The 254,110-nt window shown below is 45.7% G+C and overlaps 1 protein-coding gene and 1 pseudogene across 1 annotated transcript; one reads left to right on the top strand and one right to left on the bottom strand.

Annotated features, from left to right (window-relative positions):
- Positions 1–80,297: 80,297 nt before the first annotated feature.
- CCDC60 (coiled-coil domain containing 60) lies at positions 80,298–246,157 on the top strand. The gene is made up of 14 exons (XM_036823211.1): positions 80,298–80,776; positions 151,762–151,841; positions 187,666–187,836; positions 197,033–197,140; positions 205,030–205,137; positions 221,809–221,899; positions 225,959–226,193; positions 233,162–233,246; positions 236,325–236,396; positions 239,078–239,140; positions 239,797–239,919; positions 241,882–242,013; positions 243,777–243,966; positions 245,801–246,157. The coding sequence occupies exons 1-14, from the start codon at positions 80,687–80,689 to the stop codon at positions 245,900–245,902; spliced, it is 1,650 nt and encodes a 549-aa protein (XP_036679106.1). The 5' UTR covers positions 80,298–80,686; the 3' UTR covers positions 245,903–246,157.
- Positions 168,530–170,155, bottom strand: LOC118879932 (annotated as a pseudogene).
- Positions 246,158–254,110: the final 7,953 nt, after the last annotated feature.

Raw genomic sequence — 254,110 nt, 5'->3', positions numbered from 1 at the left:
GGCTGCTGTAACAAAACAGTACAAACTGGGTGGTTTAAGCAACAGGTATTTATTCCTCAAAGTTCTGGAGGCTGGAAATCCAAGATCAAGGTGCCCCAGATTTGGTTTCTGGTGTAACTCTTTCTGGCTTGCAGAGGGCTGCCTTCTGGCTGCATCCTCACCTGGGCTTTCCTTGGCGCAGGCACTGGGGGTGACTGGGGAAGGAGCTTGTAAGGACACTAATCCTATCAGATTAGGGCCCCATCCTTATGACCTCATTTAACCTTCATTACTTCCTTTGAAGCCCCATCTCCAAATGCAGCCACCCCAGAGGTTAGTGCTGCTTCAACATATGAATTTTGGGGGACACAAACCTTCAGTCTGTAACAGAGCCATTTCCAGTTGTAACCACCTCCCTGCTCTGAATTCTACGATCCACACCCCTACTGAGAAAAAGTCATTCCTGGAGCAGAAGCCTGGGGACATCTACAGAAACACCACAGAGGAAGCCTAAGTGGGCAGCTTTTCCTCATTTTTCTCACAGGAGCTACATCAATTCCTTTTTTTCCCCTCTTATTATTATTATTTTTTTTAATTTTATTGTTTATTTATTTTTGGCTGCTTTGGGTCTTCATTGCTGTACACGGGCTTTCTTGAGTTGCGGCGAGCAGGGGCTACTCTTCGTTGTGCTGCATGGGCTTCTCATTGCGGTGGCTTCTCTTGTTGCGGAGCACGGGCTCTAGGTGCGCAGGCTTCAGTAGCTGTGGCGCACGGGCTCTAGAGCGCAGACTCAGTAGTTGTGGCGCATGGGCTTAGTTGCTCTGCAGCATGTGGGATCTTCCTGGACCAGGTCTCAAACCCGTGTCCCCTGCACTGGCAGGAGGATTCTTAACCACTGCGCCACCAGGGAAGTCCCTCTCTTATTATTTTTTAACTACATAAAAATATTTTATGAAAGGAGAATCAGAAAACTCAGAAGAAAATAAAAATCACCCACATTTCCTCTATTCAGAAAAGGAGATAACTGCTTTTACATTTCATTTGTTTCTTTCCCCTCAACATTCATATGTTAAATATATAGACATTTATTATTATTTTATTATTATTATTATTATTTTACAGAAAGGTTCTCAAGCTTGGCTTGTATCCTCTTTGTTATCATATGAGTATCCTTCCATGCTGATAAACATTGACTCTGTTTTTGATGTCCGCCTATTCTAGTATTCCATTATATGGATGTATTATCATTTATTTAAGCACAGTCCTATTGATGCTTATCTAAATTGTTTCTAATCTTTCACTCTTATAAACAAAGCTGAGATAAGCATCCTGGTAACTAAATATTTGTACTCAGTCACTCTTCTGAGGGTAAATTCCTAGAACCAGTATTTCTGAATTAATGGGTAAGCATTGTTTTACTGGTATTGTTACATGTTCCTAAAATACATGCATATATACTTCACTATCAAAATGAAGGGGTTTCTTTTCTCCCTTTCCTTACCCCTTGTTGGGAGAGATCTTTGGAAAGACAGAGGGAGTAGTCAGAGGTTTATAAAATATAATAACACATCAGTGTTATACTGGGAGAGTTCATTGATCATTAAATTTGCATCGCACCGCATATATTTAACTACCTTGAATTCAAGTGGCTTTTATTAAATGTAAAACATCATCGAGTTTAAGGTACATCATTATTTTATGTAAAATTAAGAAATAAATTTTAAAAACCTCTTCCGATTAAGTTATTACCCAGTGCCTTCATAGTCTTTTTAAACACCTTAACTGGTCACACCATCCTTTGTTTGAAATTCCCTTCATCTGTTTCAAGGGGTTTGGCAATTTCTCTTACCTCTGTTGCCTGGCTTGGTATATGACAAGGAATCCTTTTGCACATATCTCAGTGACAAAATGCAGTATAGCTTCATCTACCGTGGTTTCTTCCTTTTTAGGGGTTCCATCAAGATTTGGTTGCTACTTTGCAAGAAACTATGAAAGTGGAATCATTCCCTCAAAGACAGGAATTAGCTTCACAATTACCTAATCTCCAGCCCATTACTCTGCTTGGGGGTCTTTCTGTGCACACAGAAACTTTCCATTCCACGCCAACTCGTATCATGGCATCATCTTTCTGAAGACATGTTAAGTGGCGAATGAAATCAACATGTGGGGGCTCGGCAGTGTACGCAACACAGTTGAAGTAACAACAGTCTGAATAGCTACGACCAAGTTTGCTTGGGCACAGGGAGTAAAACTACATCACACCTGCTGGTTGGCTGATAGCAAACTGTAAAATGCATCTCGGTCTCACGGATGTTAAAATCAGAAAAAGCGTGCATCGTAGAATGGATGCAGTAGGATTAGTGGGAGCCTCAAAAAGTTAAGATTAAAAAAAGAGAAGTATTAACACAAGTGTGCTGGTAATTATGCTCCCTGATTGCACTCAGTGAGTGTGTGCCCCAGGACAGGCATGAGATGGGAAACGTGGACCTAATGAATTCCCTGTGGGTGTCATTTCCTACTTGTCTCAGGGTTGAGGACAGCTTTGCCACACTGAGGGTGGTTCTAGAATTTAAAGATACATAGATACATATATTTCGATAGATAGATATAGATACAGATATAGATCAAGATCAACATGAAACCTAAACAGAAACCGAAGAAACAGCCTTCTACTCCAATTTTGGAGGAAAACTTAGTGAGGACAGTGTGTAGGGGACTTCCCTGGGGGTGCAGTGGTTAAGAATCCGCCTGCCAATGCAGGGGACACGGGTTCAAGCCCTGGTCCAAGATCCCACATGCCAAGGAGCAACTAAGCCCGTGCGCCACAACTACTGAGCCTGCGCTCTAGAGCCCGCAAGTCACAACTACTGAGCCCTCGTGCCTAGAGCCCGTGCTCTGCAACAAGAGAAGCCACTGCAATGAGAAGCCCGTGCAGCACAACAAAGAGTAGCCCCCGCTCGCCACAACTAGAGAAAGCCCGCTCGCAGCAACGAAGACCCAACACACCAAAAATTAATTAATTTTTGGTGTCTCCAATATGACACCTCTTAAGGGATTTCCAAGGGCAATTTTGAATTTTGAGATTGTCACTTTTTGTGCTGATTCAGGATAGAGCTGGGACATAGAGGAAAGGAGAAAAAAGAGGCAAGGGAATGTGAACACAGGGAGAGAAGATGTAGAAAAACTGGGGAGAAAAACTGGGGAGAAAAGGCCACACCCCACTGGACCACATCTGAGTGGAATTCTAGAGGGACTGAAAGGAATTCAATGGGAAAAATGTCATTTTTGCCTCAATCTTCCGACTCCCCATTTGTTTGAGACCAGCCACGTGTATGATTGCTTTTATTTTTATTTTTTGACATCTATGTGCGCTTCCAGATTCTCTGACATTCATTAGCAAGATAACTTTTCTTGAATGGCCACCAGATCTTACCAAGATCCAGGCACTATGCTAAGAGCTTCCTCTGACTTCCTCACTCATTCAACCTTATGAATTAGGAATTATCGTGATTTCCATGTTATAGATGAAGAAACTGAGACTTTGGGCGACCAGGAAACTAGCCCAAGGCCACATAGCTGGGAAATAGAGAGGCAGCTAGGTGAGGAGGAGACATGAATGGGGTCTGGAGCCAGGATGCCTGTTTTAATCATGTCTTAGTTATTATTGCTGCATCACACATTACCACACACTTAGAGGCTTATGGGAACTCTGTACTTTCCACTCAGTTTTTCAGTAAATCTAAAACTGCTCCAAAATTATCTATTAATTTAAAAACATATATCCTTGAAACCCCACCATGCAAAAACAACCACCGTTCAGTGGTTAGACTTTCAGTCTCGTTTCCATGCAAATACATTTATATATGCAGTGAGCCCTTCCTCAACAAGGGCATGCCCTTTTTTTTTTTAAAGGAAAAAGCTTTCTATTTCAGCATCTTTAACAGAATTTTTATCTTGAACTGGACTGCAGACAAATTGCAGACAAGGAACCCTACATTTTTATTTGCACTGCGACCTGCAAATTATGTAGCCATCTCTGAGCCTAGGGTCCCTCCAAGGCACCCCATTGGGTTAGGAGGGACATGAGTACTGGTATTTGGGGGACAGACTGGCATGCCAGGGCACTCTGAGCTGGGGTCAGAGAGGGCATGCCCATTTTTCAGAGTTTCAATACAAGTGGTCAAACCCCAGAAAGCATCCTTCCCCCTGCATCCTGACCAACACTGGAACTCTGCCAGGTTCACAGGGAACCACATGCTTCTTATATTTGTCTTATTCCCTTTATTCCCGCAGCAAGTGACAGGTGCTGAGGGATGCCTGGCCGGCTTCCCGCTGTACCTGGCTGTGCGGAGAGGGAACAGGAGATGGAGCTCCCCTTGGCGACAGCCTCTGAGCCCAGGGCCTGGCTGTCTCTCACGGACTTCAGCTGCAGAGAATCAGAGTGGAGGCCAAGAGGAGCCAGAGGCAGGTGAGCTTTGGTTTTTCGCCAGGATAACATTTGTCAATAAAGCACCTGCAAAGTCTAGTCAGGATAATGTCCCGTGTCCCGCCACATCTGCCCCAAACCCTGGCCCTCTTGAGACTGTACCAATCAAAGTCAATTCGACAGAGTCCCACAAATGATTCCAGCCCAAGGGCAAGACAGCCCAGGGGTGGAGAGAGAAAGCTGGCCATCAAACTGACATTTCAAAGTGCAGAGCTAACGGTAAGTGACCCTGAATAAATCATCTTCCCCTAAACTGTAAGGTTAAAAATAGTCCAGACCCTTAAGAGCATTGGTAAGAAACCTAAAACAGAGTGACTGAGATGGTAAGTTCCATTGCTGACCTTCAAATTCTGACCCAACACTTAGCTGTGTCACCTGGAACAAGTTACTTAACCTCTCTGAGCTTCAGTTTCCTCCTTTGTAAAATATCATTAACAGTGCTCACCTCATGGGATTCTTGTGGGGAGTAAATGAGATAATCTATGTAAAGTGCTTAGCCCGTCGTAAGTCCTCCATTAAAAAAGCTGTTATGAATATTCAAGAGCCATCAGGGACCAGTGAATGTTCCCCCTTCCCTACTGGTTTGCAAATTAGGTGACTGGGGCCCAAAGAAGGAAATGTCTTGCCCAAAGTCACACAGTGAGTTGCTGATCCTGGCCGGAAGTTTGGCTTTTGAAGCTCCAGTCCAATGCCCTTTTTGCTAGACCCCAACGGCCCCTATTGCAGGATGCAAAGCGCTCAGATCCTGACCTTTTCCCACTTCCTTGGCTCTGTTTCGCCTCTGGGGGCCCTAATGAAATACGGGGCAGGTGCAGGCAGCATCTCAGACAGTTGCTGTCTATTTGGAACATTATTTAGGACTTGAGTCTCTTCAGCACGAAATTTAATCACTCCATCAATATTGTGACAGGCTTGTCAGAAAGCTGGGGACTGGCTGGGAGGCACCCGGTTGCCAAGGATGCTTTTGTTTGTTTGGTTTCTCCTTTGGATCTTAAAGAGCCAATCCTAAAGTAGGAGGGTACCAGGGAAGTTTCCATTCCCTGTGTGGGGCATCTGGTCTCCAACATACAGCAAAACTTCCCCAAACTTTCATTTGCATTCCTCTCTCACTGCTCCCTGAAAGGAAGCCTAGCTCTTCATAGTCTCTGATGACCCCTTGTGCCGTCCCACCTCTGCAGCTTTGGTTACTAGGGTCCCCCCACCTGGAGAGTCATCCCTTGCCAGATCTTTCCAGCTTGTCTCTCTGCTTCCACTCCGACTCCCTCCTCCCCTGGTCCACAGACTGATCCCTGCATTGGGTGCTATGCTGCACTGACCAGCTCCCACTTCGAGCACGGAGGGCTGAGCTTCAGTGAGAGCTACCTCATCCCCAGCTGGTATAGAGACCGGGCATTATAAGAGGATGAAGACCCAGCCTCCTGGCCCAGTCTGGAATAACTCTGAAGCCCTGTCCCTCGTTCAGAGCTCCCCGTGGGGGCCAGCTGAGCCCTTTGGTGGGATGCAACCCAGCTCATCTTTCCCCTCCCTTCCCCGAGTGTGGATCCCAAGAACACTCCCTAATCAGTTTCCTACACATCGCTCTGTCTCAGAGGCTACTCCTCGGGAACCCGATAGCCAGAGTGATCCTTTTAAACAGATCCAGTTGTGTTGCTTCTCTATTTAAAATGCCCCTATGGCTTTTTGCTGCACTTAGAATAATATTCAAACTTCTCACAAGGCTTGTAAGTCTCTGTTACTGCCCGATAGAACTATAATGCAAGCTGTATATGTATACGGTGCATTAAAAAATTAAAAAATCAAGTGTTATTAACTTCAGTAATTTAACCTAATATCAAAAAGATTACCATTTCAACATATAATTAATATGAAAATGAACATTTTACATTTTTTTTTGAATACGAGATCTCTGAAACCTGGTGTGTCGTTTGCCATTATGACACGTCTCAATCGGGAATTGCCATATTGCGAGCACTCAGTAGCCAACACTGGTTGGGTACTGGCTAATGGCCAGGGAAGTGGCCAGGGAAGCTCTGAATGATCTGATCCCTCCCCACCTCCCTCCCACCCTCATCTCTACTATGATCCCTGGTGCTTCCCTGGGTTTGAGTTTGGTTGCTCAAACTTCCCTGCTTTTCTTTCCATTGAATACACCAGTCCCATTCATGGACTTTGCACCTGTTGTTTCCTCTGCCTGAAATACTGTTCCCAGCACTTTGCACAGCTGGCTCCTTTTCTTTTCTTTTTTTTTTGGCCACACCTCTCGGCAGTAGAAGATTAGTTCCCCGACCAGGGATCGAACCCGGGCCCCCTGCAGTGGAAGCGTGGAGTCTTAACCACTGCACCAGCAGGGAAGTCCCAGCTGGCTCCTTCTATCACTCAGGTCTCAACTCAAATGTCACCTCCTCAGAGAGACCTTTCCTGATGACGTTAGCTAGAGAAGTTTCCCTCCTCCACCATCACTCATCAACAACTCACCCCAGGTTATTTTCCATAACAATCATCACCTTCAGAAATGATCATATTTAATATTTGTTCATGCAATGTGTTGTCTGTCTTCCTCCACCAAAAGATAAGCTCCAGGAGGCTAGAGATTGGGGCTCTTTTATTCACTGTCACCTCCCTGCCTGGGCCCAGGACAGTCTGTCATTAGTAGGAAGGAGGTTAACAGTGTTTGCAGATATGCATATGTGTCACATACATGTGAACACCCACACATGTGAAATCCCCATCCCTGGAGCTTACATTCCAATGGGTGAAAAGGACAATAAAAAACCATACACTTACGCATGTATACACACACACACACATACATCATTCATGTATATCAGGGGGTAAAATTGCTATTTTAAATGGGGTGGCGTCAGGGAAGGCTGGGATGAGAAAGTAGCAGGATGAGCCACATGTATGTCTTGCGAAAGAGTGGTTCAGGCAGAGGATTCGGCAAGTGCAAAGGCCCTGAAGTAAGGGCGCTCCTGGCACGTTAGAGGAGGACAGAGACTAGTGTAGCTGGAGGGAGTAAGCAAGGGGGGCTGTGAGAGGAGGTGAGGTCGGAAGTGGCTGGGGGTTGGAAATCATACAGGGCTTGGTAAACAGTTCCAAAGACTCTGGCTTTTACTCAGAGCATATGGGAGGCCCCTGGAGCGTTTTGAGCAGTGAATAACTTTTTGCAGCACTTCCGGATGTTGCTTTCAGAATAGACTGAAAGTCAAAAACTAAGATACAATTTTTTGTGTGATAATACAAATTCAAAGCTGGCTGAGCATAGTAGTCAAAAAATGTGTTTAATAGGTTAAGAAATCTATGGGGGGGGGGAACAATAGAATGAAGGGATCAAGGGTGCAGTTGGGAGACTATTACAATAATCCAGTAAGAAACTATGGTGGCTTAGCCCAGGTTCAAGACTGCAGTAGATACGGCCAGTTTTCTTACAATTTTCATCCTCCCTTTCTTCCATAGTAATAGCTGAGCACATGGCTGCTTAGCTGGGGACTACATTTCCCAGCCTCCTCTGGGGCAAGATGGAATTAACCAATGGAATGTGAGCAGAAGCAATGTGTTTACTAGTGCCACTTTTTTTTTTTTTTTTTTTGACTGCGTTGTGTCTTTGCTGTTGCACGTGGGCTTTCTCTATTTGCCGTGAGCGGGGGCTACTCTTTGTTGTGGTGCGCGGGCTTCTCATTGCGGTGGCTTCTCTTCTTGCAAAAGACAGGCTCTAGGCGCACGGGCTCAGTAGTTGTGGCTCGCAGGCTCTAGAGCACAGGCTCAGTAGTTGTGGCACACGGGCTTAGTTGCTCCCCAGCATGTGGGATCTTCCCGGACCAGGGCTCGAACCCGTGTCCTCTGCATTGGCAGGCAGATTCTTAACCACTGCGCCACCAGGGAAGCCCTAATGCCACATTTGCTTAAAAGAAAATTGTGCATGGCGTTCTTTTTCTCCCTCCCCCTGTATACAAAAGCATAGAGATGTGCTTGCATGCAGCCTAACCGTGCAGCCAAAGACAATGCTGGGGAAAGAGCCTGGGTCCCCCAGTGAGGATGTGGAGCAAAGTCTGGCGTATTCCAGACCACACACCGTCAGGACTCCTTCACAAATATGAAATAAACTTCTGTCTTCTTTAATCCACTGCATTTTGGGGTTCTTTGTTACAGCAGCTTAACCTTTACCTCAACTGATACACAGACTTTGTGGAAGATTTAGGGCTATCAGGAGTGAATTACAACGCAGTGTGGAATAGGAAACAACCTAAAACATAATACTCACCATCTCCATCCTTAAAGCTCCTTAACTAAGACCTTGCAGGGAACTGTTCACAGATTGGCTTTCCCCTTAGGTCCCTTGCCTGATACCTTTTCTGTTTAGGTATTCTCACTGCCCCTGATCTACACACTTTGCCAGCTTCCCCAGGACCAGAGAATACCTGCAAACTTTGATTTTATTTTCTTAAGCAAATGAATCTTTTCTCAATCTTTAACACAGACAAGCTCCTGGACCTTCCTCAGCATCATTCAAAATCCTTGGTGGTACATCCTCACAAAAGAAAGATGCATGTAGCCCAGGCCTCCGTCTTAACCCTAGGAATTAGCAGAAATGTTGAAATCATGGTTTTCCTTTCATTTGTCTCATAGTGAATTTGTTGGTGGCTCTCCCTTCCCTAAAAAATACCCTCAATTAGGAGATAGCAGGGGGCATGGTGGTGCAGGAGAAAATATATCTCCCTCTAGCCTGAGAAAACCTTAGCATTTGCTCCTGGGGTTTTAGATTCCCTCTCCTATTTACTTGGACACAAATATTTATACCACAGGCGCCCCTAGGTCTGCATCCACGTGGCTCTTTCTCGCAGGCAGACACTCAGGCACACACGGACACGCAGACAGCTGAGTCGTGCAGCGTGGTCCCTGGTTGTGCATTCTGTTCTGTGTGGCTTTCCAGCGCCAGCTCTCCCAACCACACTTCCCTGGCTCCAGCTCTGTGTCCTTCCTGCTCACTGATCCTTTGGGTGCCTCATCAGAATTCACAGTGGGGACTTTATGCTGCCTCATTTCCTCCCGATTTTCTGGTCTGTTTTATTCATTAATAACACTGTGAAGCGAGTTGAAAAATGCATCAGAAGCAAGGCCTCCTCTTAAAGCCCCTGGAAGCCAAGCCCATGCTTCCAGGCTTTGATGTCCTATCAGAAAGGACCATCTTTTCCCCTGACCAGAGCTACTGACCGCAGGATGACTGTGGTCTGCTGAGCGTCCATGCCGCCCATCAGCTCAGCCAATGGGGGAAGCACCACACACGGGCTCTTGGAGAACGTCCCTGCCCCGGATGTGACCAGAATGAACCCCTGTTGCCTCCTGGGGTGTGAGGGGATGGACGGTATCAGTTGGGGAATTATATGTGTTTGTGTGCATGTGTCTGTATGAACGGGTGTGGATGGCTATTATGCGTTGACCGGGTGAGTTGTTATGTGCTTACAGTATAGATTAGCTACATAGGTGTGTGGATCTCTCTCTCTCTCTCTGTATTTATATATTATTGGTCCCTGATTATTTCTCCAGCCCACCTCACACCATTCTTCTTCCATTCCACGTTCTAAACACATGCTCTTCTTATACTCCTAATTCTCTCCAATCTCTCTCCCTCTCTCTGATATCTTTTTTGCATCTTTCTTTCATTGTCTCTTACTGTCTGTCCCTTTCTCTCTCAACCTGTTTCTCTTTCCTTCCCTTCTCCCTTCCCCTTCCTCCTCCCCCCCCTCCCCCTTCTTCTTCTTCTTCTCTTGCTCCCCCGCTTTCCCTCCCTCCTCCCCCCCCCCCTCTTCTCCATACACCAGTCTCTTCCACCACACCCTTCTTCCCTGGCTAACTGCTTCTCCTTCGCTCCTCACCTTATCCATCACTTCCTTCTGCCTGAGCCCTTAGACAACGCCGGTCCCTATTGGGGGGGGCACCCGCAGGCCTCCCCACTTCCCCTTCCGTAACGCTCACCAACTGTGATGCCACTCCCTGCTTCCCTCTGCCTTCCCTTCCCATGGTCACCTTACATCATGTCATCTTAGTTAAATGGAAACCTTTGCCCCCGATTCCCTTCCCTGCAGGGTTCTGTGTCCGAATGGGCCACGAGGGGAAGTGGGGTGAGCTTTGGAAAGTGGGCACGGAGCAGCAGCCAGCCATGTTTATGCTCAGAGCAGCAACGTCAGTTCAGGCCCGGCTGCAGCTCACACCGGCTGTCACGGATCTGGTGGTTCTCCTTGCTGGGGCCTTGTGGGCAGCAGACAGGCCAGACCTCCCCTTTTTCCTCCTCCAACTCCCAGACCCAAATTGGCTGCAGCTTTGTGGTCCTTCTGCAGGACCTAGGCACATGTGATTGCAGGAGAAATCTAGCCTGAATCCCCATCTTTGGCTCTGCTTTTCGGGACCCTGATCTAGATACTATTATTATTATTTATTTTATTTATTTTTGGCTGCATTGTGTCTTCATTGCTGCGCGCGGGCTTTCTCTAGTTGTGGCGAGCGGGGGCTACTCTTCGTTGCAGTGCGGGCTTCTCATTGCAGTGGCTTCCCTTGTTGCGGAGCACCGGCTCTAGGCGCACGGGCTTCAGTAGCTGTGACTTGTGGGCTCTAGAGCGCAGGCTCAGTAGTTGTGGTGCACGGGCTTAGTTGCTCCGTGGCATGTGGGATCTTCCCAGACCAGGGACCGAACCTGTGTCCCCTGCATTGGCAGGTGGATTCTTAACCACTGTGCCACCAGGGAAGTCCCCCTGATCTAGATATTACTGAACAAAACTGGAACCTCGGTTCTGTCCTACTACAAAGCCTGGAGGGTGCCTCCACGCCCACTGCATCCTCCCTTGGCATTTGAGTTACAATTCATGCTCATCTGCGCTGATTTTCCTATACCTTCCTCCAGAGGTAGCAATGAATAGGAATTGTTTGTTTGTCTAAAAGCAGAGTGGAAGCTAACTGCTTTAGACTGTGAAGCAGCGTAATGGACACTGCGCCTGTTACATTACATTTTATGGTTCTATAGCAATTACACTGAATTTTATGGTGTCATAACATATTACATTTTATGGCTTAATATCAGCTTTAATACAAGACACCATGGCCCAGAATTTTAATGAGGGGAGGCTTCTGGTGCGACGGTAGTGGGCTTTCCGCATGACTACGTGCGTTCCAGCAGGAGGCCCGGGGAAGGTGAAGCTGGACCACATTCCCCTCCAGTCTCCATAGCACCCGCCATCGTGTGTCCCCTCAGTCAAGCCTGGCTTTCTTGCTAGGGGTCCTTGGTGCAGACTAGTTGAATAGATGCCGCTCTGGGCTTCTCTCCTTCGTCCCCATTTTCTTCTCTGCATGACAGACAGGATGATCTTGAGCTGGCTGGAGAGTACAAGACTTAACTGAGCTGCTCACCTGGGCTGGAAGATAAAGAGAGGAGAAAGGGAAAGAGGCTTTGCCCAGGGCTCCTGCCTGCCTGTGCTCAGGAAGTTGGTTGCAGATGTTGACAAATACATTGAGTAAAAAGCCTTGGAAATCTTAGCACTGATAGAAAAGTGTTATAGGGGGATGAAAACCGCTCTGGGTTAGGCATCAGGTTCCAGGCCTGACTCTGCCACTGACTTGCTGTGCAACCTTCTCTGGGCCTTGGTTTCACGAACTGTAAAACTAGGAGGCTGGGAAAGATGTCCTCAGATACTGTCAGGAGTTCGCAGAGTTCAGTGCTGGCCAATGAGCCGTGAGGGGAAATCTGCAGGAGACTTTGGGAAAAGTTTTCCCACTCCTAAGGAGAAGGCCAGTTCCTCTGGATGTGACCATTTCTAAACAGAACACCAGGAACTGCTGTATTTATGCAACACGTATGGTGAGCCAGGCCCTGTGCTAAATGCATTGTCACGTGATCCTAACAGCACACTTTGGAAGTATTGATTATCACGATGCCCATTTTACAGATGAGGAAACTGAGATTCAGAGGAGCGAATGTCCTTTCCCAGGGTGACAGGGGTAGCAAAGCAAAAAGAGCAGAGATGGGATTGGAAGCCAGGTCTCTCTGACTGCAAAACTAGTGACCTTAAAGTCCTCCTCTATATGGTCTCTGTGTTAAAAAAAAAACAAAAAAACAAAAAACGAATCCAGATGAGTCCCCTTCCTCTCACTGATCCATATTCATGCTGCTCAGAACCAAGTAATCGGGGCGGCCAAAGTGTGCCGAGAAGCCGTCCTGATGAGCTTGCTCAGCTCCTCTTTTGAAACGGCATCCCCTGCTGGGCTGTGGGGCCTCTTCTGTCAATACTGACGCCTGTCTGAGACTCTTGGAACCTGCCATGAACGGAGGGGCAGCTGCTGCTGAGAGTTAAAGAGAGAAAGGAAAAGAAAAAAATACAGATTCCCCTTAACAACACTACCGCTTGGCACTGCAGACCCAGCAAACCCCTGTGCATGTGGAGAAACTGGGGAAGAAAAGTCTGGATCAGATGGCAGCTGACCTGCAAGGTATGTGCCCGGGCTCCTCACCCAGTCGCCTGTTCGGCAGCCTGTTGGGCAGCACCGCGGAGGGCCGGGAAATCTGCTCTGGGGAGGGTATGACGCTCCCCGGGGAGCTGAGATTTTAAGTTCTGCCGAGCCTGCAGCCTCTGGAGGGGCAAAGTCATGCTTCTGGGGCGTGAGAAATCAGGGGTTTAGAAGAGGGCTTTTCAGGAAGGATGGTGTGGCTGTGGAGTCCGTCCTAGGTTTGAATCCTATAATAAGCGAGTTATCCTCTCTGGCAAATGGGGTTTATTTGCTCAACAAATATCCATGCATCTGGAGACCAGGACAGTCCAAGGCCATGGGGATATAAGTAAAATGCCAAGCACAGAGCCTGAGCCTGGCACTTAGTATGTCCTCAAGAAATGCAGAAGCTCCAGATGGATCAGGCAGGGGTCACCACCCTGTGGTTGCCTTATCCACGGGGAGAGCGACATGGCTGTGTAAGGAGGGCTTTGGAGGGACTTCCCTGGCAGACCAGTGGTTAAGACTCTGCGCTCCCAATGTGGGGGGCACAGGTTCAAGCCCTGGTCAGGGAACTAAGATCCCACATATCACACCACTTGGCCAAAAAAAAAAAAAAGAAGAGCTTTGGAGACAGCTTGTTCTCCAGCCCTGCCACCGGCGCTGTCACACACCCTTGGACAATTATCCCATGTGACGGTTCTTTTTATGTGTCAACTTGACTGGGCCACTGGGTGGCCAGACATTTTGCCAAACGTTATTCCAGGTGTGCCGGAGAGGGTGTTTCTGGACGAGATTCGCCTCGAATCAGTAGACTCCATTTCAGAAGACTGCCCTCCCTGACGCGGGTGGCTTCTGGCTGGTCAGGCTGTTCAAGACGGCTGTCCTCTTGCCCCCTGTCCATCCCCTGCTTGCCCAGCCCCTGCTTCACTCACATGACTGTCCAGTCCTCTTCACTGTAGGGCTTAGTCAGTAATTGCCTACATGCTTGCCCCCTGCCCCAGCCCCTGGTTTCCCTGCTAACTGACGAGCCAACCTGACGCCAATTCCCCATATAAATGGTAGCCTCCGCCCCCGTGTAGCAAACGTTGCTCCCACGTCCTGCCCGCTGTCTGCTGTACGCGGAGGGCTGTCGTTCCCGGGCCCTTCGTTTCGGATGCGTAAGATCCCCTGTCTAATAAGTACTGATGTCTCTGTCGCTGCCTCCAGGCTCTCTCTGCGGTCTCGAAGCTGGGCTTGCAGGCCTGCGGGGTGCAGTCCAATAGTTGGCCAGCCAGGAGGCCGAGGAAACCCCCGTGAACACCAAGAGGTCAGGAAATAAGGATGGGGAATGGAAAGCAGCAGGGTGACCCCAAGGTGGCCGTCCACTAGCACGTGCATGGGGCCTTGTGGCAGCTGACCACCATGGGAGGCGTCTTTTTCTTCCATTACATTGAGGGTACCCTGTTCACCTTGGAGTCTCTTTCTAGTTTAAAAGGAGCAGCCCCACGCTCATGGCTCATCTGACTGCCCGGGGATGGCTGGTGAACACTGACAGAATGCAAGGACCTGGGTCATCTATTACATACTTCGGTATTTTCTGGTCCGGGAAGACAAGCCTACCCCTGACCCACCACCGCTACACAATGAGAGACACAGGCTTTAGGGATATTAACTCAGGGAAAGGCTTGTGAATTGGACGTAGCCAGTTATCCAAAATGTGGTAATGGCCAAATAACAAGAGAACCCTTGGGCTTCTGGTCCGGCTATGGAAGGGCACAGAGCAACAATATAATGGGATGGGACCACAGCTACATGCCGTCTACAATGCGTTACAACAGGTGGGAGACGTTACAAAAGGCCAACCCGAGTCATCAAGCACCACAGAAAGACCACTATTGGGGGGGCCGTCTAGAACAGCTGTGCACAAAATAAGGACCCCCATGGACGTCACCATCGACCAAGGACCATGAAGTCCAGGAGTGGGCTGATAAAAATGACATCCGCTGGCATCTCCACCAGCCTTACAGCCTCGCCGCTGCCGGGCTAACGGAAAAGATAAACGGAGTACTTAACAATTCAGGCAGGAAACCCGTGCTCTCAACATGTGGGCCAGGAGGCTGACTCAAGCCCTACGAACCGTGACGGAACATCTCAGGAGCATCGTCCCAGCGTCCATGCCATGTTAACCCCGAGGCAACTAGTCAACACAATCTAAGTTCAACTCTTGACCACCAAAGGACCCAAAGGTTGCCAACTGTCAGTCAGGACAGCAACTCACTTTTGCCTACAGGACCTGCCCGCAGAGGGACACATTATAAATGGCGTGGGGCTGGCAGGTAAGACCCTGCTGGTTTGGGTTCGCTGCCTAGTGGGGAATAAGATTAGAAAGGGACTCACAGATCTCACCTGTGGTCTAGCCGGCCCCACCTAAGACTACTTAGGTAATTAATCCGGCCCCTACTGGAGAAAGGCACCAGTATATCCACATTATGCCTCCCCTCCAGTATTCGGAACCAGCTCTGGGGACTGCCAGTGGACGGGTGACACGATACTGCAGGCCAGTACGGAAATCGCAGGCGGGGGCGGTATGATCTCGGAGTGCTGTTACTGCTGTATTCTGCCTAAAGGTCACGACCTCCCCTGTACTGTGCCTGTTAAACGTCTTACATTTGCTCCCGAGTCTGAGTGGAGGGAGTCTGCTCTCAGACGGGGGGCAGTGGTGGGCTCACTATGAAATGAATCTGGCTGCTGGGTCTACAGCGAGATGCTGTTGTCGTCATCCTCTGGATTTGCATGAAATATTGACCCGATAAACACCGGCTCCAAAGTTTACCCACCTCTAGGCGAATTTTACTCTCTTTAGCATACTGGGTATATTTACTCTTTTTTTTTAAAAATAAATTTATTTTTGCACTGGGTCTTCATTGCTGCGCGCAGGCTTTTCTCTAGTTGCGGTGAGCGGGGGCTATGCTTCGTTGCGGTGCACATGCTTCTCACTGTGGTGGCTTCTCTTGTTGAGGAGCACGGGCTCTAGGCACGCGGGCTCAGTAGTTGTGGCTCGCGGGCTCTAGAGCGCAGGCTCAGTAGTTGTGGCACACGGGCTTAGTTGCTCTGCAGCATGTGGGATCTTCCCGGACCAGGGCTTGAACCCGTGTCCCCTGCACTGGCAGGCGGATTCTTAACCACTGCGCCACCAGGGAAGTCCCGGTACCTTTACTCTTGGTGCTCCTTAGCTGCTGTTACTTGTATCGCATGTGTGGTGTTCAGTTGCAGTGCAGCTCTATCTACCTGACCTGAGGGCAGCCGTGGAAGAGAGGTTGACCAAGACTGTGAGGGTCGTGCAGGGCGTGTGGAGGTGGAGTGTGAGGTCAGGCCACTCAAGATGGCTGTTCTCTTGCCCTCTGTACACTCCCTGCATGACCAGCCCCTGGCCCACTCACATGATAGGTGTAATCAGTAGCTGCCTACGTGCTTGCCCCCTGCCCCAGCCACTGGTTTCCCTCGTAACTGATGAGCCAACCTGACATCAATTCCCCCTATAAATGGTAGCCTCCTTCTCCCCTGAGAAGTGAAGTTTGCTGCCATGTCGTGTCTGCCGTACACAGTAAGGTGTTGGTCCAGGACCTTGTGCTTCAGACGTGTACGTTTCCCTATCCAATAACGGCTGGTGTCTCTGGGCTCTTTCTTTGGTCTTGAGGCTGGGCAGCTACAAAGCTTGCAGGCCTGGGGGGTGCAGCCCAACAGCAACCTCCTTCAATCCATTGAACGCCTGGGTGGAATAAAAGGCTGAGGAAGAGGGATCTTCTCCTGCCGAACAGTTAGAGGTGAGATACTGGTCTCTTCCAGCCTTCAACCTTGGATTGAAATACTGGCTCTTGGGTCTCAAGTGTCAACAGTTTTTCAGCTAGTTATGTGTCATTGGCTAATACTGGTTCTCAGACTTTCGGACTCAGACAGGGACTATACTTTGGTTCTCCTGGGTTTCCAGCTTGCCAACTGCACATCTTGACTTTCCAGCCTCCGTAATTGTGTGAGTCAATTCCATATGATATCTGTGTCTCCTATTGGTGGGAGAGGGATGGATGGGGAGTTTGGGATTAGTAGATGCAAACTATTATATAGAGAATGGATAAACAGCAAGGTCCTACTATATAGCACAGGGAACTACATTCAGTATCCTGTGATAAACCGTAGTGAAAAAGAATATGGAAGAGAATGTATATGTATTACTGAATCACTTTATACAGTAGAAATTAACACAACATTGTAAATCAATTAAATTTCAATAACTTTTTTGTAAAAAAGAATACAAAAGTTCTTACCTATTACACTATGAAATGGGTAAGAACAGGGAGCTGGGGCCTCAAAGGAATACATGACCCAGTCTTTACGAGTAGGTTTTTAATAGGAAGAGAGTAGTAGTAGTATGGATGAGTAGTTGATACCAGAGGAGAGTATGGAAAGTGTTTGAAGAAGAAGTAACAGAGTATGCAGAGGCCAAGAGGCCAAATAGTCTGTGGCTTTATTGGAGCCCTGAACATGGCTCTAATGCCAGATCACAGGGCCCTTCTGCGTCACATGACTACCTTGGTCTTTATCTTGAAGGCAATGGGAGCCACTGACGATTCTTCAGCACAGCAGGGACATGGATCTTTGGGATTTTTAACAATTCACTTTGATCTCCCTATCAATCTCCTTATGACTAATATCCAATAGCTCCACCCACCTCACTGCTTTTTTGTGAAGATCAGATCAAGTTTTGTATCTTAAAGTGCTTTGTGAATCACTGAGTGCTTGGCAATGGATGGCAGGGTCACCACCCATAAGTCAGTCCTATTATGTCCACTTCAAGGCTTTCGTGTTCCTAGCAGTTTCTCCAACCAGAGCTGCAAGTCAAATAAGATACAGGATAAGAACTGATTTGGCAAACCCTGGAACTTTTGACTAAAGGTAGAGATGTGTTAGGTGTCTCCCTGGTATCTGTGTTAATTTGGGTCTTACAAGAAACAGATGCTAAAATGGGGTTAAACGTGCAAGAGATTTATTTGGGGAAATGCCTGTGAGAATGGAGAGGGAGCTGGCACCTTGACACAGGTGAAGGGTAGAGAGGAGGAAAGAAGGGTGAATGAAAGCATGTTAGACTTAATGCATAAGCCATTCAGCAAGACCACTAGGGAGTCCTTGAGCCAACGTGACTTGTCAGGAGAGCCTTGTGTCTCCCAGGAAGGGGTCTGCCTTGGTATTCCTTCTGCACTCACCTGCTGGCTGGGAGCAGCCCGAGGGAAGTGTGGCCTCTGCACAAACATGGTGATGGATTTCAGAGCATGGCAGTTGAGGCCCTCAACTCATCATGCGCCCTGCACACAGAGATCCAAGAGGCGCATTCTTGTGGTCCCCACAATATCCACTACCCTTCTTGTGACTACAACCCTGAATTGTTTTAAGAAATGGGATCCTTTCCTGCTCTCGCTGCGCATGACTCAGGCCTGAGACAATCAGAGCATCATGGTTCACTGGCTGTAGTGATTGGTTGCCCACATGCATTCATGGGCACGTGACCTGGGCTGGTCCAGTTAGAGTACATTTCAGAGTTTTGTGAGGACCTTTAGGGAAAAGGTGATGCTTTCTTGGCTCTGGATCTGAATATAGAAGGATGAAGTCCAGGAGTCATGGCAGCCCTGTTGACCAAGTGAGGCAAGCCTCTCTCTGGGAGAGACAAGTTGCACAAAGAAGATACCATTTAAGTTTTTTTTTTTTTCAGACATGCTTGGAGCCAGAATTATTTTCTTGACAGTTCAATTTTTAAAAATCTGTGTATTCACTTTTCTTAATAGCTTTACTGAGGTTTAATATGCAACAAACAGCACATATTTAAAGAGTACAAGTTGATGCTTTGATATATATTTACACCAGTGAAGTCATTCCCATAGTCAAGGACATACCCATCACCCCCCAGGTTTCTTCCTGACTCACTTAATCTTTCCCTCCCACCTCATGCCTTGGGCAATCACTGACTTGCTTTCTAAGTTTTCTTCTTCTAGATTTTTATACAATTTTTGTCTCCCTTGTTCTACTCGGCATAGTTATTTTGAGATTCATCTCCATTAGGTGCATCAACAGTTCATTCCTTTCTATTGAGTAGTGTTTCGTCATATGTATATACCAGTTTGTTTATCCATTCACCTGTCAATGGACATCTGGGTTGTTTCCAGTTTGGGTCTATTACAAGTAAGGCTGTTATGAGCATTGGGTGCAAATCTTCACATGGACATAAGCTTTCATTTCTCTTAGATAAATAGCTAGGTGTGTAATAGCTGAATCATATCATAGGTATAATTTACTTTTTAAGAAAAGTACAACTATTTTGGAAGTCAGTTTGCCAATATTCCCAACAGCAGCATTTAGGAGTTGCAATTTCTCCAGTCTTTGCCAACACGTGTTAAGGTCCACCTTTTGAATTTTAACCATTCTAATAGGTGTTCAGTGGTATCCTACTGTTTTTTTTAGTTTGCATTTTTCTAATGAGTAATGACTAAATAAGCTGAGCTTTTTTTGATGTGCTGATTTGCCATCTCTATAGCTTCTTTGGTGAATTGTCTATTCAAACAGTTCACCCATTTTTAAATTGGATATTTTCCCTTACTGTAGAGTTTTGAGGGTTTTTATATATTCTGAATACAAATCCTTTATTAAATACATGACTTGGAAATAATGTCTTCCGGTCTATTAGTGGCACCTCTATTTTTGTAATGTATTTTATTGAAGTATAGTTGATTTACAATGTTGTGTTAATTTCTGCTGTACAGCAAAGTGATTCAGTTACACATATACATTCTTTTTCATATTCTTTTCCATTATGGTTTATCACAGGATATTGACTATAATTCCCTGTGCTATACGGTAGGACCTTGTTGCTTTATCCATTCTCTATATAATAGTTTGCATCGGCTAATCGCAAACTCCCAGTCCATCCCTCTCCCACCCACCCTCCCCCTTGGCAACCACACGTCTGTTCTCTATGTCTGTGAGTCTTTCTGTTTTGTAGATAACACAAATGAGAAAGACTCATTTGTGTCATATTTTAGATTCCACATGTGATATCATATGATATTTGTCTTCTCTGTCTGACTTACTTCACTTAGTATGATAATCTCTAGGTCCATCCATGTTGCTGCAAATGGCATTATTTCATTCTTTTTTACGGCTAAGTAGTATTCTATTATATGTACGTATCACATCTTCTTTATCCATTCATCTGTCCATGGACATTTAGGTTGTTTCCATGTCTTAGTTATTGAGAATAGTGCTGCAATGAACATTGGGGTGCATGTATCTTTTCGAATTACAGTTTTCTCCAGATATGTGTGGCATCTCTTTTCATTCTCTTAAAAGTGCCTTGGGACCCACCGAGGTCATGTGACTTTTCTGTTCTGTTAAACTTCATTGTAATAAAATGAGAGAGAAAAAAAGTGCCTTAGAAGAACATGTAATGGGCTGGGTGTTTTCATCCCCCGCCCCAAAGTTCATATGTTGAAACTCTAACTCCCAGGGTGATGGTATTTGGAGGTGGGGCCTTTAGCAGTACTTGGGTCATGAGGGCAGAGCCCTCATAAGTGAGGTCAGTGCCCTTCAAAAAGAGACCCCATAGAGCTCCCCATCCCTTCCATTCTGTGAGAATACAGCGAGAAGTTATGGGCTATGAACCAGAAAGCTTGTCCTCAACAGACAGCAAATCTGTTGGCATCTTGATCTTGTATGGCTCAGCCTCTAGAACGGTAAGAAATTTCTGTGGCTTATAAGCCACCCAGTCTGTGGTACTTAGTCTGTTGGGGCTGCTTTAATTAAGAGCAGAAGATCTTAATTTTGATGAAGTCTGATTTGTCCATTTGTCTTTATATAGGTTGTACTTCTGGTGTCATATCTAAGAAATTTTTGCTTAAAGCAGGGTCACGGAAGTGTTCTCTTCTGTTTTCGTCTCGAACAGTTTCTCCACCTTTGTACTAATATGTTGGTCCAGACACCCAGCACCGTCATCTCTAATCCTTGCAGAAGATTCCCCAGCCTTGGGTAGTTTGCTCGCATACATGGGCTGATCAGAACTCCACCGTTTCTGAAGTTCTCTCTGAATAGCACTCTTCTGCACGATTCTAACTTGGGAACTCTAGCCACCATGGGTTCCCAGACTCTCAGCAATGTCTTCTCATTTCAGGGAGTCCACCAGGCCCCCTCCCTATGCTGCACCCTGGAAATTCATTCTCTCATGGAGGAATGCAAACCTAGGGCTGACTTTTTGTTTCTTGCCCCTCAGGGATCACTGTCCTTTGTTTCCTGAGGGCCAGTAGCTTGAAAATCATTGTAGCATATATTGCACCAATTTTTTGGTTGTTTCAGGCAGGAGGATATTCCCATTCCCACTACTCCATCCTCGCCTACAGCTAAAGATTGTCCAATTATTGAACTAATTCCTGGTTTCTGTCGGAGTTCCATCATCTGTTAAGAAAAAGCACTGTAATTGTTTAGTTATGTGGCCTGTCAGATCTGGGAAAAATTGAGCCAGAGTACCTTATCTAGGTCTGGATAAAAGGCCAGGGAATGGTGAGAGGTGGTAGTAATTCTTGTTAATTATATATTACTATATATATATCATATATAGTAATGCATCACATCTTACTACTACAGGGTAGTAATAGGAACCCAGGGCTGAGAGGAAAGGTCTTAAACCTGCTTTAATTCCCAGATAGTCCCACTCCATTTCCTGCTATAATTCACAGGTATTCCTTTTGGAAACAACTTTTGTTTTCTGAACAGAAAAATTAATGCACTGTCACTGGAGAAAAAATTTGGAACAGAAAAAGCTCAGCAAGTATAAAAATAACCCTGATTCTCATTTTCTCAGAGGACCATATAACCTTCCAGTCTTTTTTTTTTTTTTCATGAAGTCATAGCCATATACTTTTTTTCCCATAAAACTTAGATCATACCATTTGGTATTCTATTTGGTTTCTTTAACAACATGGTATCATTTTTCCTCATTCAATATATATTCTTCTCTAATATACTTTTTTTTTTTAAAAGTATTTATTTATTTATTTATTTATGGCTGTGTTGGGTCTTCGTTTCTGTGCGAGGGCCTTCTCCAGTTGTGGCAAGCGGGGGCCACTCTTCATCGCGGTGCGCGGGCCTCTCACTATCGCGGCCTCTCCTGTTGCGGAGCACAGGCTCCAGACGCGCAGGCTCAGTAGTTGTGGCTCACGGGCCCAGTTGCTCTGCGGCATGTGGGATCTTCCCAGACCAGGGCTCGAACCCGTGTCCCCTGCATTGGCAGGCAGATTCTCAACCACTGCGCCACCAGGGAAGCCCCCTCTAATATACTTTTAAATGACTTCAGAATATTATTGCATTCTTAGGATATGCCATTAGTTGATATAATTCTTTGTCATTGGACAATTAGATTTTTCAAATATTTGTTTGTTTATTTATTTTTGGCTGCATCGGGTCTTAGTTGAGGCACATGGGCTCTTTTGTTGTGGTGCGGGCTCCAGAGTGCACAGGCTCAGTAGTTGCAGCACATGGGCTCTCTAGTTGTGGCACGCAGACTCAGTAGTTGTGGCACATGGGCTTAGTTGCCCCCTGGCTTGTGGGATCTTAGTTCCCCGACCAGGGATTGAACGTGTGTCCCCTGCATTGGAAGGCAGATTCTTCACTGGACTACCAGGGAAGTCCCAGGGAAAACCATTTCTAATTTCATCACGGGAACGCAGAACCCCCGGGCAACAGATCCAAGCCAGGGACCCTCCCATCTTTCAGTCTATAACCTCCCAAGAGTGGATCTGTCCTTTCCTCTCTCTGAAACCCACTCCTGAGTAGAGAAAGACAGAAGAAAATGAGACAGATGGAGAACTCATTAAAACAATCAATTATTTCAATGCATTTGGACATGACAGAAGTACACCAGGGCATGTGGGTTTTTAATAAGGCCCATGCCGGGCGAGCAGCCTCGGGACCGACTGGCAAAGAATGAGACATTGCTTTCTAGAAGGCACCTACTGTGATAATGTTACCTGCCGTTTGCGCTGTGGCAGAAAATAGACACGGAATCAGAGAACGTTAAATCTGAGATAATGGGTTTTTTAATTGTTTTCAAATTTTGGATGAGCATTTTAATTGAAGTGGTTGGTAGGTTAATATAACTTTTATATCTGATTATCTGGCAAGGAGAGGGGGAAATGAAAAGTGGGGGAAATTGAGGTAGTCTTTTAAAGAAGAAAAAAACACTCGTAACACGTATCATGATGTATTCCATTTCTGTACAGTCGTTTGCATTAGACAGCAGAGGCAAAATGATTTCTGTACATAATTAGTGCCAAGATCAGAGAAGTGCTGACAGCCTGAGTTTCTAAGTTAACCCTCTGCATGCTGAGGAGGGGAAATCTTCATTCTTTCACTGAACTGTTCGCCCATTGACATTGAAGTTGAAGAGCCCATCTGTGACGTTGGGTTTACTTATTCAGCCTCCTTGAGCCTCAATGTTATCTTCTATAAAATGGTAATAATAGTAAACGGTAATAATAGCATGCACCATCTGGGTTTTTTATTTTTTGTTTTGAATATTTACTGAGATTAAGCCCTTAGCATGGTTCCTGGAATATGGCAAGTACTCAGTAGACATTAGCTGTTGGTATTAACAGGAACCTGCCTGTCTCTGCATAAAGTTTCTATTTTCAAGGTCCTATGGGGAAAAGAAGTTTTCAAAGACGTGGTTCTCCTCTCGGGGAACTTACAGTCTGTAGAGATAATAGATCAGGATCCCCAAATTGCCAGGTAGCTCCAGTCTGGTCAGTGGACAGATGGTTGGTGACCTTTCCCCTAGTTTGCCAGGATTTCAAATATTCTGTTGTCTCATCAAAACTTGCCCACCTCTTCCCTACCCTATCATGAATCTCGATTTTCCTTTTTTTTTTTTTTTTTTGTCTTGAGAAAAGCGATCCATTTCAGCACCTAGAAAAGTATTAAACGTATTGGACTTCACCCATAGGCATTGAAGTTGAGGAGCAGGTTTCCACCTTGTCTGGAAAAGTGAAGTCGCCAAGTCTATAGCCATCATGGAAGGTTTTAGGTTCCTGCATTTGGGGAAACTTTCTCTGGCAGGGCTTAAGGGTGCAGGTGATTTGAGGAGCTCCATCTACTCTTTCGGGGGCAGAGTGTCCTTATCCAGATATTTACCAGCTTCCTCCCTCCCCTAAAACTGATGTTGCCAACAAAGGCGCCTCGGGGCAGAATTCTCCAGTTTGTTTCTGTCCTCAAATTCCTTTGCCAACCCAGCAACAGTAAGGATCCTTTATGGAGTGTGTACCCTGTGTCAAACACTGGTGTGTCGGTGCTAAAGGGACCTGAGGGAATGTGGGTCACCCAGCTGGTCACTGGTGAGAGTGGGATTCGAACCCTGGTTTGCCTGACACGACAGCACTGCTTTTCCGGTGTTGCTTCCACCCCTCACACCAGTGAGGTGAGGAGTCAACCCCATTTGTGGTCCCATCCCTTCCTCTTAAGGAGTAAGTAGCCCAGAATTCTCTCCAAATACCCAGAATGAAATTAACTGATCTCTTACTTGTCCATCTCCCACAAGAGACAGTGCGCTTCTTGGCTTGATTTTTATTAGGTGCTCAATCAAGGTCTATTGAGTGACTGAATAAAGGGCTACTATATATTGCAGCCACAGTATGTCCAAGATTTTAAATACAAACATTCAATTTTGAATACTCTGTTCCATTATCCAATCATACTGTGGCATTTTGGATTTGGGGGAAACATGGGCAGTATGGGGCAGGGGTCTTGATATTGCAAAAGAAGAGGAAATACTGGGAGACTTGAATGCAAGCGATGGCCTTGGGCAAATCGCTTAACCTCTCTGAGCCTCCATGGATTCATCTGGAAAACAGGGAGAATAACATCTACATTGAGCTGGCACACACCGCTTTCTTCAACACGCACACGTTCTCTCTCTCTTTCTCCCTCGCTCTCTCTCACGGCTGTCCTTTGGAATCTGTTTTGTTTGCACCCAAGGAAGCAGGGTGAGGTTCACTGGGGATGCAGAGGTAGAATACGGCCAGGGATCTGGTCCCCAACTGAACCCAAGTCCTCTGGCAAGAGGAAGTGAGGGCCAGAAGCTGATGGAAACATTGATGAAGTCTTCATGCCTGGGGGCACACAAGCAAACCGGTGTGAGGCCTTGGCCTGTCTCCTCACCACTGCATGGCCCATGGTACCATCCTGCATCCCCAAGACCGGAAGATCTGGGGACACAGGGAGGTGATTCCCTGGCATGGACCCTGTCTCCTAATGAGCACAGTGGTGATGGTGTCACCACTCCAAGGGCTGCAGTGACTGAGGACATGTGAAACCAGAACAAGAGAACAGCCTGATGCCAGGTGGTGAGTGCATCTGTCTTGGGGGCTTCTGGGCACAGGTGAGAGGACACATGGGTGGGACGAGACAGGGTGTTTGAAGTATCCTACGTAAGTAGGCTTGGACTCAGGACAGCTCAAGTTGGATATAGAATCCCAGCCCTTCTCACCAGCCCCGCTGCTACTGTCTGGTCTGAGCCACCATCATCTGTCACCCAGATCCTTGCAGTAGCCTCCTAACTGGTCCCCTGCTTCCTCCCCTGCCTCCCACAGACTGTTCTCAACACAGCAGCCAGAGTTGTTGTTGAAACCTGAGTCAGATGAAATTACTTCCCTGCTTGCTATTCTGTAATGGATCACCATTTCACTTGGATTAAAAGCCAAAATCCTTACAATGCCGTGAGGCTCACGTGATCCAACACCTGTGCCTGTTCTGCCCGCGCCTCCCACCACTGTCTGCCTAACTCCCTGTGCTCCTGGATGCTGGCTTCCTTTCTACTCCCCAGAAATGCCAGACACGCTCCCACCTCAGGGCCTTTGCACGTGCTGCTCTCTTTCTGTTATACTCTATCCAAAATACGCACATGGCTCACTTTTCACCTGTGATACTGTGGTTTATAATAAAAAATACATATTTGGTCTTTCTATTTCCAACACAGCTAAAAGCCCTCAGAATTTAAGTGATGAAATCAACAAAGGTGTCTTTTGTTATATTAACGAGGTGACTTTTGAACCCCACCTACGGATGGGAGCTAGTTGCCAGGGGGAAAAACCAATCCTGTAATTAGAGGGTTGAAACTTTCAGTCCTGCCTCTCAGCCTCGGGGAGAGGGGCTGGAGGTTGAATCAATTGCCAACAGCCAGTGAGTCCTGCAATCATTCCTATGTAATGAAGCCTCCAGAAAAACCCGAAAGGACGGGGTTCAGAGAGCTTCCAGGTTGGAGACCATACGGGGATGCGGGGAGGGTGGTGCAGCCGGAGAGGGCGTGGTGCTCCGCGCCCTGAATGTCTTCCATCTGGCGGTTCCTGAGTTACATCCTTTCATGACAAACCAGTGATCTAGCAAGTAACATGCTTCTGAGTTCTGTGAGCCGCTCTAGCAAATACGTCGAACCGGAGGAGGAAGGTGTGGGAACCTTTGATTTACGGTCCGCTGGTCACAGGCGCAGGTAACAGCCCAGGCTTTTGGCTGGCATCTGAAGTGGGGCTGGGGGTCTTGTAGGCCTGAACCCTGCAATTCCAGCCCTGTGGAACCTGATGCTATTTCCCGGGCCTTGAGTCAGCAGACGCCCTGCTGACCTCTGAGAACCGCTCAGTGTGGTATGGGAAGCCCCTCCACTCACCCACCCAGCTCTGCTGGAATCAACACAGGAACTTTTAACCAATGACCTTTTTCAGGTCATCGCTTAAATGTCTCCTTTTCAGAAAGGCTTTTCCTGACCACTCTTCTTAAAATTCAACCTCACCCTACCCCTACACGCGCCACCTCCACCCCAGGCTTTATTTCCCTCACGGCACTCCTCGCCACCTGACTACTAGATGTAATTGCCTGTCATTGTTGGCCAACCCTCAGCCCAGGAGAACGACAGCTCCACGAGGGCAGGGAGTGTGGTCTGATGGTCTGTCTGCTTTTCTGCTGTATCCCCGGTGCCTGGAACAGTGCCTGCCATACGCTAGGTGCTCAGTGAACGTTTGTTGAGTGAATGAGTGAATGTATGCGTGCATACAGAAAGCGTGACCTTTTCATCACCCACAGGTGGATGAGGCCTGACACACATGAGCTAATGGCATCTTGAGCCTTAACTGAGCTCAGGTGTGTAAAGTGCCCACAGCATACAGTAGGCGCTCAATTCACAGCAGCTATTATTATTGTTGTCGTTGTTGTTGCTCTCAATCTTCTCAGCTGTAAACCTCTCTTCCTCCCTCTCTGATCCGCTCGCATGTTTTGCCCCGTATTCCCAGCCTCCCCTCAGCCGCTGGGTTGGTTACCACTGGGTCTCCGCTCCTTGTTCAGCATTTCCTATCTGCCCCTTGATCGTCCTCTCTTCCTGCTCGTCAGTGGAGCAGTCAGATCCAGCAGGCGTCTGGGACCTCCTTCTGTCTCTCCACGGAGTCAGTCTCACTTCCCGGAAAAGCAAATCATCATGAACCGCTTCCTCCCTGGACCAAAAACCAAAAGCATCCTTGACAACATGTACTGGTTCTGGCTGCCGACAGGCCTTTTCAGATGGGACGAGCTTCCAATCAATTCTCATTTCTCCCAGGTGAGAGAGAGAAGCTGTTGGGTGAACCAGCGGGCCCCGTGAACCTCGCACCAGAAGTCACTTCGGCTTCTACTTTTCTGCTCAGCTGAGCTGCCGGCTTCTCTGCAAATTCAGCTCTTTCTCTGAATGATTCGCAGAAACAAACGCTCCTCAAAGGCGGAGGAAGGTCTACCCCTGTGAGCTGGCATCCAGTACCAGAGTGGCGTTCACTAAAGTACAAACAAGAAAGTAGTGATGGTAATAATAATACATTCTTATAAGCACTAACCAGGTGCCAGGCCCTAGACAGATATGGTAGCTTATTTAACCCTTACCACAGCTCTGTCTGGTAGATAACTTCCCCACTTTACAGAGGAGGAAAACGAGGCACAGAAAGGTTAAGTAACTTGCCCGAGTTCACACAGCTGGTGAGTGGAGAAGCCAGGATTTCAACTCAGGCCATCTGGCTCCAATTACTGAATAGATACCACCTGGCCAGACACTGCTGGGTGCTGGGAATATAGGCAGGAACAACAGAAAACACAGTCCCTGCCTTGATGGAGCTGACGGTCGATCAGGGCATGGGGGCATTAAACCATTAAATGTACAAATCAGTGTCTAGCTACAGGTTACAATGATACCAGGAAGGGAAAAGAGCAGGGCAATCCCTTTGGGCTTCCCCTTGATATATTTGCAATTTCACCAGGACCCACTGGTACCTTTTAGACCCTGGAAGCCAAGTGGCTGTTGTTTCTTGGGTACCTGCTCTGTGCCAGGTACTAAACAGTATGATTTATGCCCAGACTCCCTTCAGTCGTTACTAAGAGGGGACTATTTTCATCCCCTCTGACAGATGGAACACTGAGACTCAAAGAGGTCAAGGGACTTGGTCCAGAGACTCACTTGAGGTCTTCTGACAGCGACAGGCAGAGCCGGGACTGAACACAGTGAGTCCTATTCTATCTTCCATATTAAAGATCCGATTTCTCAACCTCAGCACCACGGACGTTTTCGGTCGGATGGCTGTCATGGGCCGTCCTGTGCGTTCTAGGATGCGGAACAGCGTCCTGGCCTCCACCCACTAGGTGCTGGTAGCGCCCCCTCCTCCCCAGTCCTGACAACCAAAAATGCCTCCAGACACTTCCCAGTGTCCCCTTTGGGAAGGTGGGAACCATTCCTATTTAAAAACCGCTGCTATAAACCTCCATCCCCAACCCCCAGACTGCGCCTTTCTCACCTGTGACAACTAACACCCAGCACAGTATCTGGCCCATAACAGGGGCTCAACTAAAGTTTGTTAAATGAGAGGATGGAAGAAAGGAAGGGAGGAAGAAAGGGAAAGGAAGAGGAAGGAAGTCTGTAGATAAATCAACCCAAATTGATTTTGTAACTCAAATTCTATTTGAAGTACCTGGGGTGAGGGGAATTGGGGTTTCAAGGAAACTGGTGATAAGTTCTAAGTGAAATGAACAGTCTTTCTGTGATAGGATTCAGTGTTACACACACAACCACACACAGCCACAAGCGCTCATGAGCACACACACACACACACAAAGTAAAAATGTCCTGCGGGTTTGGCTTTTCTACCTTAAGTTGACCTAGGGACCACCACCCAAAATGGGGTTAGCCAAGCAGCGCTTGTTTCCTCCCAGAGGGAATTCAGTTACCCATCTGGCAAAACACCCCAGAGGCTCCTCCAAGCTTCTTCACGGCACAATATTTATCAGCGATCGATTGTTATTAGGACCAAGAGGGTCCCAGATGGCCTGGGATATGCTTCTTCCTGCCCACGTCCTCCCATCTCTAGCTCTGCCGGAAGTAGCTGGTAATACCATACTCCCCTCAGCTCACAATGTCCCCAGACTCGGGAACAGCTTTTCCGTTTGTCCGTTTCAATCAACAGAAGCACCGGTGTTTCTAGAGCAGATGTTTCCTGTTGGTACTGTCTGTGTCCTGAGCAGGTGGCCCTGATAAAGCCTCTCAGTCAAGGCTTTTGTTCCTGGATGTGAGTGACGGGCGACAGGGAAGGGGGCTCTGACGTCAAATCCAGGCAGGACAGACTTTTCCAACCTAACAGCTTCCACGTGCTTCCAAATGAGACCAGGATGTGTCCTTGTATCGGGTGCCTGGTAAAGAGTGTAGCATGTGAGAGAAGCACATGGAAGGGCCTTCAGCACTTATTAGTTGAGTGACTGTGAGATGGTGGAAAACATGTATTGGGCTCTGCCCCCTGGTTCCTGGCACAGAGCTCCTGAGACCCTCATGATGTCCTAAGTGATGAGAATACTGGGAGCATCTTCTGTTCTAATGAGGCAACTCTGGGTGGGCACTGGTCACCCGAAAGACCAAGCCGTAATTAGAAGCTTGGAATTTTCGGCCCCCAGTCCCTTCTCCAGAGGAGAGGGGCTGGCAGTGGGGTTAATGATCGATCATGCCTGCGTGGTGAAGCCAATACTGTGGAATTCGGGGGAGCTTCCAGGTTGGTGAACACATCCACGTAATGGAGCGACGCACCCAGCTCCACGGGGACAGAAGCTGCCTTGCTCAGGGCCCTCCAGACCTCGTCAGCCTACGTATCTCTTCACCTGTCTGTTCATCTCTGTCCTTTATCATATCCTTTGATAAGCTGGTAAATGTGTTTTCCTGAGTTCTGTGAGCTGCTCTAGCAAATTAGGGTCATGGGAACCTCCGATTAGTAGCCATGTCTGACAGAGGTTGTGAGTGATCTGGGGACCTACTGCTTGGGATGGGAACAGTGGGTGGGACCGAGCCCTTAACCCATGGGATCGACTCTACTCCAGGTAGGTAGGGTTAGAATTGAGTTCAATTGTAGGACACCCAGTGGGTGTCATGGAGAATTGCTTGGTGTGGGGAAAACCCCACACACATTTGGTGACCAGAAGTGTCAGAAGTGAAGCGTCCTGTGTGAGTAGTTAAGAATACACCCAGGAGGGAAAGAATGGTTTATTCTAATACAGTGACCTTAGCTCTTGGAGTCACAGTGCCTTCCTTTGTAAAACAGAAACACTACTGTACCTACCTCATAGGGAGCTACATGTATTGTTGGCTAGTTCCAGGCTCTGTAGTAGTAGGTGATTCATATATAAATGAATTGAAATCCTAGAAAAAGCAGTGTGACTGGGGAGGCGATAGTCACAGTGATTTGATATGTGACATAAAGAACTGAGTTGCTGACCTTAAACCGAAGTCAACTTGATATACAAGGGTGTGAGGCCAGGAATAAAAATAACGGGAACTTGCTTCTGTCTGGCTACTTCCTATGACATTGAAGGGAATTCGTATTTATCAGGACAATGCCAAGTTCAGTCTCATTTCCTTTATTATCTGATGTTTGGGCTCTTTGTTTTGATTGGGCACGGACAGGAGGTTACTGGCTCAGCATAATGGTCACGAGTTTTCTGGTGTTTTGCTAAGGACAGAGCTGGTAGATACGTACAAATGGTAGTAGGAAAATCCTTCAGGTTTCTAGACAATGGTGTTGATGGTATAAGGTTTGAAACAAAAACCCTGAATTTATGTCTGGTCCCACGTGTCAGAATCCGTGTGTCACTTGGGCATGCCTCTTAACCTCTCCAGTCACGGTGTAACGGACACCGTAGGTTGTTTTTCCAGACCACCTCCCTCTTTCCCACCAAGAGCACTCACTCACATTTTCCTGTGGGTACCTTCCCCCCACCCCCCGACCACCATCTTTAGCTCTGTTGTTTTTGGTGGAATTGATCCCACCCTCTGCTCTAGAATGGGCCCTGATTGGCTCAAACCAGTAAGTGCTTGTATCCATCATCCATTGTGATTGGTTGAGGGATGGACACCTGATCTAAGTCACACCAATAAGATATGAGGAGAGGCTTTCTGACATTTCTGGGACAGACAAGTGCTCTGCCCTCCTTGAGACCTGCCACAAGAACTCATCTGTTGCCCTTTTGGGCTTTGTGATGTGAGGATATGGGAATAGGAGGCCACTATGGGTCAACCTGAGGATGAAGCCAACAAAGCAGCAGAGAGAATCATCCAGAAACAAAGCCAGAAACTTAATGACAGCACGGACCCCTGGATCAAACCATTCCTGAATTGGAACATTCCAGGGCAATTCAGTTATGTGAGCCAACAATCTTACCATCCGCTCCCCCCCCCCCATTTTCTTTTTTCCTAAAGCTAGTGTAGGTTGGATGTTCGTTCTGTTGCTTGCAACCAAAATATTCCCAACTAGTACACTCTGTTTGCTCTGCCCTACTCCCTCTCCACATTTCTAGAAGAATGAAACAAGGTAATAAGGCATGTGAAAATGATATGTAAAGTGTAAAGCACTGTACCAAGTAGATGTGGTGAAAATCAGAACAATTATTATCGCTGCCTCAAGGACTTCCTAGCTTAGAATAATCCAGTTTGTGTCAAATGTAGAATATTTCCTTCTATTCCTCTGAAATATATTAGTTTCATTATGTTGAAATTATTAGATTATGCAGATAATGGTGTTTAATGGGGCTAACAGTATTATTCTCTTGTAAACAGAAATATATATAATTAATAACTCTGTTAAGGTTCCTGTTATTCACGGGTACAAATTACCACCTCATCAATGTGAATCCAGTCTGCATAGTCTGAGTGAAAATGGGCACTCAGTCCTCAAGGAGAGGAGCAGGAGCCCTCAGCAACTTCACTGGCTTCCAGTTTGTAACACTTGTTTGGAGAAAACAGGAGGTTATGTTCCAGCTCTGCCACTGAACTTCTCTGTGACCATGGACATGTCACTTAACCTCTCTGGGCCTCAGTTTCCCTGAATATAAAATGAGGAGGTTAGACTTACTAGAGATTTTTAACTTTTGGTGAACACCTGTGAGAAACTGCTGACATTTGTGTGTCTTCGCCAGAGAAGTTCGCTTCTACATTTTATATATGGAATAGTTTATATATTACAGCAAAAGGCACATGGAAAACTCCATTTGCTTTTCCTTTTTCAGCAAGCCAAACAAACCTTAAAAATCCAGATTAAATGACCTCTGAGGGCCTCTTAAACTCTGTATTTTGAGTGTCCGTGATTCCATGATTTTTCAGAAGTAACACAGCCATTTTGAGTTTTAGAAAGATTACTTAATTAAAATGTGGAAATTTTTTGGGCATGCGTGTCAGTGGGGAGAGGTTAAAAGCAGGGAGTCAGCGAGGAAGCTATTGCAGTCATACTGGTAAGAGATGATGTTGTTCAAACAAGAATAATAAAATGAGATGGATTGGAGCCAGGATAACTGGGAGACAGGGCTTAGTATAAATTAGATGTAAGAAAGGAATCCCAGGATTCTGGCTGTCACTTAGAATTAGATACAGCTGTGAGTAACAGGAAATCCCAAACTACAGTGGCTTACACAAGAAAGAAGAATCTTTGTCAGGTGAAAGGCATCTGGAGATAGGCAGTCCAGGGCTGTTTGGAAGCTCTTCAATATTTAGAGAACCTGGTTCTTTCCATCTGTTCTACCATCCTGTCACGTTTGTTCTATCCTCAGGGTCCAAAATGGCTGCAGGAGTTCCAGCCATCACACCTGCATTTCAGAGTATAAGAAGGAGAACAAGTGGAAGTACAAAATGGAGCCCCTTTAAAGAGATTTACTGGTATCAAAGCTTCCACTTGTATCTTATCAGCTGGAACTCAGTCATGTAGCCACAACTAGCTGTGGGGAGGCTGAGAAATGTAATGTAGTGATTTCCTAGGCAGATTGCTCAAGATTCTGTTACTAAGAAGGGAGGCATGATTATTCGGAGGCAACTAGCAGTTTCTGCCACAGGTTCCACTTATAAAGAGACAAAGGAAGGTAGAGGGGTGGTGGAGGAGAGTCAGATTTAGGGAGGAAGGTAATGAATTCAGTTTGGGACATGCTGAGTTTGAGTGCCTGGGGGAACAGCTATGAGAGTTGTCTAACAGGTAGTTGAATTTACAAGTATGAACCTCAGAGAAAAGGCTTGGGCCAGAGCTAAAGATCTGAGAGCCACTGTGATATGAAGGACATGTGGAACGAATCATCTCAAAACACAAATCTAATCATCTCAAACTCCCTTGCCATCTTTGAAATCGTTCTTTTCATAGCTCTCAAGATAAAGATGAAAATCCTGAATGTCATCTACACTGATTGTCATATTCTAGCCCTGACCCCCAGCTTCCTCTAATACCACTCGCCCCTTTGCTCTCCCAACCCAGGACATGCACCTCCCTCTTCAGGGTCCTTGTGGGTGCTGGTCACTCTCTCCTCTCCATCTCTACCTCTGGCATTCTACTATATTTCTTCTGTTGACCTTTACAAGCCTTATAATTTGGGGAGACTGGAATACTTACCCCATTTTACAGATGAGCATAACATTGGCTCAAAGGGGGAAGGAGTATCTCTAAGGTCACACAACTAGTAAGTGGCAGAATCAGACATTAGAGCTGAAATTTTATGAGCGGCTGGTACCCTGTTCTCTCCACTGAGCACACCAGACTGCTACTATTGTGTGGTTTTCAACTGTCTAACAAGAAAGCACAGACGGAGGAGGGGGGCGGAAGCCCCAGACACTCAAAGAGCTGACTCCAGTGGAAGGCTTATTAAATCAGTCTGGACGAAAGCCTGCCCCATCACTCCCTCTTCCCTCCCTCCCACCTTTTCTTCCCACTTCCCAGAGGAACTTGATTAATCCATTAGGTTTAACCTCTCTTTAACTTCCTGATTAGTTACATTTATAAACTCCATTTGTTTTTGCTTTCTCATCAAGCCAAACCAACACCCCCAGAAAAAAACAGGGCAATTTTCAGTGCCACTGATTTACTGCAATTTCTGAAAATCAGACCGAACTGAGGAGAGACATGACTAGAATTTCAATTCTTCCTGCTCCCGTTGCAGGCATCTTTGCTGAATGGGAGAGAAGTGAAACAGAGAAGAAAACTCAATAATGGCAGGATCCCAGATATGACCAAGGTGGCAAAATACCAAGCCTGTTAATAAAGCAGATTAATAAATTCTGTAGTTTCCATCTCCTGGTTGAGCAATAAAGCTACAAAGTAAAATAACAAAACCCAACAGATTATACCTTTTTATTGGCAAGGTAAAATACTCAATGATGATATTGGCTCCCCTCCTTCTATTCCCTAGCCCCCCCCCCCCACAGTCTCTGGTCCAAACAGCAGCTGGAGGGGATGCTTTAAAATTAAATTACTTTTTTATTTTGACAAAAATGAAACGTGTATAGTTAAAGGCCAAATTTTATTATAAAAGTTATATCAAAATTTCAGCAGTCCCCTCTGCTTCAGTGTAAAATATCACTCCCCAGTCCTGCTCCACCATGGCAAATACATTCACTATTTTGGGATGTCTTTTCTGGTACTTATCTCTGTATTTTAAGTAATGTACTAATACTGTTTTTTATTGGGTTGTCAATTTAAGCATTATCTATTATGGAAGATAATTAATTCTCTTAATGACACCCCCCAGTTTCTTTCTCTTTCTACCTCTCTGCCCCCCACATTTCATAAAATATCTTCTATACAGTATCTCAATTTTTGTTTAAACCACTGTTCAGTGTTAACATTATTAGAACCATGTAAATTCAATCCTTAGCTAAGTATTGCACTATGATTACATGTTCTTTATTTTCTAACCTTTTATTTTTCCTGGAGATAATAATTGCCTCTTGTCTTTATTTGCTAAGTTCCTACCACTAGTTCTTCTTAAAACCTACAACTATGATACAAAAATCTTAGTACCATTTTTCCACATGCTCAAATGCAACATGTAATCTTCCACTTCCTCCCTCCCTTCCAATCTCCCTCTCCTCCTCCTCTCTCTTTTGCTTTCTTGCCTTCCTTCCTCGCTTTACTTTCTTCTACTCTTCTTCCTCCTCTTCCTTCTCTTTCCCTGGACTCTCCAGTCTCATCCTTCAAAAGGAACTGGTTTCTTTTCAAGCCCCTGCTGCATGGCTGTTGACTTGGTATTATCTTTCGTAATTATCCTGGGGGTTTAACTTCTCTCCTGAGTTGAATATCTAGATCCCCGTCACTATTTTTGGATAACTCATTTGCTTTGCTGTAACCTTTAGTAGCTTTTTGAGAAAGGTACTTAGGAAATATTGAATACTTTGAAGATCTGAAAATGTCTTTCTTCCTTGATTAACAGTTTTCCTAGGTATACAATTCAAGATTGAAAATAGCGTTTACTATTAATTTTGAAGGCATTGATACTTTACTTCAGTCTTCCCATATTACTGTCAGCTGATTGATACCATTCAGATTCCTTGGTATGTGACCTGTGCACATCCCGTAAAAAGTAGTAAAGACATTGTCAGAATAGACAAAAGGAGCAAGCCTGAAAACATGGACTTCATTCTCAATCATCCGCATTTCCTTGATGTTTTCTTCTTGTAGGTTCTTGGCATCTTGTGATCCATAAAACCTACCCGTTGGTGTCTGGAAACAGCTCCAGATAAATCAGGATGCTTATAACATCTTGGTGTCAGGCTGATTTACACAAACGTCTCAATTTCCTGTACCCAGTCATATTGCATGAATCTTAGGAATTTCAGCTCAGACTTTCCAACCTGCTAACAGTGGCCAACCCACGAGGCACAGCTTCTAAATTAGTGCTTCTCAAATTATCTATCGTGAAAGACATTCTTTTTCCCAATCCTTCCTAAGTCAGTACTTAGGGTCTACACTCTCTTCGACACGATCAGTCTTCTTATCACACACATGGATGTTGTAGAAATGTTAAATTGCTCTGTAAGTTTCTAAATGCTTACCCTTGATTTGTATTCTTGTCATGGCAAATAGCAAATAGTTCACGAACCAGAGGAGTCTCTCTCAGTGTTTTCTGCCGTTCGTGGGTGGAGTGGGCATCCATCATGTGTCCATGCTGTCCCAGCATCTGTTTCCTCCCCTTACTCCTTCCCAATGGCTCTTCATTCTTATCTGGGGACCCATATTGCTCTGGGAAAGATGATACCATCTCTAGCTGCAGGTGTGGGATATGTTACCTAGGAGAAGCCAGTCAGAGCATTCCATCACTCTGGCCTTAGTGATTGATTCTAAGGTTGGCATGTGACCCCAAATGGTCATTGGCTAATTGGAGTGAATCTCAGAACATTTCCTTGGGATGCTGGGGAAAAGATACTCTCTTCCCCTGGCTTTGGGGTATGTGGGTTCTCGGGCAGCTAATTTTGCTACATGAGGCAAAGCCCCCCTGAGGACAAGGACAGGGAGGATGGCAGATCTGAGGAAATCGTAGAGAGATGAAGTCACAGCCCAGATTACAACACGAACCTTTGGACTAGAACATGCCACTGCCCCCCCCTCATTTCTGAGTAAGACTTTTTTTGTTAAGCCAATTTGAGATGGATTTTCTGTCCCTAATAACTGGGAAGTGGAACCTTCCTTTCTGATTCCTTGGTTGTGTGCATTTTTTCCAACAGTCACCTATTAAGCATCTACTGTGTACCAAGCACTGTAGGTCTAGGAAGACTCCTCCTCACAAAAGAGGTTGTGAAATGAGTCCAGTGAGGGATGGGTGGCTAATATAGCTGGAAGCATCCATTGATAGCATCTGGCTTACTTCAAGAGTCTTGTGTAACTCTAAGATAATAGGTAAAGCATAGATGTTTGCTGTTTATTTGCAAATTATTAACTTTGCAATTTAAAAAAAAATAGAGCAATTTTAAGGTTACTGCTAGCAGGATAGCTTAGCTCCCTAAGCTGTATTACAACATCTGCTAATTTCACAATCTTTTCCATTTTCACATACCCTCTATTCATTTTTATTTTAATATATTTTTTAATTGATGTACTGCATTTCAAGAGTAAAGTAATAAATACCACTATAAATGGAAAACTAGTACTACTTGACATGAATAGAAGGTAGTTGTAGATTAAATACAGTGAAATTATACAGTGTTACAGAATTGAGTATTGTGACTTGATCAAGGCCCTGACCCTATGGACCCCTCTTTTGTGAAAGGGGAAATTAGGAAGTGTTCAAAAAGTGTTAAAGACGGGTTAGCACCAAAACTGAGACTTTCTCCTTGCTGTGTTTAAAAGGATTGAAAAGAAATTGAAAAAAAATATCAATTTCCCACCAAGCAATTCATTGCTATCTGATGCCGCCTCTGTGGACAACTGCAAATCATTCCCTTTGCACAAAATGTGGTATCCTTACCACTCTATGAGAAACACTATTATAGCTAGATCCCATTTTATAGCTGAGAAAACTGCAGCCCAGAGAGGCAGTGGGACTTTCCCAAGGCTTCCTGATTCCCAGCCTGTTCAGCTCCCCAATACTGAATGATATTTGATTACTTTCACTGGATTCATATTGTGATATCTTCTAATAATGGCAAGTGACTCTGGTTTTTAATTTCTGGTAATGATATCAAATTTCCTTTTTAACCTTTGGTTGCTGTTAGACCTTCTCATTGTTGAAACCAACTAGAATCAAGGGCCTTAGCAATGCCGATGGCTCTTTGCCCACCTCTACCACCATTGCCATCTTACCCCCTGAAGTGAAGGCAACCACAGAATTTCCACCAACCTCTACTGCCCCGTGCTGATGCCCCCAGAAATGCCCCATGATTTGATTCTTCCTTCCCCAAGCCTGGAGGGGAAAATAGGAGTTGGGATGCAGAGATTCCTCTAAGGCAGGGTCTCTCATTACTGACATCTGGGCTTGGATAATCCTTTATGGTGAGGGCTGTCCTGTACACTGTAGGATGTTGAGCAGCAACCCTGGTCTCTCCCCTCCTCTCTCCCCACCAGACGCCAGGCGCACTCTTCCTCTAGTTGTGACAGCAAAAATACTGCAGACATTGCCAAATGTGCTCTGGAAGCAAAGTCATCCATGGTCAAGAGCCATAGGGTTCCTCTGCATGGCTCCAAAATTTCCCCATAAACTTGAAATACAGAGCATTTCTTTGCCATTGAAGTTGGGGTCATTGAAGGTCACTTTATTTTTTTTAAAACCAACATATTTTTCTAGGGAAAAAAAAAAAAAGGCAGTAATATAAACTCTCTACCAGCCATAAAGTTCTCTCCCTTTAAACAATTTATCTGCACTCTCCCAGGCAAAGGAAGCTTAAATGATAGCACCTTTGAGGGGTCTTCACCCCTGCCCACCAGCAGCTCCTGTCTCCACGCCCCTGACCAGGGCTGATAGATGGGGTCTGCTGGAGGGGATATTTCATTCTCTCAGAACCCTTTGCATCTTGACTTTGGAAATTGAAAACTAGCGGTATTTTCATGCCTCCTCCTGGCACTTGGGGTCTGTTCGTGGCAGTAGTGTCAATGACTAAATGCTGTACCTGAGAAAGCTTGAGTAGGACTTAGGGTCCCAGAGAGTTATCGACCCTTCTTAAGGGAATCGATGTTAAAAATAGAGGTACCAAAAAAGTGTACCAAGGTATGTCATGACTGATGAACAAATGAATGAGCATGTATATTTATCTATTCATTATAATATAAAATTATAATAAAATGCCAGTCTTACCTTGGGTTTCTCTAAAAATAGAGAGGAGAATTTGAGGGTAAGGAGCTTATTTGGGAATGGTCCCAGGAAGCATGGTGAGGGAGTGGGAAAATGAGCCAGTAAGGGAAGTCGGCAATACAGGGTACATTATTGAGCCAGTTACTTCTAGGCAATGGTGTAGGACACATTTTAATTTTGTCCCACTGAAGGGCAGGGCAGCTGGTGTCTTTGTACACCTATTCCTGTTCCTCACTGGTTGAGGGACACTCCTGAGATGTCACTCCCCGGGCACCTCCTGCCTCTTTGGAGGGGTACCAAGCACACTGCCATGGCCAGGGGCTATCCTCTGGCTGAGAGACACAGGAAGTCGTCAGAGTGTACAGGAAGTCACCCAAGCAGACAAGAAGTCATCAGAGCACACAGGAACAGTCTGCAGACTGTTCTAAATCTAAGGGGTAGGCCTAGGGGATAGGGACAGTCCCAACAGCATCTCCCAACGGCATCTACCTGGATCCAGCACAGGAGGCTGCAAAAGCCTGGAGGTTTTTACACCTGGACCATCACCCTAGTCCAGGCTGCGGTCTCTGGTGTTATTGTAACAACTTCCTCGTTTTCCTGTCTCCATTCATCCATTCTCTACCTGGGCAACCAGAGTGATCTTCCTAAAGCACAAACCTAGTTATTTCATTCCTCCTCTTAAGACCCTGCAGGACCTTTAACACAAAGCCCACACTTCCAGCAATCCAATCTCACACACCTCTGTGGACTTGCTTTTCACCACTCCCACACCTTCTCCATGGAGCTACTTGAAGTCCCCTAGCAGAGCATCTATTAATTCCCAGGACTGTGCCAAGAACTGGAATGGAGAAGACAACATCGTATTCTCCATGCCCTCAATGATATCACGGAGGTCTGGGGGGCAGTCTATCAGGGTGGAAGTGAAGCCGAATCTGGCCTCTGTGCCCTGACGCCCAGTTAAATCTCGGAGACAGAGTTTTGGGTGAAGTAGAAAAGAATAGCTTTATTGCTTTGCCAGGCAAAGGGGGCCACAGCAGGCTAGTGCCCTCAAAACTGCATATCCTGACCTGGAGGGGGTAGTGAGGAGTTTTATAGTAATGGTTCAAAGAGGGCATGATCAGCTCGTGGACATTCTTCTGATTGGTTGGTGATGAGGTAATTGGGAGTCGGCATCATTAACCTTCTGGTTCCAGCTGGTCTGGGGTCTAGAGCTTGTGCGCAGCATGCAGTTAACTTCTTCCACCAGGTGAGGGTTTCAGTACCTGTAAAATAGCTCAAAGATATTGTTGTATCCCTTGATGGGGAACCAGGACCCTGCCCCAAGTCTGCACTATAGTTTCTCTTGACTATTTGTCTCTCCCATGTCTCGCATCCCCTCCTTTCCCTAGTTAACAACTGTTTGAACCTGCCGATTGGGACTCAAGGAAGGTCATGGAGGCTGAATGAAGCCTATTCCCTGTAATCAAAGAAATGGGGGACACAGAAAGGATTTTGTGCCCAGGAGCCCCACAGAGTCCTGCTTGATATCAGCAGGGGGCCAGGGAGACCAAGATGGAAACCGGGAATTCCAATGCTGGGTATGTCCAAGGAGCTGCCATGGAAGGAACACATTACTCAGATGTAAGCTACAAACAGAGCATTTAGTTTAGGATTAATCCCTTCTATCTGGAGTTACCTAACAAAGTCAGGGATGGGACACAGGACTGCTATGTTTAAAAAGAGAGTCTCTCCTGATGGGTGCAATGGTTAGCAAGTGGCACGTGGATGGTTGCTGCATTGCGGGAAACCAAGAGGGAAAAACGGAAGGTGCAGAGTTTTGCCTCCCTCTCCGCAGCCTCCATGGCCCCAGACAGCAGCATCTCCAGGGTCTGCCGCCCCAGCCCAGCCATCTTGGGCTCCTAGGAGCTCAGCAGAAGCATAGACCTTCAGCTGATCAGCCTCAGAGATGGCAGGGCAACTTCAGGAGGCTGGAAGCAGAGGAAAAGCGGGGAGCGGGGAGTGGATGGGTCTAATTATGCAGGAGCCATTTTCTGTTTACATAAAAATATCTTGAGTAATCAGCAGTGATGAGCAAGTAGAGGAAAGATCCTGCCTGAGAGTCTGAGGATGTTATGATCAATTAAATACCATCTTTCAAAGCATTTGCAGAGGGGAATTTTAAGGTGGAACTGACTTTAATTTGGCAAAGAAGACTTGAAGTGCTTTTCCCTGGGGCTCCAAAATACATACATATCTGCCTAGCCTGTCACTAGCTCCATGTTCTCTGAGTGTTAGCACCTCTACATTTTTTATGAGTAAAAAAACACTTCTTTAAGTGATGAGAGTGCCAGGTTCTTTGCAAATATTATTTCCAACCTCATGAAACCCCCATAAAGATGGGCATTATAAACTCCACTTCACAGGTAAGGAAACTGAGGCTTCAAGAGCTGAAGCAGTCTCCCTAAGGTGACCAAGCAAGATGGAGATGTAGGGTCTGTTTTCATGGCTTTGCAAAGTTGGTGTGATTCCCGTGTCTTGTTTCCAAAGTCAAAGGCAGGGTTGGGGAGCTGCAAATGCACCACTCCTCGGGAGGACGGAAGCTGAGCTTGGTACAAGGATATTAAGGTTCCCAGCCAGACTCTTTTTCCACCTTCGCTGCAAAGCCAGGCTGGACGCAGTGATCAACAGGCCCTTCCAAACTCCTGCAGCCTCAGTGGGTTTGGCCATGACCTTGTTGTTAAGGAGAAGCAGATTTTCTGAGCAATGGATCCCGGTGCATTTTGGAGCCACTTGCAAGCTGGGTGACCTTGAGAAGTTATTCAACCTCACTGAGCTACAGTTTTCACATATGTGAGTTGGAGGTGACATTTACTCTGAATAGTCAGTGCAGGATTCAGTGTGATGATGTGTATTGAGTGTTTGGCACAGAGGGGATGCTTATCAAAGACATCTTCCTGTCTTTTCTCTCATCCTTCCCAGGTCAGCCCCAGGCTTGGGGTCCCTATCTCTTTCATGCAGTAATATCTGCCTCATGCGGCTGTGCTGTGTTCAGAATCGGTTCAGGTCTGTAAGCTGAGCACAGACACACACACATGGCTCATAGTAAGAGCACAATGATAAGAATTATTATCATATATCAGCATCTATAAGAAGAATTATTCTAATTATTATTGTTTAAAAATATACCCGTATCATCCAAAGATAACCCCTATTAACATTTTCACATATATCCTTACAGATATATAGAGTAAAAGAGACAGACCAGGTTCCATATAATCTTTTTTTCTGCATTTTCCACTTTACTTCTATATTAGGAATCTCTTTTTGTGTCCACAAATATCCATCTGCTTCTTTACTTTAAAAAATGATATAGGATTCCAGTGCATTGACAAACCCAAACCCTTGTTGGACGTTTTAAATTTACGTTCTTTTTGCTCCTTTAAAATCGGCCATAAACGCCACTGTAGCTAAGCCGCCATACACATTCTTACTTTTATTCATTCAATACAGTTTTAAAACTCAATTTATTTATCTATTTACCCGGCGTGCCACAATTTATTTAACTATTTGTTTATTTAAACCAATGTCCTACTGTTGGATATTTAGGTTAGATGTAACATTTTGGCTCCTAGAGATAATATTGATATGACTGTCTGGATATCACATTTTCATATCTTATCTATTTCCTTGGGATAAATTCTAAAGAAGAGGAATGAATGGGGCCAGAAGGAATTTTTATATATATATATTTTTTAAATTAATTAATTAATTTATTTTTAGCTGCGTTGGGTCTTCGTTTCTGTGCGAGGGCTTTCTCCAGCTGCGGCGAGCAGGGGCCACTCTTCATCGTGGTGCGCGGGCCTCTCACTATCGCGGCCTCTCTTGTTACGGAGCACAGGCTCCAGACGCGCAGGCTCAGTAGTTGGGGCTCACGGGCCCAGTTGCTCCGTGGCATGTGGAATCTTCCCAGACCAGGGCTCGAACCCATGTCCCCTGCATTGGCAGGCAGATTCTCAACCACTGCGCCACCAGGGAAGCCCTAGAATTTATATTTTTAAGGCTTTTGACACACTTAGCAAAATTGTCCCTGGAAAAGTTTACAGGGGTTTATTCAACCACCATCTCCCTCAGTCACTTGCATTCATTCAGCAGACATTGACTCAGGTAGGAGCGGCTCCTTTCCTTCTCAGCACAGTGGTGCAGTGACGCAGCTGGGACCCAGCTAGAAGTGCACTGGCGACTTGGCTCTGCCCCATTTTAGGCTGTGTGATCTTGGAAGAATCACTTCACATTCCTGGGCTTCCGTTTCCACCACCTGTTCCCACCATCTCACCAACGTCCAAGTTTATTGCAACGATCACATGGGAAACGAGATTTGAAAGAGCTTTGACGTCTGAACAAATAGATGGGACTTATTGCCAACACGAAGGGTATTTCTCATGCAGCATTCTCATTATTTTGTTTTTGCACAGAACTTTGTTTGCCAGGAGACTCCTTATTAGGTTTTCTTAACTCTCCCCTGCTGTGGTTACCAAGACACAGATCGAATATAATTTCTTATAGAGAAAACAGCCCCCGAGAGACTCCGTGGTTTTCTCTAGACCACGTCAGCCTCGGGACTGCTACCCAGCCCTTCATCAGGCTGCCCTCTGAGCCGTATTTCCTTTTTCTAGATTAGCAGCATAAAAATGGCGATTACCCCCAAAAGATGCTCTTGTATTCAGAGTGAATCTGATGGTGCCAGCAATTTAAAATGTAAAGGCAATTTACCACTTAGTGCTTCATAGCTAAACAAAATGCAGTGACCCTTTCTCGTCCCAGAAGCTTTGGAATTCTCTCTGAGGGTTGGAAGGGAGGAGAAAGGGACTAAGACCGCAGGTTTCTTGAGCTACTTGTTTCTGTATTCACCATGGCATTGCCAACTGCAAAAAAAACGCACAACCTAAAAGTTAAGAATTATGTTTTATTCGGCGGATTTTCTGAGGACGTAAGCCCGGAAGACAGCCTCTCAGATCACTCAGAGGGACTGCTCCAAAGAAGCAAGGGAGAAGCCAGGATATATAGGAGTTTTTGCAACAAAATCCAGGTATTTGGAACATCAAATATTACTGTTAATTAAGGAGAACCAGACATCTCAAGTTAATGAATTCAGTGCTTTGCTATGGATGGGAAGATACAAGAGTCTGGGCTCACTGAAATTATTCCTTTGATATGCACCTTTGCTGTGTAAGGCCAGTATCCTGGGGTTTTTTCCATCCTGGATCCCCTCCGCGTGCACAGTCTGGGCGGCTGCAGTGGCTCCTGGCTTGGTGGCTGCAACATCCTTTGTTTACTGACATGGCAGGTGACATTCTTCATCCACAGCATCTAGCGGCTCTAGATCCTCATCTGCTGTGACAAGGGATAAGCATTAGTCTCAAGGCCTAAAACCTACAGCTTAAATGGCTTTGCCACTTACTAGCTGATCAATCAACATATAACTTATCAGTTGCCTACTAGACGTCACACACTGCGCTAGGTGCTGTGCAGCCTTGGTCAAGTTAGTTCACCTCTCTGAACCTTTGTTTCCTCTTCTAGTTAATGGAAATCATAATTCCTACCCAATAGGAGAATAAAAACAAAAGATCTAGAGGAAGGCTTGGTCACATGGTGGAGGTTCAGTGACAAATCTGAATATGTGTAAGACTCATAAAATGACCTTTCAGATGACAAAGCCACATCTTTTTGTGCAAATGTGTAATTGTGCATGGTATGTGGAGGCACTCGTGTGGTGCACCCCAAAAACTTTGACAAAGGGCAGTATGATTGCCCTCCTAGAGTACCACTTCAGAGCATGTCAATAACCAAGCTTGGTAACACGTGGCACACATGCCTATATCAGCTTTCTGTTACCCCTGGCAGACATTGCTAATCAAACACATTGATTTTTGCTGAAATTCTCCTCAAGAAGGAGTTCCAGCCAGTTACCACCAACAGAACAGGGTTGACTAGTGGGGTGAAACCTAGCCAACCTCAGATTAAATTGATCAGAGCACAATTATTTTAAACAATCCTCCGTGGAGGATTTTCTTCCTGTAGTTGCTAGAACACAATGCTCCTTTAAAGATGATGTTGGAGAAGTGCCATTTCCTCTGCACCAAAGATCGACAAAGGAAGCCTTTCAAGAGGGGTCAGACCTTGTAAACTGGCCATAGGAGTAGCTACTTGCAAATGCTGGGAAATGCCAGGAGCTACCCATGCTCAGCCTGGGGTTTGGTCCCAGCTCAGTCAAAGTGGTCCTTGTTCTCCCCTCACAACCCTCCTCCAGAGAGTGTGTCCAGTCCAAAGAGAAACTAGCCTTTCTACTAGATATTTGACCTTGGGCACATTGCTGAACCTCACTGCCCCTCAGTTTCCTCAGCTGTAAAATGGAACACTTAACAGTATCTACCTTACAGACTTGATGAGAACATTAAATGAGATGGTGCATGCAGAGCCCTGGCACACGGTATGTGCTCAGCAAGCTTTAATTATTATGAGCTATTATTATTAAGTGCTTACCAAGTGTTAGGCATTATTGAGCTTTACCTTAATCGTGTCTTGAAAACAATCGTATGAGGCAGGTTTCGGGTTGTTAAAGTTTTTTGAAGCTAATTGTTGTGGATTGATTTGTACAAGCCTATGGTGTTTGTTGATATAAAGCATTTAACTGTGAGTTTGTTTAGTTCCTGTGCCCACACTTTCTTTCCTGGAAGTCCTAGCCCAGTGCTGCGAGAACAGCACTGCGGGGGATATGACATCCTGAATTTCACATGGCTTTAAACAAGCGAGGCAGCAGTGTTGAGGTGCAGTAAAGATTTGAGCCCAGGTTGTTTTCGGTTCTGTGATGCCTAACATTTGGGTTCCTGTTATGCATGAGGTAATTTCCTATGTGTTCATCTTCTCTGCTTTATGTCATTGTCACAACAGCAACCCTTGAAGATGGCTTTCCTGGTTTAAGCCCCTCCCACCGCTTACTAGCTATAGCAACTTGGGTCAGTTGTCCATCCCCCATTTCTTTATCTAAATGATGGGAATAATTACGTCTACTGCACAAGATTGTCATTCGTTCATTTGCTCACTAAATGTTTATGGAGCATCTAATGCCAAGAATTGTGCTATGGGCCGGATATATACCAGAAAACAATGGGCACCACTTCGGACTTCAAAGAGTTTCCTGCCCAGGCTTAAATGAGGTGATTTATATAAAACTCTTAGCACAAAGCCTGGCAAATAAAACATACTCAATGAAAGTTCACATCATGATTACTATTACTATTGTGGCAGAATGCTTTCCATAAAATAGGTTTTGTAGGGGGCCAGAATGAGATAAGAATAGAAGGGAACATGGCGATATCCAGAGAAGACTTCAAATGCTAGTTTTTTTAATATGTGCAGCAGCAACCCGTGTGAGTCTTTGTACGTTCAAGTGTTTTTCGGCCTTCTTGCTGTCTTTTTCTGTAAATTTCCATGCACATACCCCTCTCTGTGGGAAGGAATGTATTTTCCCTTAAATGCAGACCCCACGTGTTTGATTCGCCTGGCAAGGTGTGGAAACCACCCAGACACAGTGCTAATGGGATGTGACAGAACTCACAGCTTCTCCCGGCCTGGAAGGAAGAATGTTGACGAAGGGAGCTTAATGAGCTTCCACCCACATTTCAATTATGCTAACAAGCTGCCAATGGAAGCCCTGTTTGCGGTACTGTATTCTGGAAAGTTTTGACAAGCCCAGGAGGAATCTCTCTGGGCTGAATCTGAGAATGTGTAAGGAAGGAAAACAGTCTTCCTCTGGGAGAGATATATACAGATGACAAGGCCAAGCTGGTCGTCCGCTTTGCCACCTGCTACTGGAGAGGGCCCTCTGCCCAAAAACGACTCCTTCATTAGCTATCCCAGTGCAATTGTATCAGCTATCTGCTGCCACCATAATGCCACATAACAAACAATCAGAAAACGTCAGTGGCATACAATAACAAACAATTACTTTTAATCTCAAGTCAGCGGGTCAGCTGGGCATTTCTGATCATCTGGGCTGAACCCAGTGAAGTTCACACACATCTCTGTGGACAGTTTGGTGGCTTTGCTGATCTTGGTCGGGTGGTGTCACATGTCTCGGACAGCTCGGCTGACTCAGCCCTTCTCCACGTGCTCTCTCACTCTACCCACAGGTTTGTTCACAGGGCAGCAGAAGGATTCCAAAAGAAAAGCCAAATTCATGAAGGATCTCTTGATCCCAGTCTCAGAAAAGGTATGACACTACTTCTGTTGCAGTCTATCGAAAGCAATTACAAGGGTAGCTGAAATTCAAAGTTTGGGAAATAGACCCCATCCTCCGATGGGAGGGGCTTCAAAGTCACGTGGCAAAGAGTGTGGCTACAGGAAGGCCATTGATTGGGTCCATCAGTGCAGTCCATCTCCCACAACAATGTAAAAATAACTACCAACATTATTGAACAGAAACTGTCCCTGTTTCATGTACGCAAGAGGATGTTAAAGTGGGATGCTTTGGGTCTTGGTTTCAGCTGAGGTCCCACAGGCATAAAGTAAAATATGTTCAAACAGCTGACATTTCAAAGCAAGATGCCAGCCTTGCAAATGTTCCAGGCAGAAATAATTTTGTAACCCTTGGTCCAACACCCACCGCCAGCGTATAAAAAAGTTGAAGTTGGAAAATGGGCAGAGGATTTTTTGGAGGAAGTATTCCAATGTGAAGTAAGTCTCAGTCCCTCTTGGGAAGGGGAGAGGCAAATACTCCTAGCCACAACTTGTGAGGGAAACTTCAAGGAGATAGCTCTAGTTTTGTTATGCGTTGCCTAGAGTCTGACTCAGATCTGGAAAATGTATAGATTAACAGTCTGTGGCTGGAGCCTGTCAAGATCACAGGATGCTGTTGATAATTATTAGATAAATGCAAATCAGAACAACAGTGAGGTTCCACTTCACACCAATCAGAATGGCCATTACTAAAAGGTCTACAAATAATAAATGCTGGAGAGGGTGTAGAGAAAAGGGAACCCTCTTACACTGTTGGTGGGAATGTAAATTGGTGCAGCTACTATGGAAAACAGTATGGAGGTTCCTCAAAAAACTAAAATTAGAGTTGCCATATGATCCAGCAATCCCACTCCTGAGCATATACCCAGACAAAACTATAATTCGAAAAGATACATGCACCCCTATGTTCATAGCAGCACTATTTACAATAGCCAAGACATGGAAACAAACTAACTGTCCATTGACAGATGAATGGATAAAGAAGATGTGGTATATATATATATATATATATATATATGTATGTATGTGTATGTGTGTGTATATATGTGTGTGTGTGTGTGTGTATATATGATGGAGTATTACTCAACCATTAAAAAGGATGAAATAATGCCATTTGCAGCAACATGGATGGACCTAGAGATTATCATACTAAGTGAAGTATGTCAGCAAGAGACAGATGAATACCATATGATATCACTTATATGTGGAATCTAAAATACAACACCAATGAACATATCTATGAAACAGAAACAGATTCACAGACATAGAGAACAGACTTGTGGTTGCCAAGGGGGAGGAGGGGTGGGAGAGGGAAGGACTGGGAGTTTGGGATTAGCAGATGCAAACTATTATATACAGGATGGATAAACAACAAGGTCCTACAGTATAGCACAGGGAACTGTATTCAATATCCTGTGATAAACCATCATGGAAAAGGATATGAAAAATAATATATATATGTACAACTGAGTCACTTTGCTGTACAGCAGAAATTAACACAATATTGTAAATCAACTATACTTCAATAAAAATTTTTTTAAAAGATCACAGGATGATGGAAGAGGGCAGCAGTGGAAGCAGGTGCCAAGGATGCATGAGTTTCCCATGAGTTGAGTAGATATGTAGAAACTAGGCACAAGCAAGAAAGACAAGCAGAGAAGAGCGTGTCAGCCAGATTGAAGGCAGTCTTTTTAAATCAAATCTCCAAAGTTGCATCCCATCTCTTTTACTGTAGTCTATTAATTAGAAGCAAGTCACTAGGTCCAGCCCCAAGAGTAGGGGATCACAAAGCGTGTAAATACCAGGAGCAGGAGTTAATTGCAGGGGGTGGTCATCATAGAAGTTTGTCTCCCACATAAACTGATTTTATTAGGGCAGCATACCACCGCCATTGGCCAAAGATCTGTTATAATCAAGACATAGACCTACAATGTCTATGATATGAACAATTCCTACTAGTCTTATGTGCTTTACAACCCGCCAATCATATGCGGTTGCCTGGAGGAGATGCTTTAACATCTTTTTCAAACATTTTATTCTGGAAATTTTCAACCATTTATAAAAGTAGGGGAAATAATATAAAATAAAAAATAAAATAAACCTGGCCATTTTTGTTTCACTTATGCCCCAGCTCTTTCCCCACAAGCCACCAGTTATTGAAAAGCAAATCATATACATCATGTTATTTCATCTTCAGTAATTCAACACAGATCTCCACATATCATATTTACTATTACACAATTCACAAGAATCCCTTAATTTCATCTACTATTCAGTCAGTGTTCATATTTCTCCAATTATTTCATATGTGTCTTTTTTACAGTGGGTTTGTTTGAAAGAAGCTTTCAGTTTAAATGAAACCCAGAGTTTTAACCATTACTTAAGAGGAGGCATTTTAATTACTGAGACAGAACTATTCTGTGAGGTAAAATGAGTGCAGGATGTTGTATTACCCAGGAACGGCCAGTGAAATGATGGAAGTTGTTTAAGATTTTACCCAGGGGCAGAGAAAGCTTCAGCTCACCCCAGCTTCGTCAGTGGACAGTGGAGAAAAGAATTAGGCTTCTTTCTTGCACCCTATCCCGTTCTGCTTATTCATCAGGATGGTGACACACAGGTTACCTCTAATCCTCACTACAAGCCCTTTGAGATGGGTGTCATAATCCTCATTTTTACAGATGAGACGATGTAGATGCAGGAGAATTAACTTGCCTAAGTCACATAGCTATTACTTGGTAGAGCCCATATTTCCAACTTAAGTCTCTTTGATCTCCCTGAGGGACTCTGGGAGCAAACTATAAACCAATACTGTCGTAGCTCCTAGGACATGAAGATGCTGTGAATGCCTTTTGACTTGACATTGGCAAGAACTGAACCATATCTGCTATTCACTTCTGTCTCCTAGTACTCAGCACAGAACTGGGTACCTAGTAGGCGCCTAATAAATGTAGCTTCTCTGAAGCCTGGCTGGCCTGCTTTGGCCTGGAAGCCACCATAGCGCAGATCCCTATACCAAGAAACCCCAGTTCTGACAGCCAGACAACCAGTCTAAAAAGCAATCTTACTCGACTGCCCAAGGCCCCAGCAGCATGACCTCAACTCTGATCTCCTTGGCAATGGTGGCAGCCGTAGAGGAAGTAGCAGAGGAGGTGAGTGAGACAGATGCATGTCCGCCCTGTAGAAACTCCCCTGAGAACACTGGATTTTACTTGCTTTCTGGAAACTGGGTCTTGAGAAGAGTCTGGTGGGGAAGTTTCTAGCATTATTTCTTTTGATGGGGCAGCTTTGGCCAAGTCCACTACATTCTTTCCTTGCATGAAGCCTCTCAGATGCTCTTACTTCTGTCTGAAACTATCCACGTACCCCGTCCCCTTCTCTTTGCCTGACAAACTCCCAGTCCCTCAGGGCTCAGCATAAATCTCACTTGCCCAGCAAAGATGTCTCTCTCTTCTCCAGTGAAGTTTCATCCCTCTCTTGTGTACCTCTGACATGCTCTGTCTGTCTTTCCCTCGGAACAACAAGCCCAATGAGGCAAAGACTGCATCTATCTTATAGCTGGAACATAGCGGGCACTCAATAAATATTTGCTGATTGATTGATGCTTTTCTTTCAAAACAGAACAATTTTAGAACTGCATTTAAGTCCCCTTAAAAAAAAAAATCACAGAGCACAGAGGCAATCCGTTCTCAGAGCAAAACTTGAAATTAACTTTCTTCTCCCCACTGCTCTTCCCATAGCCCACACCCAAAAGTTTTTTCCTATTGTGGAAACTCCCTAAAATCTCCAAACCCTAACCATGCCAACTGTTTTGTGTTCTTTACCCTTCTCTTGTCGTGCGGCTCTTTCTCCTGTAATTCACATGGCTCTTCTGTCTCCTTTGACTTTTCATATTCAGCCATTACCCAGATTCTGGAAAGCAAAGAAGACCTTGAAGCTGTCCCAATCATCCAACCTCCTTAGAAGGTGGGGCAGGATTGTACAATTCCCGAAGACATGGATTTTTTGCCCTTTCCTCCCCTGCTGTGTTTTCAGTGGTTAGGAGAGTGCCTAGCACATATTCTTACTCTATTCCATAAGATTTATTGGTTGAATAATATATTCTCTTTTAAACTTGTCATATATTTTGGTGGTTGTTCAGTGAATGAATAACAAGAGGCATTTTAGGAGAGAAAGGAAGCAATGAAAAGATTGACAAAAAAAATATTTTCTCTGGAAGTCTAGGATGGGGAGTTTGCCTGAAGAACCAAGTAGCCGTACCAAGTAAAACACAGCCCCTGGTCATTCTCGGACCAGAAAGGCCGCCTGCTGCTGAATCAGCAGGAAACAGCACTGGGGCCGTGGGCGAGGTACAGCTTGGCAGTGTGGCAGCGATTTGGCTGACAATTTCCTTCCATGTTTCAGCGTAATTGAATTAGCACCCATGGAGACCGTCTCCCAGACATCAGCAAACGCACTGCTGTGGAGCGGGCGCTGCCATTCATCTGGCATTATGAGGCATTGAATTGCCATCTAATCCTGCATCTCTCCTCATTGCTTTGTGCGTGCTCATTAGAGGAAATTAGGTGGATGCCACAAGCCTGGGAACAATTAAAATCTTCCCACTTCGCCAATTCCCAGCAATGGTGCCCAAGTTCCTCTGATAACCTCTCAGGTTTGCTCAGCTAGTGGGCATGATTGTGTGGCTGTGCCTTCATAGTTTGAGTGATGAGTATCAGTTCATTTTACTCTAGCTAAGGATGTGGACTGTTAGGGCGTAGAGGAAAGAGGTCTTACGGGGGCAGTCGTAATATGAACCAACCAGAACAGCATCCGCGATGGACAGCACCCCAGCGAGGAATCCTGGGGCTCAGCCCAACTGGGAAGAGTCTTTCTCAAGACAGTTCTAAGCAATGGGGCTCGATGGTGGGCGAAAGTCAAGGTCCAGGAAGACAGCACCCAGCGCTGAGTCCAGAGGACAAGTTCAGACTAGAAGCTGGGAGGATTAAGAGCAGATGAAGTGGGGCGTGAAGAATGGCATTGGGCAGATGATTTCGAACTAAGGTTGAGAACATTGGGAGAGTGCTAGATTGAACATACTCTGAGACTAGGAGTGGGCACTGAAAGGATTTTGTTTTACTTGCTGGAGGGGATGGCTGACAGCTGCTGGGAAGCAGAGTGGTATGGGAGAAAGAGCAGATCTTTGGAAAAATATGAATCTGAGATTGAATCCCACTCTTACCATGACTGATGGGTTAAACAACTTCACCCCTAGGCTCTCTGCTTCCTCAGTGGAGACAGGAAGACATCTATCTTGCAAGATTTGGAGAAGATCAGGGTCGTTCTAAGGACTAGACATATTACGTGTGTCATGGTTTGGGTTCCACCAGACAGGGACATTGAGATAAAGATTTGAGTGATGATGGAGATGCGATTATTTGGGAGATGATGAGGAGAGTGGGATAATGAGTCAGGAAAGCCACTGAAGGTTTTGTTATCAAGCCAGTGACCACTGTGGGCATCAGAAATCATCAGGTGGGGAGCTCTGGAACCACGCAGAGCACATGCCTCAGAGTTAACCCAACTCGGGAGTGAGGGATCCGGGAATTTCATACATACACTCTCATTGGTCGCTGGCTGAGGGCTGCTCCTAGGGGCTTTTCATTCCCTGGCACTTCTGGTCTGCCTCATCTTCAGAGAAAGCCCCCGGGCACCTGGATGCCGATATTGGCGGATGGAAGTTGGTCTTTCCGCTCTGATGCACTAAGTCCCGCGATGGGGCGCTTGACAGTTTCTACTGCTGGCTGACGTGTTGTTTGAATTTGGACTGGGTCCCCTAAGCAAGCCAAGAATGAAACAGTAAGTCCCAAGTCTTCCCATGTTCCAAAGAGAGGGTTAAGACCCCCCCAGCAGGACTGGCAAAGGAGATGGTCAAAACCTGCTTCGGGACCCTTAGCCTCTCATCTAATTCAAGGGCACAAGAGGGTTCAAGGTGAAGTGTGAAGAGAGTAGGGAATTGGGAGGAGGATTTCTTCAGAGAGAGCTGATGGAGTGCTGTGACATTTTATTCTCCCCACCCCCCTGGGGGTGAGAGGGGTGTGGTCCCCTGACCTGAAGCCTAGTGGGAGGAGCTTTGAGGAGAACACTGGAGAGCACGATCTGTGTCCCCTGGAGACTGGATTCCGGTGGCCCGGAGTCTGACGTGTGCCTGAGAAGTGTAAGGGGTGGAAAGCTGGCTGAAGAGGGCTGCAGTCTGGCAAGTAGCTGCACTCCCACCAAAGTCCAGTGTTTTCCTTGGTGGAGGAGAAGGAGAAGGGAAGAGAGAGAGCGAGAGCTGACCTAGAGACAGATGAGAGAAGACGCTTTGCCTAAGAAGGCCTCTTGGAGGGATGATGAGACCCAGTCTGTGGAGACGGACCACAGAGAACCAAGGCCGAAGGGAACATCGGTGCCGGGGGAACACAGGTGAGAGATGTGCACCCAGGGTCCCCGCAGACAGGCGGACGCTCAGCGCACTGAACAGAGGTTCGAGAGGGTGTGTTTTGCAGAATTCCAGCCACACTCCGCTCTCAAGGTGTGCACACTGATATGGGCTTGCAAAAACATGGAAGGAGAAGGCTTTTTCTAACTTGCAAAAGACAGCATCCAAAAATGGTTCTGAAGAACCTAAGGGCAGGACAGGAATAAAGACGCAGACGTAGAGAATGGACTTGAGGACATGGGGAGGGGGAAGGGTAAGCTGGGACGAAGTGAGACAGTGGCGTGGACATATATACACTACCAAATGTAAAATAGATAGCTAGTGGGAAGCAGCCGCATAGCACAGGGAGATCAGCTCGGTGCTTTGTGACCACCTAGAGGGGTGGGATAGGGAGGGTGGGAGGGAGACACAAGAGGGAGGGGATATGGGGATATATGTATGCATATAGCTGATTCACTTTGTTATACAGCAGAAACTAACACACCGTTGTAAAGCAATTATACTCCAATAAAGATGTTAAAAAAATAAAATTAAATTAAAAAATCAGCCAAAAAAAGACAGCATCCATGTGCCAAGCTGTGCACCCATGAGGCTGCATCTGAAGGCAGAGGAGGTCTTTTTTCTTCTTCCTACAAAGGTTTTGTCATGTTCGGAGGCCAATGGAGACAGAGGTCCAAAGTTCACACAAACAGCCCAGGAGGGCATGGCGGCCAGGAGAGGCCAGCTCACAGCAGCGCTAGTCAAGCGGGACCTTTTTGTCCCCATCATTCTCCACGCTGTGCCCTTGCCGACCTTGGAGGGGCAGGGCGGCTGGCTGGGGAAGGAGTCGGACGGCAGAATTACGACTCAAAAAGCTGACTGTGTCCCTTTCCCATGGCTGCTTCTGCCTGCAGCGAAGACACTACCTTCCCCTGAGCTAGTGAAGCCTGGAGGCTCGACCCTTGCCCTGGACCGGACGTATTAATCACTGAATTGAAATGGTTTGGGGGATCACAGGCATCACGTTTTTATTACCTGCAAATAAGCAGATGAGCTCTAGGGCCTGTCCGACCTTCATTCGGAGACAGGGAGGACCAGTGCTGGGATTGCACAAGAACTGGGATTGTACCCCCGCAAGCCCTGCTTTTTTAATAAGCAGGTTATGAAGAGAAAGCCTCCTGTAGGTGTTGTATGTGGAATAAATGCCGTGAATAAATGGCAGCTGGTTGTACAGAGGAAGGTTAAACCAGAATTTGCAGCCGGTCGGAGTGAATCCCAGGGTGTTTGTACTGGCTGATCAGCCCTGGGCTGGACCAGCTCCTGGCCCGCTGGGAGGAAATGAATGATGGAGAGCAGTGTCTGTGTCACCAGGCGGCGGCGGGGCGGGGGGGGCCCTCCGCCCCACAGATGACAGCTGCGGGTCAGGAGCCCCAGGAAGGCTACATTCGCTGTGTTCATGACGCCGGCTCCTGAAAGGGCATCTTGCTTTCTCCCACTGGACAGCAGTTGGAGAAGGAGACTTGCTCATTATTCTTCCTGAGCTAAACCTCAGGGTGGGTTGGGGACAGCACAGGGGTGGGAGCCAGGACTCGGTGCTGCCTCTGTCAGCATCAGAGCACAGCCAACTGCTGGCCCCCAACTCAGATCCCAGGAAGGTGCTGATGAAATAAATCAGAACTAAGACGAAGGGATTTCTACCCACAACCTGTGCCTTCACTGCCTTCTTTCCTTACTGGAGAGCAGTGGAGATGTGCTTTTTTATCTGTGCCTGATTTGAGATTCAAAGAACTCTAACTGACCTAGCTTCTTTTTCCTGCAAGACGTGCAGCTCTGTGAGGGCAGGACTGTATCCCAATTCATCTTTGAATCCCTGGGACCTAGCCCAGGGCTGGGGCTAATATGATCGAAGGAGAGTGGGCTTTAAATTCACACAAATCAGGGTTTGAATCCTAGCTCTGCCACTTACTAGCTGTGTGCTCTCAGGCAGGTCACTTCCCCTCTCTGAGTTTCCTCATCTGAAACCTGGAGATAAAAATACCTATACCTCCCAGTTTGAGGGAAGCATAGCTATATTTAACATGCTGATTACAGTGACTGGCACCCAGCAAAATAGAACTATATCACCATCCCCATCATTTCCCATTGGCGTCTTCTCATTTCATCACACTTACGTTCAGACAGTTCTGGTTCTCTTACAGAATTTAGTGCAAAAATGGTCAGATCAGTTATCTACTGATGACACTTTCCATTTTCGGTACAAATCCTTAGTTACACGGTCTGTAGACATTGTCAGAGCTGAAAATACTTTTTCATTATCAGATAAGAAGATCCCTTCTTGTCCCTTCTGCAGTCTCCTTATGCTCTAATTCTGCTCCCAGTTGGTCCTGAGGGAAAGTAATCTTGCATGACGCTTCGGCTTTAAAGTTAAAATCAAATTTAGCACCCCAGTTCCCAACAGGGCAAACCCACCATTTTCACACACTTCCAAAATGCCAAAGAGAAGAGCTGCATCTTTTGTTTCAAGGCAGTTTCCTCCAAGTCAGTTTTCTACTGAGTCATTTACCTGAGCCTCAGTTGTGCCGTCTGTAAAATGGAACCAGTGATACCATCCTCTCTCATAGCTTTGCTCTGAGGATGGATGAGTGACCAGCAAACTCAGGCCATTGGCGTTGTCACTCCCATCAGCCCTGCAGTGTCAGTGGAGGAAATCAGTGGCTCTAGTCCATTACGGCTGTTGGCCAGCATCATGTCCAGGCTGAATTTGATCAAATTTGCTCTGTTGAGCGAAACTGATCAACTATGACACTTTTTGTGAATTCTGATCAAATACCCCATCATGTGTGACTGCCGGATCCTATTTTGTTTTTGCTGTTTAACCATTTCAGAACTCTGCAAGCTACAGAAAAAGCAAGAAAGGGAGACAGAGTGCTTTAGGGGAACAGAGGGGCCAGGCCACAAGTTCTCTGGGCGAGAGTGGTTAGGGACAGAGCTAAAAGGAAGCAGGGCAGGATGGGGAAGGTGAAGAGGCTGGCTGCCAGGTGCAGGAGTCCGAATTCTCTCCCCTGAGCATCAGGGAGTGGGGAGAGGCATCGGAACAGAGTACCTTTCCCTTACCCGACTCAACCAAGTGACCACACATGGAATAGTGTGCATTTCGACCAGGCTAGTCCCCAAAGAAGGAAAAAGGATAGGCGAGAGGGAGTAACGCTGTGCCTGGCGCCTTACATATAGTAGCTGCTTAATCCTCCCAGTAACCCAATGAGGTGGGTGTTCCTATCCTCATTACACAGAGAGACGGTCGTGGAGCCCAGAGAAGTAAATTCCTCAACATTCCCCAACTGATTCTTTCTATCTGCCAGGCCTTTCATGTTCCCATCATTTATTCAATCTTCAACAATCATTTACTGTCAGTCACTAGACAGGTTAGCTCAGGTAGGCAGAGAAGAGAGAGGATTTCAGATAAGAGTTGGGGTCAACTGAAGCCCAAAGCCAGGACCAGCTTTGTTTTCCCAAAGTGTACCATTGTACCAGCAACCTGTGCCCAAGAGAGACAAAATAGAACCCCAGCCCCAGGAGGAGGGTCACCTAATCGTCTCTCTCCCTAAATCATAGGCTTCCCAGAAGCAATCAGAGTAATGACGATCAGTAACACTTTGCTTTGTGCTGAGCTGGTTACGGGCTAGCTTCAGTGCCCCAGCCTCACTTAACCCTCACTGAGGCTCAGAGAAGTGAAACCACATGCCCAAGGACACATAGCTTGGAAGTGTTGACTGAAAAAAACGCAGAGAATTATGTTTTATTGGGCGGACTTTCTGAGGCCTCAAGCCCGGGAGGCAGCCTCTCAGATCACTCAGAGGGACGGCTCTGAAGAGGTAAGGGAGGAGCCAGGATACATAGGAGTTTTTGCAACAAAAATCAAGTAGTCGGAACATCAAATATTACTGTTAATTAAAGAGAACCAGACATCTCAAGTTAATGGATTTAGCGCTTTTCTGTGGATGGGAAGATGCAAAAGTCTGGGCTCATTGAAATCATTCCTTTGGTATGCACCTCAGCTCTCTGGGGCCAGTATCCTGTGCTCTCCCATCCCTCAGGGGGCACCACTGGGGGTGGCTGCAGGGGCTGAGGGCTTGGCAGTGGGCGGGGCAGCCCGATTGTCTCCATCCCAGGGTAGTGACTGATGGCTTGACGGCCGCAGCACCCTTTGTTTGCTGATACGTAGGCAACATTTCTCGTTCACAGAAATAGCAGAGCTGAGATTCAAACCCAGATCCCCCCAACTCTAGAGGCTGTGTTCCGAACCCCCCACGCTACACCGTCCCTCCCACAGCCCTGTAGTCGTGAGCTCACCCCACTTCCCTGTGGACAAGGGTTGACCCACTCCTAGAAGGGCTGCAGCAGGTGAGGGCTGCACAACAGGGAGAACAGCACGGTGGCCCTGCCACCTAAGAGCTGTGTGATCTCCGGTCAGCGGCTTCACTTCCCGGAGCCTCAGTCCCCTCATCTGTAGAATGGGAACTATATCATGGAGCGATGGGGAGGACGTCACACGGGACCTCATGCTCAGGAGATGTGCTCACTGTGCACTCTCCTCCCCTCTTAGGGGCTCCCACACCATCCTCACTGCTCCATGGGAAAAACAAGGACCGGGAGTCCCTGGAAAGCCGAAGGAAAGGCTGCAACTCCTCGCTACCTCTAGACCATTGGACCTAGAGACCAGGGCTGGGGTCTCATTCCTCTTTTTCCCCCACAGGGCTGATCACATGACACGAAGTCAATAAATGTTTCTTCTAAACACACACACACACACACACATTCACATACACACACACACACATTCACATACACGCACACGCACCAACGCACACATAGGACAGGAAGGAAATACATCAGCACATTCTCCCCAGATAGCTCTGAATTGTGACACTTTATCTTTCTTTTTACTTATCTGCATTTTCTGACTTTCCTAGAAAGCACACATAACATTTTGTGGCATTATCTGAGATCTTGAAAGACATCTCACCCGATTGGTACTATAGGCTACCTCTGGGAAATGGGATGAGAAGGACTACTTAATTAAGGGGACTTCTTTTTTTAACTTTATGTGCATCCTTACTTTTTAAATTACTTTTGTAATTTGTTATAAAGAAAAATATAAGCCAGGTGGCACATGAGGGCAGAAATAGCATGACAAAACTTGCTGTTCTACTCAGTAACCTGAGTCTCAGTTTCTTCATCTGTAAAATGGAGGTAAATTTGTTATTTTGTAGAGTTCACTGTAAATATTAAAGATAACGTGTGTTAAAAAGTAACTCAGCATATAGTAAGTGATTAGTAATTTAAAACCGTTATGAAGGGCTTATTTGGGGGTTATTTTGTCTGTGGGTTTATTCTACATAAGCAGGTGCTTCTCTAGGGATCTGTATAATGAAAAATACACCTTTATCAAACACCTAAAATTCTACATCTCACTACGGTGAAAACACATTAGAAAACATAAGGTGCATTTGAAATAGAATATCTCCTTATATTTTCTAGTATTGAACTTGACCTCTTAGGCTCCCTTAGATTCAGCAGTCAGTGACAGATCTTGGTCTTCTCCGTGCTGGGCAGAAAACTCTGGAGTGTTTTGTTCATATTTATTTTCTTCTTTTTCTGTTCCACCACAAAGCCTTCCTCTGGCTGGAAAATTCACCAAGATCCCCACCACCACCCTCATCCCCAAAAGATCAGGAGGAAGTGAGCTTTACCCCAGATGCAGTGGCGGAGCTGAGCTAATTGTTTCTTCTGTCTTTGGGAATTCGCTTGCCTGTTGACCCAGTTGCCCTACACATGCTCACAAAAACCTTCTGCCAAACTTCATTAGCCATTTAGGCTTCTCTGGTGCTATTCTGAGTCCCTTATTTTCTGGCATTAATTTAAAGCAACATTTTCTCACCTCTGTCGGCATGCTTCCACAACTTAGAGGCTTAAAAAAATGAATTGTAATGGATTTTTGTCATAAATTGCCTAAAATCAAAATGTTTGGTTTCATCTCCTCTTTCATGTCCAAATGATTAGCAGCAGCTGCCTGTAGCACCTGTTGGGAAAGACTCAGACCATTCCCAGGCTAAACAAAAAAACAAAAACAAAAACAAAACAGAGAATAACACCAAAAAATCCCACCATAGCCTTATCAATTAATATTTTCTGTTAATGAGTTATGGATGTCTCCCTTGGGCATGAAATCAAGGGCTGATGGCACATCTGATACCACAAACCTAAAAAAGCACTTTCTCCTTTGACGCCAAAGAAGCAAATTGGTGGGAATTCCCTGTGATACAGTGTGGCAATAATAACAGCTATTATTTATGGAATGCCACTCTGAGTGAGGGGTTTTCCATATACAGTACATCTTATAGAAACTCCCCAGTTATCAGGACAGTTGTAGTTGCAAGTGTCAGACAACCAACTCACACTAGCTTAAGCAAAAAGGAAATCATGCAAAGGGAATTATTTGGATTCATGGAACTAAGAGAACTGAATTAATGCTTAGAATCACAGGAACCAACCTCCAAAACTGGCTCCAGAAACTTCCTCTCTCCATCTCTCATTTTTACTTATCTTTGTCTTTGCCTGTTCATCACATTTCCTCCTACTATAAACAGGCCTATACCATATGAAGAGGAACATGGTTGCCATTTCCCCAATGAATATAAAGTACTACTTTCTTCCAACGTGGGTATATCAGTCCCAGGGAAAAATTCTTATTGGACTGTTTGGGTCACATGACCATTCCTTGGCCCAATCACTGTTGTCAGATGATTTGACCAGAATTGGGTTATATTCCCATCCTTGAGGATGGACTAGAAGACAAGTTAAAAAGTTGAATAGGCTGATGAAACAGGGCCACTGTGAATAGTTGCGCAGGTTGCACACTATACGAGGGCACCAGCAGAAGGGCTAAAGAAGAAATAAAAGCCTGCCCTGTGCTCTGCTCTGCAAGCCATGCACCCGGGCTCCAGAAACATCTGCTAGAAGAAGGAATGCCTTTTCCTAATTCAGACAAAGGTATCAAATAGGTCAGCAGCCGCGCTGAGCCAAACCAACAGTTACTGTTGCCCACTGCAAACTCTAGGAAGTAAATAAGAGTGATCTCATTTATAAGATGAGGAAACAAAGATTCATAGAAATAAAGTGACTTGCCCAAGTTCATACAGCAGGATACAGTAGAGCCGGGATTTGAATCCAGGTCTGTCTGGCTCCAAAGCCCATGTTTTCCCCATAAGAACCCATTCAGCCAACTGTGGGAAGAGTAGGGCTCACCAGTCTCCTAATACCATAATGAAGAAGTGAGAAAAGTGGATTCTTTGTGCCTCCTCTCTCTGAAAAACCCAGCTAACCCCCTGGGGGCAGACAATCTAAAGAAGAAATCCAAGCCAAACCCAAGACAAGACACTTGACAAACACTGTGTTTGCAAACAGCTCGAAAGTCATGGTGTTTCCCTTAAAAAGGTAATTTCTTGCTTGGAACAGTGAGAAATTAGATGCAATCTGTTTTGATTTCTTCTCAATTTAGGACACGCTTTAGTGACCAATCTGAAGACGTGCCAGCATCCTTCTGTCTCGAGGATATGTCTCTGTTCATAAAGGAAATCTAAATCATCCCACAGGAAAAGCGGCCCAGGATGTATATGGCAAGCGTGCAGACAGGCTGAGCTGGCTCTTTCTAGTTATTATTAATAATAATAATAATTACCATTCACTGGGCATTTACTACATGTCATGCCTGGTACTTGAGACACCCATCACCACACAGCCCTATTAGAAAGTCAGGGCAGGAGGGTATTTTAGCTACTCAGCATCTGAACACCCTTCCTGTTGGGGGAAAATCCCGCATTGGGAGATTCTTGGTGGGAGCTGGACTCCTCTCCCTCCACAGGACCAGAAGAGACCAGAGCTCCGTGAGCTCCCCGATATCCTTCCTGAACATTCCCTTTTTGCTTAAATTAACCAAAGTCTGTTTCTGTTGTTTGCATCCACGCACCCTGCTACATAAAAGTGTCGTTACCCCCATCTTACAGATGGGACTCTGAGACTCAGAGAGAGTACAAGACTTGATTTAAAAAATTTTAAAAGCTCTAGAGGGACAAAGCAGAGTTCCAGAAAGGCACTGGGGAGGCATAATGCAGTCAACACAAGCGTAGCTTTGTAGTCTGATTGACTTGGAGGTGAATGCCCGCTTCGTCATTCACAGCCAAGGGATCTCCGGCAAGTCACTTAACCTCTCTGTCTCCGTGTCTTCCTCCAAAAACTGCAGACAGTGATGCCAGTAACATGGGATTCTTGAGAGCATTAAAAGAAAGCATGTGTGTACTGCTCTCAACCCAGTGTCCGGCACATAGAAAGCACTCAACCTATGGGAGCTAACGCATCTGTTATTACTTGTGTTCATTATCCCCTTTCTATCGTATTATGTTGTAAGTGGGGTTTCTCTTTATGTGACCATCTAGTAGGATTCTGTCTGCTTTATTTTGTCATCGTCCCACCCCTAGAGCCATGGCGGTAGGAAAGTGGAAGGTGGGGTGAGTAATAGTGCCGCCAGGGTGTCCTTGACTGGGGGTAGGGGTGGGGTGACTTCTGAAACCAGCCACATCCACCCCGGTTCTCCCCGTGTCTCAGGAGGACCCTGGCACAGACCAGCGGAGGCGCAGCCTGTGCTCACTGATCACGCTAATGACGGCAGATTTCTGCCCCTTCGCCACTTGATCACCAGCTTCCCTGGAGTTTTATCACCGGCTCCCAGGGCAGAGCGGGCCACCCCCTTTTTGTCTTACTCTGTGTCACCCAGAACAGAGCCAATTAAAGAACTCATTCATTTCTCCACCCTCCACCCCTTTAATTACGAACAGTGCTGAGAGTTGAATAACACAGAACAAAAGACGGATTTATTTACCCCAGGACATAAACAAGATTATCAGAAACCGGCATTCAGAAGCCCTGAGCCCCTGGGAGAATTTTAATTTGCTGACCCCTACAGGAATCTTAGGCCTTTCCACATAATTATAAAACCCCAAGAGTTTTGCCTGCTTGAGTGATTTGTTGGCACACGTACACCACCCTGGCTCCTTGCTCTCACTGGCCAATTATGAGCATCTCTGCTGGGGATGTAAACCAGGCTCTTTTGAGACAACACGGGAAGACTGAAAGAAATTCTCTTTTCCTGGTGAAATGTTCTTACTGCAGGCCACCAGGAGTGACTGAGGTACGTCAACAGGAGTGACTGAGGTACGTCAACAGGAGCAGGGAGAGGGCGAAATTACATCGGTTAGCATGTGTTTGGTTACAAATCATTTAACCTCACATCAAAATGGCCTTAAGCCCAAAAGGGAATCTATTGGCTCCTGGAACTCAAACATCGACCAGGGAAGCAATCTTCAGGCACAGCTCAATGCGGGGGCTTTAAGCATGTCATCAGGCTCAGTCTCCCTCTATATCTCCCACCTGTCTTTCTGTGTGTTGGCGTCTCTCTCATGGGAAAGATGGTCCCTGTTGCTCCCAAGCTCCCAACGTAGCAGCTCCTAGAAGAGAGTCTCACAGGGTCACCTGAACCGGTCACTGTGCCACTGGAGGATGAAATATACCCATTGGCCAGACCTGGGTCACATGCCCAATCCTGTGTCTGGAGTGTGAGGCCAATCCTATCTGAACCATATGGACTGAGGGTGTCGGAGTGGTGAGTACTCCCCACCTTCCCCCCCAAGACTGGGATGCCGTACCCAGAAGAAGGGAGATGGGTGCTGGGCAGATAAAAACAGTGGACATCCATCAGAGTGCTCCTCTGGGGTTAGGGTCGCAGAGCACACCACGGTCTTCCTGGGGCAACTTGAAAGTGGTCACTTTAGTGTCCGTTATGGGTTGTTGAATTGTGTCTAGGAAAAAAAAGGTACAATGACAATATTAAAAAGCTCCCAGATTCTGAGGACCTACCGTGTAACAACCTCCCTGCTCCGTAGTTCTCCTACATCGTTGCCATTCCTGTCCTCAACCCATTATCAGTATCCCCACTTTACAGATGTGAAAACAGAGGTTTTGGAGAGATTCATCACCTGGTCAAGGTGACATGGCTAATGAGTCAAAGCTATGGTTCAAACCCGTGTCACCTGTCAGAACCCCAAACCCAGACTTCTTCCCTTAAAACAAAAGGCTGCTAGAACAGACTTCAGAATATCTCCAATTCAACTCCAAACTTTATCACAGGGATAAGTGGCCCCTCCCCCGCTGACTTCCAGTCAAGAATATTGTGGCCCTGTTGATCTTAAGGCATCGAAATCTCTGGTAATACTTTTACTTTTAATCTGGTAATATTAAAAGTAGTGCAAATAGTAATAACAACAGCAGCCATCATTTGCTGAGGATGTGCTACGTGCCAGGCACCTTTTTAAGTGTTTGTCGTGTCATCTTCACAGCCGCTCTCTAAAGCAGGAACTGGGACCGTCGCCATTTCATAGGAGCAGTAACTGCACAGGTGTGGGCAAGACTTGCATTTGAATCCATGTTCAACCAATTCCAATGCCTCTTCTCTTTCCATGGGAGTTAAATGAATCGGCTTTCTCCCTGGCAACTTGTTCCTTCTTTCTGTGGATCTAGACGTTCTAAGCCTTTAAATTAGTGCCGGTTCTGGGGAGTTTGTGTGAGTTCTTGTTTGAGCAGCTGTCTGTAGGTGATGAAGTGCTGCATGTCAACATGTAAAGATGTGCCTGGAGGATGGAAGGTGCTAAGACCTCACTTGCCCTCGCGTGGAGGGGAGGCACGGCAGAGGACTGGCCTGGCCACGGATGCCCTGCAAACTCAGGGTGTGCCGATGATGGGCAGCTGGGCCCGGATGTACGAAGCGTGATGGTGAATCATTTGTGTCAGCTTGGCTGGGCCGTGGGGTGCCCAGGTACTTAGGGAAACATTATTTCTGGGTGTGTCTGTGAGAGTGTTTCCGGATGAGATTAGCATTTGAACCAGTGAGTCAAGAGGATCCGCCTCCCCAGTGTGGGTGGGCCTCATCCTATCTGTTGGAGGCCTCAAGAGTAGAAAAGGCTGAGGAGAAAGAAGGAATCTCTTTATCCCTCTCTGTGTCTCTCCCTGACTCTCTTGGAGCTGGGACATCAGTCTTCTGCCTTCAGACTTGGGCTCAGACTGGAACTTAGAGCATTGGCTCTTCTGGACCTGAGGCCTTCAGGCTGGCTCTTCTGGGTATGTTCTACTCAGCCTCCATATCATGTGAGCCAGTTCTTTATAATCAATCTCTGCACGTGTATATACATGTATATACACATACGGTCATCCCTCAGTATCCGCAGGGGATTGGTTCCAGGGCCCGCCGTGGATACCAAAATGTGCAGATGCTCAAGTCCCGTAGTCAGCCCTCTGTATCCATGGTTCCACGTCTGCAGATTCAGTCAACCACTGATTATGTAGTACTGCATGTATTTATTGAAAACAATCTGCATATAAGCGGACCCGTGCAGCTCAAACCCATGTTGTTCAAGGGTCAACTGTATATATCCTATAGATTCTGTTTCTCTGGAGGACTCTAATACAGAGGACCACAGGGCATACATCATCTCCCTGATGACTCAGGCCAGATTCTTCCTAAAGGCAGTGGAAATTCTCACTGCCCATCACCCTGGAATGAGGTCAGACAATGAGGATGCGGAGAGGGGGGGCTTAAGCTGGGCGGTAGGTGTGAACCCCAAGGCAGGCAATGCCCTGAGCACCGGGTGCACTGACACAGTGTGGGGGGCGCAGTCCGGAAGCGTCCAGGGAGCTGGGTCTCTGGTCTCGGAGCACGTTCCCTCCAGTCGCGGTTAGAAGCCGACACTTCACTTCCGCTCCCCTCCATCCGCCCTGGCACGCTCAGTCAAGTCAGCATAAAAGTTGCAGCCTGTTCTTCGCTGCCACCGTGGGCAGCAAGGTCTGTCCCGTGCTTGAGGGGAGGTGCGCAGGGCAGAGCGGCAGCTGGAGGCTGAAGGAGGGGAGCTGAAGCAAAGGAGCAGCGCCTCGTGGGAAATGTGAGGCAGTGGTCCAGAGAACCGCGGCTGGCTGCAGTGACAAGCAAGATGAATTTGCGAGACGTGCATGCGTTCCCCAGTGCGGGAAGCCTGGCTTTACAGAGGAAAAGAAAAAGAGGAAGAGAAACGCACACACACACACACACACACACAGAAAGAAAGAAAGGAAGAAAGGGAAAGGGGGAGGGGGAGAATCTTCTAGAAATTGAGTGGGATGGAAGCTTGAGCCTCATAATGAAGATCTTAAAAGGAAATACAGCACCACAGACTGGTAAAATCTGGGGCCTACTCGTGAATGAATGAATTTTTAAAAAATGTGTGCCCAGGTGCTGGACTGAGCCCTTTCCATGGCTCATTTAATTCACTCCTCAAAATAGCACCAAGGTCAATATGATTATCTTACTTTATAGGTGACGATATTGAGACCCAGAGAGGTTTACTAAATTACTCAAGGTCACACAGCTAGGAGCTAGTACAGTCAAGAACTGAATCTAATTCTGTCAGACTCCAAATCAGGGACTCTTAACTGCTACACTCAAGATTCTTAACATGTGATCTGCAGAACAACATACCAGAAAGATCTCTGTTTAAAAGGGGGAGGGAGAGGGAAGGAGGGCAGGAAATTTGACCAAATAAAATTGGAAAATGTAACTTATGATCACCCACTTGGAAAGTCACACAGTGCAGCAGCAGGCTGAGAGGCTGCAAGGGGCTGTTCTGGTTAGCTACTGCTGTGTAACAAACCGGTATGTGATAGTTAATTTATGTGTCAACTTGGCTAGACCATGATACCCAGATATTCGGTCAAACGCTAGTCTAGGTGATGCTGTGAAGGTATTTTTTTAGATGAGATTAATGTTTATATCAGTAGACTTGCAGTGAAGCAGATTACCCTCTATAATGTGGGCGGGCCTCATCTAATCAGTTGAAGGCCTCAAGAGAAAAAAAGGCTGATGTCCTCTGAGAAAGAGGGAGCTCTGCCTACAGCTGCCTTTGGACTTGAGAGAGAGAGATAGAGGTGGAATTGGTTTTGTTTCTCTGGAGGATGCTGATAATACATAGCCTAAACTTAGTGGCTTAAAGCAAGAAATGTTTTTTATGTTCACTGATTCTATGGCTCAGAATGCAGACAGGGCACAGCCAGAACTACTTGTCCTTCTTCCACGAGGGCTGGGACTTTACCTCAAAAGCCTCTACCGGCTGGGACTAGAGCAGCTGGGGCTGGAGTGTGCAGTTCCCAGATAGCTTTTTCACTTACCTGCCTGGCATCTCAACAGGATAACTTTTGGACTGGACTCAGCTGGGAATGCTGGCCAGAGAATATCCACGTGCTTCTCAGAGGGCTGGCCTCAGGGTACTCAAACTCCTTAGGTACAGCCCAGTATTCCAGCACACGAGGTGGAAGTGGCATGGTCTTTTATGGTCCACCCTCGGAAGTCACATAGCATTTCCACCACACTCTGTCTCGGATTCCGGGGGAGAGAATAGAGGCCCCACATCTCAATGGGAGGAGTATGAGAGGTTTTTCCGTGAGGCTGTGAAACCACCATAGAGGCCCTAAAGTAATCTGTTTAAATTTGCTAAACTCAGCTTTTCTCAAGATTCCACTTAGCCGTTGTTATGGGTTGAACTGTGTGCCCCCCCCCCCGGTACAAAATTCAGATGTTGAAATCTTAACCCCCAGTATCTCAGAATGTGACCTCATTTGAAAACAGGGTCATAGCAGATGTAATTAAAGATGAGGTCATACTGAGTGGGCCCTAATCCAATGTAATTGTATCCCTATAAAAAGGTGAATTTGGGGCACAGACCCAGACACGCACATGGAGAGAATGCCGTGAGAAGATAAAAGACAGAGGTCGGGGTTATACATTTACAAGCCAGGGAACATTAAGGATTGCCCGAAAACCACCAGATGCTAGGATAGAGAGGCCTGGAACAGATTCTCACAGGCTTCAGAAGGAATTAACCCTGCTGACACCTTGATCTTGGACTTCTAGCCTCCAGAACTGTAAAACAAGAAATTTCTGCTGTTGAAAGCCCCCAGTTCATGGTACTTTGTTACAGCAATAAAGTAATACAGGTATAAACTCCATTCATTCATTCACTGTCTCATGCAGCCAAATTCAAAGCCCTTCACAGCATGGCCCCTGCTGATAGCCACTCCCTTCCCTCCCCTTCCCTTTCATTCCCTGAAATTAAAAATTTTGTGAAGATTGAGTAAAATAATATATGCAAAATACCTGGTAATAGGAAGTACGTTATAAATATCTATCCCCTTTCTTTAGCCATTTATCTTCTCTTGGTCATTCCTGCTTATTCCACTGACCCTGCCCAGTTGGTTTGCTTTTCTTGTTGGGCCCTGCATCTTTTTTTAAAAATTATTATTATTATTTTTTAATTTGGCTGCACCGGCTCTTAGATGCGGTATGTGGGATCTTTAGTTGCGGCATGTGGGATCTAATTCCCTGACCAGGGATTGAACCCGGGCCCCCTGCATTGGGAGCTTGGAGTCTTAGCCACTGGACCGCCAGGGAAGTCCCGGGCCCTGCATCTTAAGCCTCGTTTTCAGACACCTGGGTTCCCAGTCTCCTAAAGAGGTTGGAGCCTGACTCCTCCATTCCCATACAAGCTCTTCCTTCCAAGTCCATGCAGATCCCCCAGGCAGCCCCAAGGTCAAGCGAGGGGCTCATAAGGGTAAGAGCTGCCAGGGGAACAAGGCTTTGGGACATTTCTAGTTTTGACATAAGCAGCATATAAGAGGGAATTCTGCTTGAGTCATGTGGAGACAACATTGCTGAGCCATGGCAGGAGACTGTGCTCAGTCTAGGCTCGAATAAAAATTAGCTGTGTGACTTTGGGCAGGTCTCAGAACCTCTCTGGGCCTCAGTTTTCCCATTTATGCAATCCACATCTCCTCAGGGATCCTCTTTCCTTTAAAAGCTAGACAAGATTGGTATGGATACCCTTTGTACAAATTGTAGAAAAATGTCATGCCCTCCCCAAGATTTCTGTGAAATACCAGGAATACTTTCCTTTTGTTCTTAGTTTTATTTAGGGCTCATCTTGATGTGCTGCTCAGGGAGTCCTTTTCTACACTGGAGCAAACAAATGCGGAATTCAGCTCCTTACTCTCCACTAAGCAAACTGCTCACGTGAGGCACTGTGTCAATGAGCATGTATTCAATATATTATGTTTGCTTCCCACCATTGATTCTCCCACTGTGAACCCAATTTTCTGGAAACCACTCCTCACCCAACTCAAACCAAGAGGTTGTGGATGTGACACCATCTCTGGATCCAAGGGTGAGCATGTGATCCAACCCTGGCCACTCAGAGCATTCCATCCCTCTGGCCACAATGATTGGTTCAAAGATGGTCATATGGTCCCAGTCCATCCAATAAGAATTAGCCCTGGGTCTTTTTAGAGAAAACTATTGGGAGTCAGTACCTGAGAGTGAACCAAGAGAAAAAGAAAAGATATTAAAAGATACCAAACGTCAGTGTAAGGCCCTGAATCCAGCCATGCCTGGTATATTCAATTTCATAAGCGAATAAACACTCCTAGCTTATTTTTTTCTTAATCCAATTTGAGTTGTATTTCTATCACTTGGTGGAAAGAGACCCAAGTAATATTAAGCTTTACTGAACACTTGAGAGAGTAGATGAGTTTACAGCACAGCAGTGCAAATAACAGAAATTCGGTATTTGATATTCTTGTTTCTAAAAGTCCTCTGTTTTTTTTAACTCAGGTTCTACCCTCTCTGACATGTGGCTCAACGTTCTCCATCCCAAAAGTGTTTATTCCTTGCAGAAAGTGGTTCAGCTACTCCTTCTACAGCAGCCTCCCCTCTACAAGCAGTTACAAAGGTATTTCCGTAAACAAAGAAAATTTCCCAAGGGAAATTCTTGTACCAGCTATTGAGAAAATAAAAATTTCACTCCTCTGCGTATAAAAAGAAGAGGCTGGACAAGATCTCCTCTATGATTCCACACAACTTATAAACTCTGGAGTTCAAAATACAAAAAAGCCATTGAAATTGTGACGTAGGAGAATGCTTTTCAAAATGCAAGTCACAACCCATTAGTGGGTCTTGAAATCAATTTACTAGGTCATAACAAGCATTTTTTAAAAATGAAAGAGAATAAAATGGAAAATAACAGAGTACGTCATACATAATAGTGGTGAGTAGTGGTTCATGAAACTTTTATCTCAATTATATATGTACTGTACATACACTGTACTGGATCACAGTTTAAAATGTATTTCTCATTGTGGTACCGAAAGTATGTAAGCTAATGGTGTAACTCAGTACTCACTGACAGGGAAAGATGTCAGTAAGTTTTTTTAAAATTAGTATATTTAATGTGGTCTGATTTTTGTCAAAAAAGAAGGGATAAGATATAGGTGTAGATATAGATGTATCTGGGAAAAATATGGAATTGTATATACCAAAAGACTAAATAATAATCCCTGGGTAGGGGGACTATGGTAGTTTTTTTCCACATGTATACTCTTTTTTATCTTATGAACAAAATTAATTCTCATTTTTTCCCTTTATATCCATGGAGGGACCTAGAGAATATTATACTTAGTTAAGTACGTCAGACAGACAAAGACAAATGCTACATAATGTCACTTATATGTGGATCTAAAAATAATACAAATGAATCTATATATAAAACGTGTATACTTTTTAACATCTAATTATAAACATACCTTTGTTACTTCTACAGTCAAAAATTTCTTAAAGCCTATTTTTATTTTGAAAGGTAAGTACACTTCTAAAACCCTTCTAAAAAGAATATCTGGAAGAAATATACCAAATAATAGCAGCACTTTTATTTTTGGTTAATTCTTTGTGTTTTGTAGTTTTCCCACAACCAACAAGTGTTACTGTAAAGGTAAGAGGGAAAAGGTTTGTTTTAATTCCATGATTGTTCAGTGGGAGAAAGAAGTTTGCAAACAAAATTCAGAAAACCAGAAAACATAGTTAGGGGCAGGGCAGAGTGGGGATGGCTTGGGGTTGGCAGATATGCAAATCCTTTGAATGGATTTTCCACTTCAGTGAGTTCCTTTTTTTTCTTTTAGCTACTGTCTGATAAAGGTATACGTTAGAATACAGCTATTATATATTCCAAATGTCATATTCCTCAACACCTGTTTGAAAGAGCATATTTTATTGAGAAAGAAGTGTCACTGAAGCTAAGAGAAAGGCAGTTTCTACCAAAGTGCCAGAAGTCGGGAGGATGCAAGACAAGAAACAGTTGTGTACTTCTGAGGCTGTCCTTGAGCAGAACACAGACAGCAGCAGAGGACAAAGCCAGAGAGAGAAGGCAGAGAAAGTCTCTTCAAGGAAGATGTTGTCAGGAAATTGAAAACTGGGCCACCCCAGACTGTCTACACAGCGATGTCTGGAAGAAGGTAAGAGCAGGAAAATTGCCTCCCAGATGGTTAGATGAATTGTGAGTTCAAAATTATAAGTTATGAAAAGAAATTATAGGGAAAACATGGGGAGAGGTGTAAGAGAGGAAGGAGGGAAAGAGAGGAAACAATAGTAGTAAACTAAATTCTTAGCTGTCACTTTTCAGAAAAGCAGGGGGGAAATGCAGCATGGGGGAAGAGATGCATTTGGGGTCAGATAAACAAAAATATGGACATTTCAACTTCATCTTGGTAATGATCAATCTAGCGGCCTCGTCTAGCATGCCAAGCCCCCAAGGAAGAAACTGTTGTGCCCAAGCTTTGCCTGGAATAGGAAGCCATTTGTTCTTCCCTCTTCTTTTCAGAGGATTACACTTTTCTCTGCTTCTGTGTGCATGGTGGGGAAGGGAACTGACTTTTATTTGTGCATTTGTAAAGTAATGCTTGTGCATGGGGTAGGAAAAATTCAAACGGTGAAAAACCCTATCTAGTGTAAAGTAAGTTATGCTTTACACTAGACATCTTCTGCTTACCCCTCCAGATCCACTTCTATGGCACCAACAGGCTTTCATGCCCTCTGGCTTCTAGGTGGGTTGAGCCCATGGGCGGCGCTGGCAGGAGATCAGAGGAAAGTAGCAGCATGTGTTTAGGGCACCCTTCCTGCAAGGTTGCCTCAGACTGCTTGTATCCCTCAACTACAGGTCATTGCTCCTCTCAAGGGAGCCTTCCCAATCTGATCTCTCTCCTTCAAGGAGCTGGTAACCATTCCTTCCCCTTGTCCCTTAGAAATGGCCACAGTTTCATTGATCCTAGCTCTCGGTTACTGCACTATCTCCTATGTTCCATTACACCTACACCTGTGTAAATGGTCCCTTTGTAAATAAACTGTCTTCATATTGCCTTGAGTCTGCCATATGTGTCCTGCTGGGCTCTGACTCACACACCCTCCCACACCTAATCCCTCCCACATGCTATTGTTCCCCCACTTCAAGGTGACCACTGGTACAATTTCTTGTGTATCATTCCAATCTCTCTCTCTCTCTAATAAAAAGTTAACATATGATATACTCGTTTCCCTCCCCTTAAAAAAAAACAAACTTGATACAACTTGAAGATTGTGAATAATGTTTTCTATTTGCACAACTTCTGCCCAATCCATTTTCCACTCTTTTCCACAGTGCTCTGTCCTTCTGGAAGCTGACCTATATGAATTGCACCAGTGGGCCCCTTGTCCTGTAGCATCTAGTTGGGTCTTGCCAGCTGGGGGCCATCTGTAGATTGGAGGCACCTACCACGGATACGAAGGCAGGAGGAATGCGACCTTTGGGTAGTTATCCTTTCTGCTCCCTCTATGCCAGGTTGCTGTGGTTGGTTGCTTCCCTCTTCAGAAGGCTACAGCTCTGTCGTTGGACAGCCATCTTCTACAGGTTCTTCCCATTCTGCTAACTGCTCCCCCCCTTTGTCCCTTCAGGTCTAGCGTTGACAGCAGCTCCCCACTGTTGCCAGCTTTGAATTACTGCACAGTCCCCTGTTGGTTTCTGCTAACTTTGCTACACCTTTGGCAGTAACCCCTTAATTAAACTCTCCTCTATTATCCCCCTTTGACTATGTCACCTCTGTCTTCCTGGGACCCTAGCATCTGGATCATCTCATAGAAATACATATAGCATGACCTCATTTTTCTTTTTTTACCAACTGATTAATATTCCATTGTAAGAATGTAACATATTTTATTTAACCAATTCCCTATTAATAGGTATTTGAGTTGAAACTAACATTTATTTACAACCTACTATGTGCCTGGAATATTTTTACATAAAATATCTCATGTGGTCCTCATATCCACCCTATAAGTATTACCATTACTTATGAGTAGAGGAAACTGGGGTTTGTAGAGGTGATGACAGGACTCCAGGTGACATAGATAGTAAGTGTAGACACAGGATTTGAAACTAGCTCTGACTCCAAAGCCCATAGCATATTGGATGCTGGTATGAGTCTTAAGATCTGCCCTCAATAACAAGTGTTGAAGGGACTTCCATGGTGGTCAAGTGGTTAAGACTCCATGCTTCCAATGTAGGGGATGCTGGTTCAATCTCTGCCCGGGGAACTAAGATCCCACATGCTGCATGGCACGGGCAAAAAAAAAAAAACACACAAGTGTTGAAAATTTGTTTTATTGTTGAAGTTTTAATGTATTTTAAAATAAACTGATTTATTGAAGTATAGCATACATATAGAAAAATACACAATTCATAATGTACAGCATTTAATGTTCACAAAGTGAACATAATTAGAGAATCACCACCCTGATCAACAGGTAGAATATTATCAACACCATAGAGCTTCCCTGGGTCCCACTCCCGGTCACCATTCCCAGCTCCTCTCCAGAGATAATCTCTATTCTCTTTTGTCTGATATGATGTTAAATCTATCTGTTGAGTACTTAACTTCAACTATTGCACTATACAGTCATATACTTTTTGGCTAAGATGGAGTAACAGGAGTTGAATGCACCCTTCTGCCTGAAAACACTAAAAAAGTCAGACAATAAATATAAAACAACGGTTTTTAAGACTTTAGACATCAGGCGATAAAGGATAGTAAGTAACCTCTGAGAGACCGGAAACGAAAAACAAGGTGAGTCCTGTAATTGCCTGGGTTTGCCGACTGGAGAGGGTTTCCAGAGTGCAGCACAGGGAAACAGAATGGCAGTCACTACATGGAGGAGATAAAGCTGGGAGTCCAGGGAGGCTGAGGCTGTATTCAGGGGAAAATGGGATTATTGCCCAGGCACGGGTGATAAGCTCGTTCCTGTGACCCTAACAAGAATCCTGTGAGCAGAGTAGGGCAGGACTGTTCCCTGCTGGAAGTGTGCATTCTGGACAGGCAAAAGTGGCAAATGTCTACTACATGAGGTCTTGGTTATGTGTCCTGGCACCAGGCCCTCATAATGAGGTGTGGATGATCAGCTAACGTTGATCTCAGGTCTCTGCAATCAACAAGACATCATCCTATTCGAATGAAACTACCCGATTGTACATCCAGGACTTTAGAAACAGACTGTTCCCTGTCCAAGGATAAGGAATTGGTTGGACAAACTTTTGGACAGCCACACGCTGGAGCTCTATTTTAGCAAGCACTCATTTAAAAAAACATGTTTTAAAAAACACATCTATAGAAATGGGAGGATGTTTACATTTTCTTATGTTTGAAAAGGCAGCTTACAAACAGGAGGTATGGCAGGGGTTCCTACCCTACCTATGTGTTAGAATCACCTGGGAACTTTATTTTTATTTAATTGAAAATTCAGTGATGCCTAATATTTAATTGTAAGTCACTGAGTCTGCACAGCTGTGCAGTCTTCTTCTACCATTTGAAACCTTTAGTAAAACGCTACTATACACAGGTTTAGGAGAGTAGCATTTTGAGGGTATAAATAAACTGGGGCCAACAGGAAAATGAAGCTGAAGCGAAATGGGTGGTGTATTTGTTTCCCGGAGCTGCTGTAACAAATTACCATGAAATGGGTGGATTAAAACAACAGAAATTTATTCTCTCACAGTTCTGGAACTATAAGTCCAAAATCAAGACATTGGCAAAGACGTGCTCCCTCTGAAGGCTCGAGGGGAAGGTCTTTCCTTGCCTCTCTGGATATGGCTGGCCGTCCGCAGCCTTCCTTGGCTTGTAGACACGTCACCCCATTCTCTGCCTCTGTTGTCACCTGGCCTTCTGTTACTGAGTCCAAGCTTGTTCTGCTCAGCACACAACAGGCCAATAAGTTGGGAGATGAGGTGTCGGGGCAAGGAATACTGACTTTATTTGGAAAGCTGGGGGTCTGAGAAGATGTTGGACTAATGTCCTCCAGAACCTTCTTTCCAGGCTCTGGATGCTAGTTTCTTTTATAGAACAAAGAGGGGGGAGGTGAGAAGGTAAAGTAAAAAGGCCATAAATTGTTGCAGATATCTCCTGGTTTCTGCCAGACTCAGGAGGGGATGTGTTAATTTCTTCTTCCCTGCAGCCATTCACAGGTGGGCTGGGTCAGGTTGTTTCCTGTGAGCTGAACAAAGATATTTTAGTTTTACATTGAGGCATGGGGGCAGGGTTCTCGGAGATGGGCCATTATGTTACTTTAAGGCAACATCCCTTTAGTGATTAACTTGTAGCAAGAGCAATAGAATACAAAGGTTAAAGTAAAAGAAACAGATCTAATATGGAGTCAGATTTGTTATTCCCTATTACATTTCTCCTTGTGTGTCTTCTGTCTCTAGGTCCAAACATTACTCTTCTTGTAAGAAAGGATTAGGGCCCATCCTAATCCAGTATGACCTCTTTGTAACTTGATTATTTCTGCAAAGACTCTTATTCCAAATAAGGTCACATTCACAGGCTCCCAGGGTTTAGGACTTGAATATATCTCATGGGTGTGGGGGACACCCAGTTCTACCCATACAGGTAGGAAGCAGGATGGAGTGCATGCTGAACAGGAAATGGTGAGCTACTTGGAAATCTTGGGACTACCTGGCAGGGGAGTGTTTTCCTACCTGGGATGGGGGTGGGTGGGTGTTGGAGATGTCCTTTTTTTTTGGTGTTTTTTTTTTCTTATAATTATTATTGAAGTGTAGTCGATATACAATGTTAATTTCAGGTGTACAGCAAAGTGACTCATATATATGTGTATATGTATATATACACATATATATACATATTCTTTTTCAGATCCTTTTCCCATGTAGGTTATTACAAAATATTGAGTATAGTTCCCTATGCTATACAGTAGGTCTTTGTTGTTTATCTATTTTATATATAGTAGTGTGTATATGCTACTCCCAAATTCCTGATTTATCTCTCTCCCTGTGCCCATGGAGATATCTTATGTGGATGTTAAAGGAAAGGTTTCCCCCAGAAGGCTAGAGAAATTAAAACCTTCCAGGTGGCTTGGAAATCCCTTGTTTTGGCGGGCCTTGCAGAGATAACCCTAGGTTATCCTGCTGTGTGAACACACACACACACACACACACACACACACACACACCTTGAAGCATGAAGCCATTGTGGCAGAGTGCTGAAATAGGCTACTGAATTTGGAATCATAAAACCTGGATTCTCAGGCAACCTACACCGCTAACAAGGTACTAGATCCCAAGAGCTTCAATTTCTACCTTGGTAAAATGGGATTCATAACCCCCTTATTCCAATCTGTCCTGCAGCCCAGCAGGTGGTGCGCTGAAGAGTGTAGGAATGAAAAGCTTTATCTATGGAGGTAGCTTCCGCCACATCCTAGATCTCCAGTGGGGGAAATTCACGAAGAATATTCCTACAAACCATACCACGTCCCCTGCTGCTGGGTCTGGTGGACCAAAGTAAAGAGACAGGGGAGGAAAGAGAGGTTAACATTGCATTTTCTTCTCTTTGTTTACAAAGATTCAAATTCACCACCCTCCCCCTGGGGTGTAATTTGGAGAATAGGGTAGGGATGGGGTTGGGCCATAGAGCCCCCAAGGGGCCATGTGGCAGGCAGTCATCCTTCTTTAACCTAATGAAGTACAGGAATCGGGGATGTAGTGCAAATACACGTTATCCAGCGATATTTCATCCTGGCAGCAATTCATCAATAGATTGCCAGCTACCAGGTGTCACAGGAGCCCCAAGTTTTACTTTTGCCCTGGGCCCCATAATTTGTAAATCCAGTGCTGACATTTCAGTAAAAATACTCAGAAGGAGTCCTCTGGGTGCTAGATGCAACACAGACAAGTATATTAAAGATATTCAGAAAATGATGATTTTTCGAATAGGTTTTTAATGTCAGACGTATGTAGTACTGACTGAAATTCAAGTGTTTAGCAGATTTGGAGATTTCACTTTGGCTACCCCAGCTGGCGTCCGACACATTCCAAAATTTTTCTTCTACTTGATACATCTATTTTTAATCCCTTCAGATGCCTTTCTTTTTGGTGAATTGGGAGGAGAGAACACCCGTCGCTTCACGTCTTTCAGTTCCTATTTTGCATAAATCAACCAGGGATTAAGATTTAAACAATCACTTCATATCTGAATTGTCAAATATTTCACTGTTGGGGGATATATTTGCATATCTGAAAACACATTGGCCTCTCCGTGTTTAAGGGATGCAGAGAATATCCAGAAACTCCTAGAGATGTATCCATGAGAGCAGAGGTAAGAAGGTGATTATGGGGCAAGAGGACCCAAGAAGGTAGCAAGTCCAGGTCATGAGATGAGGAAGAGAGAAGATTTCCAGACCTGACTTAGTCTGACCTCCTGGTTATCCCAGTCAACACTGACCTAGCTTGGGTTCCCCAGAAGCAGACCTCGGAACAAGAATTTGGATATATTTGGGAGGCCATCCAGGCAGTACCAGAAGGGGAGTGGGAAAGTGAAACAGGAAAAGGGAAGAAGCTAATGCTGGGTGCTTGGTGAGCAGGCAACTGCTACAGGCAATGGGGCTGCCCCAAGGCAGTCCTGAAGGGGACCTCTGGGGGACTATAGAACATGCTCCAGAGATGTCCTACCTTAGGGGCCAGGAGGCAAGGTATTAACAAACTCCCATTAGACGTTATTTTTATGTCTACTCATGTGGGTGTTAACTTCTTGCATAAAAAGGTTGCTCAGCTCAAAGAAAACAGGCCTGGAGCCCTGTGGTTCTCAAACTGTGCACCAAGGCACCCAGGGTGCCACAGAAAATTCACAGGAGAAGATAGGAAGATTTTACAGTTTTGAGGGAAACACAGCAACATCTATCCAACACTGTGTGAGCTTTTAGTTTGAGGCAGCTCAGTGTTATAGGTTGATTTGTGTCTCCCCACAAATTCACATGTTGAAGTCTTAACCCCCAGGACCTTAGAATATGACCTTATTGGGTTGAATACCTCTAGTGCTGGGGAGCTCATTCTCTCTCTATGGAACATACCCATTCACGAACCGAAAAGGGAACTACTGATAGCATGCCTTGAGCCCTTGCTGGATACTAGGCTCTACACATTCATCATTTCACTTAGTCCTCCCAACTGTACAAAGTGGGCATCACCATTACTATTTATATATAGTACATGATGAAATTGAGGCTTGCAGAGGTGAAATGACTTGACCAAGATCTCATTACCAGTAAATGACACAGCCAGGATTTGAACACAGGTCTTTTCTATTCCAGAGCCCTTTCTATTTCCAGTTCTTGCATGGCTCTGACAGGTGGGTGTTAATAACAAAAGAAAAAAGAGCTAACATTAATTGTGCACTTCCTTTTTGCTAGGCATTGTTCTTCGCATGACTTACCCATTTGGTTTCATCATAGACCTATGAGACGATCATTGAGGCTGCTCCGTGGCCAAGCCAGCCAGACTCCAGGACTCATGCCTTTTAAAACAGTGTTCTGCCGTGTATTTCCTCATATTGAGCCGAAACCTTCTTCCTATTCTTTGGGCTCAGACAAAACTAATTGAGCTCTTCTTTGCCAAGCCTGTCCCTCAAAGCCGTATGAAGACAGCCCTTTGTTCTGCTCGGGGCTGAACATTTCTCATTCTATCTTGTTTTCCTCATCCCCTCTCATGCCCAGCCCCATCTTCTGAACACAATTCAGTTCACCTGCATCCTTCTGAAAGTGCTTGCTGATGGCGTCATGCTGCCCACAAAGGAAGCAGGAAGACCAAAACTTCCTGTAAAAAGAAAGGTCAGACTCAGTCTTCGGACAATGGCAGGAAAAGAACGACTTCTAAGCATCAGCATCTGGAGCTGTGTGGCTGGGCATTTGTATTCTCTGGAGGGTCATCTTGCAGCAAGGCCTGCTAAAGAGAAGGTGAGGTCATCGTGCGGCTGTGGTGACGTCATAATCCTCAGCAGCTCAAGGGTTAGAAATAAAAGAAGAGTCAGATTGAACCAGTGTGAAATAATGCCAAGGATAAAGCGTGTAAATCAGAACATGTGCAATCAATCTGCAAGCTGGAACCTTCCCCGTAGGGCTAGTGGAAGGATTAAATGAGTTAATGTAAAGCGCTCAGTAGAGCACCTGGCACAGAGCGTGTGATCAATAAATATTAGTATTAATATCTGCTGTGAAATGAACACTGCACTGCAAAAATGACTAATTCTTCCTGGGAATGTGGTGTCAGGACCTAATAATAATAGTTGCCACTTAACTAGGACTCCTCATGTGCTCAGCCTTTACATAATGATCTGTTTTAATCCTTGACACCTGTGGTGAAGTTGTTTTTCCCCATTTGAAAGAAATGGAAGCCAAGCTTCAGCCACATTAGGCATCTTATCCAGGGTCATGAGGCTAAGTGATTAAGAGGTTGGATTTTAGACTCAAACAGGTCTGGCTTTGAATTCCAGTTCACACACTTTCTGTGTGACCTTAAAGATGTCAGTCTCTCTGTGCCTCAGTTTCCTAGTCTGTAAAAGAGGGTAAGGAAATACCTTCCGTAACGACATGCTGTGAGGACTGAGTTAATATATGTAAGACACTTAGCACAGTATCTAGCACATTCCAAGCACTTGTCATGCACACATAGACGTATGTATGTATACATTTATGTGTGTATGTATATGTGTGTGTATATGTGTGTGTGTGTGTGTGTGTGTGTGTATGAGGGATTTGAAGGATGAGTAGGTGTGTTTGTCACGTGGATAAAGGAGAGAAACCTCAGGTTAAAGTAATTGCGGGGCTAAAGGCCCACATTGATCTACCCACCCCAAGGCACAAGAAATCACTGGCGGGCTATGGCAGGACAGGGTAGTTAGGAAGGAAGGAGTCGCTTGTAGTTAGACGGAGACAAAGGGTCAAGGTCCTCAGGCCTGAGAGGAGAAACCAGAGTTTGGAGAACGTGGCTCCCTGGCCAGCCGCCCGCTCCCAGTCACGGACCCAACGGCGTGGGCGAGTTCGCGACCCCGCCCCCACCAATCCCAGCCAATGAGGACGCCCTCCACGGGGCGTGCCGTTGCCAGGCGACCGAGTGGGCCCCCGGCTTTGCAGTTAGCCGCGGCTGTCGCTCCCTCTCCGCGGGCGCGCAGCCTCGGGGTGGATGTCTGCGGGCCCCTCCATGGGCCCCCCTCAGACTTTGTCAGTGGAGTTTTATTTTTTTAGTTCATATTTTATTTTTGTTTCTGGAAGACAAAGGTATCCCCTTCCCAAACGGGGAAAAACTCATAAAAGTTTGTGACTGTCTAAAAAGTAAGTCCAGGCTTGCCTGGTTTCAACCTGCCGGGACTTCCTTATCCTGTTGGAGGGAAACCCAGAAGACTTGCTTTCCCATTCCTCCCCAGTCAGAAACCTGTCTGGAGTCTGTGTCTTTAGGACCTGCGAGTCGGGGAGAAATTGCTGGAGCCCCTGACACCAGTGACTGCTGAGGTAGAAGATTCTGGAAGAAACACACACACACACCTTCCCTGGGGAGCATAGGGAAGCCTGAAGGATTTCCAAGATGACCAAGGTACCAGCCACCAAGAAGCTACAGAGTTCCCCTGCCTCGGGGGCCCTCTGGCCCTTTTATGCCTCAGATCTTCTGACGCAGGTGAGTCTCCCTTCTCTTGTGAAAGGAGTCGTGTTTTCAAGACGAAAAATAGGAATTAGCCTCTAGACCAACAAGGGAAGGGGGGAAAGAAGAATCACGGTGTAATTAAATTGTCGGGAAACATCCCCGTTGCTATCAGTGGTTGGTTACTCGTGAAGACTGAAAACACCAGCCAGAACGGGGAGCTGGGCCATCCTATTAGCCAGTAATTCCAAAATGATGGAATAAATCGGCAGTGACACTGTAGAACATCAGGAAAAAATTAAGATGAATTGTAGGTTTGCCATCGAAGAAATTATTTTCGGAGATCCGCTGGGCTCAGGGTACGTGCACACCCTCTCTCTTTGTGGAGAGACTACAGTGTCAGACTTCGGGGTTTGAAGCCTGACTTTGCGTCTCAGCAGCTATTGAGATTAGATAAATTGCTTAGCATCTCTGAGCCTTTATTCGCTCGTGTCTGCAAAACAAGAACAGGAACACCAACTAGGCAGAAACAGTGTGAGGACTAAGTAAGATACGGAAATTGTTCATGGCGATGCTAACACTTGATAATGTGTGTATGGGACAAGAAATACTGTTGTTGGTTTGAAAGACGAAGAAAAATCAGTATGTGTTTAGTGCCCGAGTCAAGTTGTTGCTGTTTTTAAATGATCACAACTGGGCAGGCCTGTTATGTCTTTGTTAAGCGTGTCTTTGTTATTGTATCTGCAAAACCCCAAATCACCACTAATTGACCAAGGTAGCTGAACAGTGGGAGAGGGTCAAAGGCAATTACTGGCCCACAGTGGTCCACGCACAGTGGCATATCTTGTGGCTCAAGGTCCTGCCCTAGGAAGGAGGGCTTGGGAGGAAGTCAGGGCACAGAAGAGAAACTCACCCATGCTTACCTGGTGGTCCAAAGCCTTCCTGAGCTTCTGTTGATATTTCCTAAGGATTGACACAGCTGTTTGCACCCCTCATTGCTCAGCCCTCTTAATGAGCTCACTCTTCAAGATGCAGTCTTCACGTGTCTCCTTTTGTCTCAAAAAGCTACCCGGAAGTGGGTTTTATCCAGAGCAGCCCCCTCTGGGAACAAACTTCCCAGCATAGCAGTGGGGGAAGGGAAGGAAGGAAGGAACGAGGAATGAGGTAGATATTTCAGAAGCAGCGACGAGTGTGAGCACGTGGGCGGTGGACCCAAATAGCCTGGCTTGAACCTTGGATCTGCCTCTTGGCAGGCCTGTGACCTTGGGCAAGTTACGGAACTTCTCTGCTTCAGTGTTGCCGTCTGTAAAATGGGAATATCATAATACCTGCTCATGGGATTGCTGTGAGCATTCAATGATATGTCCAAAACTCCTGAGAATAGAGTCTGACACATAGTTAGCACTTCCTAGATTTTCGTTACATGGTTGTTTCATTCATTTAGCAAACACTTACTGAATTTCTGTTGTGTGCTAAATACCTGCTCTTGTGAAGAGAGAGACTTGCCTTAAAGATTTTCACAATCTGTAGTGTGTCTGTTTGGGATGGGAAGTAAAAGAGATAAGAAACAGATCATTGTAATACAGGATGATTAATGTGCTGGGGATGTATCATTGGGTGCGGTGGGAATGCAGAGGACAGGTAACTCAGACTCGTGTGTGTTTGTGTGTGGGGTGAGTGTGGGGGGAGACTGGGGAGGGAAGAGGTCATGTAGCCAAGTAAATGCAATACAGTTTTCCATCTTGGGTTAGAGAGATTGAGGAAAGTGGAGGTAGATGCAGAGGTTGAAATGATCATTTCTTTCTTGAGAGGAGGATAGGCAGGACTCCGGGAGGTCAAGAGATGGGAAGCAGGCTTCCAGGGAACTGTTGGATAAACAAGACCTCAGGCACAAAACTCATGGAAATCCTGCTGCCCCTGCCTCACTGTCTAGAAAATAATGAAGCCCCTAGGGTGTCCCTGGCTCACATTTGAAGTATCACACCTTCAGAAATTTCAACTTTTTAGAGCTACCGTAAAGCGTTGATTAATCTAAAGCAGACTGACTAGAAAGTGGCCAGTCACAAGAAAATATGTAGAGATTAGAATCAACTTCTGGTGTAAATCACACTAAGAACAAATTGCAGCTTTATTGGTTTAACACACTAATACCAGTGGCGATAATAATGATGATGGTTGGCATGTATTGAATATTCACCACGTGCCAGGTTCTGAGCTCAAGTCTTTACATGTGATATTTCAGAACCATCCAGAACACTTGGAGGTATGAACTGTCACCTCCTCATGAGATAGATGGCAATACCAAGGCCCACTGAGGACAGGTCCTTTACCCAAGGACTCCCAGTCAGCAAGGCACAGAGCAAGGGTTTGAAATCAAGAGTTCTCTGGCTCGAGAGTTCAAGCCCTCCCTGCCTCTCCATGCTAAGCAGACAGCGATAGTGGTTAGCACACACCACGGGGGATGCAAAGGGAAGGTGTAAGGCATACTCACCGGCTTCAGATAGCTTTCAGGGTTGTTTGTTGGGGACAGGGCAGGGGTGGGGAACAGAGGAATGCCACATAAAAAGAGTAACAAATGCCAGGCAGCCAGGTAAATGTCCAGTGAGGAGTGATCCGAGGAAGGATCTGGCTTCTAGAGGAGGAAGGTGAGACCAGCTGGGCTACATGATAATGCCACTTCCTGTGAGTCCCCGTGCACTGGTGTAATAGGTGACACTTGTGGGGAGACCCCCAAAGGGTCCTGCAGCCCGCGGAAGCTGGCCATCTTCCTTCTCATGGGGATGGAAGTTGCTTTATCATAACTAATGTTATGATGGGACCCTTCCTTGCACAGCATCTTCATGTAGATTTTTTGATGGAAGGAGTATAAATAATGTATGCAAATCCCCTGCTCGAATGTCTTTTGTTGAGGAAACCTTCTAGCCTGCCCTAAGTCAGGTGCCCTAATCTGTTTAGGGAGTTCCTTTTCCCTTTGTTGCCCAAGGAAGCAAAAGAGAAATCTAATGGGATTAGCCATGGGGGAGGGAGGGAGCAGGGCATGTGTAGATTATCATGGACTCACATTTTCTTCTTTAGAAAAGACTAAAAAAGAGAGGGGCACTTAGAACACCCCCTCCATGTTCTAGAATGGAAATGCAGGAACGGCGTTTGGCAAAAACTCTAAAGGTGTGGAATCCTTTACATAAGCTCTGTCTCTTGGTGGCAGAGAGGAAAGACGCATCCTTAGTTTGGGCAGATCCTGAAACAGCCAGGAACTAGACTGGGTGCTTCGGTGATACCCTAGCTTAGTGATTAAAAGAGGAGGTTCTCAAAAATAAATTAATTAAAATAGTTTTTTAAAAAAAAGGGGGCTTCCCTGGTGGCACAGTGGTTAAGAATCCGCCTGCCAATGCAGGGGACACGGGTTCGATCCCTGGTCCGGGAAGATTCCGCATGCCTCGGAGCAACTAAACCTGTGAGCCACAACTACTGAGCCCGCATGCCACAACTACTGAAGCCCGTGCGTCTAGACCCCTGCTCCGCAACAAGAGAAGCCACTGCAATGAGAAGCCCGCGCACCGCAACGAAGAGTAGCCCCCGCTCGCCGCAACTATATGTGCGGGGCCTTGAGCAAATCAGTGCCTCTCTGTGCCTCAGTTTCCTCCTCTGTGAAACAGTCACATTGTGTTTTAACGAAGACATCTTCCGTTTCAAGAGGCATCACAATTTTGTGTGAGCGCCACCAAGAAAGAAAACTCTACTGATTAAACTATGACCTACTTTCAATTATAAGAAGCGCCCCAGTTTCAGAGATGTTGAAATGGGGAAAGAAAATGTTCATCTTAGAATGGATGAAATCCAGCTAAAAATGCTCCTGTCTCATAGGGTTCTGTGGGGATTAGGTGAGTTAATATGGGTAAAGCTCTTAGAACAGGGCCTGGCACAGAGTAAATACTATGAAATGTTAGCCATTATGACATGGTGTGGTTTGATCTTTTAATTGACTCTGTGATAGAGGTGTAGTTATTACCCCCTTTTGCATCTGAGTAGACTGAGGCTTGAAGAGTGCCAGAGTCTAGTTCTCTGCTGAGAGTTAAGTTGGCAGGTTCAGGGAGAAGGTGGAAAGCTATGCTGAGTCCTGTGTATGGAGAAGACCTTGGCCTGAGCATCTCTGACCCCCGTCCCCTACCATTCACCCTCTTATCGCCCCACTGCCACCACCCCTATGGTGAGAATGGAGTTACTCAGAAAAGATCTCAGAAGTTCAGCCCACTATCCAGCTGGTCTGCCTGGAATCAGAAAAGGAAAGGTTTCCCCAGCAAGAGAAACCTCAACTCCCAGCATAATACATGTCCATCGCAAACATGAAACGATTTTCCTCTTTGTCCAGATAGGAGAGCTTGTGGCCTGAAGATGTAAGTAGTGAGTCATTGGTCTTTGTTCGAAGTGGACTCAGTGCTGGGTAATTTCTCTGGCCTCTAATCACGGAGACTGTGCCCCCCCGCACTGTATCAGTGATTACCTTGGAAAATGAAATAAAATAAAAGATCTGACGACCGCTTGAGATTCAGTTCTGAAGAATCCCAGCCAGCTGCACCTTCATTTATATTATAACTCGTGACTCAGGCCAGGAAAATAGTAATGAGCCCTTTTCTCTGTCCAAGGGATTCTTCTGGCTCCATTGTTACTGCATTGAGACAATTGCAGAATTTAAGTTGTTGCTTTGTTTTGTTTTGTCTTCTTCATGCCCTGGTGCTTTGAACTGGTGATGCTTGCCTCGGCAAATCTTGCTGTGTCTAATTGCAGGCCCATGTGACAGTCGGCTCCCTCCATGGTAAGTCAGGGTGCGGGGAAGGCGTGTGTTCATTACCTCCTGACACAGGAAGAATGATAGGCACTTTCTTTATGCCGGACAAAATGAAGCGAGCTCTTTCACTCATCTGCAAAGAGGCAGCTGCTGCGCATGGGGAGGTGAGGGCGGGGAGAGGAGTGGTAGAAGAAACACATCAGAGAGTCTAGTTGATGTGATGCAAACCTAGTGACCAGGTAGGAGCTCTGCCTTTGAAATCAGACAAGGTGGGCTCGAATCCCCTCTTTGACACTAATATGAGGTTCTGTGAAATGGGCTGAATAATAATAGGAGCTGCTACATACATCTTTTGGAAGGATTAAATAAAATAATGCATCTGAAATACTGAGCACAATACTTGGTACACAGTGAACTCCCCAATAAGTGATGACAGTTGTTATTATTATGACTCATGCTCCTCTCTCTTCTCTGACTGGACACATGTGCCTCCATCACCATTTTGAAGACATAGTCAGCCCAGATATGAAGTCTGGAGGAAGCTGAGTATTAACTGTAAAGTCACAGAGTGGGGTCCCTCGTTAGTGAGGCCAAGTCCCAGTTTAAGGGTAGAGGAGAAGAAGCAAGTCTAGGGATATTTTTAAGAACTAGTGTGAGAGTGTATTTTTATGAAGGATGAAGTGCCTTGCACGAGAGAGTTCATTCTGATGGCAGAAATGCTTGACCCAGTTAAAAAATCCTAGTTGTAGGAAAGGGAGTGCCCCGAGCATGATTTAAGTCCCTTGGATTTAACTTTCAACCCAGTCCCATTGCTCATGTTTGAATGCCATTGAGAACCAGAAGGAAGTAAGAAAAAAGGAAAACCCTGTGTATCAATTAGGATCATTCTTGGCTGCAAGTAAGAAAAAAACCGAAAAGCAGTGACATAAACAAATGTGAATTTATTTTTCTCACGTAAGAAGTCTGGAGCTGTATGCCTGCTGGCATTGGTTCAGGAAGACCTCGCTAATGTTGGGACTGGTAGGTTCTTTTCCCTCATGGTCACAGAATGGCTGCCCCATCTCCAGCCATTACATTCATATTCCAGTAGAAAGAGGAAAAAATGGAGGGTAAGAGCTATTTTTGCCCCTTTTATGAGGCAAATAAAGTTTGCCTGGTTTCCAGGAAACTTCCCAGCATATTTCCTCTTATGTCTCATTTGCCAGAGCAGTGTCACCTGCCTTTTCTTAACTGCAAGAATGGCTGGGAAAATGTGTTATCTAACCTGAGTGTGGAAAGCAGGGGCAAGAGACAGGTGAAGGTATTGGAGATGGGTGTCTGGTTGACTAATCAACAATAACTGGCACAAATGGCTGCACAAAAAATCAGACATTGGGGGTCCCAAGCAATGCAGTAACCTGAAAAAGAGAGACATCCCCTAGCCTGCACCACAACTGCTTAGAAATGTCAAGGGCACTTGTCCATAGTGATACTTTATTTATTTATTTATTTTATAGAAATTTATCTTTTATTTTATTTATTTTTGGCTGCGTTGGGTCTTTGTTGCTGCACGCGGGCTTTCTCTAGTTGTGATGAGAGGGGGCTACTCTTCGTTGCGGTGCGCGGGCTTCTCATTGCGGTGGCTTCTCTTTGTTGTGGAGCACGGGCTCTAGGCACGCAGGCTGCAGAGCGCAGGCTCAGTAGTCGTGGCGCACGGGCTTAGTTGCTCCGCGGCGTGTGGGATCTTCCTGGACCAGGGCTCGAACCCAGGTCCCCGCATTGGCCACCAGGGAAGCCCCATAGTAGTACATTAAAAAACAGCACAGAATCCACCAAAGAGCTGTGGGGCTCAGGGCAAGGGTAGAGGCTGCCAGAAGAAACATTCACTCATTCAGCTGATATTTACTGAGCTCCAGGTATGTGCTAAGCATGATTCTAGGTGTCGAGGATACAGAAGTGAAAAGACAATAACATGGGACAACCTTCCGGAAATTCTGAAAAATATACTTACAGGGAATAACATGGAGAGCCAAGACAGTGGAATATGCACCATCTTTATTCCTACCGTCTTGTGTTTTCACCGTTTGGGGAGCAGGGAGCTTAAAGAATCTCTGGTTAGACAAGCCTTTGCACAACTGTAGAAAAAGACCTATTCTTGGCCCCCTTTCAGCATTCCTGCAGCCTCTAAAAGACTCAGCCATCAGCTGTTAAATTCAAAAGCTGCAGAATCCATGTGGGGTTCGGCGGCTAGTAGCACTTACATAAAATCTGACAGAAGCCAATTAAACCTTGCTTAGACTGAACAAATCAACATATTTTTCTCAGAGATCTTTCTGACAGCTAAATTCAAAATCATAATCACCAGTAATGGGATACCTTCTATCATGAGATGGTGGCATTTTCCCTTCTGAATACCTGTTTTCAAACTCTGCCGAGAAAATTTCTTGCGGGCTCAACTTTGATCTAATGTATTTCTAAGTTGGAATTTATGCATTAGGCAGTTTTATTTAATAACTCAAAAATTAGCTATGTCTGGTGATCTATTTGCAAGCCTGGAAATGCCTTGGGATTTCTGGATTTCACAAAGTGGGAAGATTATACAGCTGGGATGGTTTCTGGAATGGGTTCAGTATTGTCAGGGGCTTCAAGGGGTCCATGGTTGGCTGTAGCTCAGTGGCAGAAAAAACAGAAAGTGACGCCCCACTGTAGCCTAGTACAGGGTCAAGGTCACTTTCTGGGGTGTCTATTAAATATATGTGACAGATGTTTTAGAGGCATTAATATGAATCAGACTTGGGGGCTTCTCTCCAGAAACCCACAATTCTGTTGGAGAGCAAATTCATTAATAACCATGAATCAAGATGGCAAATAAGAAGTACCAAAAAGAAAGGTGAAAAATATTTAAGAGCTTGGAGGTAGAAACAAGTTCTATCATAGGAAGAAAGGTACAGTGAAGCCATCTGATCTGCATCTTCAACGTTGGCTGGATGTGAACTTGGGGTGATATGAGACACTGAACCACGGCTGGAACTTATTTTCTAATGCATCGGGGTGAGGGGGGTGTATTGCCATTCTCCACCAGGGAACAAGTTCTTTCTTGGTACCCTGTCTGACTAAATGCTCTCCCACAGAGCTCCGGTAGATAAATCTTTACATATTCTCCTTCTCCACACACAAAGTTATCCAAGTTTCTACCCTGGAGGGTTGTCAAATTAGGGAGGACTTAGCTCCATGAATTCCCATTAAACCTTTCAATAACCAGAAAGCTCTAATATTTTACTTCTTTTAAGAATTGGAATTTCAGCAGAGTAGGGTTTCTCAGCCTTGACACCACTGACATTTGGGACCCATAGGCTGTCCTGTGCATTGCAGGATATTGAGCAACATCCCTGGTCTCTAGCCATTAGATGCCAGTTGTGACAACCAAAAATGCATCAAGATATTACCAAATGCCCCCTGGGGGCCAAAGTTGTCCCCAGTTGAGAACCATGGCAGTACAGGGCTACTGAAGTCCTGAATACCTTTCCCCAGCTGAATGCTTATCTGATGGTGAAACATTCCCCATTTAAATAAATGACGCCATCATGTACCCAATTGTTCAGGCAGAAACCCGAGCTTCTTCTTTGATCTCTCCCCCTCCATCACCTCTTGTGTTCAAACAGCTGCCTCAGGGCAGGTGTTCTATGGACACTGCCTCCTTCCCCGAAGTCGCTACCTGATCCAGGATGCCCTCGCCTTTAGCCTGGACTATTCCACCAGCCTCCTAACTGCCCTCTTTACCTTAACTCTGCTTCCAACCTATTCTCTTTTATTGCAAGTGTCATTTCCCTGGTTAAAACAATTAATGGCCCTCCAGTGCCCTCAAAATGAAGATTAGTATCTTTAATAAGGTTTAAAAGGCTCTCCGTCATCTGGTCTCTGCCAACTTTTCCAGCTTCATCTTTCATTACTTGGTCTACTTGGAAGCCATACTGGTTTTTGAGGGTGCCATGCCTTTCATCTTCTTCCTCCTTCTAGAACATTCTCCCCTCCCCCAAACTGTGGTTTTCCATGGCAAGATATTTCCAGGGTTCTGAACAGTGGTGGGGTGGTTGTGGCCCTTGCCCGGAATTAGGAGGTCTGACCCAAACATCAGCTCTTTCCCTACCTAGCTGTGTGACTTTGGGCAAATCACTTAACCTCTCTAGTTTCTTGATATCCATATGCAGAACGGGGAACTCTAACGTGGCAGTTTGGAGGCTCCCTCCTTGCCATATGACTCTAGAGAGCAAATAATGGCTACCACTTATTAAGCATCTATTGTGCATCTGCTGTGTTCTGCATATATTATTAAAATTAACTCCTCAATCCTGTGGGGCAGATGCTGTCATTGTCCCTGTTTGTAGAGATGAGGAAGCTGAGGCTTGGAGCAGTTTTGTAACTTGCCCAGAGATACCCAGAAAGTAGGTGATGGAGTTAGGATTTGAATCCAGGACCAACTAACTAGAGAGATCCTCTGCTCTTAAGATCAGCCTGGTTGACTGCAGTAAGAAGGGGCAGTAGACAAGTATCTCTCTAAAAGGGGCGTTTGCTGGTGCAGTTTTTAAAGAGTATATTTGAAAGCCTCCTGGCAGAAAAAGGAAAGTGCCAGTTTTAGCTGTAGGCGATGCAAACAAGAATGTGACTGCTTCGCCCCGTGACCACAGACAAGGACGTTTGCATTTTCTTGAGCTCTTGCTAAAATATGCCTGTGAGCTTTTCTGGAAGAGAAACACAGCTAAGGACGAGGTAGGGAAGGGGAGCCCCTGCATGTGGTTTAGATGCACCTTTCTAAATAATGCTCATTTCAGTGAAGATTTATAAGCCATTTCTAATTAGAGTCACATTTCTAAGAAAGGCATATTTTGATGCTGGGTCAATACACTGTCAAGACCTGCTGGATAAAACGGTGAGGAAGACAAGCCCAGCTAATGAGGAATGAGGTTCTGGGGGGGTGTGGCTGAGAGGTTGATAATGGTAAATAGCTTAATTGGGTTGAATAATTTGGGTAAGTATCTAGTTAAATGGATTTAGTCTGAATCCAGGCTCTGACCTGCTGAATTTTTTATCTTCTATCAAAAATAACATAAAATAAAATACCCCGACCATAATTGTCTGTTTATTTGTCCGATTCCACCCCTAGGCTTGGAGTTCATTGAGGGAAAGGACCCTGCCTAGCTCACAGTTCTATACCCAGAGCCTAGCACAATGCCTGGCCCTGGGTAGAAGTTCAATATTCTCTAGCCTCTATTCTCAGGACCAAGGATAGCTCCACATGCCAAGTGAGGCAACGCATCCCTTGGGTAACTGTAAATTCCACTTGGACAAAGGCCACAAATGTTTTATTCGCAGATACAGCACCAGCATGTGCTGGGTGCGCCATAAATTGGGATAGCATTCTAACACTTGCTATGTGTGTGACCGTGGGCAAGCTTACTCTCTGTGCCTCAGTATCCTTATCTCACATATGGAAATAACAGTTCTTGCTTTGTAGGATTGTTGGGAGGATCAATGAGATAATGCTAAGAAAAACCCCTGGCAGATAGTAGGTGCTCATTGAACGCTATCTCTTCATGTTTCCACTTAGGAATCGAAGCCGTTGGCTCCCCCAAATATCAAGCATTAAAACATTTAAATGCTGACATTTCCAGAGATGATGACTCCCATGCCAGTCATTTTTTATACATTCAGGAAAAAGCAGCCAAAAGGGTAACATGACTAAAGTGTATTATTTCCAAGAGCCCTTGAAGAAAGTGCCCAAGAGGCAATTAGCACATAGCTGTCGCCTATGTTGCTATTGCTTATTGGCTGATTCCATCCTCTACTAATCAAACCGCTTCTCTGATATTTTTAGACCTTTTTAAAAAGTCCTCTCAAAACTCAGGAAGCAGTGCTTGTTGACAGATACCAAGGAATCTGAGAGAACATGAATCTGACATTCTCATAGGGAATGAGAAAATGCTGGCAGTGGGGGAGCATTCTTCAGGGTCCATGGGAATTAGATTAGGCAGCCTGGATGATTCTTTAACCCTAACTAGCCTCCTCACCTTTTCCCTTCCTGCCTGGGACTAACAAATAACCCTCCTTGTTCCCTTTTTGTGCAGCTCCAGGGCTTGAGATTTAAATTGTCTCAATAAAGGATAATTGTTGAGCTTCCTTGGCTGGCCAGACGACCCAGGTCAGGGTTGACTGACTTAGCACCTGGGCCGTGGATCGTTCCAGGGTTTGAGTCTTGGTTCTGCTGCTGCCTACCTGCTCTGTGACCTTAGGCTCTCTGCTTCACCTCTCTGATACTAAGTTTTCTCACCTGTAATTGAATCTCGTGAGGATTCAAGATAATATCCATAAAGACCGGGTCCAGAATAATAGCTGAGATTGATCTACGATTAATGTTATTCCACCTTTCAGTGCTTTATAAATCCCCCATGTTATGTTGTGCATAACGCCAACATCAGTTTTTGTTTTTTTTTTCTTTTGTCAAAGAAAGATGGTTCGGTACGGAGAAAAACTGTCTCCTTGTGAATTGTCATTCTCTCAAGGTTTTCCTGTGGATAGTCAAATGAATCATGCCTTTGTGTCCTCCGTGAGGTTAAAAATGATGTTGATGTTTTGAAATTACATATATGGCGCATTATTTAGTCATGGTGATGATCACAGAAATAACTGGTATGACTGGTTGATTACTGAGTGTGCGCCACGAGCCGAGCCCTTCTGTGAATTGTCCAATTCCACTCGCTCCACAACACTAAGAGGTAGGCAGTATTAACCCCATTTTGCAGGTGAGGAAACTAAGGCTGAGAGAGCTATTCTCCACCTCTCCACCCTGCCCCAGAAGCACTCCCCAGCCTGTCTCTGTCCTCTGGGTTTTCCAGGAGGGTGTCAGAGACCAGCTTGCTGGTCCCCCAGCTGCAGGGGTCACATTTTAAGCTCTTGAGCATCACGGAGGCCGATCTTTTATTCGGTTTGAAGTGAAGGATACAGCATCCTCCTCCCTTTGGGGTCAGGATTCAAAGCATCTCAGCAGCTGCTGTCAAAGAAGTCACTTCCTAAATCCCTCTCTCCCTTCCCACTCTCTGTTTTTATATTCTCAAAGTAGATACCAATCGAGGGTCCCATTCTCCTACAGCTGCCTCAAAAATTCCTTCCAGGTGGTCTTTCTCACCTTCATTTGGAGTCTGATGTCTGTGGCATCTTGGATCCTCAGTCTATACTATCCTATTACCTATTTTACTTGTTATTCTACCGTTTACTGAGCGTTCACAATGCACCAGGTGATTCACAAACATTACTTTGAGGCCTCATTACAACCCGGTGGGGAAGGTGTTGTCACCTCTGTTTTATAGCTGAGAAAACTGAGGCTCAGAGACAGAAAGCGACTTGTGTGATGGAGAAGCCGAGACTCAAAACCGGAGCAGTCCGGCTCCAAAGTCCCATTTTTTTTTTTCCTCTCTGCACAGTGCCCAGACCTGCTAATATTTGCTGGGATGGAGAGTTGGCTTTACTTTCAAGCCCCCAAATTCAGTTCCAGACCACGCTCCCCCAGCCCACATCCTCCCCGTTGCCGAAGGCTTTCTGAGCTCATCAGAAGTTACAGGAGTGTTCTGGGGGAGGATGTCACGCTGTCCCCAGAAGTCACATCAAATGCAGCCATCTCATGGTTCCTCACAGAACAAGGTGTCCCTTTTCTTCCTTTTTGATATTAGAACATGGTCCTACTGCAAATTGACTTGAAAGGAAGCCAGACCTCATGGTTCCTTGTCTGCCTGTGAAGGAAGAGAGCCACTTCTGGCACCTAAAGGACCTGAATTTAATCCATGGTAGGGGCCTTAATGAAGGGGGTGGGGAGGTTGGTCAAAGGTCAGACACCCCCTAAGCACCCAGCCCTCATTCAGGGAAAATCAAAAAATGTCACTCCGCAGAAAGTAGCTTTTATTTCATTGCAGGTTTGGAGGTTGTGCATTAAATGTCTCTCTCTGTCCCCTCTCTCTCTTCTCTCCTCCTCCTTCCCCTCTGCTCTTTCCCCCAACCCCTCTCCCCTTTGCATCGTGACACCTAACAGTATTTGTTAGCTCTTCATACGTTTCCTTTTAGCTTCTTTAATTATTGTAGCAATTTCATCTGTTTAAAAAGAGAAAAAGAAAAACGCCAGAATAGCCCGGCCACTTGGACACTGAGGGAAGGCAGACGTTCAGACCAATTGCCAAGCCATCTAATCCTGCAGACTCTTGGTTTCATTAATGTTCTTCCCTCTGCCCTAGAATGTAATGGGAGCCTGTTCCGTAATGGTGCGCTTCAGGTAAACAGATCGTTAGGTAAGATTGATAGCAGAATATGGTCCAGGTAATGTTTTAAGCCCAAAGCAAAAGAGCACGAGGTGTCTCCAGCTGACAGGACCACAATTCATGCAGTTTCAGTGAAGGGTGTGTTGGGGCTTTTTCAGCATAAACGGCCACTTTCTGAAGGTTTTCTTTTCTGCCTTAACAAAAGGGAGGCTTTCTTTTCAGCTAGACACAGAGCATAGGCCTTCAGGCACATGAGGGGTTTGTTTTGATAATGAACTTGATATCGAGTTACAACGCATTAATATAGACCAAACAATGTTATTGCAGCTGATTTCTTCATTTTATAAAGCCTGGTTCTCAACAAAGCATATTATTGGCCCCAAATGAATTAAAAAAAAAAAAGAGGGGATGCCACAAAGGCTCAGCGGGTTCAAGGCAGAAATAGCACAGCTGTGTGCAAAGCCGCCAATTCAGGCAGGGTCAGGAAGCACTCAGACTTCAGCTTGGTATTCAAGTAGAGGTAGATTTCAGACCAGTGGAGCCAAAGCCGAAGAATTCCTCTCTTGTGTTCAGGAGGCAGTATAATCCAGACCAACAGATTCCTCAGAAACTCTGAAGTTGGGGACTCATCACCTAGAATCGTAGAGTCGTTGAGAAACCTTGAAGGGCATCTCACCAGCTTTCTACCTAAAGCAGGAAGACGTGATGGTAATGTTTTCTGGCTCTGGAGTCTACCTGACATCGGATGAGCCCTGGTTCTGCTGTTACCCAGCTGTTTGACCTGAGACAAACCACCCCCTCTCATTCCAAGCCTCAGTTTTCTCATCTGCAAAATGGGGATAAAGATAGTCCCCGATTGCTCCCTCTGAGAGAGGGCTGGCCGGATGTAGGTGTGGTAGTTACACGTACATTTTCTTCCTAGATGTTGTTAGGAAGTTCTTCCATTCAGGAAGCTTCCTCTGACTCCCTCCCTTGTCTCCTTTCTCCTCAGTTCTGTGGGGTTCCACAGTCATAGCCCTCATCACACACCTGCTCACAGGTCTGTGTCACCACCAACAGAGAAGGCCACCAGCACAGGGACCATCATTAATCTTTGAATTCAGTATTCGCAGCAACTATTTGCAGCACACCTATTATGTGCCAGCCTCATGGAAGACACACAAGATATATGTGTGGACTAAATTAATCCAACATCTTCCCCAAAGAGAGGACCTATTATCTCCTTGTACATCTACTTGCTCTGAACAATACAAATCCTATTTAAAATGTGCTGGAATTCCCTGGCAGTCCAGTGGTTAGGACTCCGTGCTTCTACCCGCAGGGGGTGCGGGTTTGATCCCTGGTCAGGGAACTAAGATCCTGCAAGCTGCGTGACTTCACCAAATAGGAAAAAAAAAAAAAAAGTGTTGCTTTTTGGTATTTTTTAAAGTTTCCACTCCTTCTTGCCTTTAGGTTTTCTGGAAATATTCTAGAAGTCTCTTCACTTCCAGGAATGTGGCCTCCTTGCCATCTTTGGTGAAATCTCTTTGAATACCTGAACACACTGGAGCTCTGTAGAAGTCTAAGTTTCCTTAGATGCTGCACCCCTCGCTTTGTAATTAGAACTATGCATAGTTATTCATTTTGTTTCATTCATTTCATCAACATTTGTTGATTCACATCCATTTAATTCATTCCTATCCATTTCCTTCAACATTTCATTTTCTAGCATCCCCCACCCAATTAACACCATGTTTCTTTCTAGAGACTTTGACCATGAGCTCATTATCAGTCTTTCACCAAGTTGTTAGAACATTTCTCTTTAAAGTCTAGTGTAGAATGTGACCAGAATTCTCTTCCTTCCCAATACAATACCAACTTTTAGGTGCATACACCGTGGTCAACTTTCCCCAAAGTTTCCATCAGGTTTTTCTCCTTTGTTGGTTCCTAGTCTGTTTTCATTTGATTCCTGTTTCTGTCCGGAAATTAAATTCCTGGAAATGCAAACACATCAGATGCTTCACTTTGGGTCTGTAACAAAGGCCTGAAGAACTGGCCTCTCACCATTGTAATATCTTGCATCAGGACCAGTTTTGCAATTTCTTGCTTTCACCTGTGTGTTCTGAAGCCTTTTCCACTATTAGATTTTTTCCAAATCATTTTATTCTCACTCAAATGCTTTCAGAAATTTTCTTGAGGTATACATAGAGAAAAGTATACAGATACAGGTGTGCAGTGTGATGAATTTTTTACACGGTGACAAGATCCATGCAACTTCTTCACCAAAATCAAGATATAGAGCGTTACCAGAACCCCAGAAACTCCCTCAAGATACCTTCCAGACATGAGTCTCCTCCTCCCTGGTGTTAATCATCATCTTGATGTCTGTCACCATCAATATGTTTTGCCTGTTTTTAAACTTCATATAAGCGGAATCATACGATATATACTCTTTTGGATCTGGCTTCATTTGTGCATTATGTTTATGAGATGCATTTGTTTTCACATGTAATTGTCATTTGCTTATTCTCACTGCTGTATGGTATTCTACTGTGTGAATGTACCACAGTTTATCCATTTACCTGTTGAAGGACTTTTGGGTTGTGTTGTTTTGAGGGGAGAAGGGGATGGAACTATTACAGAAATGCTGCTGTGAATGTTTTCTGTACATATCTTCTGGTGAACAAATATTCTTAAATATATATATATACACATATATATGTTTTTGAGGATAGATAGGTAGGTAGGTAGGTAAATAGATGCTCATCACAGTTATATTTTGTTAGAAGTCTTTCCATTTCCATTGACAAAAACCTTAAACTTGCACAAGTGAAAAAAAAATGACAAAAAAGGAATTAGAGGCTCACAATTATAGAAGACTCCAGGAGATGTGGCTTCAGTTATAGCAGGATCCAGGAGCTTAGACAAAGTCATTGGGAATCTACCTGGCTATACTCATTGTTCTTATTTCCAACTATGGTGGTTGCAGTCTAAGGCAAGAGGTCTCCATTGAGTGTCAAAATGGCCATTAACAGCTCCAGGCTTAAATGCCTCTGGTTTAATAACAGCAGGAAAAAAGAAACCTCTCTTTCCCAAATGAACCACCGCGAGTACCATTTCTGAATTATCCACTTCAGGATAACTGCCCACCCCTGGAGCCCAGAGAACCAGGGTCACCCACACCTGAACCACATGCCCTGAGAAACAGCATTCATCATGTTATTTTTAAAACTTTAGACAACCTGAAATTTTCATCGACAGGAGAGTCAAAAAAATGTCATGTACATGCATCCTATAGAATATTATGTAGCCACTGAAACAACTAGATTAGATCCATATGTACAGACGTAGAAAGATGACTGTTACGTATAGTTTGGTGCGGGACGGGGGAGGTGATGGTTATATGTACCGTATAATGAGTGTGGTCATGTAATTTATTGTCCAAAATGGATAATTTTCAGGGTGAAAGGGAGTGCTATAATTAATTACACTGGCACAACAGGTATAAATAGAGATTGTCCTGGGCAAACATATATGAACAGTGACCAGAATTATAATTCTTAAAATGTCTATCTGTATCTGTCTGTCTATCTGTCTATCTATCTATTTGTCTATGTTTGCTTTTATTTAAGAAGGACATTGAGGTTGACCCCAAGAGGTGTGAGAAAAGGAGAAAAAGGGGGGATTTTTTTCTTCCTTTTTTTCAGTTTGCTTTCTATGTCTGTGAATCTGTTTCTGTTTTGTAAATAAGTTCATTTGTATCATACTTTAGATTGCACATGTAAGTGATGTTTCATCTTTATATGTTCACCCAGTGAGCTCTGCTAAGCACAATACCAGATAGTGTGCCAAGTGCTGACACAAAGATAAGTGATAGCACATGGTATTTGTCTTTCTCTGTCTGATTTACTTTGCTTAGTATGCTAATCTCTAGGTCCATCCATGTTGCTTCAAATGGCATTATTTCATTCCTTTTTATGGCTGAGTAGTCATCGTGTGTGTGTGTGTGTGTGTGTGTGTGTGTGTGTGTGTACTACATCTTCTTTATCCATTCATCTGTTGATGGACATTTAGGTTGCTTCCATGTCTCGGCTGTTGTAAATTGTGCTAGTGGAAGTTCTTAAATTTAACAAAATCAAATTTCTCAATGCTTTCTATTACGGTTGTTGCTTTTTTCTATATTTATTATAAGGCCACAAAACAGTTAATAATTTTGCTTTAAACAGTCAATTTTCTACCAGTGTGAATGAATACTTACTTTTTCTGATCTCTTTATTCTTTCTTGTGGGTCCCTATTTCCCTCTGGGACCAGATTCCTACAGCCTGGATGGAGACTTGCTTTAGTGTTTCTTATAGTGCATGACTGCTGCTGACAAACTCCCTCAGCTTTTGTGTGTCTGTAATGTCTTCATTTTGCTGTCGTTTTTGAAGAATGTTTTTATTGGATACAGAACTGTAGGTGGGCAGGGGGTTTGTTTTTGTTTTTAGCACTTTAAAGATGTCACTCCATGGTCTTATGGCTTTCATAATTTCTAGGAAGGACATTTCTCTTGCTGGAATTTTAGTTCATCTAGCCTTCTTTTATGTCCACAGCTTTACAGTGTCTTTGAAAACACGATTTTTGTCGTTTCTCTTTTTTTTTTTTTAATAATGTAATTTTATAAATTTATAAATTTATTTATTTATTTTTAGCTGTGTTGGGTCTTCGTTTCTGTGAGAGGGCTTTCTCTAGTTGCAGCGAGCGGGGGCCACTCTTCATTGCAGTGCACGGGCCTCTCACTATTGCGGCCTCTCTTGTTGCAGAGCATGGGCTCCAGACGCGCAGGCTCAGTAGTTGTGGCTCACGGACCCAGTTGCTCCACGGCATGTGGGATCTTCCCAGACCAGGGCTCGAACCTGTGTCCCCTGCATTGGCAGGCAGATTCTCAACCACTGTGCCACCAGGGAAGCCCTCGTTTCTCTTTTTAAACCCAGTGATAATGATAAGATTTCACTAACCGCCACATCCTACTTAGAAGTCAAGCTCCAGCTTAAGGAGAAGTCAAGCTAGGAAACTTGCTTCCCTTCTTTCTTCCTTCCTTTTTTTTTCTGTTTTGTTTCGTTTGTTCATTCATTCTTTCCTTCCTTCTTTAATTGTTTTTGCTTTTTTGTTTTATTCATTTATTTTTAATCAACTTTTGGGGTATAATTTACATGCAGTAAAATGCAAACATTTTGGGTTTCCTTGGTGGTCCAGTGGTTAAGACTCCGTGCTTCCACTGCAGTGGACCCGGGTTTGATCCCTGGTCGTGGGAAGTTATGCATGCCGCGTGGTGCGGCCAGAAGGGGAAAAGAAAAAGCGAACATTTTAAGTCCATAGTTGAATGAGATTTGACAAATGTGTGCACCCACGTAATCAGCACCCCAATCAAGGTGGAGAGTTCCATAATCCCCCAAAGTTGCCTCCTGCCCCTTTGAATTCAATGCCTTCCTCCCATCCCCAGCCCCAGGCAACCACTGGTCTACTTTCTATCACTGTAGATAAGTTTTGCCTGCCTTCAAATTTCCTATAAATTGAATCATACAGTATATACTCCTTCTGTCTCTGGTTTCTTTCATTCAGCATGTTTTTGAGACTTCTCCACATTGTTGGGTAAACCAGTAGTTTGTTCCTTTTTATTGTTGAATTGTGTTCCATCAGATGAATATGTCAGAGTTTATCCATTTGCCTGTTGATGGACATTTGAGTTGGTTCCAGTTTTTCTTCCTTTTTGATATCTGAAATGCTATGAGTAAATCGCTGGTATGTCTTATAATTGATACACAGAGCTCAGCCCCTGCCCTTGTGTAAGCTTCAGACTAGAGGAGGAGATCTGTGTTGGACAGGTAATTTCAACCATGATGAGTGTGGCAGAAAGGCAAACACAGGCTATCCCGGGGAGCGAACAGCAAGAACACCTTGTTTACTCCAGGGCTTCAGGAAAAGCTCCTTGAAGAAGCATTCAACATAAGAATCTAGGGCGGCCAGGAGTGAACAAGGAAAGACTGAGGCAGGCTCTGGGGCATAACAGAAAACTCAGTGGAGATGGAAGGCAGATGAAAAGTAGTACATTATTGAACATAAGTGAGAGACATTGCGATAGACATTTTAAAATTATTTATTTATTTATTTCAATTGGGGTATAATTGACATACCATATTGTATTGATTTCAGGTGTACAACGTAATGATTCAATATTTGTGTATAGTGCAAAGTGATCAACACAGTCTAGTTAACATCCGTCACCATACATGATTACAGAATTTTTATTTATTTATTTATTTATTTATTTATTTATTTATTTATTTATTTATTTATTTATGGCTGTGTTGGGTCTTCGTTTCTGTGCGAGGGCTCTCTCCAGTTGTGGCAAGCAGGGGCCCCTCTTCATTGCGGTGTGCAGGCCTCTCACTATCGTGGCCTCTCCCGTTGTGGAGCACAGGCTCCAGACACGCAAGCTCAGTAATTGTGGCTCACGGGCCCAGCTGCTCTGCGGCATGTGGGATCCTCCCAGATGAGGGCTTGAACCCGTGTCCCCTGCATTGGCAGGTAGATTCTCAACCACTGCGCCACCAGGGAAGCCCAGAATTTTTTTTACTTGTGATTAAAACTTAAAATCTACTTTCTTAGCAACTTTCAAATATACAATACTGTATTAATTTATAGTTGCTTTGCTGTACATTACACCCCTATGACATTTATTTTATATCTGGAAGTTTGTACCTTTTGTTTCCCTTCACCCATTTCACCCACCCTCCCACCTCTGGTGACCACCAGTCTGTTCTCTAAGTTGGGTTTGGGGGTGTTTTTTAGATTCCACATGTAAGTGAGATCATACAGTGTTTGTCTTTGTCTGACTTATTTCACTTAGCTTGATGCCCTCAAGATCCATCCATGTTGTCGCAAATAGCAAGATTTCCTTCTTTTTCATGGCCGAATAATATTCCATTGTGTACATATACCACATTTTCTTGATCCATTCATCCATCAGTGGACACTGAGGCTTTTGTCATATCTTGAATATTGTAAATAACAGACATTTTAAGAAATATTATTTCATTTAATATTATTTCATTTCATTTACTATTATTTCATTTCAACTGTGAGTGTATAGTAAGCTCCATTTTACCAATGAACAGCCTGAGATTCAGGAAGATGAAACTTGTAGGTGACGCCCCTAGTGGTAAAGCAGGATTCGAACCCAGTTCTCTCTGGCTCCAAAGCTCATGCATCCCCCCAACCTGAGGTCAACACTGGTTAGACTGATTGCAGGGGAGATGGAAAGAAAGAAACAGGTTAGAGAAGCATCAACATGCATGTCCTTGGCATGTTAATGGGCACTAAAAAATATATACATATTTATTACATGAATAAATGTCTAAGAAAAGGAAACACTCTAGCATACTTTTTATATTTTTTTCATTTGTATTAATTGCTTAAAAAGAAAAATAGAGACCTTACCGCCAAATGTATCAAATCTTATCCATTCTTCCCTCACAGTGTCACATTATACAAATGTAGATTTTGGTTGTGTGTGTGTGTGTGTGTGTGCGGGTATGTGTGTGTTTTGTGGTCAGAGGCAAGAGCTAGAAGAAAGTGGGATCAGAGAAATACCAAGACGTGTTTACAGACTAAAGGGCAGCGGGATCTATCAGTTAGGCAAAGTGAGATAAATGGAACTGCCAATTAACTTAGTATTCTCAGAAGCAGTGAGTAGAGCACGCGGCCTGAACAATGAAAGCGTCGCTGGGAGCTTTCATATTCTGTGTTGTCTGCGTGCAATTTGTTCCCTTTTACATAGAAATATATGGTATTAACTGGGGGATGTGATTAGAATGCAGGCGGAGGCTCACTTTGATGGGAAACACACAGGCCTAACAGCCGCTGAAGATCAGAGTTGGTCTCTCTCCAGTAAACTCACAAATTGCAGGGACCACAGTCTGCTTAATAAGTGAAGGGCATTGGGGCCGAGATTGCAATATTCTAAAGATCCAAGCCTCCCGCTGGGGTTCTGGCCTCATAGTAACCATAATAGGCTGAGATGCACTGAGAGCTTACCTGCTCCTATGTACTGCCTGCATTGAGGTGCTTTCCATGAACTCACCCGTTTCATCCTCAAGCAACCATAGAAGGGAGATGATTTTCTTGTCCCCACTTTAGAGATAAGAAAACTGAGGATAAAGAGGCTCAAAGATTTGGTCAACCATGTGGAGCCAGTAACCCCTCTGCCTTTTACTGAAACCCTTGATTTTACCCTTTGCTCTATGCTGCATCCACACCTAGCAGGGGAGAGAGAGCAGCAGTGGGGTGTAGGATGCCGGAAGGCCTGAGAGACCCCACTCCCACGTAGACCAAGAAACTGTGCTCTGGAGGAGGGGGGGATGTTCCCAGAGGAGATCCAAGTAGTCAAGAGAGAATCTTAACATTCTTAGAATACATGCACCTATTCTCCTAATTTGATGGCTAGGAAAACTAGGGTCCAGAGCAAGGACAGTGGGCCAGTGAATGTTTCTTCCAACAAATACGGCCTTCGGGGGTCTCACCTCCCTGTACCTGTGGGATCAAGGTGAGTGCCCCAGAAGACTTCTCCTAGGTTATAATAGAAGTAATAGCAAACACTTTTACTTGCTGTGTACCAGGCGCTGTTCTAACCACTTTGACAAAGATTAACTCACTTAGCCTTCATACATTCCTAAAGAGTAGGCCCTGTTACCATCTCCCTGTTTTACAGATGAGGAAACTGAGGCACAGAGAGGCTAAGAGACTTCTTCAAGGTCACTCAGGCCCACGTTCCCACCCTCTGGAGTACGTCCATCCCTCACCTTTCGCACGAGAGCTCCATACATTCCTAAAGAGTAGGCACTGTTACCATCTCCCTGTTTTACAGATGAGGAAACTGAGGCACAGAGAGGCTAAGAGACTTCTTCAAGGTCACTCAGGCCCACGTTCCCACCCTCTGGAGTACGTCCATCCCTCACCTTTTGCACGAGAGCCTTATACCTCTCCAGAAAGAGCCATCAAGTCTCATTCTTCCCCTCATTCCACATGCAGTGGAATCATGCAGTCTTCCTTCCCTGCATGATAATCCCACATCCTACATTTCCCAAGTTCCCCCAAATTCTGCACTCAACTTATAGGAGCTTCACATCTTTCCTCAATAATATGGAACGAGATCTCCATTTTAGCCTTTGTGTGCCTGAGCCACAGAGTCCCAGGTTTGCCCTTAACTGTGACCCAGGTCTGAGTCCCAGGTTCGCCCTTAACTGTGACCTTCAATAAGCTTATACGATGTGGAGGTCAACATGTGAGCTCTGCCCAAATGTCCATCAGCTGATGAATGGATAAACAGGATGCGGCATATCCATGCAATGGAATATTATTTGACCATAAAAAGGAATGAAGTACTGATACCTGCAACAATGTGGATGAACCTGTAACACATGATGCTCAGCGAAAGAAGCCGGACACAAAAGGACACATATTATAGGATCCATTCCTATGAGATGATCGTTATAGGCAAATCCATAGAGACAGAAAGCAGATTAGTGGTTTCCAGGGGCTGAGGGGTCTGTAGGATAATGGATGCTACCTAAAGAGTTTCTTTGTGAGCTAGTGAAAATGTTTTAATATTGACTGTGATAGTCACACATCTGTGAATGTACTAAAAATCATTGAACTGTACACTTTAAATGGGTGAGTTGTATGGTATGTGAAATGTATCTCAATAAAGCTAAGAAGAAGGAGGAGGAAAAAGAGGTGGGGGGATGAAGATGGAGGGAAGAGGAGGAGGAGGGGGGTCCTTTAGAGCAAGACAGCCTGGGTTCAGACTCCAGATCTGCCACTTTATAGCTGTACAGCCTCGAGCTAGTCGCCTGAGCCTCACTTTTCTGGTCTAGTAATAGCTGAAGATGAGAGCAAACAATATCAAAATGTTTAGCAGTCAGTATGGCAAGGACACTGGACCAGCTGTTAACCCTTTTGTTGCTGGATCATGCAGAGGTACAGGGAGAGCGCAGACGGACTGGGGTGACCAGGGGGGCACCGGGCATAACTCTTTGCCAGCCAATAAAGAACTACGCCTCCAGAGTTCTAAACTTAGAGTTTGCTACCATGAAAGAAACCGCCTGAGATTCGGTTTGTCATCAGCGGCGACAGAAGCCTTGACTCGTGTGAGTCCATCAAGGCATATGAAGCCCACTTCGTCCTGCCCTTTCCCAAGCACCGTTTTCCAGTGCAGAGATTTCCATGTAATTAACATGAGTTCATCAGTGTCCCCGACTTGGGGTTCCGTGGAGACTCCCTGCGCTCAATTAACGTGGCTAGGTTGCATCGCTGTTCCCGGTTCAGGCTAACCTCCACTCACTTGCCATTTTATTAACACCCCAAATTTAATCAGCGCTAATTATTTCTCCTTTGCTGGTGTTCACCTGATCACTTGGCAGTTCTTTTTTCCTTTTTCTTCTTCTTTCTTGCTTTTCCTAATTCATACCCTAGAGGAGGATAAAGCGGGGTGGGGGTGGGGAAAAAAACCTGTTCTCTTTGGAGACAGAGGAGGAACCCTGGGAAGGTAAAGTACCACCATCCCAGTGCACATCTCAGCTGATAGAACTCACGGCTGCAGAACTAGGGAAGCAAGAGATAAAAACCAGGCAGACAGGCAGGTTGGTACAGGAGATGAAAACTACACAAGCATGACCTTTTATGGGGCCTTCCTCGCCTCTGCTGGAGGAACGGACGCCGAGTCCAGGCCTGAGAAGTCGCCATATTTGGAGAGAAAACGCTTGCAGTGTAGGTTTTAAAAAGATTTACAATGCACAAAGCTCCCAGGCTTATCTTCCAAGAGTCTCCCTTTAAGCCCAGAAAGGGGTGAAAATTGCAAGCAGAGGGTTGACAAATGGCATTCCTCAGGGAGAGGTAGACGCTTTCCAGTTTTATTGGGTTAAAAAACACTTGCATCAAATTGCATTTCTCAGATCTGCAGAGCGGGCGAGCTTCAGAGGGCAGCAGGAGTTTAAAGCCAGCTGAATCTTTGAAAGCCAATGTAAGCTCCCTGGGAATCAGCCTTGCCAGAGAAACAGTGGCATGCGGTAGTTAAGAACATGGGCTCACCAGCTGTGCAACCACAGGCAAGTTACTTCACCTCTCTGAGCCTCAGCGTCCCCATCCATAAAATGGAGATAATAATTGTACTACTCAAGGGATTGTTATGAGGATAAATGGGTTGTGAACTGAAGCAGCGTCTGGCAAGTGGTAATTCTCAGCAAGCATTAGTTCCTATTGTCTACTACCTCCCTGGTACCCTGCACAGGGCCTGGCAGAGAGTAGGTGCCAGTGAATGGTTGTTGAATGAATGAATGTGATGAAATGGGAGTCCAGAACCCTGCCAAGGGCATCAGTAAGTGCCTCTGTCACCCAGACTTATGTCTCTTAATTCATTCCCTAAAGCAGGGATTTCAAATTTAAATAAATGCCTTCAAGGGCCAGGCAGGAAATACAAATGAATAAAATAGGCTTGGGGAATGTGGACACAAACCTCTCTATCAAACACTGGGGAAGTCCAGCCAGACCCAGTCTTGAGACCCGGTCAGAATCAGTAGTCACTCAACCTGCCCGGACCTGCCAGGACCTGCGGAAACCCGCCCAGTGTGGGGCTCAGTCCCACAGCCCATCCCCGCACCGAGATGATTCAGAACAACACAAACCATTTTTAAAGTTCAATTTCTCTCCAGCCCACAGTGTTCATAAGGAATTAAGGAAAGCATATCAAATATAATCACGCATTGTTGTTAAGTTCTTGGCAAAGTTGCCAAATGTCAGGCAGCCGGCACGCCCGCGGTGCGCTCCACACTTGGGACCGACGCTTAAGCTGTCATAATAATGAATTGCTCTGCTCACGTAAGGCTCGGGAGTGGGTCCAGGACCCCACGTTCGCTTGAGAAAAGAAGTGCTTCACCAAGATGAAACCGTGTACCGCGTTCACAAGGCAACAATCCCAAACACACCTCGCCGTGGGATGGGTGAGAGAAGGGTCTTTTTAACACAGCTCTTTAAAACTGCACTTGAGGGTCTGAGATCTTCGTGAAGGGGCTGCATGGGTGGAGCGTTCCTCTCCTCCCTGCCCATCTCGGCAATATTTCTGACATCCCACTATCAGCCCAGGACTCAGAGGCTGAAATGCAGATGCTCGGTAATAACAGCGTGGAGACATTCGGCAAAAACGCTTGCACTCCAACTGTTTGGTTTAAAAGATGTGAGCAGCTTTTTAATCAGCCTGAGCCCTGGAACCTACATGCCTCCAGCCATTGGGCGCCTTGGCTCTCGCTACGAGATTCCATTCCTTGGGACATCCTCATATTTCTTCATTAAGCAACCGTCGCGGGGGAATTGATTCCTTCTGTAGGAGAGCAAGATCGTGAGGTTGTGTCTCCATCAGCAGAGCAGATATTTGAGATAATTAACCAAAAAAAAAGCAAGACCCCCAAGTGATGCCTGTGTCCGCTGAGGGCAGGGGATGGAGAGGCTGAAATCCAGAAAATTCCAGGGATTTGTCCCAGAGCCCAAATCTCAAATATCGTTCCCCACTTATTCCCAAGGCCTGGATGGAGCAGTGACTCAATAAATAGCTGTGGAATGAGTGAGTGAGTGAGTGAACGAATGACTCAATGACCTGTGTGTCAGGACGAACAGCTGCCTTTACAGTCAGAACTGGGTTGGAATCCCAGGTCTACCACTTAGAGGCTATCAGGTCTTGGTCAAGACACTTTTGGTTTTCTGGGCCTCGGTTTTCCCCCCATCAGAATCTCAGAAACTCTCCTAAGCTGCTGTTTAGATTTTCTAAAACAAACCCCAGCATCCATCCACTTCTCTTAGCAGCTGTGCTTTCTAACCCCGAGGTGGTTCATTTCATCGGGAGCAGGCTTTGCTCCAGACCTCAACAGGAAGACCACCTTGGAATTCTTTGCTCTCCCTCCTGCAGAACCTGCCTGGGTACCCCTTCCTGTCGCTGGAAAAACCCCCAACAGCTGAAGCCTACATCTGCTGTTAAAAGCTCTTCTGCTGATTTCCTGTGATGGTCCCGTCCAGGAACCCTCCGAGATCTGGGGATCCAGGGCCAGGATGGTGGCTAAGCATCGTATTTCAGGGTCTGGGTTTTGAAGTCAGGCTAACCTGAGCTCAGTGGTGGGGCCCTCTGGCCAGCTGTGCCGCTTTGCCTCTGAGCTCTCATCTGTAAAGTTGGGGTTTAGTGTCACCCTTTGAAGAGGCTTGAGGTTTAGAGCTGATGCATAAGGAGAATGGTGCCTGAGAGCCATCCCCCCTCCCTTAGCTGTGGCGTCCAGGGTCCCAGGGTTGGTCCTAACTGGTTTCTTGAAAGTGCTGCGTCTTCAGCATCCACTGAAGAATTCCCACTCTCAGAGACATCTTGGTGCTTGGGCAGGCCGCCTCGTCAGCAGACGTGACATAGATTTCACACAGCACCCGGGCCATGTTGCCTAGAGGCTGGTACAAGCCACCAGTGGTACAAAGGATGATTTTTATATGTACAGCCGCTTTTAATCTTGATAGTTATGTGTGAATTTTGATGGTGCGTTAGGGAAACTCTAACAAGCACTTCAAAGGCATAGTGTCGTGGATATTATTGCTTAGGAAGAAACGAAAGTAGATACGGTTGTTTGTTTAATGTTAATGTAAAGAAAAATATTAATAGTAAAAGAAGTGGTGTGTGGATACTATGATAGATTATGATGATTGTATGTGAATGACTGAATTTCGGAAAACTTGGAATCAGGCAGAGGGGGGAAATGTCAGGTTTAAGCTGCAGAGCAGGTGGTGGTGTCTTTACAAAGTACTGAAATGCAAGCGAGATGGCTGACCTTGACCCAACCCCGGAGCAGCTTTAACTCCCCAGTGTTAAATGGGGAGCTCTGAATACTTCTCCAGTTCCTTTCTAGTCATGATACGCCTGGCACGTAGCACACACTCAATAAACAGTTGCATTATTATGGTGCCGAAGAGGAGGTGATTGTGGCCAGTTGACCTAATGGGTTCCAATCCTGTTCAACCCCACCAGCAGCTGTGTGACCCTAAGCAAGTTGCTTAACTTCTCTGAGCCTCAGTTTCCTCATCTGCAGATGGAGGTTTTCATCAGAGCAGCCCTGCTTATCAGAGTAAGGCATTTTCATGAGGAGCTTGCTCCCAGGTCACTTACGACATGCCTATTCATGCGGAACTCCACGCCTGGCCCATGTTGAGCAGTTTCTGCCAAAGTCAGTGTGTCGGGCTTGAAACCACAGCGCTGAGAGTTTATACCCCAGCTCTGCCACCAAAAGTCCACATAGCCTTAGGCAAGGTACTTCCCGTCTGGGGATCTCGGTTCCCTCATCTGCAAAATGGAGGGGGGTCCCCTTCATTCCCACACATTCTCATTAAGAAAAGCTCGGCTTGGCTCCTTTTCCAGCCATCCAGATGTTTCTAAAATACAGCAGTTCTGACACTGCAGAGACCAAGCATGTGGGTGATTATCTCCATTTTTCACATTACATTTGTCATCTAGACAGGCTTTAAGTATGTGGATAATGAACTCAGAATTCCAAATGAACTTCAACCAATTCCTCTCTCGCTCTCTTGTGAGACAAGAAAGTTTTCTTTGAAGGAAATGAGGAAAATTCATCCTTTTTTCCTGCTCCCAGCAGAACACCAGGGCTTGCCCAAGGCTGAGTGGTGGGAAGCTGACTTGCCAGAGGCAGAATACAGAAGCTTCAGGGGGAGTTTAAGGTGGCGGTTGGACACCCAGACTCGGGAATTCCAAAAGCCGTGTGTTCCTATCTCGCCTCTGCCACTTACCAACTCTGAGACTTAGAATCCTAGGGGCCTCCTCGTGTGGATAATAATGCCTATGTCACTGGATTATGATCAAGACTAGATGTATTAAAATATTAAATATAATGTATTACGCCAATTCTCCATGACAGCCATGAAGAAACTGCCCTATAAGGTTTGGTGCTATTCTTATACCCATTTTATTGATGAGAAAACTGAGGCACAGAGAGGTTAACCAACTGCCCCAACTTCGGAGATAGTAAGTGGTAGAACTAGGAAAGGAAACACTGTAGAGATAATAAATACATAGATCATTACAATTACAAAGGAAACGGTGTGATGAGAGATGCCATGAAGGGATTTGGGGTTTAGGGACAATGCCTCTTAGGAGTGGGTCTATCCAGACAGAAGTTTTTGCCCGCCAGGATGTGCTGGTAAATGTTTTACAACCAGCTTTCTGGGAAAAACAAAACAAAACAAACAAAAACGTCTAGTTTGTAGTGTTTGCCAGTTTCTGGGGTGTAAATACTCCTTCCATTGTGGCCAGTTTCAAGCTACCAATGTGACGTCATGGAGTGCAGAGTTGGGAAGGAGACGAACACAGCCCACACACAGTCACTCTCACTACTTTTTTGTCCCCACCTGACTTCTGATAGTTTCCCCTGAAACAACCCTTTGGCTGCCTTTCCTGGGCCACGTCCCTCCACCTCCACTACTGAACCATCACAGAACGTGCTGGTGCAAATGAAATGTACCCATGGGGCCCCACGTTACCTCTCTAGGGGGAGCCCACTGGGGACTGAGTTGGATCAGACCGGTCAAAATAATGAGGCGTGGGCTCAGGGAGTCGGGGAGCAATGTCCTTCCTTGAGCTGAGTGGTCCCTGCACACGACAAAGACCATTTTCAGCAAAATGGACAGCAGTGGAGCGGAGGGAAGCGGCTCGGGTGTCATTAAAATTTCATGCACTCCTGCTGCACGCAAAATGCAGTGTGTGTGTGTGTGTGTGTGTGGGCGCCCAGAAGCCCCCGAGCCAGTTTTCAAGATGAATCAAGTCCACGGCTCCTTCCTGCCATGGCCACCCCCTCCCTCGGAGCTCTTAATGTAAACTTCTGACAAATGTAGAGCTGCCTAATTAACTTGCCTGTTGTCTCCTAAAAATACGTCTTCTCCTGGCTTTCCTTTGGCGAAAAGAGCAGAGTGGTAATCAGATGGAAAGGTCACATTATACCAAGAAATGGGACTGTGCTGGAAGAGGGCCTGCACCCCCCTGCCCGGATGCATGTGTTGGACACGTTTCCTCTCTGCATTTCATCAGCAACCAAGAAAGCATGGCCGCCTTCAGAGAAACCCACTTGCTGCTGCCCCAGGGAAGCTTAGTGGCGGGACCCGTCTCCGAGCTGAAGGATGGGGTTTTCCTAACTGCCTTACGCGACAGAGGCTATTCCTCGACCACCTTGCTTTCTCCTTTCCTGCCTTTCCGCACGCACCTGCAGGGATCCAGTTAACCAGAGTGAAGAAACTGGCTCACTCTGGCGGGAAGAAGATAGGTAGTCGTGTCCATCTGGGTCCTTTGGGAAGCAGGTACCAAGACAGAGTTACAAGGGCAAGGGGATTGTTTCAGGTGATGCCTGTGATGGTTCGGAAGGCGAGGGAGCAGGATCGAGCAGGGTGAGCCCTCAGGCTGTGATGAGGTCTGACACTAGGGAGAGAGGGGGGGAAGGCGGATTGAGGAGGAAAGGCATCAGGCTGCGGCTCTGAGCATCTCGGCCAGCCCAGCGGAGAGCTTCCGTGCAGATCGCCTATCGGAGGAGTGCCACGTTGGGCGGAAATGGCCAGCCCAGGACCCTCCCGGTGCGCTGTCACCGCTGGGGCTGTCCAGACAGTGAGTGTCTGCAGCCCCATTGCTGTGCTGTTAAATCACTCAGGGGCTTGACCGAAGTATGAGGCCAGAGTCATTTCAGGATGCTGGCGTCGTCTGGTCCAGCTTCCGTCCTCCCTTCCATTCCTTTAAGCAGTTTGCCCTGCTGCCACCAGACTACGTGGATGGAGATTCTACCCGCTATATTCCAACCCAAGTCACAAGAGATGGAGAAGTAGACTAAGAAGTATTTCCCAGTTATCATAAAGCTTCGTTTCTGTGGCCCACGAAAATCTGGGAAAGTCAAATAACCAGTTCTGTTTCCCATTATTCTCAGTGTCTACATTGACCTTGTTAAACGGTTATATTATAAATAAGGTTGATGTCATCTTTGACCATCATCCCAAAGCAGTTCCTACCCCAGAAGTAGGTGTTGTTAACTATTTAGTGTGATTCTTTCCATAGCGCCCCCCCCGCCGCCCTTTTATGCACAACCAGCACTGGGGAAATTTGGAATCAAACCCGGGACAATTTGGTTCCAAATTTGGAATCAAACCCGGGACAGTTTGGTTCCAAAGTCTTTCCATTTTACCTCCACACATTTTCTCCTCCACCAGATGTCACTACTCTGTTAACCAGGCTCTGAAACGCTTTGCCAAGGAGCATAAAGGAGTGCTTACTGCATGCCAGGCTCTGTGCCAAATAACCTCAAATAACCTTTACAACAGCCCTGTGAGGGAGTGGTGCTATTGGTCCCATTTTACAGACACACAGACTGAGGCTCAGAAAGATTAAGTAACTGGCAATAGGGCTAATGAGTGTCAGAGATGGGATTTGAACCTAGGTCTGTCTGTGCTCTTGACAAATATGACACCTACCTCCCAGGACACGGCTGAAATTTGACCTCCCTCCAACAAGTGGCAAGTGCGCTGCTGAAATTGATTTCTTTGGCCGAACTCCTCAAGGCACACGCCTAGAAAACATCACAGGCAAGGCCCTATGCACAGGCCAAGCTTGACACAGGCTTGTCACGACAGCAGGCTGTGGACCTGCTGGACGCGTGCGGAGAGCCAGGCCCGCTGACGGAATCCTCCCTGTGTATGTGATGGTCAACCACTAATCCGAGATGTCGGTACCAGCTGATGCTCAGCTCAGAGCCAGCACATTCTGGTGGATCTGGGACCAGAGCGCATGGTCACAAGATGACCATTTTTGTTCAGTTCTCTATTCATTCTGGAAACCCCCAGCTCAGCCTGGCCAGGTCATACCAGACAGTGGCCAATTCCGGCATTGAAGTGGGGAAGAGGAAAAAAAAAACAAAAAAACATAACAGGAGCTCCTGCCAAACCTTTGCTAGGAAGCTAAAAATAGCTGTTGCTGTGATGGCCACAGATCATGAAACGCATATGCCAACATAATAGCCCTGTGTAAAATCGCCCCATGTGGGGTGTCTTCCAAGCCACTCACAATTAAGCTTAAGTGATGATGTATAGGACATCATTTTCCAGGTGGAGGACACTCCAATGCTTTGTGGCCTGAGTACACAGCAAGTGTTGGGAGGGCGGGGCTGAACTGAAGAAGAGCCAGGGCTAGCATCTGGAGCCGTTGGCAGTCCCACTGCTGTTGCTGAGTGTCGGCTGGGGACCCCCAGGACCCACAGCACTGTTCTGGGCTTTGTGGGCACACAGGAATAAAGAGAAAGCATGGCATAGCATGGCAGAGGTTAACATCTTATTTAATCCCCACCGCGATTCTGTGAAATAGACACTCTAATAATCATACAATGCCTGGTGCATAGGGAGCCCTCAGTGAAATGTTATTTACACCCAGTTCTTCCTTGAAAGTATTCATGGTGAAATGTGCAAACAGATCAGATGAAGAATTAATCGCCATAGCAGTGCACAGTAATTCACCTGCATATAGATGTAGATGGTAATTGACGTGTGGGAGATGCTAGACCTTGAAAGGTGATGACAGGTGTGAACTGACCCAGGGAAGCTACTGGAGGGGGTCATAATCCTCGTGCCGTGACTTAAAAGTTAAGCAGGCAGGAGTCTGAACACCTTGCTTGGATATGAAGCAGAGCTACATACAGCAGGTGAATATACAGCAGGTGAAATGCAGATGTGAATTAAATACAGATGTGCATAAAGTGGACAACTTGAAAGTCACGCCCAACTCTGGTGGTTAGTGCAATGTCTGGGGATGCAGCAGGCAGGAAGGTACCTCGCAAATGGGCATAAATGGAATCCAATTGTGGAGTCGGACTTCGGGGACTCTAGTCCACCGCTCACACACAGAGGCTCTAGGAGATGGCCACGCGTCTCAGAGGCACTCAGGTTTCCAAGGACAGGCACACCTGTTTTATTGCACTTTGCTTTACTGCACTTCACAGGCATTGCATTTTTTACACATTGAAGGTTTCTGGCAACCCTGCCTCAAGCAAGTCTATTGGCACCGTTTTCCAACAGTATTTGCTCACTTTGTGTCTCTGTGTCACATTTTGGTAATTCTGGCAATATTTCAAACTTTTTCCTTATTATATTTGTTATGGTGTTCTGTGATCAGTGATCTTTGGTGTTACTATTGCAAAAAGATTGCAACTCACTGAAGATTTAGATGATGGTTAGCATTTTTTTAGCTGTAGAGTAATTTTTAATTAAGATATGTACATTGGGTTGTTTTTATTGTTACTGCCTTTTTATTAATTTATTAATTTATTTTTGGCTGTGTTGGGTCTTCGTTTCTGTGCGAGGGCTTTCTCCAGTTGCGGCGAGCGGGGGGCCACTCTTCATCGCGGTGCGCGGGCCTCTCACTGTCGCGGCCTCTCTTGTTGCGGAGCACAGGCTCCAGACGCGCAGGCTCAGCAGTTGTGGCTCACGGGCCTAGTTGCTCCGTAGCATGTGGGATCTTCCCAGACCAGGGCTCGAACCCATGTCCCCTGCATTAGCAGGCAGACCCTCAACCACTGTGCTACCAGGAAAGCCCTGTACATTGGTTTTACATACCAATGCTGTTGCACACTTAGACTACAGTATAGTGTCAACATGACTTACATGCACTGGGAAAAAAAATTCATGTGACTTGCTTTTTTGCGATATTGGCTTTATTGCAGTGGTCTGGAACTGAACCTGCCGTATCTCTGAGGTGTCCCTCTACTGGAACTGAATATCTCGGATGCCGTTTATTTCATGTCCTTAAGAGGACAACCACAGCGGGCGGGAACAGACGTGTGCTGGCTCCAGCTCATCCTGGCTCCCAGAGCCTAGTGCGTTCATCTCTTCCCAAATCTGCGTTCGGTGACATCATGAAGGTGGTTTGAAGGCAGCCCTGGTGGGAGTATTTACACCATAGGAACTGGCAAATGCTACAGATCAGGGTTTTGTTTTGTTTTGTCTCCCTGGAGAGCAGGTTGTTAAACATTTATCAGCATTACTGGGTGAGAAATTCATATCAAAAAAGTATAATGATATGATGAGGTCGTAAAATCTCAGAGTGGAAATGGGTTTTAGATCTCCTCTTACCCAGTCTCAGATTTGGTGCTGGAATTCTTCTCCTGGAGGTTTCCCTGAGGGGAAGACAGACACCACTAGCAGACAGTGAGATGAGTTTTCGGTGTTACACAGACTGTAACATGAGATGACATAGTGGGAAAGGTCATCTTTTTTCAGTTCTCCTCTGTCCTTTTGTATTATGCAAAGGAGAAAGCCTGAGTTTAGTGCTAGTTGTCTTTAACACTTGTCTCACCCTTGTAACTCTCCCTTTCAACCAGGAGAGGGCAGGGCCCCCAAACTCAGAGCCTTGCGCAGGCAGCAGTGCAAGCTCGGATTGCATAGCATTGTTTTGTTTCACTGTATTTGCTTTTATGGTTACCTTCTATTTGTGACAGGCAGTAATGGCTTTCCACCTATAGTGCTGGTATCAAGTTTCCTCTTTACCATGTTTTTAAATGAGCCCATTTAAAGACAACTATTCAGTAATTAATAATACAGGTGGTGCAGAGAGATGGCAGATATCCTGAAGGTGGTTTGCAAATGACCGAAGTGTGAGGAACACAGATGTACCCTATGTCAGGCAGACTTCACTTGAATACAGCCCGTCACAGGGAGGTCACCACTTCACAATGCATCTCCTTTGTTACTGTAATCAGTGCGATCGATGCCCCATTCAAATAAAAAAGGCTTGTTTTGTTTTCCTCCCCACCAGCACCAGTTAAAAATTAAGTGTATTTTCTACGCTGCTTTCCTATTGGACCAAACCCGCCCTCCCCCTCCCCCGCCCAGTCCTCACGGTTTCCTGTTTCTACACTTGCCCTGTCTTTGGCTCAAGATTCCCATTAATTATCATGGACTTTTGAGCCTCTGTGGTGCACTTAGCTGTAATGTTCCTGAAGGTCTAATTCTGCCCTTGGTGTGTCAACATTTCTCCTGTTGAAGCTATTCTGCTTATACAGGAAGAATTGAGGTTGTGGGTACCCAGCAGAAGCAGCAGGAGAATTTGTTTCTATGCATTATGATCTCTGGAGTTACATTCTGTAGCTCCTTTGGAAGCCAGCTTCTCCGTGTGATGTCCTGACATTCAGACTCGGTGGTAGCTGATACGAGCCTCTGCCTGTTGCGGTCTGGCTAGGTACCAGGCACCAAACCGAGAGCTCCACGTGCATCCTCCCACCCGCACCTCACAACAGCCCTACCCCATTCTGCACACAGTTGGCTGCAGCTCAGAGAGGTCAGGTCACTCTCTCAAGGTCACCCAGCCAGTGAGCAACAGAGCCCAGACTCCTGAGCAGCTCTGTGAGTCCCCAAAGTTGGCGCTCTTAGCCCATGACAAGGATTTCTCATCTCAAACCCTCAGACCTGCAATGGGAGGTTGAAGCAGGTGACAAGGGGGGATGTCCAGGCTGTAACCAGAGAGCCTCAGAGAAGAGGTCTAGTTTGCTAAGGTCGGAAGAATGTGCAGCCAGTGAACACAGAGCAGGCTGGCTGTCTGTGGGCAGCTGGCACCTTCTCGTGATCTTCCATCCTTATCATTAGTGATCGAGAGCGTGTGTGTGTATGAGAGAGAGAGAGACAGACACAGAGGGAGAGACCCTACGTGACCCTTATCTAGGCAAATTCACACCCCTCTTCCTCCTCAGCAGACATACAGTTTTCATGTACTTTAGCCATAGTTGTTTTTCTCTTGCCAATATTCAGTCATTAAAATAAAATTTAAGAAATCTGGGAATGAGCTCAGTAGCAGTCTGTAGTGTTTCACCACGAGGCAGAGGTGTATCTCCCAGCCCTTTTTTCAGCATTCACCCGTCGAGCAGACATTGCCCGCTGCCGTACTGCGGGTCCAAGGGAAGCCAGACGGCACCATCTCTGCCCTCTGTGTGCCTCCTGTCAAGGGCTTACCACTGTGAGGGGGGTGACAGAGGGTGCAGAGTGCTGTGGGAGCACCTAACCGATGAGGGGAAGGAGGGAAAAGTGTTCCTGGCAGGGAGAATAGACTCTGTGAAGGCCCTGAGGCCTGAGAAAGGAGGAGGGACTCCAAGAGGTCCAGGACGGCCCATACTGCGGGGCTGGCCCATAGTAGGTGTTCAGTGCGGTATGAATGAATGAATAGGTGAGCAGAGAGGATGAGGGGAGAAGTGGGAGCTGAGGATGGAGAGATGCACTCAGGCTAGCCGTGAGGTCTCTGCTACAAAGAATTTTGGCCTTGATCCTGACAGCGAGGGGAGCGCTTGGAAGCATTCTGAACCACAGTGGTGTGGTCACATTGGCGCTTCTCTGGAAATACTGGGCCACTGAGCTGTGACTGGCTCCCCACTCACCCTCCAGCGCCAAGAGGAAGCTTTCCTTCTGCCTTGGGCCATGAGGCAGCTCAAAACGTCCCAGCCCCTTGGAAACTGTCTCTCCTTTCCCATCAGCCGTTCCTCCGAGAGTTGAGGAGTCTTACGCATGGAGGAACTGCTTTGGGCCGGCCTGTTAGCCACGTGGTCGCAGCTGAGCTCGTGCAGGCGTGGCTGAGGGGCGGGCAGCACTAGACGCAGCTCTTTGGTCCACGAACCAACTAACAAACGTACTACGTGCTTTAATTGCGGTTTCTGCAAAAGCAGAGCCTGAGACAAGGACTTGAGGGCAGGGGGAGTATTTGGAAGGTGATCCCAGGAAGCAGGAAGTGAGAGAAGGATGACAAACCAAACAGGGGCCCACTTCGAGGAACCCTCTGGGAAAGGCAGGCCCCCTGGGAAAGCCGTGCAGAGCGGGAGGCCGGAGCCTTCGTCCACTTGCCTCATCCTCCATCGGTAGGGGGTTGCCCCGGAGGTGTTAACTCCCCCAGACTTGTGGGCTGCACCTGCGTGTGGGCTCAGCAGACTCCTGGGACTCCGAAGCAAGACACGAAGCAGAAAAGAGGACAGTCAGGTGCTGGAGGTGGGACACTGCCGCTGCGCACGGGACCTGTCCCCACCGCGGCAGCTGCAGCTGGAGGTGTGCCCAGAGGATACGGTGTGTTCCACTGAGTAACAATTGCCAGGCATCTCCCATGTGCCAGGTACGGGAACCCACGTTCAGACCTCCCTTGACTCATTCAGCCCACCCGAAAACACTGTGAGGGATATCTTACCACCCCTGTTTGCCAGATGAAGACACTGAGGCCTAGAGAAATTACGTAACTTACCGAAGGCCACAGATCTGGAAGCGGTTGCATGAATAGGTGTTTAAATCCAGATCTGCTTTCGCCAGCACAGCATCTCTTTCTGGAAGTTCTAGAGAAGTCATTCTGGCTCCAGCCACATTCCTGTTTCCACATACCACATAGCCCCACCCTCCAAGCCACAGATGATTGGACCGGAGGAAGACATGTGATACAAGCCGCACCAATCAGATTTGGTGGGAATCTGGACTTCGGATACTGATCCAGGCGACCACAGAGTAAGGAAATGAGAAACTTTGGGGCTGGAAGCGCCATGTTGGCACAGCTATTACTGGCTCTGTAAAAGGAAGCAGAAGGAGCCGGGGTGCAGAGAGGACGAATAAAGAAGCAGACGTGTAGAAGAATAGCACACATGAGGGCCCATGCCTTTTGAAGAGTCCAGGAGACAGAGCAAGGAGCTGAGCTTTCTTGCTCGTTGGATTCCATTTTTCCCCCCACTGGAGTTGGATGAATTTGTTTCTGTTTCTGCCAATCACAGATTCCCCCAATAAAACACAATCTGAAAAAGACAAGAGCCATCAAAACGGCATGTTCGTGATATGGGTGAGTGCATTATGGGCAGATGAGAAGATGTGGAGTTTCCGTGGGTTTCTCTGTTATATCTCTGGCCACTTTAAAGAGACAGAGCAAAGATGAGGGAGAGAAATGGGAGAGAGGAGTCAAACGCACAGCTACAGAATGAAAGGTGCTTCACTGGGGGTCCGGCGTCTGATTCTCAAGAAAAGGACCACAGCTCGGGCCTCATCTCCTGTCAGTGCTTTACCACGAATAAAAGCAGCTGGGCAGTGGGTTTCTGCATCCGGCAAATCCCACTTCATTTCTCGCCCCTCTCTTGGCTGCAGTGTAAGACAGTTTGAGAAGAAATTAATACTCGGAGTCGGTGTCAGCCCTGCTGATGGCAGATCAAGGTTGAAAGACAAATTGCTCATTACGGTTCAGGGAGCCGGAAGCCCTGCCATCCCCTGCCGGCTCCAGGCGGCCCCCACCAGTGACTAACTTCGGCCCGGGACTCGCCCTGGCTTCTGCCTGCCTGTGAGGTTTGGGGTGGGGGGCTGCAGAGGGGCTGGCTCTGGGCGAGCAGCCCGTTCAGACCTCCTGGGGGCCCCTCATCAGCCATGTTTGTATCATGTCACCATGTCACCGGCATGACACAAGCCTAAAGCTCTAGAGAAGCTGCTTGTCCTAGGTCATGGCGGCGGCCCTCGGTGGCAGCAGAGCCAACAGGAAGGCAGAGGGACCTTGGGACAATGAGAAATCAAACGTGGACAGAATCCCCACTGTCTCCCCTTGCCTCGCATTCTCTGTCACTCCCCTCTGATTTTTAAATTTATGACACCGTGACTACTTGACATTCGGGGGTATCGTGTTTTGTGTGTTGAGTCCCACACGAGCCCCCTGACCCAAAAGGCAACTGGAGGCTGATACCCAGACGGTGCTGCATTCGCTCACCACGTCCCCTGGCGAGGGGCTGCATCTATTCAGAGAGAGGGTGGTTTTTTTCTAATTTGCACAAAGGTGCCTGCTGCTTGGCTGAATGAAGGTCCTGGCAACATTATATTTGAGATGTATTGGCTTATTTATTGTCCGTCTCCCCCGAGTAGAATATAATAAGCTCCACGAGGGCAGGGACTGTGCTGGAAACATTCCACTCGCCTCTCCAGGTTCGCTGACCACCCTCCTCCTCCCTGCTCTGTGCCCGCCCGGGGAGGGCGGTTCATGGCCTGCATCAGTGAGCAACCTTGCTTTTCGGGCATCTGGTTGGATTCAGCCAATACGAGGCACCACTAGGAGATCAAAGGGCAGGAGGAGGGACGGGTCAGAGGATTTGTTCTCCATCTCCTTTCTGTCCTGTCGACGTGGTGGGTCGTGAGTCTCTACCAAGGACCGCGGCTCCTGTCCCAGGTCTGTAGAGCCACCCTCTTTGGGTTCTGGCCACCGCTCCCTTGCTTTGCCTCTTCTCAGGCCTAAGAGTGGGAAAGGCTCCCTGCTGTTGTGGCCCCAGGGTGCTGTGCTATCCCTAAAGGTTTCTTTGCCTCCTGCCCACGCCTCTGTAAATAGTCCCTTCATTCAACATTCCTCAAATTCCCAATCTGAGTGCACCATTTCTTTCCTACTGGGAGCCCCATTAGGATACGGGAACTTTGCTTGGTTCATTACTAAGTCCCCAGCACCGAGAGTGCCCAGCACAGAGCAACCACCAGTATCTATTGAATGAATGAATTCTGATCCCCAAAGCGGGGACAGCTTCTTGGTTTCTTGTTGCTTTGTCAAAGGCTCACTGGTGTCTTCTTTATTCAGTTACAGCGCAGCTGTTGGAAATTGGTCACCAGGACTATCCCTCCCACCTCAATCTTCCATGTTCAGCAGACCCTAAATCTCCCCCGTTCTCAACCGTTTATTTCAGACGACGATTAGACCCTGTCTGAAAAGTTTTGCTTTTCTCTCTCGCCAAGGGGGAGCGGGGGCAGGGCGGGGAGTATAAGTGATACACTTAGAGAAGCATCTATTTTGATTTCCAGAAAGTCAAATATTTCCTCCGCCATTCTTTTTTTTTTTACACCTGCTTGCCGGACCTCATCTCCTGAATTAGCTCCAGTGGGTGCTCCTTCGCCAGGATAATTCCAGTCTGAAAAAGCGTGGGGCAATCACTGGGGCAACAGAGCCAGTTAGTCTGGGGAGACTTCGTGCAGTGGCAGTGAAGGCACGAATCCTGCAGGACAGCCATTCGAGGGCTGTTGGGCACAGTGTCCAAGTGGCGGCATTCCAGCCCTGGACACCCTGCAGGATTCTCCCTCCAGGATTTTGCAGAAGTGACACAGTCAGAGAAAACAGTGACTTCATGGCGGCCTGACAGGGACCTTGAGACAAATGCTACCCACCCCAGAAATCAGAGCCACACAAACGTAGGAGACAAGGGAAGGCAATTATGACACAGCCAGTGCCTGCAACTCTCATGACCATCTGAGCATCACAGGAAGCCTCTCCCCTCTGAAAAGTCGAATTCATATGGTGCTAAGTAATTGGGGGAGAAGAGTTGGTGCAGGGAGACACAGAGTGGGTCTTTCTATGGAGAATTCTCCAGAATCACGTAGACAGCACCCCATCCACCTTCCCTTTCTCTCCTCCTCCCCTCCTCTTTCTCTCTTTCTCTCTCTCATACACACACACACACACACTCTCTCTCTCTCTCTCTCTCTCCCCCCCCCCCCCCTCTCTCCCCCCCCCCCTCCCTCTCTCTCTCTCTCTCTCTCTCTCTCTCTCTCTCTCTCTCTCTCCAGTTCAAATGATGCAGCCCTTCCACCTCCCAAACCCAGTTCCCACAAAGCTTTGTTTATACAGGCTAGGAAAAGTGACATTGCCCACTGGACAAGTAGCTTTTGATTAAAAACACTGAACTCTGCCCAAGTAATTGCGCTACACACAAGAAAAACATTTGAGGGCCTGATGAGAAGTTTCTCTTTGTTCCCAGGAAGCCTGAAATCATGGTTTAAAAAAAGAAAAAGGACCTCTGGCTTGCACGGTCTGAACAAAACTTACATCTGTATGTTCTGCCACTTGCTACATTTTTCTATAATGAGCATGTGGGATGTTTTCTGCACATTATTATTATTTTTTAAAATTTATTTATTTATTTATTATTTTTGGCTGTGTTGGGTCTTCGTTTCTGTGCGAGGGCTTTCTGTAGTTGCGGCAAGCGGGGGCCACTCTTAATCGCGGTGCGCGGGCCTCTCACTGTCACGGCCTCTCGTTGCGGAGCACAGGCTCCAGACGCGCAGGCTCAGTAGTTGTGGCTCACGGGTCTAGTTGCTCCATGGCATGTGGGATCTTCCCAGACCAGGGCTCGAACCCGTGTCCCCTGCATTGGCAGGCAGATTCTCAACAACTGCGCCACCAGGGAAACCCATCTGCACATTATTTTTAATGGCAAAGGTCATAAATAAAATTCACTAGTGTTGCCAAAAATCCATTAAAAAGTAGAAATCTCCTTTGAGTATCACTTCCGGTCTGTCTCCAGCCTCTGGAGACGAATCCTTTTATGTATATGATGTGGCTTCCCCATCCCCTTTCTTTGTAGGTATGATTGTATATATATGAATCTTTACACAGATTTTATTTTGAGGATTATTTTGTTTGTCATAAATGGAGTTCTCCCATATGTATTATTTCAGAACTTTTTAAAACGTAAGAATGTATCTTGGAGATCTTTGCATGGTGGACCCAGTGCATAAAAACTAACCTTACTGTTTTTATTGGCTGCCTGGAATTCAGTAGTGTTACCGACCTAAAATAGTTTATTTTTCTAGGTCCCTGCTGATGCACACTGCTAACATCTCATTGTTACACATGTTGCTACAATAAAATGCTGGTCTGTTGCCTATCTGGACATATGAGCCACTATTTCTATAGGGAAGAAGCAATTTATGTCAATTAAGATACTTTGGGCTTCAAAGAAAAGAAGACTCAAGTGGCTAAGCAACAAGGGCTTTATTTTCCCATGTTAACAAGAAGTCTAACGTAGGTCAATTTCCAAAGATGGTTAATTCAGGGGCTCCATGCCATCATCATGGACCCAGGTGCTTTCTTTCCACGTTTACGCTCTGCCACCCTCAGTGAGTTGGGAATGCCTCCCCCGTGGTCATAGGATGGCTGGAGATGTCCTAGGTGACACATGCAGGCATATCTTTAGCTTCCTCTGGTCCCATGAGCCAGAACTGGGCTGCAAAGCTAACGCATACGCCAGTCACTCGTGAGGGGAATGGAGCCACCGTGATTGGCCTGGACCATCGTGATTTCTCCTCTGGGTCTTGAAAGAAGAAGGGAGAGAAAATGGATTTTATTAATCACAGTACTCTCCAGAAAACATGTACCAGTTTGCAGCCTGTCAGTAGTACCTGAGTACCATTTCTCCACGTATTCATCTACTCTTAATACGATGTTTAAACTTTTGCCAATGTGATGGGCAAAGAGAGCATCTCATTGTGGTTTTCTTGCATTTACCTAATTCCTAATTGACGATCGTCTGTATACTTATTATTCGTCTGTATACTTATTATCCATTTGTATTTTCTGAGGATCACTTTTTTGTATCATTTATTTTCTATTGTATAGTTTGCTGTGTTTTTCTTGGTTTGTAGCCTTTCGATATGTATATCCTGGACACACACAATCAAGCAATTTTAAAAGGTTGTTAAGAAGGAAGAACACTTAGATCATCTATCTCTGTTCTTCTTTGGATTCTCAAGGGTTTCTGTAACAGTTCACAAACAAAGGAAGAAATTCCATTTCAAGGAAAAGGTTATGAAGACATGCTTTCCAAACTCTGTGCTTCAGAACAAAAGTGCCTTGACAGATGTTAAAATGCGATTTGGAAACACCACATGAAAAGTCCACCTTTCAGAGTCTCATGGTTCACAAATAGTATATGGACCAGCTCTGGTTTATTAAAATTAATTAATTTATTTATTATTATTATTTTTGGCTGCATTGGGTCTTCGTTGCTGTGCACGGGCTTTTCTCTAGTTGCAGTGAGCGGGGGCTACTCTTCGGTGCAGTGTGCGGGCTTCTCATTGCAGTGGCTTCTCTTGTTGCGGAGCATGGGCTCTAGGCGTACGGGCTTCAGTAGTTGTGGCACGCGGGCTCAGTAGTTGTGGTTCGCTGGCTCTAGAGCGCAGGCTCAGTAGTTGTGGCGCATGTGCTTAGTTGCTCTGCAGCATGTGGGATCTTCCCGGACCAGGGCTCAAACCCGTGTCCCCTGCATTGGCAGGCGGATTCTTAACCACTGCGCCACCAGGGAAGTCCTTCCAGCTCTGTTTTGACCATGAGCTCTTCCAAGCTGTGTGACGTCAGGCCCATCATCTTACCTCTCTGAGCCTTGTTTTACTCATTGTCAGAAGTCCTCACATGGCTGGGGGGGGCGGCGGGTGATGGGTTGCAGGGGCATCAGAGCCCTCCCTGTATCCCCTTGGCTCTTCCCAGGCTCACGCACCTCCATGACTTCCTAGAGCAGCATCTGTGGCTCTCCACCTGGGGTCTGGGGCAGTCCAGAAGGGGCAGGAAGGTGATACGCTCCAGAGCAGCCCCCCGCTAATGGCAGACAAATGTCCGTGGATACGTGCCTGGTTGCATTGCCTTCAGAAACGACAACTCTGGGGCACGTTCTGTACCAGGAGTTGACAAACAACATCTCTCTAGCCAAATCCAGCCCGTCACCTGCTATTACAAATACAGTTTTATTGGAAAACAGTGACACCCATTTGTTTACATGCGGTACATATTGCCTGTGACTACTTTGATACTTCAAGGGATAGAGTTGTGCAATAGACTGCATACCCTGCAAAACCTAAAATAGTTACTCTGCGGTCCTTTCCAGACAAGTTTGCTGAGCCCTGCTCTGTCCTATCTCCTAGTGGTCCCAGCGGGATGAGCCCCAGTTGCCCACAGTGGCAACCTGCTTTCCCATTAGCACGCCTTCCTCTTCTTGTCTCACTTGCTCACTGTGCTTTCTGGGGTCACCTCCCAAACATGCGACTTGTGCTCATAAAGCTGCAATGTCCTAGGCAGACTTGGAAAAGAAGTAGATATAGAATGGAAAAAGGAAGGGCATTGCAGACAAGAGTGGGTCTGAGGTCCAGGGCCAATGCATCTCATGGGGTGGGGTCCCCCACCTCTCATCATTTCCACAAATCACACACGCACACACATACCCCACGGGCATGCACACACATACAGCGAACTTGCCATTTGTTTGGGGTAGTGGTTTTGCTCCCATTCCTGTTAGGGGTTGGGGACTTGCAAACTAAATGGAAAATGCAAATGAGAAGACAAAGATGCTTTTCCCGCCTCTGCGCTAAGGAGAACACCCTGATCCCTGTCTAGCAAGTGGCCACATGAAAGAGTAGACTCTCCATAGGGAAACACCTCTGTTTAGTCTGTAACTACACTTACTTTTCATATATAAAATAAACAGGTCATCAAACACCTCTCCTAGATGGGGAGGGGACTCCTGATGTCTCACTATTACGAGCAGTGCCACAATAGTGCCGGTCTCAATTCAGGGGACAAGGCTATAGTGTCTTAAACACGCCCAGCATCCTCCCACCTGCAAACACTTGCACAAGCTGCTCCTGCTACAAGAACACTCCCTTAATAAATGTACTTTTATCATTATTTGGGTCTCAGTTTAGATATCACCTCCCCAAAGGAACCTTCCCTAATTCTCCCTCCAAATGCCCCTCTGTAACACTGTTTGCTGTGCTTACTAGACTTTTCCATTGTGGTACTTACCATAGTAACTAAATCAATGTTTGTTTAATATCTTTCTCTTCCAAAAGACTATAAGCTTCATGGGTATATAAGCTTCTTTTGAGCATATACCCAGAAGTAGGATTGCAGGATCATGTGGTAATTCTGGCTTTAATTTTTTTAGGGAACCATCATATGTTTTCCACAGCAGCTGTACCATTGTACATTCTGTCGAGGTGCTTTCAGGATTTATAGAAGACATTCTGAGCCGTAGACCTGAGGTCTTGGATGGTAACCATCAAATTGTTGGAATACCAGACAACAGTTCAGTGCTTCAGGCTTGGATGTAAGTGTTAGAACTCGGAATCTAGTCTCAGACTGATCTGGATTGGAATATCAACTCCCAAACTTCATAGCTGTGTGCCTTTGGGCAAGTTACATAACCATTCTGAGCTTTGGTTTCTGCCTCTGTACAAATGACAGCAATAAGAATCCCTACCTGAAAGGCTGTTGTGCATGTCCTGTTGAAGAGTGTGTGTAGAGTGCATGGTACGGGGTCCGGCACGTAGCAAGGGTCAGTGAATGAGAGCTGTCGTCACTGTTATTATTGTCACTGTGGTTGATACCCGTGGAGAAAGCTAAGAGAATTTTGATGTGTAGGTTGAAGGGGCTTTTATGCATTAGGATAAGTGAAGGTCTGGTGTCTTCTTCTCCCTTCTGAACCCTGGGAAATTGCTCAACCTGGTGTTGCCACCCCTAGAAGCCTTCGACAGGGGGGTCCTGCAGCAGCGTGCCAGTGGGTAGCTCAAAACCTGTGTGGTCTACTGCTTCACTCCACTGCAGGGCACAGTATTGTAAAGGGCAGAGGCCAAAACTCACGACAGTGCTCTGGAAATACTCAGAGATCTGTGATTTCGAGATCAGCTAACCCAAGCCCTCTTGGTCATACATAACACACACGCGTTCAGAGAAACTTGATCGAAAGTGGGGAATTTATCCTAAGAACAAGGGGTGTCCTGTAGTTCAGTGGCAGAAGGTGCAGTGGGGCTTCCTAAGAGTGGTCCCAGGACCTGAGACCTGAGGATGTCCTCCCAACCCTTCGTCTCTCCCCACATCCACTCCCTGCAGACCACTATACATGAGGAAGGTAGCTGCTTCCGGAGACCCTGCTTCTCTGAGAACTACCTTCTGCTGGACTGTAGCCAGCTTTGAACAGTGTGACACAGTTCCACCCTCTTCATCCAGCTATGAGCAGCGGTGGACACATGACCCAAGCTGGGCCAATCAGATTCGTTCTTGGGAGTTTGGAATTGAGGCTGATTAGTCTCGGCTGGTTTTCTCAAAATGGTGATGATAGCGATGATACTTACCTTATAGGATGGTGGTGGAATTGGATCGGGGAATCCATGCCAAGTAATTAGCCCAACACAGGACACATAGCAAGCACTCAGTAAAGTATGACTGGTATTATCCTTGTTATCCCTAACACCAAGCTCCCTAGCACACAGCCTGGGACATAATGGTACTCAGTAAATATTTATTGGATGAATGGGTGAATCAGTCAATCAATCAACCAATCAACAAGAGAATGCCACAGGCCACAGTCACCCATGCTATTTGATGATGCTGGGTTACAACAATACATGGACTTCACGTTTGTGCAAAATTTCTGTCTTCCAAACACTTGACTTTGTCTCCTAAAGGAAACCGAGTTGAACATCCCACAACCCCAGACCTCATGGTGTGAGGTGCAGGTGCTGCATAAGAGTTTTGAGGGTTGCCAGGTGCCGAGGACACATTTTACAGGTCGTTAAACCTCTAGTTAGACAAACTCAGTCACGTGTATTCGTTAAAATGAGATTTGGGCCATTTCAAAGATTAGGCTCATAGTGCAGGGAATATGGTTTATGTTTTCCTTTGACAAGGAGGAGGGGGAAATGCATTCCACAGTGGTGTTGAAGATTCCACAGCGTACTTCTCATTTTATAGTTCCTGCAGTCGTTCTTTCTCTTCCAAGTGATTTCTCGCTCTGCTTCCCCTACTCCCAAATAGTATTTAATTTGTCTGAGTCTCCACCTACACCACGGGCTCAAAAATGTACATCCTAGAGATTTGTACATGCATTAAACGGGAGAATGTTTATATTTTTAAAACGTTAGCTACAGTAAATGACTTTTGAAATGTACCTTAAACAAACGCAGGCAAACATGATAAATCAGCTCACCCCCGGAGAGCAAGTCACAAGAAAAGTTTTGCAAATGGAATTTTCTCCTGGTGGTTTAGGGAAGAGCCTTCGAAGTGGTACCTGTGTCCCCACCTGGGCAGGTTTCAAAAGGAAAGAAACATCAGTCAGGTAGCTTCCCTTCCATGTGGCATTTTCAGCAAAGGGATCCAGCAAGAAAATAAGGACTCATGTAATGGAACTCCCCTCAGAGGTGCGGACGGGGTGACCGAGGGCAGATGGCCTTTTCTGGTCCAGCCGGGCTACAATGAAGCCGTCAGACATTAACAAGCACCTTCAGGAAGAGAGTGTTTGCACACCTTCTTTGGTCTCAAAAAAACAGTGTTTAACAGCCCTAAGCATCTTGAGTTTAAACATTTTTGAGCTCCCAAGATCCTGGAATGATGACAGGCCCTTAATAGACCGCCAGAAAACATTTGTTAAATTAATAATATTCCTGCTAGACAAAAAAAAAAGAATGACAAGTAACCATTTACCAACAGCTTGCTACATGCCAGGCACTCCATGTACACTGTCTCATGGTCACAACCACATTGCAAGGCAGGCCTTATTATGAGCACCTTCACCATGTCGGAGGTGAGAACAGAGAGGATAAAGGACTTGTCCAAGGACTTGTCTACTCCACCAGGCAGTAGAAGACTGAGGGTTAGAAGCCTATGTGTGTCTGATGCTGAAGTCCGCACTCTTGCCGCTTGTCCCCTCCAGCTTCGTAAGGGTCCCCTTTGGCTTCTTAAGTGCAATTCCTCTAGTTCTGTCTGCCTGTCACGAAGCAGGGGATAATTCATGGCGAGAGGGGTCTACGTGCTTAGCATCCCGCCCACCACGTGGTGGTCCATGCGAGGACCATACTCCTTGCTGCCTGCTAAGCCAGAGGAGCTCTCCAGCTGCTTCCGGGCATCCCCCCGCCAAAAGCAAAGTTGCACTTGCCGAGAGCTCCCAGAGTGGGAAGGCTTCTGGCTCTACAGAAGACAGTACTTCTCATGGGTGACCAAGTCATGGCATGCGTGGCAACATGGGCAACTGGCCTCCCCAAGACTGATTAGGGAAAGTTATTATCTTGACCCTTCATGTCCTGGTCATCTCTGCATATGTTCTGCGACCTCCCAGTTGTTGCATCTCCTGTTAAACAATATCAGTTCTCTCCATCTTTTATTATCCATTCCAAAGAGTCATTTAGTCAACCAACAAACATTTATCAGTCCCTGACAAAGATAAGACCATCTGATCTCAGGAGCTCATGACTAGTGTAAGGGTGGATGCATCAGACAAACAGCTTTAGTGCATGAACTCAGTGTTCCAAGGAGAGAGGCTTGTCCAGTGTGCTATGGGAATAAAGAGAAACACAACTAGTTCTCCTTCCAGTGGAAGGAGAATTGAAGAAGGGGGGGCGGTGCTTGGGAAGGCTTCACAGCGGTGGCGATATTTATATTGGGTCTGGAAGGATGAGCAGGAGTTTTCCAAGTGGGAGAGGAGAGAAAGGGCATCTCCTGTAGGAGACATGACCTGTTCCCAGGAGCACGCATGCTTCAGAGGTGTTTAGACTGGAGGACAGGGTGTGTGTGCCAGCAGATACAGCCGTGAAAGGCTCTCTAGAATAACCCCGAAGAATTGGGACTTGGCTTTGAGGCCACTGAAGAGAGTGGTGGAGACGTTTGTTTTAAGGGAAAGATGGCGTGTCAGTTTCCTAGGGCTGCTGTAATAAATGATCACAAACTGGGTGGCTTAAAACAATAGAAATTTGTTCTCTCACAGTTCAGGAGTTCAGAAGCTCACAGTCGAGGTGTGGGCAGGCTTGGTTCCTTCTCACTCCTAGCTCCTTCCTCCTCAGCCCTGGTGGTTGCTGGCAGTCCTCTGCGATCCTTGGCTTGGGGCAGCGTCCCTCCACCCCTGCCTCCATCTGCACATGGCCGCCTCCTCTGCTGCCCTCCCCTCTTCTCATAAGGACCCCAGTCATTGGGTTTAGGGCCCACGCTCATCCAGTGTGACTTTATCTTAATTACATCTGCAAAGACCCTCTTTCTGAAGAACGTCCCATTCCGAAGTTCCACGTGGGCATACATTTTGGAAAGAGGACGCTGTTAAACCCAATGTAGATCATAAAGAGGCAAGAATGTCAGTGGGAACCCGCAAGACTAGCCAGGAAGCCAGTCCCACAGAGAGAGAGAATGGGGCCTGGATGTGGCAGCAGCAGAAGGACCCATCGCCACCCCGGGGACTTGTTCACGTGCACCTGTGACCAAGGGGGGGGGAAGGGAGACATGATGACACAGCGAGTCCTGCCGGAAGGGACCTTAAAGACCAAATCATCCACTTTTCCTCTGTTTACTGAGGGCTGTGGTCACGGATGCCGTACATGGTGGAACCAGCATTTTATAACCAGGCAGTGTGTCTCAAGGATCCCTTTCTGTTCTTAAGACTGTTTTAATGCACACTCGCTCTTCCTGGTAAGGTGTCGTTTAGGCAGGGCCTTCAGGAGCCAAGGAGCTTGTTGGCAGAGCCCATAATTGTCTTAATAACCAGCATTTATTAAGCACACACTAAGTGCCAGGTGCTATGTGAGGTGCCTTGAATTCATTAGCTGTGATTCTCACAACGTCCCTAAAAAGAAAAGCCATATTATGGATGTCCTCATTTTACAGGTGAGGAAATCGGTGCTCAGTGAGGTTATAACTTGCCCAGGGTCACACTGTGGTGAACTGGAATGCAGGGCCATGTGATGCCAAAGGCAGTTTCTAAACTAATAATAATAATTTTTAAATGCCTCGATTAAAAAAAAAAATATATATATATATATACACATACATATATATATAGGATTAATGGAGTGGGGTATGGAAATTTCATCAATTCAAGTAGCCCCAATTTATCCTGCTTCCAGAGAAAGTCTCCGTGTCCCTAGCTTGGGGTAAAGAACCAGCTCTGGAAGCCTGGATGACAAACTAGGGTCATCGCCCCAGTCTGTGCGGGGCTTAAAGGAGATGTACACAGGACCCAGAAGGGCATCCTTCTGTCAGGTGAGGGGCCAGGGCTCCAACTTAATTAATGCCTTTCTCCCTGCCAACATTTCTTTTGCCCTCCCGTCTGTTCGAAAGAAGGCTTTTCCTCTCTGGGGATTAAGGGACCTTTTCGGTTCCAGCTTATTCAGAATAAAGTTCCTTCAAAGGAGTGGCCAATTTCTTTTTTTCCTTTGAGCCTGACATGCAGAGCCAGCTGTTGAATCAGGAAACTCTGCCAATAGAGCCTGTCGTGCCCAGATCTCATCTGGTGTCTGCTTGGATGTGTGTGTGTGTGTGTGTGTGTGTTTTTTTTTCCTTTAAAAAAAAATTCTTGTAGGGTTTTTTCCATTTAATTATTATTATTCTTCAAAGGGAATCTGGAACTGGCAGATCCAAAGATCAGAGCCTCAAGAGGGGCTATGTCCCTCCCTAAAGTCCCAAACAAGACTCTAAAGACACAGGACCAAGCACAGGGTGGAGGTTGATGCCATCAGCCTGACCGACCTTCCCCTCCCTTTTCCTGCGGCTTCCTGTGCTCATGTGCCTTCACCCAGCCTGGCTGCCTCTGGACCTCCTGATCAGCCAAGTGATCCCCCTCGTGTGGCCAGAGTAGGAGGTGACCGAGGGTAACCTAGGGCTGTAATCTGAGGATGGAGCAGCTTGGTGTCACCGTAAAACATTCCCCAACACACTAAACCTGGTACATACCTGAAATTATACCCCTTACCAAGCATCCCAGTGGATTTAGCATTGCCTACTCCCTGGCCTCAATTTTCAGGGGGAAAATGCTACTAGGTTCAATCATACCTTAAGCCACTCCCACTTTAGTATAAATTAGTCTACAGGTTGGTTTGCATAGAAACCATAGAGCCTTGGGAGAATGCTTGGCACCTTGGGGGTGGGGGAGGAATAATTAAAGGGAAGAGTAAATATTTATACATCACTAGAGAAAGAAAGAAAGAAGGAAACCAAAAGTTATTAGGTACCTACTGTGTGCCAGTCCTTTCCATATATATTATTTATATTTTCAAGACAACCCTAAGGTTGGCATTATCGTCCACATTTTGTAGTTGACTCACCAACGACCATCCCAGCTGAGTTGTCTAACCCAGTGGTTCTCAGACTTAGGTGTAGGACTCCCCAAGAGAGCCTGCTGGGGATTCCTGGGCCCCACCCCCCAGAGGTCCTGATTCACTTGGTCTTGTACGTGGCCCATGAATTTGCAAGTGTAATAAGCTCCCAAGCGATGCTGGTGGTGTTGGTCCATGGACCACAGTTTGAGCAGCACAGGTCTAGTCATGCTGATCTTACTCACCTAGGCAGTGATCCGTCCAAATGATGGGCCAGCCTAAAGCCCATTTGGGCCAATAAGACATGAACAGTAGATTTGCCAGGGGCTTCTGGGAAAGAAGTCTTGACCCTGATGGCTACCAGCAGTCATTTTACAAACACAAGAGGAAGATGTCTAAGGATGAAGCTGATTCTATGGACAGTTGACTCTGTGGGAAGCTCGGTGACATTACAGAACTTCTAAGCCAACCCTGGATTCTCCTCTGGAGTCCCTCTTCCATGAAGTAATAAATTTCCTTATTGTTTAACAAGGGTGGATGGAGTTTCCTATTACTTTTCAGCTCAAAGCATCCTAACGGACATTATTGTCATTTTCACATGAAGAGAGGTTCAGTCCAAGCCCGAGGTCACTCAGCTGGTGACCCAGGTCTGTGTGATGCCAATTTGTTACACTTCATGAGTGACTTTCTCTCCAATATCTGATGTGACTCCCCATCTAGTGTGGCCCAAGTATTTGGGGCCAGATGTACCTAACCTCCCCTCACCAAGAGGTTAAGGATTCCATCCATCTATCTGTCCATCCAGCCTTCCAGCCGTCCATCCAATCATCCTTCCCTTCACCTGGCGATTATCCTGCGCTGGGTATACATCAGTCTCTGTGCTCAACGCTTGTGATCCGCAAATGACAAGGTTCGGTCTCAGCCCCAAAGGAACTCCAATCTACAGGAAGAGACAGCCCCACGATGTCCACATCCCTCCTACATTCCCAAGACTTCGGCGTAGCAGCCAGTCCTCTGAGGCCAGAGGCCCAGTCCTATTGAGTTTCCAAGCTGTTGGCAGATAATAAAAACCCAGTCTTCTTTTATTTAACTCAGATTTATACACTTTGGAAAGTTGGAATTTTTTTTTAACATCAGTAAAGCAATTCAAGATCTTCAGTAATGGGGATTATATAAATATCCAACCATCACACTTCTATGTTTATAGAGCATCAAAGAGCACAACACATCATATAACTTCTAATTAATCCCTGTAATGCTCTGGTGTCATGAGCAAAGGGTGGATAATATCCCTATTTTACCGATGGGACCAGCGGCCACTGTAATTCAGCGACTTGCCCATGGTCCTGTGGCAGATCACCTGCATTTTACACCTTCATTAATAGCACAGCTTATTATCCATAATTATAATAATTACATTAACAGCTAGCATTTATCGAGAAGACCCCATAAACCCGGCCCTGTCCTGAGAACCTGACACACGTTAGCATGGTGAATCTCCATCACTACCCTATGAAGTAGGCTCCGTGCATGAGGACACCAAAGCTCAAAGAGGTATCATATTTGCCAAAGACCCTGGGTGGCATGTTGAGAAGTGAGGACCTACTGTGTATTCTTGTCCTGAGTCTTCTACTACTTTGCTGTGTGACCTTCAGAAAATTCTCAGCCTCTCTGTGTCTTGGGTTGCTCATCTGTTCGTGGAGCAGGGAGAGTACAGGCTTTGGAACTAAACTGCATATTGAATCTGAAACCCACCTCTGTCCCTTGCTTGTCATGCAACTCTGGAAGTGTATTGATACTTGACCTCTCTGCAACTCCATTTTCTAATCTGTATGATGGAGATAACAGTCCTGTCCCACAGAATGTGTTGCAAGGGTGAAATGAGTTAATGCGTGTAAACGTTTACAGCAGTGCTTGGCACTGAGTAAGCACTCAGTAAATGTCAGACTGTTTTTAGTTTATCTGTCATCTGCTGGAAAGATTGTATTGGGTGATCTCTCAACTCTGATGATCTCTGATGATTCTGAAATTAACGACCTCCCATGGGTTGTTTAGCCACAGGGTAATAGTATATATAACTCTCCTGGGGGGGTCGTTTGGGGTCCTCTAGACAAAATACTTGCAGTGTGCTAACAAAAATCATGGTCAAGACCCTTTTCATTGCAAATGATAGGAAAACCCAAATCAAAGTGGCCTAAGCAAAAGAGAAAATTGCCTCAGGTAAACAAAAGTCCACAGGTAAATCTAGCTTCAGCTCATTATGCCTGCCTCTCCTTCCTCACTGCTCTACTTGTATGCTCTGCTTGGGCTGAACCATCTTCAGTATCAAGTTCTGAGTCACCTACAGGTCTTTGCATGTACTGTTACTTCTGCCTGGAGCGCCTTCCTCCTTCATCTTCTTCTAGAGCCTCCTAGTCTTCCAGACTCTGCTTGGCCTAAGAAGTCACTTCCATCCTTGATGAGTCACACGTGCCCACAGCCTACATAGCATGGCATTGTGAATTGTTTAACTGTCTACCTGTCCCCATGAGACTCCAAAAGGGTGTGTCTCTCCTAGCCCTGGGCTGGCACCCTAAGAGGGGCTCAATAAGCCTTTTTTGAATGAAAGAATATCCAGTATGCCCTGCACAGTGGGGATGACTCATTGATAAGTCCAAGGGGCAGGAGAGCCAGGAGCAAAGCACAGAGTGTGAGAGGGAAGTAGGGAACCCTAGACAACTGTCAGGAAACCCAGACATTGGTGGGGACAGGCAGGTCTGCATGAGGTTAGGCGAATGGGCACCCTTGAATCTCAGCTCTAGCTAGGATCTTACCCCAGCCCGAATACCACGTCCCAGAAAAATCTAGAAGTTGTGCCCAGCAGGACCCCTTTGGAAGAAGGCTCCTCGCCACCTCTCCCCCAAAGGCACGTCCAAGATGGTTTTAAAAAAAAAATCTTAGCGGTTCCCGTGTAGAATCTTGTGTTGTGAAAACAAAAATAATCTCTCACCCACCTCTGTGGTGTTTGGTTCACCTCCCTCTGATTTGCACAGCAAACTGGCCTCTCCCCTGTTTAGCCCCAGGAAAGCATGAAAATGAACATTTGGCACCATCAAGGGCATCCATGCTTTCGCCTTTTTTGGGGAAGCCCTCTTTGTTCAGACTTTTCACATTTGAAAATACGCAGGTTCAGCTTATTATTTTCTCCACCCCGGGCTGCCAGTCACACTCTTCTCCCGTCTCGGCTCACGCCCACCCCCCAACCCTGTTTGCTGACTCTGAGAAGGAAGGTGTTTTGCTTTTTCCAACAAGTCTGAACCCCGATTAGTTTCTCAGTAACTTGATACTCATTGGTGGTGATGGTGGTTTCTCATCTAGCGTTGTTATTGATTTGGTCAGAAGTAATTAAGGAGATAATTCTTACTCAATTACATTTCCCTGAATTTCCTGAGATTGGTAACTCTGCTCCCCGGTTGTATTTTCTTTTCCAAATTAATTTTGTCTTGACTCTGAAATGAGAGTGGATATGAGGGGCTTGTTGTGTTCATTGTCATGGAAACAAAGTAGGGCTCTGTATTTTCATTCCAAGTAGGGCTCTAAAATTCTTTTAAGTTTTTTTTTAAAAAGTTAATGTAAAACATACACAAGTTAAAAAGAAAAAACAGCATGGAAAGCCGTTTACCAAAGAGGAGCCCATCTTCCTTGCCCACATCTCACTCTTGATGCCATTCCCCAGGGAGCCACGTCTAACGCTTTTCTTATTGTTGCTGTTTCCCATGATCCCTGTCTCCAAATTATTTAAGTTTTACCTCTGTTTCTCAGTTGATACGTTTAAGGCTTTGATGACTTTCTGCTATGAAAGATGAGAATCTGGCTTCTTTGTATCCCTATGTACTGCCCACGCCTGAATCCCATTCCCCGCCCCCGAGACAGCACTACCTTTCGTTCCTGTACTGGTTCATTTTGTAACCTTTAAAAATATGCTATTAGGGCAGTGAAACTATTCCACATGATGCTATTGTGATGGATACACGGCTTTAGACATTTGTCCAAACCCATAGAATATACAGCAGCAAGAGCGAATCCTAATGTAAAGACGGGCTTTGGGTGATAATGTATCAATGTAGGTTCATCACTTGTAACAAAACACCACTCTGGTGTGGGATGCTGATAATGGTGGGGGCTGTGCGTGTGTGGACCCAGTGTGGGGCGGGTGTTGGGGACGGGGGAGGGGGCGGTGTGGAAGCTCTCTGCACCTTTCTTTCAATTTTGCTGCGAACCTACAACTGTTCTTTAAAAAATTGTCTTAAAAAAACAACTATGTTACACTTGTAACATAGCTGCATTCACCCTAAAGTGTATTTTGACCTGACCCCTTACTTTGTAGCAGAGGAGGCGAAGTCCTCATAGGCTCTTGTGTTTTTTACTACCACTCTTACATTGTGGAGATTGATAACACCCACATTCTGTTCAGGACTTGTAACTGTTTTCCAGTCTTGGTCTATGAGCTGAGTGTAAAAGTTGAAAATCAACAAATCTTACAGTGGTATTTTCCACCCGTTCATTCACTCACTCAACCAATAACTGCCAAGAAACCATTCTGTGTTTGTCATTGTGCCAGAGACCAAAGATGCCATGTGACAAGGTCACACTCCCTGCACAAATTGCAAGGCTAAAATTTAGAGGAGGAAGAGAGAGAAAACATACAATTTACAATGTAAGCATAATAACTGCTGAAATCAGTGGTTTTTAACTTTATGTTCAAAATATGAATATGAAATGTAACAAAGAGGTAAGCTGCCTATAACAGATGTCTTAAATAGGAGCTGCTTGGTTTTCTTTTGGCTTTGTAAGCATAAACAGAGTCTTGGTGTCTGAACCTCAGCCCGTTTTCCTTCTCCATTGACCCTCAGGCTGAAGCCACGACACTAGAGCATTCTACATACTGGAGACCGTGCGAGGTGGTGAGAAGCATCACAGTTGCAGTTTTGTTTCATGGTTGTAAAGCTCCTTCATCAATAGGGAGCCTTTGCAGCATTGGATGCATTTGTCCAGGACACACTGGCTGGAAATATCACTCAGAGGATAGCTGGGGACAAACATATGCTCATCATGAGAGGTGCCAGACTGGTCACAACAATGCCCATGGCCCAGCACGGGACACCAGGGGGGCCTCTGGGGCCATGGAGGGGAATATTCTGACTACCCTTGGCATGAATGTCCCATCCAAGTGGGGCGTGTGTGTGTGTGTGTATAAGTGGAGCATGGCAGCACTAGAGGCCAGATTGCCAAGTGCACTAGGAAAATTTGAATTATAAGATATAGTCTCTATCCAAACACACATATGTGTATACACACCAATTAAAGTCCCAGATTATTCTTCTATTTACCTATTTTGCAAACAACTCAGTAGTTTGTTTACTTAATGATCATCATTGGGTCTGTTTCCTTGACTATGTGACCTTGACCTGTCACTCTCTCTCTCTCCATGCCTTGGGTTTTTGGGGTTTTTTTAACCTATAAAATAGGCATTTATTTCTTATGGCTTTTACCCAAAGGTAACAAGTGGCAGAGCTGGGATTTGAACCCAAGTCTCTCTGATTCTAAAGTCTGTACTTTTCAGTACTACAATCTACTGTCTCCTGTGGTAGCTCAGTTATGGAATTATCTTGTTTGCAATCCAGTCATTCCCCAGGCCAATTCACATCCTGAAATGGGCCCATGCTTTTTCTTTGCCAGTGGGTGAGACTGATATACATGGTAAAAGCAGTGACTAGACCCTAAAGAGAAATGAAATGAGTTTATATAATGCAAATCGTCGATTGTTTCCTATGGAGAGTTTATTCCTTTGTGGCTATATATTAGTTATCTATGCTGTATAACAAGTGACCCTAAAACAAACATTATCTCACAGTTTCTGCAGCTTACCTAGGGGCCTCTGGCCCTGGAGGCCACAGTCAAGATGCCACGTTGGCCTGGAGTCATCTCAAAGCTCAGCTTGGGGAGGACTCACTTACAAGCTCACCCATGTGGCTGTTGGCAGGTATCAGGTGCCCGCTGGCTGTAGACTAGACGTGTCAGTTCCCTGCTGAGTGGGCCTCTCCCACAGAGCAGCTCACAGTCTGGAAGCTGACTTTTCCCAGAGCAGGAGAGAATGCCCGAGACAGAAGCCATATTGTGTTCATTAGAAGTGAGTCACTGGGTCCAGCGTACCCTCCAGCAGAGGGGATTAGACAAGGGTGGAAATGCAAGGAGGCTCACTGGAAACTGCCCACCACACATACTGGTGAAGGGAAAAGGCAGAACCTAGACTGTGATCATCAAAAAGCCAGGTGCCCTGGATCTCCAGGAGAAATAAAACTTGCCTTCTCTGATGGGGCTTCTCGATCTCAGCACTCCTGACGATTTGGATCAGATGCAGCTTTATGGGAGAAGGTCGTCCTGTACGGTGTAGGATTTAGCAGCATCCTTGGCATCTACCACCAGATGCACCCCCCCCCCACCAAGTTATGACAACCAGAACGAGCTTCAGTGACACTTCGGGAAAATTTCTGGGTCTCTCCTGAAGGTCCACCTTCAGTGGAAATGAAGGGGAGGCATTGCACCTGCAGGTCATCAGTAAGCCCTTAACGAATGAATGATAGTCGTTATTATCACCAAGATGTGCTCCAGCTCTCACGCCAACAAATAACTAGGAAAGGAGAAAAGATATGATTTGAGATTTTGTAAGCATTGAAGGCTGGGAGTTGACCCAATACCCATTTTCTTAGAAAGGCGGGGGGTGGGGGGGAAGCGGGCATCCTCTCTGCCTCTAGGTTCTTTGCACAGGGGAACCAGGTGATGGACTCAGTTCTCCAGCCCTAATGTCTGTGATTCCCAGCTTTCCAACCTTCTCAAACATGGCTGGAGAGAGAAAGATAAGAATTAGAGAGAAGACCCAGGCACTGTGGCACCATTAGCACATTGATGACATGCGGTTTGGAGCTTCTGCTCTTGTTTCTTTCAAGGTGGGATTTTTTGTTTTGTTTCCGAAAATAATCTATGGCCACAGCTTAAGCCATGAAGAAGTGCAGGCTTCATTCTTCTAAACCAGGGCTCAGCAAAGTTTTTTTGAGCCAGGTAGTAAATATTTTAGTCTTTGCAAGCCATACAGTCTCTGTTGCCACAAGTCAGCTCTGCCCTTGGAGCTCAAAAGCAGCCCGCAGACAATCTGTAAACAACAGGGTAATGGTTGTGTGCCAGTAAAACTTTATTTACGCAAACAGGCAGGCTTCTCTGTATCTTCTTCTTGGTACTCTTGCCTCTTTGCCAATTTTCCTTTTGTGTCAGTCCTTAACTCTATAATCTTATTCTCCTCTCTCTTCCCCTCTCCTTCCTTCCCCTCTCCTCACTCCCACTCTCTCCCCATCCATCCCTTTTGTGACCTCTTTTCCTCCTCCCTCTGTCCCTTCCCTTTGTTTCCCTCTCTCTCTCTCTCTCTCAATTTCTCTCTCTTCCCCCAGCCTTCCTCTCTGACACTTAATTCAACACCTCCGACCTTAATCTCCAATTCCATCCCCTTCTCCAAGCTCCAATCCACGTATCAGACAACTGCCTCTCAGCCCCACTCATGCTCCCCGACCCAGCTCCAAAGACTCAAGAGCTGGGCGTCATCTTCGCTTATAGCCTCGTTGTGCACTCACAGCCCTCTGAAACCCTCCCAGATATATTTGTTCTTTGGGGGGAGATCAGGGTGCAAACAGTACTGCCATTTGTGTGAAAAGGGAATGCTTGTGGTGGAAAAAGAAGTGTGTGTGTGTGTTTATTGAAGTATATAAGATCTCTCTGGAAGGATACGCAAGAACTTGGTAACACTTCGTCACCTCCAGGGAGGGAAATGAATGGCTTGAGGACAAGGTGGAAATAATACTTTTTAACTATACACGCTCTTGTATGTTTTAAAACCATTTGAAAATATTTCCTATTCCACCCCCCCCCCAAAAAAAACCACTAAAAAGATGAAATGAAATGAAGTAAAACTCAATGCTTCATTTTCAGTTCATAGTGAGGACCCTCATCTCTAAGCTTATTTTGCTGAAGTGGCTTCTCATGGTTTCTCAGCAGCATTAAAGCTTTAGGCATCTTTCCTCCTGCTTGGGGATGTCAAGAGAACCTTCATCGCCATCACACTCTACATTTCAATTCCTCACAGTAACTTCCGTTTGAAAAACTGTTCCCGCCACTTTCTGTGTTCAGCTCAGTCTGAAACTGGAGCAGTAACCCCCCCCCAGCCCCACTGGAGGGTAGTTGAATTGCCTGTTTGATTCATGCCTCCCCCACCAGACCGCGAGCTCCTTGAGGGCAGGGATGGTGTCTTGTTCAGCCTCATATCCCCAGCCAGTATCTAACTCCCAGTAGGTATTTAAGAAATATCCGGACTACTCTTGCCCTCACCCCGCCTTGTAATGCGGCTCATGTAACTTGGTATTGAATAGCACCCTGCGGACAGGATCATAGAATTCATACCGCAGCAGCCCTGAAGTCACGTGAAGCCTCATCCCAATGGGTGTTCAGGCCCCAGCCAGCTCTTCTGCATCTGGGCTCTTTTCTCTTTCACCACTGGCTTAAACTCAGCTCAGCTTCTGCTTCTTATATGGAAAATGAGGTTAGCAGTTATTAAGCAATGTGGGGCTGGGTTTCCTTGGACCTTCGGGGGTTCGCTCAGATTTTGCTAAGATGTTGACTTCGTCTTCTTTCAGGGAAAGAGAAAAGAGCTGAAGCTACGTGGGGACTTAACCCCTCACCCCAACCCACAGACTCTCTCCGCCCGGATATTGACAATATGAAAGGAGATTTTCTTGGGTAGCCACTTGTTTCTTTTCTCCAGGATGAACTGCCAAATATTGAATAATTTGTCTCATTTTCAAGAAAGGGAGTAAACTGTGGTGTGATCAGCAATAAAGAGAGCCCTGTGATCAACTAGATTGGCCTATTCTTCCTCCTGTAGCCGAAATCCAGCCTCTGTACCCCAGCACTGAATTGAATCTCAGAGGCAGAGTTTGGGGTGAAGTAGAAAAGAATAGCTTTATTGCTTTGCCAGGCAAAGGAGGCCACAGCAGGCTAATGCCCTCAAAACTGTGTGTCCTGACCTGGAAGGGGCAGTGAGGAATTTTATAGCAATGGTTCAAAGAGGAGGGTGTGGTCAGCTCGTGGACGTTCTTCTGATTGGTTGGTGATGAGGTAACTGGGAGTCAGCATCATCAACCTTCGGATTCCAACTGGTCTGCGTGCTTGTGGGCAGCAAGCAGTTAACTTCTTCCACCCAGTGGGCTTTCAGTACCTGCAAAACAGCTCAAAGATATTGTTATGTGTATCCCTTGAGGGGGAGCCATGACCCCCTTGGGGCGGCCAGGGCTGTACTGTTGTTTCTTGACTGTTCCTCCCTCCCTTCCCTGATTAGCAGCTGTTTGACCCTGCCTTTGGAATTCAAAGGAAGGTCATGGAGGCTGAATGAAGCCTATTTCCTGTAATCAAGAAACGGGAGACAGAAAGACTTTCATGCCCAGGAACCCCACAGGGTCCTGCTAGGTTTCACTCCTGCCAGCTGGGTGACCTCTATAGAGGTTATTTAACTAATCTGGGTTTCAGGTTTCTCAACCATAAAATGGGGATAATAATAGTTACAACACAACTTTTGGAGTGGTTGTGAAGATTCAGTGAGAAATGGCATGTAAAGTGCCCGGTATGGGAATGGCAGTCGTGTGTCATGATGCTGCTTTTCCTTCCTGGGACCATGGCTGACATTGCTACCACGGAACTCTTTTTTGATGAGATCGAACTGCAGGGAGCTACAGGCGGCCACTGCTTCTAATGGGTAGATTGAAACTGGCGCTCAAGTTGGAACCAATTTGCTATCTCTAGCCTAGCACATTTCCAGACATTAGGGAGGTTCTGAAAATTTAGGCACTGTTATCATTATTAAATAGAAGCACGTTTGGCAAGGTGGTTGTTACATTCTGGGACCCTTTTCCTGAAGCTCCTTCGGGACGTTGAGCGACAGGCCATCATATGGATTCCCACTGGCTATTAATGCCCGACAGCTGGACTGCTGGCCCCTCGTATTTAGTCTTTCAAAAGAGCTTATGAGATTAGTGTATTTGATTTAAAAAAAAAATTTTTTTTTTCAAAACTAGGTGGATAGCACATTTGCTGCTGGCCGGCCAGCGCAATCCCAGGGCTGATGGGGGCTCATTGATGGTGGCAGCCAATTTCCATTTCAGTCGAGCAAGAGGAGGGAGGCAGAGAAAGGCAGAGATGGAGAGGAACCAGGACTCGATTGCAAGCTATGGCATCTGGCGCCACCTACTGTTATGTCACTGCATCGCTACCATTGATGACTATCTTGAAGTTGTTAGCCTTAATCTGCCCTTAATGAGTTTATCTGGGAACATTTTCATAATCTCACTCAAATCTTCACTTTTCATTTATAATTTATGATTTAATTTTGTAAAAATGCCAGATCCTCATGATGTAGTGACAATGATAGTAACATTTCCTTGGCATATTTGGTTTCAAAGACCTATGCACCAAGTGTGCCTCTTAGTCTTCTGGATGAGGACCCGGCAGGTGCCAGGTGGGAGCCCTGACATATGGAGGAAGTGACTCGCCTGGGGTCACACAGCCGGTGGGGCAAGGTCTCGAGGCTCTGGATTCACATCCTGTTCTTCCTCTCCGTCTGTCTCTCCTCCACCACTGCTCCCCCCGGCCCACCTGGGCGCCCGGCTCAGTACCTTGCCAGGCCCCTCAGAGCACAATTCCCATTCCCAAAGTGCTACTGCGTAACGTGGATTTTACTGGAGGGTTCACGGAAGAGCAGGAGGGGAAGGTTACATTGCATCCCATGGAAGAAAAACCAATGACACAGTCCTTTAAACAGGTGCTTTTTTCCTGAATGTCAGTTGCCTCCTCCCCACCCCACCCCAAGGCTCCCTCCTCAACCTCTGTAATATATCACTCTGCCTTTATTAACCGGAACGTTCATCCTCTGTGTATGCTTCTCCAGTATCCATCTTCACACTTGTCTTCCTTCTCAAGGAGACTGGATGTATTAGGCAGAGTTCTTCAGAGAAACAGAACTAATGGGATGCATTTAGGTATAGATACAGATACAGAGATCTATTATAAGGAATTAGTTCATGTGCTTATGGAGGCTGACAAGTCCCAAGATCTGCAGTTGGCAAACTGGAGACCCAGGAGAGCTGGTGGTATAGTTCCAAAGGCCTAAGAACCAGGAGAGCTGATGGAGTAAGTTCTAGTCCAAAAGCCTCCAAGCTCAAGACCCAGGAAGAGCCGATGTTTCAGATTGAGTCTGAAGGCTGAAAAAAACCTGACGTCCCAGCTGGAAGGCAGTCACGCTAAAAGAGCTCCCTCTTGCTGGGGGCGGTCAGCCTTTTATTCTATGTAGGCCTTCAACTGATTGGATGAGGCCCACCCTCATGAGAGAGGGCAATCTGCTCTACTCAGTCTATCAGGTTAAATGTTAAACTCATCCAAAAGCATCCTCACCCAGGATAATGTTTGGCCAAATATCTGAGCAGTCCATGGCCCCGTCTAGTTGACACACAAAATTAACAATCACACCAGGCTTCTAGTCTTGGCTCTGCCAGCTGACCTTGACCTTGCCAGCTCTGTGACCTTGAATGATTTCCTCTTTGCTTCCATTTCTCTTTCTGTAAAATGGGTGGTGCTTTCAGGATCCACTGCAGCTTTCACGCCAAGGCCAGGATCAACCCAGCAGTCCCCAGTCAATGAGCCGTTTGTGCCCTACGCTTGGAGTCCCATCATGGGTCAGCTTTGCTCAGGAGCTCCCCGTTGCATTGGCCGAGACTTCATCAGATCCCCATTGTGGCCTGAGGCTCTCTCTGCCCAATTCTCCTCTCTTCTCCTTTTCTCTTTCTCACCCTCAGTAAGCCTCTTGTACTCCTGTCTCAGTGCTTGCTTCCCAGAGGCCCCAGACAATGCGTATGTTGACATTTTTTAAGAGTTCAGGTCATTTATTTTGCAGAATGACTATACAGCATGGTGACTGTAGTTCGTAATGACTGTATTACATATTTGAAGGTTGTGACGAGAGTCCATTGTAAAAGTTCTTATCACAAGAAAAATTTCCTGTAACTATGTAAGGTGACGGTGTCAACTAGATTTATTGTGGTGAACATTTTCCAGCGTACTCTACAAATATCAAATCGTTATGTTGTACATCTGAAACTTAGTATGTCAATTATATCTCAAAAATAATAAATAAATACTCCCTAAAGGATGCACCCTGCCTTTATTGAAGAGAGTCTTTAAAGAATTCAATAGCTCACTTCATATTTTAGTTGGAAGGTCTGTGTGTGGATGAGGTCACTAGTTCAGGGTTATCCCTACATAGGTAGGTACCTGCCTTATACCCTTATGACAAAAACGTTCACTCTCCCCAAAGGAAAGTGTCTATCACCATCATAAAACCACCAAAGCTTAAATATCAGTACGCAAGCTAAGGTCTCTGGACTCATGTGTACGTCTTCCCATGGACCCTATCCACTCTCTGCCTCTCCATTGTTTACAGCTTGTCCATAATGAGTCTAAAATTTGCTAATCATCTTGCCTGTTCCTCAGTGTTCTCTTTTCCAGTGGTCTCCCTTCCCCCACCTCACCACTTGACGGAGCATCGCCAGCTGTTCCCCTGACATCTGTATCAGCCCAAGTACATTTAGCAGGAATTCATTTCCATTTTAATCTGATTCAAGGAAGTAGATCACATTTTAAGAAGTAACAAAGATGGATTTGGAACATTCTTTCATAAAAGACAAGAGAACAGCAGACATTTCAAAGATTGCCTCTCTGGTCTTGACCTTCAACAAATCATTCTGATTTTCTGCCATATAAAAATTTTTATGACAAAATCTAACAAAACTTAGTGGGCAAGCTTTGGAGGTAGTATCTGTAAATTAATAGCTAGCAACTGCTATCCCTTGTTTAGCCCCCGCTACGCAAAATTGGGGGCAAAATGAAGTAGTGGTTGAGAACACATGCTTTTCAACAACAACAGCAGCAGCAAAACCTGATGGAAAACTGGGCAGAGATCTGAATAGACATTTTTCTAAAGAAGACGTACCCTGATGGCCAACAGGTACCTGAAAAGATGTTCAGCATCTGTAATCATCAGCAAAATGCAAATCAAAGCCACAATGAGATATCACCTCACACCTGTTAGAATGGTTGTTATCAAAAAGACAAGAATTGGAGAATGTGGAGAAAAGGGAAACCTTGTGCACTGTTGATGGGACTGTAAATTGGTGCAGGCACTCTGGAAAACAGTATGGAGATTCCTCAAAAAGTTAAGAGTATGAGACCCCGATATTCCACTTCAATAGCCAAGATATGGAAACAATCTAAGTGGCCATTGATGGATGCATGAACGAAGAAGATGTGGTGTATATGTATAATGGGATACTACTCAGCCATAAAAAGGATGAAATCCAGCCATTTGCCACAAGGTGGATCCAAAAAAACAAAGCAAACAAAAACAAACACATAAAGAGAACAGATTAGTGGTTACCAGAGGGGAAGGTGCTTGGGGAGGTGGGTAGCACAGGTGAAGGGGGTCAACTGTATGGTGATGGATGGCAGTTAGACTTGCAGTGGTGATCACTTTGTAGGGTATACAGATGTTGAATTATAATGCACCTGTACACCTGAAACTTATAAAAGAGAGAGAGACAATAAAAAAAAACCAAAAAAACGCCCAAAACAGGACATATGTTTTGATGTCACTTGAGCTGATTTCAGTTCCAGACTTTGCCACTTAGTAGCATGTTGTTTTCTCCTTTCAAAGCCTCAGTTTGCTCCTCTATAAAATGGGAAAAATAATAATGAGGCGAGGACTAAGTGGAATCATGTATTTCAAATGAGAACACACTTAGGATCGTGTATGGCACATAGGTGAAAGATAATGTTATTGTAGACAGAATTAGGTCCTCTTCACAGGCCCAAAGTTACCCAACACCGAAGTGACAGAATTAGGACTCCACCCTGGGCCTTTCAGACAACAAAACTCTTTACATTCATTCCTGTCACCTCCCACTTCTCAGCTGTCAGGTTAAACCAAATCACTTCCAAACGCTACTATTTAAACAGTCCCAGTACATGAATATTAAATGTGAGTGTACCTGCCCAAGAACCATCCCCACCTAAGGCTCCACTGTGAGTCTGTGCTCTCACCTCCCCCTCCAACATTTGTCATCTTTTAACCTGACACATTACAGGATGTCATGCGGCATTTCTCACAGTCCTCTCAAAGACCCGTTTACAGATTAGAGAAAGGACACGTGATGTATGTAGAAAGGGACAGGGCAGAGAGTCGACCTGGTTTTCCAGGAAACAAAGAATGAAGGCATCACCCACACTCTGCAAAGCAATGGAAGAACCGAAGGCTCTTAAGACCAATGGTGCACCCAAGGAAGCAAAGACAGGATTAAAATCAAGTCTCCCAGGATTGCTTCTATGAAATCCGGCTGGGAGTAGTCACAGAAAGTGAAACAAAGGACATCCAAAGAGATGGTGATGGGATTATACTTGGCTTTTACTTTCTCCTAATTTTAAAATCTTTTCCTGATATCCATTAATTAGTTTCATAACCAGATGATAATCTTAAAAGCAGAGTTGTTTTGCAAATGTGTTACTTGGGTACGGAGTCACCTTAATCAGTGTCAGTATCGAGGAAAGATTTAGCATTAGTTTGTTTATCAACAATAAGGGTCTAAAAAGTGTGAGACTTAGAACAAAAGAGTTTTGATGCAAGAGGAGGCGGTCTCTGAAGATCTGGAATATACAGTACTTCCTGGGGAAAGAAACTGGGAAAAGTAGGAGGGTTCTGCATTTCCTAGAAACATGGATTTTGGTAATGATTTTGAGAGAGAGAGAATGATCCTAATTCTGGATATGCATCTAAGCCATGGAAATTCTGGGAGTGTCAGTTTTAGGATCAAAAGGTAAGGGATTACAAAGTTATCGTCTGCAAAGGGGTCCTTGATTAAAGGGAGAACCAGCTTTATAGTCTAAAAGTAGCTGGTCAGCACCTGGAGCCAAGGCAGTTGCATAAGCTATAACATAACCATTTGTTTTGGGCCCTCATTTCCATTTCCCGCTCCCCACAGGGAGCTGATCCTTGCAAACTACATTTCCCAGGCACCCTTGCCAGCTGGCTTTCCGGTAGGTTCAGCCAATAGGAGGTGGAGCAGGAAATTGGGGTGGGGGGGAGAGGGGGGGAGAGGGAGAGAGGGAGAGGGAGAGAGGGTGGGAGGGAGAGAGGGAGGGAGGGGGAGGGAGAGAGATCAGCATATTTCTCCTCTTCTCTCACTCAGTTTCTGGTGGCACCTCCAACTGAAACTACATGTCTTCCATGAGTCCAGCTTCTGCCAGGTGGCCCAATTCTAGCGCTTTTGAAGGCTTCCTCTTCCCTTTGTCCTTCCAGCCCTGGAGGGGGTACAAACTTCCTCCTGTTGTTAAATCTCTAGCATGTCTTGCCCTCACTTACTTGGCTTTTCAGCTCTTCTGACACCTTTGTAACTGCTCCCCTGTATTAAAGTCTCTCTCTTGAACTATCTTGCATGAGCTATGATTTCCTGCCTGTACCCTGCCTGATAGAGTGTGTTAAAATATACTTAAAAAAAAAAATTTTATTGGAGTATAGTTGATTTATAGTGTTGTGTTAGTTTCAGGTGTATAGCAAAGTGAATCAGTTATACATATAAATATATCCATTCTTTTTCAGATTCTTTTCCCATATAGGCCATTACAGAGTATTGAGTAGAGTTCCCTGTGCTGTACAGTAGGTCCTTATTATTTATCTATTTTATATATGGTAGTGTGTATATGTCAATCCCAATTTGCCAATTTATCCCTCCCCCTGCTTACCCCCAGTAACTGTAAGCTTGATTTCTATATCTGTAACTCTACTTCTGTTTTGTAGATAAGTTCCTTTGTGCCCAAAATATACTTTTAAATTACATCATTCCAGACCAACATTAAAAACTTATATTTTGCTTATGTTGATAGAGTTAGTCAGAATTGCTTTACAAATATGAAAATCACTATTATCTTATTATTAGACAATTAATATAAGTAAATTATTTTAAAATCAGGAAAAAAAAAACCAAAATAAAAAATTATTATTTACCTACAATTCAAACGTGAGATAACATCTCTGTTAACAGATAACATCTCTGTTAACAATTTGTTATGTTTACCTCCAGCTTGTTATATTATTACATATATACCTTGCCATATGTCAATATTTTAAAACATAATTTGTATCAGTTTATATACATTTTTTAGGAATGTCTATAAATTTTTATGAATATATATCTTAAAATTCTCTATGATCTAAGTTCTTTATATTTGTGACATGCATTTTCCCTTGAAATTATACTCCTTTCCAAATCAGTGAGTATACATCTACAGCGACATTAAATAGTAGCACCAAGTTCAAATCATCATATACCATTGTCTGGATAGACCATAATTTATTGCCCCAATGCCTGCTGCTGGACATTTAGATGTTTTTCACTATTACTCACACTGCTGTGGTAGATATCCTCATGGATAAATCTTTTCATCCTTGCTGCATAATTTCCTTGGATAGAAGCAGATTTGCTAGAGCAAAAGAATATGTATTTTTAAGGCTTGTCATACATATGGTGAAACTTTCCTCCAGAAAGGTTGTAGAGATAGTGATTCTTGGATGCTTCGTAAACTTTTCATTGTGCTCATATCAAAGTGTGTTCGTAAATATCCTGACAACCGGCACTCCCTCATTCAATGCCAGTTATTACCAGTGGCTTATTTAAATTGTCATTAAACAATGGTCACAATGAAAATGGTTTCCTGAGAATCCATTGAAATGCTGCCATAATTTCAGCGCTTGTGGAGTGGATCTTCTCCTGCTAAAGTCTTGTGTCAAGTTGAGGACACAGTTTGGCTTTGCTGCTATAAGTTGTTCAGCACCAATCCCAGTCTATGCAAACTCACTCTTTTACAATAGTGTGAATCCCTGGTGCATGGGCAACTATCATTAGGTGAGATTTCAGGGAAAATGCTTGAAATTTAGACAGTATCATAGTTGCTTCATGAAGGGGGTGAAACCTGAGACATTTGGGAGAGTGATGGGTACACAACTGACGTTAAGCAGCATTTCAGTCATGGATTTTCAAATTATAGCAAGGAAATTTGAGTGTGTTTATTTTGTCTTTGTTCGTAAGTGTTTTAATCACAACATCTCTGAAGAAAGTTGCTGAAAGAAGGAATTAATTGGCTGTTCAAAAAAAAAAAATGAGGCATTAGAAAGAGACAACCTTGATTTCAAATGTTTGATCTCAACATGGCCAATCTCATCGCTTTCACTGCAAAATGCACCAGAATAGGGGTCATCTGATCTTAATCCCCAAGAGGAGAAAGAGAACTTGTTGCAATAATTTTTGATCTGTTGCTGCCTTGACACACTCAAGGGAGGAAGCTGTTTCAGAGAGAAATCTTGTGGTTGTAAGGAAAAGGAAAGCCAATTCAAACTGGTTGAAATAATAAAGGAAATGTTCGTGAAAAGTCCAGGTTCTTCTGAAACTTGTTCAGTTCAACAAGGTACCACAGGACGAGTTTTTCTTTGACTGTCCTCTCTGCCTTCCCCCATATCTTCTTCTTCTTCTTTTTTTTTAAAGTATTAGCACCTTCTAATTATTATTTATTTATTTATTTATTTTTTGGCTGTGTTGGGCCTTTGTTTCTGTGCGAGGGCTTCCTCTAGTTGCGGCAAGCGGGGGCCACTCTTCATTGTGGTGCGCGGGCCTCTCACTATTGTGGCCTCTCTTGCTGCGGAGCACAGGCTCCAGACGTGCAGGCTCAGTAGTTGTGGCTCACGGGCCTAGTTGCTCTGCGGCATGTGGGATCTTCCCAGACCAGGGCTCGAACCTGTGTCCCCTGCATTAGCAGGCAGATTCTCAACCACTGCGCCACCAGGGAAGCTGCCCCCCCCCCCATATCTTCTTCAGCTGGAGGGTGGCTCCCTCTTAGACACAAAATGGCTGCCAGCAACCCTCACAGGTGTCTGCTTCTCTGTTCATAGTCTATGAGGAAAGAGAACTTCTTTGCCTATGGTTCCTTAGATCTAGGAATCGTGCTTTTTAGAAGCCCATGGCAAAAGTCTGCTTGTATCTCATTAGCCCAAGTTGTGTCACATGACCATCCCTCAACCAGTCACTGTGATGAGAGGTGGGCTCTGCTGTTTGGCTTCAGCCATTTAGGACCACCCCGTTGCTGGTACCGTAAGTATTTTCTGAGGGGCAGGCAGTCTAACCAGGGAACCAACCAGTATCAAGAGGGAGGGAGAAGGGATACTGGGAGCGTGAGAAAAGCCGGTGTCCATTATGCAGAAGTTTTAAAAAGTACTCCCAGGGATCCTTATGTGCCTCCTTGGAGGACTGTCTCTCCACCCACTTCACCATCCCTCAAGATGAAAACTGATAGATTTGCCATCAATTTTCAGCCAAGGGGTTGAAACACCCTGGTGTATTGTGATAAGCTTGATAATATTACCTACAAGTCATTCCTAGTGATAGCTAAAGAGATAAAGTGTATAAATGATTTTATTGTTTCATGTCTAGCTGAGCTTATTCAAGGCTATCCCAGGTGCTTTTCTGGTATCCCGTATGATTTATTTAGTGAACAAGACGGGGTACTCTGGGGTCTTGCCGTAGATTCTCTACCTCTAATCCGAGCTGCTTGGTACAGGACGCATACTGGGTGACCCAGGAGAAAAGTGGCTGAGAATCAGGCAGGCTGGTAACAGTCCCTTCCCTGCACTCCAGACCCCACTCTCTATCCTCACCACCCCGCTACAGACATCATTCAATTTTTAAAAAAATTTTATGGGAGTATAGTTGATTTACCATGTTGTGTTAGCTTCTGCTTTACAGCAAAGTGAATCAGTTATACATACACGTACATCCACCCTTTTTTAGATTTTTTTCCGATACAGACCATTACAGAGTACTGAGTAGAGTTCCCTGTGCTATACATCAGGCTCTTATTGGTTATCTATTTTATATATAGTAGTGTGTATATGTCAGTCCCAAACTCCCAGTTTATCCCTTCCCCCACCCCCGCTTTCCCCCCTGGTAACCATAAGTTTGTGTTCTACATCTGTGGCTCTATTTCTGTTTTGTAAATAAGTTCATTCGTACCATTTTTCTTAGATTCCACATATAAGCGGTAGCATATGATAATTGTCTTTCTCTGTCTGACTTGCTACACTCAGTATGACAATCGCCAGATCCATGCAAACGTCATTCAACCTGGATACAGCTGCATCCCCTGCCTTCCACGTTCCACTCAGAAGGCCCAGCGCGGCAGGCACCACAGCCCAACTTCATTTTCAGAGAAAGTAGGTGATGATGGCTGCTGGAAAACACCGCACCTCCCCCCACACGCCCGTGTGACTGCGACTGCTGTTAGTGAGCAGCCCACCTGTCCTCCCCGTGCCTGCAGAAGACACTGTCAGTACACTACCACTGAGCAGCCATGGTCAAATTTCACTTGCCACTTATTTTTTTAAAAATCTTTTCTTTTTGTTTATTACATAACTGATTCATATTTACTGCAGAGCAATGGGAAAGTCACGTAAACTAAGAAAAAAGTAATAAAATCTGCTATAATCCCACCCCCGTAGAGAATCACTTGCATGGCCGGGGGTGGGGGGGGACTTATCATATCTTTTGGTATGTATACATTCAAACAGATCATTTTTCCAAAAACAAAGAATCATGCAATACCTATTACTTTGTAACATATCTTCTCCCTCAGAGAACTCCTCCAGCACCTCTAGACTTAGATCGTTATATTGTCATTACATTTAATTGCTGCATAGTATTCTGTCGTTTAGAGGCACCCTGATTATTGAACCTGTCTTCTCTGGTGAAGTTGTGATTTCCAAGAGTTTGCTCTCACAAGCAGCATCTTAGCAGTTTTGTTGATATGAACCTCTGTGCCCATGCAGGGATGTTCCCATAGGATGATTGACAGCAGAAGCATCATTAGACCAAGGGCAAGCCTGCTTTTGCAACATTTAGTATGCATTGATGAATTGCCCTTCAGAAAAGTCATTACAATGTATTCTCCCACAGTTTCATTTGAAAGCATCCATTTTCCCATGATTTCTTGTCATTTCCTTTAATTAAAAAAAAAAAACAATATTGCAGGAATTAATTTCAAGACACGATAATCCAGATAATAGTCTTGCTATTGTTCACCAAATTGGTAGCTGAGAAAAGTGACTTTTATATTACAATATAGTTAATTTAACTCTCTTCTTTATATTGACCTGATATCCACCTCTGAGTAATAAATTGAAGTCTTGTGAGGTTTCCCTGATGGCTAAGAAAGGCAAATGAATAGAGAAGAGGGAAATAAAAACCCATGAACAATTACCTGGATAATTCACTCATAAAATCCTGCTAGGGGAGCAGTGAGGGCGGGGGAAAAGTACATTTGCATCTTTATTTTGACAAAATTCAAGCTCTCTAAATCAGCTACCTGTGCCACTTTGCAACAATGATTATCAACGTTTAATTTTTTGCTTTACTTTGAGTCTAATGCTCATAATAGAAGCTTCCATTTTTCAGATGCTTGCCATGAGTCAGGAATTTAGCGATTAATTTAATCATCACAACAAAGTAGGAATTATTCCCCTGTTCTTCTGCTGAAGAAATTAGGGCCCAGAGATGCTGAGTAATTTGTCCAAGGTCACGCAGGCGGTCACCAGACAGAAAGAGGATCAGTGCTCAGGTTCGTCCGTCTCCAAAGCCCTTGCTGTTGCCAGTGTGCCACAAGGCCTCTCTTCTGGTGGAAAAAAGGACGCTGGGCTGCCTAAGGACCCCTGCAAGCTGAGCAGACATCTCACATGAACGCATGAGCCTCCTGCGGCCTGGCTCCGCTTGGAACAGTTGTACTGACACTTCTTTCACTTCTTGACTTCCCTCAGGTCCCAGACAAACCAATGAGGAGCATGAAGTATACGGAGAAGGATATAATAAACCTCAAGAAAGACCTTACACGAAGCCGGTGAGTGAGCCCTGCACCGAATGATCCACAGACAGCCCGATAGGGACAAGCAGGCTATGGGGTGACGCCTGTGAGTCTTTGCCGAGTCTCAGTGCCCCTCAGCCCTGAACATTAGGCAGGAGATTCGCAGGAGGGTAGCCCTGTAAGGGCTAGGGATGGGACCCATTTCTTGGTTGGACTCTTCAGGGAGCACCTGCACCAGACCGACCTACCCATTCTTGCTCACGGCAGCCCCATGCCTAGAATTCCCTCTGCTTTGCTTTCTTGGGCTGAATCCAACTCAAGAGAGTTCCCATATGCTCCAGAAGACTCTTCCCTTTTTACTGCACGCCCACAGTGTGGTAGCCGAGAGTCAGATCGACTTGGTCTCAAATACTGGCCCTGCTACCTGCCAGCTGGTGACACTGGAAGAGTTACTTAACCTCCCTGAGTCTCTGTTTCCTTAACTGTAAAGTGAATATAGTATGAGGTTGTTAGAAGGGGGTGAAATAATGCATAAAAGTGCCATAGCCTTGAAGACAATGCCATTCATATCTTTTTCCACCCCACCAATTCCTTCCTCCATAGCGTGATAGCGTGAGCAAACTGAGGTCTAGGACCATATTTTTTTCATCTCTTGGCGTGAGGTGGGATTTCTTTCTCCTCAAGGTGGGGTCATAAATGGGGCTTTTGGCCAAGCAACTCAAGGCGGAGTAACAGATGGAGAGTCTTTTAACACAAAACACGTTAAGAGACACGCTAAGCGGGGGTGATACAGGCAGCGCGCAGGGTCTGCTTATCTCACGTGTCTCCCGCTCTGAGCCAGACGCTGGTAAGAATCACAGCGAGACGCTTCCTTCCTCACCTCCATGGTCTGGAAGCTCTTCCTTCACTGCGCACCTGCATCTCCTCCCCACACGGCTTTGACGGAACGGGATGACAGCCCAAGAAGAGGCAGGAAGGTGTGGGCTTTTGAAACGGGGGAGGAGGAAAGGGATGAAGGAGGCTAAGGGGGGCATCAGGATGGGGCCCCAGAGAACAGTATTTCCCCACCGACCACAGGAGGGGTGCCTGCGTCGGTGCTGAGAGGGTCTCTGGACACCCAGTGTCCAGCAGAAACATAATGTGAGCTGTTACATAATTTCAAATTTTTCAGTAGCCGCACTAAAAAAAAGTGGAGAAAAAACAAGTGAAAGTAGTTCTAATAATATATTTAGCCAAATAGATCCAAAGTATTGTCATTTGACATGGAATCAATATAAAAAGGTATTAATGAGATAATTTAGAGTCTGTTTTGAACATGTGCTGAAAAATGATGAATGGTGAAAATCCACAGTGTATGTTGCACTTAGAACATATATCAATTTAGATCAACCACATTGCAAGTGCTCATTAGTTGTTACAGATTGAATTGTGTCCCCCCAAAATCCGTATGTCAAAGCCCCAACCCTCAACGTGATTGTACTTGCAGAGAGGGCTGTTGAAGAGGTAATTAAGGTTAAGTGAGGTCCGAAAGGTGGGACCTAATCCAATAGGATTTGTGTTCTCATGAGAAGAGGAAAGGATGCCAGGAATGTGCACACACAGAGAAAAGGGCAGGTAAGGACACAGCTAGAAGATGCCATCTACAAGCCAAGGAGAGACACCTTGATCTTGGGCGTCTTGCCTCCAGAACTAGGAGAAAATAAATGTCTGTTGTTTAGACCACCTATTCTGTTATGACAGCCGCATCAGACTAACATAATAGTCAACATTGGAATAATCCTGCAGAGAATGTCCCCAGCTCAAGGGGGGATGATGGGACTCAGTCTCGGAGTTTCAAGCAGAGCACAGCTCAGAGATGGCATGTGAACTTGTCCCTGAAAATCAACGGATGAGCCCCACAGGGACCCCTCTGTTAGTTGTGGACACATTGGCCTCTACAGTGTTTGAACCCAGGTCAGAGGGCTTTTGAGGCTGATGCCTTGGGAACCTGGGAGCCCCAGGGACTGGTGAGAGGTAGTGTCAGGAGGCCAGAGTTACCTGAGTGGGGCAACATCTGGGCAGGCAGCGAAGAAAGAGGGTTGCACAGCTGAGGGTGCACCTCCCAGCGGGGATTTGTACTCTGCTCCGCAGTCATGCCTGAAGGATATTCCAGGTTTCAGAGGGAATGTTCCAGGCTTCAGAAGAAATGGTACAGCAGGGAAATTGCATCAGAGGTGAGGTTCCATCTGTATGTCATGGGCACCAATCAGAACGGACACTGGCCGTACACAGCCATTATGACCATGTCAGTTCTTACCAGCTGAGTGTTCCCAGCCTGGAGGTAGATGATTCTAATACATCTTCATACATACCAGAATCTCTAGAGCCTAGGAAATGAGCATTTCCATAATAATTTATACTATAGATTGAGAGCTGGTAACTACAAGTACCAATACATGCCTTGATCTATGTAGGTTCCGGATACCAAGACTCAACCCAGGCCAGGGAGGGCGACAAGCAGTGGTGAGCCAGCTTGTAGCCAGAACTGATGCGCTGAATTTCCAGGAAATTTGCAAGCCAATTATTAAACGCAGCTGTTGTTAAAAATTAACTTATAGAAACTTACAGTTAAATACATTATATTAAAACAAAGTGATAAATACTCGCAACTCATCATTTCTTAATGATTTCATACATTTTACTGCAAGCTATGCAGTTGAGGTTATTTCTGGTTATAGTATCTGTGTGGTGGAAATACTGTATAATGGGGGCTACTGCAAATCTCCTTCCAGCCCCACATTCACTGACATCATATTGGTAGGTCAAAATCAGCTACAGTGGGAATACTTAGGCACAGAAATCAGCAAAAGGTACAGATCAGGGCTTACTTGTCCCTCCAGAGAGATGGTTGTTAAACATTCACCAGCACTCTGGGGACATGCCCCAAAATGACCAAGGTAGAACTTTCCACTAACCTAGAGGGGTGAGTAGAGGGGTGATGAAAAGGTGATAAAGACAGTGGCTTTTCTGCCATCCTCGAGTTGGCAAGCTGAGTCTGTCCTTTGTGCCAGACACATTTACCATGGCTAGAATTTAACATCCTCGCCAGACGGACTCGGCTTGTCCAAGTGCTGGGCGTGAAGGACAACGTGGAAAGGGCCAGACAGAAAAGCCACAAGCAAGAAAGCAAGAAACGACAGTAAAACTTTCCATCTGGCCACACTCCTGGATCCCACTGACATTTAAGGAACCAGAGATTCCCCTTCAGAAGGAACACCTTGTTTTCCAGAGGAAATCACCCCTCCAAGAGATGCATACCCCTTGGCGCCATCACCCAGTATTGAATGAGGTGAATTGTTAACAAAGAAGATATTGTCTTTTCCACGTACTGTTTTTAAAATCTGCTCCACCTCCTGTTGGAATCTAGCCCAAAACACCAAAAGGAGGTGTTAGAATGAGCCAAACACCTTGACTATCTCCTAGATTTTCATTTAATACTTCAGCCCCCTTATAATTCAATTGCACCATCCCTGGTTTCATGGCCAATTTAACATGATGCTAAAAAGAATAAAAATCTAACAGCTTTCCTCCTCGCCTCTTCCACCAGATGTTCGGCGGCACCAAGCAGCACACTGTGCACTCACTTCCCAAATTTCTCCTAGCAGAAGTTGACAACCGGGGCTTCTGTGTGTGCCCAGTTCTTGGTTGACTCTTGAAGCCAATGACATGTTTTCCTCCGAAGCTGCCGGTACTTTTTATTGCACATGGTTTTTTTTGGTTTGTTTTTGTTTTTCTAAGGAAAATAGACATCTCTGCATTGAAAACAACTGAAATGTTGAACCTGAAGCTGTGATATACCCGTGGCAAAGTTTAGTTAGGTACTGGCAACTGCAAATAAGCAGCGATGAATTAACCCCCTCTTCCAGCAGATCCCAGCAGGGTACAGGTTATGCACCTGTTTCCAAGGTCTGCGACTTTGCTTTCCAGCTGCATTTGGTAGACTGCTGAAGCAGGGCAGTGAGATATGACAAAGGTGGAATTTTGGCAAAGGAAGAAGCTTTTTCTTTTGTATGAAGTTAGGCACTTCTTCTTGGTCCCTCCTTAGTTTTTCTGTGCTCATTCATTTTCTTCAACAAATATTTATTGACTACCAGGCATCACCAGGTATACACCAGGCATCATTGTATATATTGGAGACACGGCAGTGCACGAAGTAGACAAAACTCCTGTCCTCAATGAATAAGAGACAGTGATGTGCATTAAAATGGGGCAAAGACAAACAAGTTAGCAAGTAAATAAACAGGATTGGGGCAGGGGACGTTGGCCATATCCTATGAAGAATATAAAGCAAGGTGATGTACAGGCATAGCTCGTTTTACTGCACTTCACAGATACTACGTTTTTTACAAATGGAAAGTGTGTGGCAAGTCTGTCGGCACCATTTTCCCAACAGCGTTTGCTCGCTTTGTATCTCTGTGTCACATTTTGGTAATTCTTGCAATATTTCAAACTTTCCCATTTTTACTGTATGTGTGATGGTGATCTGTGATCAGTGATCTTTGATGTGACTCTTGCAAAAGATTAGGACTCACTGAAGGCTCAGAGGACGGTTAGCCTTCTTTAGCAGTAAAGTATTTTTTAATTAAGATATGTACATTGTTTATTTAGATACAATGCAATTGCCCACTTAAGAGACTACAATATAGCGTAAACATAACTTTATACACAATGGGAAACCAGAAAACCGTGACTCACCTTATTGCGATATTCACTTTACCGCAGTGGTCTGGAACCCGACCTGCGGCAACTCCAAAGCGTACCTGGATGTAGCAGTGGCAGTGACGGGGAGCAAGTGCTGCCTTAGCAAGAGTGGCCAGAGGGAGCGGTTTTGTAAAGGGGGCCGTGGGCTGACACCTGAACAGTGATGCCTGAACGGAGTATTTCACAGGACAACAGATGGATGGGTGCCAAAGCTGGGACAAACCAGAAATGCTGGAGAAGCAGAAAGAAGGCCAGCGTGGCTGGACCAGAGTGAGGGAGATGGGCACAGGCTGGAGCCCACAGGGCCTTGGGCCTCACAGGCCGTGGTGAAAAGTTTGGGTTTTAGTCTAAGTGCAATGAGAACCCGTTGGAGGGTTCTGAACAAGAGAAGGATATGATCTGATCTTTAAAAGAACATCCCATCGGCTGCATAGGGACCAGTAGAAAGGCTGTGTGGTAAGAGATGTCGATGGCTTGGATCAGCAAATAGCAGTGAATTGGAGAGAAGTGGGTGGATTCGGGATTTGTTTGGAGGCACAGGATGAGATCAGATGTGGGAGACAAGGGAGAAGGCGGGATCAACATGTTTTTATCTCTTCCGCCCTCACGGGGATGGAAGATGTCTCCTAACCTAGAAAATATCATATCCGCTGTCATGGTCCCCGAGTGCTTAGTGATGGGATGAATTAATTCTGTTGTCCATCCCTGGAACTTAGAAGTTAAAAATAAGGGGGAAGGCCTGTACATTAACTTAGGGGGAAGTGACTGAGGGAGATGGCTTACATATAAATCTGTGGGATAAACCAGTTGATGAGATGGCTGGGCCATTGCTGTCTCCATCAGGCTGGTCTCCCTCTTCTACTGCCTTCAAGCTGGAGTGTCCACTCTGCCTTATTGGGGGATGGCCTGTGGCTGGGAGGAGAACGTGTTGATGTTGTCCTGCAACAGGGTCAATCTGTCCTGGGAATCCCCAAGGTCTAGCTCAGTTCTTAGCATAGAGGAACCACTCAATAAATATTTCTAAAGTTTATATTTGCATCGTATCTTAAAAATCTTCCCTGAGGCAGGCAGGAAAGTTCCTTTTGCTCCATTTCTCAGATGAGAAAACTGAGACTCAGCGAAGTTCAGAGATTTTCTTGCAGTCATTGTATCAGTTAGCTATCACCACATAACAAGTCACCTCAAAAAGTCAGTGACTTAAAACAGTCACATATATTAGTGTTTATGAGTCTGTAATTCAGTTGGGAGGTTCTCTGATCTCAGCTGGTCTCCCTTGAGTGTCTGTCATCAGCTGAGGGTTAGGGAGGTGACTTTGCTGATCTTGGCTGGGCTCTCTCCTATGGTTTGGAGGCTAACCAGCCATAGGGAGGTCTAGGATGGCCTTGGCCCTAACAACATGGTGTCTCATTCTCAAGCAGGTCAGTCAGGCCTTGTTCTCACCATGGCAGGATTCTGAGAGAGAATGGAAGTGTGTGAAGCCTCTGAAGATTTATGCTAAGAACTGGCAAAACATCACTTCCACCATATTCTTGTGACCACAGCAAGTCACAAACCCAGCCCAGATTAAAGGTGGGGGAATAGGGACTTCCCTGGTGGCGCAGTGGTTAAAAATCTGCCTGCCAGTGCAGGGAACATGGGTTTGAGCCCTGGTCCAGGAAGATCCCACACGCCGCGGAGCAACTAAGCCCATGCGCCACAACTACTGAAGACTGCGTGCCTAGAGCCTGTGCTCCGCAACAAGAGAGGCCGCCGCGATGAGAAGCCTGCGCACTGCAACAAAGAGTAGCCCCCGCTCGCCACAAAGAGAAAGCCTGTGCACAGCAACAAAGACCCAACACAGCCAAAAATAAATAAATTAATTAATCAATTTTTTTAAAGAAAAGGTGGGGGAATAGACTCCACTTCTTGATGGGAAGATCTGCAAAGTCTCCTTGCAAAAGGGTGGAGATTTGGGGTCATTTTTTTCAGTTGACCACAGTCAGATAGCCAATTCTTAGCTAGCCTTTGAGACATGAGCTAGTTTCCCAAAAGTTAATTTGTACAAATCAGAGTCCCCCTCTTGGGAATGTAAAGTGGAAGCCACGTCAAGAATCAAGCAGGTAGCAGTGAGGGGAGAAGCTACAAGGCTCTGAGGAAGGGGGACCAGAGAGGCGTGGAGAGCTGTAGGGAACCAGGGCATGAGGGGCAAAGAGAGGGACGATGAAGGAGCCGAGTGGGAAGTTAGAGGAGAAGACAGCAACCTAAGAGAAGAGAGCCCGACGTCAAGTCTAGACTCAACCTGAAGACTTTCAGATCCTGCTACTGAGGTCCCTGAAGCTCTTTTGGGAGAAAAATCTCCAATTCCTCTTTGAGTTCCTGATCTTGGATTCCCACAAGATTTTTCAAACCCTTTATCAGCCCTATATGTACTCTTATAATAAACCCCTCTTGAGTGGAATAGCTTGGCAACCAAGGACCCCGATGACTAAAATGACTTCTTAGTCTATAAAGACAGAGAAATCCAGAGGAAATGTGACACTTTTATCATCCCACTCTGTTGCTGGGCTGCTTTATGAGTTAATGGTGTTTAATAAGGGACATTCCCTTTGAGTTATGGTTTGTGTCTAAGCTGGTAGGTGGAGTGAACTTCTCTTCTTGAAACAAAAAGAGACAAAACGAATAATTAAAAGTTAAATCTAGATGGGTGGCACATGTACCCCCACTCCTTTCTCCTGTGCCCAAGGCAGACATTACTGATGGATCACAGCACTCTTTGCATTTGAGCCCAGACTTGGTCTCAAAAGTCCTCTCAATCCAGCACTCCAGGTAGCTACCACCATTGATTAGAGTTGTTAAACAGGATGTAATTTATTTGTCATCTCTAAATTAGAAGACTCAAAAGGAGACTTTGGTATCTATCATATGGCACCTTATTAATCCAAAATGAGGGCGGGAGTGTAAGAGACCAGCAGGAGAACAAACCTCACTCAAATCCCTTCATAAATGAGGCTGATCTTAATCAGTGAATTTAAATAGTTGAAAAATGGTTGTTGACCTCTGACATTTACTGACGGTTCTCAATGACTTCTGCGTCTTATCACTCAACACCCAGGACCTCCACATCCGTAGCCTATAGCCCAGAACTTCTTCATTTCAAAGTTCAAGCCTGATTCTTCCCACTGCCCCCTCCCCAGACTTGAGACTTCCCTCAAAGCCGCAGAATTGTTTAACATCATGGATTTATATGCTGGTCAATACTTTGGAATGCAGGCAAAGTTAAGCCTTCTGAATGGTACCTTATGAATCATTCAAAGAAGACCTTAGTTCCCCCACATTACATCATCCCCATGCCCTGCAGCCAGCGGGTGGACATTAATGAGTCCCCAGCATGTTCCATGAAGGAAAGGACTTGGCCCCGTGTCCTTAGCCCAGAAATGATCAACACAGCCTCACACCCAAAGGGTAGGTCACTGCTGTGGGCTGGAGGAACCTGGCTCGAGTTAATTGCATTTGTATCATCTTGAATGTGACCCAGAGGCTCTACGTACTTTTTCTTTGTTACTGGTATCTTCGTGTGTCTTTGACACCGCTAGTTAACTATAGTTCTAGGGCAAGTTTTCTTCTCTGCTTTTCTTTTACCACTCTCCACTGAGGGTGGATATCTTTGTTTAATTTCTCTCCTTATGGCTATGGCTGCCTCAGAGGACCCCACATTAAAAAGGAACTCAACTAGAAGACCATGTTTTCAAATTTAAGCATCAAAATATCTTGAACCCTTGAACCTTTTGTTACATAAAGGTTTGCACAAAACTCTGTTTTCTGAAATCCTTTCCCAGATGACAGGCAGTGTTCTCAGGCTTATAGCCAGGCTTGGAGGGTTCACACAGTATAGCTGAAAGTGCACTGGCTTTGAAGTCAGCTGTGGGTTCAAATCTTGACTCGACCAGTTATTACCTGGGTGGCCATGAACGAATCAGTTCACTTCTTGGTTTCTTTATCTATGGGATGGGTTGCAGGGATAAGAAGTCTGCTTCACACAGTTGTTGGGATTTGCGGGGGCAGATATGGGTGAAGAATGTAGGAGTAGATCGATAAAAGGTAGTTGTTGTTGTCTTTAAGCTGGTTGTCCTGAGACTGTCTGCAGATATTCAAGGGCAGCCATGAAGGGCATGAGCTTTGGAAGCAAAGAAACCCTGTCCTGTCACTCATCAGCTGAGTGACCTCAACCTCGTCATTTTACTTCTCTAAACCTACCTCTCATCTGTAGAATGGAATCAATGCCTTCTTTCAAGGATTTTTTTGGTGAGGACGAAATGAAACAATGTGTGTAAAAATCTCCTGTTCTGCTTCACTTCCTTCCCTTTGCTCCTCCAGTGCTCTGAAAACAGAGGCAAGACCAAGGAAGTCAGAGTCCCACCCATGTGTGACAAGCTAGAAGCCCTCAGGCTGGCATCTTCCATTCCCCAGACCTCAGTGGTCTTGGACCATGCACAAATGTGCTCCTCACCATTTCAGGGGAAGCCTGCATAGTACAGACAACGTATGCTTCTCTCCTGTGGGCAAGAAAATGATTTAACTCAGTTCTGCCCGACCCTACAAAACTCTTAGGTAAATAGGTCCTAAGGTGAATTTACCCTATTGATTAAATGTGTGCGCGTGCATGCGCGTGTGTGTGTGTTTAAGAGACAGAGGGAGAAAAAGAGACGGTCTGTTACCTAAAACAAAGACCTCACACTATATTTGGCTTCCCCAGAGCTGGGAGGGAACGGAGTGGGGGGTGGATATTATCCAGGTCAGAGTTTGTTTCATTTGCATCCCTTTTTTTACCAGAGGGAGAGTCCATATCAGCTACGTTCAGAGAGGAAATGCCAGGAGATAAAATACTGACAGTGAGTGACAACTGTTACTCTTCCATCATTTTCAGCATCACTGCAGTAATGCTGACCTCAGTCCCCCAAAGCACGAGCAGAGGGAGCTACTGGTTTTAGGAGACGCCCTGGATTTTAGCTCTTGAAGAGAACAGGTCACCTTCTCCAAAGTTTCCCCTTGTATGTTGAGCTGAGCACGCATCCTACAAGGTGCACTATGAAGAAAAGTGTTCTGTGGTCACATATGTTTGGAAAATGCTATGAACTATATCCCCACCTCAGAGATTCCCAATTCACAGTAGAATTTCAAGGTCTGTAAAGTTCTGTAGTAAGGAAGTCTACTTAAACGCAGATAGCTCAGCATTGGCTAATTTTTTATTTTTTTATTTATTTTTGGCTGTGTGGGGTCTTCGTTTCTGTGCGTGGGCTTTCTCTAGTTGTGGCAAGTGGGGGCCACTCTTCATCGCGGTGCGCGGGCCTCTCACTGTCGCGGCCTCTCTTGTTGTGGAGCACGGGCTCCAGACGTGCAGGCTCAGTAGTTGCGCCGCACGGGCCTAGTTGCTCCGCGGCATGTGGGATCTTCCCAGACCAGGGCTCGAACCCGTGTCCCCTGCATTGGCAGGCAGATTCTCAACCACTGCGCCATCAGGGAAGCCCAGCATTGGCTAATTTTTAAACCATGGACTTCCATTTCTGGCTACGTGGCAGATTAGACACCGTGAATGAGGGAAAAAAACTAGATAAAAGTCTGGATATAAAACCCACTGATGTTTAATATGTGTCGCGGGATGGGTCACTAGGGAAGCGGTCTCAGATGGAGACTTGTGTGCCGTGGTTTCCTGGGGGTGCCGTCAGGCAGTGGAGACGCAGGATGGTGCAGCATCACCGGTGGGTGACACAGGAGTCCGCACCACCGCCCACGCACCTTAACTGTGCCCTCTGACCCTGCTCGTGCCTGATTCCAGGTGTCCCACTTCCATCTTATGATGGGTTATAACTGGGATCACTGTGTCACAGGGAATGTTACACGTGCCAAGAGGCTCTCTAGCTTTCACGCTTCACCTTGAATCGGTGATTGCCCACCCTCACTCTTTCATTATCTTCTCCGGTGCACCAGTAGACCCCGCACAACAGCCATCTAGCTCCACAGTCTTTGTTACCGTCACCTCCCCCAGACCTCTCAACAGCTTGAGACGTTTCACCAGCCCGTGCAGCACCTCCCGCGGGTGTCTGGTCCCGTCTTCCCCCCCCATGAGAGTGCTGACAGCTGCTCTTTCCGCAGCCTACCAGGGCCACTCACTACTGCTCCTACTGCCAGAGACGGGATGGGAGGTTTGCTGGCACGTGTTTAACACCCCGCTCTTCAGTGGGGGGAAAAAAATCTTGATATGTTGTATTTGCTCATTTCTGTGGTGTAAATACTCCCACCATAGCCAGCCGCAAGCTACTAATGTGATGGCACTGAATGTGTGGTTGGGAAGAGATGTCGACAGTCCACGCTCACAAACTGGTGTGGGTTGGCTCAGCACGCCACTGGATCAGGTCCTCATTGCCAGATGGATGGTGGTTAATCCAGCTCCAAAATTCCATCTTTTTTTTGCAGATTATATTCCATTATAGGCTATGATAATATATTGGGTAAAATTCCCTGTGCTATACAGTAAATCCTTGTTGTTTATCTACTTTATGTACAGTAGTGTGTATCTATTAATCTCATGCTCCTAATTTATCCCTCCCTCCCCTCCCATTCCCCTTTGGTAACCCTAAGTTTGTTTTCTGTGTCTATGAGTCTGTTTCTGTTTTGTATATAGATTCATTTGTAATATTTGTTAGATTCCACATATGTGATATCATACAGTATTTTCTTTCTCTGTCTGACTTATTTCACTAAGCATAATATTCTCTAGGCCCATCCATGTTGCTGCAAATGGTAATATTCCATTCTTTTTTACGGCTGGGTAATATTCCATTCTTTTTTATGGCTGAGTAATATTCCATCATATATATGTACCACATCTTTTTAAGCCAGTCCATTAATGAGCACTTGGGTTGCTTCTGTGTCTTGGCTATTGTAACTAGTGTTGTTGTGAACATTGGGGTGAATGTGTCTTTTCGAATTAGAGTTTTCATTTTTTCCAGATACATACCCAGTAGTGGAACTGCTGGGTCATATGGTAGATCTATTTTTAGTTTTTTAAGGAACCTCCGTACTGTTTTCTATAGTGGCTGCACCAATTTACATTCCCACCAACAGTGGAGGAGGGTTCCCTTTTCTCCACACCCTCTCCACCATTTATTATTTGTAGACTTTTTGATGATAGCCATTCTGACCAGTGTGAGGTGATACCTCATTCTGGTTTTGATGTGCATTTCTCTAATAATTAGTGATGTTGAATATTTTATGTGCCTGTTGACCATCCGGATGTATTCTTTGGAGAAATGTCTATTTAGGTCTTCTACCCATTTCTGATTGGGTTATTTGCTTTTTTGATACCGAGTTATATGAGCTGTTTGTATATTTTGGATATTAACCCCTTGTCAGTGGCGTCGTTTGCAAATCTTTTCTCCCGTTTTGTAAGTTGTCCGTTTTTTTTGTTGATGGTTTTCTTTGCTGTGCAGAAGCTTATAAGTTTGATTAGGTCCCATTTGTTTATTTTTGCTTTTATTTCTATTGCCTTAGGGAGACTGATCCAAAATCCCATTTTAGAGTCTACTTCTGAGGGTCACTCTTGCACCTAACTGCTGTAGGTCAGTTTCCCTGGGACAGACTCTGAGATGGAGATTTTCATGCAGGTTGTTCATTGGGAAGTGCTCTTAGGAGCAACACCTGTAAGCAAGTAAGGGCAGCAGGATGGGCAGAGGGAGAAGTTGAGCTAAGAAGCAATCACAGCGCAAACTTCAGATGATCCCGCAGGGAGCTCTGGAGCTGGGTTGGCCATTCTGAGATATCCCAGCTTTAGAGGCAAGAGGACCAGACCTTTGTACTCTTGGAGGAACCAGTTGCTGAATGCAGGTTTCCTCTAAGGAGGGGCGTACGCTTTATTGAAGCAGCTCCTTTTATTTGATGACAGATCCTGGGAAAGAACTCAGCTATGAGCCCTCAGCAGACACCAGCACCTGGAGAAATGGGGGCCTCTGTCTAGAAGGGGGATTCTGGGTGGCTTTCCCCAGCATGCCCTGGAATATGTGTCCAGAAATAAAAGCTTGAATAACAAGAAGGGAGAGGTTATGAAAACACAACTGAACTGACAATGGAACGTTTTGTCCTCATGCACAACCATCCTAAATTAACATCCTACAGATGTGGTAGCATTGACTACCACAGTCAGTTTGGGAATTGATCATCTATTCTAAGGCCCCCATGTCCCAGGTGAGGAAACCATAGCCCAGAGAGAGGAATTGCCTTGTCCAAGATCACAGGATGTGTTAGTAGCAGAGCTGGAACTCACATCTACTCTAGGGCCTTTGTTCCATGTTGTACTTCTTGCTTAATGTGTATAATTTTGCAGTTTTGTTTAGTTATTTGAATAATGGCCATTTCCACCACTAGATTAAAGGCTCCCTAACAACAGGGGCCATAACTCTTTCTCACAAATATATTGTCAGTGTCCAGCACAGTGTCTGGAATGTACTTGGTGCTTATAAATACTTTTGTTGAATGAATGAATGCATGTTTCAGAATCCCTCTGGCTTTTTTTTTTAGGCATCAGGCTGAGGGGACAGGGGGAATGGAAGGTGACGGGATGCATCCCTGAAAAGATCAGGCGGCCGGGCTGAGCCGCGAGGAAACCTAGCTCAGAGCAGTAAGCACGCACACGTCCTGTCAGTCCGTGCAGGCTTTGAGCCAGACTGCTGGGGTTCAAATCCCAGCTCTGCGGCTTACAAGCCACATAGTGGTGAACAGCCTTCCTAATTTCTCTAATTCCCCAGAGTAGAGACTGCAAAAATACTTTCTTCCTCTCTCAGGGATCTTGTGAGGATTAAATGAGTTAATAAAGCACTTAGAACAGTGCCTGACACATGGTAAATACTTGATAAATGGTAGCTGCGTGTGTTACATCCTTCATGTTCCCCAGGTGACTGTAACTATTGTACAGTATGGTCATGATCTCACGGATTTCTCCCTGTCCCCAGTCATGGGGCTACAGGCAGAGCTCAGCACGAGATCCAGCATGTCACACCCGATCCCAGACTCTGAACCTCAAAGGTCCGTGTTTAAGGGACCATTGGAGCAAATCTGATACTGGGTAGGAGCGGGGAGTGAGGATGGATAGTTTGTAAGTGGAGGCAGTGCAGATGCAGCTGTTAGTGCTGGATTTCCATATTGATTTGAAATCTCTTCCTATTGGGATTGTTCAACAAGCCATCATTCTAATGGATGTAACCGCAGGCTGTACAATAAAGCACTAATCCACCACTTAGTGCAAATGCTGCCTGCATTAAGCCCTGTAATTTTTTTGAACTTTTTATTGAAATATAACATAATACAGGAAAGCACACAAATCATTAAGCCTACAGCTCAATAAATTTTCACAAGATGAACACACCCATGGAACCCACACCCGCATCAAGAAAAGGGATGTTACCAGGCCCCTCAGAAAACCTGCTCGTGTCCCTCCCGGTCACTATCTCACCCCAAAGAAAATCACTCTCCTGACTTCCAGGACTTACATTTAGTATCTCCTGCTTTGAACGTTGCGTAAGTGAAATTGTACAGTTGGCACTCTTATCGTATCTGTTTGTTTTTTTTTTTCATTGGACATTATGTTTCTGAGATTTATCCACACTGCCTCACAGAGTTGGGGTTTGTAATCCTTCAGTTTCTGGGCAGTTTCCATTGTGTGAAAGTAGCATAACATACTCGTTCTGGGATTGATGGGCATTTGGGTGGTTTCCACTTTAGGGCTATTATGAAGAGAGCTGCTATGAACATTCTTATGCATGTTTTTGGCTGAACGTGTGTATGCATTTCTGTTGGGAACGTACCTAAAAGTGGAAGTGTTGGCTCTCAGAGCTCGCGTAGGCTCAGCTGTAGTCAATACTGCCAAACAGTTTCCTGAGTCCTATATTTTAAAGAGCTTTTAAAAATACATGAATAAGATGATTTAGAAAAACTGGAAAATATGGAGAAGTAGATATTAATAAGTAATAGAACCACACTTGATTACATCACCTAGGAATCATCCCTATTCATATTTTGGTATGTCAACTTTTATCAATATTTTTATATATACATGTGTAATTTTTTACCAAAAAAAAAATAGAAGCATTTTGCATATTCCATTTGGTAACCTGATTTTTTATTTAGTAATACATTATGAACCTCTTCCATGTCAATAAATGCACATCTACAATTTCATTTTTTAAACTTTTTAGTATGAAAATATTCAAGCATCTGTATTTGAACAGAGCAATACAATGAACTTCTATGTACCCATTGCTCAGATCAATGATTATCAACTTATAGTCAATCTTGTTTCATTTACACATCATCCTCCCCTATTATTTTGAAGTGTTTATCATTTTATCCATAAATATTCAAACAGCTATCTAGGAGAAGGACTAGAGAAGAAGAGAAGGACTCTTTTTAAAGCCATAACCACAGTAATATTATCACATCTAAAACAAATAGCAATGTCTTTAATATCAAATAGTCACTCAAATACAACCATCTTGATGGTTGTATAATATTCCCGTGTAAGAATGTAGCATAACTTATCTAACCAATTTCCTATCATTGGACTTCTTGGTTGTTTTTGATTTGTTCTCCTGTTACATAAACAGTGCTTAGATGGACATCTTCGGAGTTACATCATTCTAATACTCTAGTTCCATAAGATAAATTCCTAGGGCATGCAGCTTTAAGGTTCTTGCCCCTTAATTGAAGTCCTCTAGATTTATACTGGGTTTCAGTTGCTGAAAATAGCTAGTTCATAAATGCTTGAAACAAATGAGCTTTTCCCATAAGAAATGAAAGCAAAGCAAAAAAAAAAACAGGGTGTAAGAGGTTGATAGTACCTCAGACATGACTTTTTGCCCTTTTCACCTTAGCATAGTCATCAGAAGCAAAGGAGCAGTTTATGGAGAGCAAAATGAAAACAAAAAATGGTCATGAAATAAACCCTGCCCCCAAATTTACTGGCAATGTCCAACTGACCCATAGGCAGACCCAATCTGCATCTGCGAGATCATTTCTCTTCCCCAGGATTCTTCACATAAAATCTTTGTCTTACTCAGTACTCCCTTTAATCCCAGCCCCTCCACAAGTGATTGTTCTGATGGTTTTCACTCGGATGAGCCTATTGCCAAAGACTATAATCCATTCACCTTTTTCAATGCAAGGGAAAACTTCCATTTGTTCTCTACAGACTATAGCCTTTGACCACGTCTTTTTCTGGATCTTCTCTGTAATATTAACTGACGCTTTGCAGTTATGATTTCACTTAAAAGTAAAATAAAATAAAATTATATTAAAAAGTCAGAAACCTCACAAGTTCGCCAAGTGCATCTCCGAGAACCTGTACGGTGCTCAGGTGCAACACTTAGGATGCTAGGCCAAAAACCAACTTGCAGCCCACTGTGAGAAAAGTGATGCTCTGTCATTGGTCCAACCCACGACCCACAGGAGTACAAAGCAATAATAATAATACAATAGCAGGCAGTTCAAACCCTGTTATTCCAAAATTAATGCTTGTAAGTATATTTCAACAGGTATACATTTCCTCATGGCTCTACTCCAGAAGTGCATAAGAACAAAAATCATCTTTAAAACCAGTTTTCCAGTCACCTATCCCTCCCCTGATCTACTGTATTGACAGGTCATGGCTTTTGGAACCAGCCTGAATCCCGGCTCCACCACTGACAAACTGTTTGAATATGGGCAAGCTACCTAATCTCTCTGAATCTCATTGCCCTCATCTGTAAAATGAGGACAATAATAAAACTTGGTTGTGATGGGTAAATGAATTAAGATGCATATGTCTGGCACTTGGATTGCATGTGTTAAACACACATACAGGCAACACAGTCAGTATTCCTGACGGCTGGTGTTTATACCTCACTCCAACTGCTTGACCATGCCACTGGGATTCTGTCCATTCTTTTTTTTTTTTTGAAAAAAGACACGTTTTTTCAGCATCATGATCAGACTATTACATTTAGCAATCAACAGCATGGGTGCAAAAAAAAAAAAAAATCTACATTAAAACCCTTTGTTGGAATGCTTTACACTTTCCACAGAACAGAAACTAAAATAACCTGTTATACAATTAGTCACAAATACAGTCCTCGAGTTTTTTTGCCCATACACATGAGTATTGTCTAAAACATGTCTTCTTTGTAGCAGCTGGGCCCTGCCACCACTGTGCTTGGCTGAGTTCACAAATCTGTTGTAACCTGTAACTTCCCTGTCACTTCTCTGGCTCTCCTCTCCTGCTAAGCTTTGTTTCCTGGCAGTAATCAAAACCTTCTGCCCCTGCCATAGCTCCTGCTGCTGCTGGAACCGCCATGGGCACCTTGGTTTCGGGGTTTGGCAAAGTACTGGCCTCCACCACCATAGGGGCCAGAACTTCTGCCTGCAAAGTTTCCTCCTTGCATGGGTCCAGAATTTGAAGATTGATTGTTGTAGCTGCCAAAATCATTGTAGCTTCCACCACCTCCAAAACGGCTTCCATCATTACCAAATCCATTATAGCCATCCCCACTGCCACCATATCCCCCGCCACCGCGGCTGCCGCCAAAGCCACCTCGACCACTGAAGTCTCCTCCGTGACCAAAGCTGTCATTCCCACCAAAACCACGTCTGCGACCACCACCGAAGTTTCCAGAACCAGTTCAACCTCTTTGGCTGGATGAAGCACTAGCCATCTCTTGCTGAGATGGGGCTTTCCTTCCTTCACAGTTGTGGCCACTCACAGTGCGGTATTTCTGAATGACAGTCTTGTCTGCGGAGTCATGGTCATCAAAGGTTACGAAAGCAAAGCCTCTCTTTTTGCCACTGCCTCAGTCAGTCATGTTTTCAATCACTTCAATTTTCCCTTACTGTTCAAAATAATCTCTTAGGTGATGTTCTTCAGTGTTTTGTTTTTTTTTTTTTTCTTTTTTTAAATTTATTTTTGGCTGGGTTGGGTCTTCGTTTCTGTGCGAGGGCTTTCTCTAGTTGCGGCGAGCGGGGGCCACTCTTCATCGCGGTGCGCGGGCCTCTCACTGTCGCGGCCTCTCTTGTTGCGGAGCACAGGCTCCAGACGTGCAGGCTCAGTAGTTGTGGCTCACGGGCCTAGTTGCTCCGCGGCATGTGGGATCTTCCCAGACCAGGGCTCGAACCCGTGTCCCCTGCATTGACAGGCAGACCCTCAACCACTGCACCACCAGGGAAGCCCCAGTGTCTTCTTTAATGGCACCAACAAAAATCTTTTTCACAGTTAAGTGGGCACCAGGTCTTCGAGATCTTCTCTTGAGACGGCCTCTTTGGTTCCCCAACTCTCCCATCCGCCTCGTGTGGCCTTACCTTCATGGCCGCATCCACCTCCTCCACAGCGGCGTCTGTGACAAACCCGAAGCCTCTGGGGCGCTTGGTGTTTGGATCCCTCATTACCGCACAGTCTGTGAGCACTCCCCACTGCTCACAATGGCTCCTCAGACTCTCGTCGGTTGTTTCAAAGCTCAGACCTCCGATGAAGAGCTTCCGCAGCTGTTCGGGCTCTTCGGGTGACTCTGACTTAGACATGACGGCAGTGGAGGCGGGGGAGACGTCAACGATGCTTACTTGGCGGTGTCCACGGGCAGAAAAGCTGTCCATTCTTTAGGAGAGATTTTCTTGTCACCTGTGCGGGGACCCAGAGTTTTCTCATTCCTATCTGATTGGAAAGAAAGTCAAATGCTGGAGAGCATACAGCTAAGAAGCTTAGGGTGCTGTAGTTTGTCCTTTGCCTTGAGAGACAAAGAGCTAGATACTTTTCAGGCATTGTTTTTAAGATTAAATTAGTTAGTACACAGGAAACGTTTAGAATATGAGCAGCTACATCATAAGGACCATCTCTTTTGTAACATAAAGAGGCTACAAATTTAAGTCACACTTCTTATATTTTTCCAGCTAGCCGTAGGAGCCATCACATGAATTTTTCACAGGAAGTCAAGTGTCTCCCTCTAGGAGCTTCACCTCCCCCTTGAAATGTCTAATGAATAGCTTTGTTGGTTACCTTCCGCACCCAGAGGTGGAGGGAGAACATTGGTGCTGTGTCCTCCATTGCTCCTCACTGCCACAACGTGTCGCTGTCGAGAACAGGTCCTCCAAGCTCTTAGAGACCGTACTAGCCGTTCTTCCTGACGTCTCACTGATCCACACCATCATAGCTCTCAAATCCCATAGGGTTTGATTAGGAACCTTCCCCCAGACAGTCAGGCTACCTGCATATGAGAGGTTGCCTTTAGGGGCTCCAAGATGCCTTTTCCCTGCTCAGTCTGAGGGAAGCCACCCTAGTGTATAACCATAGAGGTTTTCTGGGCTTTTTCTTGTTGAAAAACTTACAGAGAGAGCACAATTTTTTTTTTTTTTCCTGTTGAGGAGCCCAGATACGTCACATAAATCATTTCAATAGATGGATAGTAATGTGGAATGAGACATTTTCCCAAAGTCAAACCTCATCACAGCAGAACATTGCCATCCCCCTTGCGATTAGAAGGACCCCCCCCCCTTACAAACTTACTCACCTGGACTTTATCTTCCCAAAATTTCCCATGGAAATGAGAACAAAGTCAGCAAGAATGCTTGCAGAAGCACTTTTCTGCCCTGAGCTTCAAGAAAATGCAGGACAGTCAAATCAAACAGCCTGAGAAGTGCCAAGAATGATGTTTCAGCAAGTTTCCTCAGATTGCATATGAGGCAGACAGACAGAGTTTTGAGGGTCAGGAAATTCTGACTGTTTTGATGCTGCTCTGTCAGGCCCATGGGTACCATTTAAGGAAAATGCATGTCCTGGCCCTTCAGCACATCTGTGTGTTTAGCTTTAGGAGTCGTTCTGGGTCAGATTAGCTCCAACCAAGAGTTTCCTGGCAGAATGTGGGTGCAAAGTAAAAGAAACCAATTAGAACATTGCTTTGCAAGATAATCTTTGCAAGATAATCAGAAGAGCTTTGCAAGACAATCAGAAGAGCTTATTCGGGAATCCCTTAAATAAAGCCAAATCCAAACAACTAGTTAAGGCGAGAATCTGAATCTCCATCCCTGCCCTGAAACAGCCCAAAATGCACATTAGCTGAAAAGCAACCTTTAGATCCAGCGAACTTTCTCTGAAGGTCTCCTACTGCCCACGCAAGGACTGGGGTGGGGAAAGGAATGGTATATGTTCAGAACAGGGCTGCCCCTTTGCACAGTTCCAGGGGCTACCATTCGCAATGTGTGTTTCAGAGTGAATGGCACCCCCAAAAAACTCAATTTGTAGAATACAGTGTTAATAGCGGCCCTGAGGTTGTACAGTTGAGCAGCACTTTATTGGTAGTTATACAGAGATAAAAATAAGAGCTTAAAGAGCTCTCAGGGCCTGGGGCCTGGGAGCGGGGAAGTGCTGGAGAAGGGATCACAGGCCAAATTATTGGTAAGAGTGTCGATGGTGATTTGCAGACTAGATACCGCCTTAAAAAGGGTGTGTTTGGACTCATTTACCTTTTCCCTGCAATACGTCTGTGGTTCTTTGAGTTTACTCTCTTAGGAAGTGTTTGGTCTAGAAAAGTGACTAGGAAATGACCAGGTAAAAAGGATATAGAGTTGGGGGAGGGATCTCTGGCAGAGAAAACACACGATCACAGCCAGGACAGGACCTGGAAGGTTGGGTGACTGTAGACACCTTTTGCTAAGTTCCTGCTCTGTCTCAGGCACTGGGCTAGGGATTGATGTAAGGTCATCTCAAATGTGAGAGGAAGATGAGAGTTTAATCCTGGGATCAGGTAGTAAACAGAACATCTTTCAAACTGAGGCAGCTCAGCAGACCCTGGGTAAATGGGGGCCCGGTGCGGGGGGCGGGGCGGGGGTGGGGTGGAGCTGGCCGTGGTCCTGAACAGAGGTTTTGCATCTTCGGGCTCTCTCTGAATGTCCCACGACAAAGACAAGCTGTGGCAGACAGCCGCCCCACGTCCAGGAGGCCATCAGAAGCTGCCCCTCATGGCGGCAGGCAAGACCCAAGTTGTGAACTGAGAAGGGAAGCCTTTCACCACACACTGCCCCCAGCAACTGCACCGCACCTCAGACCCCTGCAATTTCCCCTCATACTGACACTTAGCGAATTCCTGAGCAGTTCTTGTTCTCCAGCAAGTAATCCCCACCATCAATCAAGCAGAAGAACACGGGTCAAAAGCTCACAGGCTTGTGGCCTTGTGCCTTATTCCATCGTCTGTTGTCTGTTTCAAAATTATAAGCCAGGGGTTCTCTGGAGATTGCCAGTGTGCTGAAGAAACAGAAAAAGCCTGTTTCTCTGCTGATGCATGTTTTCTGTCCACACTGGCTGGTCCATGAACAATCCTTCCATCCCATTTAGTCATTGAGCACAATAGGTAGTAATGGGTATTGTAGGGTGGGGCTTACATTCTTTAAAAAACAAAAAAAAATACTCAACCAGTTTATCTCAGAACCGAAAACTGATTGCTGAACTGCCTCCAAAGGGTATGTTTTTTTTTTTTTTTTTCAGGTGGGGTAAGTTTCTGTGTGTTGATGGATGGCAGGAGAGGGCAGTGGTTAGGAAAACTACTATATATAAAATAAGCTTCAAGGATATATTTTACAGCACGGGGAAATATAGCCATTATTTTATAATGACTTTAAGTGGAGTATAATCTATAAAACTACTGAGTCATTATGTTATATACCGTAGACTAATATAAAATTGTAAATCAACTATACTCAAAAAAAAAAAAAAAAAAAGTCGGTGACTCCTAGATTCAGACAGACCAGAGTGGAAGTCCTGGCTTTGCCACCTTCTCATTGTGTGACTTTAGGCCGGTGACTTCATTTCTGTGAACCTCAGTTTCTCTGTCTTTGAAATTATAGTACCTGCCTTGCAGGGCTCTTGTAGGGATTAAATGAGATAATACGTGTGAGGCCCTGGGGCCCTGCCTGACACTCAGAAAGTACTCTGTAGGTAATGGCTGTCATTAGGGTAATTTTCAAAGCCTAATCCTCCCCAGGGTTTTTGCACTCAAGGATAGTTAGCTTCTTCCACACCCCCTCCAAGTTCTAATTTGCTTCTAAATGTGATGGGGTAAATAGACAAAAAGCAGGCTGCGGAAGTGAGGGGAGCAGGAAGAGGCACATTACACTCCTTCACAAGGCCGACGTGCCCATCTTCCCTTCCCAACGAGGTTCAGAACTCCTAATAGCAGTTGCCTAGAAACCGGAGCTGTGGGGGCTTCTGCTCCCTTCCAGAAATCGCCCTAATTGGGATGCATATGGAACGGTTTGTTGACACTTGGCGGGTTTTTATTCTTCTTCTTCCAGAAGAGATGCATACATCTCTCATACAAATGCTGACTCACATTCATTAAAGAGTAGCCCTGGGCCAAGGTACCTTTTCACCACAAAGGAACCAGTGGGGATGGCAGCCTTGCTCAACATCCTCTGACAAAATGACCATTTGAGGTTGCTGTCACTGTGCTTACATTTCAAGATGTTTACAAGGTCTGAGATGGATTTTGGTGGAGGATGGTGTGTGAACAAGGGTGTGTGTGTGTGTGTGTGTGAATCGTGAGGTCACAAAAGCTTGCAAAGTCCATGAACTTGTGCCATCAGTCAAAGCACAACGTATGCCTATTGTGTAACCTGGTATTAAGGTCTGGATCTGTGTTCCTTTGAGGGGTTTAAACACCACTTGTGGTCACTGGGCACAAGGTAGGTCAGAGACCACATTACAAGCTAAAGAAATAACTTTCCTGAGAGGCACATGCGGAGCCTGTTTCATTTGATCACTTCTTCCAGAACACCGCTATAGTCTAGTTCCCAGCTGGAAAAAAAATAAATTTCAGAGGCATCCACTTATCTCTATCCTGTTCGGATGATTCAGCTTCTGCACAGACGGTTCTGTACACCCACTCCACCCAAAGAGAATGCGAACGTGCCACATCAGAGTAGGGTTGCGCCATTGTTACGTGCCCAAAAGGAGGCGTGTATTTAATTCAGATTAGAGATGCAAGAATTTCAAATGGTTAGTTATTCAGGCAACAGATATTTTCTGAGGACTCCCCATGTGCTGGTTCTGGGGACACAGAAAAGATTTAGAAATTGTCCCTGCCCTCTGGGAGCTCCATCTGGTAGTGGGGTAGGAGGAGGGCATGCCTGGACAGAAACAAGTCAACCGGCAGTTGAGGGCAGCACATGCCAGAGGTACCTGCTCCAGCACGGGAAAAGCAGAGGCAGCGTCCACACAGGGTGGGGTTTACACCTCAGTAAGTTCTAAAGGATGAGTAGAAGTTAGCCAGGTGAAGAAGAAGAAAGGGCATTCCAAGCAGAGGGACAAAGGCACGAGATGAGGCAGAGCATGGTCGTGTAGCATGATGGTGTTGCTAGAGCATCAGGGGGCAAGGAGGAGGCTAAGGGGATGGGACAGATCCAGCTCACGCAGAGCCCTGGAGGCTGTACGGGGAAGCCTGGGGACGGTGTGCAATACTGGAATGGATCAGAGAGGAAAAGAGGTCCAAGATAGGGAGGCCAGTGAAGAGGGGATGGCAGGGGAAAGATAACGGCAGCCTGATTTGAAGGCATGGCATCCAGGATGGAAAACTTTTGTTACTTAGCCCCTCAGAAGTGTACAGCCCTGAGACAAAGCAGGGTGGGGCCAGCCCAGATGGCGGGGAGCTGCGAGGGCAGCGGGGTGGTGCACTCTTCATAGGATGTGCATCTTCACGTTTAAGAAGCTGATTCTGTTGCCTGGTGGAGGACCAAACCATCGGGGAGCAGTGCTAAGAGGCAAGAACATTTTAGTCGTTCCAAACCCCCAGCCAAACATGTCATGCCGTTTTCAATTCCTTGAGCGGTGCCTAAGGTGGCAGAGGGTTTAGAAGAGAGCGCATAGAGATTCGCAGAGGTACAGCTTTTTTTGCATCTTAATTTTACTCATCACCAACTTACCTACGTGTGTACCCAACTGTGCTTTGTTGTACAGATTGTACTCTGACTTTTTAAAAAATGCTTTCACATCTATTTCCTCATTTTTCATCTTTCACGAGTCAGATAAGATAATACTATCTCAAAAAGACAGATGAGGAAGACAGGCTCAGGCCTGGATATGAGTCCAGACTCCACTGCACCCCATCTGGGTGACCTTGCATAAGTCACCGAACCTCTCTGTACTTCAGTTTCCTCACTGTGAGATGGGGTGGTAATACTGCTAATTGCTGCCTTGGAGAATTGTTTTAGAAGTTAGAGAGATTAGTAACTTTAAAGCCTTTTCATAGTTATTGCCACGTGGTAATTATTGATGTTCTAGTGGTGATGGTGGTCGTGATAGAGGCAGTGGGGTGATGCTTATCCCTAAATCAATAGGGCAGAGGGGCTAACTATTCTGCCTAAATCACACAGCCAGTTAGTTGTTGGTAGAATTAGAATTAGAACCCGGCTTTCTAACTGACCTTAATGTCCCACTTTCGCCCAAACCCATCGGCCGGATGATCATCTCCTGTCTCCAGCGGGGTCTCCCAGGCTGGATGTGGGTTCCTTATATTCTTCTTTCCATCTCTTGCTCCTCCTCTTTTACCTCTTTGTCTTCCTTTCCCGCTTTCTTCATTTTCTTTAGTGAAGGTCTGAGATAGAGATTAAATAAAGGAAGAACCCAGAAAAGAAAACCACTTAAAATAATTAGAAGGTCTCTGCATGTCAATTTTTATTCAGCAGAGCAGAGGTTAATTCCCTGGCCCTTTAGCTTAATAAATTTCATTACTTAACATGACAACCAAGCGTTGATCCTACCACCACCACGTACAGTGGATTCACAGACCTTTATGAATTACTGTGTAATGCAGTTGACCGAACCCCAAAATAATTGTGGTCTTATTAGACTGTTCTTGCCGCTACCCTCAGAGGAGAGAAACTCCTAAGCTTGACACGTGAACCAAGTGCCGCTTCCCAGAAGCCTGTGGAGGCTCAGAGCCAAACAGCCGTCCTGTGTGCAAAGCAAGAGAGTTGTAACAGCAGTCATTTATAGCTTCATGGAGATGATGACGATGGTGATGAAAATAGTGGTTGTTACCATTTATTGAAGATCTCCGATGTGCCAGGCATCATGCTAACTGCGTCTCATACATGGTTTCAACAATATCCTGGGAGGGTATCAATTTATCCCAATGCTACAGATGAGCAACGTGCATCTCAAAGAGGTAAAAATGACTCACCCAAAGTCACAGACATTGAGTGGCAAGGAAACGATGAGCAGTTAAACCTGGAAGAGACCTTTTCTAAAACCAGTGCATCTTTCTCATGCAACGCTGTGGAATCAGGCTACCTGGGTTTAAATTCCAACTCCACCAGTTACTAACCTCTGGTCAGACTACTACTTGACCTCTATGAGCCATGCTTTCCTCAACAGCAAAATGAAGAGTACTTCCTTCATAGGGATGGTGTGTGGATGCAAGGGGAGAACTGCACATCGAGAGCCTAGCTCAGTGCCGCTCAAGCCATCACTGTGCACCTCCTCCCACCACCCCAGACAGTACCTACTTCTCTCCAACTGCAGCCACTCTCCTGGGCCCCCAGCCTTCATTCCTTACAGGCTCAGACCCTCCTGTTGTATATTTCCCAGCTGTTCAGGCACCCTCAGTGGAGATGCTCCCAGACCTACCTCTCACAGAAGAGTTTCATGCTTCTAAGTTTCCTTGCCTCATTTCCCATTATCCAAACTAACCTCTCCTAATATCTTTCCCTAGTCCTCGGCCAGTGATTTAGCCAAGATGATGGCATTTCAAACGTGATAATCATGACAGTTTAGTCAAGGAAAAAAGAGACAGAGACAGAGACAAAGAGAGATTGTTAGTTGGGGGCTATATTCAACTACATAGCAAACAGAGCCCTGAAATTACCATGACTTAAACAAGGTAAAGGCTTACCTCCCTCACATAAAAGAGGTTTACCTTCTGGAGGAAGTACCCAGATTCTTTCTATCTTTTAATCTACTATCCTTAGTGTTTGCTTCCATCTGCAAGCTTTCCTCATGCTCACACAATGGCTACTGGCATTGCAACCATTGTAGCTAAGTTCCAGGCAGCAGGAAGGAAGAAGAGGAAAAAGGGACCAAAGGGCATATGCCACCCAGCTGTGTTAACCTTGTTTATAGAGTTTTCCCAGAAGTCCCTCCCAACGATTTCCTCTTGTACCTCACTGGCTTGTCCTATCTGCCAGGGCAGCTGGAAAATGTAGTTTTGTTTGTTGTTGTTTTGTTTTGTCGACTTTTTATCTAGGTATTTGATGTCCAAGATAATGTGGTCTTTACTAAGGAAGCTCAGGAAATGCACTTTCTGCCATTGGGAGAAAGGGCGAGAGGTAGGGAAGGAAAACCAGTAAATGCTGACTGCCTGCTCTTTGTCAGGCACTGTCTTCAAGGAGTCTGCCTTCTAGTAGGAAAAGCAGACAAGGAACTAGTCAATTGCCATATAGTGTGACGAGTGCAGTATGGGGAGCACATAGACACAGGGAGCTGTGAGGGCACAGAGGGGGCACTTGACCTAGCCTAGAGCTGGAGGGAGGGAGGGAGTAGCAGTATTGAATGGTCAACAGTTGACAGTTTTTCCAAAGCCTTGGAATCAGCAAGTGAAGAAGGGGGAGGAAGTGCTGCAGGAAGAGGCAGAATCATAGGATTCTGAGGGGTAGAGAGATACACATGAATGACTGGATGAGTGGTTATGTTGCAGGAAGGGGGACCCACTTCCAGGGCCCGAGAGTCGGCTCTTGTCTAACACTTGGAAATGAATCGTCCGAGGAGACACACGTGCTGACAAAGCAAAAGATTTTATTGAGAAGGGGTGCCCGGGTGGAGAGCAGCAGGGTAAGGGATCCCAGGAAGACTGCTCTGCCACGTGGCTCGTAGTCTCGGGTTTTATGATGATAGGATTAGTTTCTGGTTTGTCTCTGGCCAATCATTCTGACTCAGGGTCCTTCCTGGTGGCACATGCATCACTCAGCCAAGATGGACTCCAGCGGGGAGGATTCTGGGAGGTTTGTAGGACATATGCACTGGCATCTCCTTTTGACCTTTCCCAAATTCTTCCGGTTGGTGGTGGCTTGTTAGTTCCGGGTTCCTTACCAGGACCTCCTGTCGTAAAACAACTCATGCAAATGGTTACTGTGGTGCCTGGCCAGGGTGGGCGGTTTCAGTCAGTGGTTCCCCTAACAGTTGGAGATAAAGCCCAGATCTTAGAGGGACTTATTGCCATGGGAAAAAGTCTGAACTTCATCCTGAGAGCAGTGGGAAGCCATTGAAGGGTTTGGAACACTCTGATGGGAATGAGTCTGCTTTTCAGAAAGAGCCCTGTGACAGCCAGGTGGACAGTGGATTGAGAAGGAGAAAGACCAGGTAGGAAGCTACTTAGAGTAATAGATGGTTTCTGGCTAGGGTGGTGGCCACAGGAAGTCTAGTGACATTTAGGAAATAGAGTGGACTTCACTTCATTATGAATTAATAAATATGAAGGGAATGAAGGGGGCAAAAGCAATCTCTCCATTTTACAGGTGAAATGAATTGTATTTTGCCACTAAGGTCACTTCTGAATAGCCAAGGAAGACTGTGGCCTGTGGCCAAAGAAAGATTCTAGGCTGTGCCTTCTTCCGACTCAAACAGCGTCTGCTAGGTGCAAGTGCGCTGTTTGCCCGGACCTCAGAAATGCCACGTGAATTTTGCAAAGGAGCCAGAGAGAATAAAACTGAAGCAGATAAAGCGACTCCTCGCTTGCGAGTCAATTTTTCTGTGTCTTTACCACAGTCTCAGTAGCATCTTTCTTCCATCTGATTAAAAAGAACCCTTGAGGGCTTCCCTGGTGGCGCAGTGGTTGAGAATCTGCCTGCCAATGCAGGGGACACGGGTTCGAGCCCTGGTCTGGGAAGATCCCACGTGCCGCGGAGCAACTAGGCCCGTGAGCCACAATTACTGAGCCTGCGCGTCTGGAGCCTGTGCTCCGCAACAAGAGAGGCCGCGATAGTGAGAGGCCCGCGCACCGCGATGAAGAGTGGCCCCCACTTGCCGCAACTGGAGAAAGCCCTCGCACAGAAACGAAGACCCAACACAGCCATAAATAAATAAATAAATAAATAAATTTAAAATAAATGTGATTTGAATAAAATATAAAATCTGGTTTAAAAAAAAAAAAAGGATTCCTTCTAAAAAAAAAAAAAAGAACCCTTGAACTGGGCCTCGTCTTTGGGCTGAGTCATTCAGACAGGAGAGAAATCCATCTGAAACTTTTGATCTGAGAGGTGAAATCCTGACTTGGCGAATCTCCCATTGTTAGGCATTACAATTAGCAAATGACCCAGGGAGAGTACAGAGATGTTCAGATGTGATTTAATAATATTGTTGCAGTAAGCACTCAGAATATGTTTGCAATCAATTTGCTGTATACACAATATGGTACCAGAGCAATCTTTTGTGTATGCAGTTGACCTTTATCTCTGGCAATCTTGTCCTATAAAGAAGAGTGAAATCCTCCATTGCAAATCATTGGCCCTCAGGAAATGGCTTTAATTTGCATGCTGACAAAGATATTAACTTGGGGTGGGGGGGGTGTTGATAACGCAACACGTCCTTTTGTCTGAAAGGTAGTTCAGAATCTGTGTTGTGCCTACAGTTGACTGAAGTTCAATTACTGTAATAAATGTATTCCAAATTTCATCTCAATTGCATTTGCATTTTAATGAATGATTCTCACCTTCTTGTCAATTTGGCAGCCAGGCAGATTTATTAAGTTATTGTAGGGCATTCTAATGCGGGAATTTAAATGCAAAATATTTGCTTGGTGCGTTTGAGCTAGGGCTGAGTTATTAATTTGCCTGTAGGGGTTGCCTGAAAATTCAAGAATTTCGGGATAGCGTTTCAGATCCATTCCTCGTTCCATCATGTTTGCCCTCTCCTCCTCTGAACTCAGTATGTCTGGGTGGGCTGACAAAGCAAGACGTGAGCCAGCCACCTGAAATGGGCTCTCCAAGCCTTCAGCCTCCACAGTCTGGGAAGAAACTAATTTATTTGCCATTATTGGAAAACAGTAAAATTTGTTAAGTGAAAATTTCCCATGTAAGCAATTCCCTTCTGCGAGAGCAGGACATCCCTGAAATCGGATATTGCCAGGAGTGTTTGTTCATTTTAATGTCATGCTTCCTCCCCCCATGGAAGCTCTCCTGGCTTTATAGTCCCATATTTCTTGCAGGCAAGACAGAAAATGCGAGTGAAAACCAGCTGGATGCAGAGCCATAATACCATTAAAAGTTGTGTTTTTTTGTTTTTTGTATTTTTTAAAGTACATCTGGGCTGTTGATTTTTAACAAAGTGATTTGCGGTGGTTAATCCCATGCCCCCCATAATAGAAAGGTTGAACGTGAATTTCTTTCGCTGCCTGTCGACTCTCCAGTACTCCGCAGCTTCCTGCAAGGCCCCTGTGAAGAGAGCTGGGGCTGTCTGTTTTAGATGACCGTCAGTCCCTGTTTCCTTTAGGGCCCTGGGGATGGAGGTGCTGATTCAGGTAATGGGAGACTCATGAGAAGCGGAGTGCCCTCAAAGGGTAAGAATGGCTGCTACAGCTGTGCTTGAAGAACTTTCTGAGATGAATTGACTGCTAGTGTGTGTCAAAGGTTTATTTCAAACTTGTAGGAAGGGAATTGGGCTTCTAATAAAGCCAGTTCGAAGATTTCTTTCTGGAAAGAGTATCTTTTAACAGAAGGGAGAGGACAGCTAGACCAGTGCAACTCAAACTTATATGTGTATGTGAGTCATCTCGGGGTCCTGTTAAAATGCAGATCCTCATTCAGGAGGTGTGAGGGGGGCCCAAGATTCTGCATTTCTAACAAGCTCCTGTATGTTGCTAATGCGGCTGCTCCAGGGACCACACTTCGAGTAGCAAGCAGCTACATAGCGTCACTCAAGAGTAGGATGACTAGTAAAGATTAATAGCCTTGTTACAAGTCTGACGGGCCAGATGTGCGGGTAAATCTAACACCCCAGAAAGGACTGTCAATCTCATCAGAGAATATCAGAAAATCGCTAGATACTTCTCTGAAGGTGCTGTTAATTACTACCTTTATGTTCCAAGTTCTGTTCCAGATCATCTTTTCTCGGGTCTGAGGCAATTTCTTTCCTAATGCCATATTTTATATCTAATAGGCACATTTTTTTTTCACATTTTAACATCTCTGAACTGGAGATGCAGTGTACAATCATGTCTTAATCGAACTGGCATGGATTTTTTCCTTCGTTGTGGTTCATAAAATAATGTCACCTCTTATAACAAATGATGTATTGGTCAGCGATTTTCACCATAATGCTGTGTAACAAACTATCCTAAAACTCAGTGACTTTCAATAAGTATTTCTTCCTTGCTCATGTGTCTGTGGGATAACTGGGGTTTGGCTGATTTAGGCTGAGATTAGCTGGGTTCAGGTCTGTTCCATGCCTTTCTTATTCTTCTGGGTTCAATGAAATAGTGGGGGTTTTTTCTTGTCATGGACCCAACCGAGCAAGCTTATTTCAAGCTTCTTTTCAAGTCATATCTACTAACATCCCATTGGCCAAAGAAGTCATATGGTGAAGCCCAAAGTCAGGATGCTGGGAGTACATTCCACCCCTGAATGTAGGGGATGGGTGAGGGAGTGAGTATTTGCTGAATGATGACCTGATCTGCCACAGGTGGTGACTTGGATTGGGTAAAACATGGTCTAAAGGAGGAAAGTGTAAGCCACCAGCTTCTCTCCTGTGGGCCTAGAGGTGAACTCTGCACAATAAGAACAGCCCAGAGATGCATAGACTCAAAGCTTTAAAGCTTCCTTCTGAATATGCTTGTGTTTGCAGCATGCAGATGGAGAGAGAAATTCTGGAATCATCCCTGCTGGCTCCCAACCCTTGCTTTGCTACTTCCCAGCTACTATGACCCTCATCGTTTACTTAACCTCTTCCCTCTATTTTCTCAACTGCAGATCACACCACCCTCTCAGGACTGTTAAGCGAGTTGACAGTAATAATTGTAGCGCCCAATCATGGAGTCCTAGGTACTAGGCACTACACTAAACTCTTTACATCCACTGTCATTTAATCCTCCCAACAGCCCTTTGAGGCAAGAATGACTTTTTTCCTCGTTTGGAGATGAAGAGGCTGTGGTTTAGAGAGGTTTAAAACCTGCCTAAGGGAGTGGCAAAGTAGAGACCCCATCCAAGAGGCTGGCCCCTCCAAGGCTTACCACTGCGTACACTGGCCCTCAGGTCTGAAGGTGCTTGGGAGTGAAACCTGCCCCTTTGGTGTGGCTCCGCTCAGCCCCACTAAGACTATTCCTATTGCCATATTGCGAATTTTTCATTCATCAGCTCACACAGGCTGATGAATGTACAGAGAACATATGTCCCTTAAATGTGAAAACCTACCCGCATGCATTGGTTAAGAGGAAGTGGCATTGGGTAGTGGCATTTGGCATTTATAATCTGCTTCTTCCTTCGTTTGCCTGACGCAGTTAATTATTTGACTCCCCATTGTTCCTCCTGCCATGTTAGCCATGGGAGTTTTACATCGTGGAAAGCAGTGAACAGGAGGCCCCGGGTGAGTGGATTTAAAGGCGAAAACTGCTCTTCCCTGCAAATAGCTCCCTTCGCGCAAATAGCCTGGTAATCAGCAATAATGATGAAGAAAATGGAGGGAACATACAAGGGAATTAAATGGGAATTTGCTAAAATACTAAGCATTTTTAAATGGGCCTCTGCAGTAACAGGGGAGCACTTCACGGTACACGGAATGAACACCCCGCAGCCTGAAGTTCCCAGAATAGGCTGGTGGGTCTGACCTGAGGGCCCAGACAACCCCTGCCCCCCCTCACCCCCCCACACCACCACCTCTGTTCATCTCTCAGCCAGGTCTTTCCAGAAGATCTAACCGCTAGGAGTCTGGCTGCCTTGGTTGAAAGGGGCTGCAGTTCTACCAGAAAACTTGCTAGATTCCTCAAATTGCCGACACCAACTCCCCGATGCTTTTCTGTGAGTTAATCAGTAAGACAGGCATTTATCACTACCCTCATCTAGAGGTTTGTTGCAGACTCGGCTTTTCACCGTGTTGTCCCTATACAGATCCTTGAAAGAAATCTCTTCTTCTTCCACCAGGAATGGCTAGGCATCACCTGAACAGCTTTTTCAAAATTTCATGGTCATTAGGAATCACATGAGGGATTGTGTTTCCCTCTTTGTGCTGGCCGCTAGGATGCTGAGGGCCAAATCTGTGCACTAGCTCATTTGTCATGGGTTTCGATACTTGTCTTACCTGATATTGTTTTCTTATTTTTTCATGTCTCCTGCCCTTCTCAGTTTTAAAATTTTCTGCTCCTAATCCTTTTTGGAATAAGGGCAAAAAGAAGTCAAATAAATCTCTTAACAACCTCTTAGTTTCTACTTTTGTAGAAATAAGATAACTTAGATGCAGAGGTGAAGACTGTGAATTCTTTGAGGATGTGTTCGCCTTTGTAATGCCAGTGCTTGAACAGAACCTGACACATCATAACTGCCTAGAACAGGATCTGACACAAAATAGGTGTCCAGCTCAGGGCCTGTACATAATATTCAGGTCCCTTTTATTTACTGTGGCATGGACTTCAGCCTGTCACTTATTATAAAATTAATTTAATAAGGATTTCGTTAACTCTTGCAGTCAAAGAAAATAAAGAGTTGGGCTGTTCCATGCGTGTAGGCTTAGATATTTGATCATACTGTAACAGTTTACTAGGGCTGCTGTAACAAAGTACTATAAACTGGGTAGCTTAAACAACAGAAATTTATTGTCTCACAGTTCCAGAGGCTAGAAGTCCAAGATCAAGGTATCAGAAGGGTTGGTTCCTTCTCACGTCTGAGAGAGAAAATCTGTTCCATGCCTCTCTCCTAGCTTCTGCTGACTTGCTGGCAATCTTTGGCATTCCTTGGCCTGCAGAAGCATCTCCCTGATCTCTGACTTCATCTTCACATGGTTTTCTCTCTGCCTATGTGTCTGTGACCAAATTTCCCCTTTTTATATGGACACCAGTCATATTGGCGTAGGGACCCACTCTCCTCCAGCATGACCTCATCTTAACTGCAGTGACCCTATTTCCAAATAAGGTCACATTCTGAGGTACTGGGGGTTGAGACTTCACCCTATGAATTTGGCTGGGGGGTGGTACACGATTCAATCCATAACATGTGCATTTCAGGATCTAGTTGGTTACAGTTTCTGCAGGGAAAGACAAAGGCTTTTGTTCAGTTACACAGTGAAATCAGAGCCCAAAGCCCACCACACCGCCTGGGTCTGCTCCAGGTGCCTGGAACCCCTCCCATTGTTCTGCGCAATGATCACACATGAGACTTCTCAGTGCCGGTCCCACCCTCTGCCTCTGAAGACCGTGGTCTGTTCTGGGACCTGAGAGGCCTTGCTGACAGCCTTCTACTCCTTGAGAGAATCTGGACAACAGGTAAAGGCGAGCCCCTAACACCGGCCAGTCAATGACAAGCCACCCAAGTTAGCCAAGGACCTGGTGGCCTATAGAATCTCCAAGTCAAGGACAGGGGTTTCCAGGACAAGCTGGTGAGACTCCCCAGTGGAAACATCCTGACCTCCTACAAACCAGCAGACTCTGTAGTCGGACCCCACGGGGGAATCCACTACCTGGGTTCAGACCCCAGATCTGCTTCTTGCCAGCTTTTCTGACCTCACCTTTCTGGGCCTGTTTCCTCATCTGCAAATGGAAATGATAACAACAGTGCCCACAAGGTCGAGCTGTTGTGAGGATAAGTAAGTGAACTCACACACCAGAAGTGAGGGGCTCGCGGGAGGGCAGAACACAGAACTGCTGAGCTGCAGGGCTAAGTTCTACCACAGATGTGAGAACACAACATAGCTTCGTTCACTGAAAAAGCCTTCTATCCAGATGACTTGCTGCATCTCAAGAGCACCCTGGATGCGCTTGAGAAGTCTCATTGAGGTCCGATGGCAGAGAGGGACCTCTCCAATTGCTGGGGCTCTGAACTTGAGGATGTTAGTTGGAGTTATTAGAGATGAGCTTCTTAATGAAAGTGGTAACATCTATTGCTTCCTAGAGTAGCACCCAATCTGGGACACAGCAGGCTTTTCTTCCTTCTCCCCTCCCCTCCCCTCCCTCCCTTCCTTCCTTCCTTTTTCAGAGCAGATCCTTTCTGTTAAACAAAAGTCTTAGATAGAAGACCAATATCTAAATCAGAAAAATGTAATCTTTCAGGAGCACAAACTGTACTATGTGATGTCACATAACATTTTAGTCAATGAAAACGAAACTTTTCTAGATGAAAAGTTGTACTTGCCCAGGGCCTTTGCACATGCTGTTCCCTTCCCCCAGGTATCTGCATGGTTTACTCCATCACCTCCTTTACGTCTTTCCTCAAATGTCACCTTCTCAGCCAGGCCCTCGCTGACCATCAGTTTAAAATGGCACCGATCCACACCCCACCCCTGTCTCTCACTCTCCCACGTCCCTGCTTTATGCTCGTGCCTGGAACTTAGCGTGTCACCTACAGTTCACTCTGTTTCGTGTCTGTCTCCGCCCCCTGGAATAGGAGCTTCACGAGGACAGGAATGTTGTGAGCTGTTTTGTTTGCTGCTGTACCTCAGCACCTGGAGTAGCTCCTGACACACAGCGGGTATTCATTACCTTTTTGTTGAATGGTTAATAGTGATGCAGCTATTCAGGCAAACACACACATTTGAAATTGGGCGTGAATTAACGCAATGAAGAGTCTGACTCCATTTTTGACGTGCGACCTTTGACAGCGTTTGAGCTGCCCGCCCCCCTCCTCCCCCCACCTTTTCCTCTGCCCCGCATCTGGGCAAGCTGATAAGAAACCCAAGGTGCTCCTTGTTTTGGTGCTGGCGGGAAGCTGAGACCACACTCAAACAAGGGACCCCTCACCCCAGCCCCACTCCCAGAAAACCCTAAGCCGGCCCTCCCTTCCCCTCCCCCCCCCAACCCTGCTCTCTCAGCTGATTGCAGACCTGCTTCGGAGCCCAGAAAGCCTCATAATGTGAGTCATGTCATTTCACACCCTTGTGGTGCGTGTGTGACGTCAGTCTTTACCTATGAACCACATTTTGAGCGAAGAGTCTCTGTGAAGTAGCATAACCATGAAAAAACAGTTGCTGTCAGCCCCAGCTCCCAGATGAGCTCTGCGTTTGCTTTGTTTGTGCCACATCAAGGAAATCCTCCCCTGTGAAATTAAGGGGTTGCGCACGGTTACGGTTTTCGTTCTGTCAGGTTATCTGGCAACCTCAGGATGCTCTTTGATGAGTGGATTTCAGAAGCTTGAAAGCAAGACCGCAGCACATTTTTGTTTCAAATACGAATTCCACCTCAGATCCACGGCTTGCATCCCTAAACTTAAAAATAAAAGCCCAAATGGACAGTTCAGGGCCAGTTCTGTATAATCTGGTTTCACTGTGTTCCACCAGCATACACATTCATTTGGTTTTGCACAATTTTATACATGAGGAACCTGAGAGGCTATTTTGCTGGAGCGAGAATATGGGCTGGGCAGATGATGCCTGATCCTTACCCGCCAATGACCGGCTGGGATGCACGTGTATCGTGTAGCATAGAGATTCAGAAAACTTTACGTGAGCTGAGAAGCAAGGTCTAAATTTAGAAAAAGATTGCTGGTGACCTTCCGGTGGCATATGTATAAGAAACTCAAATACCGCATTTCACTGAATCTGAGACACACCATGAAAAACAAAACAAAATAAAAACACTGCCAATTAAATTAGTTCTCTGGGGTGTAAATTATTATGCTCATTTCAATGTACATAGCAGAGTGCCTAGCACATAGTAGGCACTCAATAAATGTTTGTGGAGTGATGGAACTGAAACCAGGAGAGGTTAGATAATTCAAGGTCTTTGGTAAGAGGTGGGTCCATAATCCAAGCTTAGGTCTCTGTGACTTTGGAATTCTAAAGGCAGGAGGTCTCCTGCTACTGGGCATGAGAGTGCCCTTCAGTGGATTATCAGTCCCAAGACAGTAAGACATTGCATTGATCGCCAACTCATCTTCCTCTCTCTTTCTCTTTCTCCAGCATCTTGATTCAGTGGGTGAAGATGGGCCGTGGATACTTTACTATTCTGAGGGAGGAGAGTGCATTGAAAAAGAGGCAACAACAACTTCAGAAACTCAAAGAGGAAGAAAGAAATATATTCCAACCAGCCAAAAAGATGTCAGATATCCAGTATGGGGATATTCTTTTGACGTAAGTAGACACCATCACCGTGGCACCAGTGGTCTTGGGAAGGACCAACGAGAAGGAACCCTGTCTGGTTGGGTTGAGGGGTGGCAGCTGTCTCACATGGGGAGCCCCTCCTTAGGCTGGTGTCTAATGACTTCTTTCAGTCTGGCTCAACCTACCTCGCCAGCCTCACCTTCTGGTATTCAGTGAGGTATCTTCTACTACATATGTCTGTCCTCACATCCATTGCCAAGAGCTACCCAAGAAATCTTGCTGGTCCCCAGATGTGCCTCTTTCCCTCTCGTTCCAAGGCTTGTCCCTACCTCTAGGCATTTTCCCGTGCTGTTCTCTGGGCCTTAAGTGCTCTTCCCTACATCCTCTTCCAACTAAAGTTCTAATTATCATTAAAAGCCCAGCTTAAATGCTGCCCTCTCCTGATCCTTCCCAGATTTCAGCCCAACCACCTCCAGAACCCATTTGGACTCTGAGTTCCCTTAACGTGTTTGCACACTACTTTGTTTTATTCCACATCGATATCCCTATTCCAGACCTTCTCCTGACACCCCAGGTCGTAGCTCGGTATCCACCCAAAGCAAGTGGACCAAAAAAAGGTTTGTTGGTTTGTTGAATCAGTAGCCTCCCTCTTTTTGTAAAGGTCTTTCCTCTGGTTGAGAGAGGACCATCAACAGACTGGTCCATTATGAAATGCCCATTCACGTAACAGTAACAATCATGCTAATAATCACAACCACAACAGTAATTTATAATGAGTGTCTACTGCGTGCTTTGTGCACGTCTTTTTGTCAAAATTTCAAAACGTTCCTATGAGATAGATACTATGATCAGCCCCATTTTAGAGATTAAGAATGAGGCTTAGTCATAATTCCCCCTATGACTAAGGTCATAGTTGGAAAGCACCCCCGTGTCCCAAACTGAGTGACACCAACATTCATGGACTGCTACATTCTGCAGAAACAAACTCCCGGAATACTTAGCTTGTGCAGACCAAATGAGGCACAAATCAGTGATGGAAAGGAGGTGCTGAAGCAGGAAGAGGGGAAATATATATGGTAGAAATGGCCTGCTGTTGCCCTATTAGAGCAGTGGTCTCAGCCCTGGCTCCACAATTAGAATCACCTGGTGCCCAGGTTGCTTCCCAGACCCATTACATCAGACCCTCTGGGGTTGTTACCCGGACATAGTACTTTCTAAAGCTCCCCTAGATAATCCCCATGTGAAGCCAAGGTTGAGAGTTACTGTGCTAGGGCTGCCTTTAGGAACCCAAATTGACATGTTGCCGGCTAAAGAGGAAATGGAATCCACAGCAGGTGATGCACCATTTCCCAAATTCTTCACGACGTTAACGTAAAGAAATATGCACGTGTACGTCTTAAAAACAATGGTCCTACCAATGGAACCATACAATATGGGACCTCTTTGTGCCTGGCTTCTTTCACTTACCATAGTTTGTTTGAGGTTCATCCCAAACAGGAAGCAGATTGGTGGTTGCCAGGGGTTGAGGAAGTGGGGGGATGGAGAATGACTGCTTAATGGGTGTGGGGTCTCCTTTGGGGCTGATGAAGATATTTTGGAACTAGATTTAGGCGATGGTTGTACAGCCATCAATTCAAATGCCATTGAATTGCACCCTTTAAAACAGTTAATTTTATGTTATGTAAATTTCAACTTAATGGAAAAAAAAAAAAAAAGAGGGAGTTCTGGTCTGTGAGACCCTGCGGGGGAGGTGGTAAGGGGGCTGGACTCTAGTGGTTGGATATCTTCTTAAAGCTCACGGTTCCCGGTGACTGTTGGGAACCCTGAGTGTGAGACCATGAGGGGCTGGTATATTTCTAGTCACCTTTCCCCTGAAAGTCTGGACCTTGGGAATCCCAGCTTATTGTAAGAAGGGTCTTCTCTTTGATTCCTCATTTGTGCAGACCATGGACTATGCTTTTTCCTTGCCCTGTGAAGCTGTTAGAAGGAAAGTTAACCTTTTCTAAATTGGCAAATGTCCTTAGGACCAAAGCAGCTCCCAGGCCGCCTTACCTCTCTGGTTTCCAGTCTCTCTTTAGTTTTGGCCGAGAGATTCCCACTTCATTGTTGGCTCTTTGCCACTCTTTTTATTTTATTTTATTTATTTTTAAAATTTATTTATTTTTTGGCTGCATTGGTTCTTCGTTGCTGCGCACAGGCTTTCTCTAGTTGTGGTGAGCGGGGGCCACTCTTCGTTGCGGTGCGTGGGCTTCTCACTGCGGTGGCTTCTCTTGTTGCAGAGCACGGGCTCTAGGCGCGTGGGCTCAGTAGTTGTGGCACGTGGGCTCAGTAGTTGTGGCTCGCGGGCTCTAGAGCACAGGCTCAGTAGTTGTGGCACAAGGGCTTAGCTGCTCCATGGCATGTGGGATCTTCCCGGACCAGGGCTTGAACCCGTGTCCCCTGCATTGGCAGGCGAATTCTTAACCACTGTGCCACCAGGGAAGTCCCTTTGCCCCTCTTTTAAAAAAAATATCTTGTCCAGCATTTTTGGTTATTTTTACCCAAAGGGTTGGTCTAAATAAGCTAGCTTACCATTTGTACATTCATTTATTAACTCATTCATTCATTCTGAGAGGAGAGAAAATATCTATGATTTACAGTCCCCACCACATGCCTTCCAAGGAGTGAGCATCCCAAGGAGAAGCTTTCTTTGGTGAGCAAGTGTATTTAAGTGAATACGCAGGTAGACAGGAAGAGCAGAAAGGCTTCCCTGACAGATAGAATGGAGACATTCAGGAGACGGGCCGAGAGGGTGAGTGGAAGGGACCCTTCGGAGGAGAGAAGAGAGGAAAGGCAGCCATCACTGGGAGAGAACAGAGATGTCTAATGAGGGTTTTTACAAGGTTTTGCCTCACAGTGTGACATGTAAATCCATTCCTCAGTTTCCCCACAAGATCTTCAGTAAAATATCCATGGCCCCTTAGTGCATTATGTCTTGGACCTTTATCTTGGCTTCCAAGTAAGTGTAGGGGTGAGAATGGGAGACTACCAACCGTTTGTATTTTGAAGACCTACTGCGTGCAGGCCTTCTGATGGCACGGAGATATGAAAAGGATTGAGGGACAGTCCCTACCACATGCGGTGCCACAACACAGTACCATGGGGGTGCACCTGAAGTGTACCTGTAAAGGAAAAACACTCCTCCCATGTGTTTCTCCTTTACTCTCACACCGTGATCACACTCATACTTCTGACACCAGATGTGTGGGTTTTTCCCCCACAACAAGCAAATGTCTGCGACACCAGTGGGGCATCCTACCATCCTATTCAGTTCCGACACTTTCTACCTGGACTTAGCATCAGATCCCACAGGTTAAGGGTTCAGTCCCACAAGACTGCCCCCATGTCAGATGCCAATCACAAGTCCCAGGCTGTCACCTGTACTTCTGACCAACCAGCTATAAATCAGGGTTCCCATGACCTCCTTCCTTGGGTTTGATAATTTTCTAGAATGGCTCACAGAACTCAGGGAAACACTGACTTACATTTTCCATTTTATTACATAATAAAGGGTACAGATGAACACCCAGATCAAGAAGTACATAGGGTAAGATCTGGAAGGGACCCTGGCACAGGAGCTTCTGTTCCTGTGGAGTTGGGGAGTGCCATCCTCCCATTATTTGGGTGTGATCACCAACTTGGAAGCTCTCCAAACCCCATACTTCAGGGATTTTTATGAAGGCTTCATCACATAGGCATGCTGTATCCTTAACTCAGTCTCCAGCCCCTCTCCCCTTCCCAGAGGACTGGGGGTGGGGCTGAGAGGTCCAAGCTTCTAATCATGGCTTGGTCTTTCTGGCGACCAGGCCCCATCCTAAAGCTATCCAGGAGCCCACCAACAGTTGCCCCATTCCCAAAAAAAAGACACCTCTATCACCCAGGAAATTCCAAGGGATTTGGGAGCTCTGTGTCAGGATCCAGGGTCTAAGACCAAATATTAAGACCAGAGATGCTCCTGGTACTCTTCATCACTTAGGAAATTCCAAGGGTTTTAGGAGCTCTGTGCCAGAAAGTGAGGCCAGAGACCAATATATATATATTTTTCTATTATTTCACAATGTCCGCCCACTCAACTTTAGGGGATGAAAAGGAAATCTGGAAAGAATCCCCAGAAGTGTGACTTCTGAGCAGGATCTTTAATGCTGGATGGGAGTTCACTGGGTGACAAAAAAGAGGTATGGTTAGACCCATCTGTGTCAGCCCGCCAGAAATCCTGCAGCCCGTATGTCTGGTTAGAAAGGCCAGGGCTGGAGAAGGAGGGTGTGGTGGTGTTGTGTATTGCCAAAATCAGAAATATGATTTTCAGAATGAAAAAAAGAAAAAAAGCAGGCAAGTCATGACCTGAGCCACCTCCATCCAGCCACTCAGTGGACCCCCACTGAAGTGTCCTCACGGGACCTTGAAGAGGCGCAGGATACAGAGAAAGCCACTCAGTGAGCCGAGGGGTTCTTACCCTTTCCGTGAAGGTCCCACGAGCTCAGCGCAAGTTTTGCCCTTAGTGTCATCTAAGAGCCCGATGACCCTCTCTGAGTCTGGTACCTCTGGTGGCACTAGTCACCTGGCAGCCTTTCTCTAGAATAAAGAGAAGGAATGAACTAGTGGCTCTTTTTCGCAGGAACTTTTTGTTCAGATTATTGGGCAAACAAACAGGCGCTGGAGAAGGTGGCATCTGTAAAGATCCTCCTGTGACTGTTTAGATAGTTTGGTTGTAACGTTGCCCTTGTTTGCATGGGGTTTTTAATCCATGGTCACAGAACACAATTCTTCCCTCTCCGATCCATGTTTCAGTGTGCAAGACATGGTATATTTAAAGTTTAATAAGTTTAAATATGCATGAGATCTTTCCTCTCGTAGACATTGGTCTGGTTATGACTTATCCAGTGGATTCTATGAGCTGTGCAAGGCTGGTCATTAAAATGAAACTGGAGGCTATTATTACAACATAGCCATCAAATGCAGGTGGGGCGGCAGAGGTAATAAAACAGCACTGGGAGATTATCCCTACCAGTAGGGAGTAGTGGTTAAGAGCACAGGGCTGGGGTTCGAGTCTAGACTTCCCCCACACAACTGTTTCACTTTGGGCAGGTCGCTGTGCTGCTCTGAGTCTCCTCTCTCTACACCCTTATGAATGGTACCAACCTCCCAAATTTGTTATAAGGATTAAAAGAAACAACGCTTAGCACAGAGCCTGGCATATGAGACGTGCTTAGTAATTGCTAGCTATTATTATGCAGTGAAATGAATTTGATCTCTCTGGCCCTCAATTACTTAAAACCCTCAGATCTATGGCTAAAAATCTTAATTTCCAGGCAGGCTAGAAGGCCTCTCACATGTAAGAGCTATGTTCTATAAATATAACTCCAATCATAGAATTATCAAAAATACAAGTGTTCATTTAGAACTGCTTTTTTTTTTTTAAATAAATTTATTTATTTATTTTTGGCTGCATTGGGTCTTCGTTGCTGCACGCGCTTTCTCTAGTTGTGGTGAGCGGGGGCTACTCCCCGTTGCGGTGCGCGGGCTTCTCACTGCGGTGGCTTCTCCTGTTGCGGGCACAGCTCTAGGCTCGCGGGCTTCAGTAGTTGTGGCTCGCGGGCTCTAGAGCGCAGGCTCAGCAGCTGTGGCGCACCGGCCCAGTTGCTCCGCGGCATGTGGGATCCTCCCCGACCAGGGCTCAAACCCGTGTCCTCTGCTTTGGCAGGCGGATTCTCAACCACTGTGCCACCAGTGAAGCCCCTAGAACTGCTTTTTTAACACAGTATTTGATCCTGTGCATTCTAAAAGCAAAAGGGATTTCCCCCCCACCTCTGGATCTAAGACCATAGGATAAGTTCTTTTAGACCAAAGTTTTAAGTCTGACAAACTATGTAGGGAAAAAAGAAAATCAAGCATGTCCCCAAAGATTCCGGCCTGCAAGCAGTCTTTCCCACTGTGTTCAATGACCTCATTTCTCAGCTGCAAGTTCAGCTGAAAAAGGCAAAAAAAACAATGAATAGAATTTGTCTTATGTTTGCAGTTGAGAGGAGACATAAAACAAGAGATTAAGGAATGTAAAAGCTGGGTTAATTTCCCCGTATTCTAAACCACTGGGTTGAGCCAGTAAGCCTGGGCATGGCAACATATTGGCTTGCGGTTTCCTCAGCTCTAGGGTTGAATAAAGAGCCTGTGGAAATGGAAAGCAGGGGACCTAGATTCTGGTCCTATTTTTTTGTTAGCTCTGTGACCCCAAGATTGTCCTCAAATTCCCAGGAGGAAGGTGACTTCCTAATGGGTGCCTCCACGTCCTCTGGCTCCCTCTGTCTCCTTGCCCCACGCTCAGCCAGAGCGTGCTTTCCAAACGTAAACCGCTCCCAGTTTAAAATCCTCAATGGCCACCATTCTTTATCGGATAAAGACAAAAGTCTGAGCAGGGGCTACAAGGCTCTGGATGGGCTAGCCCTTGGCTTCCCCTCCAGCGACACTGTCCCCCTCTCCCTCCTCCCCAGGGCCTCTCCCTCCGCCCTCTGCCTACTGAATTCCCATTCAACCTGCAGATCTCAGCTCAATATTTACTTCTGTGCCAGTTACTGTTGCTGTGAGCAACCACTCCAAAACCTATTAACTCAAGACAGCAAACATCTATCTCACTCACAAATCTGCCATTTGAGTAGGGTTAAGTGGGGAAGGATTCAGCACTAGCTGGGGCAGCTCAAAGTGTCTGTTTCCGAGAGGGCTCATCCGCACGGATGGCACCTTGGGGCTGGCTGTCAGCTCTGAGCTCATCCAGGACTGAGACCCAGCAGTCTTGGTCCCCCTCCCTATGAGCCTCTTCACAGGCTGCCAGCTTCCTCCCAGCATGGCGGTGCCTGGGTGCTAAGAGTGATCTTCCCAAGACATAAGAAGGAAAAGCTGCCAGTTCCTGGAGCCGGGACCCAGAAATTGGCATCCCACCATTTCTGACACATTGTATTGGCCCAGCCACTCAGAAAGCCAAGAGTCCAGGGGAATGGGGGCTATAAAGCCACCTTCCCATTAGAAGAAACTTGAGGCACATGTTTCTAAATTGACACAGCTCCCTCCAGGAAGTATTCCCTGGCTCCATTTCAGCCAAATTCTCCGTTTGGGTCTGTCAAAGCACCACACACTCTCCAACTCAGCCTTATCACAGCTGTGTTTGTGTAAAGCCCGTCTCCCCCACGAGGCTCTTAAGCTCCGGAGGGGAGGGGCTGGATCTGTCTCCATCACCGCACCTACAGCCCCCAGCGCAGAGATGGTCCATAGATATGGGTAGACATGAATGAATCAGGGAACCCGCCAATGATTCAATCAGTATTAAGGTACTCAGGCTGAGAAACTACAAGGCTTTGAAGGAGCACACTGGTAGCATAAATATGTAAGGCAAGCTGGGAGTGAGATGCCAGGGGTTTTTGAGTCTCAGGCAACCGAAGAGGCACACACCTCGTGGAAAGTGGGCAGCCATCTTGACCTTGGGCCTCACCCAGCTCTTACTCAGAGTGGCAAGAACTTTCAAGTCTTCAAGAACCAAAGCTTTTCCATCTTTATGTGACATCTCCCAGTTTTAAAATATAGACAGTCAATTCCATTACGCACACAGTAGGCTTATTAAAACATGTCTATGGGCTAGATTTGGTCATGGGCAAAAAATATATACCCTGTGACCCAGGCATGCCAAAAAAGAAAAAAAAAAAAAAAAACCCGTTTTCTCTGACTGAAATGACTTACTCCATGATGGTGTTGAAAAGAAAAACTTAACTGTGGTATTAAATGTAACTTAATATTTTTCACTTTGAAACAGTCTTTTTTGGATAAATGTCCAGTGGTTTCAAAGCTGAACTGCCTGTTTGGGCTGTTTCTCTCCTCTGTAAGCATCCCTTCCCCCCGCCCCCCGCTTCCCCCAGATGGTTTTGGCTTCAGAGGAAGCGTCTGTATTCTCTGTGGGGCAGGGGATGGGCTTCAGGAGAGGTATGCCGGTCGTGGCTGATCTTTTGGGGCGCACTCGTGCCGACTTCTGAAGCTCGAGATCCCCACGTCTCACGGCTGATTCATCCAGCCAGTGAGTCAGCAGTCTGTGGAGTTGGGAGAAGCCCCTTTAAGGAAAGGACCGCAAATAAGAGCTGCTGACTCCAGGCAGTTCCTGCCCTGTGTGCATCCCGCCATTTCCACTTCCCACCATCCCTGTCGCTAGGACCCTGGGTGCCAGCCACCTTCCTCTCTCAAGCTGAAATTATTGTAATACTTCTCACTGATCTCCTTGCCCTCCACTCCCACCATCGGCCATTCTCAAAACAGCAGCCAGAGGGATCCTTTGTCACATCATGTCCTCTTTCAGCTCAAAGTCCTTTACTTTCATTGAGGGAAAAGGCCAGAGTCCTTGAACTGGTCTGCAAGGCCCCCATTCTCTCTCCATCCTTCCCTCCCTCCTCTCTCTCTTGCTCACTCCACTCCAGCCACACGTGCTTCCTTGCCGTCTCTAAAACACCATCCCACCTCAGGACATTTGCACCTGTTGCTCCCTCTCTCCAGAATGCTCTGCCCCCAGACATCTGAATGGCTCACTCCCTTCCACTGCAGATTTTTATCAAATGTCACCTTCTCGGTGATAACTTCCCCAATCACTCTATGTAAAATTGCAAGCCCCAGCTCTCCCAGCCCTTCTGAGCCCCCTTCTCTTTTTTCTGCCCATCGCACGTGTCACTGTCTAGTGGGGGTGGAGGTGGGAATGGGTCAGCAAACTCCAGCTCATGGGCCAAATCCAGCCCCCAGGCTGGTTTTGTAAATAGAGTTTTATTGGGACCCTGCCATTTGCTTATTGCTTACATTCTGTCAATGGCTTTCCTGCTCCTAAGTAGTCATGACATAGACCGAATGTCCCACAACATCATAAATATTTGTCTAGCCAGATAAGAAAACATATCTGACCGCTAGTCTAGTATACCAGTATACCACACAGCTGCCCGATTTATCTTATTTGCTCCTTCGTGGGAATATGTGTTCCATGAGAGAAGGGGGTCTAATATGCTCTGCTTACTGGCTGCATCTAGAACCTTCATCTCTCCAGCGGGAGTTACTGCCTGGCCCATAGTAGGTGCCCAGTGATATTTGCCAGATAACCCCTGGCGAGAGAAGAGGGCATTTAAAACTGCTTCTGCTCGTTCACTCTGCTGCTCTCGTTCTGCTTCACCTTCAGCACGTACGGGGACGAGAAGATGAAGAAGGTGGGGATGGGAGGCCTCCTGCGTCCATTCACCCCCGTGCACAGCTGCATCATTGCGCCCTCGCTGCCTGAGGCTCACATGTAAGTAGTCCCACCTCTGGCTCATCTGCTTATCATGCGAAGAAGCCAAGGTCAAATGACTCAGACAGCTGGGAGCTGTTCCTTTGTCCTCTTGAAAGGGGGGAGCCTGGGGCCAGCAGTGTTACGTGGTGTATAAAAATAACAGAAAGCAAACATGGGGACTTAGAGCTAAGTGGCAATCCAGCTGGGACTGAGTCATTCCATTCCTTACCACACCAGACGCACTAATGTCAAATAGTTTGCAAAGCCTGATAAAATCTGTCTGCAGCGTGCGCCTAGCAGATGTCTCACCCAGGGCTCCGGGGACATGTTTTCCCCAAGACTCAAGGAGCTATTTCCCAGAGAAGCCCCTGCCGCCTTCTGAGCCGACCCCAGGCACAAACTCATCACTGCGTGATGTAACAGGGGCTAACCAACCCTCCAAAGAATACTTGGGCTTTCCAAAACCTTGACATCTTGTTCCCCTCCTGTCTGTTCCAGAGAATTCTAAGCCCAACTTTTTCTTTTTCACTAGTTAGCACTTTTCAACTGGGAGATTTCAGGCACAGAGATAGAAATTGACCGTAAGGCAGGATTAGGATTGCTCAACCTCGGCACTATTGACATTTGGGGACAAATACTTCTTTGTTGGGAAGGACTGTCCTGTGCACCGTAGGATGTTTAGCACCATTCATGGCCGCCACCCCCTAGTGCCAGTAGCACCTCCCTCCCCAGTTGTGACAACCAAAATGTCTCCAGAGATTGCCAAATGCCCCCTGGGGGCAGAATCACACCCATACCCCCAGCCCTCCCATGTAAGAACTACTTTAGGGCAATGAACATGGTGCACTGGATTCTGTCTGCTCATTTGTCAAATACTTATTAGGCCCCTACAGTGTGCACAATAAAAATGGCACTACTGACTGCTCTGTGGGCTCTGTCTCAGTCCTCTCAGCAGCCCTTTTGTGTAGGTGTATTATTATCCCATCCCTGCAGATGAGAGAGCAGAAGCTCAGAGAGGTGTACTAGCCTGCCCAAGGTCACAGAGCTCAGCGTGTTGCTGCACTGGGGTTTTAAGCCAAGTGTGTCTGACTGCAGAGCCTGACCTCTCACCACCACACACGACACCGAAGGTATATCCCAAGGCTTTACCTTTGAGGAGCTAGTGATATATTTGGACAGCCAAGTCTCATGTACTTGAAGAGTGAAATAATGCAGGAATGAAACTGTAAGACAAGATGGCAGATCCTTAATGAGAGCACTTAGTTCGTGGGTGGAAGATGGCGCCATCACCACCACCATTGACATCACCATCACCACCACCACCACCACCATCATCATCCCTATCACCACCACCACCACCATGTATTTGGACACATTGCTATCCCTTACTAATATTTCAGCTTTTGATGAGCCCCACTCCACACTCTCCTCCTACCTCCCTTTGATGAATAGTATGACTGGCTTCTTCATAGACTTATGTGTTCAGGGACATTCCAACTGGCAGCCTCAGCTTGATGTTCTTAAAACATCTCCTTGCAAAAGTAGTCTTTGCAGTTTCTCGTAACGTCCCATGGAAACACTTGCGCTTTTGCCTTTCTTTTCCATGGACAAGCCCTCTGAAACCAAATGGTGTAAATCAGTGGTTCTTAGGCTTTCACTTGCATTTGAATCATCTGGGGCTCTGGGCTTGGGTGGGGGGATAGCAAAATAAGGAGATGCCTGGGAAAATGCATATTCCTAGGCCCCACGCCCATTTCCTTTGGTCTGAGCAAATTGAGGTTTAAATCAACTGTGGACGTGACTGGAGAGTTTCTTGCTCATCCTCCTTCAGTGCCACATGGGGAAACTGAAGCCCAGAGAGAAGGCAGAACCTGCCAAAATGCTCACAACAGGAATTCTGATCTCCTGACTCTTAAGTCAGACCTTTGTATCAAGTTTGTTAGATGATGATGATGGTGATGGTGGTGATTATCACAGTGGTGGTTGTTACTATTCATTATGCCCTAGACCAGGGATCAGCAACCTTTTTCTTAAAGGGACAGACAGTAGATATTTTAGGCTTTGCAAACCAGATGGTATCTCTCGCAACTACAGTCATCCCTAGGTGTCTGCAGGGGATTGGTTCCAGGACCTTCTGCCGATACCAAAATCTGTGATGCTCGAGTCTTTTATGAGTATAAAATGGGGTAGTGCTGTCGGCCCTCTGTATCCACAGATGCAGAGGGTCAACTGTACTTTACCTTGTTGTCGCAGCAGGAAAGCTACAGTGAATGGATGTGCCCGTGCTCCAATAAAGTTTTATTTGCAAACAAAAGCACACACTCCTTCTCTAGATTGAAGGCTGCCCCTTCTTTTCCTTGGCTGTTCAAAGGCTCTGGCTGCATTTGATGATGGTATCGGCATCTATTGCTGTATTACAGACCACCTCGAGGTGGAGTGGCTTAAAACAGCAGCCATTTATTCTTGTTCAAAGTCTGCAGGTCAGCTGGGTGGTTCTGCTCGTCTCATCAGTTCAGCTGGTCCTGGCTGGGCTTGCATATGTGTGTGGTAAGCTGGAGGCTGGCCCATCTAGGGTGGCCTCATGCCCAGGTCTGTTGGTTGGTTGGCTGGTTGGTTGTTGGCTAGGGTGGCAGGAGTGACTGTCACTGTCATCATACAGCAGGCTAGCCAGGCTTGTTCCATGGCTGCCAGGAAGGGTTCCAAGGACGAGAGCCTAAGCACTCAAAGCCTCTTAAGGCTTAGGCTCAGAATGGACCCAAGGGCCTTTCCACCCCATTCTACTGGCCAAAAAAGACATCAGGCCTGCCCAGATACAAGCGATGGGGAAAAGAAAGATTCCACCGCCTGGTGAGAGAGATGCTGAATCACCTTGTGAAGTGCACGGATGCAGGGAGGAGTGGGGAATCGGAGCAGTTTTATCATCATTCTACCGAAGGGCATCAGGGCAGAGCCTGCCTGGTCAGTTCTCAAATTCTCAGTCTTCACGTCAGCCGAGGTGGATCCGAGCCTGGTCAGTCCCTTCAAGACCAGTGCGATTGATCCCAAAACCAGCTGAAGATTCTGAATTGACTGTATGGGGATCAATTCAATCATGCCCAGGAAGACTGCACCTTTATCTTTTTAAAAAAAGAGCTGGGGCACAGTCTGTAGGAAGGAGGACAGCCCCTCCTTTCCTCTCGGAGATGACTGGCCTGTCCTTACAGCCCTTCCTGAGCGACTGTGCAACAAAACAGTGCCTGCAGCCACTGTCTGGGTTTGCCCTTGGCAGTCAGCATGGGGTGCTTTGTAGCATTTGCTGATTTCTCTTAGTAAAAGTTTTGAAAAAATGTTGTCTTTTTCTCAGGGATGTTGACCCCCACTCGTATTCTGGTTGGTACAGCAGTTTCAACAGAGAGGGCTATTCAGATGCACTGACCGCTAGGTGCTCCCCCAGAGTTCTGAGCATAGGGATTTTAGAAGCAGGCTTTGTGCACCCTGGTCAGCGTTTTCATCTATTATGTCCCACATTTAAGAAAATAAATGCTTTCTCTTTTAATTTGACAAAATCCAAGGTATTGCGCTTTGACCTGACATACAATCATTATGAGAAAGGAGCGATTTCTATCAAGCATGTTTCTGGGGACCCTTTCTTTCTCCCTTTCTTTCCTTCTCCCTTTCATTCCTTCTCCCTTCCTTTCTTCCTTCCTTCCTTCCTTCCTTCCTTCCTTCCTTCCTTCCTTCCTCTCTCTCTGTCTCTCTCTTTCAGTTTGCTTCACTGCATGTTAGATGAGAGATCATTGGGTTTGAGGCACTGTATTTTTTCATTAAGACCTTATTTTTTTAGAGCAGATTTAGGTTCAGATCAAAATTGAGGGGAAGGTGCAGAGATTTCCCATTTCCCTCCTGCTTCCCCCATTGTCGACATCCCCCACCGGAGTGGGACGTTAGTTACAGCTGATGAAGCTACACCGACACATCATAGCCACCTGCAGTCCCTAGTTTACATTAGGGTCCTCTCTTGGTGTTGTATATTCTATAGGTTTGGATGAAAGTATAACGACATGTATCCATCCACTCACGTATTATACAGAGTATTTTCACTGCCCTAAAAATCCTCTGTGCTCTGCCTGTTCATCCCTCTCCCCCTCCCCGCCCTGGCAACCACTGATCCTTTTACTGTTTCCATAGTTTTGTCCTTTCAGAGCATCATATTGTTGGAATCATACAGTATGTAGCCTTTTCAGATTGGCTTCTTTCACTTAGTAATATGCTTTTGAGGTTTCTCCTTGGCTTTTCATGGCTTAGTAGCCCATTTCTTTTCTACGCTGAATAATCGTCCATTGTCTGGATATACCATAGTTTATTTATCCGTACATCTCTAAAGGTTGCTTCCAATTTTTGGCAATTATGAACAAAGCTGCTATAAACATCTGTGTGCAGGTTTTGTAAGGCACTTTCTATATATATATAAGCAGAGAAAAAGGTCCAGACCCATTGGATGAAACCCTCTTCTGCTGAAAAGGGCGTGAGGGCTCTACCCTATAATAAGAGACATCAACACTGTATTAAGGCACAGATTCAGGAACCGGACTGTCTGGGCTTAGATTCCAGCTCTGCTGCTTGCTGCCTTTTTTGACCTTGGATAAGTTATATGACCTCAATTTCTTCATCTGAAAAATGGGAATACTAATAGTACTTTCCTCACAGTGTTGTTATAAGAATGACTTTAATTAATGGATGTAGAGCACTTAAAACAGTGTCTGGCACAGAGTAAGCGCTCTGTGGGAAGTGTTTACTATTATTGTTATTTTGCTGTTGCTGCTACTATTCTTTGTTATCTCTGTGGTTGTGCATATGAGAATTGTGCCCAAATTATCAGCTCTGGAAAGCGTCAGATCCAAACCAGTTTATTCCCGCCATCTCCCATTCAGTAACCAGAAATGTATTGAGCCTACTCTGTGCATACCTGTGATGGACAAGACTCTGTAGCTCACAGGCTTGTGGGCTGCAGAGACAAGTAAACAGGTAGTTACAAGAGAGCAGGGACACAAAATGTAGGGACAGAGGGACACATTGTAGGGTGGGGGGGTGCTTTAGAACCTCTTCGGAGAGAGGATGCTCGAAAAATCAAGGAAGGCTTCCTGCTGGAGGCGACATCTGAGCTGAGACCCAATCACGGAGAGGCAGAGGAGGAGGAAAGGGAATGTGTATCAGGAGCAGAGAACAGTGCCAAGCACCTCGCCTCACTTTCACTAGAACGATTACTGCCATTATACAGATGAGAAAACTGGGGCTCAGGGAAATGAAGTAATTTGGCCAAGACCACATAGCTAGTAAATGGCAAAGCTAGGATTTTAACCCAGTGCAAAGAGATTACGTACGGTGAGCTTGCGCTACAGAGCAGAATTTCACCAGGCTGCAGGTGGCGGCGCAGGGGTGAGAGAGGAGACTCAAGGCTGGGGAGATGGATGGGAGTCTCCCATGGGATGGGGTGTTGGTTTGCCAGGGCTGCCATAACAAAACCCCACAGACTGGGTGGCCTAAACAACAGTAAAGGTATTCTCTCACAGTTCTGGAGGCTGGAAGTTCAAGATCAAGGTGCCCACATGCTGGTTTCTACCGAATCGTTTCTCCTTGGCTTTCGGAGGGCTGCTTTCTCGCTCTGTCCTCACATGCTCTTTCCTCTGTGAACATGTACCCCAGTGTCTCTCCGTGGGTCACGGCTCCTCTTCTTCTAAAGACACCAGTCAGACTGGGTTAGGACCCACCCTCTTGGCCTTATTTTAACCTCATCACCTCTTTAAAGGTCCCCAATACAGTCACATTCTAAGGTACTAGAGATTAGGACTTCAGCATATGAACTTCGGCACATAACTCAGTCCATAGCAGATGGTTTAGGGAGTCTGAAGATTTTAAGCAAGGGAGGGAGAGGGCCAGGTTTGTGCCCGTTCCTGTCACCTGCAGAAATGAGTCTGATGCTCACATGCCTCTCGTCCCCCTGTGACAAAGCAGATCCCACCTCGCCAGTTAACTCCCTTACCCGTCCCTCCCCACCCGCACTGGACACAACGGAACGCCCAGGCCTGCCAGGGCTCTGAGTCGTGAACAGAAGAGGGGGCGTCTCCCTGGGCTTTTCGCAACTTCCTGGGGTCACAGTAAGGGTACAGGGAGGTGTCTGCACAGGGCTGGGCACATGGTACAGCCACTGCTACTGTTGGTACCCAGAGCTGCCAAAATGCACTTACCTGTAGGGACCAAGATGGTGTAAAGGGGGAAGACGCAGACAGAACTGGGAGGGCTGTGGGCTGGCGGGTCCTTTAAATTAGAAGTGAGGGATGAGTGGGTGCTTATTATTAGAAAATAACTTGTGGATGGAAAAAAAAGGAAGGAAGGCGCTCTAGATGAAAAAAAGAGAGACAGAGCTGCTGACTCTAGTTTTCCTAAGACCCGGTGGACACGGCCGCCCCAGAGCATGGGGGCAGAGGAGTGGGGTGCATGGGGGCAGCTCCCCTGCAAGCAGAGTGGCATGGGTGCCTCTCAAGGGGCTCTCCGGGATACCCCTGCGCCCGCTCCACACTTGAGCCCCAGGGCTCGGACTCCACCTTCTGAGCTGGGGCCTTCCTGGAAGCTGGAGGGTGGATTCCTGCCTGCCCCTCTGAGCACAGGCCCAGGAGCCCTGGGGAGTATCGATCAATACAGGAGCAGTTTCAGAGAAGAGCAATTACACAGGTTGGTAATGGAGGCATCTGGCCCATTAGTGTAAGTGGAGAAATCATGCAGGGAGGGGCTGGCTAGTTAGGACTCCCCCCTCATTTCCAGGAAGAATGCAGGCAGCAGGTTAACCCTCTCCTGACCTTGCTCTCGGGGTGGCCACTCATTTGGCCCCATCAGCACCGCAAACAGTAAGAGCTCAGGTCCACAAAAGCACCGTCTCTGGGATTAAACAGATGCGGGTTCAAATCCTCACTAATCCTAGCGTGACCTCAGGCAACTCTACCTCTCCGAGTCCCTTGTCTGCAAAGAGGACGGAATAAAGGCACCCTTCTTATAGGGTTGTCGAGAGCATTGAATGGGATATTCAGGCCCCATCTCTGTCACCAACAAGCTGTGTGACCTGGAGCAAACCGATGGCCCCTCTCTGAGCCTCAGTTTCCTCTTCTCTAAAATTCAGATAATGATTCCTATCCGGCAGGGTTTGGGGAGAAATAAATAATGTGTCAGGTGTCCTACCCAATGCCTGGCTCATCGTAATACAGAATGCCCCCCAAATCAGAAAATACAGGTTAGACCTATTTTTAAATGGTGTTTTAGTTACATTTTCAAATCATGTGTTCAATGTGGTTTCCCTCAACATCCAGCTACATTTGGGGGCAAAGGATTTATACATTTAAAGCAGTGGGTCTAGTTGTTAATTGGGGTGGAGAGAAAGTACAATAAATACACTAGTTTCCTTGTGTTTCCGGACGTTTTGGACCCTGCTAGTGTATTTATTGTATTTTTGTCAGATGAAGAATGGGATGCCTGTAGGATGTTCATTTCCTTCAGTCCTCTCGTTTGCCTGAATCAAGTCCTCTACCTGTGGGACACCCTCCCTTGTCCCTTCCCACTGTGCACGCACATCCCCAGTAACTGGCATAGGGTCACCTTGTGTCAGATCACAGCTCTGCTGCCTACTGGCCCAGTGACCTGCACAAGTTCCTCACCTCTTCTGAGCCTCAGTTCCCTCATCTGTAAAATGGGGCCAATAAATAGCTCAGGAGCCCATTGGGAAAGTTTAATGCTGGTGCATGGGAAATGCTGCCACACGCCTAGAGCCTGGAGACAGCTCTCCAGCCGGGAGCCAGCACCACTCCTGTCTCTGTCGCCACTGTTGTGAAGAATGTTATTCTAACAGGAGCCCCCGGGGCTTCCTCCCTCTGTCTTTGCAGCGAGCCCATCTTCCGCCAGCTCTGTGCCCTCCACTGGCTCCTGGAGGCCCTGACTATCGACCACACTCACCACACCATGAAGCCCGTGATCACCTGCTGGAATCCGAAGTAGGTCTCAGCCCTTCCACCTGCCGTGTAACTAGCAAGAGACTGGGCCGTGGGGGAGGAAGCTCCCATGGGTTCTCTTCCTCCTACTGCTGTTTCTTGGTGGGTGGGTTGCTGTAGGAGTGCTACTATGTGGGGTCCAAACAGGGGTGAGCTGGAGCCAGGTCATACGGGTCATGCGGTGGTGACAGCCCCCCGTGCATCCCTCCCAGCATCTCTCCCCAACTCCACATCGGAAGCTTGAAATGAATCAGCCACGGTGGGAGTATTTATACCACAGAAACTGGCCAGCTAGCCCAGCCCCGCCCTGGAAGCACAGCTAGATCTCTCTCCAGCTCTCTTCTTGGACCATGTCTCCCCAACGCTATTCCTCATTTGTTCCTCTTCTTTTTCCTCCTCTCCCGCTCCCTTTTACTCCTCCCATTCTCCATGTTTTTGTGTTTTCCCTTTCTCTCAAAGTTTTGCTATGTGTCTTTTTTTTTAATATTAACATCTTTATTGGAGTATAATTGCTTTACGGTGTTGTGTTTCTGCTGTATAACAAAGTGAATCAGCTATATGCATACGTATATACCCATATCCCCTCCCTCTTCCGTCTCCCTCCCACCCTCCCTATCCCAGACCTCTTAGGTGGTCAAAAAGCACCGAGCTGATCTCCCTGTGCTATGCAGCTGCTTCCCACTAGCTAGCTATTTTACATTTGGCAGTGTATATACGTCAATGCTACTCTCTCACTTCATCCCAGTTTACCCTTCCCCCTCTCCATGTCCTCAAGTCCATTCTCTACATCTGTGTCTTTATTCCTGTCCTGCCCCTAGGTTCATGAGAACCATTTTTTTTTTTTAGATTCCATATATATGTGTTAGCATACGGTATTTGTTTTTCTCTTTCTGTCTTACTTCACTCTGTATGACAGACTCTAGGTCCATCCACCTCACTACAGATAACTCAATTTCGTTTCCTTTTATGGCTGAGTAATATTCCATTGTATATATGTGCCACATCTTCTTTATCCATTCATCTGTTGATGGACATTTAGGTTGGTCCCATGTCCTGGCTATTGTAAATAGTGCTGCAGTGAACATTGTGGTACATGACTCTTTTTGAATTATGGTTTTCTCAGGGTATATGCCCAGTAGTGAGATTGCTGGGTCATATGGTAGTTCTATTTTTAGTTTTTTAAGGAGCCTCCATACTGTTCTCCATAGTGGCTGTATCAATTTACATTCCCACCAACAGTGCAAGAGTCCACACCCTCTCCAGCATTTATTGTTTGCAGATTTTTTGATGATGGCCATTCTGACTGGTGTGAGGTGATACCTCATTGTAGTTCTGACTTGCATTTCTCTAATGATCTTGCTTTGATTTATGTCAAAGAGTGTTCTGCCTATGTTTTCCTCTAAGAGTTTTATAGTGTCTGGCCTTACATTTAGGTCTTTAATCCATTTTGAGTTTATTTTTGTGTATGGTGTTAGGCAGTGTTCTAATTTCATTCTTTTACACGTAGCTGTCCAGTTTTCCTAGCACCACTTATTGAAGAGGCTGTCTTTTCTCCATTGTATATTCTTGCCTCCTTTATCAAAGATAAGGTGACCATATGTGCGTGGGTTTATCTCTGGGCTTTCTATCCTGTTCCATTGAGCTATATTTCCATTTTTGTGCCAGTACCATACTGTCTTGATGACTGTAGCTTTGTAGTATAGTCTGAAGTCCAGGAGCCTGATTCCTCCAGCTCCATTTTTCCTTCTCAAGATTGCTTTGGCTATTCGGGGTCTTTTGTGTTTCCATACAAATTGTGAAATTTTTTCTTCTAGTTCTGTGAAAAATGCCATTGGTAGTTTGATAGGGATTGCATTGAATCTGTAGATTGTTTTGGGTAGTATAGTCATTTTCACAATGTTGATTCTTCCAATCCAAGAACATAGTATATCTCTCCATCTGTTTGTATCATCTTTAATTTCTTTCATCAGTGTGTTATAGTTTTCTGCATACAGGTCTTTTATCTCCTTAGGTAGGTTTATTCCTAGGTATTTTATTCTTTTTGTTGCAATGGTAAATGGGAGTGTTTCCTTAATTTCTCTTTCAGATTTTTCATCATTAGTGTATAGGAATGCAAGAGATTTCTGTGCATTAATTTTGTATCCTGCTACTCTACCAAATTCATTGATTAGCTCTAGTAGTGTCCTGGTAGCATCTTTAGGATTCTCTATGTATAGCATCATGTCATCTGCAAACAGTGACAGTTTTACTTCTTCTTTTCCGAGTTGGATTCTTTTTATTTCTTTTTCTTCTCTGATTGCTGTGGCTAAAACTTCCAAAACTATGTTGAATAATAGTGGTGAGAGTGGGCAACCTTGTCTTGTTCCTAATCTTAGAGGAAATGGTTTCAGTTTTTCACCATTGAGAACGATGTTGGCTGTGGGTTTGTCATATATGGCCTTTATTATGTTGAGGTAGGTTCCCTCTGTGCCCACTTTCTGGAGAGTTTTTATCATAAATGGGTGTTGAATTTTGTCAAAAGCTTTTTCTGCATCTATTGAGATTATCATATGGTTTTTATCCTTCAATTTGTTAATATGGTGTATCACATTGATTGATTTGCATATATTGAAAAATCCTTGCATTCCTAGGATAAACCCCACTTGATCATGGTCTGTGATCCTTTTAATGTGCTGTTGGATTCTGTTTGCTAGTATTTTGTTGAGTATTTTTGCTTCTATGTTCATCAGAGATATTGGCCTGTAGTTTTCTTTTTTTGTGACATCTTTGTCTGGTTTTGGTATCAGGGTGATGGTGGCCTCGTAGAATGAGTTTGGGAGTGTTCCTCCCTCTGCTATATTTTGGAAGAGTTTGAGAAGGATAGGTGTTAGCTCTTCTCTAAATGTTTGATAGAATTCGCCTGTGACGCCATCTGGTCTTGGGCTTTTGTTTGTTGGAAGACTTTTAATCACAGTTTCAATTTCAGTGCTTGTGATTGGTCTGTTTATATTTTCTATTTCTTCCTGGTTCAGTCTCGGAATGTTGTACTTTTCTAAGAATTTGTCCATTTCCTCCACGTTGTCCATTTTATTGGCATATAGTTGCTTGTAGTAATCTCTCATGATCCTTTGTATTTCTGCAGTGTCTGTTGTTACTTCTCCTTTTTCATTTCTAATTCTATTGATTTGAGTCTTCTCTCTTTTTTCTTGGTGAGTCTGGCTAATAGTTTATCAATTTTGTTTATCTTCTCAAAGAACCAGCTTTTAGTTTTATTGATCTTTGCTATTGTTTCCTTCATTTCTGTTTCATTTATTTCTGATCTGATCTTTATGTTTTCTTTCCTTCTGCTAACTTTGGGTTTTTTTTGTTCTTCTTTCTCTAATTGCTTTAGGTATAAGGTTAGGTTGTTTACTGGAGATGTTTCTTGTTTCTTGAGGTAGGATTGTATTGCTATAAACTTCCCTCTTAGCACTGCTTTTGCTGCATCCCATAGGTTTTGGGTTGTCGTGTTTTCATTGTCATTTGTTTCTAAGTATTTTTTGATTTCCTCTTTGATTTCTTCAGTGATCTCTTGGTTACTTAGTAGCATATTGTTTAGCCTCCATGTGTTTGTATTTTTTACAGGTTTTTTCCTGTAATTGATATCTAGTCTCATAGCGTTGTGGTCAGAAAAGATACTTGATACAATTTCAATTTTCTTAAATTTACCAAGGCTTGATTTGTGACCCAAGATATGATCTATCCTGGAGAATGTTCCATGAGCACTTGAGAAGAAAGTGTATTCTGTTGTTTTTGGATGGAATGTCCTATAAATATCAATTAAGTCCATCCTGTTTAATGTGTCATTTAAAGCTTGTGTTTCCTTATTTATTTTCATTTTGGATGATCTGTCCATTGGTGAAAGTGGGGTGTTAAAGTCTCTTACTATTATTGTGTTACTGTCGATTTCCCCTTTTATGGTTGTTAGTATTTGCCTTATGTATTGAGGTGCTCCTATGTTGGGTGCATAAATATTTACAACTGTTATATCTTCTTGTTGGGATGATCCCTTGATCATTATGTGGTGTCCTCCTTTGTCTCTTGTAATAGTCTTCTTTTTTTTTTTTTTTAAAGTATTTATTTATTTATTTATTTATGGCTGTGTTGGGTCTTCGTTTCTGTGCGAGGGCTTTCTCTAGTTGTGGCAAGCGGGGGCCACTCTTCATTGCGGTGCGCGGGCCTCTCACTATCGTGGCCTCTCTTGTTGCGGAGCACAGGCTCCAGACGCGCAGGCTCAGTAATTGTGGCTCACGGGCCCAGCTGCTCCGTGGCACGTGGGATCTTCCCAGACCAGGGCTTAAACCCGTGTCCCCTGCATTGGCAGGCAGATTCTCAACCACTGCACCACCAAGGAAGCCCGTAATAGTCTTTATTTAAAAGTCTATTTTGTCTGATATGAGAATTGCTACTCCAGCTTTCTTTTGATTTCCATTTGCATGGAATATCTTTTTCCATCTGGTCACTTTCAGTCTGTATGTGTCCCTAGGTCTGAAGTGGGCCTCTTGTAGACAGCATACATACGGGTCTTGTTTTTGTATCCATTCAGCCAGTCTATGTCTTTTGGTTGGAGCATTTAATCCATTTACTTTTAAGGTAATTATTGATATGTATGTTCCTATTACCATTTTCTTAATTGTTTTGGGTTTGTTATTGTAGGTCTTTTCCTTCTCTTGTGTTTCCTGCCTAGAGAAGTTCCTTTAGCATTTGTTATAAAGCTGGTTTGGTGTTGCTGAATTCTCTTTACTTTTGCTTGTCTTTAAAGGTTTTAATTTCTCCATCGAATCTGATTGAGATCCTTGCTAGGTAGAGTAATCTTGGTTGTAGGTTTTTCCCTTTTATCACTTTAAATATGTCCTGCCACTCCCTTCTAGCTTGCAGAGTTTCTGCTGAAAGATCAGCTGTTAACCTTATGAGGATTCCCTTGTATGTTACTTGTTGCTTTTCCCTTGCTGCTTATAATATTTTTTTCTTTGTATTTAATTTTTGATAGTTGATTAATATGTGTCTCCGCATGTTTCCCTTTGGGTTTATCCTGTATGGTACTCTCTGTGCTTCCTGGACTTGATTGACTATTTCCTTTCCCATATTAGGGAAGTTTTTGACTATAATCTCTTCAAATATTTTCTCAGACCCTTTCTTTTTCTCTTCTTCTTCTGGGACCCCTATAATTTCAAATGTTGGTGCGTTTAATGTCGTCCCAGAGGTCTCTGAGACTGTCCTCTATTCCTTTCATTCTTTTTTCTTTATTCTTCTCCCTGGCAGTTATTTCCACCATTTTATCTTCCAGCTCACTTATCCGTTCTTCTGCCTCAGTTATTCTGTTACTGGTTCCTTCTAGAGTATTTTTAATTTCAGTAATTGTGTTGTTCATCATTGTTTGTTTGCTCTTTAGTTCCTCTAGATCCTTGTTAAATGTTTCTTGTATTCTCTCCATTCTGTTTCCGAGATTTTGGATCATCTTTACTATCATTACTCTGAACTCTTTTTCAGGTAGGTTGTCTATTTCATCTTCATTTATTTGGTCTTGTAGGTTTTTACCTTGCTCTTTCATCTGTAACATATTTTTTTGTCGTTTCATTTTTTTTTTTTTTTTGGGTGGTGCTGTATTCCTGTCTTACTGGTTGTTTGGCCTGAGACGTCCAGCCCTGGAGTTTGCAGGCAGTTGGATAGAGCTGGGTCTTGGTGCTGAGAGGAGGACCTGTGGGAGGCCTCACTACAATTGATATTCCCTGGGGTCTGAGGTTCTCCGTTAGTTCAGTGGTTTGGACTCAGAGCTCCCACCACAGGAGCTCAGGGCCGACCTCCAGCCTGATACTGCAAGTTTTGTAGTGCAGTTAAAAAAAAAAAGGAAGAAAGAAAGAAAAAAGAAAAAAAGGAGCAGTACAATATCAAAGAATAAAAAACAAATAAAATTAGAAAGATAAAAAATATAGTAGGAAAAATAAAACTATAATTGAAACAACTGCAACAAGGTAAAATAAAACCACAACAGAGAAAAGAAACAAAAAGGTGGGGGGGAGGGACAAACCAAAAGGAGAGAACAATAACAGAGTATAAAGAATAAAATAAAATTAGAAAAATAAAAGCTTTATTAGGAAAAATAAAAATATAAAAGTATCAACAACAGTGAATCAACAAGGTAAAACAGAACCCCAGTCTAAAAGAGGGGAAAAAAAAAAACGCCTTGCCTATGGGGGCAGCGTTTAGGCAGGGGTGGAACTTAGGCAGGGGCGGGGTTTAGGGTGGGGCGGGACCTAGGTGTGGGGCGGGGCCTAGGCGGGGCGATGGTCAAGTGTGGGGCGGGGCCTCTACTTAGGACCTGCACAAGGGGAGAGGCTGCACATGGAAAGGAGGGCCTCTGGAGAGTGGGGTTCCGAGTTTGGAGGTAGGGCCCTGCGGGAGGGTGTGTGGGTGGGGTTTAGGCCCAGCGCGTTAGAGGGAGTCTCAGAGGGGGTCTCCGAGTGTAGGGGTGGGGCCCTGGGTGGGGGTGTGGGGCAGGGCTTGGGCTCTGCACGGCAGGAGGGAGGCTCCCAGGGCAGAGGATTAGGACCTGGAGCCCAGCAGGCTCCCGGGTGCCTAAGAGGACAGGGAAAGCGCTGGCCCCGCTCCCTTCCGTTCCTTCGCGCCCCTCCCCCACGGTCTCCCCCAGGGTCTCCCCCATCACTGGACCCCTAACCGTGGGTGTGTCCTGCTGGGTGTAGGAACTCCTCCCCTCCCCCAGTCGCCCCTCAGGGGTGCTGGTCGCAGAGGTCTGCCCTTTGCTTTTGCTCCCCCTTCCCTCCCTCCCACTCCCTCAGGACCCACGTGGCTGGAGGGCACCTCCGTGGGCAGAGGATCAGGCCTGGGATCTCAGCAGGTTCCTGGGGGCCCAAGTGGGCAGGGGGAACCTGGCCACACTCCCTTTTGATCCTCTGCCCTCCCAATGGTCCCCCAATTTCCCCCGTGGGGTGAGGGATCTCTTCCCCTCCCCCAGCTGCCCCTCAGGGGCGCCAGTCCCATCCCGCCTCCACTTCTCCGCCCCCTTCACTCCCCCCATGCCCCACGTCCTACCCGGCCCCTGGGGGTTCCTCCCGTCCCCTTAGGCGTCTGTGGTTCCCCAGCGGTGCCTGGTAGGTGCCCTAGTTGTGAGGAGACGTGAATTCCGGTGTCCTCCTAGTATGGCATCTTGACTCCGCCCCTGTTTTTTTTTTTTTTTTTTAACGGTGACTGTTTCTCTACTTGGACCCAAGGGAATAATATGTGTTCAGGTCCCAGGAGCAGCTGAGTTTGCTCAGGTGAAAGTTCTAGAACCTGTTGTCCAAGCCAAGAAAAGTGTTAGATGTGTCCCCACCAGAAGGGAGGTCTCCTCAGAAGACTTGAGGCCACTATTGCAGGAACTGCATTGCACATACAAGGCAGACCAAGGAACAGGTAGGCGTGTAAAGGCATTGTTTCTTTAGGGAGAGTCCTGTTGTCTGCAAGAATGTAACCAGAAGAAAAATGTAAATAACACTGACTTGCTCTGTGAAAATCCAATACTGGGTTAAATAAAATAGCTGCCCTTCCCTCAGTGCTAACATCCCCACCTCTACCCCAATACACTGATGTCAACCCCTCGCTCAGCGCCAGCTCCCAGGTGAATTCAATCTTCCTTCACTTCCAAAATCCTGAATCTTAATTAACCCCTTTTCCTTCCCACTCCAGGGCGTTTCATTTAGCACCCATCCCCCAAAACTCCACCTCCCCCCAATTCCCACCCCACCTTGATTCATCTCTTGCACCAGAGCCTAAATAAACTAACCTCAAATGTAACCAGAAATATGAGTCATGCATCTACTGATAGATCAGTAACTCCAGCTGATTCCATGTTTTTGGTTGGGATGAATTTGAAACTGCAGTTCCCCTTGATGCAGTGGTTTATAACCTTTATTTTTTTTTAAGCAGCAGAAATCCTTTTTTAATAATAGAAACCCCAATAATGTTAAAAAATATTTTCAAAATGGACCTTCTACATGAAGCAGGAGGTTGGGGAGAGCAACTCACTTCCACCCCAACCAAGGCACCCTTGTTACTTCCAAAATATCTTTGTGGCATACAGAATTTGTTTGAAAAGCACAGCTTTAAAACATTCCCACACATTATTTTTGTGTAAAACAAAACTGCTCAAGTAATAAATGAATACAATCTATTTCTATTAAAAATTTCCAAAAAATTCAGAAGATATAAGGTGTGAAAGCCTTTATCTCCCCCAACCCCAAATCCATTCCCCTCCCTAGAGGAAATACTTTTAAAGTCTGAGGTATGTCCTTCCTGCTTCCTCCTCATTTCTAACGCTGCACACATATACACACACACACACACACAGATATACACTTTTTTTTTTTTTAACATAAATGGGAGCATGCTCTGCATATTGTTCTGTATATGATTTTCCCCCTTTTACAGAGTCTTATGGACATCGTTCCATCATGGTTGTAGGGGAGCAGAATTTGCCACCCCGAAATGTCTCTTTGGCATGTGGATTACTTTGAGCTAAAAACAATAAAGGCCCAAAAGACTCAGGAAGAAACTTTGACCTTCCCGCTAACTGCCTAACAGGATTTAGACAGAGGGCGTCTTCCCGGCATAGAGCTATCACCAGAGATGCCTGCAAAGAGCACGGGCTGGGTGTGCTGAGTGAGTCCGCCCTGCGACCCATTGAATCTGCCTGGCCCAGCAGACATTTGTTTACCAACCTGGTGCAGACAAAGCTTCCACATCCTTTTAACATTTTTTCCATATTCTTTTCATATTTGAGTATTCTGTGGTCTGGACAGACCATAATTTAGATAGCCATTTCTCGACTGATGGACACTAGGGTTGTTCCCCAGTTTTCGCCGTTTCAGATAGTACTGCATGGAACATCCTTGCACGTATATTTTGTGCCGGGTTGAAAATATTTCTGTTGGCTAGGTTCTGAGAAATAGAATTTATGGGTCAGTGCAACATCTAATTTTTTTCACAGTTGATACCTAGATTCTAAGAGAAAGGCCCCTGAACCAGTGGACCTCTAAAAGCATTGTATCTCCCTTGAGTGAGCTACCAGTGGCAACATCTTGCCTCTGACATTTGGGCACCACTCTCCCAAACTGAGGAAAGAACGTAATACAGAAATTGGATTGAGAAGACAAAAAGGACCATCTTTATTTCCTTTGATTGGTTTTAGAAATATGCCCATAAGGTGACCCAAAATTGTTATCCAAAAAAAAAAAAAAAAAAAAGACAGTGGTCACATTGAGTCAAGTGGAGGTTCTCCTGTGACTTGTCAGGACAGCATGCTATCAGGGATCCGAGGATGTCCAGCTCTGTAAGAGCAGAACCTGAACCAATCAGAACCTCAGCCAGACCTGACGGAAAAATACAGTCCAGGAATGACTCCCCCAGGAAGTCAGAGTATTTGTGGGGGTTGTTTTTTTTAGTGAACCCTTTGCTGCTGATGGTGATTTTAGTTTGGGGTCAGTGGTATGCTGGTAAACGTTTAATAGCCAGTTCTCCAGAGAGGGAAAAACTGTGATTTGCAGCCATGCCGATTTCCATGGTATAAATACTCCCACCGTGACCGATTTCAGGCTTACCACCATGATGTTACTAACTTGGAGTTGGGAAGAGATGCACAAATGTAGTTCTTGTGATGCAGTATGAGCTGACTCTAGCACACCATTGTTTGGGATTGATTAAAAAAAAATTAGGGATGATGGGGGCAGGGCGAGTGTTATGTTCCCTAGAAAGTGCCAGAAAGATTTTTTTTTTTTTTTTTTAGTTAGTAAGAAAAGAGAAGGGTGTTTTCTCTTTAATGCTTAATCCCTATTTATGATGTTTCACATTTATGCCATAATGTGAATGTCCCCAAATCTTCAAACACATTTTTTAAAGCCCAGAGGGAGTAGAGTGATTAAGGTCAAGGACTTTGACATCAGAAAGACATGGATGAGTCCAGGCCCTGCCACTTAATGGCTGTGTAACCTTGGGCAAAGTCACTTAACATCTCTGGGTCTTGGTTTCTTCATCTGTCAAATGGGTTCCTGTTTCAGAAGAGTTCTTGTAAGGATTAAGCAAGATAGAGTACATAGAACATTTAGCCTGATGTCTGAGAAGACAGTGAGTGCTCACTAAATGATAGCTATTCAAGATCAAAATCCCGATTTTAAAGAGCAGTTAGGGCTATGACTGTCAATACCATTGAGACTTAGGGCTAGGGAAGAAATAAACCTCTGAGCAGAATTTTACTAACAGCTGAGATCCATGTTCACTGAGCGAATGGACAAAGATACAACGAGATGGGGGCGGCGGGGGGAAGGCTACATGAGTTCAACCAAAATCTGGTTGCAAAGATGGGCAATCCAGGCAATGACCCCAAGAGGAAAATACCAAATCTTCAGTTCCCCTGACTGTGCTTCTCTGAGTTTCCACCATCAAGCAGCAAGCATCTTTTGTTATTAAAGTGTTCGAAACATAAACCTTGAGTCCTGATACCCACCATGCATCTTCCAAAAGGAAACATCCATTCTCCAGGACCTGTAGATCCCAGAGGTTTCGTTTCTGTTAGACATTATGATGGCTGTAGGTCCAATCCTGCCCCCTTATGGATTTTATAGTAAGAAAGTGGGGTGATTCAACACCTCAAAGTGGGCTTTCTGCAGGCAGCAAAACTTTACTAACTGGCACCTAGCGTGCTATAAACAGATGATCTTTGTTCCCTGCAAGAAGATCCCATATTTGGATGGATTGGTGAATGGTTTGGTAAATGGACAGATGAGAGATTTTAGCATTGCATTCTTAGTTGTACCTGAGTCTGCTTTATTTAGGAAAAAAAAGGCCTTCCCAATTTCATCATGTGGCAATTGAAACACGTTATCATTTCCCAGCATCCTCATTAATTCTGCTAGCAGGAGAGTTTATTTCAGTTGACAAGATGATCAGGTCCACACAGAGCAGAAACTGAGCCTTCAATAATGAATGTACTAATTACCCTTCTCTGAGTGATGTAAGCTTCTGTTAAGGCAAAGTAAGGCTTGTTTCATATATCAAGGCCCACAGATTTTTATTCAAACCTTTGGGACCAGCTGCGTTTCAGAATTCTGATTTTTTTTTTCTTTTTTGACATTTTAGAAAAGAAACATGGGACATACACCGTGTAGAACATCATACTCCCAGAGGGAACTGGGGCAACACCGTATCATCAAACATATTTCTGCAGAAAAAAAACTGAATGAATATTTATACTAAGTGGATACTCAAGGTAAATAAAGGTCATCAATAGCCTCCCATCAGTTCAGGTCATGTTTTGCTGCCAAATAGGTTATTAATTTTTTTTTTTTGGTTGTCAAGACCCTTTGGATTTTGGAGTTGGTTCAGGGGTTGTGAACTTGTACTGGTTTTATTCTTATTAGAGACTCGCTTTCCAAGGACTGACTAGAAACAAATGGATCTTTACAGAGAAACAGACAAGACCCGGTGTAAGCAAGCACTTCAAACCTTAGTGCCACCTCTTCCCCATCCCACTCACCCCCACCCAATGGGGAAGAACAGGGCAGACCCCAGGCCTAAGAGGGAAGTGAAGAGTTACTGATTTACCTTCCAGGCAGAGGGGAGGAGCTATTCCAACAGCCTTGAGCCTCCATAGTCAGGTAATCATGTGCTCTCAGCTGGGGCAGTCAGGTTTGTCCCAGAGAGACACCATTGGACCCACCCTTTTTTTTTGGCTTGAAGGATCTCAGTTCCCCGACCAGGGATTGAACCTGGGCTATGGCAGTGACCACTAGGCCACCAGGGAACTCCTGGACCCCCTCTTAATTGGAGAGTCCAAGTGGAAAATCCTGATTTTCATTAAGAGAGTCCAGACACTCAAAGACTGGGCTTCTCAGGCACAAAGAACCCACACCTGCTTTAGAAAAATATAGATGCCTTTCTATATATAAAACATTTCAAATATGACACAGTCACCTAAATCCAACTACTGTGTTATAAGGAAAATAGCTGGCATTTGAGTGCTTTCTTTGTCAAGCACTGCTCTGGATATATGACCTTATTTGAGGCTCATTCTGACTAACAAATGAGGAAACTGAGGCAAAGAGAATTTAAGTAACTTGCTCCAAGTTACGCAGCTAGTAAAAGTCAGGACTTGAACCCAGGTAGCCCAGATGCAAAGCATGTGCACTTAACCACTAAATGATTGTTTCCTCTGTTTCTAGCCAAGCCCCCCAAATCTTCAATTAATTTAGGGAACAATCTGGTGTCAAGAAAAAATAAATAAATAAATAACTCATTAAAAAGTAATATTTGCCAGGATACAAAAGGGACCCCAACTTACCAAGATCATATGATATATAAATATATAATTTCCTTTAAAAAAAAGGCCGTTCTACATTTATTGTTTTGCAAATAAATTTTTGTTATTTAACTTAATATACGGGAACATCTCTCCGTGTCAAAACCTCTTTTAACGACTGTGGAGTTTATCAACATACTTAACCAATTCCCCCAAAATCTTTAAGTCTTTGCCAGATTGTCACTCTTGTGAAGAAAATGCGGCATCATTCTGAACAACACATTAGTAGCAATGCTTCCCCTGACCCCAAGCCCAGAAAGTCTCATTTTCCTTCAACCCACTTTTTTCAGGCACTACTGGGGATTCACCCATGAAAATAAAACAGACAACATTCCTGCTTTCTGGAGCTTCTATTCCAAGGGATGTGGAGGGGAACAACAGATAATAAACATGTAATAATCAAGATTCCTTGAGATAGCATTAAGCACCATGAAGAAATTGACAGGGTGATGTGATAATGACAGGGTTGGGGGGGGTGACTTTTAAGTTGGGTCGTCAGGGAAAGACTCACAGAGAAGGTGACGTTTGAGTGAAGTCTCTGATTTTACCTGCACTGACCTAATTGCATCATTCCTCCACTCCTGTTCTCAAGTGGACATCTCGACAGGAGTGGGAAAACGTGGCAGGATGATCAGAGCACCTATCACTCAGGAGTTGGGACGGGCACCCTGGCCTAGGAGATCGTGGCAGGATGATCAGAGCACCTATCACTCAGGAGTTGGGACGGGCACCCTGGCCTAGGAGATCCTGGCAGCTTTGATCTCTGTTCCCTCCCTGCTGCAAAATCAGCAGTTACCTCCGTTCTCCCATCTTGTGGTGGCCACGTGAACACATCCTAAACCAGCCAGCAGACTTTCCACCCTGAGAAGCAAATGCGGATTCAGAAAGGGTGAAGTATTTGAGAAAATTACTCTGATTGCCACTGTGGATAGATGTCTTCAAGTGGCTGCTAGGAACAAAATGTGCCTGGCGGTACAGTTAAAAGAGACGCAGCGGTGCTCAACGACTTCTTCCCTTGATTTCTGGCAAATAGGATCCCCCAGATAGCTTCAGCAGAGGGAAAATGTGGTCTCAAAATTACAGCCACTTCTCCCCCACGGATGTGCCCTAGTGTCTCCTTCCCCACCATCAACCCCTCCTCCAAGCCACATTAAGGTTTCTATTGAAAAAAGCGGTGGTGTTCATAGTTCAGCTGTATTCAGTTCTGTGTACAAGGCACCCTGGAAAGCTCCTAACGAGCCCCATTTCATTGCATCTTCACTCTAATCATCCTCTGACTTAGCTAATATTCCCCCATTTGACAGATGAGGACACTGAGGCTCCGAGAGGGTAAATGTTACACACAATCTCACATCTAGGAAGCAGCAGGGCAGGCGGAGGACTCAAACAGCTGGTCCACCCGATTCTTAAACCCACTGTTAACCACCCAGGTACACCCCTTTTCCTGGTTCTGACGCTCAGAGAGACTGGCCTGAGGTCACACAGGCAGTAAATCAGAGGCATCGATTAGGTAAGCTAAATCAAGCTGCTGTGATGAACAACCCCCAAATCTCAGCAGCTTAGTGCAACACAAGTTGCATTTCTCGCTCACCCTTTACGTGTCTACCGCACGGGACTCCGCTCACCGTCGTCACCCCAGGACCCAGGCTGATAGGAGCGCCACCTCATCACAAGCTTCCCCATCACCGCAGCAGGAAAGGGCATCTGACTTGAGCACTGGCCCTTGAAGCATCGCCCTACAGGCCACGTGTCACTTTCGCTCAAGTATTTTTGAACAAAGCAAGTCACAGAGCCCCACCCGACTTTAAGAAGCCGAGAAGACCTGGGACTCTGGTGGGTGAAGGGCACTGACCGTCCCTCCAGGTCGTGGGCAGGAACATGAGCTCGCTTGTGTAGTAGTGTGTAGTCAGCCCACTGTGGATGACAACGCTTGGATTATTTCCTTTTCTCCCCTTATTGATCCTCCTTTTTGGTTTATTTGCTACTGAAAGTGAAACATCAGAGAGACGGATTCTGTCCAACCAGGCCCTTTCTGTATCAGCGGCTTTGCAAGAACGATGCTCAGGGCTTTTTAAGATCCCTGGGAAGCTTGCTGCATTTTTAGCTCATTTAACCTGCTGCCTGAAGTCACAATAGATTTTGGGTCGTCTTGGAAGTCTGCGTGAACAAGAAACCTCCATCTTCCCGATTGGGTCTGAATATTTAAGATTTTGAAAGCTTGGCCATACCAGATTTAATTTTAAAAGGGGAAGAGGGGTTGCTTTTGAACATCAAGAAGAAGGTTGGAGGCACAGCAGGAGCTGCGTTAGCAAAGGGGAAAAGCGAGAAAAGCCCTGTGGTCTTGAAAGAAACGCTCCAAAGCGGAAACACTAAAGCTTCCAGTTGGTGAGCCTTAAATCAGACTTCAAAAGTGCCGCTAGTTTAAACGTTTATAGGACTGAAGTATTGATGCTCCTTCCTCCAGCTGGATTTTAAATATTCCCTAATTTGATTACTCTGGGGAGAGGCAGGCAGAACCAACGTTACATAAGCTTCACTGTTAATTATTCAGAGGGCTTTTTATTGTGTAATCAAACATAAAGTCTTACAAAAAGCTTGGAGGCACATTCTCACCCCACCCTCCCCAGCCTGACTTTCACCTTGTCATCTGTGTGCATTTCTCAGTTTGCGGCTGTGAGCTGGTAGATGCCCAGCAAGGGCTCTGCCAATAAAGAGCACACACATCCCCCTCCCCGTCTGGGCTGGTAAAAACCTTTGATTCTGCGGCTCAGACCCCCATGCCATAAGAATCAAGCTTTATCTTGATCGCCTTTGCCTCCTGTCTGAGCATCTCCCCCCACCACCAGCACTTGGCAGCCCCTGCTAAGTCTAGACTCCTGTTGGTGCCTCCCCACATCAAACTGGTCTGACCATCTCATTCCCTCAAGTCCCTCCTCTACGCTGGGTGACAGCCAGCCAAATGATCTAAAGGCTCCCAGCCATCTAAAATCCTTTCTGCAGAGAAAAAGGAGATAAAGAAAGAAATGGATGGGTGGATGGGTGGATGGATGGAGAGGTCAATAGATCAATCAGTCAATACATAGATAGGTAGAGGTCGCTGAGAGAGCTTGCTTATCAACAGGGATCCTCCACCCCATAGCCACAGGTCCAAAATCCAAAAGACTCTGAAAACTCAGTTTTTCCATAACTCAGTTTGACAGCAAAATCTGACACGAACCAAACTGATTTGGTGACAAAACTTGAAGCTATTTATGGTCTTTATCCCACCTAGTGTAAATATTCATATATATCACTGCAGAAATATTAACGTGTTTGATTATAAGATGCTGCCAAGACGCCACTGGAAGGATTATGTTAACGTATGATATACGTGCAGCATATTTCCATTCCAAAATGCCAAGATTCTGAATTTGGCAACACATCCGATCCCACAGGTTTCAGATCAAGGGTTATAGGTATGTCACCATCCAAACTTGCTGGGGCTTCAGTCTCATACCCAGAAAGTTCCAACCCATGAGGGAAGATCCAGGTTTCACGTGACCTGAAATTTATTTAATTGGGGAGAGGGGCGCTTTAAGAAAAAGAATACAAAGTTAAAATACAAAATTAGGTACAGGGCCCTGGCGGGACCCATGCAAGTGAGGGTCATTAGATTCATTGTGAATATGCACCTGGATGAGTGACTTAAGACCCCGAGTTTGTTTTTTCATCTGTAAAATGGGATGATAAGTGACTGCATCACAAGGTTTTGTTGAGATAATTCAGGGAGAATGCACAGAAGCATCTTGCATGTAGAATTGTATAGAATTTTCGATAAACTCCAAACCAGTGATTTTCGTTGTGCAACGCACCCTATAAGCTCCCCCCGCCCAAGCAAAGTTAGTAATTCTCTCTGTGCGTTACTCAGAAGTGGCCCTGATGGTGGGACCCTTAGGCACCAGAGCAAGCAGAGATTTGGAAATGAACATGCTTTTCAATTCACCCCCAAGAGGAACCGCAGACCTGCCCTGGAGCCTACGAGAGGACCCAACCAAGTCCAAAATGCAAACAGATGCGGAATGTGTACAAATACACTCCACCTCCCTCAGTCCCTACCCAGTAAGCGGTGGTCTCTCCTAACCTCGATTCCCACTCGTGAGACCCGGCTGTGGAGAACTGTCCCTTCCACTGCTTCCCGAGTATAGGAGGGGGGAAAAAATCACAGCAGGGAACAGCCACCATCCATCATCCATTTATTGCATTTCTTAAAAGTACTTGTAATAAACTGAGGCTCTAGAAACGGAAAACTCATTAAGCTGTTTCTCACTCAGGGACCCAGGTGGAAGCAAGAGCACAGTAAAAAAAATCAATAAGGACAAGTCCATGGGACAGAGGTGGGAGCACTTCATCACAGCCCCGAAGGTAACCGTCAGCACGTGACTCTGCTGCCTGGCTACCAGCCGCAACTTGGGTGGGAGGCATTTTGGCCAGTCTTCTCTCTGATGGGATTTTTTTTTCTAGTTGGTTCTCTTGAGTGAAGGGAAGTCAGAACCTCATGCCGTTGGATTGTTTTTATAAATTTTAATTAAAATGCTTATCTGGGGATTGTAGAAGAAATGTCATTTGGCTGGACACCACCCCACGCAGGAGGGAAGGGGTGGCTGAGGAGCTGCCTAATAAGATGTCACTGGAAGGAAATGGATTCACTCACTCTATATTTAATCAATAACAATCATTTCTCTGTCTCTCTCACTCTCTCTTTTTTTTTAAACTCAGTCAGAAAATAAGAAGTGAGTGATTGAACAGACAGGGTTTTCTACAAACTAGAACGTGTGTTTATTATTAAGAGAAAATCAAGTGGTCTATTCTTTTCACTCAAAACTATTCCTAACCCCCAAAACCCCCAAACTCATCCACTTAACAAACAAGCACCACAATAATAATAACGGCAAGAGTAGAGAGCTAAAGGCAGTTGAGAGAACACACAATGAGATTTTTGCTGAACCTGTGCTCCAACCCACAAAATGGATATAATGCTGGTTTCTGCTCACTTCTTAACATTAGTAAAGAACCCCAGGAAACAGTATGCAATCTCACTTTGAAAATGTGAAAATGCTGAGCATTATTGTGGTTATATAATTTTTAGAAGCCAATCTTTAACAGAATTACAGTGGGCCAGGTTCTGTGCTAAGGAAGCTCTTTAGGTGTATTAGCCAGTCCTGTCCTCCTAATAACCCCATGGGGGCACTATTCTTATTTCCAGGTAGGAGAGCAGAAAGTTAGGGCTCAAAGAGGTTAAGTGATTTGCATGAGGCCACACAGCTGGGCAGTGGCAGAGCCAAGAGTTAATCCTGGATCTGTTTACTAAACCCTGTTTATTAAAACACTGAGCTCTTCAAAACCATGTTCTCCCTGGTATGATTATCATTGCCCCTCATGAAGTTTCACCGTTTTCTTGCTGTTTCATCAGGGCACTTCTAAGTCGGAGAAGGAGAGCCTTTGTTTTTATCACAGAAAGTTGCTATGGAGATATCGTGTGTATCTGTCTCCAGAGATGCACAGAAAAAGCAGCAGGAGCCACAAACCTTTAAAAAAATGTCCTTCAGGAATATTCACAACTACAGTTGGAGGAAGGAAGAGTGAATCACTGCACTTGAACTCTCACTGAATTGAATTCCCCCTGGGGCAAGTTTGTAGATCAAACTCTGGGCTGTAGTGTGGTCCATTCCGAGGATGAGGGAGCACTAAATTAGGAATCAGGAGACCTAGTTTAGCCACTGTGACTCTGTTCACTGCATCGCATTGGAGAAGTCCTTTCCTCTCTCCTGACCTCAGTTTCTTCACCTGTAAATTAAGGACTTTGAAAGAGAGGCTCCAGTCAACTTCCACAGCAACTGATAGTCTTCTGTATGTGTGGAGCTTGTCAGTGCCAAGGCAGTGATCATTAAGAGCCGGACAAATGGCATAAATGAAAAAAATCAGGCTGGGTAATACAGTAGGGAGTGGTGAGGTCTGTGGCAAACAGGAATTCTCCTGCACAGCTAAAGGGAAGGACCTCTGCTTAGTTCTACTCATCTCACCATGTGAAAATGGGCCCCAGGGCTTATCATTTTCAGGAGAGACCAGTAACCTCAGTTCTTATATAAAGATATCCCCAATCTGTAGAACTCTGGGCAGCTGAACATGTCTCCCCATGGGCCACCAGTTTGAAACCCCTGCTTCTAAGAAAGTATAAGGAATCATTCAGGGAAATCTTTTCCTTTGTTGCCAAAAAAGGAGTCCCTCCTGAGGTGCAACACGGCAGCCAGTTAATACCACTCCTGAGTGAAATACAAAACAGAGAGAAGAAGCATTTGGGGATTTAAGTCAATTCAGGGAGAGTCAGTTCAATAAAGGGCAAGCAGGATGCTGAAACTGCCTGTCACATCTTCCCCCCACATTTTATTTTTCTGCCACTCTCAATTAATGAGAAGTGTCAGCCCTTCACTCTGGATTTCCTGTCTGTGGCTGTTAATTGAATTTTAATTAATGGTAACTTTAGGAGCACAAGATGAAATCCTAATGCAAGGAAGATGCACACAGAACTCTGGGTATGGGAAGCTCTTCTGAGATCATCCCAGCCCGTCCTCTCTGTTGTATAGACGAGGGGACGGAAGCAGGGGAGAGTGACTTGTTCAGGGCCCCCTTGAGGTCCCCTGGCTCTAAGTCTGGTGCTCATTGCAAGACTCCAGGCTGCCCTGGTGACACAATCTGTCCAGCCTTCAAAAATGACATTGATGTAAAGAGTGTGGTTTCCAGAGTCAAGAATTCATGTCGTGCCAGGTGAGGCAGGAAGAGTTGCCTTCTACAGGTATTATCCCTGAGCGCTGATGTTCTCTCTCCCTGTGGGGGCAGGGGGCAGAGGGGCTGTCAGTCTGGCAAGCTCTTGTCCAGTTGCGATGCCAGGACAAAGGGGACATTGCATCAAGCCCCTAATTTATCAAAGGGAAGAACATGCCAGCTTTTGGCATTTGCTTTTTCGTTATCACAGTCATTTTGTAACTCCTATGCTCCCTTGGAGATCCGGTTAAACCCAGTTTGAACTCCAGTTCCCCAGGCTATCACATTCCGAAGCGTTCCATCACTTGTGTAGAGTTTCACTGAATACGTTGGGGGAGGTGGCGTGCCCAGGAAGGTACCACATCTTAAGCCCCACAACCTTCTTCCGTCTCTCTTCCCCCACCCTCCCCTTGCCCTGTGCAAGCAAGAAATCCCTCCGCTCTTCCGGAGCAGGGAGGTTCCACCTACACTCAGGGCCCCATGAGGTGGCCAATCAAAACATTACTTCTGATCACACACAGTGGACTCCCTGAGGTGAGTCCTGCTGAAAACAATTCTCTCCACCCTGTTAGGTATTTATTAAATGTTGTGTGGTCTTCAGTGCTGCCTCTTCTCCTTATCTTCTTCCCTCGGGTATCACATACTATGAGTTTCATCCAAAGAAGACCTTGGACTGCCCTCCAAGGGCTTTCATTTCAAATGTTCTCAAATGAAATTGTTTCTGTTTTAATGGAGTGTAAACTGTAGCCCAGACCCTCATTGAGCTCTTATCCTGGAGCAGCTGAGCAAGTTAGGGCAAGTTAGGAAGCCTAAGACATGAATCATGAATTAAATGAAGACGTAAGCCCACACAGTACATTCTGAAGTGACACCAATCATGCAAGAGGGTCTGTGTGCGCGCATGCACACACACACAGACACACACACATTCCTGTAACATGTCCACTCTGACTCTTTCCTTCCAAAAATCCCCATTCTTCTCGCAGGACTTTCCCTACCTACCCCCTTTTACCCCCTAGGACTTGTCATCTAGGTCTTCCCACCCACCTCCATCATGGCTCCTCCCCCCTCCCCCCAAGAGTGCCCCCTCATCAGACAAATCTGCATCCCCCACCTCCACCTCCTGAATGTCAAGCCTAGAATTTTCTCCATCTTGTATTCTTCAGAAAACCCCAGTGAACATAACTCTTTATTCTTTGAGTCCCAGGTGTCATCTGGTGAACAAGAGGTTGATAGATAGAATTGGGGGTCGAAACCAAGATGCAGCTAAAGAAATTAGACCCATCCTCCCCCAGTTTAAAAATCAACTCTGATGACTATTACAAAAGAAAAGTGAAAAACTGTTGTCGTCCATGGCAACATCATTGGAATATATGTTTGGCTTCCTGTGGTGACTACTTGGGCAACCATTGCACTCACTGAGTAGAATAAGTCCCATCAAACTCGCTTCCAATAAACACATGTATAAATTATCTTGATTTGTGACAGAAGGTCTTTCCAGACCCAGAATATGTCTCATGGTGTTTGGAAAGAGCCAAAAGGAATTCACGTTCAGAGCCAGGTTTTCGCTTTTCTTCTTTCCTTCCTCCCTTCCTCTTTTCCTCCGTTCTTCCCTTCCTTCCTTCCTTTCTAAAATCCCTCTTTATTTTCTCTTTCCTTCAGACCAAGAAATTCAAGGTTCCTGTAGCACGCGTCACCAGCCGCAAACCAAGCCGGCGAGGCTCCACCCTCAGTCTGTCTCGGACAAGTGGAGGGTCATCCCCCCAGAGCAGCATGGTCTCCGTGAACCCGGGCTCAGATGAGCCCCAGAGTGTGATCACCCAGGCGACAGGCAGCAAGGACGTTGAGGACAATGAATCGTCTTCGGCGAAGCCTGAAGAAGAACCACTCCATGTCAGTAAGTCCTACCTTAGATCTGACCAATCTGCCCTGACTCTGCCTTGAAGCCAGATATCAAGAGCCCCTCGTGCTCCACCTTCACCCCACTCAGGTAAAGGAGACACACGGGTCCCCTAGCCCTGTTCAATTTCCATGGACCCCTTTGCTTTCCCTCAGTGGAGATCAGAAATATACTCTAACTTGGGTTACTCTGAACCATTTCTACTTGGGAGACAGCCCATGGTCATCAATTGCTCTTTTTAAAAATTTTAATAGTATATTTTACTTAGCCCAATTTATAAAATACTGTCATTTCGACATGTAATCATATAAAAAAGTATTGATAAGATATTTTACATTTTTTCATACTATGTTTTTGAAATTCAGTGCCTACTATTTTTAACAGCTTTATTGAGGTATAATTTGCATACCATAAAATTCACTTGTTTTAAGTGTACGAGTCAATGATTTTTTTGTAAATTTATAGAGTTGTATAACCAACAGCACCATCTAATTTTAGAACATTTCAATCAACCCCAAAGAAAACCTCATGTCCATTGGCAGTCCCTCTCCTTTCCCACCACACAAATCTACTTTCTGTCTCTGGAAATTTGACTTTTCTGGATATTTTATATAGGGAAGTTGTATCACTCTGTGACCCCCACTCTGAAACAAGCCTTTTCAATGGTTCACAATTTTGAGGACACAGGTTCTTTAGAAAATCTGTTGAAAACTATGGGCCTCTCTTTAGGAAAAAAATGCAAGCACACACACATACATGTTTTTGCACAGTCTTTTAGGGGGAACCTGTGGACCTCCACCAGACAGAATTGTGACTGGATTCCGTAAGTCGTATAAAAAATTCATTTTCAGGACTTTCTGGCTTGAGTTTGTGTAGTAAAAGGAGACAGGAAAAGAAAGGATTTATGCAGAAAGATGGAGAAGGCAGAAGGAAGAAAGAGAAAGGGGCAGGAAAGAGGCAGGCTCACTGCAGAACTATTGACTCTGGTGCATGAAACACCTTCTCTGCCATATCCCCACATGCTTTGTCCCCTCAGTGCCACCTAAGCTGAGGCCTGCCTGCTCAGCCAGTGTTCTTTCACACAATCTAGAATGCCCATAGCAACCAAAGCTGGACCAGGTTTAGTACAGATACAAGGAGGTTGAAAAAAAGGTCAAGGTAAACCAGAAAGCCTGATTAGGGCTCCGATTATCAAAGCCATAAATGGGCAAAAGTGCAAAAGTTCAGTAAGTGGTCAGGACTCATAGTAATGATGGCCAATGAGAAACTTTTCCACCATCCCCCTTGTTAACAGGAGACCAAGAAAAGTTCTAAGCCCTGAAAAGCTGTTTGCTGAACAGAAGTATTATCGTAGATGGAGAGGAACTGAGATAAACCATCATCAGATGTATGACTCTTCTGGATTTCTTGAACCTTCTTTCATTCAAAATGTATTTATTGAGCAGCTACTGTGTTCCTGGAACTGAGGATGACAGTACCTGCCCTCCCCAAGCTTATATTTTACAAGGAAAAAGCAGACATAAACAAGAAAGCCATAAATAGCAGGCCAATTGCAGATAATACATGATCGGAAGATAATAAAACAAGACTCAGGCTAGAGAGAGACTATTGGTGGGAATGGAGCTAGGTTAGACAGGGTGGTCAAGGAAAGCCTCTCTCAGCTCTGACATTTGAGTTTCTGAAGACACGAAGCTGGGGAGGGATGCAGGGGTGAGAGCATGCGTGGCCTTGGTAAAGCAAGGTAAGGACTTCAGAATTATTCCAAGTGCAAGAGGAAGGCTCTGGAAGGTTGCAAGTGTAGGGGTAACAAGACCTGGTCTTCTTTTCAAAGGTCTGTGTGTGGTTATTAATGTTGTGTCCGCGCTGTGTCTCTTAACTCTGAAAACCTTGCTCTCAAGTAAGACAATCAGAGAAGAGTCCCCAGCTTCAAGAAGGGCCTCAGTCCCAGAGTTCACATATGGTTCTCCCAGTGGCAACCTGAGAGCTGAAGGAAGGAGGGACCAGAGGGGGAAGAGACTTGGCAATGAGGGGAGGGGAGAATAGTGCCCTCTCTCCAGGCACCCGAGACACCACAGACCCTTCCCTAACGGCCACACTACTCCTACTCCCAGTCTAACCAGTTGCCTGCTCCAGTCAGTGCCATCTCCCAAAGCTCTTTTGAACCCTACCCTCTTCATTCCTATTGCTTTTGTCTTAGTTTAGAGATAGAAAACTGGGGCACATGGGCTGGTTCCTGCAGACTGTGTTTTGTTTACCACACAAGGCTTTGTTTAAAAAAAAAAAAGTAGGAGTGACTTTTTAAGATTGAGAGATTGGACATCAAAATTCTGATTTTAAAAAAGTCATTCTTTTGTGGCAACAGTGGGCCTGCAACCCTGCATGACAACGGTCAACTGGAGCTGCCCTTCTTAGGTGGGGCATGTGCTCTCTAGTTTTCCACAGTCCCCACCGCTCCCTGTTACTCCCAATCATTACATTGCTCCCAGGTGGCCATGTGCACGCCCATTTATCATCTCCTTTGCCCTCTTGTTTGTCTTAGAATGATGATGATGATGATACAATAACTAACCCTAAGACGACTTTTATGTGTCAGGCACTGTATATGTGAGTGTGTGTGTGTATGTGAATATACACATACATACATATTCATTTAATCCTCACAACAACTTTTTATGCCTGTTTTGCAGATGAGGAAATTGGGGCACAGAGAGGTTAAATTATGTGCCCAAAGTCACACATCCAATAAGTGACGAAGCCAGAGTTTGAAACCAGGCAGTCTGGCTCTCATGTCACACTTAATTTCTATGCTTTACCCAAGTCTCTAGAAAAAGTGGGAAATGAAAGACCAAGAGAGCAGCCTGGTTTTTCTTACACTGGCTCTTGTCACTCGCCTGTGGTATCTGCTTTGGGAGCCCTGGTCCAGCTTTCATCACCTCTCATCTAGATGACAGTAGCAGCCTCCTAATTAACCTTCCTGCTTCTTGTCTTACCCTCCCTTGCCTACCGATTCTTCTCCATGTTGAACCAGAAGGAACTTTCTAAATTAAAAACTTAACGTAGTGCTTCCCAGCCTAATATCTTTCAGTGACCCCCCCCCCCATTGCCTCTAAGACACTGCATCTGATCTTGTCCCAGGCTGCCTATAATGGGCTCAGCTCTTGCCGTGTCACACCTTATACCAGGTGCTCCAACCTCACCAAAAAACTCTCTCCTCCTAAACAATGCACCTTCTTTCATGCCCTCCTCTGCCTGTGGTGCCCTTTCACCTCCAACCCTTCAGTCTAATGGACTCCTATTCAACCTTTAAGACCCAGCTCAAATATTGCCTCCCCTGTAAAGTTTTCCCTGACTCTCCTTCTCTCAATTCTCTTAGTATTTTGTATTTGCTTGTATTAAGTACTTAATTTTAATTTCCAACTACATCTCACTGTATCAGGTAGGAACTTCTTTTGGCTAGGTACAGAGACCTGAAAAATATTAACTTAAAAAAGATAAAAATTAATTTTTCTTACAGATTAGAGATAGGGTGGTTCCAGAAGATCATCAGGGATCCTACTTCCTTCTGTCTTTCTTCTCCACCACGGATCACTTCATGGTCCAAAATGGCTGCTGGAATGCCAGTCATCAGAGTCACATCCTACGAGGGAAGCAGAAGGAAGTAGGTGAAGTAGAGAAGTGCTCACTCCCAGCTGAGTTTAAGCAGTCTTCTCAGAAGCTTCATACAGTACTTCTCCTAAAATCTCATGGCCCAGAATTTAGTCACAGGGGCACACCTAGCTACAAAGGATGTTGGGAAATTGGGCTAATAAATGCTTCCCTCACACACACAGACACAAAAGTATACACACACCACAAAAGTACATATGCATACATATATTTCTGTTACTAAAGAAAGGAGAAAGGAGTGTGAGCTCCCTTCAGGCGTGGAACAATGTCTTACTCACCTTCTACCTGGCACACAGCAGGTGCACAGAAATGGCTGGGAGATGTATTCCCACCAGAGACCCAACATCCAGGAGAGAAAGTCCTTCTCCCTCAGCCTCCTCACCCTTTTCCTCTATTTATGCCTTAACCTCCATTGCATTTGTCAGAGCCTTAACAAAAGTAGATTAATTTCCCAGACTTTCATTGCCTTCTAAAACCTCCTCAAATTGATTCTGAATTCATGAATCCTATTCTAAGAGACACACCATCTGACCAAGGTTTAATCTCCAGGGCTGGCTGCATAATGAAGTCTTTGTGGACACAAATCACTGGGGACAGCAGGCCGTGGCCTCTCTGTGGAACGGTCCCTTCCCAAATCAATGGCCAAGGGATTCCAGAGGAGCCAAAGCCCAGACCATTCCTTCCGCCAGTCTTGAATCTTCCAGTCTTGGAACTGTTGGAGGAGAAACTCACTTAAATAGTAACTCAGAAAGAGGGGTCCTATGCCTTCTACTGTCCTATGCCCCCCCTCCCGCCACCGAAACAACCCCATACAACAAAAGGACTTCCTCTCTTTTCCCCCAACAGAGAGGAAGAAATGGGTATAGTTGCTCTCGAGGGGGATTCTTAGACAGGCCGGGGATGGGCAGTGGAGGAAGGGAGTTAGAATTTTTTCTTTAGGGGTGTGACTTGGCATCTGAAACAGGGGATGCCGTTATCTCGGAGCACTGGGTAATGGCATCCCCGTAGCCCTGGGCACTGGGGACCAAGCAGGTTCCTCTGAGTGCGGACGTCCATCACAAGACCGTCTTCCTCAGGGAAACTCTATTTTGTGGCACCTGCACCTTTTCCAAACAAGTCTCTCCTTCCTTGGAGAGTAGACATGGGCCTTGGTGGGTAGATATGAGCCTTGGTGGGTAGACATGGGCTTCACAGTCCCAAGGCTTTGTTCTAGTTCATACATATCCAACCTCAGCTATGTGATGGGCGGAGCTTGATGTTGGTGGGCACCGTTCCTGCCCAGAGGCATTATTGGCAAGCAGAAAAAAACCTTCGGTGCATTAAATGGCATATGGAGCCTTATAGGGGATTCTCTAGGAGAGCTGCCCAACGTGCCAGGTCACTGGGCTCATTTGCTGGTGTCCACCCACTAGGCTGGTTTGCTTCCGGGTGGGGGCAGGAGTGGGGGAGTGGTCAGCTGGTGCTGCTGGGTCCCCAAGAGAAGGGAAGAAAGTGGAGGAAGCATCCAGAGCTCCCTCATTAATAGGCTTCTGGACGCACCCCAAGGATTCTGGGATGCGTGGCAGCAGGGAAGGTGGGCATGACAAGACAAAAATGAAGATCAGATCCAGGTCAAATGGAATCATGCCCACCAGTTACTAGGAAGATAAACCGTCAGTACTTGAGAATGAGGAAGGTGGAGTGGAAAATGGCTAAATGTTGATGTTGATCACAGCCTGGATGGCTCCCAGGTCACTGAGGGGAGCACCCTTTCCCTAGCACCCAGTGACTGCATTCACAAACAAGGTTGGACACAAATGGCCCTGGGAAGCACTGGCTTCACCCTTCCAGGTATGGCTTTTGAGACTTGACCTTGAGCTGACTACAGGCGCCTACTAAAGAGTGAAAAGTGTCCATGTTGGCATTGTCTTCCTTCATTGATATTCCAAATCTAGCTCATAGTCTCCCAAACACTTCCTACTTTTTTTCTCCTTAGTCGTTTACTTATTTATTTAGCAAATATTGACAGAGATGCCTGTATGACAAGCACGGTGCCAACTGCTTGCCATCTGTATTTGTACAAAACACTTAGGACTTCCACTCTCCCACTTTTCTTCAAGCATCTAGCTTACTCCAAATATATATTATTTTCCAACTTTTAAGAGTGTCCATGTATTAGATTCCCAGGGCTGCCTTAACAAAGTACATTTCCTGGCTTAAAACAATAGGAATTTATTGTCTTACAGTGCTAGAGGTTAGACTCTAAATCAAGGTGTCAGCAGGGCTATGCTTCTTCTGAAATCTGTATGGGAGAACCCTTCCTTGCCTTTTCTAGCTTCTGGTAGTTGTCGGTAAGCCTTGGCATTTTGGCTTGTAGACACATCAGCAGTCCAGTCTCTGCCTCTGTCATCACATGGCCATCTTCTCCCTTTGTGTCTCTCCCCACTTATTACAAGGACACCAGTCATATTGGATTGAGGGCCCATCCTACTCCAGTATGACCTCATCTTAGTTACACCTGTAGCCACCCTATTTCTAAATAAGAATATGAATAATTCACATTCTGAGGTACTGAGGATTAGGACTTGAACATTATCTTTTGGGAGGACACAAGTCAACCCACAATAAAGTCAGGCACAAAGAAATATCTCTACATTGTGTAAAAAGCGACAATGTGAAGTATGAATATACAAGTCAACTAATGCAGTGAGGAGTGGGGGGAGCCGTGGGGAGCTGGAGAATGCACTGGAAGGTCTAAAGGGCCCCATCAGCATGGGATGAGCCCCACCTCAGAGTCTTTTCCAGGGAAACTGGAGGCCCAGATTTGTAATGTGAAAACTTCCAGTTTTGAAAAGTTTGAGCATCTACATCAAATCAAATCAAACACATTTATGAGCTAGAATCAGCCTGTGGATCACCAGTTTGGAACTTCAGGTCTTTGGGATCAGAGAGGGTTTTCCCGGGCAAGCTGATTTCTTCTCGGAATTGGAAACAGTTATCTCAGGCTACGGAAGAGTGTTTAAGGGCGGGGTGGAGGGGGGCTGTGGCCAGGAGGAATGAGATGAAACAGGAAACAGAAAGCGCAGCCAAGACCCTCAAGGCCTCACAGGCCATGGGGAGGAATTTAGCTGTCGTCCCAAAGGAGATGGCCAGTCACTGGTTGGAAGCAGAGGAGTCACGTTTGCAACCTGCAGACTTCTAGACCCCGGTCAAATCCTTCTCCGGCTCCCCAATATGCCAAAGCAGAGGGGATATCGGCCTGGGGGCTGGGCCGTGACCTGCGCAGTCCTGCAGACAGTGACCTCTTGTGTTCCCATCAGATCTGCAGAAGCTCCTGGAGATGGTTCGGGAAGATGCTCAGAGAACGGTCACAATGGCAAGTGGGATGCAGAAACAAGCGGCCAGGTATGTTCTTTTGACACCTGGGCAAATAAAGGATGTCAGCCCCATAGTGATAACATTAAGAACAGCAGTTCCCAATGGTGGAGCATTTCCTCTGTGACAAGCGCTGAACCGTGTACTTTGCTCATGTGTATCACCTCCCTGAGTTCTTCCAGCAACCCTACAAGGTAGGTACTATTGTCTTTATTTTACAAATAAGGAAATGAGGTTCAGAGAGGCTAACGAATGGTAAGGCCACAACTCGAATCCAAATCTTTTGTATTCCAAAAACTGTTCTCTTATCCACTCCGCTGCACTGCTTCCCAGGACCCCAAAGGTTATTCATTCATTCTTCTAGTGAGTATTTATGAAGATGGATGGACCGTACTAATTACTGCAGGAAGTGTTACGAAAGAAAAGCTCAGACCTGTGAGAGGACATAATAGGGGCATCTGATCTAGTCTGGGATGGGGATGGGGATGAGAGAAGTTCCCTCCAAAGAAGAAACTTTAAGCTGAGATTTTGGATGAAGCATGAGAAAGAGCTCACCAGCCACAGTCGTTGGGGGGTAGCCGGGAGAGCCAGCAAGGGGAGTGAATACCACAGACAGCACATGTGCAAACATGGTCAAAAGGGAGTGTAGCACCTTCAAGGAACTGAAGTGCTTCCCAAATGGGATGGGCAGAGATATAAGTCCGTCTGGGGACCTTGGAAGCCACCTCTAGGATTCTGATTTCTATCCTAGGAACAAAAAGAATCCTTTGAAGTTTCAAGCCAGCAACCAATGTAATTGGCTCAGAGAGTCAGACTTGAACCTGAGGTGTCCTCCTTCCGGCGGAAAGCCCTATCCACTGGACTTCTGACCTCTAAAAGCCTCAGAGAGCTTTTAGAGGCTAGAGCCGAAGTTCCCTTTCCAAGTGTGGATCCCTCAGAGTAAGCAGATGACTTCCTGAGAATAAATGAGGCACTGGAGAGGTTCATCATCGCCTTCAGCCTCCTGGGATGCCGGCTATGACTTACTGGTTATTGTTATTACCACAATTAGGGTTCACCAAGCACGTTCACGTGCATCACACCCGCCTCTGCTTGTTAATGATGAATTGGCTGCTGCTGCCCCATCTCACACCGGGGCTCTGGAGGGTGGCGTTGAAGGCTCTCAGAGACGATGTTGGCCCTTAAGGCCCCGGTCGCTGCGCCTGGTTTATCAGCGTTAAAGACAGATGACAGCGATGAAGCATCAGCTCCAAGAGGCTCCTTCCTTCGCAAGAACTCACACCATGAATACTGGCTTTGGAGTCAGACCGACATAGGTTCAAGACCTAGTGCCTTTGAACACGTCCCTCAGCCTTTCTCTAAACCTCAGCTTTCTCGTCTGTAAAATGAGATTGTGTTTCATCAAAGCACTGGCGGTGGTACCAGGTAGACTGGGGTCAATCTCCATTTCCGTGACTTAATTGCTGTGTGCTGTTGAGCAAGTTGCTTCACCTCTCTGAGCCTGATTCCAATTCTGTAAAATGAGGCTCATTAACAACCTATCCCGAAGGGCTGTAATGAGAATTAAATGATAATTTCCTAGTAAAGTGTTTTTATTGTTGTGGAAATAATGTCTACATCACTGAGTCATTTGAAGCATTTAGTGAGATAATGCATTTAACATATTAGCATGTGCCTGGCATACTGTAAGCACACAAAAATTGGTGACAGTGGTGGTGGTGGTTGTTACTTTTGTTTCACATACAGCATCCTGTGGAACCTTTGCAGCCACTCACTGAGACAGGTTGATTAACCAGTACCCAGCACCATGGTCCCATCTCATAGATGGAGAAGGATGGCCAGGAGTGACCTGCTTCAGTTCCTCAAAGACAAAACCACACAAGAACCTGCTTCTCACAGAACTCATCACGTGGCCTCTGCATTCACTTTAATGATAAAATAACCATGGTTACAGTGCGAGAACCTGTTGAAATTTCCCATCCTTTTCAATTCTCCTCCAGGAGAAAAATCTCCCTAATCCCTTGCTAAGGCAGCAAATATTGAAGGCTTCTCTGTGGAGCTGCCCAGAGACAATTAGGGGAAACTGCAGATTTTCTTTTGCCCTCCTCACTTTAAAAATGTAGATTCCTATTTCACTTTAGACAGCAAGTCTGCTCCCATCAAGACTGACGTAGAATTCTGGGGGTTTTAGGAACCCCTGAAAGCCTTCTCTCCCAGCCCTCAGCCTCAAGGGCCAGACCGCCCTCTGGTCACCTGTCTTAGGGCATTTGGTCTGGTATAATAAAAATCCCGTAACTGAGTGGCTTGTAAACAAGAGACATTTATTTCGCACAGTTTCTGGAGGATGGAAAGTCCGAGATCGAGGTGCCAGCAGATCAGTGTCCGGCATGGACCCTCTTCCTCATAGACGGCTGCCTTCTCACTGTGTCCTCACGTGTAGAAAAAACAAGCTAGTTCTCAAGGGTCTGCTTTATAAGGACATCAATTCCAGTCATTAGGGTTCCACCCTCATGATCTAATCACCTCCTAAAGGCCACCACCTCCTAACAGCATCCTCTTGGGATGAATTTGGGGGGCCATAAACATTCAGACCATAACATCACCTAGGAAGATGACCTTTTCTTAAAATCCTCTAGCAGTGTTTTACAAATGTCCCTGAAGATCAGAATCAGCTGGGGCGCTTGTGAAAACTACAAATTTCTGGTCTTCATCCCAGACCCACTGAATCAGAATCCTTAGAGGAAACCGCATTTTTTAACAGGCACTTCAAGCAGGCATTATTTCATGGTATGCCAGGAAATGCTAAGGTTTTCAAAGTATGCTCTCTGCACACCTGCATCAGAAGTCTCTGTGTGTGTGTGTGTGTGTGTGGTTTTAAATGCAGCTTCTGGGGTCCCACTCCAGGCCTGATGTATCCAAATCTCTGGGAGCGTGGCTCAGGAATCTACATTCTCATTCTGAGCAATTTTTCCAGGTGACTCATGCCCTCCTGTAGAGCCTAGGATCCCTGCTCTAGAAGGAGAACTCTCCATTCTCCCATAGATATTTAGTGCCTTGGGGAGCATCATTTGTTCAGCACCTTATTAAGTGACTCATCTTGCTTTGCAGTATCTTGTCAATGCTCAGACAAAACAAGAGCGATTCTGCCTATAAAGACATGCAGACCACCCGCAAATCAAGGTAGGAAGGCCTGGGGCCCTAGCAGGTGGGTCAGGAGGCACCGCACAGTTATGGGTGGCGTTGCAGAGATGCCCCTCACCAGACCGTGGAAAGTGGGGCAGGGAGGGGGATCTTCTTCCTTCTTCACTGGAAATAAGTTCCTTAACTCCCAGGTCTTGGGGGTGAGTATTCAGCCGTTTCTCCCCAATAATCGTATACCATAAAGTTACAATCTTCTGGTAGTGGAGGGATGAAGTGGGGAGGGTATGTTACAGAACTACCTCTTCCCTTTTTACTTGGGTGACTTGTAATGGGGGAGGTAAAGGTCTGCCCCCAATTTGTTTATCCATCTATAGACTATTCCTCAGTCCCTGCTGTATGCCAGGAACTGTGCTCAGCTCTTTAGAGATTCAGCAGCAAACAAGACAGAAGCAGTCTGACCACATGGGTGGATCCCACTGTCTGGTCTGGGGTCATAACTCCTTTTGTGTCATAGACTCTTTGACCATCCGAGGAAGCTCACAGACTCCTTTCAGAAAAAATGCTTTCAAATGCAGACTCTAAATGACAAAGGTTTACAAAGAAATCTATAGTAATATCAATTACAATATTACAACCAAACATGAGCTATATAGTCATCTATGAGCTTCTTTAGCAATACCTTATACAGTAAGACTTAGCAGCAGGTCTAATAGCTACTGTAATTTTGGATTAGTGTCAAGTGTAAATGATTTTTCAAAATATCTCCCACAATCTTAACGTGATGTGTAAAAATGGTGATTTCCGTTTCTGTGAAAGGCTAGGTAAAGATGTGAGCTGTTGTTTTCCATCTGCATTCATGGACTCCTTGGATCCCGCTTGTGGTTGAGAACTGCTGTTCTAATAGGAGAGTCATGCATTTATCAGATAACCCCACAGAGGTAGCTGTATAATCAGGACTGTGGAAAGCATTCTGAAGGAGGATTATGGAGGATTTGGTGAATGTTGAGCACCAGGGTTCTAACCAAGGCTGAGTTTGACATTTAAGCTGAGACCTGAAGGAAAAAAGAACAGTTAGCTAGCCTATGGCTGGGAAAGCTGGGATCTGGAATCTGCATTCTCATTCTGAGCAATCTCTCCAGGTGATTCCTATGCCTTCCCCCTGTAAAGCCTATGGTGCCTGCTCTAGAAGGAATAGTAGGAATAGTGTTCTGAGCAGAGGGAATAGCATGTGCAAAGGGTCTGAGGTAGGAGGACGCTTAGAGGCACTGAGCAAAGACCAGTATGGCTGAAACTCAAGGAGGGCCAAGGAGAGGGGAGACTGAGACAGGCAGAAGGGTCTTCTGTTGTTGTTTGTTTATCACAGCTAATAACACTGCTTCCTTCCTCTCCTGCCTCCCCGCCAAGTCACACTATCAGCCCTAGAAGAGAGCCGTCTACAGGAGGAAGGTCAAAGCCAGCCTTCTCCCCCAAAGAATTCAGCAGCAGAGGTTGGGGCAGCTGGGTGGAATCCAGACACGTGGCCTTCTGGGTATTATTACTAGGGCTCTGCTTCCCAGCACGGTGGGATAGGGCTTGCTGCATCGCCTGCCAGACCTAAGGCCTCTAGGTCTAGTCCAGTGAGCCTCTGGGAGAAGCAGCAAAGGCCGGGCCCTTTCCTGTGGGGAGTGGTCTGGGAAATGGCCTGAAGAAGCCCCGCCTGCCACAGGGCTGGAAGGGAAGGGTTAGCCACGCATCACAGGGATAAGGAAAGCAGTCTTACCCTCTAGAGGCACACAGATAAAGCAGTCAAGTCAGTTTCTCAGATGTTTAGAGAAACAAAGGGAGGCAGCGTGTGAGAGAAGATGCTGGGCACTGATGCTGAAGGCCCAGGCCACTGAAGGAGGAGCTGGAAGAATGTATGGGGGGATGGGCACGGGCAAAGACCTTCACCCCCATCTAGGGACCCTGGCCAGGCAAAGTCACAGGAGGCAGCAGCTGCTTAGGGAATTCACCCCACCCCCACCCCCACCCAGAAAGGGTCAAACGGCACCAGGAGTTGACTGATCGCAGATGAGGAAACTGACGATCCAGAGCAGAGGTGCTTATCCACAGCCTGGGAGGAGGCAGTGCCAGGGTTGGGCTCTGAGCCCAGCTCTGCCTGCCTCCAAGGTTGAGTGCAGTGGGTGCTCAGCACCAGGGTCCAGTTTAGAGAAGAGAAGCCTTGAATGAAGAGGCGGCCTGGGGCTGGGAACACCACAGACAATGTGCCCAGGAGGACTCGACCCTCCCCTCAGCAGGTCTGCACTCAGCCCCAGGGTAAGTGCTGACAAGTGTAGAGAGGGGGATGGGAGGGTCCGAAATGAACCTGCCCTCCAGATGGAGAGACCGATTTTATACAGATGAAGCTGGGATCCAGAAGATAACGTCATCCCAACAATATGCAGAGGCAAGAGGCCACAGTTGGACTTGGAGAGTCAGAGCAGGCAGAACTTGCTCCAGGCCATGTGACAGGGTGGGATTTGAGCAGGTGGAGAAGAAACGAGGATTGTCCAGGCAGTGTGTCCGGTAGGAGTAGAGGCCAAGAGGGGGAAATGCACACCAAGTTCTATTTCTGATGCTTCGATTAGAACCACCGCCCTCACCTGAATCCTGGCGGCTAGCAGGTGTCATGGGGGCCCTAAAGTCACCCTTTCTGGAAAAATAAGGCTCCAGGCAACTTGAAACCAACCTTTGTGTTTCAGTGACAGATCCAGCAGTACAAGTGGAGACAGCCACTCCCAGGTGCTCCAGAAGAAGTCTAAAAGGTAGGCCAGCTGGGCAGCGGAAGATGCCAGGCAAGAGGGACCGTGGCAACTCTCCATCTTCCCAGGGGTGTAGAAATAACCTGGTGCACACCAGACTCCCTGAAGCCATAGACACACCTGAAGGACAAAGGACCCCCCGGGGCAAGGGGCTCATGGCAAGATGCTGAGCAACCAGACAGACACCGGCAGCAAGTTCTTCCTTCAGGCTTGGCGCCGGGCAAAGCATTCTGTATTCGTTATCTTGCTTATTCCTCAAAACCAATCCTATGAGCCAGGGGTGCTGTCCCATTCTACAGAGGAACAGACTGAAACCTGGGCAGGTGAAATGTCTCACCAGAGGCCACACAGCTAAAAAGTGGTGGTATGGGAGTTTGAACCTGAATATCCCAGCTCCATCACACCGTCCTTAACGCTTGCTGGGCTGAAGAGACCAGATGTCTCTCTGTGGGCTCGTTTAATAAGGCCTGACCCACCAGCCTGATGTTTGGGGGAAGATCTATCTTCCCTACCTCCGGGGGAGTGCCGAAGGAGGCTCCAGTGAGGGTGGAGAACCTGGGTGGGTATTATTGCAGAGCACCTTGGGGCCCGGGGAGGCCAGCCTCATGGGTCTGTCCCTTGGGCTCCGTCCCCCAAGCCCTTCTCATCTGTGTCCACAGCCGCTCCAACCGTGACATCATCCACTGCAAGAGTGGGGTGTGTAACGCCATGAGGGCCAAGTTTAACAGTGTGGCCCAAGAGGCTGGCCTCTGTCTACAGGACAAGATGGAAATCCTCATGAAGTAAGGGCACACATACATCCATTCACTCAAAGGATGTTCATCTGGCACTTACTCTGTACCCACCAGATGCTAGGAGTTGGGGTTATAACAGGGAACAAGAAGGACCTGTTCCCTGCCCTCAGGGAACTTGTAGTCTCCTGGAAAATATGGGCAGAGACAAAATACCTGAATTGATAAATTTATAGGTACAAATTATGATCATTACTGTACAGTAAGAGAACAGGCTTCTCGGAGAGAGGGAGAAACCGTGGGATCCTAATGCAGGTTGGATAATCCAGGAAGACCCCTCTAAGGAGGTGATGTTAAGGCTCAGCCCTGACACATGAAGAGGAGCTGGTGGTATGGTGAGAAGGTGGAAAGGCATTCCAAGCAGCAGGAAAAGTGCATACAAACTCCCAAGGTAGGAAGGGACATAGAACATTTGAAGAGGAGGAAGAAGTGGTAGGTGAGCTCTGCATCATGCACAGCCATAAATGTCATGATTAAGACTTGGAAGTTGACTTTCAGAGCAGCAGACAACTGGAAGCTTTTCTTTTCTATTCTAACAAGCCAGTCACTGCCTCCCTTCCCACCTTACCCCTTGACTACGGTGACTGTTTACCCCAGTGAACTCATCCATTCAGCGAAGGTTTCATGATGACCCTTTGCCCTCTCACCCTCTCAGCGTGGAGGGACCAGCTGCTCTGGGCCACAGGTCCAAAGTTGACTTGCCCCTACCTTTTGGGAGCTCCCAGTCTAGTGAGGGAGACAGACAAATAAAGAGGCGATTACCACACAGGGTGATGAGGGCCAGCATGGGAATAAGGAGGTGGCTAAGGGAACACAGAAAGGTCAAAGGGAAATCAGAAAGGTCTTCCTGGAGGAAACAATATTTTCAGCTTAATAAAAATAGGTGATATTTCCAGGGCACTTAGTATGTACCAGACATGGGTGTAAGAGCTTTGTTTTTATCACTTGGGCCTCACAACAGTCCTGTGGGATAGGTGCTATTATTAGACCCATTTTACAGATGAGAAAAGTGGGCTCAAAGATGTCTCTTGTCGACGGCCACGCGCTGGTTAAGTATTAATAGTAAAGGTGGAATTCAAATCTAGACGGTCACACAGGAACAGTAGGAGGGAAGAGAGTTCCAGGGAAAAGCAACAGCAAAGTCCCAGAGGCAAGAAGGGGCACAGTGGGCCATAAACTGCCAGTAGTCAGGTGTGCTGGGGCTTAGGTTGTTTACAAGGTAAGCGGAGAGATAGACAGAGGCCAGATCATAAAAGGCCTTCCTAACCCAGCTGTGGAGGTTGAACTTTATCTCAGAGACTTTGTTCATGAGCCAAACCATAAAATGCTGGGAGGAAAGGGATGGAAAGGATAGAGATAAAGCTGGAAGATGATGTAGGGGCTGAATAATCCAGAGCCTTGGAGGGTAAGTCACTCAGAGGACTTTACTCTGAGTAAATGGGAAGCCATTGAAATTCATAATATATAGGTGAGGACATGGTTATATTTATAATATAGTCTCTGTAGAGAGAGAGGACATATACACCAAATGATAAAGGGAATGGGGAAGAGAGGAACCAACATGAGTTAAACACCTACTGTGTGTCTGGCACTAAGCGCAGCACTATACACACATTATCATTTCCTCCTCACCACTGGGATCTAGGAATCATTATTATCCTTCATTTTACAGATGAGAAAGCCGTGTAAATACAATCAAAAGTAGGGAGAGAATGAGGGCTGATTGAAAAGTGACTGGATTTAGCGAGACTTGAGCATTTCAGGACCTCGGAGAGAGCTATATGCTCTTGTGCCCAAAGCCAGCTTGTATATTAGAGTGGCTGAGAGGAGAGGGTTAAGAAGTACCGCAAGAAGGAAAAGGTGTTTGACTCAGATCTCGAAGGGCAGCTAGGATGGTTAAAGGAGAAGAGTATCTGATTCTTCTTCCTCTTTCTCATACAACCTGTGATGCAGGCGCCAAGAAGAAAGAGGTCTCCAGAAGTTCCGTTCTTTTGACCTTGTCTCAAATTTCCAAAAGGATGTAGCAAAAATGAGACACCACATCTCCATGGTAAAAGGAGATGCAGAAGAAATTGCAGACCACTGGTAAATATCCTGAGAGCCAGATAAGACAGTCCCTGAAGTGGGTGAAGGGGGCAGTGGTGTTACAAAATTACATTTGATCCCATTATCCTTCAAGACACAGAGAGGCATCACTCCAGAACTGTCCTTGGCCACCAGTACCACCCCCCAAACCAGGCTATATCCAGAGTACAACCAGGCAAGAAGCCCTCAGTTCCTGAACTACAGATAATCTACCCAGCTGTGTTCTCCATATTTACCTTGTTTGATTCAGCTTGCAAATATGGAAGTCCTATCCAAGCTATCTCCTATAAGAGAGGTAGAAGAGGCAAACCAATCTGAAAATTCTACAGATTCTGAGGTCTATGGGGGGAGAACTATATTCCCCCAAATAATTTAACTCTTAAAGATACAAAGCCAGACAGGCATATCCCAGGACCCCTGTGCCCCAGCATAGGGATGACAATAAGTACAACAAGAAGCAATGTGAATTGAGTGATTACTGGCTGGCAGACACTCTCCTAAGCAATTTCCATAAATTATCTATTTTATTCCCCACAAAAATCCCGAAGGGTACATATCAACCCCCCACTTTACAAACAAGGAAATGTTAGGATTTAAACCTCTGGCTGACCTGTCTCTATGCTTAGCAGCGATATAAAATTGGAGTCTGATTTCCCAAAGCTCCATCCTGTCAGGGTGAGTAAATCAAGATCTACGAGTAAGATGGGAAAGCCTAAAAATGTACCCAGAATCCCTTCAACAATTTTAACAATGCAGACTGGGAGCTTACAAAGAGACATGAATAAATATATAAATACATATCACAACTATAAAGCAATATGAGCAGCCAGAATGTATGATGGAGGATCAAGTTCTTCGACTTTTTCTGCAATCAGGGAAAAAAAACCTTTTTTTCATGAGATACCACTGCTGCCGTCACCCGCACCTGAACCCCCAGGTTAGAACCTACCTCGTTCCCACCATCTCAAGGATGGATTCCCAAACTACCTTCACACGCTGTCATCATATTAATAGAGATTCTTGAAATACACAAAGCTGTGACTCCTGCTTACTCGTTATCAGGGACATGGAAAGTACACACACACACACACACAGCAGCAGCAGCACCTTGTGTGTGAGAGCCTCTTGCATCCTAGAAGTATCCCACAGATGTGTCTGTGTCCTCCCTGGCTTGATTAACTCTCAGAAGAGAAGCTTCACAGCCGCATAGCACAGGAAGATCAGCTCGGTGCTTTGCAACCACCTAGAGGGGTGGGATAGGGAGGGTGGGAGGGAGGGAGATGCAAGAGGGAAGAGATATGGGGACAAATGTATATGAATAACTGATTCACTTTGTTATAAAGCAGAAACTGACACACCATTGTAAAGCAATTATACTCCAATAAAGATGTTAAAAATAAATAAAAAATAAAACCTTCAAACAAAATAAAAAGAAGCTTCAGAATACCAGCGTTCTTCCTTTCTTCTAATTTTTCACATTGTCTGCTTGGTAGAAAAATCATAAATGCATCACTTTAAAGCATGCCCTTAGTTTTTTTAATGCGATGCAAATCATGCTCCAGCTTTTACTATCCATAAAAATAAAGACTTGCCTGATGTGTGGGCACTTTACATTGAGGGGGGAGGAAAGTCCCCCAGATAGAGACTGATGCTGCCCTGGAGACATCACATGAGTGGTAGAGGTAGTGGAGATGGGGTCCCTGTGGTGCCCAGGCCCATCTCCCAGCAGTTTCCTAACTGACCCTCTCCTCTTGGAACTGAAGGTACTTTGACCTGCTGTCCAAACTCCCTAAGGATCTGAAGAATTTCCACCCTGCCAAAAAGATCCTGGCGAAACTGCAGAAGTTTGGGGAAAATCTGGACCTGAGGATCCGGCCACATGTTCTCTTGAAGGTGCTGCAGGACATGAGAGTCTGGGAACTGTGCTCTCCGGACATCGCAGTGGCTATCGAGGTACTGACCACCTCCTTTCCCCTCACAGTGCCTCCGGCACACTCGTTCATTCCTCTCTCAACATCCAGGCACTGTTTACGTTTTTAAAGTTTTAAAAAGACATAAAGGCCTTCATGGAACTCATCATCTTAATAGGAGAGGGATAGTCACGTGACCTTGGTTGTTCAACTCCAGGGGACATTATATTCTGTGTAAACGGTGCCCCCTGGAAACTTGGAGGTTTTGGAGAGACATAAATAAATGGACATGTGAATACAATAACTGGCAATCATAAAAAGGAGCCCTCGAAATCTGTCAGCTTAAAATTGTGGCCCATGGACCTCACGTGGGTACTCGTTAGTGCAGAATCTCAGGCTCCAAATCATATCTAAGCAACTCAGGATCTACATTTACATGAGATGCCGGGTGACTTGTATGCACAATAAAGTTTGAGGAGCCCTGATTTAAGGTAAATGTAGAGGAGGCTTATCGTAACTAGAGCCACTGGGGAAGACGACTTTAAAGCTGAGATCTGAACAGTGTGAAGGCAGCACCACGAAGAGAAGGGGAAAGAGCAGGTCAGGAAGAGGGAACAGCTGGTGCAAAGGCCCCAAAGCAGGACAAAACTTGACCTGTTCAGCGGCAGTCAGTGGATTTGGAAGGAAGAGAGCCGGAAGATGCACAGTTCCAAGGGGATTGAAGAGGTCAGTCTGTGCACATCTCTGATCGTTAAGTTAAGGATTTAGGTCTTTATCTGGAGGGTGCTGAGGAGCCACTGAAGGGTTTGCAGTAGCAGCTTACCTTCCCTACCCACCCTAGAAGTTCCGAGTGCTCTGTTCCCTTAGGGCATCAAAAGGGGTCAGCAGATGGGGGGAGGGCGAGGGCCCACACTAAGGTATTAACAGGTGTCAGTGGAGTCACTTCCTTAATTTTATCTGATGGCACGTGTCCATTTTAATAGGGCTTTCAATGCCTCAAGATAAAGAAGTGACTCAGGTGGTAGCATTCTCAGTCCTCTCGGTGTTTTCATGAGAGGTTGGCCCTTCCGCAGGCTGACCTGGGTTGTGTATATGGGTGCAAGGTCAGGAGTGGGGGAGAGAGGATGACCTGTGGACAAGTTCATCTGCCCGGACTCTACTTCCCACGTCCTGGGAAGCTCTTTCGGGAGAGGCTCTGGCAGGCTACTCCGAAACTAAGTCTAGGGCATCTGTCCGGTTATGGGGTCTGCATTCCCCCTGCCAATTGTGGAGGCCGTGGAAAAGGCAATCGCTGAGTGGGTAAGAGGGGAGGGGCGCTGGATGCTCTCCTTTCGCTGAGCTGAGTTCATGGCCCTAGCTATAGAAGTCAGCGTGCTCTCCTCCCAGTGAGAACGTCACAGAACCTCTGTTAACCTGGATATGGGAGTCTCTTAACCTGGAATCTACATGAAACTCTATGTTTTGTGTCTTAACCCTTGCCCGGAAGCAAGCCCATAGTTGTCCTCAATTCTCGAAGGGGCCTATGAACCCAAAAAAGTTTAGGGTCAAATGACTTTTTAAAAAGATATTCAGGAGTAGAAAAGAGAGAAAGATGCAGACAACTGGGTTTTCCTGCTCTCCCCAAACTTCTTGGGGTCAGTGGTGACAATATGGGACTTAACATTAGCCTGCCGAACCGGGAAGCTGGAAAGAGACCCTTTTCTTGAGAGAACCATCCCCAGCATGATGCTCCAAGCATTATGAATGCCTGAAGGGTGGGAGGCATCCTGGGGCCACAGCCTCAATCACAGATCTTCCAGGATCTTGTTGGGGAGGGCGGGGGCATGGAGTCTAGCTTTCAGACCAAATCTGAGGCTGTCACTGTGTCTGCCCCTCAGTTTGTGCGAGAACACATCATCCATATGCCTCAAGAGGATTATATCAACTGGCTGCAGAACCGAATCAACGTCCCCATCCAGTCCCACAGTGCCCAGATGTAGTGGGCCTGGGTTGACCAGCGATCCCAGTGGAGGAGGGCTGTCTACACTGTGTTCCTGTTTCCTGCCTACTCTCATGGATACTCATTATGATCTAGTAGGGTCATCTGGAGACCAGATGACCCTACCAACATTCTAGAGGGAGCTCCTCCCAGGTGGGAACTCCCTTCTACCTCACACCCCAGCCTCAGTCTCCCAGCCTCCGTTCCTCATTGGTCCAGCCTGACTCTACCTACTCCCTCTCCAGAATCCTTCACTCTTATTTCTCCTCCTCAAATTCTAGATAATAAAATTGGGTTGAATGTTTGATGTTCGGCTGGGAAAAAGTTGGAGTTGTGAATTTGGCCGTGGTATTCAGATCCTAATAATAACATACAGTTATCATTTATTGAGTTTTTGTTATACAACAGGCCCAGTGCTGGGTGATATTATTGCCTAATAATATCATTTAAATCTCACAATTACTTGGTTAAATAGGTACTAATGTTATCCCCATTTCACACCATTGGAGCTAGAGTGTATTTCTCAGCTTTAAATATACTGTCCTGGATAGAGATGGGTGGATGGGTGGGTGGATGGGTGGATGGATGGGTGGATGGATGGGTGGGTGGATGGGTGGGTGGATGGATGGATGGATGGATGGATGGATGGATGGGGCATTTCCCAACAAGGCAAATAGTGTGCCAGAAAATCTCATTCTTAAGAGTGCTTGTAATATCTTGTGCTGGTTTTGGTTGTACAAGGAAGCTTAACTTCCTGTCATCTCAAAATGTGTGTGGGCTCACTGCCATTTAACCTCTTTTCTCATCTTGATCTTCTGCTTCCCTACATTCTAAGTTATAGGACCTGTAGTCATTTTAACTCTGTCACTGATGGCCAAACTGGATTAACAATGAAACAACTGGACTTGATTTGCAGTTATGCCCCGATTATCAGAACACTCATATAGGCTGGACCCCAGCATCTCTCCATGATCCAGAAGGGGTGGACGGGAAGAGAGTTGAACTGGAACTATTTTTCTGTCTAGGCAACATCTCACTCATCCGTTCACCTATTCAGTTATTTACTCATTCATTCAATGAATATTTATCAAGAGCTCAATATGCATCAACCAAGTTCTGGGTTCTGAGGGTAGAGCAGTGACCAAAGCAGACAAGGCTCCTGATCTCGAGAGTTTACACGGAGACAGACAGTTTACATGGAGTCAACAAAGGCTGATGCGGAGGGCAGAGGGACTGCGTGACATCCGCATTGATACCCTTTGTTTAGTGTGACTCTGTGACAGCCATTAGGGTATAGAGGTGAGATGCAGTCTGTAAGGAGTCTGCAAAGTTAGGAGATCCTAAACTTCTCTATATTAAGTAAGAATTGGGGTGAGGGGGAGCAGAGAAGAAAGGAGAAGGGCAAAGGCCTAGAGGCAAAAAGAAAATGTCATCTGAGGAGCTAAAATGACACGCGTGTGGCTGGACTGTAAGATCAGGTTGGTGGTGCAGAGCGGGGGACAGGAGGAGAGGGAGTCCGGGGAGGGCGGCGGAAGCCAGGTTTTTAGATGCCTTCTAGGCTATGGGGAGCCATGGAAGGATTTGCAGCAGGGGAATAATCAGATTTGCATTCAGAAAAAAAAGACCCCTGTGTGAGGACGAGGCAGGGAGAAGGGCACGAACATAAGGCTGCGGCAGCGACCGTGGGGAGAACATGGCAGTGGTTGGGGGAGATACTAGAAGGATACTTAAACGGTGGAATCAGCAGAAGTTGGTGTGGTGTGTTACGAGTGGACAGAAGACAGGAATGTCAGGAATCATGTCCAGTGTTTCAGCTCAGAGCTCTGGTTGGAGGACGATGCCTTTAATGTACCAGGAGGAGAGGAAGAAAAGAAGGTTCAGAACGAGAAGGTAAGGAGTTCTGTTTTGAGCATATTGAGTGGGAGATGCTTGTGGGACCGTCGAGTGGAGGGACTTAAAACTCAGGAGACAGGGTAGCACTAGGGATAGAAACATGACACCAACATCCTATGGGCCATGATTGTTAAAGCAGGAAGTGGGAGGAGAGGCTAGAAGAGGAGAGGGGAGGGAGGGTCTTGAGGACCCTTGAGGGTCACAAAAAGCTTCAAGCAGCCCACTCACAACCTAGCATTGACTGAGGGACTGCTTTGTTCCAGACACTGTGCAAAATGCTTGCCATGTGTTATCTCATTTCATCTTTGTGATCCTGCAAGGCAGGGCTCACCTGCTTTACAGATGATGAAATGGAGCCTCCAAAAGGTGTTCTGTACTCATGTCCAGCTGACTCTGAATTCCCTCCCTTCTGCTGCTGCCCTCTAATCCCCCAGCCCTGACTGTATGAGACAAGCACGTCATGAAAGTTATCTGCTTTTGGAATCATGTCCCAGGAATAGCTCTAATGATGGGGCTTCCTGGCGTCTCATTAACTTACATTTACGCTGCATTCTACAGTTTGCATCGTACTTGATGATCACAGCATCCCTCTGTTGTGGGCATTGTTATAATCCCCATTTTACAAGTAAGGATGCCAACACTTACAGTTCATTTGCCAACAGTCACATAGGCAGCAAGTGGCAGAGCCAAGTCGAGAACGTGTCTGTCTTGGGCAGGGGAGATGCTGGAATTACAAGACTTACTCCACCCTCCTGCTTGCCACTTTCTGGGAAAGCCTTTTTCTCAAGAGCTGTAGCTCCATCTAGTGGTGTATATTAGTATTATGCGTCCATCATGCTCTCCAGCAAAATAAAACCTGCCAAAAAGGAAGAAAGCAAGCATTAACAGCTTAGGCAAGGAGTATTTATTCAAACAAAGGAAGCTCTTTTATTACTAAAATAGATTAGGGACCAGGAGGAGGCAATACATCACCTCCCAGCTCCCAAGCTCAAAAAATATTTCTCAGGGAGAAATATTTTTGCTGTGAGCATTTTCATCAGAATCATAATTGAGCACCTACTATATGCCAAGCCCATGCCAGGTGGTCCTCTGTTCCACTGCTCTGACTGAGCCACCTGAGTGGTTATCATGAGAGTTTTTAAAACCCCATGTGCCCTGCAGAAGTTTTCTCTGTAAAGGAGCAGATAGTACATATCTGTTGCATATTCTTTTTATATACGTGGCCCTTTAAAAATGTAAAAACCTTCTGAGATTGGAGGTCATACAAAAATAGACTACAGGACAGATTTGGACCATGGGCCAGAGTGGAACAGAGGGATGGACATGTAAAATAATCCAATAAAAGTCAACCCCTGAACTTGAGTTGGAACAGGTGAGAACAAGGAGCTTTCTGCTGGAATTATTGACAATAAGGATAAAATAAGCCTACAGCTTGTGAAAGCCACCACACGGACACTGCCAATAGAGAGAGGAAAACAAAGCTGAGAAATGCAGTGAGAGAGATACCAAATCTTGGTTACACCATGGGAACACCTGGATCCAGCCAGACCTTTGAACTTTTGAGTCATGGGGATAAAGCCTGCTTCAGCCAGATTCAGTTTGGTCTCCTTCACTGGCAACAAAAGGATTCCTAATTAAAAGGAGAAAAGGGATCCGTGTATGAGTGTGGCCAAATTCTAGACAGCCCTGAAGAAGGGCCCTTCCTCTCACAGGGCTGGTGGGACAGTAGTGGGAGAGACTCTCATCAGATACGTTGTGCAGGTAAAGCTAAGAGAAAATCCTGAGTTAAACCCCACAGCACCAATCAAGACACAAAGGAAAGACTAGGAACACATGTTTTATCACTCAGCTTCGCAGCAGGTGTGAAAGTGCCAATTTAGCTTTAAAAGAGCATAGATACACGTAAGGTAGGGGTTGTGATCAGAGCCAACCTTCCCGTATGTGACAGGAGATGCTGGGTAAGTGAAGTCCCCAGCTCCGTGGTCTCCAAAGTGTGGGGTGAGGGGGTGGAAGGGGTGGCCGTGCTCTAGATGATCCATCAGGGAGAAGAAAATATCGGAACTTAGAGTTATCTTAACTAAAGTCTCTTTTAAGCATTACTAGTAATTTAGATGTGGCTTGACCCTGGAACCTTCACTCAGTCTGTACTGAGAATGGCTCTACGGGTCTGGTATCAGTCAAGCCAGGAAACCCAAGAGGAGAGGAGAGTTCCACAGCATGAAATGGTTAATCAAGGCATCACTGTCTTCTCATCCTAAGTCTTCCAGTAAACTACAATACCGCTTCTTTTTTTCTATTGTCTTTTGAGATACAGTTGACATATAACATTGTATTAGTTTTAGGTATACAACGTAGTGATTTGATATACCACAGTGAGTCTAGATGTCATCCATCATCACCTCACACAGTTACTTTTTTTTTTTTCTTGTGATGAGCACTTTCAAGGTCTACGCCCTTAGCTACCGTGTCCGATATGGTAGCCATTACTTGCTTGTGGCTACTGAGCACATGATACGAGGCTGGTGCAAATTGAGCTGTGCTGTAACTGAAAATATACTCAGGACTTTGAACATTTAGTATGAAAAAAGAAATGTAGAATATCTCATTAATATTTTTTAATGTTGAATACATGTCAAAAGGATAATATCTGGGGTATATTATGTTAAATAAAATATTAAGATTAACTTCACCTTTCATTTTCCTTTTTCTTTTTTTATTGAAGTAAAGTTGATTTACAATGTCGTGCCAGTCTCTGCTGTACAGCAGAGTGACTCAGTTATATATATTGAATACATTTAAAAATATATATATATTTATTTATTTTGGCTGCACCAGTCTTAGTTGCAACGTGCAAGATCTTCATTGCGGCATGCAGGATCTTTAGTTGCAGCATGCGGGATCTTTTTAATTGCTGCATGTGAGATCTTTAGTTGTGGCATGCAAACTCTTAGTTGTGGCATGCATGTGGGATCTAGTTCTCTGACCAGGAATCGAACCTGGGTCCCCTGCATTGGGAGCGCAGAGTCTTACCCACTGGACCACCAGGGAAGTCCTACAATCTTTTTTTAAATATTCTTTTCCATTATGGTTTATCCCAGGAGATTTGATATAGTTCCCTGTGCTATACTGTAGGACCTTGTTTATCCATTTTTTGTTTTACTTTTTAAATGTAACCCATAGGAAACTCAGAATTACACATGTGGCAGGCATTATGATCCTATTGGAGTAGAGGGCTTGAGACTGAAGGTGAGAAGACCAAGGAGGAGACTTTGGAAACACCCAGGAGAGATCAGGAGAGGATGAGACATCCCCGGGCAGTGGGATGGGGACAGAGAATAAGGGGGAGAAACTCAGGCTTCTGCTGTAGTATGTAGTGTAGTGTTGTAGTCGTATTGTTGTAGGATTAAAAGCATGGACTCTGGGACCAGATAGCCTGGTTCCAAGCCTGGCTCTGACACTTAGCAGCTGTGAGACCTCGGGCAAGTCCCTTAACCTGTCTGTTGTGCCTCAGTGTCCTCAATAAGACAGTGTGGGTAGTAACAGTACTCGCTTCATAAACTTGCTGAGGATTTAATGAGCTCGCTCACTGATTCTCACCCTTGACTGCACATTTGAATTACCTGGAGAGTTTTTAAAACTCTTGCTGCCCAGAGATTCTGATTTCACTGGTGCAAGGTATGGCCTGAGCATCAGGACTTTTAAAAATTACCCAGGTGATTGTAACGTGCAGCAGAGTTTGCGAACCATTGAGTTCGTATACATAGACAGCTTAAAACACCGGCACAGTGTGACCCTGATTTAAGTGTTTGCCGCTATTATACTTTTAACGTCTTGAATAATTCATAATATGTTTATATTATGGTAACAATTGAGAGCCTACTATGTGCCAATCATGTCATTGCAGGAGCAGGACATCTTCCAGGTCCATTCACAGAGCTCACAGTGAGTGTTTCGCTACGTCCTCCCTGGCAAGTACAGGTGCGCCAATCGGAGACCAAGGTTGGATCTGGCGGCTCATTCAGCAGTTCCAACTTTTCAAAGCCTCGGTTGGGGAAATAGTACAGCCCATTTCCCAAAACACTTAACTCCAACAACAAGGTTTTAGTGTTTGGCAACATACAAGCAGAATGCAATTAAGCCTTGGAGCTGTGTACTGGGTGTCTACCAGCTGGAGCCAAATGGAAATGGAGTGAGGTGAGGCTCTGTTTAGAGTACGGAATAAAGCCGTCTGTCTCAGGCCCCCACGGCGGGAGGTGCTTCAGTGAGAACTGGCTGAAAATGGGGAGGGACCTTCAGAACTCAGGTTGTCATCGGAGAAGGAGGCGTGGCTGAGACGAATAAGGACAGAAGGCAGAGAGGTACTAAAGTCATGAAGAATGACCCTTCTGTCTTGGACAGAGCTGAAAGAAGAATCAAAACTCTCTTATTCAATAGACTTATAGTGAGCACCCACATTGTCTCTAGGCGCCATGGGTGCTGATTTAAATCATAATCGTTGTTAACAATTATTGGGCACTTACATGCCAGGCGCTATCTTAAACACTTTGTATGCAATATCTTTTAAAAATATAACAATTCTATGAAGAAAGGGTTATCATCACTTTTAATGAGAAAGCTGAGGCTCCGAGAATTGCAGCAAGTTGGTTGCAAGCGACAGAACTCAGACTAGAGAGAAATTTGTTGCCTCAAGGAATACAGTGAAGGATTGAAACAGCAGGCTATGGTATGGACAAAGATGCATCTGGATCTTTTGATGCATCTGGTACCAGGGGCCCTTCCCCTCTGTGCCTCCCCTTTTCTTCTGTCTGTGCATCAGCCATATGCTATCCTGCTGCATGCCATCCTCTTAACGCAGATGGCAGTATGGTTTCTGGCCTTCCCAAGGCTGCTCTCCTCTGTTCTGGTTTTTCAAATCCCAGGGAAAAGCTCTAATTGACCCAGCTTGGGTCAGGTGTCCACCTGGCTCAGTGCAAGCTTGAGCCAGGGAGGTGACAGTGATGACGGAAGGAAAAGGACAGATGCCAGAGGCATCATGCCTTCAACACACTGGAAGCAACCTGTGTGCAGTCATAAGGGTCATATAAGTATGGTACAGCCTATCTGAATAATTGCTCTACATCCATAAAAGTAAAGATGCAGATGAAAAAGTAATGAAACCAAAAGATGTTCACAATATATTAAGTGAAAAAAAACGGTTACAATACAGAATGTACATCGTGATCCCATTTTTAGGTAGATGATATATAGTTAGATCAGGAGGGCAGATACTGAGGGAAAAAAGACCTTGAAAAAGCACACACGTGAAAATGTGAATAATGACCATCTCTTCTAAGCTAAACTCCCAAGAAATTACTTTCTATGCTCTATTTTATTTTCTTCATTGCCCTTAATGCTTTCTGAAAATGTCTGATCCTTTTGTTCATCTGTTTATAAATTCCAGGAAGGAGGGAGTCCTTCATTCTCCCTCTAGTCCCAGAACCTAGAATCAAGCCATAGGAAAAGCTCTATAGATACCAGCGAAGTTGCTCAGTGATGAGATCCCACTTTTTTTTCTTACCTATTTTTAAAAATATGTACAGTGAATGTATGACTTTTGCCCTAAGAAGAAATAGCAAAGAAGCAAGACATTAAAAGGCGTCATTCTCACCACTGGCAATACTATCACCACCACCTCCACCGACGCCACTGGTTCCTTGATCATGGCCGTGGTCCCCAGAAGGACCTCGCAGTCAGAGGCTAACGCCAGACACCACTAGCACAACATCAAAGTGCTTTGCTCAGCCTGTGAACCCACCCAATGCCTCTCTCGCCTTTCTCCAGCTTCCTGGGTGCCCACTTTGTCCATCTGTGCCCACTCAGTACAGGGGATGTTATTAACAACATCACACCCCCATAGACTCAGGAGCCCAGAATAACCTGCCACCAGTAGGGTGTACACTCAGAAGAATGTTTCCAGAAAGAGGAGGTCACCAATCTGTACCCACTCTCGTCCTAGCCTCACCCCCTCACCTCCTTTGCCCCCAGTCCTGAGGACTCTGAAGATCATTATGAAACACCAGAGCTGGCTAAGGTTGGAGAAGGAACTCAGGCTGTGGGCACAGAAAAGTAAGAATGAAGGCAAGTAGACCGCTTGTTCTGACCCTTTGGTGTTGGGCCCCAACAAGGGTCCTCCTGCCCAGTGTTGTTCGGACCAATAGAAGCAGACTGAATTCAGTTCAGAAACAAAGGAAAGCTTTATTCTCTGATCAAAGAATGGAGAGGTGCCACCTCGACAAGCTCTCCCGGCAGCCCGCCAGGCCGTGGGCGGGGCTGCTTT

The sequence above is a fragment of the Balaenoptera musculus genome, chromosome 14 (assembly GCF_009873245.2).
Source record: "Balaenoptera musculus isolate JJ_BM4_2016_0621 chromosome 14, mBalMus1.pri.v3, whole genome shotgun sequence".
NCBI classification, from domain to species: Eukaryota; Metazoa; Chordata; class Mammalia; order Artiodactyla; family Balaenopteridae; genus Balaenoptera; species Balaenoptera musculus.
Note: the sequence above shows the minus strand (reverse complement) of the source record. Positions and strands in the feature narration are given on the sequence as shown.

Bases quoted from the DNA above. Each gene is read 5' to 3' on its own strand.
- CCDC60 (XM_036823211.1), top strand. From the start codon at position 80,687: ATGACCAAGGTACCAGCCACCAAGAAGCTACAGAGTTCCCCTGCCTCG. The intron at 221,900-225,958 runs GTAACCGTCAGC...TCTTTCCTTCAG, and splicing joins ACTTCATCACAGCCCCGAAG to ACCAAGAAATTCAAGGTTCC. The intron at 242,014-243,776 runs GTAAATATCCTG...TTGGAACTGAAG, and splicing joins GAAGAAATTGCAGACCACTG to GTACTTTGACCTGCTGTCCA.